The sequence below is a fragment of the Trichomycterus rosablanca genome, chromosome 7, assembly GCF_030014385.1.
Source record: "Trichomycterus rosablanca isolate fTriRos1 chromosome 7, fTriRos1.hap1, whole genome shotgun sequence".
Taxonomy (NCBI): Eukaryota; Metazoa; Chordata; class Actinopteri; order Siluriformes; family Trichomycteridae; genus Trichomycterus; species Trichomycterus rosablanca.
Window position 1 is genome coordinate 11385786 of NC_085994.1, and position 273780 is coordinate 11659565.

The 273780-nt window shown below is 40.0% G+C and overlaps 4 protein-coding genes across 10 annotated transcripts; 1 reads left to right on the forward strand and 3 right to left on the reverse strand.

The window, feature by feature from the left end:
* Window positions 1-5806: 5806 nt before the first annotated feature.
* Window positions 5807-57764, reverse strand: kcnq2a (potassium voltage-gated channel, KQT-like subfamily, member 2a). Of its 5 annotated transcripts, none has more exons than XM_062998382.1 (19): window positions 57372-57764; window positions 40307-40397; window positions 39075-39201; window positions 36438-36610; window positions 35411-35536; window positions 34154-34264; window positions 32874-32969; window positions 29738-29832; window positions 28596-28658; window positions 26964-26993; window positions 26384-26437; window positions 19881-20071; window positions 19173-19220; window positions 15373-15390; window positions 12981-13074; window positions 12626-12757; window positions 10163-10231; window positions 6671-6788; window positions 5807-6563 (listed from the first exon to the last, which is right to left on the reverse strand). In XM_062998382.1, exons 1-19 carry the CDS (start codon window positions 57692-57694, stop codon window positions 5856-5858), a joined length of 2667 nt encoding a protein of 888 aa, XP_062854452.1. In that variant the 5' UTR covers window positions 57695-57764; the 3' UTR covers window positions 5807-5855. The 5 variants fall into 5 exon arrangements, with proteins under 5 accessions (XP_062854452.1, XP_062854453.1, XP_062854454.1 ...); XM_062998383.1 differs by having other exon boundaries at window positions 10181-10231; window positions 19875-20071; XM_062998384.1 differs by lacking the exons at window positions 10163-10231; window positions 15373-15390; window positions 26384-26437.
* Window positions 57765-65612: 7848 nt separating this feature from the next.
* On the reverse strand, window positions 65613-225270 carry prex1 (phosphatidylinositol-3,4,5-trisphosphate-dependent Rac exchange factor 1). The gene is made up of 40 exons (XM_062998979.1): window positions 225130-225270; window positions 162276-162341; window positions 161681-161803; window positions 149758-149862; window positions 148008-148109; window positions 146048-146209; window positions 136724-136857; window positions 135216-135331; window positions 130466-130615; window positions 121727-121874; window positions 117612-117712; window positions 116295-116398; window positions 116116-116165; window positions 114988-115063; window positions 112901-112973; window positions 109840-109982; window positions 107734-107826; window positions 101085-101233; window positions 100745-100830; window positions 98689-98828; window positions 96903-97017; window positions 95743-95885; window positions 94921-95082; window positions 94603-94813; window positions 91498-91762; window positions 89927-90112; window positions 86621-86709; window positions 86445-86527; window positions 82818-82908; window positions 82164-82292; window positions 82023-82064; window positions 79022-79239; window positions 76329-76431; window positions 73902-74045; window positions 72561-72675; window positions 69893-69959; window positions 69500-69675; window positions 66815-66917; window positions 66615-66682; window positions 65613-66409 (listed from the first exon to the last, which is right to left on the reverse strand). The coding sequence occupies exons 1-40, from the start codon at window positions 225265-225267 to the stop codon at window positions 66367-66369; spliced, it is 4812 nt and encodes a 1603-aa protein (XP_062855049.1). The 5' UTR covers window positions 225268-225270; the 3' UTR covers window positions 65613-66366.
* A 1570-nt stretch (window positions 225271-226840) lies between these two features.
* Window positions 226841-236566, forward strand: tmem81 (transmembrane protein 81). Of its 3 annotated transcripts, none has more exons than XM_062998387.1 (2): window positions 226841-226875; window positions 235707-236566. In XM_062998387.1, the coding sequence occupies exons 1-2, from the start codon at window positions 226869-226871 to the stop codon at window positions 236501-236503; spliced, it is 804 nt and encodes a 267-aa protein (XP_062854457.1). In that variant the 5' UTR covers window positions 226841-226868; the 3' UTR covers window positions 236504-236566. The 3 variants fall into 3 exon arrangements, with proteins under 3 accessions (XP_062854457.1, XP_062854458.1, XP_062854459.1); XM_062998388.1 differs by lacking the exon at window positions 226841-226875 and adding an exon at window positions 233101-233123 and having other exon boundaries at window positions 235685-236566; XM_062998389.1 differs by lacking the exon at window positions 226841-226875 and adding an exon at window positions 233105-233123.
* Window positions 236567-243767: 7201 nt separating this feature from the next.
* stk38a (serine/threonine kinase 38a) lies at window positions 243768-257313 on the reverse strand. The gene is made up of 13 exons (XM_062998980.1): window positions 257181-257313; window positions 255431-255482; window positions 253986-254108; window positions 253365-253448; window positions 252918-253041; window positions 251784-251938; window positions 250776-250878; window positions 249889-249950; window positions 249604-249721; window positions 249360-249483; window positions 247379-247474; window positions 247205-247299; window positions 243768-244807 (listed from the first exon to the last, which is right to left on the reverse strand). The coding sequence occupies exons 1-13, from the start codon at window positions 257309-257311 to the stop codon at window positions 244674-244676; spliced, it is 1401 nt and encodes a 466-aa protein (XP_062855050.1). The 5' UTR covers window positions 257312-257313; the 3' UTR covers window positions 243768-244673.
* Between the last annotated feature and the right edge of the window lie 16467 nt (window positions 257314-273780).

Genomic DNA, 273780 nt, shown 5'->3' on the forward strand with positions numbered 1-273780 from the left:
ACCACTTCTGACCCACATACTTAACATTCCATGTCCTTTAGTTCTGATCAAACAGACGAGGACCCTACAGAACCTGCTTCAACATTAATACCAGAGGTAGGAGCATCATGAATGATGGGTTAGTTCCAATAAAATAAGGAAACATTAACAGTATTGATAATTTTGTAGTACCATAGTGAGTCTGACGAACCACCGGAGAAAACTTTGTGTCTTGAGAAGTCAAAGACAAAACCAAAGGAGCAACAATATGAAGAGGAAGAGGATTCTGACAGGTATGTATTTCTATTGTCAGTCATTGGGATGTCCAAATACTAAATTCTTACCACTTCTGACCCATATACTTAACATTCCATGTCCTTTAGTTCTGATCAAACAGACGAGGACCCTACGGAACCTGCTTCGACATTAATACCAGAGGTAGGAGCATCATGAATGATGGGTTAGTTCCAATAAAATAAGGAAACATTAACAGTATTGATAATTTTGTAGTACCATAGTGAGTCTGACGAACCACCGGAGAAACCTTTGTGTCTTGAGAAATCAAAGACAAAACCAAAGGAGCAGCAGCAACATGTGAGCACAGCAGTGAAGAAATCTCCTCAGAAGAACAGGGTAACATTCATTGCGCAGTATTTCACAGTTCTGTATGACCTGAAACCAAAATGACACTGGAGTGGCTTCAGGGCAAATATGTGGATATTCTTTAGTGGCCCAGAAGTGCTTTAAACAATTCCAGACTACATACTTCTATACTAAAAGGTTGTCAAATTGATGCACTTGGCAACCTCAGTAATCATTCTCCCATCTCAATACTAACATTGGTTTGTTTTAGCTTAGCTAAAAGTCAAACATATTATATTCTTTGTAGTTTTTTTTTTCTTTTTAGATTATACTGACTATTACATTGTTAGAATAATTACTGACATTAGCCACATTACTTGTCCATGGTTTGAAAAAATTCTAACAATGCAGCTACATAATATAGCCAAAAATATGTGGACACCTGACCACTTGACTTGTTGGACTACCCCACTCAACACATACACACATTCAATAAAAAGAGCATTTGTGACAGGGGCGTAACTACTGGGGGGGCGAGGGGGTCAGGTGCACTGGGGCCCATGACAGGAGGGGGCCTCATTGGCTGCACTCGCCATGTCATTATTATTATATTACAATATTTTCGTTAAGTAAAATTAAAATAACTAAAATTGTGCAACTAGCCATTCTGATCAGCTCCTACTTACGCCACTGATTTGTGAGGTCAGACACTAATGTTGAATCAGAATGCCAGGCTCACAATCCTCATTAAACTTTATTCTAAGGATGCACAGCCATGCTGGAACAGTTAAGGGCCTTAGTCAAACTGTTGCTACAACATTAAAAGCATATGTTTTATTACACGTTTGCAATGGATGATGCTGGAACAATTGAACTCAGTAATTAGGAGGGATGTCCACATACTTTTTGCTTTATAGTGTACTTCTGAAGCATTCACTTGTTGATTATTGTAATACATTTTTTCTCCTTGTCTTTCATCCTTTGCAGTGTCTTTCTGTGCTAAAGTCCATTTTAGCACTGGGTCTGGTGACAGGAATAGGTCTGGTTTCCTTTTGGTGGGCAACAGATAATCTGGACTGGACCCACTGGATCCACTGAGTTCACACATTATTACATTTACATTTACATTTTCAGCATTTAGCAGACGCTTTTATCCAAAGCGACTTACACAGTGAGCGGAACACAATGAGCAATTGAGGGTTAAGGGTCTTGCTCAGGGACCCAACAGTGGCAACTTGGTGGTGGCGGGGCTTGAACCGGCAACCTTCTGTTTACTAGTCCAGTACCTTAACCACTGAGCTATCACTGGCCCTATGATAGCTTATTAATCCTGCTTGTGCACTAATAAAAATGCACACCCAATAAAATATATGCTGGCCCTATGATAGCTTATTAATCCTGCTTGTGCACTAATAAAAATGCACACCCAATAAAATATACTGTAATTAAATACTATGCTGTACTTAAAATAAGACAATCCAACAGTATGACACCAGTGTAAATATGCAATAATTAAATGTTTTTAATAACTGTTGTAAAATAGGCAGCAGACAAGTCCATTAAAATCTGTTTGACTTTATTTTCTTATAGTTGGCATAGATGGCAGCCTTCCAGCATGCTTTAGAACAATGTTTTTAGTCATGAAAAGACATTTTTTTTACCATAAGGTAATGTAAGGTAGTTTTTGTGTTCATCGAAGTGTGAATATAAACAGAATTTATGAATGTAGATTTATTATTATTACTATTATTATTATTGTTTTTAATAGGCACAAAACCTTGTGTTACGATCATGAGTTAAATTTGATTTTTCTTATCATGCCATGCAGTTCCTGTATTCAGGGTGATTGAATAATTTAGGGGTCTTTACTAAAACATAAAACAAAACTAAATTGGATGTGATAATATTCATAATACTTGAATGCAAATAAATATGTTTTTATATTTCCTTAAGGCTCACAGCTTTGTTTTTTGAATGAATTACATGTACAATTAAGCAAGTAATGATGCTTTTACTTACTGAATCTGCTATTTTGGCTCATAAAAAATATCTAGACAGCAAAAAAATACAAATAAATAAAAAACTTTTTAGTATTTATAACAAGACACATTAGCTGACCTTTAAGTGATTATAATGCTCATTAAATGGATGTGAAATGTAAACGTCTAACCTGTAAACTTTTAAATGTTTTAATAAAAATGAATGAATTTTCCCTATGTATTGCAGTACTGCAGATGGAAGTAAAAACATTTGTAAGGGATGCTCATATTCAAGTGCTCTTCTATGTCTTTGGTTGGGGTAAAAGAGATAAAGTTTCTGTTAAATACCTCATACCATGTTTATACTTTGATAATTAAAACAGTCCATTAACATACTTAGCTAAAGAAATACACTTTAAACAAGAGCTTACCAAACGTATACTAATGAGCAGGCATTCAGTCATTAATAATTAATTATCATAAATAATAATTATATAGTTACAAATAATAAGGAAGGTACTTTACATCAGGGGTTTTCAACCTGTGGGGCATTCCTGTCCAGGGGGGCATGACATTATGAGATTTATTTTACTTCTAAAAAGTTGGCTAGCAAAACTTTAAAATAGGGCTAACAGTGAAGATAAATAGGTGACGAAAACAATGACTGCTGTTATAGGATGTTTGTTTGTTTATTAGGATTTTAACGTCATGTTTCACACTTTTGGTTACATGCATGACAGAAACGGTAGTTACTTATTACACAGGGTTCATCAGTTCACAAGGTTACATCAAACACAGTCATGGACAATTTAGTATCTTCAATTCACCTCACTTGCATGTCTTTGTACTAAAGGAGGAAACCGGAGCTCCGGAGTAAACCCACGCAGACACGGGAAGAACATGCAAACCCAGTACAGAAAGGACCCGGACCGCCCCGTCTGGGGATCAAACCCAAGACATTCTTGCTGTGAGGCCACAGTGCTACCCACTTAGCCACCGTGCCGCCCGTTATAGGATTTGTGTGTATGTCTATACAGAGAGGTGTATAGTGGGAGATGTTCTGTTCACAGTATCGCTATAAGTGATTCAGGAGTCGATTCTTATGAAGCAAAGCGTAAGTTTCTCTCCTCAGTCATCTCTCCGTTTTTACTGTTATTAATGAATGCTGCCGTTTCAAATAAACACCAGCTACTGGAACATTTTGTGTGACTCGCTTAGCTTATAGGTTGTAGGCTTAATTAAACTGGCTATTACCACAGAGAGGCAGCCAAGTCAGACTCGTTCTGCCCGTGGAGCTGAAAGTTAGGTCCCCTGTACTTTTGCCTCTACTTGGCACTGTAAAGTAACGTTTTCTGCTCTCATCTACATCAAAGCAAGTACCGCTTATGATTTATGACTAGTAATTTCTATAACGTGCTCGAAGAATATGTTCATCCGTCGCATTGAAAAGGATAGCACTGTATGTATGATGTGTACGTTAATTTGATTAAATTTGTTATTTTAGCTTGTCAAGAACTTTTGCAATGTTTTCTGCGCGAGGGTTGATTGAGGTGATGCAAGGGTTTGGGATGGAAGGGCGCAAGTTCAATGTTGGCACACGAAAGGGGGCGTATGACCAACAAGGTTGAAAACCCCTGCCTTACATGTTACCTCAGTAAAATAACTATGCATAACTACGGGGTTGGGCAGAATAATTGAACATACTCATGACTAAATACTAAACACTGTTCTAAATCTTATAATCTTACATAACATAATTTCCTAAAATACATGAAAAGAAAAACATTCAGAATACTTTTAGAATACAATTTGTTAGGTGTTGTCGGAAGTTACAGTGTTGTTGCCCAGTGCCATTGTGCCAACACCCCTCAGGCTTCACAAATATAAAGTTAAATTTAGGACGGCAATTTATGCAATTTAAAGCCTCTTTGCCCAATGTGGGTAGGTAACACATGGAAACTTGGGAAAAAAACTAATTGTATGGATGATGTCTGTCAGGCACATCTAGTGCATTATACAGTACACCAATGAGGCATAACATTATGACCACCTCCTTGTTTCTACACTCACTGTTCATTTTATCAGCTCCACTTACCATATAGAAATACTTTGTAGTTCTACAATTACTGACTGTAGTCCATTTGTTTCTCTGTATGCTTTGTTAGCCCCCTTTCATGCTGTTCTTCAATGGTCAGGACTCTCCCAGGACCACCACAGAGTAGGTAATACTTAGGTGGTGGATCATTCTCAGCACTGCAGTGACACTGACATTACTTCCATTACTTCCATGGTGGTGGTGTGTTAGTGTGTGTTGTGCTGGTATGAGTGGATAAGACACAGAAATGCAGATGGAGTTTTTAAACACCTCACTGTCACTGCTGGACTGAAAATAGTTCACCAACCAAAAACTTCCAGCCAACAGCGCCCCTTGTGCAGCGACTTGTGACCACTGATGAAGGTCTAGAAGATGACCAACTCAAACAGCAGCAATAGATGAGCGATCATCTCTGACTTTACATTTACAAGGTGCACCAACTAGGTAGGAGGAGTGTCTAATAGAGTGGAGTGAGTGGACATGGTATTTAAAAACTTCAGCAGCGCTGCTGTGTCTGATCCACTCATACCAGCACAACACACACTAACACACCACCACCATGTCATTGTCACTGCAGTGCTGAGAATGATCCACCACCTAAATAATATCTGCTCTGTGGTAGTCCTGACCATTGAAGAACAGCGTGAAAGCAGGCTAAAAAAAAAGTATGTAGCAAAGTGCTCCTATATGGTAAGTGGAGCTGATAAAATGGACAGTGAAACAATGTGGTGGTTTAAATGTTATGGCTGATCAGTGTATGAGCGCATTCAAATGCAAACATACCAAAACCAATTTAAGCAAAATTGATATAATTTTAGTTATTGGATACAGTATTGGAAAAGTATTCATCTATAATGAGAAAATAACTTTATTCTGAATACTTCCCTTTCACTATGTGTTTTAAATGGAATAATACATCACTTTTGTATTTTGGATACATATTCTAAATACTTTTGTGGATTCATGCCAATACCTGCATACAAGGTCATTTTCATTTTAAGTGTGCAAAAAGACAGCCATCTCAATTCAGAAGACTACAAATATGTTTTTGACATTACTTCCATGCCAATTGTTCTATAACTACTGTCCAGTAATAGGGTCATACCAAAAACCAAGCGTCCACAATGTACTGTAGATCTCATTCTCAGTGTTCTGTGTTACTAACACAATGCTTCAACCCTCCAGAGGTTATACAAACCTCTTTAGTCCCCTTCTGCCTTCTACTTCAAGCCTGATAAACCCCTGTCTCCAAATGCAGTTTCCCCGGTAAATGACAGAGGAGAGGGAGCACCAGGCGTGTAAAGATCCGAGTCCGTGTCCGATTCTCCTTCAGCCAGGTAAGGTCTGATACGAGTGCGGAAGATCACTCCTTTTCCACCACCGAACAGTCCAAGATTTACTGGAGGAAGGTAATCCTCCTCCTTGGCCTGAGAGATGCTAAAGCCACTAAAGGAGCAGTCTAACTCCTCGTGGTCCACTGATGGAATGGAGAGGGACGTGTCACTGTCGACCCCGGTTTGAGGCCGTGAGCGTCTATGCCTCCTTTTGCGACCAATCTTGCCACTTTCATGATTTGGCGGAGGAGGAATGCGGTAAATCGATGGGTCATCTGTGCCCACCGGTGATGCCCCTCTGCTGTTATGCCACAGAGGTACGACAAGTGGCTCCTCATTTTGCTGCCAGGATGTGGAAGGGCGGCACTGATTGTAAGCTGGTGTTTCAGCTGGGCTGGGCTCTGATGTGTTCTTATAGTTCTCCTCTTCTTTCTCTTCCTGTTCCTTCTCACTCTTGTCATCTGGACTATGGTAGGGGGGTGCCGGATCAGGAATCTTAAAGCCCAGCAAAGCCTCAGTTTCAGAGCGTGGAATACCCATGCGGGTGGTGTAGACATTCACTAAGAAGTCCAACTTGCGGTCCATCGCACCAACCTGTGTAATTGAAAGTAAATATTTGCCTTTTATTGAACACTGCGATATGGAAACTCTTAAACTCAGGTAAATACACCTGAAACAATGAATAACAAAATGTACCATACCTGTTTTTCCATCCTAAGAAATCGGCCCATCATACTGGGATCATTTTCCTGCACTGTATCGCTCTTGGCTTTGTCCTTTTCTCCTATTGGTGCTTCCTTTCCGACTATCTGGTCCACCCTGTCAAAAAATACCCAATGTATTCCATCTACAACTAAGATACTGTAGATCTGCCACACAAATAGCAGCATTGTGATAAATTAATTATAATTAAGAATAAAGATTATATGCAATAAAAAGGTGCAGGTACATGAAAGAAACCAATGGTATCTGGGATAGGAAAGTCAAAATGAAACATGCAGTATGGTGCTATTGTGTTCACCACCATCATGCACAGTATGAGCTTGTTTTATGTCAGGTAAATAAAAGTGAAGTAATAGATTGTAATGTCAGATGAAGAGTGTTTTTCAAATAAACCCTGCATTCCAGTACATTTCACTGAGCCTTTCCCAATTTCCCTTTACAATTTCACCTTTGGAAAAATCTGGTTTCCATTCACCTCCCTTAAACATGTAAGACTGGCTATTTTAATGGCCCCTAAGTGTAACAAAGTGACAGTAAATGACTGCAGTGAGTGTGGTTAGGTGAGTGTGAGATACACTGTAATACAGTGGTTCTCAACCAGGAGTCAGAGGCCCCCTAGGGGCCACAGTAAGCTTAGAGGAGGTCTAGATTAGTTGCATTTAATTGAGAAGAGTAAAAAAAATTACATGTGATGGGACAAGAAAATCAAAATGCTATTGGCATATGGAAGCTTTCTTGTGATGTCATATTTTTAACTGCCTATAGCCTATGTTGGGTCTTTTAAAATCAACATATATTTAATTTGCCCACCACAAAAGTGCAAAAGTTGAAGTACGATGACTACGAAAGATTCAGTAGTTGATGCAAATCCCGCTAAAGCAGACCAAGGTCCCACCACCAGTTCACCAGAAGTAAACCCACTACATCAACCAAAATTAGAAAATCCCAGCATGGGATCTTCGCTAAAACATAAGAATAATATCATCACCTGTGTCAATTTGGACCTGGGCCAGAGACCAAGACATACAGAAGACAAAATCAGACACAGGGGATAAGGCTGGCACAGGGGATACATATTGAAAATGTTTGAAATGTGCAGATAAATAGAATTTTTACAAAAGTAAAACAGATTAAAATGAGCTAAGCTGGATCTATGGCAAAAGTTAGTTATGAAAAGAATAATTAAAGGCTGAGGTAAATCTATAAGCATAGACAGAAACGAAGCCAAAGCTTGAAGGTACTAGGTACAAAGCAAAGACTTTCTCAGAACTAGAACAAGTAGCATCATAGCAACAAAACCAACAGATCAGGGCTCTTGGGGTCATCAGATAAGCAGGGTTCTCTGGGATCGGCAATGGAGTAGCCATTGTGAAGGGCAAACATGGAGCAAATGATGGACAGCAACAGAGAAATGTCATGGAGAATGGTGTTGGCATGTTGTTGTGAAGCCCAGAGGTTTAGCAGATGGAAAACAAAGAAGCAAGATTCTTGGTGGACTGCAAAGTTTACACCTCAGGTTGAGACCCATGCAAATCACATCCTTCCATTAAGCCAAACAATGGGCCAGGGCAGCAGGTTAAAACACTATGATACTTTAAAACACTATGATGCCATTTAGCCTATCAGTCATGAAGTGATACCAGTGTATCAGGAATGTAAGAACCAAATTTTGGCTAATATTATAGTAATATAAATATTAAGTAGCCAGTACACCTACTGTTTTTGGGGGGTGAGGAAACCAACATACCCAGAAGAAACCCATATGACAGGATAAAGTAACCAGAGTTTGGGAATGAATCCTGCACCCTGGAGCTGCAATGTATAAACATTACCTGCTGTGTCTCCTTGCAGCCCAAAATCTCATGCTGAAATTGCAAATGTAAATCAAGATCTGAAAACCTAAACCAAAATTTAGGAGCAGGTGAAACTAAAACCAGAACTGTGCAGTCTGGAAGGCGAAAAATACAGGGGCTCAAAACACAAATGCTGAAAGCCAAAGGTGTCAGCTGCTTGTTACTAAGGAAGGTAGTTAACTATTTACAGAAAACTGAACATGCAACTTGCAAATCAGCAAGGAAATCCACAACAGTAATGGTATATGTATTCTGACTGTAATAATATGCTTTTCTATATTTCATTTGACTTGTTGATGAGGGTATGTTTACAAATGTATTGGAATGCAAGGGAAGTCACCAGTTTAAGAAGTAGTTGAGAAGAAAACACTTAATGCCAGGAATGTTCACTGGCAATATGTTTAATACACCAAACAGCCATAACATTAAAACCACTTCTTTGTTTCTACACTTACTGTCCATTTGATCAGCTCCACTTACCATATAGAAGCACTTTGTAGTTCTACAATTACTGACTGTAGTACATCTATTTCTCTACATACGTTTTTTGCCTGTTTTCACCCTGTTCTTCAATGGTCCCCACAGGACCACCACAGAGTAAGTATTATTTAGGTGGTGGATCAGTCTCAGCACTGCAGTGACACTGACATGGTGGTGGTGTGTTAGTGTGTGTTGTGCTGGTATGAGTGGATCAGACACAATAGCACTGCTGGAGTTTTTAAATACCATGTCCACTCACTGTCCACTCTATTAGACACTCCTACCTAGTTGGTCCACCTTGTAGATGCAAAGTCAGAGACGATCGCTCATCTACTGCTGCTGTTTGAGTCGGTCATCTTCTAGACCTTCATCAGTGGTCACAGCATGCTGCCCATGGGGTGCTGTTGGCTGGATATTTTTGGTTGATGGACTATTCTCAGTCCAGCAGTGACAGTGAGGTGCTTAAAAACTCTATCAGCATTGCTGTGTCTTATCCACTCATACCAGCACAACACACACTAACACACCACCACCATGTCAGTGTCACTGAAGTGCTGAGAATGATCCACCACCTAAATAATACCTACTCTGTGGTGGTCCTGGGAGAGTCCTGACCATTGAAGAACAGCGTGAAAAAGGGCTAACAAAGCATGCACAGAAACAGATGGACTACAGTCAGTAATTGTAGAACTATAAAGTGCTTCTATATGGTAAGTGGAGCTGATAAAATGGACAGTGAGTGTAAAATCAAGGAGGAGTCTCTGGATTAACAAAAAGGGTAAACAGATGAAAAAAAATGTTAATATATTTACTGGTACCATGCTTTATGATGCTTCATGCTTTACTGGTTCTGGTTAACAGCTGACAATATTATTTTTTGTGTCTTATGCAAAAAAGGCATGCATGAATGAATTAGTCCCCACTAATAAGGGTACACGTTTACTACTGGGTGTGCTGACTTATTGAACAGCATTGTAACAGTTTAATAACTTTTAGCAAAAGTTTATTTATGGTGAATTATCCAGTAAAACTATTTTTATTGTTACTTAAATTTTTGTATAAAGCTTTAACAGCAAGCTAAATTACAGTGTGCATTGGAATGCTGTTCAATAATAGACCCATTCAACATCCGTAAACTGCCTTTTAATTACGTACTTCTTATGGCGAGGGGTCGAAGGGGCTGGGGGGCCCACAATCAAATCTATCCTGGCAAAGTACATAGAGAAGACATGGGGCAAAGCATCATGAAGCAAAAACATGGATACCAATCTCTGCGATCCACCAAGAACCAGGGACAAATAAGTGACAATATATTCCATACACACATCTGTCGTGACGCACAAGCGGTTGCTGGTTGCCGTTGGAATATATTTTATATGTGTGGAACAATGAATTTATTTCACAACATATATGGATCTTATTTGAAGGTAAATGTGATTGATTACTCACACCAAAACTATGGGATGTGAGAGAAAATTAAAAGGATTTGGGAAAAGTAAAGCTTTAATCGGTTTCTGTGTAATATCCGTTGGAAGTGTATGAGCACTTAAAGATGAGTGAATGTATTATGGGTATGGTAAGTCACTGTTTGTTGTAAGATTAGCATTAATAGTGTATAAGTGGGATAAAAAGACAACATTAACATTGTGTAATTACCCAAAGGCACAGTGCAAGTTACAGATCTAGTAACCAGTAGTTTAGTTTGGCTGTACTTTTTTTTCTGACCAGATTAAAGTCTGAAGAATCTGATTGGTTATTCTGGCTGACAAGTTGGAAGGGAAAAGGACTCATCAGTATGAGTTTGTTGAAGCAGCTGTGTATTAAATCGAGTAGGGTCTGGTTACAGAAGCTGTGAGGCTCAGCAATCTGGGACTCACTTCATTTGTCAAGACGGAAATGACACACACACACACCATGTGAGCCTATATGCAAACAGACTAGTGCACTGCTCCTGGTGAGTGATGTTTATGAAGATCAGTTTTTATTTTTATTGGTTTAAGTTTGTTCTTAGGATTATGAATATTTCAGTTTTTTTGTTGGTAAAATAAAATGTTCACCTTTTTGCTACTTTATTTATGAATTTTCTCCCTTTCTGTCCCAGTTTAGCTTAGCCAGTTAGTCTTTTGATGCTGGGAACCTCGATCACATCTGAGGAGAGTATATTTGCATGACACACGCTCCTTCCTTTTCTTATTTGGTCGTACTTTAGTGGATTAACGTGTGAGGTCAGTCTTGCACACTAAGAGTTGCGCACTGATCTCCCTGATTCTGCACTTTTGTACAGGCACCTCGAGCTACTTGATTTCTTTAATATTCATTCAACTTAAAAATATCTGTTCATGTTGACAGTTATTAGGTTCATGTTATTTAAAAATGCTTTGTACTAAATTATGAAAAGCTAATTCACCAAACTTAAAATATTGTGTTGGATCAACGTAATTCTACGAGCAGTTGGCATAACTCAAAAAGACTAATGCAAAATGTTGCCTTAATTTTTTTTTTGTTGACCCAATGTTTTATTTTTTAGAGTGCAGGCTCCTTACACAGTGTCGAAGACCCCACCCTCTTTTTAATACAGTCTTTTCCCACCCAGAAAACTAGTGGCCAATTGTCTGCTGCAGGCACTGCCAATTGTGCCTGCTAGGGGGCGCCCGGCCAAAAGGTAGCAGAGATGAGATTGGAACACTGAGAGTTTAGAATTGACGTGATGGTGTAAAATGTTCTTTTTTTGTATTACTGTTTATGTTTTTTTTTTCCCAAGATTTCTCCCAATTTAGTTGTATCCAATTACCCGATCGTAATTCGCCACTGCTGCAGACCTTGACTTCTGACTAAGGAAGGTCGCAACCGTCACACACACCCTCAGACACGTGTGCAATACCGACCACATCTTCTCACCTGCACGAGGCGGGGTCGTATGGGGATCATTTTGCACACATAGAGTCCGCATAGTAGAAGTTATTAGCAAAACGCTTTTTATGAAAAACTCAAAATATTGTTGAGTATGTGCATGGTTCCACATGGCAACACAAGCCTGCATGTCATTTCTGTCTCTGTAGATGAGGTAAGTCCCAGATTCTACTACCTACATCCCAAATTACTGTGCTAATTTTACTTCTGTGTGTTTTGTGTGTAGATGTTTTTAGGGTGTGGCCACATTTTTGCCATTTTGCATTAAAAGAGGGCACAGACAGATGGCACAGAGAAGATAGCAAACCCAAATCTAGACAGACTGCAGCACTGTCATGCAAGTCTACTCAACTATATATTATGCTAATGGTTATGATAATGCTAACACTAAAGCTAATGCTGCTAAGCTACCGGCACTGCTATGTCTGAAAAATCTATTCAAACTGCTGATAAAGGACATCTCAGAGCCCTTGTTTTAAATTTTTCTACTTGTATTTTGTCTTTTAATTGCCTATATCTGACATTTTATTGTATTAATGTCATTTTTAAAGCACTTTGTGATACCAGAATTAGAGTTCTTAAAATGTTGCATAAGGTCTGTACAGGACATGTGCATGACAGAACATTTAAAATTCAGAACTCAATTCAGAAGGGAAAGTAAATGCAGCTGTGCTTGAATGTTGGTCTTGCCTGGACTGCAGGTTCTTGATGCGAGACAGCATATCCAGATGACCTGCTGAATACTGCTCAATCACATCCATCACATCATATGGCCTCAAACTCTCTTTAAACCTCCTCTTAGACACCAGGAAACGCATGACACTGAGTGAAACAAGAAATGTAATTAAAGTAACAGTAATTAGAAGTGGTGTTATTAAATAAGAATTTGCTTTTCTAATTATTTACAGTATAATTAAAATTAAAACGTCTAATTTTTGCTCACATACAGTCCATATTAAAATGACTAATCAAAGAATCAAGTTTCAATGACGTTATAATTCCTACAGATAATTGAATACCTTGAGAGATCTACTGTAAGACTTACCAGATTGACCTTATGGTGACCTTCAGCGCAGGAGACATGTCTTGCATGAATTCATAAGTCTTTTCATCTCCAAAGTCTTCGGGTAGACTCGCTTCTACAATGCAAAAAACATTCACAAAGGCTCTTAAAATCATAGCAATTATACCCAACATTACTAAAAGTATTTGGACACCCCTTCTAATTAGTTGCTTTGGCTTTTTTCAGCCACAGCTGTTGATAACCGCTGGACAAAATGCAGCATGTAACACCAGCAGTTGACAAGGTAACAGTAAAGAGATGATTTAGAAAATGCATATCCTCCTGAGACCCAGCAATTCATTTGTGTCCTCTGTGGTGGACATGTGTCTGAGATCTCTAACTCAAGCACCATTTATGCAATCCATTTAAATACTACTGTTCTATATAGATTACATCCTGGGCTTTTCAGTAATGTCACATTTGTGGGGGTGTGGCAAACTCATTAACTTTCTTTTCAAAGTGGCTACAATCTCATATTCCACATTTTATGGCAACAAGCAAGCAGTTTTTTGCTGATATTATGTTTCTGTTGCTAATAATCAAATTGTTTCATCAATATGAGAGTCTTAACTTCAATTTAGAAAGAAACAACATTTATTCGATGTCCTTTGTAGTGGACAGTAGGACTTACTACCCCCTGTTTTAGCCTATTTCTATACAAGGAAGCAAAGGGCTGAGTAAGGCAGAAAATATTTTATTCAGAAATTATGCAGATTAGAGCTGTCAGGAGATGAGGAAGAGGAGGGCCAGACTGTAGAGCTGGGAAAAGAGGCGGCCTGTTAAACCACAGCCCAATGACAATGTCAAAAAATATGGGGCACTGCATTTGCCAAAAATGCTGAATACAGTACATGCATCACCATGCAGGAGAGCAGGGTGCAAAGGGAAAACATTTGTCAAATGTATTAAATGTAACATGTTTTTGTGTGTGTTTCAAAGACAAAAAACTGCTTCCTGTTATAACATGCGTGATGCTGTAAATGCTGTGTGATCTGATCTTTAGGTGACCATTTAAATGACTGAGATTTTAATTGAAATCTATACAAAAATAATACAATAATAATACAATATTATTACATTACACCATTAAATTTTTTTATTAAACAAGACCTGATGTCCACTACAAAGGACAGATGATAAAAAAAAACAAATAACTGTTGAAAAATACATTTTGTACTATGTTTCTTTCAACCACAATACTTAAATTATCAAAAAAAAAAAAATCTAAATATCTAAACCTTTAGATAAGTCTCAGGAGGTTATAGCCGGGCCATATTAATATCACAAACATGTATATCTTACAAATGTTTGGAAATGTTTAACCTTAACTGTATTTGTTATCCACAGCCAAAATTACAGGGGTGACCATTAATATGCACCATTAACTGTACATCCATTCAAACTAGGAGTTTGGCAGAAACACCTAAATATAATAATTTGGAGGAGTGTCCACATACTTTTGGCCATACAGTGAATATTAGAATATCATGCTTTTTAAAAAAGGCTGCCAGAGTTAGAATATTCCAGTGGTGCACAACAATCTTTCATAATGTTCCATTATTTATTCTTCATAGATCATAGACCAGAGACGTAAATATTCTAGAATTAATTTTAAATCCTGAAGTGTATTGCTCAATCGAGCTGTATATTTCACATCACGTTGTTATTAACAATGTGTTTGCAACTCTTTGCACAGGACATGCTTCAGTGTTTTTATGTTTACGATTTATCTGCAAAGTTAACCATGCACAGAGCACTTACCTGTACAGAATATTAAACATACAGAGCAGAATAGAAGCCTCAGAACATGGCATATTTTGACTCTAGCTGGCACTACTCTACAACTAGCTGGCGAGTTGTGATGGTGTAACAGGAACAATTGTATGTCATATGAATGAAGGTAAAACGGATTCAATTCAAATGACATAGTCAGTGAGTCAGTAAAAATCACTGAATACTGGAAACACCTTGTTTCCTCTAAAACCAGTGGGAAATCCTCATGCAGGTTAATGCAAAGAATTGGGGAAGATAAGAGCATAAGGATAAAATATTTTTGCAACACATTCTGTCATAAAAACACAATAATCATGGATTATTACAAGAAAATAGAATTGCATTTAATACCTTGAATAGCCACTTTAAAGTAAGAATCAATTAACAATTATGCAAATCTGATGCATATCCAGGCATTCAAGATATTGACAGAGGGTGTTGCATGAAATGCAATTTTAGTGAGGCAAGCTGCAACCTAGTAATTAAAAAGCTATTAATTAATCAACATGCACAGTGGTCTTCTTCAGTTGCTCCTGAATGAAGTCATGTTATTGTGGTGTCAATTAAAGGCATACAACCCTAAAAAACATGATTTCCTTACTGATCAACCCTTCAATTGCTGCCAAAATGTGGAGAAAGAGACATGGAAAAGAATTGGTTAAACGTCTTAAATGAAAATGGTTTAAAGAACAATGTAGAACAATGTCAATCACAAACTGCTGATATGGGATTTTAATTTCATGTTATAAATGGTGTATATGCCGACACATCATGATTAAGTGATGCCGTGGTTTTAGAGAAAATGGACATTGGGGCCACATTTTTAAAGGTCATTATTTGTATCTATATGGGCCGTATTCAGAGTGGATTAATGGACATGGGGCCTAAAGTTGTTGAGAATTTTGCACACATCCTAATTTCTGTTATTTTTTGTTGTTGTAGATAAGACAAAGTCAACACCTAAAATAAGAAATGATGTTGCAGTGGGTTTCCCTGTTTGGAAATGTTGCTTTGGTATTACTGCTTCACATCTCCAGATTTGTAATGTGATGCTAGAGACTCACCACAATTTCACCCCAAAAGACACTGATGATGCTAGTCACATGATCAACATTCGCATTTATAACTGATCCAGCTTCATGCTCGATCATAGGGATAGTATTTTTCTGGTCATAAGCCACACCTCCCTTGTCATGAGTCGCTTCATTCAGCCAATAAATATAATCTGTTTTATTAGGAAATATTTTTATCACCTGATAATTTTGAGCCTTTAAATTTTTAACTACCCATGACCTGACATGACAAAGTCTTGTTCCTAAATCTATATACAGGACCAACAATGTTAAGGACAAAAACCTCATGCAATTATATTTTAACACATTTAATCTTAAATCTGTTGATGCATGCTCAATAATCCAGGTACACAAATCCACAAAGTTGAATCAGTTCATCTGGACACAAGTTTGTTGTAGAGATACGTTTCGTCACTCAATCCGAAAGTCATTCGGATTGAGTGACGAAACGTATCTCTACAACAAACTTGTGCCCAGATGAACTGATTCAACTTTGTGGATTTCATCTTAAACGGCTACCGACACATTTACATACAGTGGTACCTTGAAACTCAATGTCAATTGGTTCTGGGACTGGCGTTGAGTTCAAAAGACATTGAGTTTTAAGGTATTTTTTCCCATAAGGATATGTTAATGCATTCCATGGTCCCGTTGAAGTGCATATATTTTAGGCCAGTGCTTCTCAACCTTTTTTCAGTCATGGCACCCTTTGAAAGTATGCAAAATCTCAAGTCACCCCAGTCTAAAATGTATTAAAAAACTTACACTCTGCAAGCCCTTGGACTGCTAACACACGCACACACACCATAAGGTGTCATAAGGCTCCCTGTACTTGTTCTTGATGTAAATTACGCTCGAAAAGCTCAGTTTGCGCCATGAACGAATCAGATTTAACATAATATATATATTTTTTTTTTTTTTTTTTTTTTCTCTCCCCTTTTAGCGCATCCAATTGTTCAATTAGCATCGTGCTTCCTCTCTGTCTATGCCGAACCCTGCCCTGACGGAGGTGATTGAAGCTAACCCGTATCCCCTCCGAAACACGAGCAGCAGCCAGATGCATCTTTGCCACCCACACATTGACGAGTTTGGCGCCACCTAGCGTTGCATGCGGAGAGACACACCCTAAGGGCACCCTCTCCCATCTCTGTGTAAGCGCCTCCAATCAGCCGGCAGAGAACGCAATCGCATTCTGACAGAGAGAGACCCACATCCGGTTCTTTGTCCCACCCCCCATATGAGCAACCGGCCAATCGTTGCTCATATAGCCACTCAGCTTCGAACCGGTAAAGCAAGGCTGGATTCGATACCACGTCCTCAGAATCCAGCTCTGGTTGCAGCGCGTTTCTTTTTACCGCTGCGCCACCTGAGCGGCTGATTTAACATAATTAAACAAGTTTATAGTTTATTTCTCAATTATTTGTCATTATACTAAGAGCACAGCTTCTTTTCTGCATGTTCTCTCTGTAGCTCGGTTACGGCTCTCTCAACTCAAAAGAAGCTTTATTGGCATGACAAATAAAGACATTCGTATTGCCAAAGCAAGTTACAGAGAAATAATAAAAATAAAAATAAGAAAGAACAAATTTATACAAAACAGTAACATGTGCAAAAAATATAAAATAGAATAAAATATTAATAAAAACAGTGCAAAATAATAACAATAAAAATTATAATATTTACATTAATGAGGTAATAACAATCAGTTTGTTTGTGTGTATCTCTGTGTGTGTGTGTGTGTGCAGGTCTCTCTCTCTCTCTCTGTGTTTGTGTGTGTGTGTGTGTGTGCGTGTCTCTCTCTCTTGTGTGTGTGTGTGTGTGTGTCTCTCTCTCTTTTGTGTGTTTGTGTGTGTGTCGTTCGCTCTGTGTGTGTGTCTTTATATATTAATAATTTAAATATTAAATTATTAATATTTTATTCTATTTTATATTTTTTGCACATGTAACTGTTTTGTATATTTTTGTTCTTTCTTATTGATATTTTTATTATTTCTCTGTAACTTGCTTTGGCAATACTAATGTCCTCATTTGTCATGCCAATAAAGCTTCTTTTGAGTTTGAGTGTTTCTCTCTCTCGCTCGCGCTCTGTGTGTGTGTGTGTGTGTGTGTGTGTGTGTGTGTGTGTCTCGCTCGCTTCCCGCTCTCCGTTTTCGGATTTGAATTTCGACAATAAACAGCTCTCATTATGACTGATTGATTCCCTCTACTGATGGAAGTGGACTGGGTGGATTACAGCCGAACTGCGCTGAAATAAAAATATATATAGCGGCTCCCAGAGGCGCGACTCGGTTCCTTTTGTTCATTTTAAAGAGCCGTTTAATAGAATCGGATCGTTCGCGAACGACTTATCACTTTCAGAATATTTTGACGGCACAATTCCACACAAATTCAGTTTTATCTCATATTCGCACTTTAATGACGTTTTACCGCACCGCTCAAGCCAAGTGCTGAACAAAGCGACTGTTCATTTAAAAAAAAATGCATTTTCTCCCCTTTTCTCCCTATTTAGCGCGTCCAATTGCCTGAATGCATCATGCTTCCTCTCCACCAATGCCAATCCCTGCTCTTATTGAGGAGAACGAAGCTAACCAACACCCCCTCTGACCTGTGGGCAGCATGCCATATGCATCGTATCACCTACACTTTGGCGAGTGCAGTGAAGTTCAGCACTGTGTACGAAGAGACACACCCTGAGAGCACTCTTTTCTCATCTATGTGCAGGCACCATCAATCAGCCAGCAGAGCCAGCCAGTAATTGCATTAGTTATGAGAGAAAAACCCTATCTGGCTTAATTCCACCCATAACAGGCCACTCAGCCTAGCCTCGAGAGATTCGATACAATGTATTCGAGATCCAGCTCTGGTTCCAGCGTGCGCCACCTGAGCGGCCTTGCGACTGTTCATTGTTAATTTAAAATTAAATAAATACATTTTTAAAAAACAAACTGAACACGTTGAGTTTAAGGGAAATGTTGATTTTAAGGGTACAAATTTCTCGACAAAGGGCGTTGAGTTTCAAAGATTTTGAGTTTAGGGGACGTTGAGTTTAGGGGACGTTGAGTTACAAGGTACCACTGTATATGTGCTTGGCTGGTTTGGTGCCAAATAACTTTTCCAGTGTTTTCATTGCAGCATCTTTTGCACATAGGTTTTCAACTCTGAATACGGCCCTAAAAAGGTCAATGCAATAACTAATTTGGGGCAGAAATTGACTCTACTAAAGAATTAACTCTACCAAAGTAGATGCAGTTAGTAAGTAAGTATAATGTACAGAAACTGCAGTATCAGCTCTATGCTTTTTAAATTATTTTCTGGGTCATAGCCTAACCTGGAGATCTCTTCATTCCGAGGTCTTCATTCTGCATCTCAATCAGCACTTTTTTCAGTGGAGAGAAATGAAAAAGGAAGCAATGAGAGTGCAGACTGTAAGCAGGGAGAAATTAAATATAAAATATTGTTGTTTTTTTTAAGCTGATCACAGCATGGTATGAAGATGACAAATTTGGTCTAAGAGTGGACATTCGTGTGTACCTTTTAATAAACACTATTGTAGAGAAAATGTAAATCCACTGACTTATTTAAAAAGTACAATGTAAGAGTAGAATCAGAGAAGGAATTGTAAATGTAATCACTGAACATGTGTTGATGGTAAAATGTAGCACTTCTTCCAGTGTTAATCGACAAATGACAAACCACACAGATGGTGTTTATAAAGCGTAGCTCCTAACAAACAGTGACTGGAGGTGAGGAATAAATTCTGGTCTTCATGACCCATGTTGATCCACTCCAGCTGTATTATCAGGCTTCCAGGAAGCTCACTTGTAATTTTTGACATACACTGAATATAACCAGCCCAACATAGGTCCAATATTGTGGCTAAACACTCAATTAGTTTCTCAGTTTCTATGCAGCAGGATTCATGGTCATCACACATCAGGGTTTCTTTTTCACCTGTATAGTGCTATAGTTTGTGCCTCCTCTATTTGAATCCAGTGCCCAACTTAAAATACATTTAAAAAAATAAATAAACTCTGACCTTCTGTGGGACGACCATCTTTGATCTTTAGAGAGTGTTTGGAGCTTTTTCTCTCAGTGAAGCTCCAGCTCTTTGGCACTTTGCTTGGACTATCTGCTGCTCCTTCTTCTGCTCCAGGTGATTTGGTGTCCTTCCCCCCAGTGGTCTTTGAAGGACTGGAGATGGGTTTATCCTTTAGGCTTGGTTTACGGCTGGGTAGGAAGCATTTTTGGGATAAAAGCAAACAAATTTAAATTAAACATTTAGATTACAGACTATTAAGCATTTGAACAAGTTTGCTGAGGTAATGGGAAGTTTTGGACAAGCATGAAGTTTATTTAACATGTGGAATGATGGTGGAAATATTAATCATCTGTGAGACGTTAAAAGAGACTTAGTATTTGTTTAGTTATATACTGTGTGTACTGTGAGTTTATTGGGGGTGGGAATTACGGAGTGTGACATATTAGGTTGATATTAACAGTTTGTAAATATATTTGGATTTGCTATAACAATGAATCTGATAAACTGTATCTACAGAATCTGTATGGCAATTATTATTATTTATACTGGGTATTGTTATTCATACTTTATTATTATACATAAATTTGTTAAGATTTGCTGACCCTAAAATTGTCTGTGTTCCTCTGAGATTTTTTCTTTTCTAACCATCCTTTTTTACAATGCATGGAGGGAAAATTCATGTGTCCTGTTTCAAGGCAAAATACAGCTTCAGACTTTTTTCCAGACTTTTTTATGTATTTATTTTCCTATATATTTACTGTATTTGTGTATATTTGTGACCTAAATGTAGGTTGACAAAGTCAGCATTTTTGTCAAATTTATTTAGTAAAATATCAAACAATTCCTGTGTTAATCCGAGAGTTCCAAACGTGTTTCATCATATTCATACTCCAGTTAAGCAAAGTTTATAAGTTATAGTTAAGTTATAATTAAACTTGAGCACACCATAATTTGATTAAAACAGGATATTGATTTCATGAGCAGTTTTGTCTATGCTTAATAAATAATCAACTATGTAAAAACCCTAATAAATGTATTTTTGAATTATTTTTATTTGTTATTATTATTACATTTAGACTTAAAAATAAGAATGAATAATACTTTATATAAAAATAAGAATTAAGAATAAGAATTAATCTATAAAGGTTGGGCCCTTAAATCCCATTCCTGTCTACCTGCAACAAATACAAGTGTGTGTACAATACTGGCAGTTATCAAACTGAGCTGCTATTAGGAATGACAATGGAAAATGGTGATATGGAAACATTCTTAGTAAGCATATTCCAAGAAAAGTGTAAAGGTATACAAACTATTCATTAAAATGCTAAACAATTGATTTTACACATCTCAAAAGACCTTTAATCTAGCTGTTGGTTTATTGTGATAATATTAGGCTTTTGACATAAAACAGGTATCCGTTATTTAATTTTCCACCAACATGACAGATTCCAGGCAGAATCGCAAAAATCATAATTTCAAACCAAAAAAAATTACTATACAGTTACCTCCACAATTACTGGTAAAGATAAGTATAAATGGTTATAAAAATTCAGCTTTTGGTGAATAAGCTTCATCTCACACTAAAAATATAGAAACTTCCATCCTTTAATTGAATTGAACTTATTTAAATAAAACAATCCCTCATCAATGAATAATTATTTTTTATAGTATATATACTGTATATACTATGCCAGATGTTTACTGTCACCACTATATAAACATTGTAAAAGGAAACAATGTAACAAGCATTTTTTTTCCAGTTAAATTTTACTTTTTTAAGTTGATCAGTGAGTCTAGGAACTTTAAAGCAGAAATCCATGACTTCTGGTTTTACTGGGATGTATATACAGTATATGAGATGACACAGAGGTTAAATTATCTTAGTCTTTGTCAAAAACTTAGTCAAAAGTGTGTTGACCAGTGTAATTCAGTGAAAAACTAAAAAAAATAGGTACTAGCATGTAAATGCCCATAATGGCATACAGTTATGCCATCAATTAAAAGTTGGTTGGATTTTTACTCGTTTGTTTAATGTGAGATTAAACTAATTTACTAATAGATGGATTTCATTTAACCTTTTTTCTCATCTTTACCAGGAGTGACATCAATTAAAGTGCCATTATAAAAGATTATTTTATTACTTGATAAATTAGCTTTATGAAAACATGTATGTAGTTAAAGGCAAACCATTTTAGTCTTTGTATAATTTCATTGTAAATAATGTTTTTGTTAAATTGACAAAAACATTTAAAATGATCCTCCTTCACAAATATGCCATGCAATTCCCTCATGCTGCCAAAGCCATAGATGATGCATTAAAAGAACAGAGCAACAGAACTCATGCATGTTAAAGCATGCTGAAAGAAAGGGAATACAGGACATGCTGAAAATGCACAATGTTTCCATACTGAAAAAGAACAACACATACATTGCATACATGTTGTAAGCTGTATGACCTTAATAATTTTAAGTATATTAAAGTAATTAATAATATTATAATACTAAGTAAAATCATCATGGGATGGTGGGAGCCTCATGACAGAATGTAATACCGCACCTAAGATTTTATGAACCCAATTACAGGAGACATAACCAAGGCAAAACAAGACTTGGCTGAAAAGCCACACACACAAAAGAAATGAAAACTTTAATTACTGAATGAACAAAATAAACCACACAGCCGCAGTGTAAAATAGGATTCGAGAATATTAAAGACAGGAGACTGCATTACTGGATCAATAACACTGCAATTCATGTCACAATCACCAGGAAACACAGGAAAAGAGTTGGGTGTGACTCTGCCAGCTACTCAGTCCACTTATGATAGTAAGCTAAATGCTCACCACCGGAATCAGACAGGGGAAAGAAGAAACCAGTAATTGCAAAACAACAAGAAAGCTGCTACACCACCCATGTACAAAACCCGACAATGAAGGGAGTCCGTGACAGCTACAAAACCAAGTTGTCACTACTGTTTACTGACTGAATTCTCATAAACAAAAACTCTAGCACAAAAGGCAGGGTGCAGATATTTTGTTAATTCTGTCATGTCACAATTATTAACCTCATACATAATTTTGCTGATCTTAAAACGTACTGCTCGTTTGCATGACCTAAATGTGGGTTACAACATAATGAATTCATTGGGAATCAAGAACAATCCTTGATTTGCTTCAGCTGTGATGTGTTAAATAAACACCCCGAAATTCAAATGTTCAAGGTGTGTTACAACCATGGTGAAAATTAAGTAGCTGTCACCAACGCTGAGAGAGAATATCATTTCATTGCACCAGAAGGGCAACTGTTATAAGTAGATTTCCAAAATCTTAAACATTCCTAGAGACATCATTGGGAGTGTTGTCCGAAAGTTGCAGCAGCAAATCTGCCTGTCCATGGAAGAAAGCCCAAAATTCTGTCCAGACCCCTTAGCAAACTCATCAAGACAACAAGAAATACTATCCCCATGATCAAGCATTTTTCTGCTGCTGAAACTGGCCGTCTGTGTACCTGGCATCATGACATTGATAAGACTCTCAAACACACTTCTAAGTCAACCAACGCTTGGTTAAGGAATCAGTCCTGGAATATCCTTGAGTGGCCTCCTCAGGGTCCAGATTTAAATCCCATAGAAAAAAGAAAAATCAATCCTCACTTGGAGAGCTTGAAGCTTTGTGCAAGAAAAATGGTTAAAGATTCCACACGAGAGGCATCACAAGCTTGTTAGCATATACCAAATAGAATATAAGAGCTTATCAGAGCTGGGGATTGAATGCATGCCGATTTTGTGACCCTCAAAGATGTTTCCACATCGATGTTTAACTGAGGCGGTTTGTTTTTCAACAAATGATGTTGAGAAATAATTACAAATAATCCCAAAATGTACAAGAAGAGAAAATTTAAGCAGAAGGATGGTACAAGTGAAGACGGGAAAGTGAATACTTCAAAAGTTTGTGCTTCAAGAAGAGAAACCGGTACGTCTCTTGTGTTATGAGGCCGTGTCTGTGGTAAAGGAGTACAATATAAATGTACAGTGTATCACAAAAGTGAGTACACCCCTCACATTTCTGCAGATATTTAAGTATATCTTTTCATGGGACAACACTGACAAAATGACACTTTGACACAATGAAAAGTAGTCTGTGTGCAGCTTATATAACAGTGTAAATTTATTCTTCCCTCAAAATAACTCAATATACAGCCATTAATGTCTAAACCACCGGCAACAAAAGTGAGTACACCCCTTAGTGAAAGTTCCTGAAGTGTCAATATTTTGTGTGGCCATCATTATTTCCCAGAACTGCCTTAACTCTCCTGGGCATGGAGTTTACCAGAGCTTCACAGGTTGCCACTGGAATGCTTTTCCACTCCTCCATGACGACATCACGGAGCTGGCGGATATTCGAGACTTTGCGCTCCTCCACCTTCCGCTTGAGGATGCCCCAAAGATGTTCTATTGGGTTTAGGTCTGGAGACATGCTTGGCCAGTCCATCACCTTTACCCTCAGCCTCTTCAATAAAGCAGTGGTCGTCTTAGAGGTGTGTTTGGGGTCATTATCATGCTGGAACACTGCCCTGCGACCCAGTTTCCGGAGGGAGGGGATCATGCTCTGCTTCAGTATTTCACAGTACATATTGGAGTTCATGTGTCCCTCAATGAAATGTAACTCCCCAACACCTGCTGCACTCATGCAGCCCCAGACCATGGCATTCCCACCACCATGCTTGACTGTAGGCATGACACACTTATCTTTGTACTCCTCACCTGATTGCCGCCACACATGCTTGAGACCATCTGAACCAAACAAATTAATCTTGGTCTCATCAGACCATAGGACATGGTTCCAGTAATCCATGTCCTTTGTTGACATGTCTTCAGCAAACTGTTTGCGGGCTTTCTTGTGTAGAGACTTCAGAAGAGGCTTCCTTCTGGGGTGACAGCCATGCAGACCAATTTGATGTAGTGTGCGGCGTATGGTCTGAGCACTGACAGGCTGACCCCCCACCTTTTCAATCTCTGCAGCAATGCTGACAGCACTCCTGCGCCTATCTTTCAAAGACAGCAGTTGGATGTGACGCTGAGCACGTGCACTCAGCTTCTTTGGACGACCAACGCGAGGTCTGTTCTGAGTGGACCCTGCTCTTTTAAAACGCTGGATGATCTTGGCCACTGTGCTGCAGCTCAGTTTCAGGGTGTTGGCAATCTTCTTGTAGCCTTGGCCATCTTCATGTAGCGCAACAATTCGTCTTTTAGGATCCTCAGAGAGTTCTTTGCCATGAGGTGCCATGTTGGAACTTTCAGTGACCAGTATGAGAGAGTGTGAGAGCTGTACTACTAAATTGAACACACCTGCTTCCTATGCACACCTGAGACCTAGTAACACTAACAAATCACATGACATTTTGGAGGGAAAATGACAAGCAGTGCTCAATTTGGACATTTAGGGGTGTAGTCTCTTAGGGGTGTATTCACTTTTGTTGCAGGTGGTTTAGACATTAATGGCTGTATATTGAGTTATTTTGAGGGAAGAATAAATTTACACTGTTATATAAGCTGCACACAGACTACTTTTCATTGTGTCAAAGTGTCATTTTGTCAGTGTTGTCCCATGAAAAGATATACTTAAATATCTGCAGAAATGTGAGGGGTGTACTCACTTTTGTGATACACTGTAGATATACATTATAAATATACAGTATAAATTTGGCATTTTGACACCAAACACAGAATTTAGCCTCCAAGAAAAACAACAAATTGTCCAAGACTTAAAGGCAATCACAGCAGGATATGTTACAATCAGCCCTGTGAGGGCCACCACAATGCAGATGTGGCCCTCAGTGAAAATGAGTTTGACACCCCTGCTGTATAGTATACACATAGATCTATTAAAGCAGGTGTGAATTTAAACTATCCAACTATTTAATTCTGCAGCCTGAATTTTGTGCAAATTTGGTATTATTTCATTACTACACACATAATTTAACTGTAAATAAGGGTTTTGAGCAGGACACCAGCTGCAAGCATTTTTGCTGGAAGCAAGAAAAAGGAGCAGAACAAAAGAGGCTTTCCAATAGTGGTTTCATTTCAGTAATGCTGAAAGTGAAGAGGCTGTTTTCTAACCAGTGAATAGTTGAGTGCTGTTTCATAATTGTATTTACCACATACGTAATATGTAAAAATCCCATTTTGTCTATTTGAAAATCTCTTCAGAGACACAAGTCTGTCTATCCACCACCCTTGTTCACTCCCTCCCCCATTCTGGCTTTATAATGTTCATAATTGCAAGAAATGGGATCTAGACAACAATTTCATTATAACAGGCTGGGCACTAAATGCACTGGACTGTTGACTGTCTCCAAACTGTTACGATGCAAAGTAGACGTTTGAATAGGTAGATTCAGAAAGAGGGTTGGAAATTAGAAATCATGGACAGGAAAAGGACAGATCCAATGCTGAAGAGAAACGTGGACGTGCAAACGTTAGTATCTGTATGCAACAGTACCTATGGCTTCTTGGGCAACACCCACAGAGGGTGTCTTTGTGTGAAATCTCACTACTGCAATAGTGGATAGGTGGGTGGTGAAAGAGACAAGAGATTGTAAAAGGATTTGTCAAAATGGTGGATTATCTATAAAATTAAGAAATTGATATGCTTAAAACTGAATTTAGGTGCACTTGATGTTACAGTACAGTATTATACAAGGTGTATGCAGTGTAAAAGACGATTTCAATGTAACATATTAATAATACAAAGAATTGGTAGCATTTTATACCCAGATTTGTATCTTAGGTGTTAAATTATGTAGTACCAGAAAACATCAATGTTATTGAGTCACCACCTTGTAAATACTTGAAGTAGTACTGTAATATAAAGTGCTACTGAACCCTCTATAAACCATTTTGAATAACATCAGATACCCAGAGACAAGTTTATTGACTTTGTGTTCAGTGCTGATGTTAAATGAAAGTGGAAACTGCAACTCCCATAAAATTGAAAGACCACATGAATGACTATTGTAATGTATGTCTGTTGGGAGTTGTAGTCAAGAAACTCGTGAAAACATTAGTTATTTTTAACCAACCTGGGAGAAGCTTCAGGCTGAGAGTCCTTCCTTTAAATGAGGGACAGAGGAACACACATAACTTTACAATAAAACTATCATTAGCAATTAGCAATGAAGAGAACTGAAATGTTTAGGCATTGTGACCAAACTAAAACTTACATAATCATTTAAAATGTACAGACTATAAGTTGTAGGTGACTGTTTTGGTGAACAAGCTATACATGACACGATGTAGTCACTTGCATCACTTATCCTACCCAAGCAACGGACATGGTGACACAGCTGGCCATTTAAAAGCAAGATGGCAATGAAGCAAGGAGGGGGGCCTGAGGGCCCTTTTCACCCCCTCTAGATTACCTTTCGTAAATTTAAAACTTAGAAAACCAGGGTTACATCTGTAATTATTCCCCCCTTTGTCCATAAGGATAAGTTAACATCTGAAGAATAACTAATTACAACATTGTCTTGCAGGGCTAACTGTGATCTCTGGGTTACATATGGGAAAGTCTTGTTGTACAATCTGGTTAAACAGAAAATGCTTTAAACTTTAATAAACTAGTTTATTTTAAATCTGTAAGTCTTTATTGTAAGTCTGTTTTTTAAATGGAACCCATAACATTATGAATAGCCAATGTTAGACCACACATTGCTGGAATTATTGCCATACTGATGCCATAGAACCTAGCAAAGGTATAAGAGTAACTACTGCACATACTGTATGTCAGATCACAGGACATCCTTAAAAGCTGCCCAAGCAGTCCAACTAATTTTTTGTTGTCCCGTTTTTGAAAGAAAGTGCTACTTAGTCAAGATTGACGTTACATAAATGTGACAATTTGGTGGCAAAAGGACAGAATTTAGTATTTGACCAACTATATAAAATGTATCTATGCTTAAAGACATTTATTTCAGATGGTCCATCTATTTAAGATGTTCTCTTGCCAGGCATAGAATAGAAGGATGTTGTAGCACATTTAGTAGCACATGTAGTGATGGTGATATCCGCACCAGTCTTTTACTGACTAAACACTAAACACCCAAAACAATGTCTGATGTGAGCTGTACTCTGGGTGCAGAGCTGCAGCTGAGCTGGGTTTTATGCTAATACAATAGAAGGCTCAATTACAGGCAGGTCACATCCTTAGCAAGACATGCACATAAGTCTTGTGCAGATGCCCTGTCTGAGTACAAGTCTTCTGAGAAATGATTTATTGCCAATTAAGGCAGGGGTTATATAAGTCATCTGACATTGTGTAAGGCCAAGAACTCTCACAGGAAGCAGCTATTAAATACCTCCATGCCAAACTGTGCATATTAACGTCCATGGCCATGAGCTATGATTAAAAAAATCTTTTACCCTTTGAAAAAGGACGATAACAAAATTTTAACCATAGTTAGAGGATAATAAAGCAATCACAGAAATTACACTTGTATGATTTCTTGCAAGATTAAGATGATCACAATCCAGTATTTTAAAGAGATGGCTATGTCACCACAGAACTATCATAACTATCATAGACAGTTGTTGGTATAAAATACTTAATGCATACTAATGTGGAAGTTGTCATTTCTAATGCTTAAAGGAACAAAATACATATACAGTGTACTTATGGCTCCAGGTTAAAATATATAAAGAAATAAGGTCCCAACCTGAATCCAGATTTGCTCTTCAGACTGCGCAGCAGGTCCAGCTGATTAAGAGGAGGAATCAGCCTGAGGAATAGGTTCATACAATACATGTTCATCCGTAAGCTCATTCTAATAATGTATAGCATTTCACTTTTTTTTAATCCTGACAACACACAACACTGCAAAAACAGTACATACTGTATAATAATGTATGTAAAGACTTGCTAGTACATTTAAGGAAACATAATAGTGTTTATATTATTTATACAACTATTTGAGATATCTTGTTTTTTAACGATAAACTGGTATGCTGATACAGACTTGGCCATAAATATACCATATGCCCTTAATTTTCTCTGAAATAATCTGAAATTGACCAAATGATTATATGTCCAAAATTCCCTTTGTGGCAGTTATGGTAAGTTCTTTAAGGTATCCTATTACATTTTCTTCAACCTCCCCAGACATCTATCTGCTTTCCCCTTTATATTTAAAGCAAATATAACATTTAAACGGCATCAATTGTCCAGGCAAGTTTGAATATCATTCTAAATAAACAGGAACTAAGTTTTGTGTACAGTTTTTTTTGTTCCATCTGTGAATACAGACATGTCTGCATATCATTATACTGCTGTGATGAATTAACCTATGATAAATTTTATAAATGGGAAAACTGTAAAGTTGTACTTTTTTGAAGCAATGACTAATTTAATATCTAAAATGTAAACGTGGTGATATTGAGACAAGCCACATTTGGCAGAGTAAAAGGGAATAGAGCAGTGCTGGCTCAGTAACAGCAATGATATAAAGTTCTTGGGCCCAATGCAGATTGCAGATACCTTTAAAGGTTTGTAAGGTTAAAAGAATTTAGCAGTTGGTTTAAATTAATAGTGGTACATTGCACAATAAGCAATAATAGTTACAAGCCATAAAAATAATAGAATATAATTAATTGAATGATATTGCCAAATATATAACTAAAAATATAGTTAATTCATTGAACGTTCTCTTGACTGATTTGCCACTCATTAAAGAATGACCCAGCATTAAATTCTGTAAAAATAATGTGATAATAAAATAAATAAACTATGAAGCTGCTTTTGCAGTTCATGTTGACAGTGAAAGTACAAATACATTAAATTATTAGCAGAAGCATACTGTACCTGTACATTGGGACTGACACAGTTTGCTCATAAAAGTCCCAGGTTGATATTAGGTCTGTTCTATTGAGATTTGTTGCATAAAATCTCCAGGCAGCCTGATGATTAAACACACACACACATAAACACAGAACTTTATTCGTGTGATTTGTACTATCTGTTTTATTCTGGTCATGGTTACTTTGAGTTCAGTCCCACTCTTAAAAACGTTCTTAAATATCAGGCACATGGCAAAATTACACCCTGGACAGGGTGCCAATCCATTGAGAAGCATCATGCTTACTTATTGAACGACCTAATCAGTCACCTGAAAGCTTGAATACTAATAGAGAAAGAGAAAAAAAAAAAAAAACTTTTACAAGAAGTGACTGTAGACATGGAGAGAACCTAGTTCAGTAGGACCACCCCAGCAATTGTGCAAAATGTATTAAATACCAAAGGCATTCAGAATATGCAAAACAGGTACAAGTCTAAAGAAACTTAATGATGTGCAAAAGATCCTACATACATCCATAGTTTAAAGTGAGAATAAAAAGTGCCAACAGGAATGAACATCCAAATGTATAATTACATCTGCATAAAGAAATAGTATAAGAAAATGTTCTCAAGAGAAATTACTCATTTTAAACCCTTATTGTAATTATTATCTAATTATGATTGTGCAGTTGTGTTCATATGTACCCGTACTAGTCAAAAAAGCACAAACCAAGCAGATAGCCCTTGACATTTCTGTGCAAATCGCGAAATCAATTATTTAACTATTTTTAAATAATCTTTTTATTTAGACACAACATATACAACACATCTTTAATTCCCCATATTTTACAACACACTCTCAGACCAAGTTGGAACAACAGTTCCAACACACACAATAAGCAATAAAATGCGACACAATTATTTCCATTTATACACCCCCACAAAACTCCTCTGCTAAAACAAGAAGAACAAATTTGCATGTGATGTTAACCTCGTGGTCATAGAAGTCAAGGAGAGGAGCAAGAAAAACCACTGCAAAGGGATCGAAGTTACAACCAGATGTGTTTATTCAGTGTTCAGATGTGCTCCAATTCACTCCAAACTAAATACAAATATAAATATTAGTGATGGGTCGGTCGCGAACGATCTGGCTCTAAGAGCCGGCTCTTTAAAGTGAACGACGGGATCCGGCTCCTGATTGGGAGCCGATTCGGTTTTTTTCGGGGGGTTTTTTCTGTCAAAACCGCAAGTGATTGGTCAAGATACGTGGTGGCGTTTGTGTTTTTACACTGAGCAGGGGGGAGAATCAGAGAGAATCTTTTCCAAAACAGGGCAGATCATAACAGAAAGGAGAAACAGGATCAACCCCTCAAAGATGAGCTCCTTGGTTTTTCTGAATGCTAATCTTCACTAAACACTTACAAATACTGTCACCTGGATGCTGATTTTTCTTTTTGTTTCTCATTTATATTTTGTTGAGTGATGCTTCGTTAATGTTGTTTCACTCTAGATGCTTGTTTATTTTGTTTTGTTTATTAGGATTTTAACGTCACGTTTTACACTTTGGTTACATTCATGACAGGAACATTCACCTCACTTGCATGTCTTTGGACTGTGGGAGGAAACCGGAGCGCCCGGAGGAAATCCACGTGGACATGGGAAAGACATGCAAACTCCACACAGAAAGGACCCGGGCTCTTCACCTGGGGATTGAACCCAGGACCTTCTTGTTGTGAGGCGACAGTGCCAACCACTTAGCCACCGTGCCGCCCCACTCTAGATGCAAATGTGCAAATAATATAAACAATCAGATCTTTTTGTCCAATTGAGATGGGTCTTTGTTTTTGTATTTTAAAATTTATTGATGGAGCACTCTGTTCCATGTTGAGTATATAGATAAAGCAATTTAAATAATAAACATTTGATACAATGTTTTTTTACATTAGTAATTCATTTTACATGTAATTTGGTAATTAATTAATTTAAGCAACAAAAAAAATCTAAGGAGCCACTTGGGAGCCGAAAGAGCCGGCTCTTTTTAGTGAGCCGTGCAAAAAGAACCGGCTCTCTAAAAGGAGCCGAAATTCCCATCACTAATAAATATACAATATTTACAAAGCTGGGTCTAATCACGCCAGATCGTTTATGACATTGGGCTGCCTTAGTTTCCTTTACTAGGAGTACTGGGATAGAATTAGTCCTTGTAACACTAGAGTCTGAATTGACCTTCCCTCAGCTCCCTTATTCAGAATGAGTGAATCCAACCGCTATACTGGATGATGAGCTGCTTAAATTCGCGCCAGTTCGTTCGGGGTCGAACCATTTCCTTCTCGAGGGTAGTGCTATTTAAAGTTTGTGTATAAATAATTACCATATACACAATAAACATACAATGACGTAATATCAATAACGCTATTTTATGCTACCAATCATCCGATCTCACGAATCAGTTCTCTATCGCGTTGTTCTGTTCTTTTCTCCTCTGGTGATCGTTTCGGCCGTGTGCGAGGCGCCCCTCCTCCTCCGAATGAGTGAGCTCTTCCTATTTCGTTTGGGACGGAGTTTCGCGGTCGCTCGGATTTGCCGGGACGTCCAGGTAAGCGTGCACCTTGTTTCCTTAACGTTCACAGGTTCTGTATCTGTAACGGTAATTTAGCCAAAATACAGGCAAAATAATTCAAGACTGGTTATTTGAAACGGACGGTTAAGGTGTTTGCATTGTTTCCTTAATGTTCACAGGTTCTGTAATGTTACTTCAGCCAAAATAATTCAAGTCTGGGTATTAAAAATGGACGGTTAGGGCGCTTACATTGCTAGCCATTTTTCTTGTTTAAATTTCAGTGAAAATGTATGCAGGTTATTAAAACTGCAAGTTCATTAGAGAAACACTGGTATTAAAATGAAGAAGAGAAATGAAACCACATTATTGCAAAAGATAATTATTAAAATAGCAAAAAGCAAAGGCTTTGCAACAAAGTGGTAATGCTTGGTTTAAATGAATAAATACAAAAAAAAATTTCATAGTCATAAGTGCAAAATCGAAAAGCATGTGCACATTGGAAGAATATGTGCACTAAGAGTATATAAAAAAAAGTATATAGAACAAAACTGAATGTTTAACCCCACTTTATGTACTTATTTCGGTGTGGGTGGTGTGATTTACCTGAATAAGGCCTGCAGCGGGGTTACGGCGCTTTTCAAAGTGCTTCTGCCTGTGCTGCTCCTGAACCTTTAGAGCAAAACCTGAGCCCAGAATACCCTAAGAGAAAGAGACATGAGAAGATAACGTTATCAAGAACCCAAGAAGAGTTATCAAGAACCCATAGTTTGGCTTAAGTTTCTCTTCATTGGTTAGATTTTGGGTTAAATGGTTTCTCTTAGTTTGGATGCAGCACTGGTGCTATTGTAAAGTAAGATGTATTATATAAGTCCTGATCAGTACTTGTTTAACCTATTTAATAATAATCTTGAATGATTATCTAAACTGATTATTTTGCTGGTTGTATTTACAGAGAGGATTCTGGGCGGCACAGTGGCTAAGTGGGTAGCACTGTCGCTTCACAGCAAGAAGGTCCTGGGTTCCATCCCCAGGTAGGGCGGTCTGGGTCCTTTCTGTGTGGAGTTTGCATGTTCTCCCCGTGTCTGCTTGGGTTTCCTCCGGGTGCTTCGGTTTCCTCCCACAGTCCAAAGACATGCAAGTGAGGTGAACTGGAGATGTCCATGACATAAATTGTTCATGACTGTGTTTGATATAAACTTGTGAACTGATGAATCTTGTGTGACGAGTGACTGACGATTCTGTCGTGGATGTACCCGAAGGGTGTAAAACATGACGTTAAAATCCCAAATAAACAAACAAACAAACAGAGAGGATTCTAGAGTCTCAAACTGTATTGAAAGCACACCACACCAATGGGTGGTAACTGCTAATATAGAGGCCCATATGCTAAAATTCAAGTTTTAACCCCACAAAGACCGCTGGCAGGCACTGGCACGAGCGATGCTGCATTTATTGACCCAAAGTCCACCTGCCTCTCAATATTGTATACTGTACCTCAGGTTTATGTTTTATATTTATATTTTTATATTCACTGCTGCGGTGCACATTATACTTAGCTTTGTTTAATCTGTCTATTTGGAATTGCCACTTTATTTCATAGTACTCTGTGCAATGACAATAAAGTTATATATCCATCTATCTATCAAGACTGTCTGTCCATTTAAACATTTATTTTATTACTAACCCCCATGTAATAATGCAACATGACATGTAGCTTAAGCAGTTATTCACACATAAAAGAAAGACGGCCGAGGTACCAGTTTATAGAACAGACAACAATAGAACATCTCAAACTAATTTTCTTAGTTGTACAAATTTTACAGTGGCACAGAGATAAAGTTTTTGAGACTTTTGCTTTTGCAGGACCCATGTTGTGTACTCACAGCTGGAAGAGCAAAAAAAGCCACTCCAATCAAAGTAAAGGTTGCAGCAATCAGGCGTCCATTCCACGTTATGGGAAACTTGTCCCCATAACCAATAGTCGTTAAAGTGATCTAAGGAAAGAAGATTTAGCTCATGTAATACCACAGGATCTAAAAATCCATTCATATATAACAGTCTGATTAGACTCAACAAGAATTATTTAGTTTATTTATGCATTTTCAATTGGAAATATTGTATCTCCCCAGTTTAGCAGTTGGATGATAAGAAATTGAACACAGAAAATTATTGAGTAGCAGGATATTTTGTTAATACAGGTCACAGTTATTCAACCACTACAAAATCTCGCTGATCCTAAAACCTAGTTTGTATGACCTAAAGTTGGGTTGCAACTTGATTAAACCATTGTAAACTCAACAAAAACCCTTAATGTACTGCAGCTGTGATGTGTTTTATAAACACTTAAATTCAAGTGCTCAAGGTGTGTTGCAACCAAAGTGAAAACTATGGAGCTGTCACCAAAGCTGAGAGTAGAGATAATGTCACTGCACCAAAAAGGCAACCGGTATAGAAGATTTTCAAGAACTTGAACATTCCTAGAAATAGCATTAGTAGTACTGTCTGAAAGTTCCAAACATATGACACAGCAGCAAACCTGCCTGGCCATGAAATACCAAACTTTCCTCCAGAGGCCTTGAAAACATCATCATCATCATCAGGAAAATGAAGAAAAAACCCACAATACTAAAACCTCTTACAGGACCATCTGATGAAGGCTTGGACAAATGTGTCAGTGGCAACCATAACAAGATCACTAAACAACCAAGGATTTCATGGCAGGACTTCATGATGCATGGTAGAAGAATATGGCAGAAATAAATTGGATAGGCCTGTAGATTTCTAGGTGGCAGTTCTAAGGAGAGGTGAATTAAAATTGGACCTTTGCCATTTGGCCATATGGATCAGCGGTTTGTCTGGATTAAGGAAGGTGAGGCATTTCACCAGAAAAATGCTATACCCACGGTCAAGCATGGAGGTGGGTTAGTGATGATGCAGGGATGTTTTGACCGTATGACAAGTATCATATAATTGGTGATAATTAGACAATGATCTCAAGCACATGCTCTAATACCAATTAAACCTTTTATGGGGGTGCTGAATATTTCTGATCGCAAATGCATAAAAATTATTGATAATTTAGGTAGTTTAAGAGTATAACAGAAAAAATATAATCCAATGTTTTTAGCTGCGATACTTACTAGACCCCACCAGAGAGCATCAGCGTAGGTCTCAAACATGTCATTATCTTCCTTCTCTACTAAGTACACCAGAAAAGAGGCCAGGATGAGACAGAGGAAACCGATGTACCATGCAGTAATCAACTCCTACATATAGAAAGAAACATATTTAGGTAAATTTAACAGATTTTAGTCATAATAAGACATTCCTTACATTATTTGCTCTTATGATGTGAGAGCTTGCATTTTAACCCTTAAATCTTTCATAGCCAGAAGTTCAAAAACATAGAATTCAACCTGAACCCTGGGTGTAAGGAATGACATTTGTATTCCCCTCATTGCAATTTGAAAAAAAGACACACTGGCTGGCTTTATGTGTGCTACATTTTTCAGCTTTACTGTTGGACATAGCAGGCTGGCTGACAAAACATACTCGAAATATGTTTTATACAAAGCCAGTAGTCCACATATCAGGTCAAAATACAGTTAAAGGCTTGTATCAAGACTTGTGTAGACTTGTGCCCCACAGCTCATTACTGAAAGCATGTAGAAAATGCGCACAAGTATTTTTAACTACTTATTTGGTTAGACAAATGCTGACGGGCCAGCCCCATGCTCAACAAACGAAGACTACTAGAAAAATTACTGGCCTTACATAACAGGTACAAGAAAATGTTTGGAATTCATCGGACAGCAATAGTGTCGTCATATGTAATAGAGGCACAACAATATTAGTTATAAAGAAAATTGTTACACCAAATTATTGATCGTGTTGTACACTGCTCCACCAGCCCCTACTCTAGAGACGCATCTGATTAACAGGTATGCAATTATGCAAGCAAAATTTTGCAGTAATGGGTTTATTAATTTTAAGTCCCACTGATGTTGCACCACTTTACTTGTTTACTTTACAGATGTGTTATTTTCTGACAAAAAATAACATAACATGAGCATTACACTTACATTATACCATAAAGGGATGCTAGTGCCCACAAAACTAAAACATTCAGCTAACATTAAAGTTTCTTTATTGCAAATACACACACACCTTGCTATGTGCGTAGACCACTGAACCCAATAGTTTCCATGTTCCAGCCCGTCGGTCCATGCGCAGCATCCTGAGGATCTGCAAAAACCTGAGGCTCCTGATGGCTGAGGTGGCAAACACACCCTGCGAGCCAGCAGCTAGCACAACCACAGAGGCAAACAGCACCATGATATCTGCACAGAAATCACCATGTGTAACCCCCGTCATGTCCAGAACCAATCTTTGATCAGTGCATTAAAGATAAGCATATTTCCTTTATTTTGTATAGTGGGGCAAAATGTTAATTTACAGTAGAAGTATAAATACATAATCAATTACTACTTCAAATGTGTAGATATGCTTAGGGCATGATTGTTATACTCCAGGAAAACTGATACAATAGAATTTTACTGGAAAGTATGTCAGTTACATAGTGTGCCATCCAAAACCCAGTTCTAGCTGGTTTTGACCAGTTCATATGTTCTAGCTAAGAAATCTCTGTTAACGATGGAATCTTCCACTGTCCTACAAGGTCACTGATGGGAGTATAAAGGGTGATTATTTTCCTTCCTTCTTATCGCACACTGAGTTTCTATGTGAGACTTTGTCAGTGTGATTCTTCTCTGCAGACAAGAATAAAACTCTTTTCTACGTCTTTGAGGTATTTCATTAAAGGTTTTACCACCACAGTATACAAAAAGGAAATATGTTTATTAAAATAATCACAGTCATTTTCCCACTAGAATATAAAGATGTGTGGCTAATTTCAAGGCAATCCTAGCATTACTGGGGCCCTAGGTGGAATCAGATTTATGGCTTTCCTGAAAGCAGTTCACCAGCAATGTGCCTGACTAGTGCAGAATGTAATACTGTACTGACATTGGTTTGTATGTCACACTGGTAGAAATACTACATAGTAAAATAATAAGTTAATAATTGATGGATTACCATGGGTTATATTTGCACCAGAAATGATTATTCTAAAGCTTTTCTTATCATTTCATGCTTTATCCATAACTCATGCATCTTGATTAATGGTGCAATAGGGCCATAATTAATTTCAGAAACACTGGACAGAATGACTTTTCATTGCTGGACATCAACCAATAAGTGGACAATTTATAGTAGCAAGTACCAGTAATCTTACTGGAAACCCACAGAACATGATATACCACATTCAAACAGGACCGAATCCATGTTCTTAGGACCCAGAGAGCTGTACAGCAACCACACTACATGCTGTGCAATAATACTGTCACACTGTATAGTAATATTATTAACAGAAAGTTTTCTCTTTGCTGACTCTAGAACTCAGAGCTTGTTAATATGTATAGCTAGTCCTGACCCTGTCATTTGCAAATGGCCCACAGGAAATTATGTTTATTTCAGATTAAAACCAGTGAGTCATTATTTTTTCTCATAGGTGATGGATAGAATTCATTTCTGCCATTGAGACCTGTTTGCCCGAGAGACTCCGCAGTTACTCTGTGTAAAAAAAAATGCATCTAGTTCGGCATCACAAGTAACAGCTATTATTCTGCTGTGGTTCATTTTAAACTGCTATCTCAAGAAACTCAGGTTAGTGCATGCCAAGTCACTTTGCTCATTTATCAGCCCAAAAATACAAGCAAGGCATTTCTTTGTCTCAGGAGAAAAGAGCATGAGAGAACCAAGGAAAGTGTGAGAAGGTAAGGAATGGAATTATACAGTGGATGTAAAAATCACCTTGAATGCACCCTATAATCTGTGTAATTTACTTAAAAAACAAACTGAAATTGTTTAGTTTTTTTTCCAGGAGGCTGCCAAGAGGCCTACAACAATATTAAAGGAGCTGGTTGTGTACTACATGTGACAACAATCTCCTGTATTCTTTATCTACCTGGGTTATAGGGATAGAGAGGCAAGAAAAACATCCAAGCCCAGTTACATTTTGTAAAAACCTACATCATGTCTGCTAAAAACATGTGAGAAAATGTATTATGGTCTGATGAGACCAAGGTTGACCTTTTTGGTCATAATTAAAAAAGGTATGTTTGGAGCAAAAACATCACTGCACATCACCAAAAGAACACCATACCAACAGTGAAGCATGGTGGTGGTTGCATTATGGTTTGGGTGTGTTTTTCTTTAACTGGAACTGGAGCTTTATATCAGTCAATTTAGGCACACAACCTCCAGGCCTCTGCTAAAGGCTGAAGATGAAGAGGAATTTCACCTGTTGGCATGACAACCCAAAGCAGCTCTCCACATCAACAAAAGAATGGCTTCACCAGAAGAAGATCAAAGTTTTGGTATGGCCCAGTCAAAGCTGAGAGACCAATCCATTTGAAAATCTGTTGGGTGACCAGAGGACGGCCGTGCACAGGAAATGCCCTCACAATCTGACATATTTTAACAATGTATTAGTTTAAGGATGTGCATATTTATGCAACCACACTAACTTTTTTATTTTTTTATTTACTACCCTAATAGATTTCAGTTTGTTTTTCAATTGAATTGTACAGATTATAGGTCACATTAAATGTAGAAAAAGTTTTGACATTGCAAAAACCTGCCATTGTAACAGGGGTGAGTAGACGTTTTTTATCCACTATGAGTGAGATGTTGTTAGAGAAGAACATTAATATTAAAGCACCAACTGGCATCAGCTGGACTTACCTATAACACTGAAGGGCTTGCGGGCATATTTTAACCTTCCTCTCCATCCTCTGTAGCGGCAGCAGCAACCAGCAGACCAGAGTCGCAAAATATACTCCACACCAAACACCACAATCATCACTATTTCCTGACAAAATAAATTTAGTTAAGATATAAATTCAACATCAAAATCAATGTTAAAATCAATACTTAAAAATAACAGTAGTTCTTTTTATTTACAGTAGTACCTTGTAACTCAACGTCCCCTAAACTCAAAATCTTTGAAACGCCCTTTGTTGAGAAATTTGTACCCTTAAACTCAATGTGTTCAGTTAGTTTTTTTTTAATGTATTTATTTATTTCAATTTAACAATGAACAGTCGCTTTGTTTAGCGCTCGGCTTGAGTGGTGCGGTAAAACATCATCAAAGTGTGCATATGAGACAAAACTGCATTTGTGTGGAATAACCCTCAGATCCACTCTGAAAACTCAACATGTATCTGTGTTTAGCTGGATTTTCCTCACTGTTTCACTTTTAAACTTGTGTTACAGCTGAGAAATTGTAAGAATCAGCTTTTTATTTCAGTGTTTTTAATTATATTTGTGCTATTTTTAGTGTATTACTGTCAAAAACAACCCCATTGTCTTACATAAGCCAAAAATATATGCAAGTCCACAGGACCATGGGACGCATTAACAGGTTTCCCATACATCCTTATGGGGAAAAAATATCTTGAAACTCAGAACCCAGAACCAATTGTCGTTGAGTTTCAAAGTACCACTGTATTTATTTTGTATGCATTTTCCCCTCAATTTGTCTCCCAATTGCCGTATCCAATTACCCGATCATATTTTACCTCTTAATTTGACCAGTTATTTCCTTTCTTGCAGGTGTGTGCAGCCCTGTTACACACCATGCACTTACTCTGTACTGATTTTTTTACTTGTCCCTTGTACTTATTCAAAAGATTCTGGAGGTTCTCCTTTAGGTGGCTATTAAGAACAGTTAGCAAGCCCCAAAATTATACAAATAAAATGATTTGCCAGAAATAAAACACTTGCAACCAATAAACGATTAAGAATTTGTTTTGAATTTAATTTTAGCACGTCAGTGGCTTCAGTTATACAAATGAAGCTCCTTCTTTCAGATGACTTGTTTCTACAATCTACAGATCTGGGGAGGATAATCTATTCATACAATATGCAAATGCATGCAAAATAAAGAAATTAATCAAAACTATTCACATACTTACCAGAATGTACAGTGCACTCTCAGAGCTTTTTTTGTATTCATTTATAGTAGCAAACACAGACAGGACGAGGCACGAGAAAACCAGCAGAAACCTGAAACAGCAAACAATTTCTGTTTAAAAATTCAGGTCTTATTTAATTGCTGAATGTGGTCAGTTAATCAAAACTGCTTTATCTTGATCAGGGTCACAGTGGATCGGCTACTACCTGATATCACTGGGCACAAAGCAAAAATACATCCGATATGTATCCACTCATTTAGTCACCTCTACAATTTTAGTAATAAGTACATTTGGCTATCTAAGCCCCAAATATCACGAGAACAGCCATGAATCTCTGTAGACAAACAATAACCATAATAAAGCCATAATAAAGAGCTCAGAGGAGTCATTTTGTCAGTTTGGAGTTAAATTTGTTTCCTGGCAGAGCTGCACTTTTTAGCTGGTATTGTAAAAATGTGGTGGTAATGCCTGGGAGCAATAACAGTCCACTAAATTGTAATTCTCACAATCTCATACTAAAACCACATTTACATAGACAAACAGGCAGAACAAGTCAATTATGTCAATCAAGTTTGGAATATGTGTTTCTTTAGATTATGCACTGTTGTCATTTGCTCTGTATTTGAAATGTTTTTGGACACCTGACCATAAGCTTGTTGGACATCCCATTTCCACAGGGCTCTGTGCAGTTTCTTTGAAAAGAGCTATTTTCATGTCTTTGTAGACTTTACTTTGTGCACAGGGGGCCCAGTCATGTTAAACTGAGGGCAGTGATAGCTCAGTGGTTAAGGTACTGGACTAGTAATCTAAAGGTCGCCTGTTCAAGCCCCACCACCATCAAGTTGCCACTGTTGGGCCCCTGAGCAAGACCCTTAACCCTCACAGCTCTCTTCATTCAGATCATTTCTCATGTAGGCTAATAAGAGGTTAAAGTACCAGGCATATAGTAAAATGTGTAGTAAGCCTTTTAACCACAAAAGTGCATGACTGGAATGTATTTGCAGTAAAAGAACCTGCAGTAAGGTGTCAGACGCAGCACATTTGAGAGAAATGAGCTCTACGCTAGAGCCTGACAGACTCTTTAGTCAAATCAAGTCAAGAGCTAGACAGGAGAACTCTAAAAAGAGCAGATGAGAAATGAGTCATTTCAAATTGGATCGTGTTAAATGGCACTTCTGCTTTGTTGTTGATACTGAACTGGAATTGAAAGTCCAATTTTCCTTATTTCTTATACGACCACCTAATTTTAGCCTTCCAATTCATCTGGAATGAACAGGAACTTAATACCTGTGAGCCGGACTTTCTTCACTAACATCACTGACTGACCTCAAAAATTGACTACATTTCTTGTGGAAAGCCTTCTTAGAAAAGTGGAGGCTGTTATAGCTGCAACAACAAAGACAACTACAGGGGTTGGACAAAGTAACTGAAACACCTGGTTTTAGACCACAATAATTTATTAGTATGGTGTAGGGCCTCCTTTTGCGGCCAATACAGCGTCAATTCGTCTTGGAAATGACATATACAAGTCCTGCACAGTGGTCAGAGGGATTTTAAGCCATTCTTCTTGCAGGATAGTGGCCAGGTCACTACGTGATGCTGGTGGAGGAAAACGTTTCCTGACTCGCTTCTCCAAAACACCGCAAAGTGGCTCAATAATATTTAGATCTGGTGACTGTGCAGGCCATGGGAGATGTTCAACTTCACTTTCATGTTCATCAAACCAATCTTTCACCAGTCTTGCTGTGTGTATTGGTGCATTGTCATCCTGATACACGGCACCGCCATTGGATGCACACGGTCCTCCAGAATGGTTCGGTAGTCCTTGGCAGTGACGCGCCCATCTAGCACAAGTATTGGGCCAAGGGAATGCCATGATATGGCAGCCCAAACCATCACTGATCCACCCCCATGCTTCACTCTGGGCATGCAACAGTCTGGGTGGTACGCTTCTTTGGGGCTTCTCCACACCGTAACTCTCCCGGATGTGGGGAAAACAGTAAAGGTGGACTCATCAGAGAACAATACATGTTTCACATTGTCCACACCTCAAGATTTGTGCTCCTTGCACCATTGAAACCGACATTTGGCATTGGCACGAGTGACCAAAGGTTTTGGCTATAGCAGCCCGGCCGTGTATATTGACCCTGTGGAGCTCCCGACGGACAGTTCTGGTGGAAACAGGAGAGTTGAGGTGCACATTTAATTCTGCCGTGATTTGGGCAGCCGTGGTTTTATGTTTTTTGGATACAATCCGGGTTAGCACCCGAACATCCCTTTCAGACAGCTTCCTCTTGCGTCCACAGTTAATCCTGTTGGATGTGGTTTGTCCTTCTTGGTGGTATGCTGACATTACCCTGGATACCGTGGCTCTTGATACATCACAAAGACTTGCTGTCTTGGTCACAGATGCGCCAGCAAGACGTGCACCAACAATTTGTCCTCTTTTGAACTCTGGTATGTCACCCATAATGTTGTGTGCATTGCAATATTTTGAGCAAAACTGTGCTCTTACCCTGCTAATTGAACCTTCACACTCTGCTCTTACTGGTGCAATGTGCAATTAATGAAGATTGGCCACCAGACTGGTCCAATTTAGACTGGTCCAATTTAGCCATGAAACCTCCCACACTAAAATGACAGGTGTTTCAGTTATTTTGTCCAACCCCTGTACATACTACATACATGCTGGTTAATTGGAACAGAATGTCCAACAAGCCTATGGTCAGGTTTCCAAGTAGCATTTTTAATATTTATTAACAATACATCATTTTAAATTCAGAAGTTTTGTAGTGGGCGGCACGGTGGCTCGGTGGGTAGCACTGTCTCCTCACAGCAAGAAGGTCCTGGGTTCGATCCCCAGGCGGGGAGGTCCGGGTCCTTTCTGTGCGGAGTTTGCATGTTCTCACCATGTCAGCATGGGTTTCCTCCGGGAGCTCCGGTTTCCTCCCACAGTCCAAAAACATGCAGTCAGGTTAATTGGAGGCACTGAATTGCCCTATAGATGAATGGGTGTGTGTATGTGTGTCTGCCCTGCGATGGACTGGTGACCCGTCCAGGGTGTTACTGTGTGCCTTGCGCCCATTGAAAAGCTGGGATAGGCTCCAGCACCCCCCTCGAACCTAATTGGATAAGCGGTTAAAAAAGTGAGAGTGAAAAGTTTTGTAGTAGCTCATGTGCTATTGGCTTGTTGGGTGTCTACATACAGACATGATAAGCTAAGGGTGGTCAAGGCCCCATGATGGATCGGAATCCTCTTCCGGGTGTGTTTCTTTAATGCGCCCAGTGATTCCTGGGAGAAACCCAGACTCACCGCGGCCCTGATGAAGTGGTGCTAAAACATAAAAAATTTTTTAAATTCCATTACTTTTATTCTAAATATATTTATTAAGGCAATAAAAACATTTTCATAATCACAAGGCCTCAAGAATATCAGTGAATCAGGCAATAAAGTTTAACAATGAGGCCTGATCTTTTTGTGTTTTGCGCCTTTTTTAATTAGGTTTGCATTGTGCACTTCGCATAGTTATACTAAAATAATAAGACTTTTCCTTCCCTTAGCAGGAAAGTAGGATTTCCTAAACCATTAAGCAGTACAACAGAATTTAATAATGAAACACTTTATATTCCTCCAGTCAACACTTGATATTGCCCATGTATTCTTCGGCTAATGTGGAGCTGCATGGCCATGTAGCAGCTCCTGCTTTCGGAAGCAGCTAAATGCAACAAAGTAGTAAGTGTTGCAACCAGTGTGGCCTCCATAACCCCAAAAAGGAGGGTAGAGAATGGGTAGTCAGGATAGTGTCTACAGCTCACAAAATTTAAATCTTAATTGATATCACTGTGATGCAACCAAATGAACTAGACCAGTGGTTCTCAAACTGTGGTACGCGTACCACTGGTGGTACGTGAAGCAGCACGAGGTGGTACGCCAGATAATCTCGGAAAAGTAATTACATGCACCGAAAAAAATTTTTTATAATAATAAATAAAAAAATAACAAAATGTGTAAATTACTAATAAAATTCCTATAATTCTGTTTTAATAAAATCAGTTTAATTAAAACAAATCGTATTCAAACTAATGTGTTATTTAAAACATTCGGGGCTACGCAGACACCGTACTTCATTACGTCTATACTTCACGTTCGCGGTTTCCATCTGGAAATTTCCGAAACGTTATCAGTAAAGTTATCAGTAAAGTTATCAGTAAAGTTATCAGTAAAGTTATCAGTAAAGTTATCAGTAGATCTCTCGCTTTTATCAGATCTGCGTTTGAAGCTCACTGATCTCGTTCCTGGCTGCTCCGCTAAACAGACGCATCCCACTCACTCACATGCCGATTCTATTGAACGGATCTTTGAAATGAACGAAAGGAGCCGAATCTTTTATTTCTGCACAATTCTTATCGGCTGTAATCCACCCATTCAGCTTCCATCAGTAAAGGGGAATTAATCGTAAATCGTAATAAAGGCTGTGTATTGTCGATATTCAAATGCGAAACACTTTCAGTATTGCGGAGAGCGAGACACACACACACACACACACACACACACACACACACAGAGAGAGAGAGAGAGAGAGCGAGCTGGTAGTATAATTACAAATAATTGAGAAATAAACTATAAACTTGTTTAATTCTGTTAAATCTGATTATTTCAATGTGCTTATGTTTTAAAGCAGAAACAAACACAGTCACATCTCTGTACAAGAGAGGATTTTTCTGAAACTTAATGAAATGCAACCACAGTCTGCCTCTTCCCTGTAGTGTTTTTGCCTTTTGAAATTAATCTTTCTTATTTAAGTGATGTTTGAATTAGCCCTACATTTAATGCAAATTTGATGTTAATATCGAGGGTGTCTTACCTAGTTTACCTAGTAGCGTGAAGTCACTTTTTCAACGGCTCTTTGAAAGGAACCGAGCCAAAAGATCCAGCTCCCGTCAAGAAGCCATAATTCCCATCACTAATATATACTGTATATATATATATATATATATATATATATATATATATATATATATATATATATATATATACAGTGCCTTGCAAAAGTATTCAGCCCCCTTGAACTTTTCAACCTTTTGCCACATTTCAGGCTTCAAACATAACGATATGAAATTGTAATTTTTTGTGAAGAATCAACAACAAGTGCGACACAATCGTGAAGTAGAACGAAATTTATTGGATATTTTAAACTTTTTTTAGAAATAAAAAACTAAAAAGTGGGGCGTGCAATATTATTCAGCCCCTTTACTTTCAGTGCAGCAAACTCACTCCAGAAGTTCAGTGAGGATCTCTGAATGATCCAATGTTGACCTAAATGACTGATGGTGATAAATAGAATCCACCTGTGTGTAATCAAGTCTCCGTATAAATGCACCTGCTCTGTGACAGTCTCAGAGTTCTGTTTAAAGCGCAGAGAGCATCATGAAGACCAAGGAACACACCAGGCAGGTCCGAGATACTGTTGTGGAGAAGTTTAAAGCCGGATTTGGATACAAAAAGATTTCCCAAGCTTTAAACATCTCAAGGAGCACTGTGCAAGCGATCATATTGAAATGGAAGGAGTATCAGACCACTGCAAATCTACCAAGACCCGGCCGTCCCTCTAAACTTTCAGCTCAAACAAGGAGAAGACTGATCAGAGATGCAGCCAAGAGGCCCATGATCACTCTGAATGAACTGCAGAGATCTACAGCTGAGGTGGGAGACTCTGTCCATAGGACACAATCAGTCGTACACTGCACAAATCTGGCCTTTATGGAAGAGTGGCAAGAAGAAAGCCATTTCTCAAAGATATCTATAAAAAGTCACCTGGGAGACACACCAAACATGTGGAAGAAGGTGCTCTGGTCAGATGAAACCAAAATCGAACTTTTTGGCCACAATGCAAAACGTTATGTTTGGCGTAAAAGCAACACAGCTCATCACCCTGAACACACCATCCCCACTGTCAAACATGGTGGTGGCAGCATCATGGTTTGGGCCTGCTTTTCTTCAGCAGGGACAGGGAAGATGGTTAAAATTGATGGGAAGATGGATGGAGCCAAATACAGGACCATTCTGGAAGAAAACCTGTTGCAGTCTGCAAAAGACCTGAGACTGGGACGGAGATTTATCTTCCAACAAGACAATGATCCAAAACATAAAGCAAAATCTACAATGGAATGGTTCACAAATAAACGTATCCAGGTGTTAGAATGGCCAAGTCAAAGTCCAGACCTGAATCCCATCGAGAATCTGTGGAAAGAGCTGAAAACTGCTGTTCACAAACGCTCTCCATCCAACCTCACTGAGCTCGAGCTGTTTTGCAAGGAAGAATGGGCAAAAATTTCTGTCTCTCGATGTGCAAAACTGATAGAGACATACCCCAAGCGACTTGCAGCTGTAATCGCAGCAAAAGGTGGCGCTACAAAGTATTAACGCAAGGGGGCTGAATAATATTGCACGCCCCACTTTTCAGTTTTTTATTTTTAAAAAAAAATATCCAATAAATTTCGTTCCACTTCACGATTGTGTCCCGCTTGTTGTTGATTCTTCACAAAAAATTACAATTTCATATCGTTATGTTTGAAGCCTGAAATGTGGCAAAAGGTTGAAAAGTTCAAGGGGGCTGAATACTTTTGCAAGGCACTGTGTATATATATATATATATATATATATATATATATATATATATATACAGTATATATACAGTGTATCACAAAAGTAAGTACACCCCTCACATTTCTGCAGATATTTAAGTATATATTTTCATGGGACAACACTGACAAAATGACACTGACACAATGAAAAGTAGTCTGTGTGCAGCTTATATAACAGTGTAAATTTATTATTCCCTCAAAATAACTCAATATACAGCCATTAATGTCTAAACCACCGGCAACAAAAGTGAGTACACCCCTAAGAGACTACACCCCTAAATGTCCAAATTGAGCACTGCTTGTCATTTTCCCTCCAAAATGTCATGTGATTTGTTAGTGTTACTAGGTCTCAGGTGTGCATAGGGAGCAGGTGTGTTCAATTTAGTAGTACAGCTCTCACACTCTCTCATACTGGTCACTGAAAGTTCCAACATGGCACCTCATGGCAAAGAACTCTCTGAGGATCTTAAAAGATGAATTGTTGCGCTACATGAAGATGGCCAAGGCTACAAGAAGATTGCCAACACCCTGAAACTGAGCTGCAGCACAGTGGCCAAGATCATCCAGCGTTTTAAAAGAGCAGGGTCCACTCAGAACAGACCTCGCGTTGGTCGTCCAAAGAAGCTGAGTGCACGTGCTCAGCGTCACATCCAACTGCTGTCTTTGAAAGATAGGCGCAGGAGTGCTGTCAGCATTGCTGCAGAGATTGAAAAGGTGGGGGGTCAGCCTGTCAGTGCTCAGACCATACGCCGCACACTACATAAAATTGGTCTGCATGGCTGTCACCCCAGAAGGAAGCCTCTTCTGAAGTCTCTACACAAGAAAGCCCGCAAACAGTTTTCTGAAGACATGTCAACAAAGGACATGGATTACTGGAACCATGTCCTATGGTCTGATGAGACCAAGATTAATTTGTTTGGTTCAGATGGTCTCAAGCATGTGTGGCGGCAATCAGGTGAGGAGTACAAAGATAAGTGTGTCATGCCTACAGTCAAGCATGGTGGTGGGAATGCCATGGTCTGGGGCTGCATGGGTGCAGCAAGTGTTGGGGAGTTACATTTCATTGAGGGACACATGAACTCCAATATGTACTGTGAAATACTGAAGCAGAGCATGATCCCCTTCCTCCGGATACTGGGTCGCAGGGCAGTGTTCCAGCATGATAATGACCCCAAACACACCTCTAAGACAACCACTGCTTTATTGAAGAGGCTGAGGGTAAAGGTGATGGACTGGCCAAGCATGTCTCCAGACCTAAACCCAATAGAACATCTTTGGGGCATCCTCAAGCGGAAGGTGGAGGAGCGCAAAGTCTCGAATATCCGCCAGCTCCGTGATGTCGTCATGGAGGAGTGGAAAAGCATTCCAGTGGCAACCTGTGAAGCTCTGGTAAACTCCATGCCAAGGAGAGTTAAGGCAGTTCTGGGAAATAATGGTGGCCACACAAAATATTGACACTTCAGGAACTTTCACTAAGGGGTGTACTCACTTTTGTTGCCGATGGTTTAGACATTAATGGCTGTATATTGAGTTATTTTGAGGAAAGAATAAATTTACACTGTTATATAAGCTGCACACAGACTACTTTTCATTGTGTCAAAGTGTCATTTTGTCAGTGTTGTCCCATGAAAAGATATACTTAAATATCTGCAGAAATGTGAGTGGTGTACTCACTTTTGTGATACACTGTATATATACACACACACACACCTAATTAATGTGAGCCTTATGTTGTTCTGTGATGAGAAACATAGGTGGTACCTGGAAGTTTCGGTTTGATAATGGGTGGTACTCGGTCTAAAAAGTTTGAGAACCACTGAACTAGACAATTGCCATATTAATAAATCTTCTACTTTTAGAGTCGACTTGTAATAGAAAAAGCATGAAATTCATCATTCCTGCTCTTTGAAATGAAAGGTGGTGAGCTGATCACTCAGACCTGTACGTTGTTTTATTGTTTTGGTATGTTGACAGCGTGAACAGTTACTAAAACTTTGCAATTAACTAGCATTTAAGGGTTAAGTTTATGTGCTACCTCAGTTTTCAGCGAGCCTGTATTATAAACCGGTGTGAATTACAGCTTTATGGCTGAATTATAGTTGCTTTTAGACAATTGACGAGCTCTAGCAAGACAAACCATTCTACAACACTTTGTACAGCCAATGTTTGAAGATATACACCGGTCAGCCATAACATTAAAACCACCTCCTTGTTTCTACACTCACTGTCCATTTGATCAGCTCCACTTACCATATAGGAGCACTTTGTAGTTCTACAATTACTGACTGTAGTCCATCTGTTTCTCTGCATGCTTTGTTAGCCCCCATTCATGCTGTTTTTCAATGGTCAGGACCCTCTCAGAGCAGGTATTATTTGGGTGGTGGATCATTCTCAGCACTGCAGTGACACTGACATGGTGGTGGTTGATAAGACACAGCAGCACTGCTGGAGTTTTTAAACACCTCACTGTCACTGCCGGACTGAGAATAGTCCACCAACCAAAAATATCCAGCCAACAGCACTCCATGGGCAGTGTCCTGTGACCACTGATGAAGGTCTAGAAGATGACCAATTCAAACAACAGCAATAAATGAGCGATCGTCTCTGACTTTACATCTACAAGGTGGACCAACTAGGTAGGAGTGTCTAATAGAGTGGACAGTGAGTGGACACGGTATTTAAAAACTCCAGCAGCCCTGCTGTGTCTGATCCACTCATACCAGCACAACACACAATTACACACCACCACCATGTCAGTGTCACTGCAGTGCTGAGAATCATCCACCACCTAAATAATACCTGTTCTGTGGTGGTCCTGTGAGAGTCCTGACCATTGAAGAACAGCATGAAATGGGGGATAACAAAGCATGCAGAGAAACAGATGGACTACAGTCAGTAATTGTAGAACTACAAAGTGCTTTTATATGGTAAGTGGAGCTGATAAAGTGGACAGTGAGTGTAGAAACAAGGAGGTGGTTTTAATGTTATGGCTGATTGGTGTAACATACAGACAGAGCTGTGTCTAAATTACCCCCAAAGTGGTGTCCAAATACTTTTAGCCCACTGTGCATCTTACGATTTTCTGAGCTTGAAATGTTATTTTATTGCCATTGTGTTTCCTGCTCTGCTCAGCCAGTCAGTGTATTGATTAGTCGATATTCAACCTAGAGTTTTTGCAAATCTGCAGTTTCCTACCAAACTTTATTATACACAGCCGTCTCTTAGTTTGTCCTCCATCTGTTCACTACGCTATTCTATCAAAGCCAAGCTGAAAAACATTCTAGCAAACATGACATGTTACTTCAAAGTACAGTATATTCCATTCAGTCAATACTGGTAGCAGCAGGCAGCAGAAATGGAGTATTACAGACCACTAAAATCTCCCCTCTCATAAAGGCACCTGTTAAATTATTGAACAGTTGTCAGGATCATAGCACATACGACCCCCTCCTCCCAAATTACGCTTAGTCTCTGACTTCTTATAGCCTCTGACAGCCCTGAACACTCCCATAGACTCGTATCTGTGGTCACAAATGAAAGGAATAGAATATTCTAGCAGGGACCATTAATAGTGTTGTGCTGAGATGGAGAGTGAATATTTTGGAGTGTCTTTGGGTTTGAACCCTTTCAGTTTCCCTTTTTGATGTTGGACGTGAAGGCCTGGCTCGCAACCGACATTCTAATTCATCCCAAAGTTGTTCAGTGGGGTTGAGGCCAGGGACTGGAGTTACTCTACAGCAAATTCCTCAAACCATCACTTTAGGTACTTTAATTAGTACATACATGCTGGAACAGAATAAGACCTTCCACAAACTATTCCCACAAAACTGGAAGATGTTTTAACTTTTACATAATTGCACCTGTTAATGAAGGGTGTGGCTGATCTTAATCTTTAGAAGAGCTTTCCACATGCTTTTGACAATATAATGAATATTTCATTTTCATGTTTTACCAGGGCTCCTGGTCAGAATTGCGGCGGGTCTGGATCTCCTCGGAATCACTGGGCACAATACATTGACAAATGCCAGACAAGACACCAATCTATCATAAAGTTTTGGCACTCCCATTCCTTCAGATGTAGCCAATAATGTCTGCTTGTAGACGCCTGACCGGCTGATAGAACAGCTAAGATTGAACCCTGAATCCTGTGTATTTAAAATGACCAAACATGGCTGTCATGTTAAAATACTGAGGAAACACATTGTTAAAAACACACAGTCTAGAATACCATGCATATAAACAGTCTGGGCCAAAAGTCGGATACCACTAGAGGAAATACTTCTATTTCAGATAGCATTGCATAACCCAACATGTTTCATTCTAGTGTTACAGCTTTAATGCTGTTTGCAACAATATATCTTTCAGGACTACCATGAAAACTAAATACAGACACAGACTGGCCATCGCAAATGGCCTAGCAATAATAATAATAAAAAAAACCTTGTATACAACCCTACATGGCATCATATGAAACACATTTCCTCATTAGTCTGTGATGATTCATTGTAAATGAATATAGAGCAAGTGTTGGGACAATAAATTATGCACCTTAATATGAAACTAGCAAAGCAGTGATATACACTGATCAGCCATAACATTAAAACCACCCTCTTGTTTCTATACTCACTGTCCATTTTATCAGCTTTACTTACCATATAGAAGCACTTTGTAGTCCTACAATTATTGACTGTAGTCCATCTGTTTCTCTACATACTTTTTGGTTCTTCAATGGTCAGGACCTCCACAGAGCAGGTATTATTTAGGTGGTGGATCATTCTCAGCACTGCAGTGACACTGACATGGTGGTGGTGTGTTAGTGTGTGTTGTGCTGGTATGAGTGGATCAGACACAGCAGCGCTGCTGGAGTTTTTAAATACCATGTCCACTCACTGTCCACTCTATTAGACACTCCTACCTAGTTGAGACGAAATTTCTCCTGATATACAGAGTGGGGTGGGGTGGGATGGGTTAGGGGTGATTAAACAGTGTAATTCATTGGTTGGTAACTTGGAATTGAAAGTGTTTAATGGGTGTACAGTTCCATATGACATGTATTTAATTATTAGGGTTGTTTATCAAGCAATGTGAACAAATTTCCTGTTTTGTTCCAGTGAGTCCAATTATGCCATTTTGAATAGCTTGTGTACAGTATAATGCATTCTGTAATTCTTTGTGTGCTGAATCAGAAGTAGGTTGGAATTATTAGTCATGTTAATTGTATTCTGTAGTATCTGTGTCCAGAAGTCAGCAATGGGGTAAATCGAGAGGTTATTTTTCCATTTTCCTGCTGGTATAGATGTTGCGGGATCTAATTCTGATTCTGGTAATAACTTGTTAATTTTGCTTCCACAAAGAAGTTAAAAATCTACATCTGGAGGACCTGAGTTTCCCCAAAGTTGTATGTATTAGGTATGAAAATGGGATCAAAGCATTATTGTGAGTAATATTTAAAGTGTTACGCCCTTTTCAATCCATGTGTCAGAGTTGTTTATAAATTTGTAATCATTGGAAAGTCAGGGTAATGTCATATGGGAGAATATAAAGTGGGTGTGAGTGATGTATTTGTAATATTATGGAGTTTTCACCATGCTTTTAGATGTTCTGCTATCACTGGATTTTTAAAGCAGGATGTTGTTTGATTGTTGGACTAATAAATGGCAGATCTGACCTCGGCAGCATTTAATGACTAATTGATTTGCCAATTCAACTCATTCAGCAAAGATACACACAAATTCAATCTAATGTAAAGAATCCTGTCCAATAAAGGAAGCAACATTCTACAAGAGAAGATGTTATTACAACTTTACATCATTCACATCATTTTAACCTGAGATGAGCATGAATCATCATTTTACTTAAACTATATCTATATTAACAACCTTCAGATGACACACAACTCTGAAGTAGACTTATAGTACAGTTAAATTAGCTGGTCCTGCATGCAGAATGCTAGCACAGCACTGGAGCAAGCTAACAAAAACCCTTATAAGAGTAAAAAGCTAAAGTCAGCACAAATTCAATTGCTTTTAGTGGGGAAGAAAGCAGAGCAAGAGCCCTAAATAACTTGAACTGAGGCTTTGTGAGTGTATGAATAATGGATCTAGCACACACAGGCACATGTCAGAGTTCCTTCATGTTAAGAACATAACACTGTATGGCCAAAGGTATGTGGACTATGAGCTTGTTGGATTACAAAATGATGGACGCTGTGGCTGTAACAGCCTCTGCTCTGCTTTTCACAAGGGTTTGGAGTGTGTCTGTGAGCACTTGTGTGGTCAGGCAGTAATGTACAGAAAGGCCTACATAGAATACTTATAGACAGTGGTAGCTCAGTGGTTAAGGTACTGAACTAGAAATTATAAGGTTGCTGGTTCAAGCCCCACCATCGCCAAAGTTAGCACTGTTGGGCCCCTAAACAAGGCCCCTAACCCTCAATTGCTTGAATTGTATTCAGTGAGAAGTGTAAGTCACTTTGGATAAAAGCATCTGCTAAATAATGTAAATAAATACTTTGATATAAAATCAACAGTGCTACATTTTTCCTAAATTAATTAATAATGAATAATTATAATAATACCTATTCGCAAGATAAAGCCAGAGAAAACTGAACCAAAGACATTACTTACATTAGTCTGTAACATTCAGAAACTGAAGGGTCACTGACTCATCCCCTATGAATCACTGTAGTGACCTTAACTAGGAAGTCTATGTTTTGTCAGTACAAAAAGGCACTCCGAGGGACATAGTGAAGTTCTTACTCTGCTTGATACAGACACAGTGATGTCACTCACCCAGTTTGCTTTATGATTTTCACTGAGAAACACTGCCAAAAATGCACTGATGTGTAAAACTGATTAACGTGCGTTGAGTGCATGTCTAACTTTGTGCTTGGATGTCTTGACGAAATTACTTACATAACAAATACATGCTGAAAAAATTTACATTTACGTTTTCAGCATTTAACAGACGCCTTTATCCAAAGCGACTTACATTACAGTTACAGTATACAGTCTGAGCAATTGAGGGTTAAGGGCCTTGCTCAAGGGCCCAACAGCTGCAACCTGGCAGTGGTGGGGCTTGAACCAGCAACCTTCTAGTTACTAGTCCAGTACCTTAACCACTAGGCTAAAATTTGTGACAAGAAAAATAATTAAGTCATGTTTTTGAACACCATGACGTCAGGGCATTTAACTTGTTAACATGAATCTATGAATAGAGGTGTGGCGCCCAAAGCAGCGTGACCCTGAACACAGTGGTTAGCAAACCTGAAAGAAAAAAAATAGTCTAAACAGATTCAGAGGGAATTCAATGTGATGCAGAATTTTCAGAACAGCTCCCCCTAATGACATAAATGGTAACACTGCTAACCAACTCGTTGTCCTAATAAAGATTGAACTCACTTTATACAGCCAAATATGTTAAATGGCAATACTTTCTGTCTGAATTTGTAATCCATCAGTACCTTGTGCATGCCAAGTTGATCAATCATATGCTTTGTGAACAGACATTAGTGCTGGGTGGTATGACAGTACATTCGGTATACCGTCTTTGATTCCTCATACCGTATGGATTTTTCAAATACTGCCATACCATAGCATAGTTAATACAACAACTGTAGGCTTCAGTAGGCAGCAAATAATATAATACTGTTCGCCACTAAAAGTGCTATGAAGCGCCGCCGTGCAGTTTAATAGTTAACCAGTTAGCGTTAGCATGACAGTGTTAACAGATGAGAGTAGTTTCCTTGATATGGTGAAAAAAAAAAAAAAAAACAGATGGAGGATGAAGAGAGGGAGACCAAATATGCACCGGAAGAACCCACCAAAGAAATGAAGAACAGACTAAAACACTACTGTATACTGCATGGTTTTAGAGCCACAGCTGTTGCAAACAAGCAAATACGAGCAATAATTAAAACTGTGGATTCCAGGTTTGTCTTACAGGGTGAAAATACTTCAGGTCAGTTGCTAAACCAACGTTATAAGCGAACTGGAAGCGGAGATATTTAAAGTCGTCCACTTTTCTACAACAGACCAGTGGTCAAGTTGTACAGTGGAGTTTGCAAATGTTGTTTTATTTGTTAAAGGGAGACCTAAGGGTAAATGTATAATACTTAAATATTAAATAAACAATAAAAATTTGTTTCACGCATACTGATTCATCATCAGTAGAATGACACAATATATATATATACAGTGTATCACAAAAGTGAGTACACCCCTCACATTTCTGCAGATATTTAAGTATATCTTTTCATGGGACAACACTGACAAAATGACACATTGACACAATGAAAAGTAGTCTGTGTGCAGCTTATATAACAGTGTAAATTTATTCTTCCCTCAAAATAACTCAATATACAGCCATTAATGTCTAAACCACCGGCAACAAAAGTGAGTACACCCCTTAGTGAAAGTTCCTGAAGTGTCAATATTTTGTGTGGCCACCATTATTTCCCAGAACTGCCTTAACTCTCCTGGGCATGGAGTTTACCAGAGCTTCACAGGTTGCCACTGGAATGCTTTTCCCCTCCTCCATGACGACATCACGGAGCTGGCAGATATTCGAGACTTTGCGCTCCTCCACCTTCCGCTTGAGGATGCCCCAAAGATGTTCTATTGGGTTTAGGTCTGGAGACATGCTTGGCCAGTCCATCACCTTTACCCTCAGCCTCTTCAATAAAGCAGTGGTCGTCTTAGAGGTGTGTTTGGGGTCATTCTCATGCTGGAACACTGCCCTGCGACCCAGTTTCCGGAGGGAGGGGATCATGCTCTGCTTCAGTATTTCACAGTACATATTGGAGTTCATGTGTCCCTCAATGAAATGTAACTCCTAAACACCTGCTGCACTCATGCAGCCCCAGACCATGGCATTCCCACCACCATGCTTGACTGTAGGCATGACACACTTATCTTTGTACTCCTCACCTGATTGCCGCCACACATGCTTGAGACCATCTGAACCAAACAAATTAATCTTGGTCTCATCAGACCATAGGACATGGTTCCAGTAATCAATGTCCTTTGTTGACATGTCTTCAGCAAACTGTTTGCGGGCTTTCTTGTGTAGAGACTTCAGAAGAGGCTTCCTTCTGGGGTGACAGCCATGCAGACCAATTTGATGTAGTGTGCGGCGTATGGTCTGAGCACTGACAGGCTGACCCCCCACCGTTTCAATCTCTGCAGCAATGCTGACAGCACTCCTGCGCCTATCTTTCAAAGACAGCAGTTGGATGTGACGCTGAGCACGTGCACTCAGCTTCTTTGGACGACCAACGCGAGGTCTGTTCTGAGTGGACCCTGCTCTTTTAAAACGCTGGATGATCTTGGCCACTGTGCTGCAGCTCAGTTTCAGGGTGTTGGCAATCTTCTTGTAGCCTTGGCCATCTTCATGTAGCACAACAATTCGTCTTTTAAGATCCTCAGAGAGTTCTTTGCCATGAGGTGCCATGTTGGAACTTTCAGTGACCAGTATGAGAGAGTGTGAGAGCTGTACTACTAAATTGAACACACCTGCTCCCTATGCACACCTGAGACCTAGTAACACTAACAAATCACATGACATTTTGGAGGGAAAATGACAAGCAGTGCTCAATTTGGACATTTAGGGGTGTAGTCTCTTAGGGGTGTACTCACTTTTGTTGCCGGTGGTTTAGACATTAATGGCTGTATATTGAGTTATTTTGAGGGAAGAATAAATTTACACTGTTATATAAGCTGCACACAGACTACTTTTCATTGTGTCAAAGTGTCATTTTGTCAGTGTTGTCCCATGAAAAGATATACTTAAATATCTGCAGAAATGTGAGGGGTGTACTCACTTTTGTGATACACTGTATATATATATATATATATATATATATATATATATACAGTATATATATATATATATAGTGAAACCGTCAGAATCTTAAAAAATACCATGATACAAATTTTTGGTCATACAGCCCAGCCCTAACAGACTTTTGTATTATAGAACATATACATAGAGGTGGAATATGTTAGTGGGGGTTTGCAGTAGAAGCAGTCCAGCAGCATTAGCAGCAGAAGCAGCAGCAGCAGCATGATTGGGCATCTGCAGTGCACCGCGCCGCGCAGCGCGTGTGTGTGAAACACTTTGTTACATTTCTGAGCTGAAAGTGCGGGAGCTGACCGGTGCTGAACGCACCCCGCGCTGCTCCTAACCGCTAATGAGCGCAAAAGATGCGTCAAAATAATAATAATAATAATAAATAAATAAACAATGTAATCAGACCTAATATGCTGTAGATATTATTAGATGTATTTTATTATAAAAGAGACCAGATGTTTGTGGTAAACTCTGGTCAGTTCTGAGCAGGAACGGCTCGGGGTGCGTTCTGCGGCAAAACGTGCGGGAAACTTTTGGTCATGCTGGGTGTAGCAGTACAAGCAGCACTCACACATAAGCGTGGTAGACGAAAGCCCATCCGCGAGGTCTCTCCAGAACATTATAGAGGAAGTTCTGCAGTCTCCGGTAACCCGCGCTGCGTCGGTGGGTCCGGCGCGCCCCGCTCAGGCCCGCGCGCGCTCGGTAAAGCCCCATCCTGGTGCCGGTGCTGCCGGAGCCCCGGTGTGAGCTCTCCCCTGCCCCGATGAGCAGCGCTCCATCCCGGCTCGTCTCCATCCCTCCCGGCTCCACTCCCACAAATCCCACCTTCTGCTTTTTCTTCTCCTGAGACGGAGAGCGGCTCAGATCACCGTTAGCCGATTTCCTCGCCATCATGAGGGTCTGACGGTCAGATACCAGGGAGCTGGACGTGGACAGCAGTAGGCATTGTCCAACAGGGTGTGATCCAGGATTCAACCACTGAAAAATCCCCTGCAGTGAGCTCGTCCCTGCCTCTGTCCTGTCTGAGCACAACTTCCGCCTGCACTCAGGATCACAGGCTAGATTGGCTGGGAGGGATTTCACTGCATTTCGGAGGAATTAACTCAACAGAAACGCACCCCACCCCTACAAATCTGATCAGATCAAACACAACCAGTACTAACTTTTCCTCCAAGTTAACGCCTTCCAATTCATACCAGCTATGATGTGGTGAAAGTAATAGGACCCTTTTCTGATTGCATACTTGGTACATATTGCTCTAGGACTACACCCAACCACAGTGAGAGTCATTATTATTACTCAAAGGAAACATCAAACACTGGAAAATCTACCCTTTTGGCATATAGTTAATACAGTGGAACCTCGATTTAACAGACCTCCATTTAACGGATTTCGAATTGAACTGTCAAAATCTGGAAAACCAAATGTCTGGTTTGATTTTTTAAAATTCCCAGGAGAAGCGTACCAAAACCAACAGTTCAGTAATTGTCCACTAGCTGGCGCACGTCTCTCTGTTTACATGAGTGAGAGTCTTTATTTTGTCGGAAGGCTCGCTTTGTTCTCGCCTTTTTCTCAGTGTTTTATGCTTAATTTTTGCAAGTTCTAGTGCTCAGTTATGCACCAGCACTGCTTTAGACTCCCCCCCACTATAAGAAAAAAATTTACAACACAAGGTAAATGAAATTTCTCCCCAGTAGTATAGTACATCAATTTTCATATTTATTTACAGGCTCTACATTACATATTTATGTATCTATGAATGTTTTTTATTTTACTGTTTGTCATATGTGCATGTTTAGTGCTTTGTGGACCTTAGTGCTTTGTTTTTGTATATTTTCGCACCCTCTGGAAAAAGACCTTGCTGTTTCGGACAATCACATTTAAACAGTTAAATCAAGGTTCCACTGTAGTTTTGTTATAAGAAAGTAGCACTCATTTCTTTCTCTTTTTCCCCTCCCAATATAGCTATGTCCAAATTTTTTTGATTGTAACTTCCACTACTGCACCACCCCTACTCTGACAGAGGAAGTCACCCTCCAGCACCCCCTCCAGTACGTTTGCAGTCGCCGACTCCTTTTTTTCACCAGCAAGAGGCAGAGTCTCACAGAGAGCCTATCACATGCAGAGATGCATGCACTGCTGTCTGTGAATCATCCATCTACCATACAGGCGCACTGACCTGCCAGCAGAGGCCGCAATTGTAGCAGCAATGAGGAACACCATTAACTTCCCTCCATCAGGCATGGCAAATTGTGCCTGTTAAACACCCTGCCAGGTCGATAACACATATGAGATTCCAAATTAGAAGCTCAAGATCTCAGCCTTTGTAGGGTATAGCACACTAGACTGTTGCATCACCCAATCACAAGTTTCATTAAATTAAGACAAATACAATTTTTATACTTTCTTATTTTAGAAAGTTTTTCATTTGCTTAATTATTTAGTTTTTTAATTATTACAAGATAATTAACTTGATTGTTTTAATTTATTTGTTTAATTATTTTGAGTAAGCAATTATTACTACTGTATTTAAAAAACAGTATTAAAATTACATTTAAGAAGAAAAAGAAAATAGAAAACTAGAATTTTGTCTCCACTGTGTGAATACCATTCTAATTATTTTAAGACAGCATTTTAGGAAACCCTCACTCAATTACAATTAAGTGAATTATTATATAAACAGTTGATTAATGCATAAACATGATTAATGCAATATTTCATGCATAACTGAGTTGAATCCTTTTAAAAGTTTTAAGCAGGCCGCTCAGGTGGTGCAGCGGTAAAAACACACGCTAGCACACCAGAGCTGACATTTTGAACTCGTAGGTTGGAAACTCAGCTCTGCCATTGGCTGGACAGCTACATGAACAACAATTGGCTTGTTGTTCATACAGGGTGGGAAACCATATAGGAACCTCATAACTGATGCAATTACGACCTCCGCTGGCTGATTGATCGCACATGCACAGAGACAAGGCATAATGGGATCAGGGTGTGGCTCTCTGTACACAAAGCTGATCCGCATATGAACTCGCCTTGTGCAGGTAAAAAGATGCAGTCGGCTACTGCACGCGTTTTGGAGGGGGCGTGTGTCAGTTTGCTCTTCTCAATCGGGGTGGGGATCAGCACCAGTAGAGGAAGCATAATGCAGTTGGGTAAAAAATTGGATGCACTAAAAATCGGATGCATGACTGACTGCATGTTTCTGGACTGTGGGAGGAAACCAGAGCTCCAGGAGGAAACCCACGCAGACATGGGGAGAACATGCAAACTCCACGCAAAACGGACCCGGACCGCCCCGCCTGGGGATTGAACCCAGGACCTTCTTGCTGTGAGGCGACAGTGCTACCCACCGAGCCACCGTGCGGCCCAGTGTAAAGAGTCAGCTTGCAAAAAAAGGAATAAGACAGCATGTGAAAAACTTGTCATGTACTTTACTGTGCCAATTTCAGAGCAAAGATGTTTTTTCTACAGCAGCCCCTAGGCTCAGGAGGATGTAATATTGCTTGAGTGTGGACAGTAACACTTTTGTTCCACCAGCTTCTAAGTGATCGTGGACTTGCATTTTAATGATTGTGTTACATCTGACCATCCAGTTAAATCTTCACTTAAAATAAGATAACAGGTTGGTTTTCTTTCCTGACCCTGGCAAAGAGGCCACTGTTCCATGTACTAAAACATGCAAGTATAAGGATTTGTGATCCAAAAAGCCCCAGTGATAAATTCCCTCTCTGCCCTGTATTCTGTAAGTCTCAGTTTTAAGGTAGGCTCTTGGAAACCTTGAATTGACAATATTCCTCCTACAGAACGCCTCAGCAGGAGCTACATTAATGCCTTTCAGTGTTGTAATGGTGATTAATGGAGTTTAAGTCAGCAGTGATGACTTTGCATTTGTTTTCCACTAATCTGGACATTGCAGTCTCCAGGGCCTCCTGGCAGCTAAACCGGGCTAATTAAAAAAATGCACACCGTCACGTTTCCAGGGACAACTCACAGTATTACAGTGCAGACTTACAGACGAGATTTCATTTCCTTTCAGTCCAAAACTGCTACATTCTTGTATTTGTGCATAATATGTTATTTTTAATACTTATTTAGTAGAGGGTAGTTTACGCATCATGCAATTTGTAGCTAAAAGTTGTATTTAGTCGTAAAAAGGTTTTGCTTTGTTTGTTTGTTTATTAGGATTTAATGTCATGTTTTACACTTTGGTTACATTCATGACAGGAGCTGTAGTTACTCGTTACACAAGATTCATCAGCCCACAAGGTTATATTGAATGCAGACATGGGGAGAACATGCAAACTCCACACAAAAAGGACCCAGACTGCCCCACCTGGGGATCAAACCCAGTAAGGTACAAGGTAATCTTTTGGTGCTATGTAGATACTGTTTGTGGGAATTGTAAAATAATTAAATTATGGTTAAATGACCCAGCATTTTCAATTAAGATCACTCTATGTTTTGAAGCCTGCCAAAAGAAATCTGATCATGAGATTGCTTCATAATCGGCCAACATACTATAGGAGTTTAAAAAAAAAATCAATAAGCTACTTTGGCCCAACACTTTATAATCAAATTTAATTCAATAAGTCCAGAAGAGAAATCCACCTTTTCAGGACCTACTTGTGGAATCAGTGGAGCACTGTAGTAAAGACAAGATTACACAACACAGAAATAAACAGCTAACAAATCACATAGTGAAACGTTTAAAAATAAGTACTGTGTCATTTCCAGTATATGTCTTTTATTCTCATTAAGGAGTTTAATCTCATCTGCAGTGGGATGATAATTCTGCAGGTTTTAATTACAACCCAGTCAGCAGCTGCACGCCAATTCAGCCTGATTAATTGAGCCTAGTCTTTAAGTAATTAAAGATTTTAAATTGTACACTTTCTAATAATGAAGATTGCTGCTGCTCTGTCTGCTTCTTTGGGTTTCAGATCACATTTTATTATAAGTAGGAATCTGTAGTAACATGGTCAACACATTGTGATGTAAAAAATGTGCTGCTTCCACCACAACAAAGAGGCTGGAAGTACAAACAACATAATAGTTAATAGTTCTAATTAAAGATACTTCTTACTTTTTAAACACAAACTAATATTAGAATTTGTGTCCAAACATTCAAATCAAATCGAGTATACAAACAGTAAAGTCATTTAAAAACTTTAAATAAAAGGCACATATGTGTTAGAGTAGCACTGATATTTATAAATAGGTTTTATGTATTTTATTAGGAATTTAACGACATGTTTTACACTTTGGTTACATTCATAAAAGGGCAGGTAATTTCAGGTTACATATGATTCATTAGTTCAAGTTCAAACACCATCACAGGTAATTTTGTATCTCCAATTCACCTAACTTACCCGACTTGGGAAGCAACCAGAGCCCCTGGAAGAAACCCACGCAGACACGGGGAGAACATGCAAACTACAGACAGAAAGGACCCGTACCACTCCACCTGAGAATCAAACCCAGGACCTGTTTACCCACCCAAGGTTGAAGCCTGCAAGTCGACACTGCTGTGCCAACAATGCTGCTCCTGCTAGATATGATGGGAACCTGGCGTGTTTGCACCATAAATGTCTAGAACACTCTACAGACATTAGTAATGACTGGACTGAATAATGAAGAACTCCAATTGTTTATATTTATTATTTTTTTACTAGCTAAACTTTTAGTTCAATTTATTTTTGTGCATGTATGGTTTGTGTAAATCCTATTCATTCATATTATTTTCCAGGCCATCCAAGAAGGATGGATCCTGGCTGAGTCTGGTTCCTCTCAAGGTTTCTGCCTTTAATCTTAGAGAGTTTTTCCTTGCCACTGTCACCCTCAGCTTGCTCAACAGGGGTTTCTGGTCTGTCGATCCTGGATTCTGTAAAGTTGCTTTGAGACAATGTCTATTGTAAACAGGGCTATACAAATAAATTTGACTTGACCTTCTTACTGTGAGGTCACAGTGCTGCCCACTGAGCCACCCTTGTGTATTTAATAAAGCAAATATGTCCAGATTTTAAATACAAGCGTTTGTTCTCATTTGCACTATGGATCATATACTGTGTTATTTTCTAGTTTTGGAGTAAAATAATTAAAGCCTGGTTCTGGAAACTGTTCTTGTAAAAGACAGAGTAATTTGGTCTGCTATTGTCTGAGGGAACCAGGGGAAAACGCAAGCACAGCCAATTCACATCCACGTATCACCTATAATTGCTTAGATCACACCAAGTCCCACTGAGAAATGAACCCAATCTGAACAGATCTAAAGACAAAGATTGCAGGTGCATCACTGGATCAAGAGAAGTATTTAAATCAAGGAAGGAATTATCAAGTCATAAATGATGCTACAGTCAGTTTATTAGCCATGAGAGAGTTTAATTTCCATACTGATTTGACAATAGCCTTTGGGGAAAAAATAAAAATAAAGCCCAATAAATGCCTATCCCTTGAGCGATGTTGCAGCATATGGACAGGTGGATATAGATATTGAATAGGAAACAACAACCATCATCCAGCAGTATGAAGACAAACCTGTCTGGTTTTAAATTCTGTTAATGAGCTGAAATGCGAGACTGATGCCTTAATTATGTTCTTTAAAAGTACATTCAAACATCCACAAATATTACAGGTTAAAAAAGCACATCACCATTAAATTAGCTAATACAAGTCCTTTATCCTAACCAAAACACTCACTTCTTGCGTCCCAGATCATGTTTTCCAGCTCTAACACATCTGTTTAAAAGTCCTTCATGAGCTGAGACAGATGTGATCAGGCTGGGCAACAATCATCCACAAAAACCAGCATGTTTTTAATCAAACTTTACTTCATGCTAACCTGTTTCCTTCAAAGCAAGCCCGGCCAAAAAATACCTCAGTCTGTTGTGAAATCCTAAAACTAGTTCCAGTTTTAATGTAAGATCTGCTGTACAGCATATTATTTAAATTAAAGGAGTGAGTTCCATGTTTTTGTCATATTTAAAAGGCACTGTGAATGAAAATGACAGCACTGCATAATACTGAATAAACTGTCACAGTGATACGTTGTATGGTGTTGCAAATTAGGCGTGCATTCATGTCTGTTAATGTATAACATCTGAATATTAATTTTATATAATAATGTATTTCTTTTTTTGTGCATTCAGTATTCAAAAATGGCAAACAATGAAAAATGACTACATGGGTAACAGTATGCGAACACCCCTTCAAGGCGAATTTTAGACACATACTAAAAAGTTAATACAATTAAGTATACAACCAAGTAGTTTTAAAAGAACATAATATTTTAATATGACATTTAACATGCCACTGTCACATGATGCTACCCTTTTAACAAGTCAGAAAATGACACTTCTGTGCCCTAGTCAACTGTAAGAACTGTATATGTAAAATGTATAAGGCACAAGTCCTTTTAGTGCGTAAAACAACCTGTTCTTGAATTCTTGAATGCAAGTCTTACAATCAAGTTTCAAACTGAAATTTTATTATCAGGAACTGGCCAAGTAGCTGCACACTGGCCTAAGATTACCATGCACAATGTCAAGCTTTACTTGGATTGTGTAAAGCATACCACTGTTGGACTTTGGCACAGTGGAAACCCATTCTCTTAAATGGTTGTGCTTTGCCATTTGGCAATCTGGTAGAATCAAGGGAGAATGGTGTATGTTTAAATAAATTGTGCCAATTTTAAAGTTGCTTAGATCTGCTAAGCCTAACAATACAGTGTTCAATGGCATTCTACAGTAGAGGATTGTGTGCTTCCAAGTTAGTGGTAACAAGTCTGAAGACTAGTTTTCTGCTTAGGCATGACAACACCCCCAGTACCCAAACCCTGACCCATTGGTGTTGAATGAACATGACTTGACTGCACAGAGCCCTGGCCTTAACTCCATCCAACACCTGGGTAAACTGGAAAACCTGCTTCCTAGAATCAGTACCTGGCCTTACTTATGCCTCTAAGGCTAAATGAGTGTTCCTTATACAGTAATGTATCAACCTCTTGTGGGAAAACCAAAACGGAAGCTTCATATTAATGCCCGTGATTTTGATATGACATTTGAAAATGACATATGGAAACGTTAAAGGTGCCCACACAAACATGACCATGTCTGTAAGTACTGAACTGAAGGAAATACTTTAGACTTTATTGGATTAAAAGTGGAGCTTGCTTTGAGGAACCAAAACGTAAGATTAACACCAAGCAATCTAGTTCAAACATCTGATACAATGCAAACTGTGACGTTTCTACTGACCACAGGGTTAGAAGATTAAATACTGAAAACAATGTGAGTGTAAACACAGTAAGGACTCCTATTCACATATATAGCATGTATACAAAATGAAAGATTTACAGTTCCATATTGTTTTGTTTTAACATTAATAAATCCATTTAAATTATAGCATTACGCTCTCCCAGACAGGGTAAAATTATGCTTAAAACTCTGATAATGTTATATATATTTATATGTATTTACAAACAAAACAGAAATTCAATAAAAAAAATGGTTTCCGGCATCTTTAAGCATCCTTCAGTGATCCCTTTGTTTTCTTCTAAGCATGAAAACGTACAGTACTTCAGCAAACACTGTTACACAACTGAGCTTTTTTATTGTGCTTCTCAAAACACATTTGCTACTTTATAGGAAGATTCTGTATTGTAACATGGCATGGATTAAGAAAAGTGCCAACATCAGACCTGGCATGACTTCTGTTCCTCAATGATCCGAGTAGTAAAAATCCTAAGTATTAATAGTAAATGTAAATTGATTAGCTGAGTAACTTTATTTAACTTAGCCTAAACAATATATTCACTTCTATTTTCTGCCCCCCATCATAATCCAAGACAAATAAAAAAGGGAATAAAATAAAGCATTTCAATATAAAACTAAGACAATACATTAAACAGTGTCGGATTGGTCCGTATAATACTGGGCGGTTAGACTGGAATGCATTCAGTAATTTGTAAGACCTGATAGAAATAAGGAAAGTAAAAAGTTTTGCAGAATACTCTCCTGTAAGGAAGAGTGTAGAAATGCACATGCTAAGCTACAGTAATTGCACATAATCACCACGGATATCTGAGGCAGTGAGAACCTCGCCCTGCCTCGCTATCTACACATCAAACCGCTAAGCGCCAACATTGCAGTCGAAGGCAAAGTGAGAAACACAGTCTGTTACAGGTAGTTTAGTAACCTGGTTAAAAAAAACACGATCCACCGGAGCATCCGTTTCAGCATGTGAGTGGTAACATCCAAGTCTGTTTAAAAGCTGAGTCTATGCTGGAGCAGTCAGATCAAATGCTGCTACCCAAGATTAGCACTGCTAATATTAGCAAATTAATGGTGGCTATAAGATTCTCATGCAGACTTGGGTGTTGGCCTCGGTCAGCCTCTTGTAAAATCCTTTGCTAACTGAAGTGCGGTGGAACAGAAATGTCTGGCAAAGGCAGCATGACTTTTGTTTCAAAGCATGGGTCTGAGAATCCAAAACTCTGTTTGTTCTGTTTTTCCCCCCAATTTTTCAAGTATACCGTCAGGAGGCTGAGGTGAGGAACATGAGAATACTCAGAGATCGCCATCCGAAGGTGGTAGACACAGCTGGAAGAGCCTGGAACAATTCATTATAACAGATGTCAATAAAAATTTGGATAATATCACAGCATTCCAACCAAGTCTACACAGTTTTCTAAAAAGGTTATCAAGTTATTAAGAACCCATACTTAAGTAAACTAGTGAGCTGTTATTTAAAAAAAGGATTTATCGTTGTCATTACAGCTGGCTTTGTAATACTTATTCAGATCTAACCACATTACCTTGGTGCAAAGGGGGGCATCTGGTCCATCACTTTGAGGTTTTTGGCAGAGATTTCTACTCTGGTGCCCTATAAAACACATAAAATACATGACACTTTTTCAATACAATGGACCCTGAGCCAAATAAACAACCAAAAAAGATCCTATTTACAGTATATCATCAATGTTGTAGTGCAGTACGAGCCTGGTATTTAACATACCTGTTTGCGCATGATGTCCAAAGTCTGCATGAAGCAGCGTGGCATGAGGCTGTGGTTCCTGGCCAGGTTCATAGCCTGTTCTAGTGATACAGTCAGTGTGCACCTGCATAACACAAGGTCTGTATTAAAGGCATTCTGGCATAGAGTAAAACCTACAGAGAGTTTGGTTCATCTGGGACAGTGGTAGCTTAATGGGTAGAACTTTGGGCTATCAGTTACAAAAGGTTAAAAGTGCGAATCCTAGCTCTGCTATGCAGATGTTGGGCCCTTGAGAAAGCCCTTAACCCTCTCGGCTCTGCACTCTGACCCCAGCTTTCAAACAAGCTGGGATATGCAAAGAACAAATTGTATTAAATAAAGGCATTCTATCATAGCAAGCCATAGCCTAGTGGTTAAGGTACTGGACTAGTAATCAGAAGGTCCCTGGTTCAAGCCCCACCACTGCCAGGTTGCTGCTGCTGGGCCCTTGAGCAAGGCCCTTAACCCTCAATTGCTCAGACTGTAACTGTAATGTAAGTCGCTTTGGATAAAGGCGTCTGCTTAATGCAGAAAATGTATAAAAAAATGTAATGTAATGCTTCCTTTTACAGTATGGATTCTGCCAATTTTGTATACTAACTAGGCATGTCAGTAAATAACCTGTTAACTGATTAAATAATTAATTTATTTACATGTTTTATGCTGTGCTTACACAGTGGTTACATTTACGGCAGGAACGCTGGGTAATTATCATGTCCTTGTCAAGTGTTGTTTTCATATGCTGTTATTTAAATGTGCTCAGGGCCAGTGATAGCTCAGTGGTTAAGGTACTGGACTAGTAAACAAAAGGTTGCCGGTTCAAGCCCCGCCACCACCAAGTTGCCACTGTTGGGTCCCTGAGCAAGGCCCTTAACCCTCAATTGCTCATTGTGTAAGTCGCTTTGGATAAAAGCGTCTGCTAAATGCTGAAAATGTAAAATGCTCTTAGACCAATTAAAAAGGATCGTTTTCATTTTGGCTTAATTAAAGATTTTTCTCACTGTATTTGGTATTGACATAGATTGTTGTTTCTGTAGGTATTTAAGACATTCAGTCAGTATGTGTTTGATAGAAACAGGTATTCTGCAGGTATCACAGAGTAGAGGAGCTTCCTTCCTTACAAGATATGAGTGTGTTAAGCATGTGTGTCCAATGTGGCATCTGGTATAAACCACCTGATCAACAGGTTTCTCTGGTTGTGTTTTTATCAGAGGAAAATGTCAGGACATATTTAACCTGGTAACTGATAACCGACACAGTAATTATTGATCGGTTAATGCTGTTGGTTAAACTATCAACGTAATATATTTCCAACAGCTGATGCTTGATTCCATTTCAGAGCACCACTACAGTCTGTACAGAGTAAGATCGTAGATTTGAAACTCACCCGACTGAGTTTCAAATATGAACATTTTAATGTTTGTTTGTTTGTTTATTAGGATTTTAACGTCATGTTTTTCTGCAATTTCCTTCGGGATCAATAAAGTGTTATCTTATCTCTTATATCACACTTTGGTTACATTCATGACAGGAACGGTAGTTACTCTTTACACAAGGTTCATTAGTTCACAAGGTTATATTGAACACAGTCATGGACAATTTAGTGTCTATAATTCACCTCACTTGCATGTGCACCCAGAGGAAACCCACGCAGACACTGGGAGAACATGCAAACTCCAAACAGAAAGGACCCGGACCGCCGCACCTGGGAATCGAACCCAGGACCTTCTTGCTGTGAGGCGAAAGTGCTACCCACTTAGCCACCGTGCCGCCCGAACATTTTAATGCTTTTAAATGCTTCAAATTAAAATCACTAACAGGGAAGCTGTTTTGTGGCAGTGTGGAGTCTGACTGCATATTAAACTCTCTGCATCCGGATCTGTGTGTAACGTATCTAACTCTGATAAAAGATGTGGATATTTTGCATCAAGTTCCACTATAAGGGTAAAACTCTTTTTGCTTTTACCAACAACACTAATGTTTTCAGTAAAAGCGTTAATAAATGGCTTACATCTCTTATCTTTGATTAGCATATTTAGTTAGTGCTTGTAATGAACTGTTCACAAGCGAGTCTGTACAAAATGTACATTCTGAATCAAAAATTATTCTAAAACATCCCTGCCTTATTAACTACAGATTAAAGGAACACTGAGGAACATGTCCCCCCAATATATTGTGATTACAGCCTTGTTCTAAACGCTGGTTCTGCTCACTGTGTTTATCTTACTGTTCTCCATTACTGGCATCCTGGCAACGGGGGCTTCATGAAGCTGAACATCACCATGCCAACCATATGACTGCCTTTGTGTAACCCTGCTTTCACTCTGGCAGTGAGGTGATTAAACAATCAGGCTTATTCATTAGCATGGCTAATTAGAGTCAGCACTGCAACAAAGCTGAGTACAAATTGATGTGAATGGGAAGCAAACTTATGTGGCGAGAGCCAATCAGAGTCAAGCTTCCCCGCTGTCTGTGTAATGTATACCCTGTGATGACACATTGGTGATAACTCGTATCAAAAGCCACTTTATAACAGCCATCTAAATGTTTATATTTTTAATAACGGCACGTTTACAGGTTTAGCGGGTCTTTAAAGATAAATCCATTTACCTGGACATAATCACAATACATTTGTAAACACAGTTTGGTATGTCTGGTGGGCATTACCTCTGCATGCCTGTGGCACACATGGAAATGTGGCAGGCTCCCAGACGGCTGCAGAGCTCTGAAGAAACCAGGAGCACGCTGACTCCGGATGGGTGACCCGCTGCACTAGGCTTCACGTTCATGTAGGTCTGCATAAGCCTACACAGATCGTCCAGAGTGTTGAGTGGACGAAGGAGCTGCAGAAAAAAATAAGGTAATTAATCAATCAGTCTAACTGATCCAGTCTGAGTTGGCTACATAAGTCCAGTCTGCATTTTATTTAAGATTACACTGTTTTATGCAGCAATAGCTGGATACAGGTGAAATTTATAAAACCTGCTAGAGCTTCAGGGTGCTGCTCATGCACATAAACACAAACAGAAAACTGAAAATAATGCTGTGGGGTAAACTTACCTGATCTATTTTCATGGCAGTGGAATTTGATTCTGAGGGTAAATTGGATTTTTCTAAATAGAAAGCCCTGCAAGAAAGAGAGTTCCAAAATTAATGATATTATTAACCTAGCAACACAGTATATGTAACACACATTTTCTATTTCATGTTTTACCACCGCTTCATCCCGGCCAAGGTTTCAGTGTGTCTGGCCTCCCTGAAATCACTAGCCACGGGGCAGTAACACACCCCAGACAGGACAACAATCCATCACAGGGCAAAAACATCTCACTTTTTAATGCTTGGGTGTTGCAGCGGTCTAATGCACTAGCCGCCAACACAGAGATCTCAAGCTATCAAGTTCCGTTATTAGCAACCTAGCTTGGCCTGAGGGATTGAGGCAGATGGGGTAACTCATGAGTGCTGTAAATGCGACCTCTGCTGGCTGGTTGAGGTGCCAGCATAATTGGTGGATAATTTACTGAGACTCCATCTGTGGCAGGTAAGAAGAATCAGCTAGAGACAGCACACCTGTCAAAGGGGGCACGACTTGTGTGAAGCTCTTCCTGCTCAGAGAGTAAGTGGGGCAAAAGGCAGAGAACTTACAATCAAGGAATTGGAAATGAATAGATTGGTAGAAAAAACACTTCTATTTTTAAGTTTGAAAATCTAGTGAGCTGCCTTGCTGCCTACTGGCTACCTCAGCAGCTGCCTAAGTAGAGAGGATTCTAATAAGACATTAAACTCATAAGGCAGGTTATTCAGACACACTACTTAGACAGTGATTACAGCGATTACTTCACCGCAGTTTTCGCTTACTAAGCTAACACAGTTAGCCTGAGGCGACACAACCCACTAGCATGGCAGCTAACAAGTCAGAATTCGCAAATAAATGACACTTGTACACATTTATACATACTAATAATCAATAAGACTTTATTTACATTTGTAAAAGAACTCAGTTCGTTGCTCTGCATCTGTCCACCATATTTGTAATTTTTTGTGAGAAAACTTGTGCCGCATTGAATGCTGGAATTGCCTTCCCGCTAAGGAAGCATCGGACGCTCCCTCGTTATTCAGTCAGATTATCATTTAAAAATAAGGCACCTTAGAAGGCAGCATTTTAAGGTATCTAAGAATTCAAACAGCGTACTTCTCTAGCGCGTAGGATAACGTAAAATGCGTCTTTATGCAAGTTCCGTTATGTTAGTTCCGACCTTACAATCTGATTGGTTGAGAAGCGTTCTAACCGTGCTGATATTTGTGATAACAGCACGGCCTTTTCACACCACAAATGTATTACTCCGCTGACGCGTTGCCAGTAACGACAAGCTTCATGCACACAAACGCGCACTCAGGCGACACAGACCTTATTCCCGATCGCGTGTTAAATCTGTTATCTGATATACAATCTAGCGCACTGTGTAGGGAACATAACCAATTGTCTAATTCACTATCTAGTGCACTATGTAGGGAACATGAATGCGTTATCTGATATACAATCTAGTGCACTGTGTAGGGAACATAACCAATTGTCTAATTCACTATCTAGTTCACTTTGTAGGGAACATAAATCCATGATCTGATACACTATCTAGTGCACTATGTAGTACACATTAATGTGTTTGTAACGCGAACAGTTAGCTTAATAGCCCAGTTAGCAGCTCCTAAAAGTTCTGTTATCACCCATAATCCTTTGGTGTGTGCGAGAGGTTTTTTATTTCTTTTTTTTCTCTTCGGAGGTTCTTGACTTTTTCTTCTTGTTCTTCTTACTTCCCTGAAATGAGTTTTTGCAACTTGGGATGTCTGCTTTGTAGTGTTAAACTATATGCCTTTTTTAGCCTACTGTGTTAAGGCAGGGTAGGGAATTTTTACCGTTGCATAGCAGCAACTCATTCGTTGTGAAACTACTTTCTGGCGGAAGGTATTGTCAATATTAAAGCATATTTAATATAAAATTCAGGGCTTCTTTGATTTATTTTCTTTCTTTATTTTGTGAAAACTGTTGTATAAAAGCAGTTGAACACTTGAGGTCGTGTGTTATCGCGAATAACATCACGGCTGTAATGATCTACGGCACTCGCCTTTGGCTTGTGCCTGCAACCAAATCACAGCCGTGATGTTATTCGCAATAACACACTCCCTCTCGTGTTCTATTACTTAAATGTAGAGAGATCACTAGGTTTTCAAACAGACCCAGTGTTTTGCTTGTGTTGTGGATAAACTCTTCTGATGTTGGGGTAGATAAAATAATGGTTATAAAACGGATAGTTCCGGTCCTAAAATCTGATTGGCTGAGCCGCGTTCGAAGCCGTTGTAAAATCCCAGATAAACGCACACCTATGACCACCTCACATCATTCCATATTAATACGCCACTGAAAAGAAAAAGTGAATGTTATGTTCGCCCTCATGTTGCCTAGCAACACTGTTAACAAACTACCTGGGGTCGTGGAAGAATGCTTTCTGTAAGTGTTTTTGTAAATAAAAACATTTATAAATTGAACATTGTTGTATTTTATTATAAACAAAACAACCTTCCCCGTGATAAAATCGCAGTAACGCATGGTCTCTTGTGGCTTATTGCTTTATTTTAGCATTGTTCCGAGCTAAATTTCACGGTGGCATTCTTAAAACTCGTTAGGAGAATGAAGACTTGTCTTGCTAGACTACTCTTAAAGTAGCTCTACCTGAGTCTTCTGTAGTAGAACTTGACCTTCTCCAGTGACACAGCATTGATCCGTTGCTGAAACTCCTCCATCGCCAAAAAGTCCTGAGCTGGAATTCCTTCAGGTCTTTCTAGAGCTAAAAGAAACAGGCAAAAACACATGCGCCATTTAGTACAGTGGTTCTCAACCAGGGATCCTAGGCCCCCTAGGGGGCCTCAGTAAGCCTAGCGGGGGTCCCATTGCATTTAATTGAGAAGAGTAAGAATCATGTGATAGGACATATAGACGATTTCTTGTGATGTCATGTAGATCTATTTTAAACTGCCTATAGCCCATGTTGAATCTTTGAGAATGGACACATTTTTGATTTGCCCACCACGAAAAGTCAACAGATGCCGACTATAAAAGATTCCAATTCAGTTGTTGATGTAGATCACAATATATTTTGGCATCCTTGCTGAAAGCATAAGAATAATATTATAACCCGTGTCAAAGGGTCCCAGAAAAAAATTTAAACACGGGGTGGTCCACGAGAAAAAATACTGCTGCAGTGCACAACTTAACCACTAGATGGAGATAGAGATTCATAAAACCAAATTGTCCTTTCTATGGCTATCGTGTGTGAAACCCAAGAGTCTTTCTTACGCTGTTCTCACAAAGTTGATATCATATTTATCATAATCATATTCATAATCATAATTTTATTTAATATAACTGATATTCACCATTAGTCAAGGGTGTGGCTGAAACACTCTCATGTAATTAAGAGGGATGCATTTGACCCCATACATTTGACCACAATGTAGGTGTACAATTTGTTTAGAAATATACTGGCAATTAATAGATATATATATATATTTAAGTTTGGAGTACACATTTCATTCCCAATTCTCTTTTTAGAAATGCCCATATATATTCTATTCTATTTGTCTGTGGAGATACAGCACCACTAGTTAGTTGAGCTAACTAGAAAAGCTAATCTGTCATTGAACACGTCACTGGGTGATACTAGGGTAGGACACCCTAGGCATGTAGATTTGCAGTTTGCAGTTTTTATTCATTATCACGTCACCAACTGCTGAGGTATGAAACTTTGGTGTAATTTAGTAAGCCACCAAGTAAAATAAATGAGTGAAATCAACTGGGGAGAAAACTCTGGCTGGACACCTTTTTTTCCCATCTATTTAATTATACACTTCCGATGAGCATTTCATAATAAGTAGCACTTGCGTCAGACAGAAATAGTGCTTCTATAAAAGGTCTGAAAGTGTGAACACACAGGCTCTTGACAGCGGGCACTCCCAAGTCGAGTTGCGCAAAGCACTGCGTGAAAAGGCAAAGTGAAGCAAAGTGTAAACACACCTCTGGTGAACAGAGCCGAGTGGAGCTTGAGGCTGCCTCCATTCTGCAGGCGTGTAGGAAGCTCACTGAAATGACAACTGTCCAGGTAGAGCGTGATGCGGATGGCCTGCCGACTGCCCTCCACCTGATAATGCACTGGGGTGTCTGTGAGCGAGAGAGGAAAGGAGAACAGAAATGACATAAAAAGGGGGAAGGAAGGGTGGACAGGAAATAAGAAAGAACAGGCAATGATGAAAGAAAGGAGACCAAGGACAGAGAAAGAGGATGCATACATTTGCGTTAATGTATATTTGAATTGTCCTAGGGAACAAAAACCTGTTGTACATTAGGTTAAATCTTTCTTTTAATGAAAGTCTTAGGGGCGTTGTAGGTGAAATTAATGATTAGTATGTGAAGTACAATTCTGTACAATGCTTTAATTAATTCTTTAGTCCAAGGAAATCTAAGTTAAGCTTTCCTGTGATGGCACTTTCAAGCGTTCCTGACGTAAACATGTAGGTCTTATTACTCTTTTTAAAATTATTTTTCTTTCGGCTGCACCCATATTTAGGAGACGCCACAGTGGATCTGGTATGCATACCAGACTTTGCACAGTTTTTACTTCAGATGCCCTTCCTGATGCAACCCTCTTATTTTCATCCGGGCTTGGGACTGGCACTTAGACCACACTGACAAGTGCACCTCCCAATGACTAGGCTGTTTAAACCATTGTCTGCATGCCAGATCCCCAAATCTCAGAGGTAGTTAGCACCAAGAAGTCTGTTGTGTTTTATATTTTGATGGGATGCTACAGTATAAGCTTGTTGATAAAAGGTTAACTGTTGGCTAATGATGAAGAAAACTTTTCAAACTTTGCACCCCTAGTATATTTATGCCAGTGTGCAGCCAACCAGACTGGATTTAGCTTCAGTTTCAGCCCCCAGCAGACCAACTGATACAAAAATGCCCAACAGAAAGCATTGGTTTTATTGCTTTTTCTGTGTTGTTCTAGTGTTGAAAGTTGCATAAACAGACAGAACTGCTTTGTTTAATGCTTTCTCGATTGTTACAATTATTGAACACTTATAAAGCATATTGGTTGTAGTTTTAAATATAGAATTTGCTGTACTTAAGCATTAAAAACTATTGAAAGACAAACAACTGCCTCAACATTGAAATTATTAGGGATATTCACCAATATGCTACAGATGTGATGGATAAGGATTAGATTAAATTATTTATACTTTGTAACACTTATTCTTAAATACATTTACATCTATGTTTACAGTTTGTGTATACTTTCTTCTATTCTAAAGCGAAATAGTTCTAACCCTGGTCTAATCTAAAGCTTGTTTAAACCTTAGCTTTTTGACTGATGAGAGTTTTTGTATTTTTGTAAAGTGAAATAAAATCCTACAGAGTTGAAAGTGTTGAAAATACCCTAAAACTAAACAAAAGCTGGAAGTACGGCACCCGTAACTAAATCAAATGAAATAAAACAGTAATATAACTTGATTTACATTCACTGTTAGTGAGTTCATACATGCATAATTGAGCAATTTGGATTCTCCCACTTGCACCATTCTGTATAGTTCAGCTTAAGTGGTGCAGCATGCTGGAAAGGTTAAACACATGGGCATCTATTGAGTATTACAATATTAGGACATGCCTAACCAGTTCTCATATCTGTCTTACTTGTATCCTGTTTTTTACATTTCAATTTTGCAGACTGACAAGTGAATTCTGCATTTTTTAAATTCAGCCCTGCTTAAAAATAATATTACTGCTCTGATTTTCCTTTATTAAAAAAAAGATTGTAATATTTTCCACTGTATTTTTGGATATTTTCATGGTACGCCATATATCAGAATCCTTAATCTCTTTTGGGAGTATAATTATGTAAAAATAGCAGTAAAAACAGCCTTATAATATAATTTCTAAGCTGGATACTTTTAACAATGAACACAATACGCCAGTATATCTCAGAAAAAAAAAAGAATCAGATCCTTAGATAAATCTGCTAAAATATTTGCGCTAACCATGCTGACATTCCTAAAAGGGACATCTGGAGTGCGTGTGTGGGGGGTCTCAAAAGGGATGGGATTTCTAGCCTTAATACCAGACTGAATTCCTGCAGCCATTATCCACAATGAAAGGAGAAAAAAACAGATAGGGTGTAATTCTAATTTTTTGTGAAAGAATGGAATGTGTGTACACGTTAAAGGCATTTTTAGTAAGAAACGTTTTAGAGATTGTGTGTAAGAGTACTTTGGGACAGTTCAGAGACGACCTCAAGTAACCTCACTGCATGTTATTAAGAGAACTCATACGATATCTAAGAAATAAATCTATATTAAGAGGCACTGACAGTACAACTTTAATCTACAGTAGCTATGAAAAAAGATCTGGTAAAGATGGTATTAAAAGCTATGTTTAGCAGAAGCTCACTTGTGACAAGGCATTCGTTCTCCAGCGGTCGGAAGAGCACAGTGACTTTATCCAGATCCTGCAGAGCTGCTTTCGTGTCTTCCAGCATGGTGCGCTCGTCTCTCTGTTCAAACCAGCAAGAAAAACCTCAGAACATAAGAGCTTAACAACAGAGCTCACCAGCACTGCAACTTACAGCGTCTTTATCGGCCTATGTCCCTCTTGTCACTACTATTTTTTACATTACTATTAAAGAGAGATGTTCGACCAGGGCTTCTTATACAGTGTATCACAAAAGTGAGTACACCCCTCACATTTCTGCAGATATTTAAGTATATCTTTTCATGGGACAACACTGACAAAATGACACTTTGACACAATGAAAAGTAGTCTGTGTGCAGCTTATATAACAGTGTAAATTTATTCTTCCCTCAAAATAACTCAATATACAGCCATTAATGTCTAAACCACCGGCAACAAAAGTGAGTACACCCCTTAGTGAAAGTTCCTGAAGTGTCAATATTTTGTGTGGCCACCATTATTTCCCAAAACTGCCTTAACTCTTCTGGGCATGGAGTTTACCAGAGCTTCACAGGTTGCCACTGGAATGCTTTTCCACTCCTCCATGACGACATCACGGAGCTGGCGGATATTCGAGACTTTGCGCTCCTCCACCTTCCGCTTGAGGATGCCCCAAAGATGTTCTATTGGGTTTAGGTCTGGAGACATGCTTGGCCAGTCCATCACCTTTACCCTCAGCCTCTTCAATAAAGCAGTGGTCGTCTTAGAGGTGTGTTTGGGGTCATTATCATGCTGGAACACTGCCCTGCGACCCAGTTTCCGGAGGGAGGGGATCATGCTCTGCTTTAGTATTTCACAGTACATATTGGAGTTCATGTGTCCCTCAATGAAATGTAACTCCCCAACACCTGCTGCACTCATGCAGCCCCAGACCATGGCATTCCCACCACCATGCTTGACTGTAGGCATGACACACTTATCTTTGTACTCCTCACCTGATTGCCGCCACACATGCTTGAGACCATCTGAACCAAACAAATTAATCTTGGTCTCATCAGACCATAGGACATGGTTCCAGTAATCCATGTCCTTTGTTGACATGTCTTCAGCAAACTGTTTGCGGGCTTTCTTGTGTAGAGACTTCAGAAGAGGCTTCCTTCTGGGGTGACAGCCATGCAGACCAATTTGATGTAGTGTGCGGCGTATGGTCTGAGCACTGACAGGCTGACCCCCCACCTTTTCAATCTCTGCAGCAATGCTGACAGCACTCCTGCGCCTATCTTTCAAAGACAGCAGTTGGATGTGACGCTGAGCACGTGCACTCAGCTTCTTTGGACGACCAACGCGAGGTCTGTTCTGAGTGGACCCTGCTCTTTTAAAACGCTGGATGATCTTAGCCACTGTGCTGCAGCTCAGTTTCAGGGTGTTGGCAATCTTCTTGTAGCCTTGGCCATCTTCATGTAGCGCAACAATTCGTCTTTTAAGATCCTCAGAGAGTTCTTTGCCATGAGGTGCCATGTTGGAACTTTCAGTGACCAGTATGAGAGAGTGTGAGAGCTGTACTACTAAATTGAACACAACTGCTCCCTATGCACACCTGAGACCTAGTAACACTAACAAATCACATGACATTTTGGAGGGAAAATGACAAGCAGTGCTCAATTTGGACATTTAGGGGTGTAGTCTCTTAGGGGTGTACTCACTTTTGTTGCCGGTGGTTTAGACATTAATGGCTGTATATTGAGTTATTTTGAGGGAAGAATAAATTTACACTGTTATATAAGCTGCACACAGACTACTTTTCATTGTGTCAAAGTGTCATTTTGTCAGTGTTGTCCCATGAAAAGATATACTTAAATATCTGCAGAAATGTGAGGGGTGTACTCACTTTTGTGATACACTGTATATGATGCCAAATCTATGAAACTGCAGGCATCAAATATTTACATACACGAGTACTGGACATGTACGTCACGGTAATCCTACAATTTTAATGATTTCTATTCTTATTCTTACTATTCTTATTCTGCGACTGAAAACCAAACACATTTTTTTGTCTAAAAAGTCCTTTTATTGTGGATTATGTGTAAAAATATGACAAAATTCACTGGGTTAAATAGAAACACAAAGAACACATAATTAGGTCATTTAATACTGATGGGGAAGTCGGGTGGCCTGGCTGTCTAATGTGCTAGCCCACCACTCCTGAGATCTCAAGTTTGAATTTTAGCAGTGGTATAGGCCGGCAGAGTGACTACATAGACACGACTGGCTGTGTCTGAGGGAGGGAGGTCAAAAGAATTTCTCAGTTCTGCTGCAACCTCTGCTGGCTGGTCAATGCATATGCACAACTGGCTGTGTCTGAGGGAGGGAGGTCAATGGAATTTCTCAATTCTGCTGCAACTGCGACTCTGTTGACTGGTTGATGTGTCTGCACGAGAGATGGCAGCTTCATGCATAGTAGTGAGTTACTCTGTATGTGATACTGTTCTCTGGCAGGTGAAAAGAAGTGGTCTGTGAGTGTGCATGAGTTACACAAGTTACAACAGGGGAAGTGGATATGACTAGCTTTAGAGGAAAAAGGGGAATATTAAAATGCTTATAAAAATGGCTTGTCCTACTTTAATATTATTAACACTATAATACATGCTATAAATATTATACTCAGCAGTGGTGTGGCTGTGGTACCTTACCACATGTGGCGACAGTGTGGACTGGAAGTTGAAGAGCACCCCGATAGCTGAGATCTGCTCCAGCCACTTACGGCTAACCTCTTTGCAGTCATCTTCATATTCACTGTTGTTGTTGAAGCGATGGTTGAGCGCCCAGACAAGCTGCTCTGCCAGCGCACAAATAGCCCCCACTAGGGCCTGGCAGAAAATGACATCCCGCCGCAACTGTAGCCCGGTGTCTACCAGAGAGAAAGAGAGAGAGATGAAGACAATCTGTCGAAGGAAAGAATTAGCAAAGACAGTAACAAGACTGATTACGATAGCTGACAGTGAGGGAGACTAATAACATCACTATTTACTCCTCTGTCTCCCAGGGACGGTTAACAAGTATAAACTTTCTACAACTTTAGACAATGATCTCATTCATTTATGAGGAGTTCTAAATCCTAAATGCTGTGTTGTCCAAGTTATAAACACTTTGCACTTTGATTTCACAATATTTTGTTTTGCGTTAGAGTGAGGAGTGCATTGATGTATATTAATGCAGTTCCTTTGGCAGATGTGGTAATCCTGAGCTTTAAGTGGGCTAAACACACGGGCGTGCGGTCCAGCACAGGGTTGTTAGAGGGTAAGAGGTCATCAGCAGGACCAGGCGTGTGTGTGGAGAGCAGTAAGAAGCAGACGCAGGCTCAGATTCCCTCACACTCTTTCAGCTCAACAGCTTCCATATGCCTTTCACCGCAGCGGGCAGCAGACGAACGTTCTCCTATTTTTTAATTGCTCTCTTATGTCTCATCTTCTCTTACCTCCTGAACTTTCTGTAAGATGCTCAGACACACTATTCCACCATACACACAGGATCACCGGTGGAATTGCAATAAAACACTCAACTGTCTTACATTACAGCACACACTTACTGTCAATGCTAAATCATTCTGAAAGTAGCATCAATAAGTTTACCGAACTACAGATGCTTCATCCAGAGGTCAGATATAGAGCAAATGCAGGAGTTCAGAAGTTATAGAACAAAACATCATTTATTATTGCCGATTATTCTGCCAATTTGCAGAATTTATTGCAGGATCGGTTGAAAGTAGTAGCACAGATTGACGCCATGGATAAACAACAGTGCAATATGGTTTTTTTCTATTATTTAATCATGTTACACACTGATCGGCCATAACATTAAAACCACCTCCTTGTTTCTACACTCACTGTCCATTTTATCAGCTCCACTTACCATATAGGAGCACTTTGTAGTTCTACAATTACTGACTGTAGTCCATCTGTTTCTCTGCATGCTTTGTTAGCCCCCTTTCATGCTGTTCTTCAATGGTCAGGACCCCCATAGAACCACCACAGAGTAGGTATCATTTAGGTGGTGGATCATTCTCAGCACTGCAGTGACACTGACATTGTGGTGGTGTGTTAGTGTGTGTTGTGCTGGTATGAGTGGATAAGACACAGCAATGCTGATGGAGTTTTTAAACACCTCACTGTCACTGCTGGACTGACTATAGTCCACCAACCAAAAATATATCCAGCCAACAGCGCCCCGTGGGCAGCGTCCTGTGACCACTGATGAAGGTCTAGAAGATGACCAACTCAAACAGCAGCAATAGATAAGCGATCGTCTGAGTGCTGAGAATCATCCACCACCTAAATAATACCTGCTCTGTGGTGGTCCTGACCATTGAAGAACAGGGTGATACTGGCTAAAAAAAAGCATGCAGAGAAACAGATGGACTACAGTCAGTAATTGTAGAACTACAAAGTGCTTCTATATGGTAAGTGGAGCTGATAAAATGGACAGTGAGTGTAGAAACCAGGAGGTGGTTTTAATGTTATGGCTGATCAGTGTATTTCCGTTTTTGTTAGGTAAAACTTTTTAAGGCAGTGTTAAGAGTGCTGAATTATTATTATTATTATTAGCTATAGTGCCTTCAGTATATCAGTATATTTATTGCACAACATTTCAGCAAATTTAGCTGCCTGTAATTTAGAACTTGCTGGGGGTTTTGACTCAAGTTTTGTATCATGTATCATCATTTCATCACTTATGTATTTACTATGAATATAATTATGTAACAAGGAGAGTTTCTAAATGACACAAATAGAAGCATTCATACAAGAATGCAAGGTCATGCTCTGACTCTCCCATAGTCATCTGTGGCAGGAAGTCCCAAACTAATCTCTGGCTTCTGTCACCAAGTGTGCTGATTTATCCAATGATTTACATAAGCTACAGGATGATCATTAGATATAATATACATTTGCAATTGGAAATACCACCCCTTCCGCCCCCCCCCCCCCCCCCCCCCCCCCACCAAAAACAAAAAAAGGATTTAAAACTAAACTTTTCTGCAGAGCTACAATTTGATTGGTTGAATGATGCAAAATGATGCCATATTTTAGAGTAGCAGGATATTTGGTTAATAATGTTATGTAACAGTTATTAAACCCCTATTATATTGCTGATCTTCAAACCTACTGCTAAGCTGTTTAACCTAAAGTTGGGTTACAACATGATTAAACCCATAAACCCATAATTTGCTTCAGCTGTGATATGTGATATAAACACCACCAAGAGAGTGTTCAAGCTGTGTTGCAGCTTTAGTGACAGCTCCTACAGACACACACGCACACGCGCACACGCGCACACGCGCGCGCGCGCACACACACACACACACACACACACACACACACACACACACACACACACACACACACACACACACACACACACACACACACACACACAATACAGAAAGGACCCTGACCACCCGTCTGCAGAACAGAACCCAGGCCATTTTTGCTGCGAGGCAAAAGCCATACCTACTGCGCCACCATGCCGCCTCCACATTTAATATTAAACCCAGTTAAATAGCCATGGTTTGAGCTGGATCATTCCCAACAGTAAGTAACCCAGATGTTTAATGTTTATATATTACCATATTGCTGTGCATTATCTATTACTTTCATAGTAATAATTCAAATATAATGAAACATATGATTTACTTACCTGTGCATTTTAACAAGGCCAGTAAAAGCTGATTCCTTCCATCTGAAACACAAGAGAATTTTAATAGAACTTTCCAGAAGCTCAGTACAAATACGTATCATAGACGACAAAGTAAACAAAATCCTTAGGCAGCAAACACACCTTCTACAAAGCGATGCAGACTGTCCACCAGATTTTGAATAGAGCTCGGCAGGTTCCAAGGGTCCTCCTGGATGTTCTTGTGTAGGATGTATCTGCAGCGTGCTGTCCAGTCATCCGCGTGGCGGAATTCTGCCCCCAGATAGGTGTGACACAGATATAATGAGTGCTATTTAAACCTAAATGAAAGGGTGTGTGTGTGGTGTTGTAAACACACTAGGGCAGAAGTACAAGGCTCTCGTGTCTGTGGTTAAAGACAGGACCCCATGTGCACTCACATGTGCGCCTTTTATTGAGTCAATAGAGAAGCATTCCGTGTCCTCTAGGCTTTTTTTGTTTAGCTGGCTTTAATTATGACCCCTCTCTAAAATCCCAAACACATGAACAGTGCGCGCGCACACACACACACGCACATGCACACACACACACACACACGCACACACACACGCACACACACATGCAGAAAAACACCAGACTGAGAAAAGACATGCTGTCTTGTTCCGAAAGGGGTAATGACCGACCACATGTACACACACCCTAAAGGTTTCTAAATATAGCCCACACACACACATACACATACACACACACACACACACACACACACACACACACACACACACACACACACACACAAGGCTGCACCAAGCTTGGCTGTACCTGGTTGATTATGGTCAGGGTGGAAATGCTTGGTTTCCTCACATGCTTTGCTCATGACCGGCCCTTTAAGGAGGCTGTTGATGGAGTCCACCTGACCGGAAAAAACACACACAGTATTGTAACTAGTATCATACGCTGTTTGTTTTGCTCAGCAGATGTTGTCATATTTTTGGAAAAGAACTCATTTATGAAAGTTTTTGGATATAAAAGCAGTGTTACAAAACACCTCATAACTTTGCACACAGTTGGCCCTTCGTATCCATAGAGGACTCCTCCAGATACCTGGAGTGTTCCAGGACCCCTGCTGAAGATGCCAAAATCCACAGATGCTCAAGTCTCTTATATAAAATGGCAAAGTGACCTACAAACTTCCTCCTGTGTACTTCGAAGCATCTCTGGATTACTTGTCAAATCTAATACAATGTAAATGTTGTATAATCAGTCTGTATAGTGACTGGTATATGGTGACTGGCCGTCAGTAGGATCATCTACAGTGGGGTCAAAAAGTATTTAGTCAGCCACTGATTGTGCAGGTTCTCCTACTTAGTACACTTCAACTATGAGAGACAAAATGAGAAAAAAAAATCCAGGAAATCACATTGTAGGATTTTTAAAGAATTTATTTGTAAATTATGGTGGAAAATAAGTATTTGGTCAATAACAAAAGTTCAACTCAATACTTTGTAACATAACCTTTGTTGGCAATGACAGAGGTCAAACGTTTCCTGTAAGTCTTCACCAGGTTTGCACACACTGTAGCTGGTATTTTGGCCCATTCCTCCATGCAGATCTCCTCTAGAGCAGTGATGTTTTGGGGCTGTCGCTGGGCAACACGGACTCCACAAATTTTCTATGGGGTTGAGGTCTGGAGACTGGCTAGGCCACTCCAGGACCTTCAAATGCTTTTTACGGAGCCACTCCTTCGTTGCCCGAGCGGTGTGTTTGGGATCATTGTCATGCTGGAAGACCCAGCCACGTTCCATCTTCAATGCTCTCACTGATGGAAGGAGGTTTTGGCTTAAAATCTCACGATACATGGCCCCGTTCATTCTTCCCTTAACACGGATCAGTCGTCCTGTCCCCTTTGGCAGAAAAACAGCCCCAAAGCATGATGTTTCCACCCCCATGCTTCACAGTAGGTATGGTGTTCTTGGGTTCTTCTTCTTCCTCCAAACACGACGAGTTGAGTTTTTACCAAAAAGTTCCATTTTGGTTTCATCTGACCACATGATATTCTCCCAATCCTCTTCTGGATCATCCATATGCTCTCTGGCAAACTTCAGACGGGCCTGGACATGTACTGGCTTAAGCAGGGGGACACGCCTGGCACTGCAGGATTTGAGTCCCTCTCGGCGTAGTGTGTTACTGATGGTAGCCTTTGTTACTTTGGTCCCAGCTCTCTGCAGGTCATTCATCAGGTCCCTCCGTGCAGTTCTGGGATTTTTGCTCACCGTTCTCATGATCATTTTGACCCCACGGGATGAGATCTTGACCCCAAGGGAGATTATCAATGGTCTTGTATGTCTTCCATTTTCTTACAATTGCTCCCACAGTTGATTTATTCACACCAACCTGCTTGCCTATTGTAGATTCACTCTTCCCAGCCTGGTGCAGGTCTACAATTTTCTTCCTGGTGTCCTTCGACAGCTCTTTGGTCTTGTCCATGGTTGAGTTTGGAGTCTGACTGTTTGAGGCTGTGGACAGGTGTCTTTTATACAGATAACGAGGTCAAACAGGTGCCATTAATACAGGTAACGAGTGGAGGACAGAAGAGCTTCTTAAAGAAGAAGTTACAGGTCTGTGAGAGCAAGAAATCTTGCTTGTTTGTTATTGACCAAATACTTATTTTCCACCATAATTTACAAATAAATTCTTTAAAAATCCTTTTTTTTTTCTCATTTTGTCTCTCATAGTTGAAGTGTACCTATGATGAAAATTACAGACCTCTCTCATCTTTCTAAGTAGGAGAACTTGCACAATCAGTGGCTGACTAAATACTTTTTGACCCCACTGTATGTTGGAAGAACTGGGTTCTGATTGCTGACTTTTTGAAACTTTGGTGGATATGGAGGGGCGAGTATAATAATCTACCCTATGTGTCCAGTGTTTTAATGGAACACCACTTCTCATCATTAAGTTCAGGTGTTTCAGCCACACCCATTGCTAACAGCTATGTAAAATCATTTATATAAACTTTTAAGGTTATAGTAACTGTTTGGAAAAGACATTGCTTGGCCCAGCATGTCCCTGTGCACAAACGAGGTGCATAAAGACATGGTTTGGTCTGAAAGCACTCTAGAGGATGGTCCTGATCTTCACACTAATGAACATAAATGGGATGAAGAATGAACTTGAACATCAACTGCAGGCCAGTCTTTTCATCCAACTAACTAGTGCCTTAGCTTGCTGTTTATTTATTCCTTTTTTTCCACTCTTCCTCCCAATCTAACCTACCCAATTTCCCAGTTGTGATTACCTTAGCTACTGCAGACCACCACCCTGATTTAAGAGAATTCGGAAACATGTGCAGTAATCTGCCGCTTCTTTTCTCCTGTCAGAGATGGACTCACTGGGAGCAGTATAGCGTACGGACAGTCACACACTACTATACATGATATCAACTGTTTCTAGTGCAGATCTTCAGTAGCCTAGACTGCAGTAGCATTAAGGAACCTCAAGACACAGTAAATCATAAATCATAGACAGCATGGCTGAGATTGGAACTTAAATGCTGGATATTTCAGCGGTGGTGAGCTAGTGCATTAGGCCTCTGCGTCAACCAAGCGCCCACAAATATATGCTCTTTCGAATAAATGGACACAAATAACGGCACACTTATAAAATCTCGCAGAAAGGCTTAGCATAGGAGTGGAGGCTGTTATTGCTGCAAAGTTGGTGAAGTGCTTCATTTTACAAATCAAATCACACAAGCTGTCTATATTGATATTGTCTATGATAAATGGCTAAATGATATATATTTTAAAAAGTATCTGTCATCATGCACATAATTACTGTCTATATGTCTGTGCTGTGTGTAGCTGTTGATGGATTTGACTGTGGACAATAAATCCAAATAACATTTTCTCAGTAGCAGTAATATGTCAGTTGTAAACGCCTTTACAGTTGATATTTTTATGACATGCGCTGTAAACTGCCACTTCTAATCACACTTCAGCTGGAAGTACTGTTGGTTCCATGAATAAGACCTTGCATCATCTAAAAAGTAGAAAACATCCTAGTGTCTGCTAAAAATGTGAAAGCTTCTATCAGTAGTGGCTGGATCTGGAGGCAGAGGGCAGAGGTCAAAGGTTAACACAGGAAGATGAAAGGAGGTAGAAGCAGTTATCTGATAAAGTGTGTTTTAATGTGACAGATGAAGTAAAAAGAAGGAAGGATGGACTAAGTGACCGAGAAAAGGAACAGAAACCACACGAACTGACAAGAGCCCTAAAAGACTAAAATCAAGATTGTGACAAAATGTCCAATTGTTATCAAAGTTGAAGGCTTAGAATTTGTCAGATTATTGATTTCATACACTTGTTGTGAATAAATGCGGCTGAACCAGCGGAAAAACACCATCTTTGGTTATAGAATATATAGTAAAATAATACAAACGAGCAGACGTACCTGATTAAAGAGATGCTCCAGACACCCATGCAGCTTATCCTGTTTATCCAAGGGGATCTGCATGTCACAAGGCAGCTCGTCTCCTAAAATTCAGGATTTTTAGCATGAACATTAAGAAACACAGCATCACTTAAACAGAATCATTTGGAAACAGGTCAGGTCAGGCTTATTCTTACCTGAGCCCATCTCGTCACTCCCTAGATAAGAGCTGTTGCTCCGTACACTCGTGTAGGACAGGACAGAGTCACGGTTACTGTTACACTCACTGAAAAGATACACACACAGAAACACCTAATCATCTACACATAGTGGACAATCTAATGTAAATATCTCTTAATCCCCATTCTGAATATATGAGCTTCATTGAGATTTAACAGCACTTGTTGGCTCTAGAAGAGCACTGACATTTAGCACTTTGATATAAGCCATTTTAAAACAACTAACATAGTTCAACTAACATGTTTTGGACAACTAACATAGTTTCAATATGAGCCAATAACGAGGAAATGATAAACTGGAAAATGATTTCAGGTTTCATAAAGAGTTTTTCCCTGACAGATCTTTGAATCCAGATCATATATAGACTGTAAAGTAGATCTCCATCGCTTTTATTTCCCAAAGAAATAAAAGTCTTCTTCTTAAACTTCCCATCACAAACATATCAGTAGTCACCAAAAAAGCTACTTTTGTGTCAGCTTTACCACTCTGGGCAGTTGTAGCCAAGTGGTTAAGGTACTGGACTTGTAATCAGAAGGTCGCTGGTTCAAGCCCCACAACTGCCAAACTGCCACTGTTGGGCCCTTGAGCAAAGCCATTAAACCTCAATTGCTTAGACTGTGCACTGTCACAGTACTGTAAGTCGCTTTAAATTAAAGCCTCTGCTAAATGCTAAAATGGAAATGGAATGGAAATACTTTACTTAAAGAATCGAAGTGTCCTAACTGCACATTCTTTTACACTCTTTTTTTTTTTTTCTTTCTTTAGTGTTTTTGTTTACAAGACACTTCAGTATAGGGTTCAATGACAAAGCTCACAATGACTTTTTTCTGTACTGTGACCTTTAGGTTTCATTAAGAAATGTCACTATCGATTCCATTACTGATGTGACAGTTGAACGCATAGTGACCTGCAAAATATCTGTCTAAAGAAGCTCAGCAGTAGGCATTGCGTATATAATACGCATATTACATATTTAAGATATGTATTATATATTTGAGAAAATGTCAACATTTTCAGTAAGGCCCTACCTAATGCACGGCCGTGGAAATTGCATTAATAACCGTAAAATGATCCTTTTCCTGTGTAACGTGATCTGTTGTAAAATTCCAAATTTAAGGTTTGTGTTTAGTGATTTAACATTTTAATTCGCGTGGCATTCATGTGTCTCATGTTTACTGGTTAATTTGCACTATGAGGGGTCCTAGTAGCTAGTTTAAAGTCTAAAGCAGCTAAAAACACTGCTCAGGTAACTGAATTTGGACAAAACTAAAACGACCTGTGGATCCCAACCAATTCTGTGGAAGCAGAGGGGGCTGATTCAAAACACGGACAAGTATGTTTGTCTATGAGACAGAACATAAAGCCTTGCACCGTTGCTGGATGTTCTAGGTTTACATTCAACTATTAAGGTAGGCTGTGCTGTGTATTGTCGCTTCTATTTATTCTATCATTTGATTTATGAGTGTTATTTAATGACTAATGATAAAATGTGGCACTTTTCTTCATGAAATCTGTGATTTTTGGAAAACGAGGTTTGTAAAATTAAGCACATTTTCCCATGAATTTAGTAGAGCCCTAGCGATGGGGTGGTGCAGCAGCAGTCCACTTTCACTGGGATCCAGGGTTTAAATCCCCAGCAGTCAACAATCTACACACAGACATGATTGGTTTTGTCACAGTGTGGCATATGATTGGGGTATGGTGTCTACTGTGGCACTGTAGGCAAGTAGCAAGACTTCAGGCAAACTAGAGATTTCTGACAGGTCATCAGAAAGATCATCTATGTCAAAAGAACTAGCTTCTTATTGTTGCTTTTTGGAACTTTCTGCAATTCTTATAATATTATAATTATTTATTTAAATATTTTTATTCAGCAGTTGGTGGAGATGCAGGGCTAACAAGTCTGTAACACAAAGGACACCTTTCCTAGGAGTGGAAAAAATGCACAAAATATAAAATTAGCAGTGGCTGCATTAAAAACTAATATACTAATACATTTTGCCTCCCAAAACCAGGTGTAAATCACTGCAGCCTTGTTTGTTTTTTTTGTCAGTGGGCCGAATTGCTTCAAGTATTGAGATTTATTTAACTGAGTTACCTAATAAGGCACACACCTAACACCTGTCTAACACTTTTGTTAAAAGTAAGAACAGCTCATTTTACACGCTATACACTTCAGAACTAGGCGACCTTGTCATGTAAGCTTGTGCGGCCTGGTGTTTTATAGTTGAGCTGCTGCTGCTTGACAGGACTGACAGTTACCCTGAGCAGCCCTAGCAGGGCAGAAATTTGAGTGACTTGGTGACAAGGGGTCACAATAAAAATCCCTAAACTCTTCAGTGTCAGCCCCTCTACATGCTTGATTGTATCCACTTGCAAACAGAATTGTGTCTTGACAAACCAAAGCCTGCTAATTAAAAGAAGTGTTCACATGCTTTTAATAATGTATTGTGTGCTAAACATGAGAGCACAAGTGGCCGCATAACAATAACGAATAGAAAAAGAAACTAATAGGAAAACACAAGAGCGCTGCATGTGGGCAGTTTCAGATCTCCCTGATCTGATTCCCACATGCAATCAGCTAAATAAAAGCGGGTATTTTTTCCACTGATAGTGCCAACTGCCAGCGTCAGTTCTGAGAAGCACGAGTGGAGCTCTAATGTATGAGCTCACCCACTCAGAAGATATCGGGTTTTAACGGTGGGCGGCTGTGTAATGGAAGCGAGTGCGAGCGGTCGGTCGTTCAGACCTGCAGTCTGCAGTCGGCATGACGTTAGCGGTCGGTCTGATCGGTCCACAATAACCGACACGCCACAGGAGCTCCGGCTCTGTGGGGACTGACTCAGATGGAAAGCGGATGGCCTGAGTTCCTAACTGTAGAGCAGAAGGATGGAGAGTTTCCACACGAGAAGCTGAAAGATCTGTGGAGCAACATCTGGTTTGTGAGCAACATCTGTCCTACAGCAGGTGCAGCAATGCAGATTGCACGGCACCAGAAGTGCATTATGGAAACACATGCTTTGTGTTAGCAGTGTAAAATCATATTGAAAAACATGAAACTCTGTAAAGTTAAGATTAATTTTAGGTGATAGTCTGATAAGTAGTGATTTCTTTTTTTGCTCTGTTTTAAAAAATAGTAACTACAAACTTGTTTTCTTAATCCTCTCCAATACTGGAGTATAAACTGGAGAATAACATGAGAATAAAAGTCCTGTTGATGCAATCATCCCCATAACTCTGAATTATTGATGTCTGTCTCTTACCTGTAGGAGTCTCTGTAGCTCATGGTGTCATGTCCTGAATCTTCCTGGTCCTCCTCGTTCACTTTGAAGCACACTCTCTTGCTCTGAATTGCCTCCTCGTGCCCAGGAGAAGTAGAAGGCGCGGTGTCGTCTGAGGGAGGCTCCGAGCTCTGAGGCTGGATGGGACCAGTGATGGAGGAGAGAAGCCTGCAGGAAAGCAGCCAGAAACATTAAAGATTTACATTTAGTGTTACAAAATTTTTCTTCCATCAGTCCAGATGTTTTTTGCACATTTCAGAAAAAACACTGGAGACTGTTTTGTATAAAAATCTTACATCACAACTCAAACCAGCAAATCTGGCACCAACTACCCTGCTACATTCAAAATTACCTGGGCTACACCCACCCCACCCACACACAAGTCTGTTGTGAACATTACATGAAGCCCCTGACCTGACCTGTGGCTGTATGATTTTATTCACTGCACTGCTGCTATATGACTGGCTGACTGGGTAACACGTTTATGGTATTTTAAACATCATTCTGTACTGAGGCCACTATAATATGCAAGTTCACTTGTTGTTCACTGACTAAGTTGTCTAGTTTTTTTTCTCTAATTACAAGTTAAATTTGTTGCTAGAGATGAATTAAGGTTGACAAAGACTGCTGAATTCACTTTGTAACTTCAGGTGTAGAAGCTGCAAATCTATATTTTACCTTCAATTAGCCACATAACAGTGTTTTTTCAACACATGCTAAAAACAAATTGACCAAATGGAAGAGGAAAGAAAACACTGACCCCTCCTTGCTGATATGTTATGGCTTCAGCCTCAGCTAAAATGGCCCTCCAGGAAGTGTTTTTAGACTTTTAGAAAAGGCTTCCTGAGACTGAAATGAGAGGCGGTTGGTGGGACTGCTTGCTCTCTGGCATGGTGGAGACACACCCCAATGTTCAAAGTGCCATCACGTCATTTAAAATCCTGGTGACCATGGGTCTGTCTGAAAATCTTACGAGCTGCCTTGCTGCCCTCTGCCTAGCTAGGAAAATGCCCAAGTAAAGAGAATTCTAACTGACATAAAACTTTAGAGGGCAGATTATTTAGACGCGCCGCTCAGACAGCGATTACATAATTGTCTGTCCCTGCCTACCGCCGCAGTGTTAGCTTACTAAGCTAACAAATTTAGCCTCAGGCTATTCAAACCAAATTTTTTGTGAAAAAAGTTATGCCTCACTGTATGCTAGGATTACCTTCGCAGATAAGGAAGCACACAAAGCTCCCTCACTATTCAGTCAGAATATCGTTCAAAATAAGGCATCTCAGTAGGCAGCATTTTAAGGCATCTAAATATTTAGGCAGCCTTCTTCTCTGGAGCGCACCTAGGATGATGTAAAAGAGCTCACTAGTTTTTCAGACAGACCCTATATAGATAGTGTTTCTCTAGAACATCCTGTCTTCTGATTGGCTTTTCAGACTTCATCAATAATTGCTTCTCTAATTGTATCCATTCATCCTGTTGCTAACTGTCCTCTTCCTCTTTTACCTTCAACCCCGGGCATAACTGGCATATCTTCATAATTTTCTGTTACTTACACATCAATCTGAGTCACATAGAGCTTCATTTCTCTGACGGCGATGTCCAGCCGGTTGTAGAGGTAAATGTAGTTGTCTTGGTTCTCAGTGTCCTCCTGCTTAAGGAGGAAGCTGAGGCCTCCTTCTCCACGTGTTCGCCTCCTATAAACCTCCGCGCTCCCCTCTCCTTCTTCCCCGTACTCCTCGTCCAGGCCCATGCAGCTCCAGGATGGGGCAGCCATACTGGTCACGCAGTGAACCGTGTGTGACATGGGGTTCAGATTGGCTAGAAAGAAAGAGGAAGATATATGAGAAGTTAAATAGAGGATCTGCAGTAAAATTTAAATAGCCACTGTAAATTTAAAAAAGCAGAAATTAATATGATTAAGTAACAATGACCACATAATTTAAACACTTGTAAATATTACAATGATGGTATTTTCCCAATTTTCTCCACAATTAAGTCATTTACAATTACCTCATGATGTAACAATGTTCACTGGTAAGTTAATTGGTAAGGTAACTGACAGTAGCAAACTGTCATAAATATATAAATTAACATATATCAATTAATATTAAATATAAATGACTAAAAGTTTGATTATGACCATAGAAGTTCAATCTTGAACTGTCCAGTCTGTGTATTGTACAGCAGCCTTGTGTATAAAAGGGCTGAATAAATCGAACTTATTATTATTATGAATATACTCTACGGATGTGTGTAAAAGAGGTTGCCCTGTCAGTAAATTTGGTAACAGTGAGCATACGTTGCTGTCAGCGGCTTCATATTCACAGCACTGCTACAGCCTGACTACAGTCTGTAGTGGATAAAAGCTCTGCTGCTTGAGGACACTCTTTTTGAACCCTTTGATTTGTTAAAATAGGACAACAACATCACACAGCGTGGAAAAAACTCATAATGCAGTGACACAGCTGCTTTACAGTCAAGAGGCTCTGAGAGCTCCATCTTCAGAAGCATTCAAAGCATCTCTGACCGTGTCACAACTGCCTAGCAGATGTGATGAGGAGCACTCAAAACAAGTGGAATAACCTCAAACAGGAGTTAAGACAACACGGACGGTACGCTTCCACCTTGCCACAAAAACTACGGCACTAAAAATAATAGGTCTGGTACAAATTGAGGGCAGATGGAGCGCAGCTTTCATCTTAGAGAAATATATATGAATAAAAAAGTGGACAGGACAGTATAGGAATAAAGTGTAACGTCTGTTTAAGAAAAAAATGAAGCACTGGATCAATGTAATTCAAATAACGTGTAATAATTACTTAATCATTGGCTGTACAAAGTGAAATCAAGCTTCCATGTCAAAGGTCAAACATCAGACAGTCAAAACATGACAAATGCTTTTTTAGGTGCAGTAAATGGAGGGCTGTGTTCCATATAGAAGAGCTGAGCTGACATCACAAGAAGCCACTCAGCACCATCTAATGGAATCCTAATGGAAGACTGATGGAAGTGATTTCAGCTTAAGAGCTTTAAAAGGTTCTGATCTGCGGTGGGAATAGTCATGACAGCATGGCCTGAAATTTACGAGGCCCTTGTGGTTTCAGCTGGATGGAATAATGATTATTTTATGACGTTTAACTATTTTAAGGGGAAATCTGTTTAATAGCATCATTGTGCCTGCGATGCAATCAAGCTAATTGCTTCGACGGCTGTCAGGTGAAGAGTCACTTGTTTGTTCTCCAACTGTACTAATGTATTTCAAATAACATTCAAATATTACATTTCTTTTAAATTAAAATTGCTATACAAAATATGTTATTTATTTATTTATTAGGATTTTTTACACTTTGGTTACATTTATCACAGGACAGGGAGTTACTCATTACACAAGATTCATCAGTTCACAAGTTTAATATTAACTTAATGGACAATTTAGTGTCTCCAATTCACCTCACTTGCACGTCTTTGGACTGTGCGAGGAAACCGGAGCTCCCGGAGGAAACCCACGCAGACACTGGGAGAACATGCAAACTCCATACAGAAAGGACCCGGACAGCTCCACCTAATGATCGAACCCAGGACCTTCTTGCTGTGAGGCGACAGTGCTACCCACTAAGCCACCGTGCCACCATACAAAGATGCAAAGATGGTGCAAAGAAACTAGATAATATTTAGTATGGCATTAAAAACATTTCATTTCAAGTTTACGAGTTATAATTTGTTGGTCCACAGGTAGTCAGATTTTTCCAACAGCAAAAACTACAAACTGCACCTTTATAGAAGAGCAGCAGTGGGTACCCAAAATAAATAATCACGTCTGTTTAGACGCCCTACTGGCCCGATAACATACAGGATTCAAACCCGGATCATAGCAGTAGTAGGCTAAGAACGTGAGAACAAGACCACCCAAGTGCACTTATAAAGTAATGTAAAAAAAATAATAATACAATTTTAATGCATTTAAGTTCATCTCTGGGTAACAACTAATTAAAACAATCATTTAAATAATTTGGATTTACTATTTTGGATTTTGGTTGAAATTTAATCTTAATGCCTGACAGGTCACTTATTTATACGTAAGGAAGATAAAGAGTAGTCAATCCCCTACTGGCATGTTTTGTGAAGACAAAGTATACCAGTCATGGGAAGAAAATGTCAAACACAATAACCAAAGGCATGGATTAAACAGGAGTCAATGTGAAAAACAAATAATACATCTTTAAATATTTTTTTACATTTTATTCACCATATTGTCTTGGTTGTTGTGGTAGAAATACACCCAAGACAGCCACCAAAATGACTCAGTTTAACATCTACTAGACTACTACTAGAGTTTGTTAACAAACCTGGGTTAATTTTTGTTTTAGTGGGGGGTCTTTATCATTTCTGGGTTTTTTTTATTGTCTATTCTGGCTTTTATATTCTTACACTGCTGTTCATATGGTTTTTCAGTGCTAAATGGGACCTAAGTTAGACACTGAAGATCCAGCATATTAGGACCATCTACCTGAAATACTGTCAAAACAGCTCTGACCTTACATAATGTTGTTGTTGTGGTATGATATACTGCATATAAACATACTGCCCAGCCATAATGTAACAGAACACAAACCTTAAATTGAATGCAGTGATTTTGTATTTCTGAGATGAGCACCAACCTTGGTCTGGATCAAGTCCAAAAAAAGAATTCTTGCGTCCAAAGCGGATGCTGAACGCACGACCGGCTGATGTGCTGCTCTTTGGGCATGAAACCTGCATCAGGTTCAGGTGACAATTGGTGGGCACGAAGTCCATAGAACCCAGTGCATGAGGCTTGTTACTGGCCTGCTTAAACATGGGCGAGCCCGTATTTTGCAACTCTTCTGCAAACTGAGAAATGGAAACACAAACAAAAAGGGATAAACTGATGAGTCACAGGGGAATGGGGAGGGGGGCAGGATGTTAGAAATCAAAAACAAAAGGAAGTTTTCTTGTACCTTTTGGTAGCTGGAGATGCGTTTGCGGATGCTCTCTAGTTTGGTGTCGCAGATGTTTCTGAACTCGTACTGGGGCATCGATACTACACGGTCGCTCTGAGCAATCAGCTGACTGCAGCTTGTCACAAAGTGGTTGTCGTCTTTAGCAAAGGCTTGTAAGATCTGAAATAGAGTGAATAGATCCTTTAAATCACCAAAAAACACCAATAGACTGTCATTATTGAAATACATTTATGTATGAGTGTATTAATCATTCAAGCCCTTCCTTTAACGGGTACATTTAACAAAATTAGGGATTCTGTCACAAAAGTGATGTGTCCACTTTTGCTATAGTTTATTAATTCTATTTAGCTACTGTCCTACGAACACCTTTATTTGTAATTTGACCGACCCAATATAATAAGAAACCCCCAAATGGTTAAAACTAATCCATTACCCTTGGGACAGTGGGGTAGACTAGTGGGTAGAGCTTTGGATTTTCAACTAAAAGGTTAAGAATCCCAGCTCTGCCATGTAGGGCCCTTGAGCAAAATCCTTAACCCTCTCTGCTCCAGGGGCGCCATACAATGGCTGACCCTGCGCTCTGACCCCAGCTTCCAAAACAAGCTGGGATGTGTGAAAAGGCAAAGGCATTTTATTCTATTCTATTCTATTCTATTCTATTCTATTCTATTCTATTCTATTCTATTCTATTCAACCCCACCCTCTACATATCAAGCACTGAGCCCCAGCACCATATAAAACACTACAACTCACCCCCTAAAATGCAAACCTAAAATGCAAAGAAAGAAATTCAGACTGGATACACTTCAAAGTTCTTACCTTTGCTGTGAGGCTAAAACAGCCTTTGGGTTCCACCATCTTCTCCATAACATGGTGCTTGATTCCAGCCGAGCTCACGTACTCGTATATCACACCGTGTTCCAGATGCACATTATCCACCATCAGATTGACCAGTGCAGCGTCTGCAGACAGGGATAAATGTTCCAGACCTCTCAATGGATCTAAAAGGTCAAACCGACGAGCAAAGCTGTCTAATAAACTAATAATTATTGTGACCTATAAAGTCCTTCCATACAGGTCATTTTAAAGCATTAAAAATAAAATTAAATGCATCTAGGATTGTTTTTACTGTATTTAGTTTCATTAAAAACATCTGATCTAGAACTATTCACAAACATGCAGACTGGGCAGGTATCATGTTTTCCTGTCATCCTGTAACAACAGGCTGGATTTACATCAACAGCAGCCTGCATCTGTCACTATAAGATACAAGTACTGCAAATTATCGCACCACTGATGGTGTCCATGACACGTTTTAGTGAGTACTGTGTGATTTGGGATGCAGCCTTTTGTTTATAGCTACCAATTCAGAAGCCGGGCTGGCTAACTGAAACTGAACCAGTTTGCATTGGTAATCTGTGAAAAAGAGTGGATTCCAGTACCACAGTCTACATTTATATAACTATATTATGGATATATTTAATAGTAGCAAGTCAATTTATATTATGTAAAGAAATACAGGAGTGTATGTTTGGCTTATACAGAGACATTATAAGCTGAAAACTGCACTTCTGAAAGCTTCCGTTTTAAAAGAATAAGTAGATTTTTGAGTGGTGTTGACTAATTTTTTCTTTAAGGGTCCCTCAACTTGTTAAAACAAGCAACCCCAAAAATAGTGGTAACAATTAATTTATAAATCATAGTAAAACATAAATTAAGTAGCATAGCTGTCCACTGATTTACTACAAGCAATACATGCCTGGCCTTAAAGTGTCTTAAAACAAAAGACACAATCAGCATTTTAATGCAACCATTTAAAAAAATTACACACATTATGACAAATATACACACACGTCTATGTATTGTTTGCAGAAGCATCCGTTGGCCCTGATTAACATCTTTTCCAGAACTTGTAAACAAAACACACATCCTGACAACCACAACGACCACAGCCACCACACCCAACTAAACCACAGTACCTGTTCCATTAGCACAGCCGTTTTCCTCTGCATCTGAACCATTCTCAGATAGGCATGCGCTAAACGGTTGCTCTTCCACATCGTCGTATACACGATACACCCACTGACCTCCACCCTGCACTCACACACACAAACAGGATGAAAGAAAGACAGAATGAGTGAAACAGGAAAGAAAACAAATGTAAAAGGTGACAAAAGGTGCTTGTGTTCAAGTTCATCAGTTCTGATGTTCTCTGTCTTTATTTGCACAAGTTGCTATTTTGTTAAAACGTTGGACTAAAAGTGCAAGCTGCTTAAAAATGCCATTACTGTATATTGTCAGCTTGCAGTTTAAACTTGAAGACAGGAACTAATATTTTAAATGGAGCAAAAAAAATGTAAACAGTTACAATAGTATGTAATATATTATATAGTGTATAATAGTTGCTGTGTTAGCCATTAAAAGCATACACTACATGGCCAGAAGTATGTGGACATGTATTTTAGTCCCACCCATTGTTAACATGTATAAATCAATTATATTATATTAATGCCATGCATCTAACTTTGTGGCAACGTTTTGAGAGAGACCACTTTCTGTTTGAGCATGTCCATAAAGGCATGGCTTGGTGAGTGTGGTGTGGATGGACTCCACTGGACTGCACAAAGCCCTGATCTATTAATTGGAACAATAATCCAGCATACCAGGTCTTAAATTAACATTTAAAGCATTTAGCAGACGCACTTATCTAGAGTAACTTAGAGATAAGCCTCCACACTAAACATTTCCTTACTGTAGCATAAACAAACAACAGACTAAGAAAAAAAATCTGCTAAGTCTCTGTTAAACAAATGCAGAGGTAGAAGATATTAAATAAGATTGGTAAGTGGGTTGGTTTCCATTTAAGTGCTTAGTAAAGGGGTGATACAGGTCTTTAGTTGGTGGTAGCTAGGCGGTTAAGGTACTGGTAAGCAGATAGTTGCCAGTTTAAGCCTCATCACCACCATTAGGCACTGTTGGACTCCTGAGAAAGACCCTTAATTCTCAAGTTGTATTCAAGCACAAATGTAAGTCGCTTTGGATAATTAATGTAAATGCAGTTTGACAAAGCTGTTTAAACAGACGGGGGAAATTCATTCCACCACCTGCATCCTGGGTGTTAATCTTCCTGGAGTTTTTGGTTTGACAGAGTTTGATAAGTTCTCTAAGATATTGATGCTGGTTGATAGCAACATCATTTTAAATTGAATGTGGCAGCTACAGGAAACCAGTGACAAGAGGTCTTCTCATCCAGCATCAGTCCCTAACATTACAAATGGTGTTTTTGGTGGAGAGGCAAAATGGGCAGCAACATCATATTAATGCCCATGGTTTTAGACTAGGACTGCAAGCTCATGGTCAGGTGTTCACATACTGTTGGCCTTTTAGTGTATTTCTTTATCACCCTTTTTCATGCTTGTATCACATTTTAATTAAATATGATATTTGGCCCTATCATGCTGCTTTGCTCTAATCAGTCTCATGGAGGGTACTTCTGAAAACTGACTGGAAGTGGAGGTTGGGTAAGAATACATCTTTGAACATGCACCAGTCCATCAATGGTTAAACCCAGGTCCCCAGAGTTGTATAGCACCACCACTACTTGCTGCATCAATAAGCCAACTGTCTTATCAGTGTCTGTCTTGAAACCAGAGCTCTATTGGCTTCAGTTTAGCATGGTTGCCGTCATTCACAGATAGCACAAAAGGGAAAACATATAAAGCTCTTGTAGATGCCTGTAAATTTAAAGCAGACAACAACTCTCACCTTGTCCTGTTTGTCATGTTCAGGTTGACGGCAGCTGAAGTGTTCCAGCACATCCTCATAGCCGCTCTGGCTCATGTTGGCACCGTTGACTTTGAGCACACACTGGCCGGGCTGCAGTCCTGCTCCTGCTGCCTCTGACCCTTCACGCACAATGACAAACAGGAAATATCTTTCAATCTGCTTGTTGTTCTATCTACTGGCTTTGTGGTGTATAAAATATCATAGTATTATATTAAAAACTACCACAGCAGCCTAAACAAAAACATATCCAACAATCCAGTATGAAGGAATATAAACATACACATGAACAATGTCCTAAATATATATAGATCCATATGAAACTACATAAACTAAACCAAAATATTCCCACAATGAAAACAGGTCATACATAACATTGTTTAAAGAAGCCTGGACTCTTTAGCTGGTTTATATATAGAACCAGGATCAGTTTTTCCATATGAAAGGATTTATAACAGTGGGATCATCAAGAAACATATCATCAAGAATACTGCCGGGTTGATTCTTGCTCTTTGTTGGATTATGGGAACATAGTTTATAGACCACATCTACAGTGGGTGTAACATGCTGAGGCACTTTCCTTAATGAAAGCTGTTATCATCATGCTATAAATCTGTAACGCTGCTGTAAACACCCGACCAACTAACTGTATTTTATTAGTGTATTTTAACGCTGAAAGATATACATACATTTATGTGCATATTATCCAGATGTTTATCACATGAGCTCAGCAGCTTATGTTATAAATCTTGTTTATCGTGCTTTTTAAGTGCACAAATACTACCTAACAAGTTAGAAGGAGACTACACTTGCTTACTTGAATACACAAAGAAAAAGAGCTAAAAAAAAGCTAATGAATTGCTGCTGTCGTCCATAAATCTGCTGTTGTCTATTAAAATAAAAAAGAGATTAGTTATTTAATAAAAATAGCTAAAGGTGGCAATCATGGGAGTCCCTACCTCATGCATCCCTACCTCCCAACATCATTCCCAATCAGACAAAACTTCCTGAGCTTTGGTGTATTAACGGAAATTGCTGTAGATAAAAAACTTAAGCAAAATAAAAGTGTGTGTGTGTGTCTGTGTGTTGGTTGGGAGGGAGAGATTGCTAAGCAATTTTTTTACCTATATATATTGTTTTTGCATTTTCCCCACTTTTCCTCCCGACTTTTCAGAACCTCCAACTGCCCGATTGCGTCACGCTTCTCTCCACTAATGCCGACCCCCGCTCTGATTTGAGAACAATGAAGCAAACCCACACCCCCTCTGACACGTGGGCAGCAGCCGTATGCATTTTGTCACCCACACTAGGCGAGTGCATATAAGCAAATCAGCCTTGTGTACGGTGAGACACACCCTGATCAATGCACTCTTTCCCCGCCTTAATCAGTCAGCAGAAGTCGTAGTGCATCAGTTACGAGGAGTCCCTATCCGGCTTAATACCCCACCCCTGTGAACAACAGGCCAATCGTTGTTCATGTGGGCGCTAAGTCCAGCCGGATGACAGAGCTGAGATTCGATACGATGTATTCGAGATCCGAGCTCTGGTGTGCTAGTGTGTGTTTTTACTGCTGCTCCACCTGAGCGGCTGCTAAACAATTTAGTATGGCTGTTTTAGCTTTACTTGCATTGGGTGGAATGTAGCCCTTAGATACACTAAATACAGCAACAGATTTTTCCTTGTACCCATAGTGTTTTCAGTCATTTAACAAATACGTTCAGCATGCTTTTTTTTATTTGTGAGCAATTACATGAAGTAACAGATTGGCTGTGGGTTTATAATGTAACTAACAAAATAAAGACTCAATTGTTTAGGTACTGTAATTTACTATAGTGTCCGAACAATGCACTTCTCTGCCAAATTTGATCTTTGCTAAGCATTGTGTAAAAAATAACAATAACACTTCAGCACTACTGCTTGGAATTATTAAAAGCACTTCACACATTCGATTTTTGTCACACATCAAACAGCCGCCAAAGTGGAATATAGTGCTGAATCCATTCTGAATGGTTTTAGACCACCCACACTGACCACTCACCTCTCTTCACAGCATGCACATATGGAGGGGAGGAGCCACGCAGTTGGAATGACAGGCCGTCTTGGCAGTCGGGAATTTTCACAAGCCTTAATGATACAGACAGAGAAAAACATCCTTACACTTAAATCCATTATACAGAACTACTTAACCTTCAAATTAACCTTACTTCTCAAACTTCATGAGTTTGGTAGTTGTTTGTTGTACTGTTTGGGTAAGCTCGCTGTAATCTGAGTTACAGTGATTACCTTACCACAGCTCTTTACAGTATATCAGATGTGAAAGGCGTATATATTGTGTCTGTGTATATATTGTGTCTGGGTGCCGGGTTACAGCCACTTACTCTTTGTTCTTGGTCGCTACCAGCAGTCTGAGAGAGCGGCGTATACAAAAGGACTGGCTAATCATGGTCTCCACTTCTGAGAAGGGCCTCAGGAACACCAGGTCTTCATTAATGGAGTAGATCTTCCTGCCCACCTGTAAGCCTGCCATCTATACAGAAAAAAACATAAGCAAGCACATAAAAGACCTCAATTTTCAAGGGCAGACTGTAGCCTAGTGGTTAAGGTACTGGAATAGTAGGCAGAAGGTGGCTGGTTCAAACCCCACCACTGCCAGATTGCCACTGTTGGGTCCTTCAGCAAGGCCCTTGACCCTCAATTGCTTTGACTGTATACTGTAAGTCGCTTTGGATAAAAGCGTCTGCTAAATGCCTAAAATGTAAATGTAAGTAATAATTATTTATTTTTTACAAACCGATGTATCCTGGTCACATTTACTCACTCACACCTAGGGGTAATTGAGACTAGCCAATAAACATTCAGCATGTTTTTGGGGAGAGGGAGGACACTTACATGGACACAAAGAAGATGCACAACTCCTCAAAGACAGTGACCAAATTGTTTTGTATATGCAATTATTGATAGCTGCTGTATACAAAAGTCAGATAAAAAAAAAAAATTCAAAGACTTTGTTGTTTTAGAGTATTGAATAAAAGAACCCATCTGTAATTTAAGTATTAGTCATTTATAATTCTAAATTGAATTTGATAACCTATACATAGTTACCCTCATTAAAAGGGATATAATTATTCAATATTAAAAATATTTTTGTTATTCTGTAACAGTAGGATAGCATATTTATTTATTGGATTTCTCTTCCTCTCTACTGTTGTTGACCTCCACTTTGACAGAGGACAGCCCCCTCTGACACGTGTGCAGTAGCCGTCTGCATCTTTTGAACCACAGTCATTAGGAGGAGACGTATGAGTGCACCCTTAGTGCTGGTCCCAAACATGGATATATAGGAGAGTTGTGTCAGGAAGGGTGTTAAAACTGTGCTGAATTAAATATGCGGACAAATGATCCACTGAAAGGAATCAATCATTCATCTACAGTCAATATGAACCAATGGGTTCTCCTATATAACACTTGCTCTCAAAAGATTTGTTTATTTTTGTCCCATGTTCCATATAAATGCAATAAACAATAAACACTTCTCCACTATAGGCTAAATGTCAGTCTAGCCTTCAGCCCTCAGAACTGAATAGGACTCTATGCAGGTGCCAGTATGAAAGCATCAACATAAGAGCTATTTAATTATGCTGCATAAGGCAGTGATGGTGGATAAAGCAGGCCTCTATGTCCTCTCCCACACATACAGGGTCACTGTGAATGCACTGCTTGTGGAAACAAATCCCTTCCTTCTGCACACAAGTGTTTAGTATTCCTGACCCAAATGCTCTCCTTCTAATAGTCTTTTTCACTAGTGTCTGCCAGAATTTCCACTCTTTTAGTGGTCAGTGAAGCCTGAGGGAACACAGAGGTCTCGATTGCATTCCATGTAAAAAAAAAAAAAAAAAGTAAATAAATAGTTTGTATAATATTCATAACATTTAAAAAAAAAAAATTAAAACAAACAGGTGACAAACTAAAGAAAAAACAACAGTCTCATGAAGCTGTTGGGCTTCTAGACGTTTCTGCAACTTCACTAAAAACACGTACTATTCTTGCAAAAGCTCCTCTAGTTGGATTTGATGATAATGCTGTTGTGTCATAGCATCATGATGATTTATCGGAACTTCAGTGTTTTTTATACAGATTAGTCAGCCAGTCAGAAGAATTTAAAATTGATCTTCAGTGACCTTTTACTTTATTGTGACAATGCAAATACTGCAAACAATGCTAGCAAGCTGCCCCCAAGCGCTTAACACAACTACGGACCAATCACTGTACAGGATGTACGCCACACATGTACTTGCTCTCTTACCCAACAAAAATAAAGTTAGCTCCTCTGAAAGCTTAGCTGCTCCGATATTATGGAACAACTTGCCTTCCCAATCACTTGGTGTTTTTAAGTCAATACTGAGCTACTTTGGTGTTTAACACTGGTTGAGGGGTGTAGCAATTGTATCTAATAGTTTTAATATGCATTATGCTTTAGGTATCATGCTATTGTAAGATTGGATGTATCTATATGCCTGACAGTTTTATGTTACATACTATACTGAGCCTGGACAGCACTTTGGTCAACCACGGTTGTGTTTTAAGGTGCTATATAAATAAAATTAGCCTGTGCTATATAAATAAAATTAGCCTGTCTTGCCTTAGATATTGAACAGTCTTAGCTCCTACCATTTGTGCCCCAATAATAAACTGTCTAGCGAAATCCCACAAAATCTTTTCCTTCTGCCATATTAGTTTTATGCTATCACTGGCTCCACTAGGCTACCACTGCCCCATACAATATGAGTATTCAAAGATACAGTGTATCACAAAAGTGAGTACACCCCTCACATTTCTGCAAATATTTCATTATATCTTTTCATGGGACAACACTATAGAAATAAAACTTGGATATAACTTAGAGTAGTCAGTGTACAGCTTGTATAGCAGTGTAGATTTACTGTCTTCTGAAAATAACTCAACACACAGCCATTAATGTCTAAATGGCTGGCAACATAAGTGAGTACACCCCACAGTGAACATGTCCAAATTGTGCCCAAAGTGTCAATATTTTGTGTGACCACCATTATTATCCAGCACTGCCTTAACCCTCCTGGGCATGGAATTCACCAGAGCTGCACAGGTTGCTACTGGAATCCTCTTCCACTCCTCCATGATGACATCACGGAGCTGGTGGATGTTAGACACCTTGAACTCCTCCACCTTCCACTTGAGGATGCGCCACAGGTGCTCAATTGGGTTTAGTCCATCACCTTTACCTTCAGCTTCCTCAGCAAGGCAGTTGTCATCTTGGAGGTTGTGTTTGGGGTCGTTATCCTGTTGGAAAACTGCCATGAGGCCCAGTTTTCGAAGGGAGGGGATCATGCTCTGTTTCAGAATGTCACAGTACATGTTGGAATTCATGTTTCCCTCAATGAACTGCAGCTCCCCAGTGCCAGCAACACTCATGCAGCCCAAGACCATGATGCTACCACCACCATGCTTGACTGTAGGCAAGATACAGTTGTCTTGGTACTTCTCACCAGGGCGCCGCCACACATGCTGGACACCATCTGAGCCAAACAAGTTTATCTTGGTCTCGTCAGACCACAGGGCATTCCAGTAATCCATGTTCTTGGACTGCTTGTTTTCAGCAAACTGTTTGCTGGCTTTCTCGTGCGTCAGCTTCCTTCTGGGATGACGACCATGCAGACCGAGTTGATGCAGTGTGCGGCGTATGGTCTGAGCACTGACAGGCTGACCTCCCACGTCTTCAACCTCTGCAGCAATGCTGGCAGCACTCATGTGTCTATTTTTTAAAGCCAACCTCTGGATATGACGCCGAACACGTGGACTCAACTTCTTTGGTCGACCCTGGCGAAGCCTGTTCCGAGTGGAACCTGTCCTGGAAAACCGCTGTATGACCTTGGCCACCATGCTGTAGCTCAGTTTCAGGGTGTTAGCAATCTTCTTATAGCCCAGGCCATCTTTGTGGAGAGCAACAATTCTATTTCTCACATCCTCAGAGAGTTCTTTGCCATGAGGTGCCATGTTGAATATCCAGTAGCAAGTATGAGAGAATTGTACCCAAAACACCAAATTTAACAGCCCTGCTCCCCATTTACACCTGGGACCTTGACACATGACACCAGGGAGGGACAACGACACATTTGGGCACAATTTGGACATGTTCACTGTGGGGTGTACTCACTTATGTTGCCAGCTATTTAGACATTATTGGCTGTGTGTTGAGTTATTTTCAGAAGACAGTAAATCTACACTGCTATACAAGCTGTACACTGACTACTCTAAATTATATCCAAGTTTCATGTCTATAGTGTTGTCCCATGAAAAGATATAATGAAATATTTGCAGAAATGTGAGGGGTGTACTCACTTTTGTGATACACTGTAGGTGCAGACTTGTTTAAACAGTAATTCCCAAACAAGATTATACTAAGCCATTGGCTTCTGTTTGCTGTTCCTATGAACTCTTTGAAGAGATTCTGGGTACTGGAAGAAATGGGTAGAAATGTGGCTCTGATAAAAGTGTTTTCTGGAGACAGGAATGAGTGAATCAGGTAGAAACCCATTCTGTGCTGGGGGATGAAAGATTGTGTATAAGGTGTGACGTCAGGCGCTAAAACAGTAGCATGCTGGGCATTGTATACATGCCACAGACGATCATAGAATGTTAACTGCTAGAATGGTACATTTTATTTACCCAGTTAACATGGCTGAAAGCATCTGCACTTTGGGTTTTGGTTTTGGAGGGGATAAAAACTAACCCCAAACCAAACCCAAACACACATGCAGGAGAAAGCACACACAAACAAGCAGCTGTGGATTTACAGTCAGGAATTGGACGTGACTACACTGGGAGATAAAGAGGGAAAAATCCAGGAAAAAGTAGGAGGGTTATATTAGGGTATATACAGTGTATCACAAAAGTGAGTACACCCCTCACATTTCTGCAAATATTTCATTATATCTTTTCATGAAACAACACTATAGACAAGAAACTTGGATATAACTTAGAGTAGTCAGTGTACAGTTTGTATAGCAGTATAGATTTACTGTCTTCTGAAAATAACTCAACACACAGCCATTAATGTCTAAATAGCTGGCAACATAAGTGAGTACACCCCACAGTGAACATGTCCAAATTGTGCCCAAATGTGTCATTGTCCCTCCCTGGTGTCATGTGTCAAGGTCCCAGGTGTAAATGGGGAGCAGGGCTGTTAAATTTGGTGTTTTGGGTACAATTCTCTCATACTGGCCACTGGATATTCAACATGGCACCTCATGGCAAAGAACTCTCTGAGGATGTGAGAAATAGAATTGTTGCTCTCCACAAAGATGGCCTGGGCTATAAGAAGATTGCTAACACCCTGAAACTGAGCTACAGCATGGTGGCCAAGGTCATACAGCGGTTTTCCAGGACAGGTTCCACTCGGAACAGGCTTCGCCAGGGTTTGACCAAAGAAGTTGAGTCCACGTGTTCGGTGTCATATCCAGAGGTTGGCTTTAAAAAATAGACACATGAGTGCTGCCAGCATTGCTGCAGAGGTTGAAGACGTGGGAGGTCAGCCTGTCAGTGCTCAGACCATACACCGCACACTGCATCAACTCAGTCTGCATGGTTGTCATCCCAGAAGGAAGCTGACGCACAAGAAAGCCAGCAAACAGTTTGCTGAAAACAAGCAGTCCAAGAACATGGATTACTGGAATGCCCTGTGGTCTGACGAGACCAAGATAAACTTGTTTGGCTCAGATGGTGTCCAGCATGTGTGGCGGCGCCCTGGTGAGAAGTACCAAGACAACTGTATCTTGCCTACAGTCAAGCATGGTGGTGGTAGCATCATGGTCTTGGGCTGCATGAGTGTTGCTGGCACTGGGGAGCTGCAGTTCATTGAGGGAAACATGAATTCCAACATGTACTGTGACATTCTGAAACAGAGCACGATCCCCTCCCTTCGAAAACTGGGCCTCATGGCAGTTTTACAACAGGATAACGACCCCAAACACAACCTCCAAGATGACAACTGCCTTGCTGAGGAAGCTGAAGGTAAAGGTGATGGACTAAACCCAATTGAGCACCTGTGGCGCATCCTCAAGTGAAAGGTGGAGGAGTTCAAGGTGTCTAACATCCCCCAGCTCCGTGATGTCATCATGGAGGAGTGGAAGAGGATTCCAGTAGCAACCTGTGCAGCTCTGGTGAATTCCATGCCCAGGAGGGTTAAGGCAGTGCTGGATAATAATGGTGGTCACACAAAATATTGACACTTTGGGCACAATTTGGACATGTTCACTGTGGGGTGTACTCACTTATGTTGCCAGCCATTTAGACATTAATGGCTGTGTGTTGAGTTATTTTCAGAAGACAGTAAATCTACACTGCTATACAAGTTGTACACTGACTACTCTAAGTTATATCCAAGTTTTGTTTCTATAGTGTTGTCCCATGAAAAGATATAATAAAATATTTGCAGAAATGTGAGGGGTGTACTCACTTTTGTGATACACTGTATGACATTGGGTCAAACCGAGTCTGATATTAAAAAGGAGTTAAAAGCAATTAGAAGCTGATAGAGAGAGAGAGAAAGAGAGAGAGAGAGAGAGGTGTCAGGACTCTGGGGAGATTATGACAAGGCATGTCTGATTGTCTCCACTATCTGAAGTGAGAGCGGAGTGAATTAAAAAAGCGTGACCCGCACCCTGACTGACTGGCTGCACATCTGAGAGCTGGATGACGTAGGTGTGGGGGCGCAAATAGACTTGGCGAAGGCCCTGCTTCTTTTTTTGGGGCTTATCAAGAGTTGTAAATGCCACACATGTTAAAAAGGGCAAGAGAAGCAGCACCAGTAGACATGATCACCTGAACACGTGCTTAATCACTGAGCATAAAGATTTTACTACCATCCAAAAACAATAATATGATCAGTGTGACCAATGTACTGTATAAAACCCTAACCCTAACCCTAGAGCATTCGAATAGGGTCTAGAAGGTTTATCAACATTGACTTTTAACATAAATCCCTGTACTCACCTCAGCATGGGAACCCCTGGTCACACTCTTCACCACAATCGCCTTGTTTTTCTCCTCAATCTCGAATCCATAGTCTTCTTCCAAAGGATGAATCTGCAGGGGGCAAAAACAGCCACAAGGTATTTCAAGCATTTTTGGTTACCCAAATGGTATGGGACAGTCCACTATGCTACTACTGTCCCCATTGGGCTACCACTATCCCATAAGATTTGGGTGTCCAAAGATTTTAAACGGTAATATACACTTTATTACCAAACAAGATTACACTGAGCCTTTGGCTTCAGTCAACTGTTCCTATTAACTCTAGTTTCAGAGATTCTAGTTACTGGAAGAAATTAGAAGAAATGTGGCTCTAATAAAAGTGGAGATGGGGATGAGGGAATCAGGTAGAAACCCATCTGATGTGTTTAATCATCTTCAGCACCGTTCTGTGCTAGGGGTAAAAGATTGTGTATAAAGGTCAGGGTGATTACTGGTGGATGAAGAGGATCTTATTTAACACACTCATGAAGGCGTGTGACAAGAGTGTGTGTGTGTACGTGTGTGTTTTCAGTGCACAATTGGGTGCAAGAAGGTAATACTGAAGACAACCCCACTGTGAGACAAGAACTGTGGTAATGAGTGTGTAACACTGCATTTAAGTTGATTTTGTCTACACCCGCTAGCTTTGAAGTAATTACTATCTGCATTGTTAGCAGTGATAGTTAGACTAACACAACATTAGACTAACACAAAATGTGTTAACTGAATAAATTAAAGGCTATATTTTACCTAAAAACAAAACATCCCAAGCTGTGATCACTGGTAAGAATGTCTGTTACCATGTCCATGGTTTATTTTCTGTAAGATGACCAGTTTAAATCAAAACATTGACATACCTATCTATCTATCTATCTATCTATCTATCTATCTATCTATCTATCTATCTATCTATCTATGTATATCTCTATCTATCTATCTATCTATCTATCTATCTATCTATCTATCTATCTATCTATCTATCTATCTATCTATCTATCTCAATCTAAAAGTCAATAAATCAATCAATGAATTAATCAATAAACGAATCTATCTATCTATCTATCTATCTATCTATCTATCTATCTATCTATCTATCTATCTATCTATCTATCTATGTATATCTCTATCTATCTATCTATCTATCTATCTATCTATCTATCTATCTATCTATCTATCTATCTCAATCTAAAAGTCAATAAATCAATCAATGAATTAATCAATAAACGAATCTATCTATCTATCTATCTATCTATCTATCTATCTATCTATCTATCTATCTATCTATCTATCTATCTATCTATCTCAATCTAATAGTCAATGAATCAATCAATGAATTAATCAATAAATGAATCTATCTATCTATCTATCTATCTATCTATCTATCTATCTATCTATCTATCTATCTATGAATCAATCAATCAATCAATGAATCAATCAATCAATTAATAAATCAATTAATAAATCAGTAAAATAAATCAATGAATCAATCAATGAATCAATCAATGAATCAATCAATGAATCAATCAATGAATCAATCAATGAATCATTCAATGAATCATTTAATAAATACAATCTATCTATCTATATCAATCTATCAATGAATCAATCAATAAATTAATCAATTAATAAATCAATCAATGAATCATTCAAATAATTAATTCATAAATCAATCAATGAATGAATCAATGAATCTATCTATCCATCCATCCATCTATCCATCCATCTATCCATCCATCTATCCATCCATCTCTCTCGCTCTCTCTCTTTCGCTCTCTCTTTTTTTGCTATCTCTTTCAATCTCTCTTTTCATCCATATTATATTAGTTTAAAATACTAACATTACTATTTTAAAACATAACTCTGCTCAGGTATCTCACCTTTTGCTTAATCCTCCGTTATATGCATATGAATTAAAGAAGTGCACTTTGCATGTTCCAAAGTCACATGGATGTCAGATTTTTATTCAAGACACACAGAAAATGCAGCATAACTGCTTGTTTAAACTGGCATGAAGTTTAGCAGATCTAGTCCTGACATTTCAACTTTTTTGCATGTTTTAAACTCCGTATAGAAGATAAGACCCACCACTAGTGATTTAGCCAAGATGTTCTCGATAAGCTTGAAATCGTTGCGAAGCTGCTTGCTCTTAGTGCTGGTACCCTCTGTCTCCTCATCGGCATGGAAACGGAAGAATTGAGATTCATCCTTAAACTCACTTTTCTCCAGAACTGCAATACAGAAAGTGATTTTGAAGGTCAGCAATGAGAATCAGCTTACACTCGAACCTTCGTTCAAAGTCACTTGAATATTTTCCTCTATTCATCTTCATTTTAAGACACCTGTTTAAAAGCATCTGTAATTATGTTTTTCCCACCAGTTAATGACATTTTTTAAAGTTTGTTATGAGTCTATATTTTCAGGGGGCACTCTAGTCCACCACTGCTGAGATCATCAAGACCCTGAGTTGGAATCTCAGCTCAGCTATTTGCTTGCCAGGTGCCTACCCAGACATGATTGACTGTGTCTGATGTAGGCACGACCAAAAGGATCCTTTATTGCTGCTGCAATTACGGTCTTTGCTGGCTGGTTAATGCGGCCTGAACAGAAATGGTGAATAATGGAGATCAATGTGTGACTCTCTGTACGTGTTACTGATCCCTCTGTGAACCCACCTTGTGCAGGTGAAAAGAAGCGATTGGCTACTACGTAGGGGGTATGTATTAGGTACAGCCCTTACTGGTAAGGGTAGGGGTCTGCAGCAGTGGAGGAGATAAAACTGAGTAATTGGGAAAAATGCAGAAATAGAATTTTGGGCCGTCCAGGTGGTGTAGCAGGATATTCCATTAGCACACCAGCACTGGGATTCTGAACTCTATAAGTTTGAATCTCAGCTCTGCTAGCAGTCGGCTGGGCGCCCCTAGCAGGCACAATTGGCAGTGCCTGCAGCAGACAAAAATAGACCTCTAGTCTGCTGGGTGGTAAAAGACCAAACTAAAAAGGGTGTGTATCTTTAATGCTGTGTAAGGACCCTGGTTAGTAGCACATGGCGCCTGTACAGAAGTGGAGAAATGGGGAAAATCAGTGCAGGACTCTCCGTGCACGAGACTGGCCTCAAGCATCAATCTACCAAAGTGGTGGCATCCGTGGAGGGAGCATGTGTCAGGTAAATATACCCTCCTTGGACGCAGTCGTTGTCCCCAGCATTGGAAGACTAATCGGCTATGCTAAAAAAAATGCATGAATAAAGTAGTAAATAATAATAATAATAAATGGGTTCCTTGTTATTTGAGCTCCAGCCATCACTGATGACTCCTGTTTTTTCCTTAAAACAGTAGAAACTGGTATTATTGTGAAACCCCTTTCATCTAAAATACAGCCTAAAACTCAAAGGCAGACGTGTTAGCAGGGAGAGTTTGGATGTACATACTGTTCTGTACAGCGTTTCCAAGCTAAACGTCACCAGGGTTTGTTTTGTAAGTGAACATCTGAACCAGTAGCACTGTTATTGCTTTAACAGGAAGTCAGTTGGTCTTTGACTGCAGAGCTTGTGAGCGTGTGGGTCTGTCAAACATCTTTTCCTTTTTTCTTGAATGAGTTTGTTCCAGTGACAACTCCCCGCTCTAACAGCTGGGGACATCTGTTAACGGACATGGACACACACCAACACATACACAGAGGCACGCATAGTTTGGCCCTCTGCCAGGCATTTTGCCTCGGGGGTACATTAAGCCCCTCCAGGGAGAACTAAAATGGGTCTGTTTGGGTAGCAGAGTGATCAATAGGTTTGAACTAAACCGCTGTAAAATTGCATTAGGGTTGGCAGGCAGACACACCTTCCTGGTAACCAGGTATCAACAGTAATAAGGTTAACTGAGTGAACACACACACACACACACACACACACACTCTTAAGCTTTTAGTGCATTTTAGCTCATGCTTGGAGTAATTTAAGAGCCTTTAACACACAAAACATGGACATGGTTCAGTTTCTGGCTCCAGACACCAGACGTGTCGCAATATTAAATGAGCCAGGCCAAAGCTGAGTGCAAATTCTGTTTACACCAAAATCAGCAGGTCAGTCTGCCGTACAGATTTCCATCACTTCCAGGCTCTCTTCCAATTCTTCTTTTTAACTGAATAAGCAGACAGATGACAGGTGTGAAAGAATAACTGCTTCCTTTCTGATGAGCTCTATTATATCTTTTATTATGTTTGACACACAGGATGATTACATTCTTTCTTTCATTCCCTTACTGTCTGTTTTATCACCGCATTATCCTGTTACAGAGACGTGGTGGGTCCGATTCATTGGGCGTAAGATAGGAAACACCCCGAACAGGTCGACAATCCATCACACACACATTCACACAGAGGGGGAATTTAGTATTTTCAAATAACCTGACTGCATGTTTTTGGACTATGGGAGGAATCTGGAGCTCCTGGAAGATACTCGAGACAGACACGAGGAGAACATGCCAACTCCACACAGAATGTACCCAGACGGGCGCCCAGGTGGCGCAGCGGGATATTTCGCTAGCACACCAGCACCGAGATTCTGAACTCCTCGGTTTGAAACTCGGCATTGCCACTGGTCGGCTGGGTGCCATCTAGCAGGCATATTTGACATGTTTCTGCTCGGTGCGGGATGACCAGACTATGTGGGTAGGGTCTTCAATACGCTTCAATAAGCTTCAATACGCTTCAAACGCTGTGTAAGGACCCTGATTAGCAGACAGAAAGGCACCTATGCAATAAAAAAAAGGTTCCGCTAAGGCGGATATGTATTTTTATAGCCTTGTTTTGTAAGCTTGTGTGACTTGGGATAACTCAGCTCAGTATAAATCATGCTTACTGACAGTGATTGTTTATGCAGATTTCATTGTTTTCTGCTTTATTATATGTGAACTTTAAACAATAGGGTGGCTGAAGTAGCCAAACCCGCTAACTAGACGGGCAGCCCACAAACATTTCTCAATGTTGTGTTTATAAATCAGATGCTGCCTCGACTTGTTAATTTTTTGGATTTCACACCACAGGATTAACAGATCCTATTTGTTGCTACATCTCGACTTCTATGATTCATGAAATATTTATAAACAACAAGCTATGGTAAACCAAATAGTGAGTCAAAACAGAAAGACTTTACCGTGGTGCATGAAACCGTGGTTGCACAGGCCGACCCCAAGCGTGACTGCGTCCTCACGGGTAGAACAGTCTCCCTGACAGATGTTTACACACCGAGCACACCATGGAGAACATAAAAGTGAGACAATAAAGAGAAGAAAGTGAATTGTTTTAAAGTTCTGTTTGACCTCATACAGTTTAATTACCACAGACAACGATTTCACCTTGTTTCCCTGCACTAAGAAAAGGATTTACACACAAATTAACACTTGCATTATTTAAAGACATATTTTGATTATTTTGACTTATTTTGATTATTGGGGCTCTTATGGGACCCTAAACTTGGTCTTAAGCCTATTATTATGCAAGCTTGTCTTGGTCATAAGTCTTAAACGTATTACTTAATACCCTTAACACTTAATAAGTCAGTATCCAACGCATTAGCACACCAGTGCAGATTTTGCAAGTTTGAATCTCTGGCGAGCATCCCCAAAGACACAAGAGCATCTGTGATGGAGTAAAGAGATTGTCATGGTCCAATTACCCCACAACTATCAAACTAACACAAAACAAATGGATTTGTGAGATTCATGGCTCCAGTATTTTTCTATTCTAGGTTTAACAGTTACAAATTACTTATTTTATTGAAATCATTTTTTTCTTCCATTTTTTCACCTTTTTTGCAACAGTAAGAAATGCTCTGCTATCTACAGCAAAAATAGTTAGCAATATGAGCCGCCAGTGACCACTCAGTATGACGGCTGTCACGACAATTACCGCTAGCATAACGCTGCTACAATACTTGACACCAAATGTTATGGCTAATCATGACTGCATAGGACATTCACTATGACAGCTTCATGACAAGCTTATGCTTATTGTAGCAGGTACAAGTAAATTTCTCACTTAGTTCAGCTAAACAAGTTTAAATTATTGTTAATAGCCATCACATATACCTTTCAACTGCAGTACTTTGTGTCCTCTACAAAATGTCAATGTAAATATTATTCTGGGCAAAGAAACCCAAAATTAGAGTAAAACAACACTTTGATGTGTTGCTTTGAGTTTTATATCAACATTTAAATCCTTTCATGAATTTATTTGTGCATACAAGAAGACTAGTTAAGTCAATTAACTGGCTTCCAGCACCCTTGCTCAAACAGTTCATTATAGGAACGTATAATTTCTTTTAGACCCCCACTGTGTTTTTCTGGGACCCCCTTGATACAAGCTACGATTATATTCTTATGGAAGACAAAAGGTATTGTGTTCTTGCATTCATTTATGGAAAATTCAATGAATCCAAGGTAAATATTTTCTGGTTTTGATTTTGGTTGAGGTAGTGGGTTCACTTCTGAATGTAAATCTTTCGTAGTCGCTGTCTGTGGACCTTTGCAGTTTGATTGTGGGCAAATACACTAAAGTGCCAGAAAAACTGGTACAACAGGGGACTGTAGTGGCTGGTGGTGGCTCCATAATGGTATGGGGTTTGCTAAGCTGGCTATCCATGAACCCCTGGTATGTCAACAAACATCTCTGACAGGTGAACGTTATGTATATGTGTGCCTCCTTTCTGACGAGTTACACCCATTCATGTCCTGCATTCATTCTGATGGGTTTGGCCTCTTCCAGTAGGACAATGTGCCACCACACATGTCTAGAGACGCCAAATTATGGTTGGAGGAGCACTCATCTGAGTTTGGGGATTTGCCAGATCTCAACGTTTTTGAACACATCTGAGATGCCATGCAAATCCTGCACCTCGGAATGCAACAGGATTGTAGAGTGTTCTGCAGGAAGTATGGTGTTCATTGCCTACCAAAAATTTCCACAAGTTTGTGGAGTCCACGCCCAGTCATATTTCTGCAGTTATTAGGTTTTAGGTATTAGACTGGTGCATTTGTTTTTCTGGCACTTCAGTTTATGTGACAGTTCTCAATGTTCCAAAGGAGGCAGTGTGATTCTTTTTACTCTTCTCAATTAAATGCAACTGAACCCCCCTCGGCTTATTGAGCCCCCTGGTTGAGAACCACTGGTTCAAGTTATATTTTGTGTTTAAATGTGATTTGTATTGCACTGAAGTACAGTAAAGGCTTGTTATAGTCCTACCTGGGAGACAAGCCAGTCTACTAGCTTGCTGGCTGGTAACACTGACTTAAACGTCTTCAGGTGATGATCTCGATCCCTGCGATAAGAAAAGAGAAGATAACCTCGCAAAACTTTAAAAAAACATACTGCATTTCTGCTACATATATAATTTTCTACCTTTGATTTCTTGTAGCATAATTACTAACAGACTCATTAGGAGTAGTACTTCACAATAACATTTCAGAACAGCTGTACTTTATCTCAGTATGTAGGAGTATCAAAAAAACAGAAGTAAAATGCAGCCTTTTAGAAGATAAAAGATAAGAACGGTAGGAAACACTGAGTGGCACGTGAGGTTGCCGTGCAGTGAAAAGTGGGTTTTGAACAGTTTCTGCAAAAACACTTGAGCCTGACCACACGTTCATAAAAGATGGTGTTTCTTTCTCAAATCAACCACAAACAAAGCTGCTTACTCCACCACAAGACATCCTCTATCAGAGCAGAGTGTTTTTGTGCTAGCCAAACAGGAAGTGTTCAAAGAAAACTGGAGTCAGCTGTACACTGCTGAGTTTAATATTAAAGGCTGAAGCAAGATGAACAGAAACTGATGGACGTAGGGACATGGCATGAAGATGGCAGTTGGTGCCAAGTTGACACTGTTGGGCCCTTAAACAAGAACCTTAACTCTCAAGTGCTTGCACTGTATTTCATCAAAAATGGATGCTGCGCACCCAGATGTTGCAGCGGGATATTCTGGTAGCACACCAGTGCTAGGATTCTGCTGGATATTCTAAGAGTTCAAATCTTAGCTCTGCTACCGGTCGGCTGGGCGCCCCTAGCAGGCACAATTAAAACTTTATATGAGGGAAAAAGACATTGGTGTCAGGTGTTTGAGGATTGTTAGACTTGTGAAATGAAGCTACACATATAAAGTAGCTAATAGGGAAGTGGAAGTTCATTGTTCATCTTACACTGTAATAGCTGCCGTTTGTTCAGTGTCGTTTGACAACAAAATTGTACTTTTTTTTTTTTTACCTCTTTTATTAGAATTAATTCTCTTTTTACATTGAAAATGTACAACAAAATGTGTCTGTGTCATATAACAGCTCTGTGAGATGTACAATAAAGTGAAGTGTGTCCTGTACTCACTTGATGACGGGTGTAAACAGGCTATGAAGACGATAGTAAAGCCTCACACCCTACAAGAAACACACACACAGTTATTTTCTATCAGAAAAACCAGTACAGAGAAGCACAATCATTTTTTCTGTGTTTAAAGACACAATATGATAAAAAGAGGTCAGGGAGTGTGAAGTATGAGGATGTACCTTCGATACGATGTCCTCCATCTCGCTCCTTGCTTTGTAGGTGCCATCATCATATCGAAACCGATACAGTACCTGCTCGTTCTTAAACTGGTGCTTATCTGAAACTACAGCAGAACAAACACAACTCTTAGTTCTGCCTGACCTGTCGTCCTTAGGCTGATAGGCTGGGAGAACATGCAAACTCCACACAGAAAGGACCCGGATGTCTTTCAGTAAACAGTGCAGTGAAACGGAATCATGTATTATGGTTTTAAATGTCTCTCTTTTCAAACTATATGACGTGTGCTACTTACAACTCTCACAGCTTTACTGTTTGACAGGAATCATTATTCCAGTCCCATATCACACATACTAACACTTTCACACTAGATTGTCTGAGCGGGGTTAGATTATCAACCCAGGCTTAGAACAAGATAAAGTAAACATTTTATTTAATCCGTTGTTTATGTTGTTTTCCAGTTTCACACTTTACATGCAAATGTTTCAAAGATGATGAGCTCTGATTTTCCAAGATGATGAGCTCAGGTACCGGTGCAGTGTTGTAGTGGAATCTGTGCTCATGTTTCTGGGCAGTTGACCATCTGCCAGGAACTCTTTTAGCTTCAGACTGGTACTTTGCATCAAATTAGGCGTTTATAACATGCTTATTGGAGCTAATAGAAATTGCCCTAAGCGTGAGTGTGTGTGTGTCCCATGTGATGGACTGATGACCTGTTCAGGGTGTTTCCTGCCTTTCACTCAATGCATCAGACCCACTGCAACCCTGACCAAGATTAAGAACATGCTCATGAGTATTACACATAGAGAACTCACTCACTGTCCACTTTATTAGAAACACTTAGTAATAATTGTACATTTACCTTACTTGCACAATTAACTTAATTTATATTGTTTGTAAATTTAGATTTTTTTTATTGGAAGTTCAACAAAAGTACTCCTTTATTTCAATTTTTAGAATAAAAAAAAGTTAAAATATAGAACTATAAAAAAAGAAAAGACGTAGAGGATGGTATGGGATTGCCAGATTTCTCATAACAGCTGCATTTACAACCTCTCAGCAGAGCTGATCATGGGTACCTGCACAATGAGATGGGTATAATGGGGATCGATGTGTGACTCTCAGTGTGGTATACAAATCCCCATATTAACCTGCCTCGTGTGAATGAAAAGTAGTGGTCGGGATTGTGCACGTGATGGTTGTGGCTCTCCAAAGATCAGGAGTGGAAATATAAATCGGGTAATTGGATACGACTAAAAATTGGGGGGGAAATATAAATGCAGTAGAAATAGGAAAAAAATAGTCCAGGGAAATCTTACCATGGTGAATAAGACCATTTTCCAGCAGCGCCTGCCCCAGATTGATGCCCTCCTCAGGTTTACTGATCTCTCCACTCTCCAACAGCCAGGCGACAAACTCACTGAGCAACACACAAGCATGTTCCAAATCAGTCTTTATCAAACACACACTCATTAATGCTTGTGTGGTGCACACAGGTTTTATATGTGACGCGACACATCAAACGCAAGGTACTACAATGCAACCTCTCGTAGACAAGAATGTGTGTCTGTGTGTCACTTAACCAAGCCAGAATTACAATGGTGGGCCCAGAAAAGTTTGTTATATTTGTGGAAAAACATACATAATAACCAAATGAAGGACATCAAATGTTATGTGTTGTTTTCTGGTCCCTGTGGGATATATTTTTAATAAAGCTCATTAATATTCTTCATGCTTAAACAATGCATGCCAACACAAGGACACACAAGGACAAGCTTAGTACTGGGCTGAGGAAACTCAGTGGTTAGAGTACTGGACAAGTAATCTAGTAAAGAAGGTCATCAAAAAAGATCATACCCCACTTCTGCAGATTGCCACTATTGGGCCCTCAATTGCTTGAAATGTATACTGTCACAATTGGATAAAAGTGTCTTTTATGGCTAAATGCCATAAATGTAAAATATTTCTGTGTGTCAGATAATTGCATCCAGTAAGACCAGTTTGCTGTGTTTGTACCTAGTTACATGGTATAAAAACAGCTAACAAAAGGCCTTTTTCACAAGAACACCACAAAAATGTTATCAGGACAATCATGTGAGTTTTTTCAAGGCCCAATCCAGTAAATTACCTCTTTAGAGAAGGCCAGAGAGGGAGGGTGTAATAAAGAGGGAAAACCACATACAGCCTATGGGTACAGAGCTCATATAAATAAAAATACACAGAAACTGTATATAAGTAAAAGTAGTGGTATTCACACACAGGCCTTAGAAATCTGTTCAATGTGTGCTGCTACCCTGTCCAGGGTGTATGTGGCGACGGAGGGACTGAAAATCCTTCCAGGACGTAGCGTTCCAGAGTGATAAACCAATGTACACTATATATATATATACACTATATATACAGTGTATCACAAAAGTGAGTACACCCCTCACATTTCTGCAAATATTTTATTACATCTTTTCATGGGACAACACTATAGAACTAAAACTTGGATATAACTTAGAGTAGTCAGTGTACAACTTGTATAGCAGTGTAGATTTACTGTCTTCTGAAAATAACTCAACACACAGCCATTAATGTCTAAATGGCTGGCAACATAAGTGAGTACACCCCACAGTGAACATGTCCAAATTGTGCCCAAAGTGTCAATATTTTGTGTGACCACCATTATTATCCAGCACTGCCTTAACCCTCCTGGGCATGGAATTCACCAGAGCTGCACAGGTTGCTACTGGAATCCTCTTCCACTCCTCCATGATGACATCACGGAGCTGGTGGATGTTAGACACCTTGAACTCCTTCACCTTCCACTTGAGGATGCACCACAGGTGCTCAATTGGGTTTAGTCCATCACCTTTACCTTCAGCTTCCTCAGCAAGGCAGTTGTCATCTTGGAGGTTGTGTTTGGGGTCGTTATCCTGTTGGAAAACTGCCATGAGGCCCAGTTTTCGAAGGGAGGGGATCATGCTCTGTTTCAGAATGTCACAGTACATGTTGGAATTCATGTTTCCCTCAATGAACTGCAGCTCCCCAATGCCAGCAACACTCATGCAGCCCAAGACCATGATGCTACCACCACCATGCTTGACTGTAGGCAAGATACAGTTGTCTTGGTACTTCTCACCAGGGCGCCGCAACACATGCTGGACACCATCTGAGCCAAACAAGTTTATCTTGGTCTCGTCAGACCACAGGGCATTCCAGTAATCCATGTTCTTGGACTGCTTGTCTTCAGCAAACTGTTTGCGGGCTTTCTTGTGCGTCAGCTTCCTTCTGGGATGACGACCATGCAGACCGAGTTGATGCAGTGTGCGGTGTATGGTCTGAGCACTGACAGGCTGACCTCCCACATCTTCAACCTCTGCAGCAATGCTGGCAGCACTCATGTGTCTATTTTTTAAAGCCAACCTCTGGATATGACGCCGAACACGTGGACTCAACTTCTTTGGTCGACCCTGGCGAAGCCTGTTCCGAGTGGAACCTGTCCTGGAAAACCGCTGTATGACCTTGGCCACCATGCTGTAGCTCAGTTTCAGGGTGTTAGCAATCTTCTTATAGCCCAGGCCATCTTTGTGGAGAGCAACAATTCTATTTCTCACATCCTCAGAGAGTTCTTTGCCATGAGGTGCCATGTTGAATATCCAGTGGCCAGTATGAGAGAATTGTACCCAAAACACCAAATTTAACAGCCCATGCTCCCCATTTACACCTGGAACCTTGACACATGACACCAGGGAGGGACAACGACACATTTGGGCACAATTTGGACATGTTCACTGTGGGGTGTACTCACTTATGTTGCCAGCTATTTAGACATTAATGGCTGTGTGTTGAGTTTTTTTTTAGAAGACAGTAAATCTACACTGCTATACAAGCTGTACACTGACTACTCTAAGTTATATCCAAGTTTTATGTCTATAGTGTTGTCCCATGAAAAGATATAATGAAATATTTGCAGAAATGTGAGGGGTGTACTCACTTTTGTGATACACTGTATATACCGATCAGCCACCGATTTCTACACTCACTGTCCATTTTATCAGCTCCACTTACCATATGAGAGCACTTTAAATTACTGACTGTAGTCCATCTGTTTCTCTGTATGCTTTGTTAGCCCCCTTTCATGCTGTTCTTCAATGGTCAGGACTCTCCCAGGACCACTACAGAGCAGGTATTATTTGGGTTATGGATCATTCTCAGCACTGCAGTGACACTGACATGGTGGTGGTGTGTTAGTGTGTGTTGTGCTGGTATGAGTGGATCAGACACAGCAATGCTAATGGAGTTTTTAAACACCTCACCATCACTGCTGGACTGAGAATAGTCCACCAACCAAAAATATCCAGCCAACAAGGCCCCGTGGGCAGCGTCCTGTGACCACTGATGGAGGTCAAGAAGATGACCAACTCAAACAGCAGCAATAGATGAGCGATCGTCTCTGACTTTACATCTACAAGGTGAACCAACTAGGTAGGAGTGTCTAATAGAGTGGACAGTGAGTGGACACGGTATTTAAAAAATCCAGCAGCACTGCTGTGTCTGATCCACTCATACCAGCACAACACACACTAACACACCACCACCATGTCAGTGTCACTGCAGTGCTCAGAATGATCCACCACCTAAATAATACCTGCTCTGTGGTGGTCCTGACCATTGAAGAACAGGGTGAAAGCAGTCTAAAAAAAAGTATGGAGAGAAACAGATGTTCTACAGTCAGTAATTGTAGAAGTACAAAGTGCTTCTATATGGTAAGTGGAGCTGATAAAATGGACAGTGAGTGCAGAAACAAGGAGGTGGTCATAATGTTATGGCTGATCAGTGTATGTATATAATTATATATTTCTGCTTTTATGTTGTGGCAAGACTACCAACAAGTTAAAGAGTTTGTAGGAATGCAGGAAAATTTTAATTGCACTGAGGAATGTCGTTTACACACAAACACACTAAAGAAAAGCAAACACACACACACACACACACACACACAGAGTTCCATGAATGTCCACAGCATCCATTGTTTATTCATGCTGCTGAAAGACAGTGCACTACTGAGAGAGCCAGGATGACTGAGCAAGAGCATGTGGATAACGGAAAAGGGAAAGAGGGAAAGAGGAAAAGAGAGAGAGAGAGAGAGAGGGAGGGAGAGAGCTGAATGGTGAACTTTCTCTAATGAAGGATGTTTGCTGGGAATGTCTGATGCTGATGGGGTGCTTGGCACCGAGCTTGGGAAAACCTTTATAAGTAGCCTCTGTGAGTGTATGCGTGTGTGTGTGTGTGTGTGTTTGTAAGAGAGAGAGAGAGAGAAAAAAAGAGAAAGGAATAGAAAGGGAGAGAGAGAAATCACTCAGAAAATCTCAGATAATCAGATGATTATAAGAGAAAATCTATCAGATGATTATAAGATATTGTATAAAGTAAAGACACGGTGACTCACTTTCCCAGGAAACACTTGGGCACAATGCTGAGCTTTCTCCGCCTGTCTTTGATCAGATGGCGGCTCTTGGTCATCATCATGTGGTAGAGCTTCTCTCCTTTCTCTGCGATCATTACGTAAGCGTCCCGCTCCATTCCCAGTTTAAGGCCTGCCACAGAGTGCAAAGAGAGACTGTAAACAAGGTGTGTATGAAATGGTTGTGCATGGCTTTGACAGCACCTAAAAAGCTTTTGCAAGACAAGAAAGAGGATACAATTGGGGTGACATGATCCAATACTGCTGAGATTTGGGGATCTGGGGTTCGTATGTCAGCGGTGCTATCGGCCGGTCATGCGTCTGCACAGACATACACCAGCCATAACATTAAAACCACCTCCTTGTTTCTACACTCACTGTCCATTTTATCAGCTCCACTTACCATATAGGAGCACTTTGTAGTTCTACAATTACTGACTGTAGTCCATCTGTCCAGCGGGGCGCTGTTGGCTGGATATTTTTGGACTATTCTCAGTCCCATCAGTGACAGTGAGGCGTTTAAAAACTCCATCAGCACTGCTGTGTCTGATCCACTCAGCACAACACACACTAACACACCACCACCATGTCAGTGTCACTGCAGTGCTGAGAATGACCCACCACCCAAATAATACCTGCTCTGTGGTGGTCCTGGGAGAGTCCTGATCATTAAAAAACAGGGTGAAAGCAGGCTAAAAAAGTATGTAGAGAGACAGATGTACTACGGTCAGTAATTGTAGAACTACAAAGTGCTTCTATATGGTAAGTGGAGCTGATAAAATGGACAGTGAGTGAAGAAACAATGAGGTGGTTTTAATGTTATGGCTGATCAGTGTAAGTGTCTTATGTTTGAAGAAATGGTCAAAACAGCCTAGGCATTGAAAGATGCACTTGTCAGTGTGTTCTCAGTGCCATTTCCAAGCCCGGATAAAAATAGCAGGGTTGTGTCAGGAAGGGCATCCGGTGTAGGAATTACTATAATCAGGGTAAAATTTCCCTTCATGTCAATGTTTTGTAAAAACAGCATTGATTATTTTGTTTAAAACAGATATGCATCCAATTCAATGAAAATACCAAAGTAAATTGTTCACTGTTATTTGAACATGATAGATTTAAGCACAAATGCCCCTGTCGCCTATGATAGTGGGTCCTAGAGAGCATACTTTACCCTTGAGTGAAGGGATGGCATGTGTGTCCTTCCTGTCCATAACACTGGCACTAGCTAATCTTACAAACAGGGGGCAATTAGTTTATTTTTTATTTATAAGGATTTTTAACGTAATTTTTTACACTTTGGTTACATTCATGACAGAACAGCTAGTTAATCGTTACACAAGATTAATCAGTTCAAGTTTTTAACATCGAACACAGTCAGGGACAATTTTGTATCTCCAGTTCACCTCACTTGCATGTCTTTGGACTGTGGGAGGAAACCGGAGCTCCCGGAGGAAACCCACACAGACATGGGGAGAACGTGCAAGGAAAGGACCTGGACCACTTGACCTGGGAATCGAACCCATGATCTTCTTGCTGTGAGGTGACAGTGCTACCCACCAACCCACTGTGCCGCCCCTAACCAATCTGCTTAATGATAATGAGTCAGGGGCAGCTCAAAGAGGTGGCAAAAATGCACAATCTGGCAGTAAATAGAGTAAAATTTAATGATTATCAGAAACTGAGAAGCAGACAGAATAATTTGTGAGATGATGATTGGTCACACTTTCTGTTCTCTCTCTTTCCCTCCCTCCCTCGGGACTGTTGACCAGGTCTCACAGGAAATAAAATGAGTTTTTAATGCTCACTTATGCACACATGCATACACAAAGCCGAATCCACACGATCGCACCCACCTGGGTTCTTTATTTCCCAAACAGATGCAGTGTCATGGCATCACAATGAAACCCTGGTCTCGCTGACATTATGAACATTTGTTAATTGCACTGAAGCAAACACTTGGGTTGCCAAATATAGCTCTTTCACACTAGGGAACACGATTTATAAAAGGATGTGCAAATATGCACGAAGCCCCTGTGGACAGGCGCTCTGCAGAGAAGAAGCGAAGCAGAGCTGAAGACTCCATCAACTTATCGCCTAAGTAATTGTGGTAGCTGCACTTGTGAACGTGACCTGGGTCAGACAGAGACTGAGGAGAAGTCAGGAATGAAAAACATCTGGGAACAGGAGAGAAAAGAAGCAGCTGTTTATGGGCTACCGTTGTGCTAATATGTTTCTGCTGCTGGTTAACCATTTTATACATGTCATAAAAATAAGTTGTGCAATATATTAGCCTGTGAAATACACCTTATTACTATTATTATTAATATTTTTTAATAGGATACTACATAGCATGACATCATTAAAGCACCGCGTAATACAGCTTTATTACTATAGTAGTTCTGCTGAACTTCACAGCAGCCCTACCAGCAAAAACTATTAGAAACAATTAAATTAAAGTATGGCTGCTACCACAATTAGTATATACACCGATCAGGCATAACATTAAAACCTCCTTGTTTCTACACTCACTGCCCATTTTATCAGCTCCACTTATCACATAGAAGCACTTTATAGTTCTACACTGTCTGTGTATTACTGACTGTAGTCCATCTGTTTCTCTACATACTTTTTAGCCCGCTTTCACCCTGTTCTTCAATGGTCAGGACCTCATGTCGGACAGTTAGGGACAACCAAAGTGCCGGATGTGGACCGGGGGCCATACAATGCCCAGGTGTGACAAAGTGATAACTTACATGCAACAGATTTAATAAATAATGATTGGCTGTTGTTCACAGGGGGGGGATAAGCTGTACCAGGGTTCGTCATAACTGGTGCAATTACAACCTCTGCTGGCTGAGTTGAGGAATAATGCTGATCAGGGTGTGGCTCTCCGTACACAAGGCTGATCCGCACATGAACTCGCCTCGTGCGGGTGAAAAGAGGCAGTCGGTACTGGACACATGTTGAAGGGGGCGAGTGTCAGTTGCGAAGCTCCTCAGTCAGCAGTGGAGGGTTGTGTCGGTAGAGGGGTAGCATAACGCAATCAGGGTAATTGGATACGACTAGATTAGGGGAGAAAATTGAGGGGAAAATTGGAGGAAAAAAAGTGATTAAGTGGAAAACACTGGTGCTTTCTTTTAAAGGGAACATTGGTGATTTCAGAAAAGCTAACAGTTTTAAAATCAGAAAGCTATACAAATTTAACCCCTATCTTCTGTCCATAAAGTCTGTCCATAGCCATGCTACACCACCAACACACATCCATTAATGCATTTACCCATGACTGACAGGCAAGCAGAATTCCTTCCTCAGCTAACTGGTTAAATACTGCCTGTAAAACCAGTTAGTGCTAGTTGAAATCTACATGCCACCTCCATGTAAAGAGCATGTGTACCACAAAGCACATTAATCCCTGATCATATATTTTCCCTTCAGCTCTTAAAAAGGAACGACATAAAACCTTTTAAAAGGCTGTAAATAACTGCCCCTCACCTGTAATATTACTTCAAATTCAGCTACTAAAAGCTCCGGCCAAGAGCTGTGTGTAGTTAACAAGGCTAGTGGTGGTGGTAATGTAGGATTATGAGCCTCATTACTGCAACACTCTGCACAGGCTATAACAGAGCGGCTCCAAGCTACCACCCAAAAATTGGCACAGATTTACTGAAGAAAACAGTTTTAAGCAGTATGGCTACAACCACAATCACTTAAAATTACCTTTATTTACTTTTATGACTTTTGGCTGTGGCTCTTGTTCAAAGTGTCTTACAAAAGTGGAGGTATAGGCTGCAATAGATCTCTATTGGTACACTTAAGGGTCGCCAAAACGAATGCCGAAAAGCCTGCCAATTTTACTGTTTATCAAAACAGTAGGAGGTCCTAAACTGTCCATTAAACATGGGGTCAGGCAGTAAAGACACAGTAGTAATGAATGAGTGTGAACTGAGAAGTTTGCACTTTATGAGGGGGAAAATGAATCGTAGTTTTTTACCCAAACTGTTTATAATTATGATGATCTAAAATGTTGGTTAAACTGTGTTTGTGTTGTGTATGGGGTCAAATACAAAATAGCAATGTCTGTGATTTATACTTTAAATAATATATACACCAATCAGACATAACATTATGATCACCTCCTTGTTTCTACACTTATTGTCCATTTTATCAGCTCCCCTTACCATATAGAAGCACTTTGTAGTTCTACAATTATTAGTCCATCTGTTTCCCTACATGCCTTTTTAACCTTCTTTCACCCTGTTCTTCAATGGTCAGGACCCCCACAGGACCACCACAGAGTAGGTATTATTTAGGTGGTGGATCATTCTCAGCACTGCAGTGACACTGACATGGTGGTGGTGTGTTAGTGTGTGTTGTGCTGGTATGAGTGGATCAGACACAGCAGTGCTGATTGAGTTTTTAAACACCTCACTGTCACTGCTGGACTGAGAATAGTCCACCAACCTAAAAAATATCCAGCCAACAGCACCCCGTCAGCAGCGTCCTGTGACCACCGATGAAGGTCTAGAAGATGACCAACTCAAACAGCAGCAATAGATGAGCGATCGTCTCTGACTTTACATCTACAAGGTGGACCAACTAGGTAGGAGTGTTTAATAGAGTGGAAACTCCAACAAGGAGGTGGTTTAAATGTTATGGCTGATCGGTGTATATATTACATGTATTCAACAATAAATTTATTATTTACATAGTTATTAAAATAAGCAGTAATTAGAATAAACATTATGAAATAATCTTGTGTTGTAAAGGTGCATTTTTACCAATTGAAGTTCCGCTGAGCTGTTCATTAAAAAGTCGAGATACAACTATTATGCATGGATGAATTAAATATATATATATTTTTACAATTTCCTTAACAAAAAAAACAACAAAAAAAGGAAAACATGACCAAAATAATCAATAAAAAAAAATCACAATCACTACTGTGAGGTAATCTGGATTTTTTTTTATGAATGAGGGTTCAGAGGAAATAGCACAGCAGCAGGTGTTCCCCCAATCATGCTTTCAAACAAAGCATTTTTTCACACACGTTTCCTCATAAAACATGGTTTGAGGAGGCAGTTAACCCTGTACAGCTGTCTCACATTCAACCGAATCCCTACTGAGGCACCATAAAGCAGCCATCAAACTTCACCACATCATTGCTGCATTAGCAGATAATAGAAGTGCTTTTATCAGTGGTAATGGTTTACGACCTGAGCATGACCTGCTCTTCCCAGCAATCGAAGAAAGAGCTTGTATTCATAACCGACGGTATTTTGCCTACGTCTATTTGTAATTGTATTTCAAAATGGGGTACAGGGCTATGAAAATGCCATTAAAAGGGGCAAAATACACAAAAACAGGATAGGGTGGTAGGTTTATAATGCTCTATATCAATGTCTGGGTTGCTTTATTGGATTACATGGCCAATGATATAAAATGACACATATTTCATTAAAGAGAAAAACAACAGATTGTTTTATATTTTGATAATAAGGTTATACTAGTCGTAACATTAGTTATAATTAGGCAAGTGCACAGTAATCAAATTCTTAATTAACATTGGCAACTACAGTGGTAGTGTAGTGGGTAGAGCTTTGGGATATTAACTAAAAGTTGAGAGTTCAAATCCCAGGTCTGCCATGCAGTTACTGTTGGTCCCTTGTGCAAGGCCCTTGACCCTGTCTGCTCCAGGGGTGCCGAACAATGGCTGACCCTGCTCTCTGACCCCAGCTTCCAAACAAGCAGGGGTATGCAAAGAAAGAATTTCATTGATTTCTACACCTGTATATGTATAAATACATAGCAGTTGTAGCCTAGCAGTTAAGGTACTGGACTAGTAACCGAAAGGTCACTGGTTCAAGCCCCACTGCCACCAAGTTGCCACTATTGGGCCCCCGAGCAAGGCCGTTAACCCTTAATTGCTCAAATCGTGTTAAGTCATAATTGTAAGTCGCTTTGGAAATTATATGTTTGTTGGGCAGTTGTAGCCTAGCGGTTAAGGTACTGGACTAGTAATCTGAAGGTTGCCAGTTCGAACCCCATCACTGCCAGGTTGCCACTGTTGGGCCCTTAACTCTCAATTGCTTAGTCTGTATACTGTATACTGTCGCTTTGGATAAAGGCGTCTGCTATATGCTGAAAATGTAAATGTATATATGACAAATAAAGGCATTTCATTCTGTTCACATTTTCTTATTACGTACAGGGGTTGGACAAAATAACTGAAACACCTGGTTTTAGACAACAATAATTTATTAGTATGGTGTAGGGCCTCCTTTTGCGGCCAATACAGCATCAATTCGTCTTGGAAATGACATATACAAGTCCTGCACAGTGGTCAGAGGGATTTTAAGCCATTCTTCTTGCAGGATAGTGGCCAGGTCACTACGTGATGCTGGTGGAGGAAAACGTTTCCTGACTCGCTTCTCCAAAACACCCCAAAGTGGCTCAATAATATTTAGATCTGGTGACTGTGCAGGCCATGGGAGATGTTCAACTTCACTTTCATGTTCATCAAACCAATCTTTCACCAGTCTTGCTGTGTGTATTGGTGCATTGTCATCCTGATACACGGCACCGCCATTGGATGCACATGGTCCTCCAGAATGGTTCGGTAGTCCTTGGCAGTGACGCGCCCATCTAGCACAAGTATTGGGCCAAGGGAATGCCATGATATGGCAGCCCAAACCATCACTGATCCACCCCCATGCTTCACTCTGGGCATGCAACAGTCTGGGTGGTACGCTTCTTTGGGGCTTCTCCACACCGTAACTTTCCCGGATGTGGGGAAAACAGTAAAGGTGGACTCATCAGAGAACAATACATGTTTCACATTGTCCACAGCCCAAGATTTGCGCTCCTTGCACCATTGAAATCGACGTTTGGCATTGGCACGAGTGACCAAAGGTTTGGCTATAGCAGCCCGGCCGTGTATATTGACCCTGTGGAGCTCCCGACGGACAGTTCTGGTGGAAACAGGAGAGTTGAGGTGCACATTTAATTCTGCCGTGATTTGGGCAGCCGTGGTTTTATGTTTTTTGGATACAATCCGGGTTAGCACCCGAACATCCCTTTCAGACAGCTTCCTCTTGCGTCCACAGTTAATCCTGTTGGATGTGGTTTGTCCTTCTTGGTGGTATGCTGACATTACCCTGGATACCGTGGCTCTTGATACATCACAAAGACTTGCTGTCTTGGTCACAGATGCGCCAGCAAGACGTGCACCAACAATTTGTCCTCTTTTGAACTCTGGTATGTCACCCATAATGTTGTGTGCATTGCAATATTTTGAGCAAAACTGTGCTCTTACCCTGCTAATTGAACCTTCACACTCTGCTCTTACTGGTGCAATGTGCAATTAATGAAGATTGGCCACCAGACTGGTCCAATTTAGCCATGAAACCTCCCACACTAAAATGACAGGTGTTTCAGTTATTTTGTCCAACCCCTGTATGTGTGCTTTCAGTTTTATTTATTCGAATAACAAAGACTTCTTCTTTGTTTTGTCTGCATTAATAACGACTATATTTACTTATCCAAACTATATTTTAATCATAGAGTGACTATTTTCCACATTATTGAAGTCTATGGTTAGGAATATTTGTGTTTGAATCCTTTCCTGACAATGTCATGTCATCACAAATCTTTCCAGGGAATGCACGGCTGCCAGCACCAGATGCTGATCCACGTAATTACATTACCATGCTGCTTCCTTGGGCTCGCAGTGCCACTGGGCTTGATTTAAATTGAATTGAAGTCGCTAAGAAAGACTGTCAAAATACGGTAGCACTTCAGCATGTCAAACTAGGCATCGAGTGGAACATGTAATTAACAGCCGTGCTTAAAAACCCCAGACTGTTGAGGCCTCGGAAAGACAGAGAAAGCAAGGGGGGGAGAGGTGTGACTGATGAGGCACCTGTTGGTTGGGCTCTATTTCAAACCACTGAAATATGATCCACCCAATAAAACAATCTCTGCTTTTACACAGCGCCAGAGTGTACCGTGACGTGTCATGCCAAGGCTAGCTCGGAGCTTGGAATACGTAAAGTGCTCATCGGTTTTGACTGGTCACTAAGATACAATAAAGTAGATTGATACATCAGACTAAACAGACAGCGTAAGAAGTACTGGAACTGAGTTTTGTAGCTATTATTAGATGGCAGTTGGAATTAGTGCACCGTGCTACTGAAAACCCTCAAACACACATCACAGGTGGCACATGCAGGACAGATGTTTTACATCAGCCACGGCAAACAACAAAGCAATCCATAAAAAGCCTGTTAGAGGGATGAGGGCAGCAATGGCAACCACGTGTAAAGTGAATATATATATATATATATATATACCCTGCCCAATCCAGTACAGTTCCAAAAACATACATGGCAATGTGGGTCAAGCCAAATTTTTTAACTGTAAATAACATTTATACCATAAAACATATCAAGTGATGAAATCAAAGTTAGTACTTTGTTTGGCTACATTTAATCCTGGGTGATTTTTTCCTTTAATACTAATTCATCCAATAAAAAACTTCTTAACAAATCACAAATAATTACAGACAGTCTATAACCTTAGAGAGGACACACTTTTGTAGACATCAACAGTATGACCCAACAGCAATGGCCTATGGATAATTATGTAGGGTTTTTCCCGCACAGGTCAACCGTGCTGGCCGAAAGATCGCAACATCCTTTTGGTCAATCTATAAAATTGAAAACCACTTACTCTCTCGTTGTTCGCGTTCTTTCAGAATAGCATCCAGCCATTTCTGTTTGTCCTCGGCATTCTTGGCCATGCACACGAACCACTTGTTTTTGGCAGTGTTATGAATCTTCCAGCCATTAGTCACGGTGTAGTTGTTGCTGTGATAGTCCGCTGAAATAACAAAAAAACCTTTAGTCAATTCAAAACTTTTGACAAGAAAAACACACTGAGATGCTTTACTTTCTGAACAACTTTAAATCAAATGGCTTATTAGACAGCAGTAAACGCTAATATTGGATGAATTGCTGGAAAAAAGACAGTTGTGATCACGACTGTTTACTTAACTCTATTAAAAAAAAATCAACAATTAATTTGTGAAACCTGACAGACGTTGCGTTGTGAAAAAAGGTCTTTATATATATTTTAGAAAGGATTACGCAACTTCGGTTCAGAAGGGGAGTATTTTTAATACTAACGATTGTTCTTAATTTTTGGAAGCTGCTTTAAGAAGCTACTAAAATATACACTCTCCACAGTCAAGCAAGCTTTAGATCACCATGGGTTTAAAGGTTGCTCCCAAATAAGAAGCTTTTTTTGCCCAAATGCTCCTTATAGATCTGGGTGTGTGCCTTCCAAACTACATCCATTCAATTCAGACTTGTACTTCAACTGAGTTTTAGACACATCTCAATTCTTTTTCAGAATATCCAAGCTCGTTTGGAAGCTGGGTCAGAGCGCAGGGTCAGCCATTGTACAGAACCCCTGGAGCAGACAGGGTTAAGGGCCTTGCTCAAAAGCAGAACAGTGGCTGCATGGCAGAGCCTGGATTCAAACCAATTGATAGTCCAAAGCTCAACCCTTGAAGCTACCACTGTCCCTTATTTTATAATTTAATTATATCCGTATAAAATCAAACACACAAAAGGTCAGGGGGACTGAATACTTTGTAAATCCACTGTAGGTCTGTGTATGTATATGACTGTGGTATCTTGCGTTTGAATAAATGTCACGTGACCAGATATGCAAAGTATCTAAATGATGCTGAGGCTGTGCAGACAATACTGAGGTCTAGATACTTTGCAAGTCAATGTGAGTTCAACCGTCAGATCCATAACGGTGGAACTCCCCTGTGTAAGCAAGGAAAACACATCAGCGCTGTTTGGTACACAGTTTAGCATCAATTGTCCCATTATTGCTGTTGAAAAAATGCAGCGTTGCAGAAAACAACAAACTTTCTGTTAATTTTTGTAAATTAAACATACATATATGGGTTAAAAAAGGTTTAATGTGATATCAGTAACAGCACTGTTTAAAAGAGCTTTCTGTGTGTGTGTGTGTGTGTGTGTGTGTGTGTGTGTGTGTGTGTGTGTGTGTGTGTGTGTGCGTGTGCTTAAGTGCTTGAGGTTTCAGCCCTGCAGCCCAGTTCCAATTTTATCCCTCATTTGACAGCAGGTGAATGAGGTGGAGTGGGGTGAATAAAGAATGAGGCTCAGTAATGGGTGGCGTGTTAATGTGGACATTGTGGAAATACTGTAGATTTGGGAACACTAAGAGCTAAGAGGCATCAAGTGAGGCTTTTAGCCTGTCCAAAATAATATGGGAGGGAGTTGACCACTAAATCGTAACTGAGTCCACCAAGCTAACGGATACCCCACTGTTTTTGTTTGCGTCTGATATGGGTGTAATTAGGGGAATGAATCAAGAGCCAGAGAGGTGATGGTCAGAACTGCTGAGGTGTTGTAAGGGACACTTACTTAACCATGTCACCAATGTCTCTGAGTCACATGACTTGGGTTATTAAGTATGACGGAGAAAAACAGCAAGCAAACCCCCTACTTATGACGCATAATAATCTGTTTACTTGCTAAATGTGTACACAGGAACTGGGCTTGGCAAAAAAACATCCTACATGGGACATTATGTAGATAGACCAACGTCTACTTTCAGCATATTTTAGTGCCTATTTTTCATTAAACTCAAACCCCATATAAGGGACAAATAGTATGTCTAGAAACATTAGCAATGTTGTTACTGCTCTGACATAAAAAGTGCACTAGTATGTGGATTGGGATGCAGCATCAGTCCTTGAATAGGACCAGAGACGAAGATAGCATTCAATAAAATATAGTGGAACTTTATGTTCAGGAGAATGAAGCAATCTAGTTTATTTATTATTAGAGTTTATTAGCATGACTGCAGTACTCAATCACGTAAACACTTACTAAAATATGTAACCACTTGCTAGCTATGCCCACCACACCAATAACTATAAAACACTATGAAAAGATTCCTAACAGGTTTATACATCATCAGAATTACACACACAAAGTGGATTTTTTCCTAGATTTCCCTCCTTTATCTCCCAATCTAGTCATTTCCAATTCCCAAATGTGAATCCACTGCTGCCTGCACAACCCCGATCTGATCAAAAAGAGCCGGATCACCACACGCCCCCTCCAACACATGTTTAATCTGCAGCTGCTTCTTATCACCTGACGTTTTGAGTTCTCACACAGAGCCGTATCAGTACGGAGAGCCACGCTAAGCAAGATGAGACTCCCCTGCCACTCACGCAGACTCCCTGACCAGTTTCAGAGATCGTATCTCGCAGCAGCAGTGGGAAGTGACCCCGTACGACCTTCCCTCCTCTTGTGTTTGTGTGGATGCCTGGTCAAGTCGAAGACTTTGGTGAGATCTGAACTTGGTGTACTAAAGTGTTAGACTGCTGCGCTACCCAAGCGCTTTCAAAGTGGATTTAAATTTGGTTACAAATAAGTTGAGAATGAAAAAGTAACATTTGTGGCATTTAGCAGACACTTTTATCCAAAGCGAAGTCCAGTTATGACTGAATACCATTCAAGCAACTGAGGCTTAAGGGCCTTGCTGAGGGGCCCAACAGTGGCAACCTATTGGTAGTGGGGCTTAAACCGGCAACTTTTTGATTACTGATCCGCCAATCAGGGTCCTCATACAGCGTATTAAGACCCACCCACACATAGTCCAACCAGCAGATACAGTGGCCAATTAGTGTTTGCTGCAGGCACTGGCAATTATGTCTGCTAGATGGTGCCCAGCTGACTGGTGGCAATGCCGAGTTCAGAATCTCGGCGTTGGTGTGGTACTGGAATATCCCGCTGTGCCACCTGGGCGCACCTAGTCCAGTACTTTAACCACTGAGCTACCACTGTCCCTTACTGTTGGTAACCTACAGTAGTTTATGTTGTAATTACTGCATTTTAGAAGTAGTGGAGGAAGTAGTAGGGAAATTTACAACACTGCTGACAGATTTCTAATCACTGACTGATGAAGAGCAGGATTCACATCACTGCATTATTGCCAAATGGATTTCCTTCAGTTCAGTTATCAGTTCACTGTGTACAAACAAACACTGGTAATGACGTACCTAATCAACCTACACCTTTATTGCTAATGCTTAAGTCATGTGTAGTTCCTGATGTGTAGATACAGAATGTTTCCTCACTATGACTGCAACATAAGGTTAAGGGCTTTGCTCATGGGCACAACCATGGCTTACAATTGATAGCCCAAAGCTTTACTCTTTAGGCTGCCACTGTTCCGTATTATATCCTTCTTCGTTCTTCAAAAAGTCTCAGCACTTTTTTAACTTTATTTATTATGAATTTGAAAAACATATGACATCACTTTTCTACACAGTCGCCTTCCTTTGTGATGCATTTTTTCCATCATCATACCAACTTTGTAATGCCATCAGCAAAAACTGTTTTTGGTTGAGGGCGTAGCCACTGATGCACCACTGCTTTCACATCATCATCATCATCACATGAAAATCTTCTTCCCCTTAAAGCTTCTTTGAGCGGTCCAAAAAGGTGGAAATCAGATGGCGCTAAATCCGAACTATAAGCTCTCTCTCAGTTTCTCATACACGACCAATTACTATTCCTCCCATCCACACCGTTTCCAATGTAAATAATAAAGTGTGGAAACTTTTTGAAGATCCCTCATACAATCAAACACACAAAAAGTCAATCCGCCATAAAGAGCAAGATTCACATCATTGCATTATTGCCAAAACATGATTTCCTGCACTTATCAGTTCACTGTGTACAAATAAGCACTAGTAATGACATACCTAATGACACATTTAATCAACCTACACCTTTATTGCTAATGCTTCAGTTGTATGTAGTTCCTGATGTGTAGATACAGAATGTTTCCTCACTATGACTGCAACATAAACAGCCATCCTGTCACGTAATGTGTGCCAAAAGTGAGAAAAAAGCCGTTAACTCTCAGCTTGTTCAGATTTGAAGCAACAGAACCCCACCCTATATGTGGTATACACACAGTTCTGAGGTGTGAAACCACGGGCCTGTATAGTTAGAAACAGATATTACCCATCGCATGAGAATTTACACCAACTTCAGTTTAAATGTCACACTTAATTTAAAGGTGTGTTTGTAGTGAACTACAGCAAACACTTTGGTTACATTCATGAAAGAAACGGCAGTTACTCAATACACAAGATTCATCAGTTCACAAGTTTAATGTGAAACACAGTCATGGACAATTTTGTATCTCCAATTCACCTCACTTGCATGTTTTTGTGCAAACCTCACACAGAAAGGACCCGGACCGCCCCACCTAGGGATCAAACCCAGGCCCTACTTTCTGTGAGCACAGTGCTACCCACCATGCTACCCACCGAGCCACCCAATTTTAAATATATAATGATTACAAAAACACATCAAAAGGCTGTATAAAGAGTATAAAAAAGAAAACAGGCATGTACCGGTTCCATCTTCCACATTCTCCACCTCCATCACCTCTGTGTTGATTCGGCCACGGAAGACGTACAGTGGTCCGTTGATGGACTTCGTCCTCTTGGTGGATTTCTTCCCTGAAACTCTGGACATTTAAGAAAGAATGTAGAACAATCTGTTAAATAGTTGAATTAAAAAGATTTAAGAACTGTCAATCTTATTTAAAACTATCAACAAAAAGCATTTTGGTGAACTAAAAGTAATATCATGACATTAAATTAATTATTCTCTTATGTTCTTTTGTGTTTATTCATTGTTTGTCAGCCCATATAGTATTTTGTGTGCTACAGCCAACAATCAACTACACACACCTCACATTAATAACGCTGCATAAGTAACATTTAAAGCCGACGCTTACTAAAATTAAACCAAAACTGAGAACAGGAGGTGTAACATGACATCACGTTCTGTTATTAATTTATTAGGATTTTAAAGTCACGTTTTACACTTCCATTCATGACAGAACAGGTAGTTACAGGTTACATGACTGTAGCAATAAACAGAACATTGGGGATGGTGGGTTGGAGATGATTTGGTCCATGCCATATCAACAACTAAGGGATTCACACCAATATTACACAAAGCTAGTGAATGTAATTTGTTTATTTAAAATTTGTACATATTAAATTAGGGAGACATTTTGAATATCTGAATATGCTCAAAACATTATATATTGTGACAGTGGCCTTGGTTACACATGATTCAAACTCTGTCATAGACAGTTTTGTATCTACAGTTTACCCAACTTGTATGTCTTTAGACTGTAGAATCAAACTAAAGCTCCCAAGAAAAATGACACAGACATGGGGAGAACATGCAAACTCCTCATAGAAAGGACTCAGGAATCGAACCCAGGACCTTCTCGCTGTGAGGTGACAGTGCCACCTACCGAGCCACCGAATTGCCCTATCACATTCTAAGTTCGACAGAAAGTAACAATCACATTTCATGTTCAGTTCAAATTTAAAAATGTTCACTTCCTTTAAAACCGGAGTTGAAGTTTAAGTAACATTATATGAATCATTTCCTTATTTAACAAATAACATCATATCTTGGTGAGCGGATGTGAGTACATGGGGTTTTTAAAGATTGAGATATGCCAGTAAATTTTCCATCATTGGTTTTTTTTTTTAAGGATTTATGTATTAAAGCTATCAGGGTTCTTATTTAGTCTTTAGGACCTGAACACAGTGCACAGTGCACAGTGTACATTCATGCTTTTCTTCATAAAGAATACACTCAAGCCAGTTCCAACAACTGGAACTGCTAAAAAAAAAAAGAAAAAAAAAAAAGAATGAAAAGGTCTCAAAGAAATTATAATTATTATAATTAATACATTACAAATAATAACTAATAATTAAATATAAAAAGTTGAAACTATAAAAACAGCAAGTTGAATTTCTCTTTGACGCTAGCATCAACAAATGTAAGCAACTGTGGGGAACTATGAGTAATTTGAATAAAGTCATTGACTAACCTGGACTTCCTCTTGCAGTACACGAGCAGGTTGTCGAACAGGAAAAAGACCCTCTCTTGAATGTTTCCTGCTGAGATCTTCAGCAGATTGCCATGAAGGAGCAGCTCGGTACAGATGTCGGTTAGATTTGTGCCCTGGCAAACAATGAGATGGAAATGAAAATAAAAAATCAATTCTTCATGTTGTGGTAATTTTACAGTACTAGTAGGTACTTCCTGTAAGTAAACTTTGTTCTGAATGGCCTTCTACATAACATTAAACACTGATTAAGCCAAGGGTCGATTTGAATTAGTTCATGTACTCAATACTTTTCAGTATTTCAACACTAAGTAAAGAGTGTACTTATTTATTTATTAGGATTTTAACGTCATGTTTTACACACTTTGGTTACATTCATGACAGAACAGATAATTTACTGGTTACACAAGATTAATCAGTTCACAAGTTCAATGTCAAACACAGTCATGGACAATTTAGTATCTCCCATTCACCTCACTTGCACGTCTTTGGACTGTGGGAGGAAACCGAAAAACATGCAAACCCCACACAGAAAGAACCTGGATGGCTCCACCTGGGCATCAAACACAGGACTTTCTTGCTGTGAGGCGACGGTGCTACCCACCGAGCCACCATGCCACCCCTAAGCAAAGAATTATCCAAAAAACATGGAGCCACAAATCACCTTCTATTAGACAGCAAGGTTGGAAAAAAAAGTTGTCCTGAATTTCTGGTCACTGGTGGTCACGTTAGACATGAATTTATAGACAGGTTTGTGGGCACAGAGGTTTTGCTGACCTGTTTCTAAAATGATGGAGATTGGCTTTGCATACACTATGACCAAAAGTATTTGGGCATTGACCATGAGCTTCTCACAAGACTCATGTCATAAGAGAATTTGTATAGCTGGGCACTGATGCTGGTCACAAAAGCCTCAGTTGATATTCCATTTCATTCCACAGCTGTTCAGTGGGGCTAAGGTCAGGGCTCTGTGCAGGTCATTGGAGTTCATTTAAAATAAGTTTTTCTTCATGTCCCTGTAGACCTTGCTTTGTTCACAGAGTCACAGGAACAGGAAGTACAGGAAGTAGCCTTCCCTAAATTGTTCCCGCAAAGCATATAGTTTCCTTTTTAAAATTAATTACACCTTTTAGCAGTTGTTGTGGCTGAATACATGAGTTAAATAATTTGAAGAGGTGGTCCAAAACATTTGTCCATGCATTATATGCTTTCTCTTTGATGCTGGTAGCTGTCATGCAAAGAAAGGACATCATGGGAAATACTCCAAATTAGGAAAAGATGAATAGAAACCATGGAATCTGTAATGGAAAACTGGTTATTTGTCCATGAAAAGTCAAACTTTTACATTTACTTATAAGGGACATGTATGGAATGGCATGGTCTTATGGTGTCAAATATGTAATAGTTCTTTTAACTGGAATACATACTTATTAATAAAAAAACCCACTTTTGAAGCCTTTAAGTACACTAAGGATATAACCAAAGCTCAAGCATTGTAAATCAAGTCAAATTTATTTGTATGGCGCTTTTTTACAATAGACATTGTCTTAAATCAATTTTACAGCATCAAGGACCAACAGACCAAAAACCCCTGTTGAGCAAGCCGAGGGCGACAGTGTCCATCACATCTAGCAGGAGCAGCATTGTTGGCCCAGAAGTCCCAACTTGCATATATACAGTGTATCACAAAAGTGAGTACACCCCTCACATTTCTGCAAATATTTCATTATATCTTTTCATGGGACAACACTATAGAGATAAAACTTGGATATAAGTTAGAGTAGTCAGTGTACAACTTGTATAGCAGTGTAGATTTACTGTCTTCTGAAAATAACTCAACACACAGCCATTAATGTCTAAATGGCTGGCAACATAAGTGAGTACACCCCACAGTGAACATGTCCAAATTGTGCCCAAAGTGTCAATATTTTGTGTGACCACCATTATTATCCAGCACTGCCTTAACCCTCCTGGGCATGGAATTCACCAGAACTGCACAGGTTGCTACTGGAATCCTCTTCCACTCCTCCATGATGACATCACGGAGCTGGTGGATGTTAGACACCTTGAACTCCTCCACCTTCCACTTGAGGATGCGCCACAGGTGCTCAATTGGGTTTAGTCCATCACCTTTACCTTCAGCTTCCTCAGCAAGGCAGTTGTCATCTTGGAGGTTGTGTTTGGGGTCGTTATCCTGTTGGAAAACTGCCATGAGGCCCAGTTTTCGAAGGGAGGGGATCATGCTCTGTTTCAGAATGTCACAGTACATGTTGGAATTCATGTTTCCCTCAATGAACTGCAGCTCCCCAGTGCCAGCAACACTCATGCAGCCCAAGACCATGATGCTACCACCACCATGCTTGACTGTAGGCAAGATACAGTTGTCTTGGTACTTCTCACCAGGGCGCCGCCACACATGCTGGACACCATCTGAGCCAAACAAGTTTATCTTGGTCTCGTCAGACCACAGGGCATTCCAGTAATCCATGTTCTTGGACTGCTTGTCTTCAGCAAACTGTTTGCGGGCTTTCTTGTGCGTCAGCTTCCTTCTGGGATGACGACCATGCAGACCGAGTTGATGCAGTGTGCGGCGTATGGTCTGAGCACTGACAGGCTGACCTCCCACGTCTTCAACCTCTGCAGCAATGCTGGCAGCACTCATGTGTCTATTTTTTAAAGCCAACCTCTGGATATGACGCCGAACACGTGGACTCAACTTCTTTGGTCGACCCTGGCGAAGCCTGTTCCGAGTGGAACCTGTCCTGGAAAACCGCTGTATGACCTTGGCCACCATGCTGTAGCTCAGTTTCAGGGTGTTAGCAATCTTCTAATAGCCCAGGCCATCTTTGTGGAGAGCAACAATTCTATTTCTCACATCCTCAGAGAGTTCTTTGCCATGAGGTGCCATGTTGAATATCCAGTGGCCAGTATTAGAGAATTGTACCCAAAACACCAAATTTAACAGCCCTGCTCCCCATTTACACCTGGGACCTTGACACATGACACCAGGGAGGGACAACGACACATTTGGGCACAATTTGGACATGTTCACTGTGGGGTGTACTCACTTATGTTGCCAGCTATTTAGACATTAATGGCTGTGTGTTGAGTTATTTTCAGAAGACAGTAAATCTACACTGCTATACAAGCTGTACACTGACTACTCTAAGTTATATCCAAGTTTCATGTCTATAGTGTTGTCCCATGAAAAGACATAATGAAATATTTGCAGAAATGTGAGGGGTGTACTCACTTTTGTGATACACTGTATATTATACCTGACATGGTCCAGGTCATAATTCTTCATTAGCATTTAGAGTACAGGTGGTAACTTGTTACTGCTCATATAAATAAGGAAAGTTCAACTGCACCCATTAGAATGAGCCAAAATGAGCATTAAAATGGGGACGTTAAGATAAGACTTTATTTATCCCCTTATGGAAATTAACTTGTTACAGCAGTACAAGTGAAGGGTGGTAAAGAAGAAAAAGAAAAGACAACTAGGTAAAAACCTTAAACATTAAAAAAACATAAAATACAGACTTAAGAGCTACCAGACAAATTGCACACTGTGTGTAGATATTTACACTAAAGGGTTCCATTTTAAATTATTTACTATATTGTCCAATCTATTATTGAATATGTATGGTATTTAAGTCTGAACAGAGAACTCGCAAAGAGAACACAGCATACTGCTGCTATCTTTCTAAAATAGAACAAAATACGCTAGCACACCAGAGCTGGGATTTCGAACACATCGTTTCTAATCTCAGCTCTGCCACCCGGCTGGGCTAGGCGGCTACATGAATAACGATTGGCTGATTGCGGCTGATTGCAACTGAAGCAACTACAACTTCTGCTGGCTGATTGATGGCGCCTGCGCAAAGTCGGGGAATAATGCATTGACCAGGGTGTGGCTCTCCGTACACAAAGCTGATCCGCATATGAACTCGCATCATACAGGTGAAAAGATGCAGTCGGTACTGCACACATGTCGGAGGGCCTCAGTTAGAGACGGGTAGTATCAGCAGAGGGGAAGTGTAATGCAATCAGGGTAATTGGATAGGACTAGATTAGGGAGAAACTGGCAGGAACGTTGCAAAAAAAAAAAAAAAAATAGAACAAAATAAAATCCTCTGCTTACCTGCATCAACCACATCTAAAAATTTTAAATAAGCATAACATTTTTAGCCCAATAACGTTTCCTCTGGCTCCTCATTTTGTATAAAAACCTCATCCGTCCTCCAGGCAACAGGGTCGTTCAAATTGGTTTGATGTCATGAAGTTGAATCTGCACGCTGCTTCTGAGCGTCAATAATTGATTTCCTCCGGACAGAATGTTCTAGACGGCCTTTAGACAGGATGTGATTTTCCATGCTTCGCAGGTGTGTGGGCAGGAGCCGGAGACTCCATTCTGTCGACTTAATCGATAGCGTGTTCAGATGGGTCGATCACGGTGCCAGTAGCATTCTGCACTCTCTGGCCATTAGAGCTGATTTACATTAGGCTCAAAAGAACCTGCCTGATCAAGCACTTCCAGCCCATAGCAAACTCTGGGAAATATCATCCGTGTGATGCTTTCAACACCACTTAGAGCTACAAATCATAAGCAAGAACTAAGCCAGATCACATCTGAAGTTATAGCAAGGTTGGCATTACCTTGTAAAATCCCTCCTGGATAAAGTGCAAGGTATAGTTACACGTGTAATGACTTTATAAGTGTGGAAACCTGAGCCAGCCAGACGTGCACTAAATTCTTTGACAGCTGGCTGTGCTGAACCGTAGCCCACGCTGTGTTTACATGCTCAGATTAATCAGATAAGATGAAAGAAATTAGATTTTGAAAGTCAGAGGATTATCAAAACTACAGCCCTTCAGTAATTTGATCATAACAAACCTCCGAGTTTACATAAATCAGTCACAAATCAGATTTCTAGAGAGGTATGGTGACAGCTTAAGGCAAAGTTTTTACCTTCAAGTATTGAGGTAGTCACATCTTCATTCTTTAAAGTAATGGGTAATATCTAATTTTATCATACATTCATTTAGTCATTCATTCATTGTCTGTTTTACCACCACTTATCTTTTAGTTCATTTTAATTTTGTATATTGTGTAAATCCTATTTATTCAAATTATTCTCCAGGCCACCCAAGGAGGATGGGTCCCTGCTGAGTCTGGTTCCTCTCAAGGTTTTGTCCTGTAATTTTAAGGGAGTTTTTCCTTGCCACTGTCGACCTTGGCTTTGTCAACAGGGGTTTTTGGTCTGTTGGTCCTGGATTCTGTGAAGTTGCGTTGACACAATGTCTACTTTAAAAAGCGCTTTATAAATAAATTGACTTGACTTTTCCTATTTAGAGTTGTGGTTGGTCTGATTCACTGGGCGAAACACACATACAGGAAACACCCCAAGCAGGTCGCCAGTCCATCACAGGGCAAACACACATACTTATACCTAGGGAAAATTTAGCATGTCTTTGGACAGTGGGACACTGGGAGAACATGCAAACTCCACACAGAAAGGACCTGGACTGCTCCAGCTGGGGATCAAACCCAGGACCTTCTTGCTGTGAAGTGACAGTGCTACCCACCAAGCCACCCTGCCGCTCACTATCATTAAAACAATGCAGGCAGTTGTAGCCTAGCAGGTAAGGTACTGGGCCCCTGAGCAAAACCCTCAACCCTCAATTGCTTAGACTATATACTGTAAGTCGCTTTGGATAAGAGTGTCTGCTAAATGCTGAAAATGTAAATGTAAAGTAAATCAATGCAGGTGTATCAGTTCACTCTAATCTTCACTGCTGACCAATGAAAACATGTTTATCAGGATTTTAACGTCATGTTTTACACTTTGGTTACATTCATGACAGGAACGGTAGTCACTCATTACACAAGATTCATCAGTTAACAAGGTTATATCAAACGCAGTCATGGACAATTTTGTATCTCCAATTCACCTCACCTGCATGTCTTTGGACTGTGGGAGGAAACCAGAGCACCCGGACTAAACCCACTCAGTGAGACACAGTGAGAACATGCAAACTCCACACAGAAAGGACTCGGACCGCCCCACCTGGGGATCGAACCCACGACCTTCTTGCTGTGTGGTGACAGTGCTACCCACCAAGCCATCATGCCACCAACTATCATCCAAAAATGTTGAAACAATGTGATCTAAGCAAGTGTATCACAAAGGAGCATTCAGTTCACTAAAATCTTCACTACTGACCAATGAAAACATGTTAGACTACCTCGCTAAATGTCTAACATTTCATAACAATAAGGTTGCAGGAAAAACATTATCTGTTCTTATTGCCTACTCATTAGGGCTAAAATTCTACATCTGGCTCCTCTGATATATTGAGTCTTGTATTGTAGTGTTGTGCAAATGTATGGACACAAAATTCCAGGCTTTGCTGAGGGGTTTTTGAATGACGTGGCATTTTTTTAAAGAATATTAAAGCACAACTTCTATGTATTTGTCTAGCTTATCCTATTGTTAAAATAAAATCAGATATTACATGGGTCATTACTTCTGCACATGCCACATTATGTTAATATGTTAAATTCCAATAACATGAACAGTAATTTGGCATTTAAATGTGCAGATGTTTGTGTGTTTAAATAGAGCAAATTAACTGATTTTCATGTAATGTTTCTCGAAACAAAGCTCAGAATTTTCCAGACTGTGCTCTTCTGTGTGGTTCTTTTTGGACGCAAAAGCTGGACAATAAAAAATCAGGACAAAAAGAATATTGATGGCTTTGAACCTTGATGCTCAATTTTTTTGAGACGCCCTTGGAGGGCTTAAAAGGCAAACAAATAGATCCTCGATCCATCAAGCTCAGATTACCAAAACCAAAGCCATTATGAGAAGAACCAATTTATTGTTTTTTATTAATAAAAAACAAATATGATTGGAAGGGTTGAAGGTAACAGTGGAGAAGGACTAGCAGGTTCACTTCAGAGTTGCAAAAACTGAAAAGAAATCTAAGAAACCCTGAGTGTGTGTGTTAGATTTTCAGAATCAGAGGATGGCATTTAGATGACAGCTAGAATACTCGGCTAACCGTAAAAATCGCTTCATGGTGGGATTATCAGTGTGCATGCCTGGATTTTCAATGCCTGGATAACTGAATGGAGCTCTGTAGTGAGCTCAGTGGCAGCAGTGACTGAGGAATGTAAAGAAATGTGAGCGGTGAAATAACAGCACACGGGGCAACTGAGAGAGGAATGTACATCAGCGCCTAAAATTCATAAAACCAAAAGAGAGAACAAGTGAGAGGGAGAAACACCGGAGAAAAAGAGAGGAATGAATTACAGTAGCGTGTTCAGAAGAAACAGCTGATCTCCTGGGTAACAACTTGGCTTCCCCGCTTCCCACTTCCTATTTTCTCCTTATAGTCTAAAGAAAATGTCAGCATGGAGCAGGGCCCAGTCACCAAGGAAATTCACCACAGCTAGAAAATCTAACTTACACAAGCTGGACCATCACGTGTCAATGCGGAAAACTCTGACCTACTATAGTTCAGTGTATGTGTACCACATCCTGTGTTCTATTTCATGGTCATCACAGGAACACCCAGCAAACAGCTGGTGGCAGCTGTGATGCTGCTGACACTTGGTATAAAACCCCAAATCTAAAAAAGTTGGGACGCTATAGAAAATGCAAATAAAAATCTACGTACTACAGTAGGAAATGTCTACTGTGGAAGCACTTCTGTAAGTCGCTCTGGATAAGAGCGCCCGCTTAATGCCAACAACGTAAATGTAATGTAAAATTATTTCACTGCAGACAGCATGAACCCAAGATATTTCATGATTTATCTAGTTAATGTTCTTCCTTTTCTACATTTCAGGCCAGCAACACATTTCCAAAAAAATGGGACGGGGGCATGTTTTTAAAAACAATATTCCTGATTGACAAGAAAAAAGCAGGTATGAATCTGAAGCACAATTTGCGCAAGTGCTGCAGCAATGAGAACAGAATGGAGAATGAAAACAAGAAAGTACGTTTGGGAAATATTGCACATAAATATATTTTGTCAAACTTAAAAACATCAGATGCAGAGATAATGAGAACTCCTGCTGCAATATACACTGATCAGGCATACCATTATGACCATCTTCATAATATTGTGTTGGTCCCATTTTTGCTGCCAAAACAGCCCTGACCCATCGAGGCATGGAGTCTGACACCCTTCTATCAGAACCAGCATTAACTTCTTCAGCAATTTGAGCTGCAGTAGCTCGTCTGTTGGATCGGACCACACGGGCCTGCCTTCGCTCCCCACGTGCATTAATGAGACTTGGTCACCCATGACCCTGTCGTCGGTTTACCACTGTTCCTTCCTTGGACCACTTTTGATAGATGCTGACCACTGCAGACCGGGAACACCCCATAAGAGCTGCAGTTTTGGAGATGCTCTGACCCAGTCGTCTAGCCATCACAATTTAGCCCTTGTCAAACTTGCTTAAATCCTTACGCTTGTCCATTTTTCCTGCTTCTAACACATCAACTTTGAGGACAAAATGTTCACTTGCTGCCTAATATATCCCACCCACTAACAGGTGCTGTGATGAAGAGATAATCAGTTTTATTCACTTCACCTGTCAGTGGTCATAATGTTATGCCTGGTCGGTGTATTCTATATGTATATAGACTTTTTTCATCTAGAAAGTATTTGCCCCTGCAATAGCCAGTCTGCATGGTAGCTTGGTCCAGACTGGTTGCTAATTTATTAATTATGAATAGTTATTCATGAATAGTTATTCATTATTGTTAATAAAGTTCCAGAATTTAAGAATAATTTAAATAAACAAATGTAAAAATGTGACATTTTAAAATTCTTATTATTAGTAGTCGTAGTAGTATTTTGTTATTACAATTAATATTATTATTAGCAGTAAAAGTATTTTTTTATTATTATTATTACTATTAATATTATAATTAGTGGTAGTGGAAGTATTTTATTATTACTATTATTACTGCTAATAATATTATTATTTTTAGGCATTCTTTTCCAAATTTCTTCAGTATTTCTGCCCTGCTGTTATGCTGGGTTCATTGGCTCCTGCTCTATTTAAGATCTGAACCCACAATCCTTTAAGATCCATTTACATGACAAAAACATGCATGTGAATTTTGTACACTGTCGTCATCAATAAATAACCTGTAACACTTCTAGACCCCACGCTCCATCTCACAGACTGCATTTTGGTAAGTATGGTAGTACTGTTTTATTTTACCACAGTTCTACAGAAACAATACAGACTACACACACACACACCCTCTACATTGCACTAACCTCCCATCCCTCAATGTGGGACTGTAGCTGCTCTAGAGCCTCCAGTTTCTCCATCTGTCTCTTGGTCTCATTGATGTTGGAGCACACTTCCTTCATGGCCTGTAATGCCTCTTCCACAGCTGGGTAGTCCCTGTGCTTCTTAGGCGTCCTCTTTAACAGCTCCTACAACAGGCACACACATCTGTTTAGCGCAAAGCTAATTATTCAGATGTCCACTAAATGACCATGTTATCATTTCCAAAACCATGGACATTAATATAGAGCCCCAAACACCCCTCCCAATATTCTGTGAAAGCTTTCCAGAAATGGTTTATTTTATGTTAGAAATAGCTATGGCTAACACAACTAAACATGTATTAGGAGTGTCCACATACTTCTGACCATTTAGTGCAGTTCTGCACTCTTTTTATCTTATGCAGAACTGTCATTTAAAGAAGTAGAAACAATATGCGTACAACCACCTAGATAATAAACCTGATGGTGTGTAAAGTTCTACCATATAATTTTGTGGCATGGTTCCCTAATTCCTCCTCAGTGCACGAATAAACCGCACAAGAAGATTGGTTTTCTATAATTGAGAAAATAAGATTGTTTTTCTATAACTGAGAAATTAAGATTGGTTTTCACAATAACTCTGTTTTAAGTGTTGCCGCAGCATCTTTTTTAGCTTCAAGTCAGGACAAGGCTTAATATATATACCGATCAGCAATAACATTAAAACCACCTCCTTGTTTCTACACTCACTGTCCATTTAATCAGCTCCACTTACCATATAGAAGCACTTTGTAGTTCTATAATTACTGACTCTAGTCCATCTGTTTCTCTGCATGCTTTGTTAGCCCCCTTTCATGCTGTTCTTCAATGGTCAGGACCACTACATAGTAGGTATTATTTGGGTGGTAGATCATTCTCAGCACTGCAGTGACACTGACATGGTGGTGGTGTGTTAGTGTGTGTTGTGCTGGTATGAGTGGATAAGACACAGCAATGCTAATGGAGTTTGTAAACACCTCACTGTCACTGCTGGACTGAGAATAGTCCACCAACCAAAAACATCTAGCCAATAGTGCCCAGTGGGCACCGTCCTGTGACCACTGATGAAGGTCTAGAAGATGACCAACTCAAACAGCAGCAATAGATGAGCGATCGTCTCTGACTTTACATCTACAAGGTGGACCAACTAGGTAGGAGTGTCTAAAAGAGTGGACAGTGAGTGGACATGGTATCTAAAAACTCCAGCAGCGCTGCTGTGTCTGATCCACTCATACCAGCACAACACACACTAACACACCAACACCACGTCAGTGTCACTGCAGTGCTGAGAATCATCCACCACCTAAATAATACCTGCTCTGTGGGGGTCCTAACCATTGAAGAACAGCATGAAAGGGGGCTAACAAAGCATGCAGGACTACAGTCAGTAATTGTAGAACTACAAAGTGCTTCTATATGGTAAGTGAAGCTGATAAAATGGACAGCGAGTGTAGAAACCAGGGGGTGGTTTTAATGTTATGGCTGATCGCTGTATATGTAATATTTCTAGGTACACCAATTAGTCCCTTTTCATTACTTTTAGAACCCTAACAGAAAGGTGAAACAAACTTAACAATGCACTTTGGTAACAGTACAGGACATATGCAGTAGAATCAAAGCCAAAACATGGAATTAAAATACCATTATGATCCCAATAATACCATAATTATGATCCCAGTAATACCATTCTGTGTGACAGGCTTACTGAAAAGACAAGTAAGCAGGTAGGCGTGCAGACATGCAGGTGATCGGTAGACATAACGAACAATATAGAAACAGATAAACAATAAAGATGAGGGACTGCTTGACAGTTTAATATAAATATTTGCAGGAATTGAGACCTGTAGACTAAATATAGGACTGCACAACCAATTCCCTTCCAGAAAAAAAAACTAATATTGAAAGAATAACATAAATGCTGAATTACCTTTAGTAGAAGCGGGTACTTGCAGATCCTTTGAATAGGAGACAGTAGGTACCCCTCCAGAGGAACATCGGTGCTCTTCTTTCCTCCCAGCAACATGCAGTGCTAGAAAATGAGCACATACTTAATACATTTTCAAGAAATGTTTGTCCAAAGGGACCCCAGTGTCAGCACTTTCAATTGCCAAATATATGTGGACACCCTGCTTAAGTTTTGAAAGTATTTAGCTACTCCCATTGCTAATGGTACAATTAAAAACATAAAATAAATTATATGCTTTCAACTTTGTGGTGACAGTTTGGGAAAGGCCCTGTCCTGTTCCAGAATAGCTGTGACCTTGTGGACAAAGCAAGGTCTATAAAGACATGGTGTGGAGGAAGTCCAATAGCCTGCACAGAGGTTTGACCTCAACCCCATCAAACACCTTTTTTAAAGCATTTTTCTCCCAATTTTTTTCTCAATCAAGCCATATCCAATTACCCACGACTCCGATGTGTGACCACTTTTTTTCACCTGCATGAGGTGTGTTCATATGGGGTTCCGTATCACACACAGAAGGTATCCTTTGCCTCGATCAGCCAGCAGAGGTCGTAATTGCAGCATTCATGAGGAATCCCTATGGTCCTCCCTCCCTCAGACTAGTCAATGATCGTCCATGTGGGTGGCCAGCCTGCCATCATCAGAGCTGACATTCAAACTCACAAGCTTGAGGTCCCAAGCACCCAGAACACCTTTAAGATGAAGTGGAGCGATGGTCACAAATGATCTTTTAACAGAATGGGCACAAACCCACTTCAAAATGTTATCTTCTTTCCAGAAGAGTAGAGACTGTTAGAGCTACAATAGGAGTGGGTAACTTCATATTATTTGATGAGTTTGATGAGTTAGGTGTGAAGGAGCTTCAGTGACTATTTACACATTTAGCTGACGCTTCTATCAAAAGCGACTTACAGTACTGTGACAGTATATTATCTAAGCAATTGAGGGTTAAGGGCCTTGCTCAAGGGCCCAACAGTGTAAACCTGGCAGTGCTGGGGCTTGAACCGGCGACCTTTCAATTACTAGTCCAGTACCTTAACCACTAGGCTACAACTGCCCTGGCTATGGTTTTTGGAATGGGATGTTAGAAACTCATGGTCAGGTGTCTACATACTTTTGGCAATGTTTTTATTTATAGCCTCATCGCAAAGAATAGAGAAATATCATTGTTGAGGGTAAAGTTCTAGTTAAGTAATCAATGTGGTACCAATGCTCCCCAAACCAATCTCTACCCCCACCCAAAAAAGGCAGGATATCCAATTGCACACGTAAACCTCCAAAGTGCAAGACATGCTGGCCAGGAAGGGCAGCCAGGCTAACATACACCTCCTGTGATTTATGTTCAGTCACATGCCTCTTCATTTGACCAGAAAGCAGCCGACATCAGTGGACAGAGAGCCCTAAACATATAGAGGAACATTCCAGACTCCCTCGCTGCCAGACGGTAGGCGTCACCATTAAGTCGGCTTTCCCCCAACTGGGACCAACCAGGCCGGTGGTACCGCCGAGACTCTAGCCAGTGTCTCCACACTGATGGGCTAGTGATCTCTCTGATTTGTGTTTGGGTTGCACAACACCACCCTGTTGTTATTCATTTCTTTAAATCTTTAGAATTTGTACTTATAAAAACACCACAATCATGTTTCAATATACAAATATGAATCAGATTGAAGTGCGCATTAAAGCTCTACAGAGTAGTATTAAAAGTGCTCACCAGTAGGAAGGTGCGGATGTGGGGGATCTTATTGAGCTCCATTAGCAGCCTGAGAGCTTTCTCGTGGTTGCTGCAGTACTCTCCGTACACTGAGAAACGGCCCCTCTGGAACATGGGAAACACATTAACACAAAAGACTGCATCAGCTTAGAGGAAAGTGTTCCATCAACGTTCAGAGTTTACTTACAGCACAGACAGTGCTCTAACATTCAGTCATTCATTCATTCATTGTCTGTTTCACCATCGATTTATCTGATTCAGGGTCGAGGTGGGTCTGATTTACTGGGCGAAATTCAGGAACCACCCCAACACACACATATACACACACCTTGTCCAATTTAGTATCTCCAATTAGCCTGACAGCATGTCTTCGGACTGTGGGAGGAAACTGCAGGATACCCACACAGACACGGAAGAACCTGCAAACGTCATTCTTTCATTGTCTGTTATACCATCGCTTTATCTGATTCAGGGTCAAAATTCAGGAACCACCCGGGACAGATTGCCAGTCCATCACATGCCCACCCCCCAACACACACTCAGGGCAATTTACTATCTCTAATTAGCCTGACTGCATGTCTTTGATAGATAGATAGATTCAACTTTATTGTCATTGCTCAGTACAGGTACAAGGCAACGAAATGCAGGAACTGTGGGACTGTGGGAGGAAACTGCAGGAAACCCTCGCAGACACTGGGAGAACATGCAAACTCCACACAGAATGGACCCAAACTGCTCCACCTGGGAATCGATCCCATGACCTTCTTGCTGTAAGGTGACAGTCAGCTACTACTCAGCAGTTAAGTCATTTTTTCATTGTCTGTTATACCACCGATTAGGGCTGGGCGATATATCGAGATTTTATAAAATATCGATATATTTTCATACGCGATATAAGATAAGACAATATCGTCTATATCGATATAGATGTTGCGTTCGTCTTTCTCTTCTCCTAGTTAGTCTCTGCACATGTTCACCTGCCCCGCCTCTCTCCCTCACTGAACACAACTCGCCCCTCCCCACCGCCAATTCCTTCTGCCCTCACAACACATTTCTGTAAGTAAAACTCCCATGATAGCATGGAGACGGTGGACGGTGGTGCTGCTTAGTAAAAAGAATAATAATGGCTCAATTATTTGGAGATGGTTCGAATTCAAAGTGTCAGATGAGCAGCAGAATAATGTATTCTGTAGAGAATGCTGAAAACAAGTCCAGACAAAAGGTTCCAGCTCCGTGTACCTTTGGTTATTCGTTTTTCACTTCAAATCCCAAAGTTGAAAAACAAGAAAATGAGTCGTTATTCGTTTCAAAAACCAATATTGGAAAACGGAAATACATACAAGCGCATGCACGCGCTGACATGCACGTGTTTACTTCATATATAAACAGTGTAAATCATGCACAAGTGTTATAAACAGTAATAATAACGTAACGGTGCGTCTCCTGTTGTTCTGACTCGTGTTTGTATATGTGATGTGCATGTATAGATATTTGCTATATCTGTAAAAAACATTATGGGGAGTGATTCTGTACTGGATGTTGTACGTGGTCATGTTAGTTTATACTGGATGATCCCCCGACGTCCGAGACTCATTTATTTATTTATCTTCTATTATAGTATTTCTTGTTCTTGGCCAGTAAACAACCAAAAATTAATAAAATTGCATGAACTAACTCTGCAGTAAACAAGGAGCAAACAACAATTAAACAACAAACAAAGCTGTTAAATAATAATAAAGTGCATGAAGCAGAACGCTGATTAAAATGCATGAAATGTTGTAATAGTTACACAGTAACATTAACGATTAGTTCTGCCTGTATTACAGAACTGAGTTCTATATGGTAAAAAAATATTAATGTAAATGTTAATGTTGTGGCGACATATACATAATAATGTATAAAGTCCAAACATGTGAGGGGGGTTTAACGAGAACGCTATATTTAATGTCACACAAGCTCAGTGCAAAACAACAGAAGAACACGAGCACAGACGGAAACGATAAATTCCGACACCGTCCCTACACACTCGCTCCCTGTGCCCTATAGTGCACTTAACATTCTTAAAGGGCCAGACAATATATTTGTAATTGCTATCCGGTATGTACCAGCATGCCTCTGAACGTTGAGGGAATGTTTGTGAAGGAATGTTGAGGGAACGTTCGGGGGGGAACGTTGGGGGAACATTCGTGAATGAACATTGAGGAAACGTTGAGGGAACGTTCGTGTGGAAACGTTGGGGGAACGTGCGTGAAGGAACGTTGAGGGAATGTTCGTGGGGGGACGTTCATGGGGAAACGTTGGGGGAACGTTCGTGAAGGAACGTTGAGGGAACTTTCGTGGGGGAACGTTGGGGGAACGTTCGTGAAGGAACGTTGAGGGAATGTTCGTGGGGGAACGTTGGGGGAACGTTCGTGGGGAAACGTTGGGGGAACATTCGTGAAGAAACGTTGGGGGAACGTTTGTGTGGAAACGTTGGGGGAATGTTTGTGAAGGAACGTTGAGGGAACGTTCGGGGCGACCGTTGAGGGAACGTTCGGGGCGAACGTTGAGGGAATGTTCGGGGGAACCGTTGAGGGAACGTGAGGGGGGAACGTTGAAGGATCGTGAGGGGGGAATGTGAGGGGGGAACGTTGAGGGAACGTTTGGGTAGATTGTTGGGAATGGTTGGGTGAATTGTTCAGGTAATGGTTGGGAGGATCGTTGAGAAAACGTTTGGGTTTTCAACAATTCACCCAACCATTCCCTTAACAATCCACCCAAACGTTCCCTCAACAATTCACCCAACCATTCCCTTAACAATCCACCCAAACGTTCCCTCAACAATTCACCCAAACGTTCCCTTAACAATCCACCCAAACATTCCCTCAACAATTCACCCAAACGTTCCCTTAACAATCCACCCAAATGTTCCCTCAACAATTCACCCAACCATTCCCTTAACAATCCACCCAAATGTTCCCTCAACAATTCACCCAAACGTTCCCTTAACAATCCACCCAAATGTTCCCTCAACAATTCACCCAAATGTTCCCTCAACAATTCACCCAAACGTTCCCTCAACAATTCACCCAAATGTTCCCTCAACAATTCACCCAAACGTTCCCTCAACAATCCACCCAAATGTTCCCTCAACAATCCACCCAAATGTTCCCTCAACAATTCACTCAAATGTTCCCTCAACAATTCACCCAAACGTTCCCTCAACAATTTCCCCAAACATTCCCTTAACAATCCACCCAAACGTTCCCTCAACAATTCACCCAAATGTTCCCTCAACAATTCACCCAAACGTTCCCTCAACAATCCACCCAAATGTTCCCTCAACAATCCACCCAAATGTTCCCTCAACAATTCACCCAAACGTTCCCTCAACAATTCCCCCAAACATTCCCTTAACAATCTAGCCAAAAATTCCCTCAACTGTTGAGAAAACGTTTGGGTGGATTTTTGAAAAAACGTTTACATTACACGACAGGAGATACCATAGAAACAACTTTCTTTTTCTTAGAATAGCTCTTTTTTTTCGTTCGTGAAGGAACGTTGAGGGAACTTTCGTGGGGAAACGTTGGGGGAACGTTCGTGAAGGAACGTTGAGGGAACGTTCGTGGGGGAACGTTCGTGAAGGAACGTTCGTGGGGGAACGTTCGTGAAGGAACGTTGGGGGAACGTTGGGGAATGTTCGTGGGGGAACATTGGGGGAACGTTCGGGGGGGGAACGTTGGGGGAACATTCGTGAAGGAACGTTGGGGGAATGTTCGTGGGGGAACGTTCGGGGGGAACGTTGGGGGAATGTTTGTGTGGAAACGTTGGGGAACGTTTGTGTGGAAACGTTGGGGGAACGTTGAGGGAACGTTCGGGGGGGACGTGAGGGGGGAACATTAAGGGAACGTTTGGGTAGATTGTTGGGAATGGTTGGGTGAATTGTTGAGGTAATGCTGGATTGTGGATTGTTGAGAAAACGTTTGGGTTTTCAACAATTCACCCAACTATTCCCTTAACAATCCACCCAAATGTTCCCTCAACAATTCACCCAAACGTTTCCTTAACAATCCACCCAAATGTTCCCTCAACAATTCACCCAACCATTCCCAACAATCTAGCCAAAAATTCCCTCAACTGTTGAGAAAACGTTTGGGTGGATTTTTGAAAAAACGTTTACATTACACGACAGGAGATACCATAGAAACAACTTTCTTTTTCTTAGAATAGCTCTTTTTTTTTTAAAGTAAAAATAGTTCTTGTGTGAAGCTTCCCCAGCATGAATTTTTATAAAAGTGCCTGTAAAAAATTTGGAACATGTAGCTTTGTCTTAGAAGTGTCTTTTTGTTATTACCTTATGGGATAAAAAAATATCGAGATATATATCGTATATCGCCGTTCAGCGAAAAAATATCGAGATATTATTTTTGATCCATATCACCCAGCCCTACCACCGATTTATCTGATTCAGGGTCGAGGTGGGTACGATTTACTGGGCAAAATTCAGGAACTACCCCAACACACATATACACACACCTTGTCCAATTTAGTATCTCCAATTAGCCTGACTGCATGTCTGCGGACTGTGGGAGGAAACTGCAGGATACTCACACAGACACGGAAGAACCTGCAAATGTCATTCTTTCATTGTCTGGTATACCATCGCTTTATCTGATTCAGGGTCGCGGTAAGTCTGATTTACTGGGCGATTTACTGATTTATTCAGGAACCACCCGGGACAGATTGCCAGTCCATCACATGCCCACCCCCCAACACACACTTAGGGCAATTTACTATCTCTAATTAGCCTGACTGCATGTCTTTGATAGATAGATAGATTCAACTTTATTGTCATTGCTCAATACAGGTACAAGGCAACGAAATGCAGGAACTGTGGGACTGTGGGAGGAAACTGCAGGAAACCCATGCAGACACTAGGAGAACATGCAAACTTCACACAGAAAGGACCCAAAACGCTCCTCCTGGGAATCAAACCCATGATCTTCTTGCTGTAAGTCACCTTTCATTGTCTGTTATACCACCGAATTATCTGATTCAGGGTCATAGTGGGTCTGATTTACTGGGTGAAATTCAGGAACCACCCTGGACAGGTTGCCAGTCCATCACATGCCCTCCCCTTAGGCACTTACGGCAATTTAATATCTTCAATTAGCCTGACTGCATGTCTTTGGACTGTAGACATGGGAAGAGCATGCTCACTCTGAAAGTACACTGAAAAGACCCAAAGCACTCCACCTGGGAATCGAACACGAGACTTACTTGCTGTAAGGCAGGTCAGCTACTACTCAGCAGATTTGCTTTGGTTGTGCTTAACGCTGTAATCAGCACCAGCCTATGCATAGCTTTCAATACACTGACAATTCACTGTGACCATAATGCACTGCAAGGGAGTGTAAACATGCTTAGTATCATTTCACAGAAAAAGGGAAACAATATATTTTGTCGGCACAGCAGAATTTATTTTTCTTAATCTCCCAACCTAGTCATTTCCAATTCCCGATAGTAAATCTGCTGCCACGTGCACAGCCTCCCTCTGCGGCCCGTGCCCAGTCTGTGGGTGCTTCTTATCACCGGTCAGTGTTGGGTTCCCACACAGAGCCGTATCACCTACAGAGAGCCACCTCCTACCCTCACTGACGCAGGCCCACACCAGTCCCAGAGCATGAATATTGCAGCCGCAGTGGGAAGACACCACGTCTGCCTCAGCCATGCTTATGTGGACGCCCGGCAGAGTCATTAACACCACTAAGATTCAATCTCGAGAGTGGTGGGTCTGATTTATTGGGCAAAATTCAGACACACACACACCTGGTGCAATTTAGCATCTCCAATTAGCCTGACTGCATGTCTTTGGACTGTGTGAGGAAACTGCAGGAAACCCACACAGACACGGGGAAAACATGCAAACTCCACACAGAAAGAACCCAAACCGCTAAGTGGGAATCGAACCCAGGATCTTCTTCCTGTAAGGTCACAGTTATCACTATAAACTGCTTCTTCTCTCTTTTAAATGACACACCTAGAGGTCTTACTGTAATTAGATTGTACATGTCTGCATGTCAGGCGGCACAGTGGCTCGGGGAGTAGCACTGTAGCCTCATAGCAAGAAGGTTATGGGTTCGATTCTCAGGTTGAGCAGTTCGGGTCCTTTCTGTGTGGAGTTTGCATGTTCTCCCCGTGAGCTCCGGTTTCCTCCCATAGTGAGATGAACTGGAGAAACTAAGTTTCCCATAGGTATGAGTGTGTGTGTGTGTGTGTGTGTGTGTGTGTTTGCACTGTGGTGGACTGGCAACCTGTCTAGGGTGTTTCCTACCTTACATCAGACCCAGCCCGACCCTTAACAGGATCAAGCGGCGGTAAATTAGACAATGAATGAATGACTGCCTGTCTCTCTCTGTTTAATGGTAATGTGAAGAGTTTTACACTACACCTACATACCGTCTGTTCTTCACTACACAGGAACTGAAATTGCAGTTTGTGAGTTAAGTCACACCCTGTGATAGGAAGCCAAGGATGCAAGGCTTGAAGGAAACAGGAAGTGGCACAGACAAGCACAAGGCCTCTTAGGTGTGTACCTGCAGTTTCTTTTCCGCTTGAGCCGTTAGTCACCACACAGAGGAAAAGCATTCCAAAACTGTCCATAAAACGAGATGTTTGTATTTTTGTGCATTTCTATTAATCTTTTACCTTTGTTAACATAAAAAGTCGCCTCTCTATATTGTTTTTGAATTGTTGGGACACCATATTGTCCATTTAAAAGAAATATCAATGTTTTTGCTGAAGTCTACAGTTTTGAAAGTCAACAATCAACTGACCACCTTCCCCTTGTGTTCTCTCCAAAGGCACACACACACACACACACACACACAGCAATAATAATAGACCATAGGTGAGGCACAGTGGTGCAGCTGGTACAGTGGATGTCGCACAGCAACATGGGTAACTGCTGACCTGTGTTTGATCTCTGCCTCCCTTCACGGTCTATCTCTGTTTTCCTCCCACCTCCGAAAAAACACGCCAAAGAAGAAATGGCTACTTTAAATAGCCTCTAGCTGTATGAGTGAATGAGTGAATGTGATGCCCTGTGTTTAACTGGTGCCCTGCCCTGAAATTCGAATGGTATAGGACTCACCATGACCTTAACCAGGATCAAATAATAAAAATAAATGAATATAACAAATAAATTTATTAAATTTGTGATATATAATATATACACCGATCAGGCATAACATTAAAACCACCTCCTTGTTTCTACACTCACTCTCCATTAGCCATATAGAAGCACCCTCCTTTCATGCTGTTCTTCAATGGTCAGGACCCCCACAGTGCAGGTATTATTTGGGTGGTGGATCATTCTCAGCACTGCAGTGACACTGACATGGTGGTGGTGTGTTAGTGTGTGTTGTGCTGGTATGAGTGGATAAGAGACAGCAGCACTGATGGAGTTTTTAAATACCTCACTGTCACTGCTGGACTGAGAATAGTCCACCAACCAAAAATATCCAGCCAACAGCGCCCCGTAGGCAGCGTCCTGTGACCACTGATGAAGGTCTAGAAGATGACCAACTCAAACAGCAGCAATAGATGAGCGATCATCTCTGACTCTACATCTACAAGGTGGACCAACTAGGTAGGAGTGTCTAATAGAGTGGACAGTGAGTGGACACGGTATTTAAAAAACTCCAGTGACCATCACTGTTGGGCCCTTGAGCAAGGCCCTTAACCCTCTCTGCTCTAGGGGCAACGTACGATGGCTGTTTACCCCCTTTCTGCATTGTCCCAACTTTGAGTATACCAGTGCTGACCAAGAAAGGCCGCTTCATCATTTTCTCCCGCTTTATCCTGGTCAAGGTCACAGACGGTCTGGTACTACTGGGAGACACTAAGCGCAAGGCAGGAATTCATTTCAGGGCTTTAGCCACCCCCTTCTTAGACAATGATGTCATGGCTATAGCAATAGCATTGCTGAGAATTGAACTCGCATCTCAGCAATGGTGGACTAGCATGATAGACAGCTGCACCACTTGCGTGCTTTAATAAGCTTTGCACAAAAATATCTTATTTTATATTAAAAAGTAAAACACCATTCTGATAGACATGTATTCTGTTACTGACCATCCCTGGTCATCATGACAATGTCATTGTTTTTATCTTTTACAAGCCAAAGAGCCTGAATTGGGGTCAATAAATGCAAATAAATATCAAAGAGTGATCTGATAGTGATTAGCTACACCGCCCGGACGTTGCAACCTTGGCTGCTCTCTGCTGGGATTCAGTCGCTTATCTGACCGCACGGACAGAGCTGAAAAGTGAGGTGGAGATTCCCATGGGCAGCTCTGGGATAACGTCATTCACACACTGAATAGCTGAAGAGTGTTAGCCACTGTTGAGCTCTGTCTCAACAATCGGTTTACCTGGCTTCCTCATGCTTTGTATTTTTACAAAGCAGGAGAGGATGTGGGGCGTTCAAAGTGTTCCGTTTTGTGTACACTTGCTGTGTGTTTGGCATGTGTGTCCATCAAGTTCACTGGTACTTTAAGAACACCCTTAATTTCCCCGTTAATATGTATAATTAATCACTTATAATAACGTGTATCTCTCTTGTTTTAATTTTATATTCTCTAAACTGTAGGGTATATTTTACTATATTTTCCTTTAGTTTTCATGTTCTTCATTGCTTATCTCTCTTGTTTTAAATTCATATTTCTTAAATTGTAGGGTATATTTTACAATATTTTCTTTTAATTTTTCATGTTCTTAATTTTTATCTCTCTTGTTTGAATTTCATGTTGTCTTAATTGTAACTAAATGTTTGCAAGAAGTCTTTCTGAGGTTCTAGATCTCAGGAATGTTTTAATGCTTTTAATTTTTCCTTATGTAAAGCACTTTGAATTGCCACTGTGTATGAAAGGTGCTATACAAATAAACTTGCCTTGCCTTGCCTTATGCCTTACAAGCTATGACAGAGGACACTACGATAGTAAATTAAAGATTTATTATAGTGGCATATAGAGTGGGTTTTTTTTTTTTGCAAGGCCAAGGAGTGGATCATTCTGAATGTCAACATCCAGTGGTTGTGTGCATGGTCTTAGGCTCAGGTTTCCCACTGATAGTAAGTCACATTTACCCCACCCCCTTGTATGTGGTGTGTGTTTGTGTGTGCTGGCTGTCTGTCAAAGAGATGCAGAGAGTACATTTTTAACAAATTTTTTAAATGCGTTTTCTCCTCACTTTCCTCCCGATTTAGCGCACTCAATTTTCTGTCTTCCGCTGCTGAGAGATACCAGATTGCATCCAAGGAGAGCACGTCGCTGTACACGCCTCTTCCGACACATGTACAGCCCTCCTCTTCTCACCAATGCACTCTGCACAGACGTCTCTTCTGTCAATCAGGGTTCTTACACAGCGTATGAAGACTCACCCACACATAGTCCGGCCCCACCCTGCAGATACGATGGCCAAATAGTGTCTGCCGCAGGCACTGCCAATTATCCCCGCCAGATGGCGCCCAGCTGACCGATGGCAACACCGTGTTTCGTACAGAGGAGTTCAGAAACTCGGTGCTGGTGTGCTGGCGGAATATCCCGCTGCGCCACCTGGGCGCCCCTTTTTAACACATTTTACATTTACATTTGCGGCATTTAGCAGACGCATATTGTGACAGCGCAAACTATCTAAGCGATTGAGGATTAAGGCCCCAACGGTGACAACCTGGCAGTGGCAGGACTTGAACCAGCAACCTTTTTGATTACCATTCCAGTACCTTAACTGCTAGGCGACAATACAAATGGCTTTTTATTTTAGACTGAAGTAACTTGAGCTTGCAGTTTAAAGGGTCCATGACTGAAAAAACATTGAGAAGCGCTGCACTGACAGACTCCCAGTCATGGATGCCTATGGCACAGGGATTAAAATCATGTTTTATCAGTAACAGACCAAAAGCTTTTCTGTTTTGCCACTCCAAAACGCTCAATATCACTTTGAAAAGACTGAAAAAATCAGATTCTATCCTTACAGCCATCTTACTCGGTCACTGACGGGAAAATGCAAGAAGTGATAGAGATTTCATTCATTTCTAAATTCTGCTTGTGTCCAAAATAGCCCAACATTTTACTTGTTCCTTTGACTCGTAACATACAACAGTGGCATTGACGGCCTTCAATAAGCAGCTAGTGTGAAAATAAAACAAATATTGACTGTTAAACGTTGCAGGATTGAATTTTCCGCTTCATTTTGTTATTTTTAAGATAACATGTCAAACGTGGATAAAATGCAGCCCTGTACAGAGTCCTCATGCTGCTGTGTTTCTTTCCAATGGTCCACACCTTCCTAATTTCTCCTGTTAAATAATGTCATGGCTTCTTTGACCGCTTCTCAAGGTCTCTGAATGAATGTGGGGAAATATGCATGTCTAATGCCCTGGTTACATCAGCAGGCCAATTACGAGTACCCAGTCCAAGTGGGTAAATAATACAGCATGATATCCAGTAGTGTAATTTTAGATTATAAACAGTTTATACATTTTTGCTTTGTTTTGCATTTTCCCCTTTTTATCCTATAAATCTACTCATTTCTAATGGCTAATATAATTTCTCTGCTGCTTGCTACACCTCAGGCCAGCTGTGAAAAACTGGAGAGTCAAACTAGGGGTCTGTGTCAAAACCTACTGAGCTGCCTTGCTGCCCACTCCCTACCTCAGTAGCTGCCTACGTACACAGTATTGTAACTGACATTGATTGTTTAACACCATATTTTCTTTTTTATATGGATTATTATACATAGTCTTTTTTCTTCTGTTTTTGTTTTGTCTACCTTCATATGTGAACTGACATCGAACTTTACAAGACAGATTATTGAGACGCTGTAGTCAGCAGCAAGTTAACCCTACCCGACCTTCCCTCCCTCAGACACGGCTAACTGTCGGTCATTCAAATCAAATCAGTATTCATGATTATTCATGTGACTTGAGTTCTAGTTCATTTTGAAAGGGAGAAAGAAGGCGAGGTCAGTGTCCATTCCAGTGATTTAGTGAAATAGGCTTGGTTTTGTAAATTAGTACTACATACATGAAGTCTAGTATTAATGTAATATTATTAAAGCACAGGAAAGGACTCAACTGGCATCAGGATAAGACAGAGCCCATCTTTATATGCTTTATAACAAAATAACTCATTCAATAATTCTTTTGTTGTCTGTTTTATCCTATACAGAGTCGTGATGGGTCTGATTCACTGGGCAAAAGAAAGGAAACACCTCTGACTGGTCACCAATCCACCACAGAGCAAAGACACACACAAACACACAGGGCATTTTAGTAGCTCCATTTAACCAAACTGCATGTCTTTAAACTGTGGGAAACCCATGCGGACACAAGGAGGACATGCAAACCCAGAAGGGATGCAGACTGTTACACCTGGGAATCAAACCCAGGACCTTCTTGCTGTGAGGCGACAGTGCGACACACCAAGCCAAAATAACCATTTATGATCATTATTACAAGAAATTAGTATGGGAAAACTGTGTGGTGTGACAGAATCGTGTTTAAATCCTGAAAATCCAATATGCACCCGTGTTCAGGAGTCCAAGAGCGCATAACTGATGTGCCTGTGCCATTGTCAATCAGAGAAACAAAAGCTCACGTCTGGCTATCGCCAATTTTGTCCATGTATACAGAATAGAACAGTTTTTAGCTAGTCTGTGATTACGGATGAGTAGCACTCTCTTTTAAAAAGTGAATCTCTGAGAAAGCAATGTTGGCGCTAGATTGGTAGCAGTTGTCTTATACTGAACACTGACCTAGTGGCTTGGCATCATCCATCAAAAATAACAATATATTGTAAGAGTGACCTCCTTAACCTACACCAAAAACTGAACTGATGTTTAAATCATATGTGAGATGAGGTCATGAGGAGCAGACACTCACAAACTTGAGAAAGACATGACCGAGAGCGTGCTGAGGATTCGGCTCGGGCTGCATGTTGGCCTCCAGGGCTGTGAAGAACTCCCGATGCACAACCAGAATCTCTTCTATGTTGGAGAACAAGATCTGAGGACAAGAAAAAGCAAAGCAGTGTTGGATCAAGTCTAACTGGAGCTGGGCAACGTGGCAAAAAAGGCTATGATAGTGTTTTTTCCTTATACTGTATTGATTTTGACACTGACATACACCGATCAGGCATAACATTATGACCACCTTCCTAATATTGTGTTGGTACCCCTTTTGCTGCCAAAACAGCCGAAGAGGGCCACAGATGAGTGCACGCCCTCTCCTACCACCATTTCTTTTTCTGGCCAAAGTGACCATAAATCCTAGCTGCATTATGGTTTAACCACACTGTAATCAGATAACCACAGTAAAAGCATTGCTGCTTTATGTTTTACCATAAAATAACCACAGTTACCATAAAATCACTGTGTAAGGACAGAAATGCACTAAAACTAAAGTAATTATACTGTAGTAGTTTGGTTGTTCTTGCAGTTCTCATATTTCCAGTGTTAGTTGTGGGAGGTGTCCATACCTTGACCTGTTCTGGTGTTAAGCATTGTTGGTTTTCTGGCATCTGTGTGATCCTCTGTAAAAAGGCCTGTAGAAACAAAAATAAAGAAAAATATTATACTCAACGTTTACTGAACATTTCATTTTAAAGCACAGCAGGGTGATTTGGTTAACATGGTTTTCATTAAAAATGTTAATATACAGCGCTCAGGTGGTGCAGGGGTTTGTTATGCTAGCCCCGTTCCGATGAGATCCAGGTTCGAATCTTAGCTGTGCTATTGGCCAGCCAGGCAACTACACAGACATGATTGCATCCACACTATTTCTGGGGGGAAAATCTGCATGTGTTGAAATGAAAATGAACACGCAGTCAGACTCCATACTGATAAAAACAAATCTTACATTTCTGGTTTCTGTGTGTTGTAAATCCACTGTTCATTATTTACTGATATAATAATACAATACGTCTATTAATAATATAAATAATAATTTAAAAAACCATATTCCTGTATGGGGCGGCATGGTGGCTCGGTGGGTAGCACTGTCGCCTCACAGCAAGAGGGTCCTGGGTTCGATCCCCATGCGGGGCGGTTCGGGTCCTTTCTGTGCGGAGTTTGCATGTTCTCCCCATGTCTGTGTGGGGCTCCGGTTTCCTCCCACAGTCCAAAAACATGCAGTCAGGTTAATTGGAGACACTGAATTGCCCTATAGGTGAATGGGTGTATGTGTGTATGTGTGTTTGCCCTGCGTCCAGGGTGTTACTGTGTGCCTTGCGCCCATTGAAAAGCTGGGATAGGCTCCAGCACCCCTTCGCGACCCTGATTGGATAAGCAATTAAGAAAGTGAGTGAGTGATTTTCCTGTATGATTGAAATCTCTTAATGCAGCGTTCAGGTGGTGCAGTGGTAACAGACACCCATACAAACAATGATTGGCTGGCTGATCAATGCCGGCTGAACAGAGATGGGGGATAATGGGGATCAGTGCGTGACACTCCATAAGTGATACGGATCTCCATATGAACCTTCTTGTGCAGGTGAAAGGAAGCAGTCGGCTACTACACACGTGTCTGTGCAGCCTGCAACAGTAGAGGTAGCAAAATGCATTTAGTTAATTGGATAAAACTAAATTGGGAGGAAATCTGAGGAATAAGTTGGAAAAGAAAATTATAAAAATGGAAGCATCAGCTGTTATTATAAATATATAAATATAATATAATATAATAAATCTAAAGCAGACAGCATTAATGATACAATGACTTCTTTACCAGTTACCGGTTAACCATTACTTGGTTAACATCAGCAGGTAAATATTTTGTGCCACAAGCTTTTTCCTGTCAACACGACAACAGCAGCAGCTCAAATCACTGATTTATTGCATTTTCATTTGACATTCCTTCATTCATTTGATGGACTATATGCATATAATGTACACTAAAATATTAGACAACCCACACCCATCGCTCCCAAAAATACACCCTCATCAGGCCACCAGTTCATCACAGGGCGTTGCACAATCACTAACATCCTTACAATTAAATGCAATTTGAAGTATTCAGTCTTTTTTTAGGAATGTAAACCAAACCACAGTGCCACCCACTCTTTACACAACACCCTACACTTTTCATTTAGTCTAGTAAAAACCATATCAAATGCCATGCAGGGCTAGAATTCAGCTCCAGAGTACAGTGGACCCAGGTACCAACCCTACTTCTGGTCACTGTTCTTTTCATGTATGTATGGGTTTTTCAAGATACTTCGGTTTCCTTTCACCTCGCAAAAAATAGCCAGTAGGTCCAGTGTGTAAAGAGTATTTTGGTTACATTCATGACAGGACAGGTAGTCACTGGTTACACAAGATTCACCAATTCAAGTTTTAAGGTCAAACACAGTCATGGACAATTTTGTATCTCCAATTCATCTCACTTGCACGTCTTTGGACTGTGGGAGGAATCCAGAGCTCCCGGCGGAAACGTGCACAGACATGGGGAGAACATGCAAACTCCACACAGAAAGGATTCGGAATGCTCCACCTGGGTATCGAACCCAGGACTTGCTGTGAGGCGACAGTGCTACCCACTGAGCCACCGTGCCACCCAAGTAAGAGAGTAAATGGGTAAATTAGTGATGCCCTGCGATGGATTGGCACCCCAGCCAGGGTGTATTCTTGCCTTGTGTCTAGAGATGAAGTCTCCTTTTTTTGCTCTGTCTGAAACAGAACCATTTACACAGTGTGAGTGTGTGTGTGTGTGTGTGTGTGTGTGTGTGTGTGTGTGTGTGTGTGTGTGTATGAGAGAGAGACAGTGAGAGAGATTATATCAGATGTCAAGCACTCTCATATCCATGGCATTGTGTATGGGAGTGAATAACTCCCCCAGAGAAAGCGACTCTGCCACTCAAAGCCAGCTTCTAATTATGGCTCAGTAAAACTATTTTCAGCAGCTGGCTCACTCGGCTGCCGTGTGTGTGTTTGAGTGTGTGTGTGTGTGTGTGTGTGCTGAGCTACCAGACACTGTAAATTGTACTTGATTATCTTTCCCGCTGCACCATGGACAGCAATCTGAGTTTTATGTGTCTACCTGTCCTTCTGTCTTTTTTTGTTGTCTGTCATCTTTAAATATCAGTATGCAGTGTGTGTAAACATCTGGATCACAACTAGGCAGAGTGTAAACTCCAGTTACAAATCTAACCAGAAAGTCCTCTTGATTTGCCCTAACCTCTATGCCCTCCGCCACAACGGTGCCATGTTTTGGAGTACCACTCCCCGCCGTTTCTTGCCAGTCGTCTCTGCCCTGCCCTGCCCTTAATGACAGACTGCGTTTCCCACTCACACGGCAGCCTGTACACCCTCCACGCATGGAGGCATTCACTACTGCAAATTACCTCCCTGTAAACCAGCTATTAGCATTTTACAGAGTTTTAAATCCTCTGGTTCGTGTCTTGAGTGCTCCAGCGTGCACATTTTAAGAGGTGAGGCGTATTAGCACATGTACTAGAGTTTTACCATCCTGCACTGATGAGGACTGGTAAGTAGGAGACAAAATAAATCATGACTTCATTAAACCAGTCTCAGAGTTAGACATAAGACAGTCACAAGACATAAGCATCTTGTCACAAGGATGCCGATTCCTGCCAAGTTGTCACTGTTATTATTACAATTACAATTATTAAATAAATATATAATTAAACTTGTCATATCAACCACATCCACCAGAAGAAAAACAATCCATCCTAAAATAAAGCGCTGGACGCTCTTGAACTCTAAACTGATTAAGACATACCCAGGCGTAAAACTGGTGGCAGTGTGTTTGTTGTGTATCCTCCGGCGATGGACAGAGGGAAATCTGTCCTTTAGGCAGACACTAATATTTCCCATATGGCAGATCCAGACTTATCCTGACTGGAATCATCCATGTGTGAGGTGACCAGTGTGCCCCAGGGCCAGGAGCCAGGAAGCTGAGTATCCGTAAAGCCCACAATGACTGAGGAAAAGGTGGGTGGTGGTCAACATGAGACAGACCTTCTGTTAGTGCCCTTGCATAAAACTACATATGAGGGTGGTGAATAAAACGATTTCAGGATACAGAATGTGCACTCAAAAATGCTTTTACAAAAAATATTTAATGTATTTCTTACTATGAGTGACATTTAAATAATAAAATATAATAGCATGCTTTTATCTGTCATACATACAGTGTATCACAAAAGTGAGTACACCCCTCACATTTCTGCAAATATTTTATTATATCTTTTCATGGGACAACACTATAGACATGAAACTTGGATATAACTTAGAGTAGTCAGTGTACAACTTGTATAGCAGTGTAGATTTACTGTCTTCTGAAAATAACTCAACACACAACCATTAATGTCTAAATAGCTGGCAACATAAGTGAGTACACCCCACAGTGAACATGTCCAAATTGTGCCTAAAGTGTCAATATTTTGTGTGACCACCATTAATATCACTGCTTTAACCCTCCTGGGCATGGAATTCACCAGAGCTGCACAGGTTGCTACTGGAATCCTCTTCCACTCCTCCATGATGACATCACGGAGCTGGTGGATGTTAGACACCTTAAACTCCTCCACCTTCCACTTGAGGATGCGCCACAGGTGCTCAATTGGGTTTAGTCCATCACCTTTACCTTCAGCTTCCTCAGCAAGGCAGTTGTCATCTTGGAGGTTGTGTTTGGGGTCGTTATCCTGTTGGAAAACTGCCATGAGACCCAGTTTTCGAAGGGAGGGGATCATGCTCTGTTTCAGAATGTCACAGTACATGTTGGAATTCATGTTTCCCTCAATGAACTGCAGCTCCCCAGTGCCAGCAACACTCATGCAGTCCAAGACCATGATGCTACCACCACCATGCTTGACTGTAGGCAAGATACAGTTGTCTTGGTACTTCTCACCAGGGCGCCGCCACACATGCTGGACACCATCTGAGCCAAACAAGTTTATCTTGGTCTCGTCAGACCACAGGGCATTCCAGTAATCCATGTTCTTGGACTGCTTGTCTTCAGCAAACTGTTTGCTGGCTTTCTTGTGCGTCAGCTTCCTTCTGGGATGACGACCATGCAGACCGAGTTGATGCAGTGTGCGGTGTATGGTCTGAGCACTGACAGGCTGACCTCCCACGTCTTCAACCTCTGCAGCAATGCTGGCAGCACTCATGTGTCTATTTTTTAAAGCCAACCTCTGGATATGACACCGAACACGTGGACTCAACTTCTTTGGTCGACCCTGGCGAAGCCTGTTCCGAGTGAAACCTGTCCTGGAAAACCGCTGTATGACCTTGGCCACCATGCTGTAGCTCAGTTTCATTGTGTTAGCAATCTTCTTATAGCCCAGGCCATCTTTGTGGAGAGCAACAATTCTATTTCTCACATTCTCAGAGAGTTCTTTGCCATGAGGTGCAATGTTGAATATCCAGTGGCCAGTATGAGAGAATTGTACCCAAAACACCAAATTTAACAGCCCTGCTCCCCATTTACACCTGGGACCTTGACACATGACACCAGGGAGGGACAACGACACATTTGGGCACAATTTGGACATGTTCAGTGTGGGGTGTACTCACTTATGTTGCCAGCTATTTAGACATTAATGGCTGTGTGTTGAGTTATTTTCAGAAGACAGTAAATCTACACTGCTATACAAGTTGTACACTGACTACTCTAAGTTATATCCAAGTTTCATGTCTATAGTGTTGTCCCATGAAAAGATATAATGAAATATTTGCAGAAATGTGAGGGGTGTACTCACTTTTGTGATACACTGTACATATACAGGTGTACAGTACAACGACACTTCACATATCCCAGCTCATTTAAAGGCTGGGTCAGAGTGCAGCGTCAAGTACGGCACCCTTGGAGCCAAGAGGGTTAAGAGTCTTGCTTAAAGGCCCAACAGTGACTGCATGGCGGAGCTGGGATTCAAACTCTCAACCTTTCATTGATAGCCCAAAGCTCTACCCACTAGACTACCGCTGTACTAGTTAATAGGAAAAAGTACAGACAATTCTAGTTGTATTCTTGAGAATAAGAATAAGGAATGAGTGACCTAACTAACTGCAATGACCACTGCTTTAATTAACTTTAAGCCTTGTAATAGACAACAACATGCATCAATTATGTGGAGACCCCTTTTTAACTAGTGGGTTTGGCTATTTTATTCAACGAAAGACGCATAAAAGTATCCGGTACTAACTAGATACATTCAAACAGAGGTTTAGCATGGCATCAGGAGGTCCAGATGTGCCCCAGTCAACTACATTTACATTTTCGACATTTAGCAGATGCTTTTACCCAAAGCGACTTACAGCTATGATAGTACACTGACTAGGCATAACATTATGACCACTGACAGGTGAAGTGAATAACACTAATTATCTCTTCATCACGGCACCTGTTAGTGGGTGGGATATATTAGGCAGCAAGTGAACATTTTATCCTCAAGGTTGATGTGTTAGGAGCAGGAAAAATGGGCGAGCGTAAGGATTTGAGCGAGTTTGACAAGGGCCAAATTGTGATGGCTAGACGACTGGGTCAGAGCATGTCCAAAACTGCAGCTCTTGTGGGGTGTTCCTGGTCTGCAGTGGTCAGTATCTATGTATCATCGGTGTATACAGTCTAAGCAATTGAGGGTTAAGGGCCCAACAATAGCAACCTGGCAGTGGTGGGGCTTAAAGAGGCAACCTTCAGATTACTAGTCCAGTACCTTAACCACTAACCCACAACTGTGTTTTTGGTGAGCCCTTTAGAAGCAGTGTGTTCCAGGTGTTTGCTTTTAACAGAGTAGCAACCATTTCCTGTTTTAGCATTAAGATGCCCCAGTGCACAAGACAAATCGTATAAATAAATAATGTGTGGGTGGCACAGTGTTGCAAAAAAAACAACAAAGTGTCAGAAATGTCAGTGCCTCACAGCAACATGGGTTCAACATGGGTGTAAATCGATTGCATGTTTCCTTAACTGTGCCTGTTTTTTTCTCCAGGTACTTTGGTTTCCTCCAACCTTCCAAAAGCATGCATAAGGTGGATTGACTGAGTGAGTCGCTTGGTCCACAATGTTTCTGCTTTGCACCTAATGTCACAAGTGCAACCTCAATAATGTTCTGAGGTTGATTTTTTTTTGGCTTCTTCTACCTTTTTCCCCAATTTAGTCATTTCTAGTTCTCTGATGCTCTACAGCAGGTACGACATACTGGACCAGAAGGGACGCAGACTAGTACACACCACTTCTGTAATGCATGAAGCTGTCAGTCGGACCAGCTGGTCACCTGGTTTAGGCGTCACATAGTTTGTAATCAGTGAAGACTATAGCTACATTGCATTCTGAAAAACTGAATTGCGCTTTAATAAAAACGTTGCAATCTTCTATTGTTTGTTTGTTTATTAGGATTTTAACGTCATGTTTTACACTTTGATTACATTCATGACAGGACAGGTAGTTACTGGTTACACAAGATTCATCAGTTCACACAAGTTTAATATCAAACACAGTCATGGACAATTTTGTATCTCCAATTCACCTCACCTGCACATCTTTGGACTGTGGGAGGAAACCGGGGCAGCCGGTGGAAACCCACCCACCCACAGAACATACAAAAACCACACAGAAAGGACCTGGACCGCCCCACCTGGGGATCAAACACAGGACCTTCTTGCTGTGAGGCGACAGTGCTACCCACTTAGCCACCGTGCCGTCCTGCGATTTTCTATTGAATACTGTGTATACTGTAGATACAGACTGTAAGATCAATACCTCTCTGATTAGTACTTAATAGAGACACATTTTATCAATCAGACAGAGGACAGATGGTATGTGCTTCATGTCCTGTCCTTACACAGTAAACATCATCAGTATTTTCCCATCTTCTTCCCTCCTGCATGACACCATCTCCCCTCACTGACGTCAAAATGTGGTAAATATACAAATCCTGTATGGATGTGTCTGGCTTCCATGGCAACCGATTCTGTTCCTCTGGGCAACGGTGTGTATGAGGTAAGCAGAGGTAGAAGCCAGGTAATTCTGAGATTACATGTGATTCAAAATTCATCCACTGGCTTATTTTTTATTATGTTGTATTAAATGTCAGGCTGCAGATGACAGTTGGGTTTAGACACGTGCAAATATTAACTCAAATGTAAAAATTACAGCTCACACAGAAGCACATGTAGTCCTGTATTGTAATTATTGTAATTTATATATATATCTATATATACAGGGGTTGGACAAAATAACTGAAACACCTGTCATTTTAGTGTGGGAGGTTTCATGGCTAAATTGGACCAGTCTGGTGGCCAATCTTCATTAATTGCACATTGCACCAGTAAGAGCAGAGTGTGAAGGTTCAATTAACAGGGTAAGAGCACAGTTTTGCTCAAAATATTGCAATGCACACAACATTATGGGTGACATACCAGAGTTCAAAAGAGGACAAATTGTTAGTGCACGTCTTGCTGGCGCATCTGTGACCAAGACAGGAAGTCTTTGTGATGTATCAAGAGCCACGGTATCCAGGGTAATGTCAGCATACCACCAAGAAGGACAAACCACATCCAACAGGATTAACTGTGGACTCAAGAGGAAGCTGTCTGAAAGGGATGTTCGGGTGCTAACCCGGATTGTATCCAAAAAACATAAAACCACGGCTGCCCAAATCACGGCAGAATTAAATGTGCACCTCAACTCTCCTGTTTCCACCAGAACTGTCCGTCGGGAGCTCCACAGGGTCGATATACACGGCCGGGCTGCTATAGCCAAACCTTTGGTCACTCGTGCCAATGCCAAACGTCGGTTTCAATGGTGCAAGGAGCGCAAATCTTGGGCTGTGGACAATGTGAAACATGTATTGTTCTCTGATGAGTCCACCTTTACTGTTTTCCCCACATCTGGGAGAGTTACGGTGTGGAGAAGCCCCAAAGAAGCGTACCACCCAGACTGTTGCATGCCCAGAGTGAAGCATGGGGGTGGATCAGTGATGGTTTGGGCTGCCATATCATGGCATTCCCTTGGCCCAATACTTGTGCTAGATGGGCGCGTCACTGCCAAGGACTACCGAACCATTCTGGAGAACCATGTGCATCCAATGGCGGTGCCGTGTATCAGGATGACAATGCACCAATACACACAGCAAGACTGGTGAAAGATTGATTTGATGAACATGAAAGTGAAGTTGAACATCTCCCATGGCCTGCACAGTCACCAGATCTAAATATTATTGAGCCACTTTGGGGTGTTTTGGAGAAGCGAGTCAGGAAACGTTTTCCTCCACCAGCATCACGTAGTGACCTGGCCACTATCCTGCAAGAAGAATGGCTTAAAATCCCTCTGACCACTGTGCAGGACTTGCACATATGTCATTTCCAAGACGAATTGACGCTGTATTGGCCTCAAAAGGAGGCCCTACACCATACTAATAAATTATTGTGGTCTAAAACCAGGTGTTTCAGTTATTTTGTCCAACCCCTGTATATCTACATATTGTAATCTGTTTGTGCTGATTTTTCTGAATACTGCTATTTTAGTTTTGTTTATTTTTGTTTTGTTCAGCCAAGCAACTTCACTAGTTAAGTAAAGCTTCCGGAAGTGAGGCTGTTAAAATAGTGGTCAGGGCATTCAACGCTGTTCAGCACAACATGGTCTGCATTTACCCTGTTACAGTTACATCTCTGTACTTAAGAAACCTGACAGATGAAGTGAAGTGTGATTTGTATGGGGTGTATACCATCATTTCACAACCTGTTAGTCATGGTATTCTCTCTGGTCAAAATGATTGGCATATTTACTTTCTGAACTGATCGACTCTAATTCTCTGGTAGTTTGGGTTTTCTTTGTCTATCTGCAAAACCTACTGTATTTGTTCATCACTGCCAGATTTCAAAGCATAAATTCACTCTCCAGATAATCAGACAATGTGTTTCACTGCTCCAGAGTCCAATGGCTGTTTTTAGCATGTGTTTTAGCATAACACATATATCATGTGTTATATGTGGCTGCTTCGGTGGCTAAGTGGGTAGCACTGTCCCCTCACAGCAAGAAGGTCCTGGGTTTGATCCCCAGGTGTGGTGGTCCGAGTCCTTTCTGTGTGGAGTGTGTGCATGTTCTCCCCGTGCCTGCATGGGTTTACTCCGGGTGCTCCAGTTTTTTCCCACAATCACAGACATGCAAGTGAGGTAAACTGGAGATACTAAATTGTCCATGACTGTGTTCGATATAACCTTGTGAAATGTTGAATCTTGTGTAATGAGTAACTACCGTTCCTGTCATGAATGTAACCAAAAAAGTAAAACATGACGTTAAAATCCTAATAAACAAACAAACATGTGGCTGCTCGGTCATGGAATGCACATTAATGACACTCCAGAGAAACAATTCTTGGCTGATGGTGCTTTAAGGACCAGGTTTGTGGGGTTATTTTTGTTTTGTTGTTTTTGTTTCACTTTACACCTATCAACACTTTGAATTAGTGTTGTTCTTGTTCCAGGATATTTTCACATTATGATAATTGGACCTGCAGTTGATCAGGAGCAACAGCCTTGTTGAAAATAGGCCAATTTGTGCCGCTCAGGTGGCGCAGTGGTAAAAACACACGCTGGAACCAGAGCTGGGATCTCGAATACATCGTTTTGAATCCGGGCTTGGGACCGGCACTATAATGCACTGGTTTGTGCATCTAGCGGCTAGGCATCTATAGGACAATTCAGTGTTTCCGATTAGCCTGGTTGCATGTTTTTGGACTGTGGGAGGAAACCGGAGCACCTGAAGGAAACCCACGCAGACACGGGGAGAACATGCAAACTCCGCACAGAAAGGACCCAGACCGCCGCACCCCTGGGGATGGAAGCCAGGACCTTCTTGCTGTGAGGCGACAGTGCTACCCAGTAAGCCACCGTGCCGGCATAAAGAAAATATAAATATATAAAAAAAAAAAAAAAGACAATAGGCCAAGTTGTAAATATATCAGTATGCTTCCTCAGCATAATACATTTTACTAGCAGTGTTTGTCTATGGCAAGGCCGTAATCACGATTTATATGGAGGAGCGAGGAAAACATCCCCCAAAACACTAATGTAAAAAGGGTAAATGAACTTGTTCAACTCACTAGCTTTGCAGAGTTCGGAAGCATCAGTGTTCCCATCAGTTATTGACGGCAGGAATGTTTTAGAATAGCAGGAAATCCCAATCCCCCCTCCTTTCCAATGTTCAGTTCACGGCTACGGCTTTGGTTTTACAGAGAGTACATGGCTGTATGCTTGATCATATTCACCTGCTGGATATGGAAAGAGCCAACACAACATAGCTAACACCACTAACTAGACGTTGTGTCGACAAACATTTAGATTTAGATTTATTACAAAACGTGCCGGTGCAAGTTCTCTCAGAAAGATTGTTAGCGTATTTCCATGACAGCCTGAAACTGCGGCTTGGCTCTCCTCCTGCAGCTGGGTATCAGGCGGATCGGATTACGCGCAGGACGTGCGCAGACCAAGGCGTTCGCAACATGCAAGTGCCCATATGTCAGTGTATGAAGCAAGCTGTTGACTTTTTCCAGCATTTAGAGACATCACAATGACACTGACCTTAACCGAACACTGTTTTAATCCAAGGACATCACCGGTCCCAGACTTTCTGGTTGTAAGGAGGAAATGACAGCATGTGGCTACTGACAAAAAGCTGATGGAGTTTCCTTAAACAATCTACCACTACTGTCCATTGTTTGTGGATACAGGATCCATGTGTGGTGAATGCAGGAGATGGGGAAATAAAGGGTGCAGTAGCTTGCACTGCCTTTCACCTTTGTTTTGGAGATGGCCAAGTGCTGACGGCTCAGCTCAGGGAACAGAGGAGCTAGTCACACACATAAAGCACCCAAATAAACAAAGTAGAAAGATATCAAGGGGCATGAGGGCATTAAAACATCTCACTAAATGCTATTTCATGGGGAATGCATTGTCAAATATCTCATACTACAGACTGGAGGTCGAATTAGGTTTGTACTTGTAGCTTTGTACTTGTATTGCAGCTATGCAACAATGGCTTTCCTGTCCCATTATTTCCATATTTAACATGTCAAAGACATACAACCCAAAATCAGAAAAAGTTTGGACAGTATGGAAAATGCAAATAAAATAATAATGCAGTGTTCCTTACATTTACTTTGACTTTTATTTGATTGCAGACAGGATGAACCTGAGATATTTTATGTTTTATCTGCTCAACTTCATTTCATTTGTTAATATACAGTGTATCACAAAAGTGAGTACACCCCTCACATTTCTGCAGATATTTAAGTATATCTTTTCATGGGACAACACTGACAAAATGACACTTTGACACAATGAAAAGTAGTCTGTGTGCAGCTTATATAACAGTGTAAATTTATTCTTCCCTCAAAATAACTCAATATACAGCCATTAATGTCTAAACCACCGGCAACAAAAGTGAGTACACCCCTTAGTGAAAGTTCCTGAAGTGTCAATATTTTGTGTGGCCACCATTATTTCCCAGAACTGCCTTAACTCTCCTGGGCATGGAGTTTACCAGAGCTTCACAGGTTGCCACTGGAATGCTTTTCCACTCCTCCATGACGACATCACGGAGCTGGCGGATATTCGAGACTTTGCACTCCTCCACCTTCCGCTTGAGGATGCCCCAAAGATGTTCTATTGGGTTTAGGTCTGGAGACATGCTTGGCCAGTCCATCACCTTTACCCTCAGCCTCTTCAATAAAGCAGTGGTCGTCTTAGAGGTGTGTTTGGGGTCATTATCATGCAGGAACACTGCCCTGCGACCTAGTTTCCGGAGGGAGGGGATCATGCTCTGCTTCAGTATTTCACAGTACATATTGGAGTTCATGTGTCCCTCAATGAAATGTAACTCCCCAACACCTGCTGCACCCATGCAGCCCCAGACCATGGCATTCCCACCACCATGCTTGACTGTAGGCATGACACACTTATCTTTGTACTCCTCACCTGATTGCCGCCACACATGCTTGAGACCATCTGAACCAAACAAATTAATCTTGGTCTCATCAGACCATAGGACATGGTTCCAGTAATCCATGTCCTTTGTTGACATGTCTTCAGAAAACTGTTTGCGGGCTTTCTTGTGTAGAGACTTCAGAAGAGGCTTCCTTCTGGGGTGACAGCCATGCAGACCAATTTTATGTAGTGTGCGGCGTATGGTCTGAGCACTGACAGGCTGACCCCCCACCTTTTCAATCTCTGCAGCAATGCTGACAGCACTCCTGCGCCTATCTTTCAAAGACAGCAGTTGGATGTGACGCTGAGCACGTGCACTCAGCTTCTTTGGACGACCAACGCGAGGTCTGTTCTGAGTGGACCCTGCTCTTTTAAAACGCTGGATGATCTTGGCCACTGTGCTGCAGCTCAGTTTCAGGGTGTTGGCAATCTTCTTGTAGCCTTGGCCATCTTCATGTAGCGCAACAATTCGTCTTTTAAGATCCTCAGAGAGTTCTTTGCCATGAGGTGCCATGTTGGAACTTTCAGTGACCAGTATGAGAGAGTGTGAGAGCTGTACTACTAAATTGAACACACCTGCTCCCTATGCACACCTGAGACCTAGTAACACTAACAAATCACATGACATTTTGGAGGGAAAATGACAAGCAGTGCTCAATTTGGACATTTAGGGGTGTAGTCTCTTAGGGGTGTACTCACTTTTGTTGCCGGTGGTTTAGACATTAATGGCTGTATATTGAGTTATTTTGAGGGAAGAATAAATTTACACTGTTATATAAGCTGCACACAGACTACTTTTCATTGTGTCAAAGTGTCATTTTGTCAGTGTTGTCCCATGAAAAGATATACTTAAATATCTGCAGAAATGTGAGGGGTGTACTCACTTTTGTGATACACTGTACATCCATTCCTGCATTTCAGACCTGCAACACATTCCAAAAAAAGTTAGGACGGGGGCAATTCGGGCCAGTGAAAAAACTAAATAATGATGTGATTCCAAACAGGTGATTGTAACCATGTCCAGAAGCGGCGTCAACTTCTCTGGGCTAGGAGGCATCTAGGATGGACCATCACACAGTGGAAATGTGTATTGTGGTCAGATGAATTAGCATTCCAGGTCTTTTTTGATAAAAATGGATGCCGTGTGCACTAGACCAAAGAAGAAAAGGACAATCCAGACTGTTATTAGGAACAAGTCCAAAAGTCAGGGTCTGTCATGGTATGGGGTGTGTCAGTGTGCTTGGCAAAGGCCATTTACACTTCTGTGATGGCAGCATTAATGCAGAAAAGTACATTGAGATCTTAGAGCAACATGTGCTGCCTTTCAGGATGTTATCTTTTTCAGGGACGTCCATGCAGTTTTCAACAAGACAATGCAAAACCACATGCTGCACACATTACAAAGGCATGGCTGTGGAAGAAGAGGGTACGGGTACTGGACTGGCCTGCCTGCAGTCCTGACCTGCCCCCTATAGAGAATGTGTGGAGAATTTTGAAACAAAAGATGCGACAACGACGACCCCGTACTGTTGCACATCTTCGTCTTGGCACAAAATAAAACCTGAAACTACTAACTACTACTACTACTAATAACTGAAATAAAGTTAACCAGACAAAACATGAAATATCTCAGGTTCATCCTGTCCGCAATAAAATAAAGATCAAAGTAAATGTAAGAAACTCTGTGTTTTTGAATTATTTGCATTTTCCATGCTGTCCCAACTTTATCTGATTTGGGGTTGTAAAAGCTTTAAAAACATCAGTGCTGCTAACTAGTCTTAATGCAAGATGACTACACAAAACGACAAAAGTGAATCAGAAAGGTGTTTGGTGCCAATGAGCAGTCATAATATTTTGAAGGTGCATGGGCATAATATTCATCATGTATCTGGAACTGTACTGAAGTTATAAAATGGAAATCCTTTTCCCCAAAGTAATTCCCTCAATTGGTCTTTTGATAGTGGTGGTCTTTTGATATGCTAATATTTAGCTCTAGAATCTTCCATAAGCCTTTGTTTGGGTTGAAATGTGGTGACCCAGAGGACCTATATTGAGTTCATAACAATGATCCATCATACACTGTAGATGGGGGTACATACAGTGTATCACAAAAGTGAGTACACCCCTCACATTTCTACAAATATTTTATATCTTTTCATGGGACAACACTATAGAAATAAAACTTGGATATAACTTAGAGTAGTCAGTGTACAGCTTGTATAGCAGTGTAGATTTACTGTCTTCTGAAAATAACTCAACACACAGCCATTAATGTCTAAATATCTGGCAACATAAGTGAGTACACCCCACAGTGAACATGTCCAAATTGTGCACAAAGTGTCAATATTTTGTGTGACCACCATTATTATCCAGCACTGCCTTAACCCTCCTGGGCATGGAATTCACCAGAGCTGCACGGGTTGCTACTGGAATCCTCTTCCACTCCTCCATGATGACATCACGGAGCTGGTGGATGTTAGACACCTTGAACTCCTCCACCTTCCACTTGAGGATGCGCCACAGGTGCTCAATTGGGTTTAGTCCATCACCTTTACCTTCAGCTTCCTCAGCAAGGCAGTTGTCATCTTGGAGGTTGTGTTTGGGGTCGTTATCCTGTTGGAAAACTGCCATGAGGCCCAGTTTTCGAAGGGAGGGGATCATGCTCTGTTTCAGAATGTCACAGTACATGTTGGAATTCATGTTTCCCTCAATGAACTGCAGCTCCCCAGTGCCAGCAACACTCATGCAGCCCAAGACCATGATGCTACCACCACCATGCTTGACTGTAGGAAAGATACAGTTGTCTTGGTACTTCTCACCAGGGCGCCGCCACACATGCTGGACACCATCTGAGCCAAACAAGTTTATCTTGGTCTCGTCAGACCACAGGGCATTCCAGTAATCCATGTTCTTGGACTGCTTGTCTTCAGCAAACTGTTTGCGGGCTTTCTTGTGCGTCAGCTTCCTTCTGGGATGACGACCATGCAGACTGAGTTGATGCAGTGAGCGGCGTATGGTCTGAGCACTGACAGGCTGACCTCCCACGTCTTCAACCTCTGCAGCAATGCTGGCACCACTCATGTGTCTATTTTTTAAAGCCAAATTCTGGATATGACGCCGAACACGTGGACTCAACTTCTTTGGTCGACCCTGGCGAAGCCTGTTCCGAGTGGAACCTGTCCTGGAAAACCGCTGTATGACCTTGGCCACCGTGCTGTAGCTCAGTTTCAGGGTGTTAGCAATCTTCTTATAGCCCAGGCCATCTTTGTGGAGAGCAACAATTCTATTTCTCACATCCTCAGAGAGTTCTTTGCCATGAGGTGCCATGTTGAATATCCAGTGGCCAGTATGAGAGAATTGTACCCAAAACACCAAATTTAACAGCCCTGCTCCCCATTTAAACCTGGGACCTTGACACATGACACCAGGGAGGGACAACGACACATTTGGGCACAATTTGGACATGTTCACTGTGGGGTGTACTCACTTATGTTGCCAGCTATTTAGACATTAATGGTTGTGTGTTGAGTTATTTTCAGAAGACAGTAAATCTACACTGCTATACAAGCTGTACACTGACTACTCTAACTTATATCCAAGTTTCATGTCTATAGTGTTGTCCCATGAAAAGATATAATGAAATATTTGCAGAAATGTGAGGGGTGTACTCACTTTTGTGATACACTGTACATGTTGACAGATAACACTCTAATTGAGGTTAACAATGACCCATCAGTGTGATAAAACAATCAGCCAGAGCATTTCGCAGTGGCCCTTGTCTCTAGAATGACAAATGAACCCAAATGAACCCAAACCATACTATAATATTTATTTCTCCATTGATTTATTTGGGTTTTAAATCAGTCAACTGGCATTATTGTGTATTAACATGGCTTATCTGTGTCTTGTCGGTCAATATCACACACTTAAACTATGCCAGGATAGTACTGTAGGCAGGTAATCAGCCAATATAGATTATTAGTATTGGACTGGCACATCATGACTACTCCAGCATGTTAACCCTATCTGTGTTTTGTGCATCTGGAGTGTAGGGGTCAATACCATTGACAAATTTTACCCTCATTATGTCTTATAATAAAAGTACAAGAGCAAGTATCAGGAAAATAATAACATTTCCTTTGATTAAATATACTTGCAATCTTCATATCACTTCAAATATTAAAGTACCATTTTAACAGCTAACATATAACCATCATTGTTGTGAATCTTTATGAGCAGCACATTGTTTATATTTTTGTTTTGTATTGGCAGTTTTATAATTTATTGATAGTTTTATATTGCAATTTTCCTCCAGAGATTAATAAAGTGTTATCTTAACAATGTCAAACCTATAGATTTGGGGTGCTTGGGTGGCACAGTGGTGAAACATGCTAGCCCACCACTGCTGAGATTTCAAGCTCTTGAATTTGAACATCAGCTTTGCTGTTAGCTGTCTAGACAGACATGACTGGCTACATCTGAGGGAGGGAGGCCTGAAAGGATTCATCATTGCTGCTGCAATTACGGCCACTGCTGGCTGAACGATGGTGCCTGCACAGAGGCGGGGGATAATGGAGAGCAGTGTGTGACTCTCTGTGCGCGATACTGATCCCTTTATGAACCTGCCTCATGCAGGTGAAAAGAAGTGGTTGCCAACTGCACATGTGTTGGATGGGTTGTGTGTAAGGTAAGGCCCCCCTAGCTCATTGTGGGGGTCTGCATCAGCAGAGGAGAGATACAACCAGGTAATTAGATACAACTTGATTGGGGGAGGGAACAATACATAAAAAGATTTTGTCAGTATTTGAACTGATAGTTTGTAATTCAATAGAGTAATTGAATTGCATTAATGCAATAATTATTAGCTTAATAAATTAAATGCTGTTCCATTAATGCTGTTGGTCATTTTGTCAATTGATAACTGAATTGAAAGTGGAGCAGAGACTGCCCGTGCGGATATTTTGCATCAGTGCCAGGGAGACAAAGCTGGTGTTGGGCTGACAGCTGACTGACTCAGCATGTGCATGTTCACCATTATGCCGGCAAATCAGTACCAGCAGAGTTGGTCTGACAGTAATTAGAGCCCTGTTGATTTGCCCTGAAGATGTGGATATTTTGGCATTTTTCTTAACAAGAATAATTAGGATGTTTAGCCCTGTGACACAAATTTATGCTGGGCTGCTGTGATTGTGCTATACTAGCAAATTTTGCTCCATTTTGGACTATATGGTTCCATTAATAATATTGGTTTAAAAAGTTCAGTCTGAACAGTGGACTGTTGACGCCAACTCTGTTGTCTCTACAGAAAAAGAACACCGATTTGAAACTCACCCCAATCCAGCCAGCTCTGCTTATGGATGCATTCAGAGATTTTAAACCCAGTAAAATGTTTTTATGTATTTATATTATTCACATAATGAGCGGTGGAACTATAAAACATTTAAACCCCAGACAGAAGCTGTTTTGTGTCAGTATGGAGTCTGACTGAATGTTAATCTCTACAAATGATGTGGATGGTTTGCATGTCTGAGTAAAAAGGTAAAACTCTGCTTAGCATCTTATAATTACACTAATGTTGTCAGGAAAAGCTTTAACATAATTACTGCATCTATATTAATTATGATTAGCATGTTTATTTAGCTCTTGCAATGAACTATTTGCTACCGACTTTTTGTAGAGAGGAATAATGCTGATCAGGGTGTGGCTCTCCGTGCACAAGGCTGATTGGCATGAGAACTCGCCTCGTGCAGGTGAAAAGATGCAGTCGGGTACTGCTCACATGTCGAAGGGGGCGTGTGTCAGTTCGCTCTCCTCAATCAGGGGCGGGGGTTAGAACCAGTACAGAGGAAGCATAAGGCAATTGGGCAAAAAATTGGACATGCTAAAAATGGGAAGAAAAATGGAGAAAATGCATTTTAAGATGCTATAATATGCTCGTTGGTTATTTAAAAAAAATAGCTAAATTTGCAATCCCTACTATTTCATTCTAAATGTAACATTTTATTGACAATCATTAATTTAGGCTAAGCAGGTTTTCTATTATTTTCACGGCACAAGGAAATTTTTTGTTGGATAAAATGAAGTTTGAGGTAAATGAGGTGAGTTAAAGCTGGTAAACGCTGCAGTGTTTTTGTGAATTTTTACCAGATTGAAAATGTCTAATGTCTGACATTAAGCAAGCAGCACAGAAGTGTTTACATGTAAAACAAAACCTGATAACTGCAGCGAATAAGATTTACCACTGTGTTTATTTCAACTTCAGTAATCTGATGATAAGAAAATTCCAGAACTCCATAAACCTCATCATTAACCACATTACTGTCAGCAGCATCTCTAAATCGTGAAGCTGGTATATTAAATGCATAATATTTTTATAATCATTTCAGAAGATGAAATGAAGCAGCTTTTAAGCTGTCGAAACATTTTATTCACCAACTCAGTGTTGTACCAAAAGCACTCTATCTATTCATTATATGTTACGATTACTATAAAGATACTTTTGTGAGTCTTCTTGGTGAAATAACTCAATGATGTCTTTAAAGCGGTCTATATTTTAATTAAAAGACTAAGTCTGCATTCTAAATCACCTTCTACACACTAAATAGTATGGTGGCATAATAGCATCATTCATTCGTTTCTTTCCATTAATTGCATCATTCTGATCAGGGTTGCTGAGGGTCTGAAAAACTGGGTGCAATACAGTAGCACACTGGGCAAAGCATTAATCCATTGCAGTGCAACACACACTCACACATTCAATCACTTACTCACACTTAAGTCTGATTCTGAGCAGCCAATCAACCTGCTGGCATCAGCCACTCACTTCCTGCATCCAGCATTCACTGTACCATCTGTGCCACCTGATACAATTATCAACACTATTTAGTGTGGCACTTTGTGGTCTGGGGCACTTTTATGCTATTTTTCCTTCGCTGTGTTTTCACACAAAAGGCATTCACGTTAGGACTGAGTGTGCACAGTCTGCAGTTTACATGAACTCATGAACAATCAGATAAGTCCTGCTAATGCAGAGATCAGATCTGTGTGCATGTGAACACATTTACTGATTCAAGCGATTAAGTTAAACGTGACTAAGATTTGGGGACTCATTGAGGTCAAATTGGGACACTGGTAACCCAGTGGGTAGAGAATGGGCTATTCAACAGAAGGTTGAGGGTTTGAATCCCTGCTCTACCATGCAGCCACTGTTGGGCTGTTGAGCAAAGACTCTTAGTCTCTCAGCTTAAGAAGTGTCACACAATGACTCCGTTTTGATTCCATTTCCCAAACAAGCAGAGATGTGCGGAAAAAGAATGTCATTGTACTCTGCATGTTTATATGTAGGTATGACAAAGTTATTCCATCTGCCCTACATTATTATTATTATTTACTATCAATTATTATATTTATTTAGATATTATTAATATTTACTATTTTTTATGTACAATTATTATTATTTAATATTTACTATATTTATTTATTTATTATTAATATGTACTATTTTTATTTATGCTTATTATGATTATTACTATTATTATTATTATTATTATTAATATTTACTATATTATTTATTAATATTAATATTTACTATTTTTATTTACGATTATTACTATTATTATTTACTCTCATTTATTATATTTATTTATTTATTAACATTATTTACTATTTTTATTTACGATTATTAGATCATTATAATTATTATTAATATTATTATTACTTGCTATCATTTACTATATTTATTTATTATTAATATTTACTATTTTTATTTACAATTATTAGATTATTATTATTTTACATTTACTATAATTTGCTATATTTTTTATTTATTATTATTTACTATTGTTATTTACAATTATTATTAATATTAATATAGGGCAGCTCAGTATGGTTACCAGTTCAAGCCCCACTGTCGCCAAGTTGACACTGTTGGGCCTGTGAGTCATTAACATTAATTGCTTGAACTGTACCTGGTCACAATTGTAAGTCACATTGGATAAAAGCCTTAGCGTCTGCTAAAATTTGTAAAGGTAATTATTACTATTATTATTATTATTATTATTAGTAGTAGTAGTAGTAGTAGTAGTAGTAGTAGTAGTAGTAGTAGTAGTAGTAAACGTAGATTAAAGAATCTGGTAGAAACGTATAACCATGGAGGATCTCAGGATCTTCATGAAAACATCTACTCTGTCTGAACTGTTAAGAAACAACTGCACCGGATAAAACCCAAACTCGTCAACCAGCTATACAATCTACAATCTGACTGTAACCACACAAGCCAATCTACACTGCAGATTCTGCATAATCAAGCCTGCATCGTCATTCAATCTGACTAACTGCGTTAAGGACTTTATTCACTTTTTACTCAACCAGTTATCACAAAGTTCTCTTTAAACACACTAAATACACACAAACCAGATTAGTCTATGATGTACTAATGTCAGACAGTTTAGAAGTTTACAGCTCATTACAATCACACTTTATCAGCCAATCTGGCTAACTGGTTTCTGGCTTCTGGATCTAAGGTCCAGCCTTCCAAATTCTGTTCCAGGTCTACTCGATAAGTTATCGAAAGTTACTCGAAAGTTAACTAAAACTGTGTATAATACTGACAAACCAAATAACTTACTGATTTATTATTTCAACCAATTCATCAGTTTATCAAATTAATGATGATGCCCATTTATTGTAGCTAATGCAGTCAGTAACCTACATCATTCCCTTTACACACACTGATTTTTCCAGTTTTATCAAGTGACTCTTGGATTGTTTGATTCAGCTTGGTGTTCTAACCGCTGATAGTGTTTCCCCCAGCAACAAGCCAGCAGTTCTCAGCCACTGGTGTGTTCATAACATGACACTGAAAGGATGTACAGTAGATCTTTAATGGAAAAGTGCAAGATATATTTTTTCACCTTTGCTTGCCAACTCCCATTAAACAAACATCGCATACAGGCTTAATGGAGAAGTTCCTCCAGAGATGACTGCACTCTCAACACAAACAGGACCATTCAGTGTGACTTTCACACTCTCACAGGGTCAGACACTCAGCTGCTCAATAAAGCACTGCTGGTAAACAGCCAGTCTCACACAACAGTGTGAAGTCTTTCATTAGCATGCTAACATGCACACGACTGTTCTTCTCTAATAAACAAATACTTCAACAACTCGATTAGCCAACATTACATGCTGCTAATCTTAATGCAAACATAATTACATGGGTCTGGCAACCTATGGCACCATCTAGGGCTGGGCGGTATATCGAGATTTTATAAAATATCGATATATTTTCATACACGATATAAGATAAGACAATATCGCGTATATCGATATAGATGTTGCGTTCCAGTTAGATCCGACAGTTCGTCTTTCTCTTCTCCCAGTTTGTCTCTGCACATGTTCACCTGCCCCGCCCCTCTCCCTCACTGCCCCGCCTCTCTCCCTCACTGCCCCGCCCCTCTCCCTCACTGAACACAACTCGCCCCTCCCCACCGCTTCACCAGTAATTCCTGCAGGCAGCGATAGCATGGAGACGGATAAAGACACGACAGAAGCTATCGAAGAGGAGCTGCTTACTAAAATGAAAAATAATGACTCTTTTTGGAATTATTTGGAGATGGTTCGAATTCAAAGTGTCAGATGAGCAGCAGAATAATGTATTCTGTAGAGAACGCCGAAAACAAGTCCAGATAAAAGGTTCCAGCTCCGTGTACCTTCATTCGTTTTTCACTTCAAATCCCAAAGTTAAAAAAACAAGAAAACGAGTCGTTATTTGTTTTAAAAACCAACACAAGCGCATGCACGCGCTGACATGCACGTATTTACTTCACATTAAGTGTTGAGAAAGTAATAATAACGTAACGGTGCGTCTCCTGTTGTTCTGACTCTTGTGTTTGTATATGTGATGTGCAGATATTTGCTCTATCTGTAAAAACAAACATTATGGGGGGTGATTTCTGTACTGGATGTTGTACGTGGTTGTGTTAGTTTATACTGGACGATCGCCCGACGTCCGACACGTCATTTATTTATTTATCTTCTATTATAGTATTACTTGTTGTCGGCCAGTAAACAACCAAACATTATTAAATTGCATGAACTAACTCTGCAGTAAACAAGGAGCAAACAGCAATTAAACAACAAATAAAGCTGTTAAATAATAATAAAGTGCATGAAGAAGAACGCTGATTAAAATGCATGAAATGTTGTAATAGTTACACAGTCACATTAATGATTAGTTCTGCCTGTATTACAGAACTGAGTTCTATACAGTAAAAGAAAATATTAATGTAAATGTTGTTGGGGGGGGGGGGGGGGGGGGGGTGTTAACGAGGGGTTTACTTTAACGGGGTTTTACTTTTAATGTTACACAAGCTCAGCCGGAAACCGTGTCATTCCAACATCTTCCCTACACACTCGCTCCCTGCGCCCTATAGTACACTTAACATTATTAAAGGGCCAGACAATATACTGTATTTGTAATTCACATTAGACGACAGGAGATGCCTTAGAAAACAACTTTTTTTTTTTCTTAGAATAGCTCTTTTTTTTTTTTTTTTTTAAGGAAAAACAATTCTTGTGTGAAGCTTCCCCAGCATGAATATTAATAAAAGTGCCTGTAAAAAAATTTGAACATGTAGCTTTGTCTTAGAAGTGTCTTTTTGTTATTACCTTATGGGATAAAAAAATATCGAGATATATATCGTATATCGCCATTCAGAAAAAAATATCGAGATATAATTTTTTATCCATATCGCCCAGCCCTAGCACCATCCATTTAAAAATAACAAAATAACATGGTTGTTTTTCTTCTAATAAAGTCACAGAATCAGGCTTTTAAAAGTCCAAACAGGAAACCAAAACCCACCACAAAATCATCATATTAATGTTCCTTTTTCTCAGAAAACTAAAATAAATGTTTGGCTAATTTATACAAAAGTTAAATAAAGCTTAAAAGGAAAAAGAAGTAACAAACTAGCAAGTCAATCTATGTGTCTGCCAAAACAAAAAGAGGAAGGATGTGCTTGGACAGGAAGCAGTGAAGCAGTGTGAAAAGGCTTCACACAGTCAGCTGCTTTCAGCACAGAAAACCAGGCCACATATGCACATGCAACTGTAGCCTTCAACTTCTGCTGCACCAACGACAGCAACATCTGCTTCTTCAAACGCTCATTCACACATGCACTCATCCCCAGGAATTTACTGGTAAGGGTTTTAGTGTGAACACAAGCCACGAAAAGGTTTCGAGTAGACTGATGGGTTAGTTTATGGGTCAAGACTAGGTACCTATTTTAAATACAGTGGAACCTTGATTTAACAGAATAAAAGGGGGAGCACTGATCTGCAAAATGTGATTGTCCAGAACAGTGAAGGGTTTTTTTTCCAGGGAGTGCAAAAATATACAAAAGTGCATCACTAAGTTCCACACAAGTGCTAAACATGCACATATTACATGCACATAAACAGTAAAATCAACAGATATATAAATATGTAGTGTAAAACCTGAAGTCAGAGATAATCTATTATTCTGAGTCTGAAGCACTGCTGGTGTCTACTGGAGCAGTGCTGGTGCATAACTAAGCACTAAAACTTTAAATTAAGCATAAAACACTGAGGGGAAAGAGGTAAGAACAAAGTGAGCCTCCTGACAAAATAAAGCATAGCACTCATGTAAACAGTAAGATGTGATAGATTAGATAGATAGATTAGATACAGTAGATAGATTAGATAGATAGATAGATAGATAGATAGATAGATAGATAGATAGATAGATTAGATACAGTAGATAGATTAGATAGATAGAGAGATAGATAGATAGATAGATAGATAGATAGATAGATAGATAGATAGATAGATAGATAGATAGATAGATAGATAGATAGATAGATAGATAGATACTTTATTGATTCCGACGGAAATTAGAGAAAGGACGAGGTTCCACCGAGAACCGCGCCAGCTAGCGGACAATTACTGAACTACTGGTCTTGGTGCGGTTCTCGGGGGAATTTTAAACGATCGGACCAGACATTTGGTTGTCCGGATTTTGTCCATTAAATCCGAAATCCATTAAATGGAGGTCTGTTAAATCGAAATTCCACTGTAATTCCCTAGTTGGCTTATCTGTAAAGTGAAGCCAACACATTTGAGCTCAATGCACACAAAAACATTGTGTACTTCACACTTGCTAGCAAGCAAAAAGAGTAAGACATTGGGAGACCCAAGGAACCTTGGAGATCAACTGTTTAAACAAGATAAAGTCGACACTCAGGATGTAAATGAACAAACAATAAAAATCAAGAAGTATGATGACTGCTTTTTTTGCAAGCTGTACTTTAGCATTATATGACGCTGCTACAGCTGGCATGATCAAGAGCTAATCAAACTACACTCTATACCACGGGGGTGTTATTTTATGTGAGAGCTTAAAAGGCGTAATGCTGAGCTAAAACACTCTCACACCCACCCTCAATGTGCATGAGCCAGCTCTGTGTACAGCCGCACGTGGAGTTTCTGTTTGTACTTTTTAATGCATTTATGTAATTGAAATAATGAATAACATGAATAAACTACTATGCATTAACTTGGTTAAAAGAATGGTCAGTATGGAGTCGGACTTCACGTTGTGGATCTGTGTCCAAAAATGTTGTGGATATTTTGCATCATGCACCACCCTGAAGGTAAATTTCCAGTTAACCGCCGACTACCAATGGTTGGTTATCAGTAGGGCTGGGCAGTATGACCAACTTTTAAATTTGTATCACGTTATTTTTTAAGATTCTTATGGTTTCATGGTATATCACGGTAGTACATAGAACATAAAAACTAAATTTCACCACATACAGGTGCTGGTCATAAAATTAGAATATCATGAAAAAGTTGATTTATTTCAGTAATTCCATTCAAAAAGTGAAACTTGTATATTATATTCATTCATTACACACAGACTGATATATTTCAAATGTTTATTTCTTTTAATGTTGATGATTATAACTGACAACTAATGAAAACCCCAAATTCAGTATCTCAGAAAATTAGAATATTTCATCTTCCTCTTCACAATACCCCATAGATTTTCTATGGGGTTAAGGTCAGGCAAGTTTGCTGGCCAATTAAGAACAGGGATACCATGGTCCTTAAACCAGGTACTGGTAGCTTTGGCACTGTGTGCAGGTGCCAAGTCCTGTTGGAAAATGAAATCTGCATCTCCATAAAGTTGGTCAGCAGCAGGAAGCATGAAGTGCTCTAAAACTTCCTGGTAGACGGCTGCGTTGACCTTGGACCTCAGAAAACACAGTGGACCAACACCAGCAGATGACATGGCACGCCAAACCATCACTGACTGTGGAAACTTTACACTGGACCTCAAGCAACGTGGATTCTGTGCCTCTCCTCTCTTCCTCCAGACTCTGCGACCTTGATTTCCAAAGGTAATGCAAAATTTACGTTCATCAGAGAACATAACTTTGGACCACTCAGCAGCCTTTTTGTCTTTAGCCCAGGCGAGACGCTTCTGACGCTGTCTCTTGTTCAAGAGTGGCTTGACACAAGGAATGCGACAGCTGAAACCCATGTCTTGCATACGTCTGTGCGTAGTGGTTCTTGAAGCACTGACTCCAGCTGCAGTCCACTCTTTGTGAATCTCCCCCACATTTTTGAATGGGTTTTGTTTCACAATCCTCTCCAGGGTGCGGTTATCCCTATTGCTTGTACACTTTTTTCTACCACATCTTTTCCTTCCCTTCACCTCTCTACTAATGTGCTTGGACACAGAGCTCTGTGAACAGCCAGCCTCTTTAGCAATGACCTTTTGTGTCTTGCCCTCCTTGTGCAAGGTGTCAATGGTCGTCTTTTGGACAACTGTCAAGTCAGCAGTCTTCCCCATGATTGTGTAGCCTACAGAACTAGACTGAGAGACCATTTAAAGGCCTTTGCAGGTGTTTTGAGTTAATTAGCTGATTAGCGTGTGGCACCAGGTGTCTTCAATATTGTACCTTGAATTTGGGGTTTTCATTAGTTGTCAGTTATAATCATCAACATTAAAAGAAATAAACATTTGAAATATATCAGTCTGTGTGTAATGAATGAATATAATATACAAGTTTCACTTTTTAAATGGAATTACTGAAATAAATCAACTTTTTTATGATATTCTAATTTTATGACCAGCACCTGTATATAATGAAGGTTTTGAGTCTCATAAGGTTTGCATGGCCCCACAAAATGACACAATATATCACAAATGACACAAGAATCAGTACACGTAAAACAGTTCCAATATATACAATTATTGTTTATTTAATATTTGAGTATTATACAATTACCCTTAGTTCTCCCTTAAACAAATAAAACAACATTTGCAAACTCCACTGTACAACTTGACCACTGGTCTGTTGTAGAAAAGTTGGTTTAGCGACTGACCTGAAGTATTTTTGTCCTGTAAGACGAGAATTACTGCTCTGAAAGCTTCTTTCTCAACTGTCTATAGAACAATATTATATGATTAGCTGCCTACTGAAGCCTACAGCTGTTGTATTAACTATGCTACAGTATGGCGGTATTTGAAAAATCCATACAGCACTAGTTATCAGTTTAAGAAATGGCAAAATGGGCATGTCTAGCCAAGGATCTTTCATAGCAAGTGTGCATATGTGAACGTTACAGAGCCAAACTGTTAACAGCAAAAGGTAAACCTGGCAGTTGTTTTTGGCTACTGTTGCAGAACAGCTTAAAAGTTTGAGAACCACTGCTTTACTGGTACTGGACTGTTTATATGTACAGACATTTCAAGATATGATTTACCTATTTAAGACTGGTGTTATTTTAATAAAACCTGCATATCTTAGTTTATGGTTTTGAGCAGTGGTTCTCAACATCTCCAACGAGACCACAGCAGCCTGCGAAAAATGCTAAAAGCTGCTCTTGTGGAGAACACACAAGCATTATTATATGGAAATAATAGACTCGTAGCATAAAAGTGTGAGCCACAGATGGAGTTCCCTGGTTTTTAGTGTAAATAATTTATTTTACGTGAACTTTTGGCATCAAGGAAAACATTCTATTTCTTTCAGTGTCACTGTGCATCCTAATGGGGGCAATTTGGATTGAAAAAAAAAACAACCATAGCTAAATACTGTGAGTGGAAGATCAATAAAGTCTTGATTCTCTGCAAACAAAACAAGATTCTCATCAATAAATATTTGCTCCTCTAGGCTGGCATGTAAGACGCACATGACAAACAAATGGAAATGCAAAAAGCATCAGTCACATTTTCATGTGAACACGACTGACATTGTGTTCATCTTATGCAATGAAACAACATGTGAAGGAAGAACAAACAAAAAGTTCAAAAGTTCACAATAAATCCAGCCATATACATGCTAAATGTTAAACTGTTCAAACACCCATGTTCGGATCACCCATGTTTATATAACAACACAATCATTTTGACAACAGAGATAATGAAATCTGACTGACGACCATATGTCAGGAGGAAAAGCTCACCGAGCCCACCATACCGTTCCTGTCCCGCTCCAAACGTACAGGATGACAGAAGGTTAGACATGAGCGAGGACTTTCGCTTGATGCGAGTTGCTCAGGCAAGACCGGTCAGACGGTGAAGTAAGGACACCCAGACGAGCCATATGCTCTCCTAGACAGCACCCTCATCTAAGAAGACTCGGGATCAAGGGCCTGCTGCCGTGACCTTCTGCTACCAGTACACTTCACGCGTCGCTGTGCTACGGCTGACCTAGCAGCCAGGTTTCTACCCAGTAAGCACCAGCTGGATGGATGAACCCGGTCTGTGTGACTCTTGCTCCATGCAACTATAAGTGAACCGTTTGCACATTATAAAGATACGAGGACATTACAGAATACAGTGGTACCTTGTAACTTCACGTCCCCTAAACTCGAAATCTTTGAGACCCGATGCGAAGTTTCGTCGAGAAATTTGTTCCCTTAAACTTGATGTTTCCCTTTAATTCAATGTATGTGCGAGAACATGTTTGGCTGGCGTAGGCCGCGCTGCACAGCAAAACAAAGGGGTGAGCGATGTAAACAAAGTGGTAAACGATAGTCCCAGTGCAATTCTTCTTAAACATTTTGCCCTTAATCTTCATCATGGCTCCTAAGAAGGTGAAAAGTGATAGTGCTGAGCAGAAGAGGAAGATATCTCACATTACAGTGGAAGTAAAGAAGGAGATAACAGTGAAATATGAGAGCAGTGTTAGAATTACTGAACTAAGGAATACGGTATTCAAGATCAAGCATCTCCACAATTAAGAAGCATGAGGAAATAAAGAATTAAACTTAAAGTGCAGGTTTTATTGTATTTTCTATTGATTATTATCTGTTTTTTCAATAGTTTTTTAGTGTTTTCTATACGAGGGTTCTTCAAAAAGTTTCAGCACTTTAAAACTCTATTTATTAAGAATTTCAAGAACAATTACATCACTTTACTACATAGTCACCTTCCTTTGCGATGCATTTTTCCCAGCGTCATACCATTTCAATGCCATCAGCAAAAATGTTTTTGGTTGAGCGCGTAGCCACTGATGCACTGCTGCTTTCACATCATCATCACATGAAAATCTTCTTCCCCTCAAAACTTCTTTGAGCGTCCAAAGGTGGAAATCAGATGGCACTAAATCCAGACTATAAGCTCTCTCTCAGTCTCTCAGACACGACCAACTACTACTCCTCCCACCCTCACCGTTTCCAACCAAAATATAAAAGTGCGGAAACTTTATTAAGATCCCTCGTATTATAGTTGTGTTATTTTCAGTGTATACCTGGCAAAAACAACCCCATTATTTTACATTAGCCTAAAATAAATGCAGTTCCACGGGAATGCATTAACATGTTTCCCATTATGGGGAAAAAATACCTTGAAACTCAACGTCTTTTAAATTCAACACCACTCCCAGAACTCAAGCTACCACTGCATTAAAAAAGCTTCTTGGTGGGCACCCAAATGGCACAGCAGGATATTCCGTTAGCACACCAGCTAAAACGACCAGATTCTGAACTCCTCAGTTCGAAACTCGGCTTTAGCCACCGGAAGAGAGGGATGAATGGAATATGTGGGCGAGGTCTTCAAATGCTGGGTAAGGACCCTGATTGGCAGATATCGGCGCCTGTGCCAAGTGCATGGGTGGAAAAGGGTTCCGTTAAGGGCTGCACACGGGTTGGAGGAGGTGTGAGCAGAAACATACCCTCCTCAACTGCAAAAAATCAGGGATCCCCAGCAGTGGAAGACAAACAGAGTACACTGCATTGGGAGAAAATGCATTATATATAGCATATATACTGTATATATACTGTATATATATATATATATATATATATATATATAGTATATATACTGTATATATACTGTATATATACTGTATATATATACAGTGTATCACAAAAGTGAGTACACCCCTCACATTTCTGCAAATATTTAAGTATATCTTTTCATGGGACAACACTGACAAAATGACACTTTGACACAATGAAAAGTAGTCTGTGTGCAGCTTATATAACAGTGTAAATTTATTCTTCCCTCAAAATAACTCAATATACAGCCATTAATGTCTAAACCACCGGCAACAAAAGTGAGTACACCCCTAAGAGACTACACCCCTAAATGTCCAAATTGAGCACTGCTTGTCATTTTCCCTCCAAAATGTCATGTGACTTGTTAGTGTTACTAGGTCTCAGGTGTGCATAGGGAGCAGATGTGTTCAAATTAGTAGTACAGCTCTCACACTCTCTCATACTGGTCACTGAAAGTTCCAACATGGCACCTCATGGCAAAGAACTCTCTGAGGATCTTAAAAGACGAATTGTTGCGCTACATGAAGATGGCCAAGGCTACAAGAAGATTGCCAAAACCCTGAAACTGAGCTGCAGCACAGTGGCCAAGATCATCCAGTGTTTTAAAAGAACAGGGTCCACTCAGAACAGACCTCGCGTTGGTCGTCCAAAGAAGCTGAGTGCACGTGCTCAGCGTCACATCCAACTGCTGTCTTTGAAAGATAGGCGCAGGAGTGCTGTCAGCATTGCTGCAGAGATTGAAAAGGTGGGGGGTCAGCCTGTCAGTGCTCAGACCATACGCCGCACACTACATCAAATTGGTCTGCATGGCTGTCACCCCAGAAGGAAGCCTCTTCTGAAGTCTCTACACAAGAAAGCCCGCAAACAGTTTGCTGAAGACATGTCAACAAAGGACATGGATTACTGGAACCATGTCCTATGGTCTGATGAGACCAAGATTAATTTGTTTGGTTCAGATGGTCTCAAGCATGTGTGGCGGCAATCAGGTGAGGAGTACAAAGATAAGTGTGTCATGCCTACAGTCAAGCATGGTGGTGGGAATGCCATGGTCTGGGGCTGCATGAGTGCAGCAGGTGTTGGGGAGTTACATTTCATTGAGGGACACATGAACTCCAATATGTACTGTGAAATACTGAAGCAGAGCATGATCCCCTCCCTCTGGAAACTGGGTCGCAGGGCAGTGTTCCAGCATGATAATGACCCCAAACACACCTCTAAGACGACCACTGCTTTATTGAAGAGGCTGAGGGTAAAGGTGATGGACTGGCCAAGCATGTCTCCAGACCTAAACCCAATAGAACATCTTTGGGGCATCCTCATGCGGAAGGTGGAGGAGCGCAAAGTCTCGAATATCCGCCAGCTCCGTGATGTCGTCATGGAAGAGTGGAAAAGCATTCCAGTGGCAACCTGTGAAGCTCTGGTAAACTCCATGCCCAGGAGAGTTAAGGCAGTTCTGGGAAATAATGGTGGCCACACAAAATATTGACACTTCAGGAACTTTCACTAAGGGGTGTACTCACTTTTGTTGCCGGTGGTTTAGACATTAATGGCTGTGTATTGAGTTATTTTGAGGGAAGAATAAATTTACACTGTTATATAAGCTGCACACAGACTACTTTTCATTGTGTCAAAGTGTCATTTTGTCAGTGATGTCCCATGAAAAGATATACTTAAATATCTGCAGAAATGTGAGGGGTGTACTCACTTATGTGATACACTGTACAGTGTATCACAAAAGTGAGTACACCCCTCACATTTCTGCAAATATTTCATTATATCTTTTCATGGGACAACACTATAGACATGAAACTTGGATATAACTTAGAGTAGTCAGTGTACAGCTTGTATAGCAGTGTAGATTTACTGTCTTCTGAAAATAACTCAACACACAGCCATTAATGTCTAAATAGCTGGCAACATAAGTGAGTACACCCCACAGTGAACATGTCCAAATTGTGCCCAAATGTGTCGTTGTCCCTCCCTGGTGTCATGTGTCAAGGTCCCAGGTGTAAATGGGGAGCAGGGCTGTTAAATTTGGTGTTTTGGGTACAATTCTCTCATACTGGCCACTGGATATTCAACATGGCACCTCATGGCAAAGAACTCTCTGAGGATGTGAGAAATAGAATTGTTGCTCTCCACAAAGATGGCCTGGGCTATAAGAAGATTGCTAACACCCTGAAACTGAGCTACAGCATGGTGGCCAAGGTCATACAGCGGTTTTCCAGGACAGGTTCCACTCGGAACAGGCTTCGCCAGGGTCGACCAAAGAAGTTGAGTCCACGTGTTCGGCGTCATATCCAGAGGTTGGCTTTAAAAAATAGACACATGAGTGCTGCCAGCATTGCTGCAGAGGTTGAAGACATGGGAGGTCAGCCTGTCAGTGCTCAGACCATACGCCGCACACTGCATCAACTCGGTCTGCATGGTCGTCATCCCAGAAGGAAGCTGACGCACAAGAAAGCCAGCAAACAGTTTGCTGAAGACAAGCAGTCCAAGAACATGGATTACTGGAATGCCCTGTGGTCTGACGAGACCAAGATAAACTTGTTTGGCTCAGATGGTGTCCAGCATGTGTGGCGGCACCCTGGTGAGAAGTACCAAGACAACTGTATCTTGCCTACAGTCAAGCATGGTGGTGGTAGCATCATGGTCTTGGGCTGCATGAGTGTTGCTGGCACTGGGGAGCTGCAGTTCATTGAGGGAAACATGAATTCCAACATGTACTGTGACATTCTGAAACAGAGCATGATCCCCTCCCTTCGAAAACTGGGCCTCATGGCAGTTTTCCAACAGGATAACGACCCCAAACACAACCTCCAAGATGACAACTGCCTTGCTGAGGAAGCTGAAAGTAAAGGTGATGGACTAAACCCAATTGAGCACCTGTGGCGCATCCTCAAGTGGAAGGTGGAGGAGTTCAAGGTGTCTAACATCCACCAGCTCTGTGATGTCATCATGGAGGAGTGGAAGAGGATTCCAGTAGCAACCTGTGCAGCTCTGGTGAATTCCATGCCCAGGAGGGTTAAGGCAGTGCTGGATAATAATGGTGGTCACACAAAATATTGACACTTTGGGCACAATTTGGACATGTTCACTGTGGGGTGTACTCACTTATGTTGCCAGCCATTTAGACATTAATGGCTGTGTGTTGAGTTATTTTCAGAAGACAGTAAATCTACACTGCTATACAAGCTGTACACTGACTACTCTAAGTTATATCCAAGTTTTAGTTCTATAGTGTTGTCCCATGAAAAGATATAATAAAATATTTGCAGAAATGTGAGAGGTGTACTCACTTTTGTGATACACTGTATATATATATATATATATATATATATATATATATATATATATATATATATATATATATATATATATATATATATATAAACTTGAATAGGAACAGAATGCAAGGACTGATGGGTAATGGTAGAATTGCCCATCTAAAAACAACATAATACCCACAAAACCCACAAACACTTGCAGTCCAACCTAAACACTGTGGGTTACTGTGGGACACAATGTCCTGTAAGCGAATTTCAGTGTATTACTGATTCCACAACTTTCTGACAAAGCTCTAGACAATAGCCAGTCATTTCCGATAAGAACTTTCAGTAATGCGTCATCATCTTTCTGACCACAGCTGCCATCTTACGTTCGCAATTGTGGATGGCATAATCTTTTGTTTGAAGCAACCATGGATAAGTCTGACTTTTGACATCCCACGCTTCTTTAAGTGCATGACCCAGTTGTGAAAGTTAGGCAAAGTATGAGGTTTCTTCAAACCATGTGAGAACACGCTGTATTTTACTGAGCTGTAACACAAGACAAAACAAAGCTCAATCACACTAGGAGATATCAAAACCTGTCCTCTAGAAGATTCCCAAACATCATCAACAGTGCTAACTCTGATCATTAAAGTACAGTACAATACAAAGCTTGGATATGTTCAGGATTAATTAAAAAAATCCTGACAGACAAACAAGCCAGAAAAACAGAAGTGTAAAGCACTCGTGAACATTTTGCGGCTCTGAAAGCCACAGCACGTGACATCTGACGATCAGAAGGAAAAGCAGAAGTGAGACACTGCAGCACTAAGAGCAGGAGCGTACATGAATGAACGAACTTGATTCTTTGTTTGATACATGGAGAACGATATGGAAGAATGGTGGTGCAGAAAAGAGTGGTTCTATCACATAGAACCAAGCTAATGGGGACAACAGTTTAATCCACACTAAATTGGAAGCCAAAAACATTTTTTATGAACTTTTCAAGGTGTGATAAGTATAATTCAGCAGTGAAATGCCAAATAGTATTTTGTTTGGTTATTTACTCTGACCATTGCTGACCATTTAGCACAAAATTCTGCCATGTTTGTATTTGGGGAATCCAGGGCCTTGGGGGCAGGTCTAATCCCAACTGTCAGGAGTGATTTGTAGGTGTGGTTATGTTCTTATGAAATTAAAAATCGATCAAATCAAACATACCCCTAAACTCGAAATCTTTCAAACTCGACACCCTTTATTGAGAAATTTGTACCCTTAAACTTGACGTTTCTCTTAAACTCAACATGCATGCAAGAACTTGCTTCGCTTGTGTGGGACGCATTTATTGCCCTTAATCTTTATCATGACTCCTAAGAAGGTGAAAAGTGACAGTGCTAAGCAGAAGAGGAAATCAAACATAGAACCACCCATTCGATGCAGAAAACGTGCTATTAGATGGACTGGGTACTAATTTTCTCTCAAAAAAGACTGGCCAATAGATTGGCCGCATGTACAGATTCTGTACATACTTGATGCACTGTGACCAGGATAACCATGAAGAGGTGGTCTCTGAGGATGAAAGAAACTGTTTTTGGGATAGCCTGATCCCATTTTAGTCAATACTGAAATCAAAGATTTGCATATGGACCAGTAACAACAGCAGTGCTATAATGGACCCCTAAACAGGTGTCAATCCAATTAGACACTGATCCAAATGGTGCAGTGATTCTTTTATTTTTTGCAATATATTATGATTTTTAATATCAACATGCATTCATTTTCTTTAAGTATAAAAAGTTAAGAAGAAATATTATTAATATATGTAAACTGCGCCTAGGTGCAAGGAAGTGAGAAAATGTGTCTTGACTTTCTGACCCACCACAACCCTAACCAGAATTGAGCAGCTGGTAAACCATGAATGAATTCATTAATTTTATATTTGTAGTCCAGACCAAATGAATAAAATGAGAAAATGAATGAAACAGAGCATTTCATTTTCATTTTTCACTGCCACTTTATCCAGGTCAGGCTCATGGTGGGTCCAGTTGGTGGCCCCTAGCAGAACACCAACAGGGCACTTTATGAATTCCAGATTAAGGAAACTGTCTGCTTAATGGAAAATACAAACTGATCTTTATGAAAAGCTGGAAAGCGTAAATACAAACAGGCTTAAAGTCTGGAAAATGCTATCATATCACCTCAGAGCTGAAGAGAAGAAACATGCCCTGCTTAACTTGTTCTTTCAGCAGACAATGAAAAGAAGCAACAATGCCAGAACAACAACACAGAAAACTTGGAGGTGTCCCAGAAAACTGGGCCAGTATGTGGTAAACACTTATTATACTGGATCAGCGGTGCTGAAGTAAACTAGCCTTGTATTTTTTTTTTTTGTGCCTGTTGATAAGTTTTGGTTTAACTTTCATGGGAAGTACTGTTAGGTACTCTTGAGTTCTCTTAAATAAGTCACATATTGTTTAGTATGTTTTAAAATCCATACTGCATGAAACAACCTCATAATTTTAGCTTCATATCTACATGGATTTATTATGTGTTGATTTTGGTTTGTTAACATTATTCAACTGATGAACTCCAGTCACTACTGTGCAAGTCTGAGGCTTTCAGATGGTTAAATAGGGCAGTTGTAGCCTAGTGGTTAACGTACTGGATTAGTAATCAAAAGGTCTCCGGTTCAAGCTCCACCACTGCCAGGTTGCCACTGTTAGGCCCTTGAGCAAGGCCCTTAACCCTCAATTGCTTAGACAGTATTCTGTCACAGTACAGTAAGTCACTTTGAATAAAAGTGTCCACTAAATGCTAAAAATGTAAATGTAAAATAATCTATAGCAGCCAACACAGTTACCTGCTAGTAACCTTAGCTCATATTTGTCAACATTAGACATGAATGGGACTTCAGTAATGGAGGCTCAGTTTTCATTCTTATATTGTCAGTGATTTATTACCACAGATTTATGGCATGAGTGAGACATTTTATTATTTGTAATCAAATTCAATTTAACTTCATTGCACTTTTATTTAATGGTATGTCCTGCTAGGCAACTACTACAAACTTTGATTAAAGGAATCGTCTTAAAGTTGCACATCACAACTTTGAGAATGATCAAACTAGTAGAGGCCACGTCAAAAAATGACTCTGCGGACAGCAGAGAGGTTAAAAACAAACTGCAATATTAATAAATGCCAAAAATTTATGGATTTATTTATAGTCAATAATGATACAGGAAACAAACGTCATTCAAGCAAATCGTGACAGAATTTCACCTAAAACACAAAACTTAAACCAGACCAGCAGCCTAACTAATATAATTTGGCAAAATTTATAGAAGAAGTCTTTGCACCCTGTAACGTCAAGCTAATTGGGTCTTTTTATTTAATTTAAATGTACAGTATTATATTATATACTGTATACTTATATTATTAATTATATATACTTTTTGTTTTTATTCATTTATTTGTTGGAGTTTTAATGCCATGTTTAACACATACCCGTGTCATTTATTATGTTTCTGTCTGGTTTTTTTTCCAGAATTACTTGGGATTACTAATAAACAGTAAAGTTCCATCCAGCCTTTCCTTAGCAGTTAGCTAACCTATACTGTTAGCTAACCTATACTGACCTATAAGTTTATTTGTATCTTCTGTATGATGCAGTCTAGAACTGCTGTCCTCCAAGACCTCTTCTCTAAAACATAAAACCATTCAGAGTGGTTCCCGAAGTTTTTGGACTAACCTGCATGATTGAAAACAAACATAAGCCCTGTAATTACCTGGAGACTATTCGCTCATCGTGATTTATTATCCATGTACAAACGTAATTCAAAAACATCAGTGCAAATTAGCGCTACGATTGTTTTAAATTAAAAGCAGATCGTTTGACAAACAGAAGAAAAGAACAGATCATAGCCAGGATGAAGTAATCAGGCAACTGTGCTGAACACAAGAGAGTCATACATAAACAAGGACACACTTTATATCCCCTAAGATGAACTGAAGTAACCCTAAAGCTCTATTTTTAAATCGTACAAACATCTATAGTACATTTTAGTAGCCCAGAAAACACTGAAATGGTCTACTAACATATTTACATCTGTAGCCTAATTACAATTCCAAGCAACTATGAATATTTATGAATGTTGTTTTGCTGCATGCTTTGTTAGCCCCATTTTATACTGTTCTTAGTGTGTGTTGTGCCGTGTACCGTGTCCACTCACTGTCCACTCCTACCTAGTTGGTCCACCTTGTAGATGTAAAGTCAGAGACGATCGCTCACCTATTGCTGCTGTTTGAGTTGGTCATCATCTAGCTTTTCATCAGTGGTCACAGGACACTGCCCACAGGGCGCTATTGGCTGGATATTTTTGGTTGGTGGACTATTCTCAGTCCAGCAGGGACAGTGAGGTGTTTAAAAACTCCATCAGTGCTGCTGTGTCTTACCCACTCATACCAGCACAACACACACTAACACACCACCACCATGTCAGTGTCACTGCAGTGCTGAGAATGATCCATCACCTAAATAATACCTACTCTGTGGTGGTCCTGACCATTGAAGAACAGCATGAAAGGGGGCTAACAAAGCATGCAGAGAAACAGATGGACTACAGTCAGTAATTGTAGAACTACAAAGTGCTTCTATATGGTAAGTGGAGCTGATAAAATGGACAGTTCAATGATGGAGAAAATAAATGATGTAATTTTTTTTTAAAGTAGCAGGATATTTTAATACTGCCATGTCACAATTAATCACCCCAATATTTACCCAATTATTAATTGTAGGACTCTTTCAAATCAAATAAAGTAAATCACATAAATTATATAAATGTTAATAAATTATAACTAATGTATTATTTGTATTACTTTTCCTAATCCAAAGTAGTGAATCCTTTCATGAGGACCCTGTTTATGGGTCATTCATCTTACACACACCACATACTGTATATAAATACATGTTTATAAAATGTTTTTAATTGATAAGACCTGCTGTGGCACCTATCACAGACTGAGCTCAGCTAAAGCTCTTAATGTCTTCATTTGTACACAAGTCTAGTGAAAAAGTCCCTACACAAGCCAATCTTTTTCCCACAACGTGAGCGACACCCAAAGCTGACCAAATCCAAGAATCTCACTCTCTGTGAATACTCAGCTAAAACCAGAGCCAGGACACTCGAAAAGCCCTTTTATGCCACTCTGTGAGAATGTGCCTTCCTGCAATAGAGTCCAGAGCGACTCTGGACACGAGGAAGGGGCCGTTTTGGCTGCCATGGCGTGAAATCGAATAAATAAAAACGTGGAAGGGGGGAGTGTGAGGGGGAAAATCCTCTCTTTGTGGCTGAGGCCCAGAGGATGGAGACAAAAGGCCCAGTGGCAGGAGGACTGGAGGGCTCAAAGAGGGGAGCCGAACTCAGCCCTTTCCCCCCCCATCACTCTGATTCACTGTCCCCCCCCCCACCTCCATTCCCTTCAGCCATGCCCACTGATACAAAGTCCCCTTTGAGCTCGGCCCCTTGTCTCTCACTTCCGCTTTGCAGGGCTTCCCAGTACATGGCAATTTGAGTTGCTTGCTGGAACAAAAACAATCAACTCTACTGAGAAGAGTCGACATGATGCTATAATTTTATACCATCATTCAGACTTAACAATATATATTTTTAATGAGAATAACACGTCTTTATGATATTTGATGTTAGAAAAAAACTGTAAAATGTATATATATATACACACACACACACACACATTTATATATATATATATATATATATATATATACATATACACATATATATATACAGTATATACTGTATATATATACAGTGTATCACAAAAGTGAGTACACCCCTCACATTTCTGCAAATATTTTATTATATCTTTTCATGGGACAACACTATAGAAATAAAACTTGGATATAAGTTAGAGTAGTCAGTGTACAACTTGTATAGCAGTGTAGATTTACTGTCTTCTGAAAATAACTCAACACACAGCCATTAATGTCTAAATGGCTGGCAACATAAGTGAGTACACCCCACAGTGAACATGTCTAAATTGTGCCCAAAGTGTCAATATTTTGTGTGACCACCATTATTATCCAGCACTGCCTTAACCCTCCTGGGCATGGAATTCACCAGAGCTGCACAGGTTGCTACTGGAATCCTCTTCCACTCCTCCATGATGACATCACGGAGCTGGTGGATGTTAGACACCTGGAACTCCTCCACCTTCCACTTGAGGATGCGCCACAGGTGCTCAATTGGGTTTAGTCCATCACCTTTACCTTCAGCTTCCTCAGCAAGGCAGTTGTCATCTTGGAGGTTGTGTTTGGGGTCGTTATCCTGTTGGAAAACTGCCATGAGGCCCAGTTTTCGAAGGGAGGGGATCATGCTCTGTTTCGGAATGTCACAGTACATGTTGGAATTCATGTTTCCCTCAATGAACTGCAGCTCCCCAGTGCCAGCAACACTCAATCAGCCCAAGACCATGATGCTACCACCACCATGCTTGACTGTAGGCAAGATACAGTTGTCTTGGTACTTCTCACCAGGGCGCCGCCACACATGCTGGACACCATCTGAGCCAAACAAGTTTATCTTGGTCTCGTCAGACCACAGGGCATTCCAGTAATCCATGTTCTTGGACTGCTTGTCTTCAGCAAACTGTTTGCGGGCTTTCTTGTGCGTCAGCTTCCTTCTGGGATGACGACCATGCAGACCGAGTTGATGCAGTGTGCAACGTATGGTCTGAGCACTGACAGGCTGACCTCCCACGTCTTCAACCTCTGCAGCAATGCTGGCAGCACTCATGTGTCTATTTTTTAAAGCCAACCTCTGGATATGACGCCGAACACGTGGACTCGACTTCTTTGGTCGACCCTGGCGAAGCCTGTTCCGAGTGGAACCTGTCCTGGAAAACCGCTGTATGACCTTGGCCACCATGCTGTAGCTCAGTTTCAGGGTGTTAGCAATCTTCTAATAGCCCAGGCCATCTTTGTGGAGAGCAACAATTCTATTTCTCACATCCTCAGAGAGTTCTTTGCCATGAGGTGCCATGTTGAATATCCAGTGGCCAGTATGAGAGAATTGTACCCAAAACACCAAATTTAACAGCCCTGCTCCCCATTTACACCTGGGACCTTGACACATGACACCAGGGAGGGACAACGACACATTTGGGCACAATTTGGACATGTTCACTGTGGGGTGTACTCACTTATGTTGCCAGCTATTTAGACATTAATGGCTGTGTGTTGAGTTATTTTCAGAAGACAGTAAATCTACACTGCTATACAAGCTGTACACTGACTACTCTAAGTTATATCCAAGTTTCATGTCTATAGTGTTGTCCCATGAAAAGATATAATGAAATATTTGCAGAAATGTGAGGGGTGTACTCACTTTTGTGATACACTGTACATACACTGATCAGCCATAACATTAAAACCGCCTCCTTGTTTCTACACTCACTGTCCATTTAATCAGCTCCACTTACCATATAGAAGCACTTTCTACTTCTACAATTACTGACTGTAGTCTATCTATTTCTCTACATACTTTTTTAGCCTGCTTTCACTGTCCTTCAATGGTCAGGACCCCCACAGGACCACCACAGAGCAGGTATTATTTAGGTGGTGGATCATTCTCAGCACTGCAGTGACACTGACATGGTGGTGGTGTGTTAGTGTGTGTTGTGCTGGTATGAGTGGATAAGACACAGCAGCACTGTTTTTAGATTAATGGATGGTAAACACATCAATGTAATATGTTACTTAATACTTTTGTGTTCAACAACAATGGGCAGCAGTTGAGAACAATTACAATATGTGGAGGGGGAAAAACGTGCACCAAGCAGCCCCATGTGGAGTGCTGCAGGGAAAAGCACTGGACATTACTGAATTTTCCTTTTCACTGTTATTGTATGTCCTGTTGTTCTGTAGAATCTGCTACTGTGCTGTCATTATTTAAATATTTATTTAATAACTCTATTATCAAAAGCTGCTTAAAGCTTAAGAACACCACTATGTAAACACCGTTTGTACAATACGGTACCCATCAAACCCTCAAAATATCTCTACCATACCTAATGTGCTACTGCCCGTTTCCAATTGCACAAGACTACTCATGAAATTATAAGTTCACTGAAGGTGAGGTCGTGACGCATTCTCCACCAGACACTCAGGGCAAGTACACCACGGTAACTGTAAACAATACCAGTAGCAACAACAGGACGATTTTGGGTTTGCCCCACCGTGGTTGATGTGGAGTTTAATTTTCTGTAGCCCTGTTTAAGCTTCCTTTTTTATTCGTGGCGCCGTTTTAATAAACTATTGCATTGGGGTTTTAAATATGGTGCTTGCATTGTCTCACTAAGTGCATATGAGGTTTGAAACCCTTACTGAACCCTTTAATGCATGCGTATGTTTATAAATGTAGAAAGCCAAAAAAGTCACATGACTAAGTACACATGCTCTCAGCTAAAATACAGGTGGTTTTATTTATTTCCTTCAATCAGATACCAGCCTTGCTCTGATTTCAGTTAAACGTATGCTGTTTGTATGCACTGTAGTAACTTCAGACAGATAGATAGATAGATAGATAGATAGATAGATAGATAGATAGATAGATAGATAGATAGATAGATAGATAGATAGATAGATAGATAGATAGATAGATAGATAGATAGATACATGAGAGAGAGAGAGAGAGAGAGAGAGAGAGAGAGAGAGAGAGAGAGAGAGAGAGAGAGAGAGAGAGAGAGAGAGAGATAGATAGATAGATAGATAGATAGATAGATAGATAGATAGATAGATAGATAGATAGATAGATAGAGATATACATAGATAGATAGATAGATAGATAGATAGATAGATAGATAGATAGATAGATAGATAGATAGATAGATAGATAGATAGATAGATAGATAGATAGATAGATAGATTAGATAACTTTATTAATCCCAGAGGGAACGTCAGTTATTACAGCAGCTCTAGTACAGTAAAGCTAAATGTATTAAAGAGAATAAAAGTACAACAGTATAAAAGTACAAGAATTAAGTACACAAGTAATGTTGTACACACTATGTAGTTGAATAAATAGAATAAAAAATAGTAGTATAGAAGTATCCTGGCATTAAATATTCAGATGAGATATGTAATGTGATATACTAAGCTGTAGTAGTGTTAAATAACAACAGATATGTAGTATAGTCTTTATGAACAGAATGCTAGAACCTGCTCTATGGGTCTGTCCTGAAAGTGGTTTAGTGTTCGATGATGTCCCGAACTAGTGAATTGTTGTACAGCGAGATCGCTGCTGGTATAAACGATCTCCTGTACCGTTCATTGTTACAGCGGAGCTGGATGAGTCTGTTGCTGAAAGTGCTCCGCTGTCTGACTAACAGGTCATGAAGGGGGTGTGATGGGTTGTCAAGTATGGTAGTGAGTTTATTCAGTGACCTCCTTCCAACCACCAACTCGAAACTATCCAGTGAGCAGCCCAAAACTGAGCCAGCCTTCCTGATCAGTTTGTTGAGTTTCTTTACATCCCCTGCTCTGAGGCTGCTTCCCCAACACACAGCTGCAAAGAACAAAGCCCCCGCAACAACAGACTGATAAAAGATGGTCAACGTTTTGTTGCACACATTAAAGGACCTGAGCTTTCTCAGAAAGTAGAGTCTGCTCATCCCCTTCCGTGTTAGCCCTCCAATCCAGTCTGTTGTCAAGCCAGACACCCAAGTACTTGTACGTGTCCACCAGTTCAACATTTTGACCCATGATGGTGACAGGTCCAAAATGTATTTGTATCTATTTCCAAATTTATTTAATCTATTTTCACTGCACGGTTCTGTAAACAATACTTTTGTGCTATGAGCATCTCAACCAGTCATGGTTCTGTCAAAATAAAAGAGGGAATGGGAAATCTGACAACATGCAACAAGCTATATAAGATTTAAGGCCATAGTCATAATATACCCCCCTAATATTCAGAAACACTGATCAGCCATAACATTAAAACCACCTTCTTGTTTCTACACACATTGTCCATTTTATCGGCCCCACTTACCATATAGAAGCACTTTGTAGTTCTACAATTACTGACTGTAGTCCATCTGTTTCTCTGCATGCTTTGTTAGCCCCCTTTCATGCTGTTCTTCAATGGTCAGGACCCCCACAGGACCACCACAGCGTAGGTATTATTTAGGTGGTGGATGATTCTCAGCACTGCAGTGACACTGACATGGTGGTGGTGTGTTAGTGTGTGTTGTGCTGGTATGAGTGGATAAGACACCCTTAATGTCCCTGCTGGACTGAGAATAGTCCACCAACCAAAAATACATCCAGCCAACAGCACTGATGAAGGTCTAGAAGATGACCAACTCAAACAGCAGCAATAGATGAGCGATCGTCTCTGACTTTACATCTACAACTACAACTAGGTAGAAGTGTCTAATAGAGTGGACAGTGAGTGGACACAGTATGTAAAAACTCCAGCAGCGCTGCTTTGTCTGATCCACTCATACCAGCACAACACACACTAACACACCACCACCATGTCAGTGTCACTGCAGTGCTGAGAATCATCCACCACCTAAATAATACCTGCTCTGTGGTGGTCCTGATAATTGAAGAACAGGGTGAAAACAGGCTAATAAAAGTATGTAGAGAAATAGATGGACTACAGTCAGTAATTGTAGAACTTCAAAGTGCTCCTTTATGGTAAGTGGAGCCGATAAAATGGACAATGTGTGTAGAAACAAGGAGGTGGTTTTAATGTTACTAGCTTTGCGTAATGTTAGGATCCCCCTCCCAGTAGATTTGCCTCCCCACCACCATGTTCAAATCATGGCTACGGTCTTGATATGACTGCAAAGTCCTGAATTTCTCATATAATATTATGTCCAAAGATCAGATTTAGATCGCTGACAGCCAAGTCTCAAACGAGCATTTAAACACACGTGCTTGCCGTTAAACTGACCAACAGCCACAAAGAGCCACGGCCTCCTACATCACATGCATCATTACAAATTGTAAATCCCAACACAGTTAGTACAACAAGGAATCTAGTGAGTCTTAAAGGAACAGCCGCTATGGAAAAGGTATCTGCGTGGACATGTGGCGGCACAGATAAGATCTGAGGGCAGATCGGTAGGGCCATCTGGAAGGCGTTTGGCCTTCTCTCCATGGAAGAGCGATTGGGCTCCAGAAGAAGTGACATGAGAAACCTGGGGGTCACACACAGCAGGAGGTGGGAGGGAGGGACGGAGGGGGGCAAATCCTGGTCTCACCAGTCAGGCTACCTGCACCGACTTTTATTCTGGTCGTATCTGGTCAGCTCGTCAGTTCAGTTGTAACGTGTATTGCTTTTGACAAGGACAAAATAACGTTACAATGTTTACATGATCAACCATACTGACTGTAATAAACAAAATGTATCCAAAACTTAGTAACATTTTTTGACAGGGTGCCACATGAGCAACACGAGTCCTGGGGACCTGGGTTCAACATCTGATCTTACACACACTCATCCAGTTAAGTTATATGGACACAAGTATTGGGACACCCATTCTAATTTTTAAATTAATGTGTTTTAGCCAAAACAAATGCTAAAAGGCATAATAAATCAATTACACCCAGAAAAGTATATGCTTCTGACATTGCAGCAACAGTTTAGGGACGGCTCTGTTCTGTTCCAGCATGAGTGTGACTATACACTGATCAGCCATAACATTAAAACCACCTCCTTGTTTCTACACTCACTGTCCATTTTATCAGCACGACTTACCATATAGAAGCACTTTGTAGTTCTACAATTACTGACTGTAGTCCACCTATTTCTCTACATACCTTTTTAGCCTGATTTCACCCTGTTCTTCAATGGTCAGGACCCCCACAGAGCAGGTATTATTTAGGTGGTGGATCATTCTCAGCACTGCAGTGACACTGACATGGTGGTGGTGTGTTAGTGTGTGTTGTGCTGGTATGAGTGGATCAGACACAGCAGCGCTGCTGGAGTTTTTAAATACCGTGTCCACTCACTGTCCACTCTATTACACACTCCTACCTAGTTGGTCCACCTTGTAGATGTAAAGTCAGAGACGATCGCTCATCTATTGCTGCTGTTTGAGTTGGACATCTTTTAGACCTTCATCAGTGGTCACAGGACGCTGCCCACGGGGCCGATTGGCTGAATATATTTTTGGTTGGTGGACTATTCTCAGTGCAGCAGTGACAGTGAGGTGTTTAAAAACTCCATCAGTATTGCTGTGTCTGATCCACTCATACCAGCACAACACACACTAACACACCACCACCATGTCAGTGTTACTGCAGTGCTGAGAATCATCCTCCACCTAAATAATACCTACTCTGTGGTGGTCCTGGGAGAGTCCTGACCATTAAAGAACAGCATGAAAGGAGGCTAGCAAAGCATGCAGAGAAACAGATGGACTACAGTCAGTAATTGTAGATTTACAGAGTGTTTCTATATGGTAAGTAGAGCTGATAAAATGGACAGTGAGTGTAGAAACAAGGAGGTGGTTTTAACGTTATAGCTGATCAGTGTATAAAGACATGAAAAAAAGCTCAGAGGTCTGATCTCAGCTCTAAAATGAACTAGAACAACCAATCAATCATCAGTGCCCAGCTCAGGTACAAATTCCCACAGACATACTTTGACATATTGTGAGAAGCCTTCTCATTATAGTGCCTGTTGTTACAGCTGAACACATCACATAGAGGTCACTATTCTAATACCACTTGTTTTTTAAATGGAATGTCGACAAGCTCAAGGTCTGGTGTCCAAATACTTTTGGCCATAAAGTGTATGTACACTAATCGGGCCAAGGGAAATTTTCAGGCTGCCAAACCACTTACTGTCCGGTATTTAGGAGGCTGGAGAAATCCGTTAAAGATAGTAATTAGAGGTGCGGGTTGACCCCGGCACCCTGCAGCTCTGTGGCACCGACACTGCACATGGTAAAATGTCATGTATTACGTTATGTTAGATTAAAAAGGTTTTTGTTTTTTTCACTTCAATTTTCATCCACCAAGAAAAAAAAAAACCACCAGCGTGCACGTCAGGGATCGAGGCCGAGAGACAGAGGCATGACCCATCATTATTAACATGGTTTAATTTTCCTCCACTTGTTATTCCTCCCCACTGAGCGCTAACTGATTTCCATTGTGCAATTCATTTTCATTACACACTAATTAGCCTAAGTGTTCACGTGATCCACTCTGCGGTCTCTTAAGGTGAGCAGTGTTAGATAGTGATCTATTTAATTAATTAACCATTTCCTGATGGAATCAAAATATCCATATATTAGCTTATTAACTAGCAGAGCTGCACTTAAGTGAATTGCTGCACCCGGCTGGCAATAACAAAACACGTATGCCAAATGAGTCATGGTAAAAAGAATTGATTGGCATTGGTTCAGATTTAACCTTTAGCATCCTGCCTGGCTAAAGAACATTATATTTTGGAGGACTTTCCCTGCTCACCTCAAAAACATACAGAATCGTGTATCATCGGTTACGTCAGCAGTGCGTCACGGCGATTGCGTTACATATTACCGCAAACATCTGCCGTCCCGAGTACTTTCTAGTTTGACGTTGGTTTAAAAGATCCACATATTCGTGCTTCTTGATCATTTTCAGACCTCTAACTAAATTTATCCTAGCATGACATGTTACATCTGCCGTCATCCTGTACAATGGCTGTGGATAAGTCAGACTTCTTTCAAGCACTATACCAGCAAGGCCAGAAGAGTCAACGTCACCCAGTTCGGGTTTCGCCCTCCCCAATTACGGTGGCTTACATGTTCAGGAGGAGCGGGAAAATCCCATCCATCTGTGGCCTGCGAACGCCACCAAGATCTTAGGGGTCTGAGCTTCCGTGGGCGGCCTGTGGCCTCAGATTGCCGGGGGGGGGGGTGAATTCCCCCAGGACATTTTAGAAATTCCTCTGAGCTCACACAGTGAGAGAAGCCAGGAGGTCACCGGACTTCTGTTTACTGGTGCACGCTTGGCTATACGTAACAGTCTATCACCGGCTATTGTCCAATGTTGCAGGGAAAACATTTGCTGAGTTTTAAGATTGTCAAACAATAGAACAGAATAGGATAGAACAGCTTTGTTGTGACTGGACAAATACAATAATTTCAGGGTTGTGTCTCGCTAACGGATGCTTGTATGCCCAGAAAGGACCTTCGCTTAGCCACCCCCTGTTCAAAACCGTGCATTAAATCACACATACAGCCACAAACATCGACAATGTGGGCTGACCTGAAGTCTGCATTGTGGCACTGATTAAAGGATATTGCCTTTCCATCAACACATTGCTGACTGTTAGAGCTGGCCTATCAACTGTAGGTGCTGTTACTTGTGAGGTACAACAGCTTAGCTCCCAGTACCGGACTGCTAATTACTGAAATGTAAAGCATGTAAAATTCATCGTTCCTTAACTGCTCTTTGTTCAGGGCTTAAATGAACGGATTTACATGGTCAAGCAGCCACACCCTATCCTAAGACAACCATGAGCAATGCCAAGAGTCATCTTGAGTCATGCAGTTATTATTTGAGCAGTCATAAGTGGTCGCTGATTGAGCTGATGTTCTGGTTCATTCCAGGACGTGTCTATAAATCCATCATGTATCAATCCAGAGCTTGAAGCAAATCTACATTCTGTCTCGCTGTTCGGCGTTCTCTTATTGTACTGCATCACTGCTACCTTCACTACGTTTCACGGTTTGATACTGCATAAAGCGTAAAGTGGGCTTTCAGGTCTCGGGAGGGGGTTGGGGGTAGGGCACGGCGTCCTAACAGGTTGGCTCACCACTGAAAAGTGCGAGAGCTCTAGAGTTTGAATCTCAGTTGCTACCACTGTCTGTGTCTGAAAGAGGGAGGATCAGACTGGTTTACAGGTGATCACCAGGTTTTATATGTTATCTCCAGGACCGTTCTGGGTCCAGTCAAAAGCAATGCACTTAAATTATTTTTCATAGTCTGTAAGTCTACTAATACTTATTACTGTTACTGTAAGTCTACGATTACTTAATACTGTTACTGTAAGTCCACTATTACTTTACCATTACTACTGTCTTTACCTGTGCTAAAGGTTTGTAATGAACTGGGCTTGACAATTTAGTTCCAGTAAAAAAAACGAAATCCTAATGCTACATTTCCAACTTTGGAAAAAATAAAGTTGCCTTAGTTTCAGCATGTGTACAAATGAGGACGCCATAAAGAAATGTTTGCTGAATCGGGGACAGTGGTAGCCTAGTGGGTAGAGCTTTGAGCTATCAACCGGAAGATTGGCGGTTCAAATCCAGGCTCTGCTATGCAGCCACTGATGGGTCCTTGAGCAAGACCCTTAACCCTGGCTGCTCCAGGGGCGCCGTAAGGTGGCTGACACTGCGCTCTGACCCCAGCTCCCAAACAAGCTGGGATATGCGAAGAAAGAATTTCATTGTACTGTACACCTGTATATGTATATATGACAAATAAAGTATATCTTCTTCTTCATCTTCTTCTATAGAAGAATTCACTGACCTGCACAAAGCCCTGACCTCAGTCCCAAACAAGCAACTTTGGCCTTTTTACCCAAGCCAATTCTTGCAGAAGTGTTACCGAAACAGCAGGAGGTGAGAATTTTAAAAGCCATGGTTTTGGATGTGAAGTTTGGGTGTCCATAAACATATTGCCATGTAGTGTATGTAAGTCAATCTGTAAACAATCAAGCATTACACAGCTATACAGGGTAAGAAAACACCGTTATATGTGTAAAAATGTAAAGTTCACAACATTCTTAAACAAAGATACAAAGAAAATGCTATACTATTAACTTATTACAGATTCATTTTGATGACATCCTCTGATCCAAGGAATTACACAAATAATAATTATTTATTTACCAAGCATACTGAATGTATCATTTGGAACCTCCAGCACCAGTTGAACCTCAGCCTGCATACCTGCCCACAGCCTGATAACGGTAATAATGTGCAATACATGGCAATACAATGACCTGTTTGCAAAAGGTGAGTAAGCACAGACAGGTGTGACCATGCTCTTAGTGAGGTGGCAGCTAACTACACAGATCTGATTCAGTCAGTGCTGTCTGGTTAATTAATGAGGAAATGCAAGATGACTGATATCACAGCCAAAAATAAAAAGTTTGTACATGATTAGATAAATGAGGCTGCTCTTTAACTGTCTTTTATCATAAATTCTCTATAACATCAAAATGTTTGCAATCTATCCACTATTTAAGGATAGTGGTTATATGGCTACATGATGCCTACAGTACTAAGCCCCCCATGGAAGCCGTTATAAGGCTATATAAACATACTTAGTTGAATTTTAAATCACTTTGCATAGTTACTTAATATTATTTGCAAAAAATCCAATATTCCTTGATATATTTTTGCCTTCCCCTGCTTCACAGGCATCAATTAGCTTGATTAGCTGTTTAGAGAATCTTATAGTTGTTAGGTGTTTACACAAGCTTTGAAGAGTGACCATTTCTAATGGAAATTTTACTGTGTAGGTGGCGGGATATCCAAACAAAAAAGAACATATGTACTACACGTAACCACCATCAGTCCAACATTTAATATATCTCTGACATGCACACTTGTTATGAAATAGGCATTGGAATGCACATTTTTGGAGGGTGGCCCTAATGTTTTTTGCATATACACCAATCAGCCATAACATTAAAACCACCTCCTTGTTTCTACACTCACTGTCCATTTTATCAGCTATCACTTACCATATAGAAGCACTTTAGTTCTACAATTACTGACTGTAGTCCATCTGTTTCTCTACATAACTTTTTAGCCTGCTTTCACCCTGTTCTTCAATGGTCAGGAATTATTTATAGTAGGTATTATTTAGGTGATGGATGATTCTCAGCACTGCAGTGACAATGAAATTGTGGTGGTGTGTTAGTGTGTGTTGTGCTGGTATGAGTGGATCAGACACTACCACTCACGGAGTCAGAGACGATCGCTCATCTATTGCTGCTGTTTGAGTTGGTCATCTTCTATACCTTCATCAGTGGTCACAGGACTCTGCCGATGGGATGCTGTTGGCTGGATATTTTTGGTTAGTGGACTATTCTCAGTCCAGCAGTGACAGTGAGGTGTTTAAAAACTCCATCAGCATTGACGTGTCTTATCCTCTCATACCAGCACAACACACACTAACACACCACCACCATGTCAGTGTCACTGCAGTGCTGAGAATGATCCACCACCCAAATAATACCTACTCTGTAGTGGTCCTGTGGGGGTCCTGACCAACAACAGCATGAAAGGGGGCTAATAAGCATGCAGAGAAACAGATGGACTACAGTCAGTAATTGTAGAACTACAAAGTGCTTCTACATGGTAAGTGGAGCTGATAAAATGAACAATGTGTGTAGAAACAAGGAGGTGGTTTTAATGTTATGGCTGATCAGTGTATGACCTATGTATACACCTAAACAGGGGCTTTGTTTCTAACTGTACATCACATACTGCACTTTTCCTCCAAAAGCAACCACAAGATGATGTGGATCCTTTAGCAAGTAACCGACACACAAAGGTATAAAGTGTTTATAGTGTTTATATATAGTGCCTAGGGCTGGGCGATATGGATCAAAAATTATATCTCGATATTTTTTTCTGAATGGCGATATACGATATATATCTCGATATTTTTTTATTCCATAAGGTAATAACAAAAAGACACTTCTGAGACAAAGCTACATGTTCCAATTTTTTTACAGGCACTTTTATTAATATTCATGCTGGGGAAGCTTCACACAATAACTATTTTTGCTTAAAAAAAAAAAAAAAAAGAGCTATTCTAAGAAAAAAAAAAAAAGTTGTTTTCTAAGGCATCTCCTGTTGTCTAACGTGAATTACAAATATATTGTCTGGCCCTTTAAGAATGTTAAGTGTACTATAGGGCGCAGGGAGCGAGTGTGTAGGGAAGATGTCGGAATGACGGTTTCCGGCTGAGCTTGTGTGACATTAAAAGTAAAACCCCGTTAAAGTAAACCCCTCGTTAACCCCCCACCACCCCATGTTTGGACTTTATACATTATTTTATGTATATGTCGCCACAACATTAACATTTACATTAATATTTTCTTTTACTGTATAGAACTCAGTTCTGTAATACAGGCAGAACTAATCGTTCATGTTACTGTGTAACTATTACAACATTTAATGCATTTTAATCAGCGTTCTTCTTCATGCACTTTATTATTATTTAACAGCTTAGTTTGTTGTTTAATTGCTGTTTGCTCCTTGTTTACTGCAGAGTTAGTTCATGCAATTTAATAATGTTTGGTTGTTTATTGGCCGACAACAAGAAATACTATAATAGAAGATAAATAAATAAATGACGTGTCGGACGTCGGGCGATCGTCCAGTATAAACTAACACAACCACGTACAACATCCAGTACAGAAATCACCCCCCATAATGTTTGTATTTACAGATAGAGCAAATATCTGCACATCACATATACAAACACAAGAGTCAGAACAACAGGAGACGCACCGTTACGTTATTATTACTTTCTCAACACTTAATGTGAAGTAAATACGTGCATGTCAGCGCGTTCATGCGCTTGTGTTGGTTTTTGAAACGAATAACGACTCGTTTTCTTGTTTTTTAACTTTGGGATTTGAAGTGAAAAACTAATGAAGGTACACGGAGCTGGAACCTTTTATCTGGACTTGTTTTCGGCGTTCTCTACAGAATACATTATTCTGCTGCTCATCTGACACTTTGAATTCGAACCATCTCCAAATAATTCCAAAATTAGTCATTATTTTTCTTTTTAGTAAGCAGCTCCTCTTCGATAGCTTCTGTCGTGTCTTTATCCGTCTCCATGCTATCGCTGCCTGCAGGAATTACTGGTGAAGCGGTGGGGAGGGGCGAGTTGTGTTCAGTGAGGGAGAGCGGCGGGGCAGTGAGGGAGAGGGGCGGGGCAGTGAGGGAGAGGGGCGGGGCAGGTGAACATGTGCAGAGACAAACTGGAAGAAGAGAAAGACGAACTGTCGGATCTAACTGGAACGCAACATTTATATCGATATATGCGATATTGTCTTATCTTATATCGCGTATGAAAATATATCGATATTTTTAAAATATCGATATATCGCCCAGCCCTAATAGTGCCTATTAAAATAACACAGTTAGGGATGCTCAAAACATTCAACATGTTCATAAATGTTGGTATAATTTCCCTCAAATAGCTGAATTCTACAATTATGCATCAGCAATCTTAATGGCCTTATTATGACAACCCTTCCCTTTTGTCATTAAGATCAGAAGAATATAATAGTTAATTAACACCTACCAGCCCTTTGGCAAAGCTGTGATAAATTGCAGATGTCTCCATCAACCCCCTGCAGTGTGTAACTACATGCTGAGCAACACTTCACAAGTCCAACGTTTAATTGAAACGACAAAAATGCCTCATTCAAAACATTGTGGGACTTGAAGCAAACTTGAAGCGTCCACTAAATGTCCACGTGCTGGTTGAAAGAACACAGTATACTCTAATCAAATCAAATAAACAGACTAGGCACAACTGATACAAGAAAACTGCTGAGCCTGGCAGTTCAGGTTACTTGGTGAGGTCACATTCCAGCGCATCCGAGTAAAGAAAAAGGTCCAAGCAATCAGAGGGGGGTTTGTAATGCCTGCAGCCATCAAGACTAAAACATGTAATGCCTACTCCGAGAAACACCCACTTGAGAGGTATCGGCACACCAGAGTGCTGACCCTAAAGCCTGGCTGAGGTGCTAGGGTTGGCCGCACTAAATGAACTAGAAAAGGTGGAAGTTTTTAGCTGTTCATAGCAGCAAAATGCTGTCACACTTCAACAGAGATGAGTATTTACCAGATTTATGTGCTCATTAACACTAACAGGGCTATAGAATTTATGATAATTATAGACTATAGATGGATGAATGTTGTTAAAGTCTTAACCCTAATCAAAAACAAGTTGCAGAACAGAACTCATTTAAAAGCTCGCAGCTAGGGATGTAACGATGCACCACAAGACAGTTAAAAATCCATTCACATGTGTAACGACTCAAATCGGTTTACATGTATAGTGATGTATATTATCAATTCACTATACATGTAAACCGATTTGAATCGTTACACATGTGAATGGATTTTTAACTGTCTTGTGGTGGCATCGTTACACTGGCGCTATTCACCTCGCCTGGTTGACGTCACTACAGGGTCGCCAGGTTCGGAATTTTCCAGCCAAATTTATTCATGTGAGGATACTTTCTTTATTTGTATTATTCATTTATTTATTTAATGTGAGATTTACTTTAAAATTTCATTTTAATTTTTTTACACAAAAAGGGAAATGTGCAGCATTGTTATGCATAGTTTGTACCTACCTCAGAAATAAAAGGACATTCATTATTTAGATAAATAAAAGACAGTATTTTATTTTTTTAAGAGAAATAATAAAGGGAAACTGTCATAATTTGTCTTCAACTTAATTTTATTTTTAAAAATTGGGAAAAAATCGTGTTGTGAACCCAGTATCGTGAATCGCATTGCATCGCATTGGGGGTAGAGTGTATCGTTACATCCCTACTCGCAGCACAAGCAGTGCTTTGCCTTCTGTGGCCAAAGCCTAAACTGGGACACTTTGGGTTAGGTTCAGTATCTCCAATTAACCTGACTACATGTCTTTGGACTGTGGGAGGAAACCGGAGCACCTGGAGGAAACCCACACAGACACAAAAAAAAACATGCAAACTCCACACAGAACGAACTCAGGCCGCTCCAACTGGAATCAAACTCAGGACCTCACATGCCACATAGTCTCGCACAATTCCAGCCTTTTTGAGCATGACCCATTCACAGAACATTCCACACTATCATCATAAATAAACAAGCAACACAAGCAAACTTACAGCTGTAAGAGATTGCTTGATGTTTGATAGCAAACTATTAAAATGCCAACATAGCTGCAATTTAGACACTCTGATAGTTCATTTTGCCGACATGTGCCATTAAAATGTCTTAAAGCTCATGTGACTTTAAGACCCTTTGCTAATCTAAAAGGGCAAATAGTAACCAGTGGATCTGGAGCGTTAGCAGTAATGATAGTCTGATTATCGTTCATTCTGCAGCAGTGCCCAGCAACAGTCGTTCTATCTACATGCTAAACACTTAGAGACTAAAGATTGGCTGAGGTCCAAGAGGGCCTCTGGATCAGCTGATTTTCTGCTTTGATTCTGGGGTGTCCAGGAAATAAATGATAGCATTTGTGGAATGTTTAGCCTCAAGCTGGCTGTTAACTGGCTGTCTGAAAAGAATATTAAGCCGTAGCCTAGTGGTTAAGCCACAGGACTAGTAATCCAAAGGCTGCTGGTTCAAGCCCCACCTGTCGGTTGCTGCTGTTGGGCCCTTGAGCAAGGCCCTTAACCCTCAGTTGCTCAGACTGTATACTGTAACTGTAATGCAAGTCGCTTTGGATAAAGGCGTCTGCTAAATGCCGTAAATGTACTGTAAATAATAATAATAATACATTTTATTTATATAGCGCTTTTCAAGATACTCAAAGACGCTTTACATAAGACAAATAATCAAAACAAATACATACACCATACAAATCATAGTAAATGTATGTTACACTTCATTGTTTCAGCTGTTCAAACTTTTTTTAAAATCATTTTATTTACTGAACTGGATTTAAGAAGAATAAAATCCAACGTTAACTAGCCCTGTGTAAAAAATGTAATCACCCTACCGTAATCATAGTGAATCAATTTACCAAATGTAATGGATCACTGAGGTCGGGCGGCACGGTGGCTAGGTGGGTAGCACTGTCGCTTCACAGCAAGAAGGTCCTGGGTTCGATCCCCAGGTGGGGCGGTCCAGGTCCTTTCTGTGTGGAGTTTGCATGTTCTCCCCATGTCTGAGTGGGTTTCCACCGGGTGCTCCGGTTTCCTCCCACAGTCCAAAAACATGCAGCCATTCTAATTGGAGACACTGAATTGTTCTATAGGTACCTAGCCGCTAGGATGCATAAACCAGTGCATTGTAGCACCGGTCCCAAGCCCAGATAAATAGGGAGGGTTGTGTCAGGAAGGGCATTCGGCATAAAAACTGTGCCAAATTAATAATGCGGATCACGATCCGCCGGCGACCCCTAACGGGTGCAGCCGAGGAAATAGATACAGAATGGATCACTGAGGTTAATTAGACTGGATATACCCAAGCTTGATTACTGCCAGCCCTGCTAAATCTAAACATCAATTAAAAACACTACCAGCATTGTAAAGGAGGCTCAATGGTATGAACAAACACAATGCACCAACCAAGCATGACCTACACCTGATTTCACTTATTTAAGAAGCTGGTCTTGGTCTTCACTGATCAGTTCAATTTGTCTCATTGGTACAAAAGTCATCAAAATACACCAACCTTTCACGAATGAGACCGAGTGCCAGGGAATTGGCTGTACTAGATAGAGACTAGATATCCATAAAGTAGAACAATCTGGTCTTGACATTGATTTGGCAATGTGAGGTTACAATAATAAAGTTTTATTATTATTTTTTTTAATCAGTTATGTGTATAGTAGTTGGATGTGCCATCTTGGGAAAAGGAAGTGCAGGTATATTAAATAATTGCACACAATTCTTCCAGCACTAATAGTGCTCTAACTTAAACATGATTCCATATGCATTCCACCTATTGGTGACTTCAAGAGTCACAGGCTTGATCAGAGTCCTAGAATTTAGTGTAAACCTTAAGCTGCATCCACGTCAAAACACAAACACGATCACTTCTTTTCACCTGCCAAAGACGGGGACCCACAAAGAGCAGTATTATCTCTGGTTATCAAGCATCTCCTGCAGGCTCATCAACCAGCTGACAGAGGCAGCAATGCAGAAGCACTGAGGAACTCGTTTGACCATTTTATCCCTCAGACACAACCAACTGCGTCTGTGTGGGCACCTAGTTTATGACATTTGAGATTCAAACTGAAAAGCAGTGGTGGGCAATGAATTCGAGAGCTGTGCCACATGAGCGCCTACTAAGACAATTAACTGTAGCCAATGATTAAAATATTTCTTTAACAGTTTGCAATGTATTATACTTTGCTGTTTTTGTATGGGTGTCTAATAGCATTGCACCACTGATCACACTACAAGGACACAAGACTACTGACAAGCCACCGTGTTTATTTGTTGTGTTAACAAGCTATGTTACCGGCTATTTATAAATGTGAAACTCTACACCAGGACTTCCTGAGCATGTAGGTAAGGAACAGGAAGCAGCAGGCTGATTTCCTTCATCCTCTTCAGTGCAGAAGAGGATGCTGCCATCCTGTTAGGGTATCCGCTCATGTTAAAGTGCACAGCTGGAGCTAAGGACTCAACACCAGCTGGATTATGAATATTAGTATGGGGAAGTGACACTTCCAAATTCACAGTAAAACAGAAGAGGTCTACAAGACTCTACACTGACATGTTGAATTAGGTACATATGTTCTGAGCTTGCTGCCACAGCACAAACGTAAATATTTAAGAGCATATTTATCCTGACAGCATTTTTACATGTGCAATAAACATCTGATTGGTATAAGATTTCAAGTGCTCACATAGAACATACAGGGGTTGGACAAAATAACTGAAACACCTGGTTTTAGACCACAATAATTTATTAGTATGGTGTAGGGCCTCCTTTTGCGGCCAATACAGCGTCAATTCGTCTTGGAAATGACATATACAAGTCCTGCACAGTGGTCAGAGGGATTTTAAGCCATTCTTCTTGCAGGATAGTGGCCAGGTCACTACGTGATGCTGGTGGAGGAAAACGTTTCCTGACTCGCTTCTCCAAAACACCCCAAAGTGGCTCAATAATATTTAGATCTGGTGACTGTGCAGGCCATGGGAGATGTTCAACTTCACTTTCATGTTCATCAAACCAATCTTTCACCAGTCTTGCTGTGTGTATTGGTGCATTGTCATCCTGATACACGGCACCGCCATTGGATGCACATGGTCCTCCAGAATGGTTCGGTAGTCCTTGGCAGTGACGCGCCCATCTAGCACAAGTATTGGGCCAAGGGAATGCCATGATATGGCAGCCCAAACCATCACTGATCCACCCCCATGCTTCACTCTGGGCATGCAACAGTCTGGGTGGTACGCTTCTTTGGGGCTTCTCCACACCGTAACTCTCCCGGATGTGGGGAAAACAGTAAAGGTGGACTCATCAGAGAACAATACATGTTTCACATTGTCCACAGCCCAAGATTTGCGCTCCTTGCACCATTGAAACCGACGTTTGGCATTGGCACGAGTGACCAAAGGTTTGGCTATAGCAGCCCGGCCGTGTATATTGACCCTGTGGAGCTCCCGACGGACAGTTCTGGTGGAAACAGGAGAGTTGAGGTGCACATTTAATTCTGCCGTGATTTGGGCAGCCGTGGTTTTATGTTTTTTGGATACAATCCGGGTTAGCACCCGAACATCCCTTTCAGACAGCTTCCTCTTGCGTCCACAGTTAATCCTGTTGGATGTGGTTTGTCCTTCTTGGTGGTATGCTTACATTACCCTGGATACCGTGGCTCTTGATACATCACAAAGACTTGCTGTCTTGGTCACAGATGCGCCAGCAAGACGTGCACCAACAATTTGTCCTCTTTTGAACTCTGGTATGTCACCCATAATGTTGTGTGCATTGCAATATTTTGAGCAAAACTGTGCTCTTACCCTGCTAATTGAACCTTCACACTCTGCTCTTACTGGTGCAATGTGCAATTAATGAAGATTGGCCACCAGACTGGTCCAATTTAGCCATGAAACCTCCCACACTAAAATGACAGGTGTTTCAGTTATTTTGTCCAACCCCTGTACATTTACATTGTATGTCGGAGCAAGGCTATTATCAGACTTCCAAACTGGGTAAAGACTGGATTTAAACCCAATATTGTAATGCATGTATACTCTTTAAAGAATTGTACAATTGCACATGGGAAGAAACATGACAACTGTTGTGTATAGAACAATTTCAAGCATTTTAAACAACATACTACAAAGTGTGTAAAATACACCAATAATCAGTGCTTGCCAGTACTTTGGTTACTGACATGTTGGCGTGTGTATCAGCAAATCATCTAGTATTACACTCTAAATTAACGTTACTTGTCTTGTACTTAGACTTGTCAAGATAAAAGGAACAGGTGAGGTAATGCAGGTAATGCCCCCTGAGTAATGTGATTTATATACAGTGATTATGAACTGCCCAGAACATGATATGGAGAGGGTAAAAATGCACTGGCAACTAATGAAAAGTGCAGGTAGAAAAGAAAAAGTTACAGTACACAGTACAAGAATAAAATGTAAAAGTGCTGGTACTGGCCACTTTGAGCACTGCCTTTATTGAAGTAAGAACTTTCATAATTTGACACAATTCTTAGTGCACAGCACTGTTTTGAGTACCGCTCTTATAATTTATTCAAAGACTACCGATAAACTGTAGCATATACACTGATCAGCCATAACATTAAATCCACCTCCTTGTTTGTACACTCACTGTCCATTTTATCAGCCCCACTTACCATATAAAAACATTTTGTAGTTCTACAATTACTGACTGTAGTCTATCTGTTTCTCTACTTACTTTTTTTTGCCTGTTCACCCTGTTCTTCAATGATCAGGACCCCCACAGGACCACCACAGAGCAGGTATTATTTAGGTGGTGGATCATTCTCAGCACTGCAGTGACACTGACACGGTGGTGGTGTGTTAGTGTGTGTTGTGCTGGTATGAGTGGATCAGACACAGCAGCGCTACTGGAGTTTTTAAATACCGTGTCCACTCATTGTCCACTCTATTAGACATTCCTACCTAGTGGTCCACCTTGTAGATGTAAAGTCAGAGACAATCGCTCATCTATTGCTGCTGTTTGAGTTGATCAACTTCTAGACATTCATCAGTGGTCACAGGATGCTGCCCACGGGATGCTGTTGGCTGGATATTTTTGGTTGGTGGACTATTCTCAGTCCAGCAGTGACAGTGAGGTGTTTAAAAACTCCATCAGCGCTGCTGTCTTATCCACTCAAACCAGCACAACACACACTAACACACCACCACCATGTCAGTGTCACTGCAGTGCTGAGAATGATCCAACACCCGAATAATACCTACTCTGTAGTGGTCCTGGGAGAGTCCTGACCATTGAAGAACAGCATGAAAGGGGGCTAATAAAGCATGTAGAGAAATAGATGGACTACCGTCAGTCATTGTAAAACTATAAAGGAGCTGATAAAATGGACAGTGAGTGTAGAAACAAGGAGGTGGTTTTAATGTTATGGCTGATCAGTGTACATAGTCACACCATTCAACCCTACTACAAAAGAACTAAATTGGTACTGAGCATCATGAAGTCTTACTGGTATATGTATTGACCAACATCAATATCATGACAACTCTTTATTTTTAAATTCTTTTGTGCTTTTCATTTTTTCTCCCCTACGCTGACAAAACAGGGCTGTACCTAGCACATGCGCCTACGACACAGGTATAGTAGCCAATCGTTTTTTTTTTACCTGCACAAGGCCAGCCGATAGCAGAGCTGAGATTCAAACTTCAGATCTTAGTGAAGGTAAGCTAGAGTGTTTTACCACTGCACTACCCAAATGCCCAGTATTTATAACTCTAATCTAGACATTAAGTATATCCCTAGTCTAATGAGCAAACCAACTTTTGTTCAAAGCATAAACGGCACCAGTTTTTACCACTAATATGTGATTTTAACGCTGTTGCAACCACTAAGCTTAATGGCCTAACGTGATTATGATTATGTGCTGGGCCAATATTTAATTGTATGACTTCAGGGCAGATAAGTGCTTGCTGGAATGTTCTCTGAGTGTTTTGCAATGCCAAATTTTTTGATGATGTTAATCTTCAGAGCAAGTGACTTTGCATCTAGTGCTGACATGTGATGTTTAAAACCCCCAGAGGAACTTACAGCATGGTGTGTCCTTTAACTTATGCATGTCTACATAATTAACTTATGCCTGTCTACATTAATGGAAACTGCCCCAGTGTTCATAATTCTTCTGTGATTTTATGCAATGCAAATAAAAAGAATACATGTCAGGTTTCCGGCTAGAGATTCCTGACACCTTTATTTAATAACAACGATTCAAGCCAAGAGTCAGTGATGTCATAGCTGCTATTCTGGGCTATGCTTAAGCACATACCATTAGTTCTGCACCCAAACACATTAAGGCTGTAAGAGCTTTATGATTTATCACCAACTGACCAGAGACGTTTCTGATTCACATTACAGCCTATTAAATACAGTATATTGTTATTTATCAATTTTAACCACCTCTATCTAGTCCCTATATACAGTACATACTTTTTTTTCAATATAAGGTTTAACACCTACAGCATAAGTGGTATTTTCTATGCATTTAATCTGGAAACATTTCATCACCATGTCTAGTTAGGATGTCTTATTTAAGCCTTCAAATATTCACTCTGCTGCCAAATACTGTGACAACAACTTCCCCTGCATCTCCTTTTTTGTTTTTGTAAATCTCATGAATGGGATAAAACACACAATGAAACACTTATCTGAAACATCTGGAATTTGTGAGCGGTCGCACAATAAACAAATGCAGTGATCTGTGCAGTGCTCATTTACATACTGTTAACTTCTATTTTTGTATTGCACAGGCTAATACGGTGATACTTGCGAAAAAAACATTTTTAGGAAAAGCAGTTACCCTGATTACCCTGTAAAAAACACCAAGCATGAATGTTGTCTAAACACGAAGCTTGTATGCACTGGTTAAAGAGGAAACATTACATCGCTGCCGACAGATAAAAATAACCAAGAATGTCAACATGTCTGGTAACCAAACTATATAAATACCTTAATTGTTTATGTAGAACACTTTCAGAAAAAAGCCCCAAGTAAAGTTCTTTAGAAAACTGAGAACACTGTGGATGAAAGGCTTCACTTGGCCAAACCACAATGGAAACCCAAAGGTTCTTAGGCTCTATGTAGAACATGCCTACATATAACTCTTTAGTTTGTCAGTCTGCCCACACTATACATAGAAAACTTTTGAAAAACACCCCAAGTTAAGACTTAAAAAGGAATGAATGGGCTGATAAGTGGCATCATTTTGTCAATCCAGAGGAACCTTCGGGTTCATGTAAAACACCACAAAAAGGTTCCAAAAAGAATCAGTTTAGACAGACTTCACTTAAAAGTGCTTTTAGTAAGTACTCAACAAAAAGCTATTAGTTAATCATTTGTTCTAACTAGCATTTTAAGGAACCCAAGAATTGTTGATGTACCAGAATCATGTTTTTGCACTGATTTTGGCCACCTGTCCAGCATCACTTGGGGGAAACACACTTTACAAAAACTGATGGTGACCTAATATTAATTAGAAAACACTAATGAATGTTTTGTTGTCTCATTTAGTAAATTTACCTCATTAGTTTTAACTGCTGTGGTTCTCCCTATACACTCAAAGCTTCCTATCACCCTACATTACCTCAGTTTGTCACCTGAAACAAGCTATGTATCTATGTAAGTCGAACATGTCATGTTTGAGAGAACATTTTACTCCACCTAGACGTTTTAGCATCCTAAGAACTGTTGAGGAACCTAAGGTTTATAATGACAGTTGACCTGTTGATGTTCTCGTTGTACTTTTAATGAATTTACAGATTTCAGGCTTCACTTGGCTAAACCACAAGTGAAACCCAAAGGTTCTTAGGCTCTATGTAGAACTTGCCAACATATAAATCTTTAGTTTGTCAGTCTGCCAACATTATACGCAGAAAACTTTTGGAAAACAGCCCAAGTAAAGACTTTTCCAAAACGTAACAACATTTTTAAAAAAGGAATGAATGGGCTGATAAGTGGCATTATTTTATCAATCCAGAGGAACCTTCGGGTTCATGTAAAACACCACAAAAAGGTTCCAAAAAGAACTCCTTTAGACAGACTGTAATTAAAAGTGTTTTCAATAGTGGGTATTTAACAAGAACCTATTAAAGTCTTGAGACTTCATTTAATAAACTGTCCTGACTAGCATTTTTAATGTACCAGAATCATGTTTTTGCACTGATTTTGGCCACCTGTCCAGCATCACTTGGGGGAAACACACATTACAAAAACTGATGGTGACCTAATATTAATTAGAAAACACTAATGAATGTTTTGTTGTCTCATTTAGTAAATGTACCTCATTAGTTTTAACTGCTGTGGTTCTCCTTATACACTCGAAGCTTCCTATCACCCTACATTACCTCAGTTTGTCACCTGAAACAACCTCAAGTCGAACATGTCATGTTTGAGAGAACATTTTACTCCACCTAGACGTTTTAGCATCCTAAGAACTGTTGAGGAACCTAAGGTTTGTAATGACAGTTGACCTGTTGATGTTCTCGTTGTACTTTTAATGAATTTACAGATTTCAGGCACCTAAGTGGTTCTTCAGTTTGTCACCATGAGGGACCTTTAAGTAGAACGTGTTTACACTTTCACTTGAGACATTCTAAGAACCAAAACCTGTACAAACGGTTTTAATTCAAACTTTTGTGGGTTGGTAAGGAAGGTTAAGAACTTTTACGTCTTTCACGTGTGTTTTTATTGTTATTATCCGTTCAAACAACCCCTGTGGAACCTCTAGAGAACGCTGTTTTGTGTGAGTACAGCCAGCAGATGAGCCCTGCAGCGCTCGAGCACGTGAAGGTGAAACAAACAGCAGTAAACTCACCGACTGCAGGAAGGCGAGCGTGCGCACATAATCACGCTCAGTGTTCAGCAGCTCGTTCAGTACACACAGCCGTAAGCGGAGCTGTCTGTCCGAGTCCTTACACGTCGGCTCGGCGGTTTCCCGAACACCGTCCTCCATGATTCTGCCACAAAATCCCACCGAAAATCCGCTGCCACTCGTCCGTATAGCTTACCAAACTAAGCGGCGTGAAAATGCAGGCGTGCGTTTGTTTGTTTTCAGTCCATTCCGCTGCGCATCTGGCACGCCGGGAAAAAGCGCAACACAGTCACCGAGTCAAGTTCAGGAGAAGTTAAAATCCAGCGCAGACGAACATGCTCCGTGCTGACATAGTTCCCGTTTTTTAAAGCACGCCGGCTGTGTAACACTTCCCTCAAGCGCCGGTTAAGAGAGTCGAGAGAGGAAACTCGGCGTCTTCGCTTTGCTCTGCCCGAGTGAGGAAGCGCAGCAGCTGCTCCTCAACCCAACACGAACCAATGATTCTTAGCTCTGCACACACTGAATGCTGTGTGTGTGTGTGTGTGTGTGTGTGTGTGTGTGTGTGTGTGTGTGTGTGTGTGTGTGACACACAGAGAGGTGCTGTTGTAGTTACAACGAGAAGCTGTAGTCTCGGAGGAGATCGTCTGCACTGCTCGATCAGTCCCGTCTCATGTTCCCCTACAGGACACTAAGCACACAGACTACCAGTTTCTGTTCCACATTATGTCTGGATACCTTCGTTTAAGCCTACCAAGGTAGGGAGTATGAACCATGTGGGACACTGGATTTGTAGACCCCTATATTTAAATGAGATACATTTTGCTACCAGTAAAATACTGAAATTTTACATCGATGAGCCAAAACATAAGCACCACTCGCCAAAAACGTGCATGGCCATGCCAATTCAATGATTGTGGATGCCACAGTCAGGGATATGATTGGGCAATTGAATGTAGCACAGTGATTACTCACTCACTTTCCTAACCGCTTATCTAATTAGGGTCACGGGGGAGGTGCTGGAGCCTATCCCAGCTTTTCAATGGGCGCAAGGCACACAGTAACACCCTGGACGGGGCTCCAGTCCATCGCAGGGCAGACACATACACATACACACACACCCATTCACCTATAGGGCAATTCAGTGTCTCCAGTTAACCTGACTGCATGTTTTGGGACTGTGGGAGGAAACCGGGGCTCCCGGAGGAAACCCACAGGGCCACCCAGGACCTTCTTGCTGTGAGGGGACAGTGCTACCCACCGAGCCACTGTGCCGCCCATATTTAATCCAGAGTGATTCAATATGGACAAATCAAATCATAATGGTCTGATGGGTTGAAGTATCTCAAATATCTACCAAAGTCTCTCAGAGCAAGGGGACCTCTCAGGCAGCTGTGGTGAGTACCCACCAACAGTTGTCTGAGAAGGGACAAGCCATAAACCACAGACAGACTCACTGATGCCAGAGACCAACAGAAGAACTACTATGGCTTAACTTGCAGATAATTCCAATACTGGTGATGACATGAATGTGTCACAACACAGTGCCACGAGCCCCCCCTGTGTATAGGATATGCCGTCACAAGCCAGTCAAACTCTAGTTTACCTTTGAATGCACTTCCAGTGAACATAAATGCATCAGAACTGGACATCAGGCTGACTGGTCCAACTAATCCTGTTTTCTCCAAGACCGTGCAGAAAGCAAGACGTGTGCATCATTTAACTGTGGAAGAGATGGCACCGTGATGCAATGTAAGATGATCCACCTTGCCACCAACAGAAGTTGAAGTAATGTTGTAATGTCCTGGCACCAGATACCACAGCACTCATTTAGATATCTTGTGTTGTCCATGTCTCAGTGGGTCAAAGCTGTTCTGAGTATTAAGTGGGTGGCTAATAAAGTCAACCAAGTAATTGTTATTTTTGTTAAGTGATTTTGATATTATCAGTATATTATCAGTATTTTAGTTTTGCTTACAATTTAATTAATGCTACATGGGTCCATGGGACCAGTGTTCAATCCTGCATGCAGTTTCTAGGTAAGACTTGGACACACCTTAATCTCTGTGTGTAGATTTTTTTCAAGGTTCCTATTACCTTTAAAAAATTTCAAAAGATGGAATGGCTAATATGAACTGGGGCCCTAGGTGTGGTAAAAATTACTTGGTGCTCTGTCCCTCCTGTCCTTTTTATTTGCTGTCTGTTTTTATTTGCATTACATTAGTACACAAAAGATTTATGAACACTGGTGCAATTCACATTTATGTGGACAGGCATAAGTTAATTATGTAGTCAAGCATAAGGTAATATGTCTTATGTAGACAGGCATAAATTAAAGGACACCCCACATTAAAAATAAGTAAACGAATGAACAACTAAATGAATGAGTTTGGTCTACCGGCCCCCCAGTGTTCAAGTCTTTCTTACTCTTTTGCAGCCAACGATTATGGAAACAGTATTTATGGCAGTGTTTCTTTACTGGTTAATTTTAAGCCATAAGTGCCAAGAGTTTGGGAGATTTGGACATGGCTGGAATTCACAACAAAAACACAGCAACTTAAACCAGAAAGGGTTCTTATGGTAATGATCATGTAATTTTCCTTATATAGTGCTTGTGGTTAAACTAAATGATTTAAAAGCCAGCTCGTCATTCATTTACTTTTACCCACTGCTAACTGGTTTGGGTCTGGAGCCAACCCAGGATGGAACCCAGGATGGAACCCAGGATTTAGAATGTGATGATAAATAGGTGGTTTGGTGTTGTAGAAGGTTATACTGGTGCTGCAAAATTAGGGACCTGATTCTAACTTCACCTCCAGTCACTTTCTGTAAGAAGATGGGTATATTCTCCCATAGTCTTTATTTGTCATATGTGCATGTACACATGTGCAGTAAATGCAATGCTTTTTTCACATACCCCAGCTTGTTTCGGAAGCCGGGGTCAGAGCACTGGGTCAGCCATTGCAGCCATCTCCCCTGGAGTCTTGCTCAAGGGTCCGACGTCCAACAGGGTTACATCTTGGGAAAAACAATTCCCTTCCACCTACAAACAACATACAGAAAGTAAATAAGGGGAGCGCAGAGTGTTCCTCCATCGTGTTAAATCTCTCTGTAGAAATGGCCAAATGGCAAGTGAATAGATGCATTCGGCAGTGTTTTTAAAGGAAGCTTGTGCTAGTCTGCGGCCCAGCCCAGCCATTGTGGGTGTAATGAATGTGGTAAATACATAGAAAAATGGAACTAGAAATAACAAAAAAAAAAAGGGAAATGCAAAAATGTAAAAAAAAAAAAAAAAAGCATTTAAGTTATGCCTATGTTACGCTTTTAATGTCACTATTTCCTCTCCTAGGATTTACTTTAAAGTGCAACAAACAAGTGACTGAATATCTCATTTACAAATGCTATATTGTACAATGTGGTAGGTGATAAATCAAGCAAAGGCGTCACAGCTGCTTCTTCATGTACAGTGTATCACAAAAGTGAGTACACCCCTCACATTTCTGCAAATATTTTATTATATCTTTTCATGGGACAACACTATAGAAATAAAACTTGGATATAACTTAGAGTAGTCAGTGTACAACTTGTATAGCAGTGTAGATTTACTGTCTTCTAAAAATAACTCAACACACAGCCATTAATGTCTAAATGGCTGGCAACATAAGTGAGTACACCCCACAGTGAACATGTCCAAATTGTGCCCAAAGTGTCAATATTTTGTGTGACCACCATTATTATCCAGCACTGCCTTAACCCTCCTGGGCATGGAATTCACCAGAGCTGCACAGGTTGCTACTGGAATCCTCTTCCACTCCTCCATGATGACATCACGGAGCTGGTGGATGTTAGACACCTTGAACTCCTCCACCTTCCACTTGAGGATGCGCCACAGGTGCTCAATTGGGTTTAGTCCATCACCTTTACCTTCAGCTTCCTCAGCAAGGCAGTTGTCATCTTGAAGGTTGTGTTTGGGGTCGTTATCCTGTTGGAAAACTGCCATGAGGCCCAGTTTTCGAAGGGAGGGGATCATGCTCTGTTTCAGAATGTCACAGTACATGTTGGAATTCATGTTTCCCTCAATGAACTGCAGCTCCCCAGTGCCAGCAACACTCATGCAGCCCAAGACCATGATGCTACCACCACCATGCTTGACTGTAGGCAAGATACAGTTGTCTTGGTACTTCTCACCAGGGCGCCGCCACACATGCTGGACACCATCTGAGCCAAACAAGTTTATCTTGGTCTCGTCAGACCACAGGGCATTCCAGTAATCCATGTTCTTTGACTGCTTGTCTTCAGCAAACTGTTTGCGGGCTTTCTTGTGCGTCAGCTTCCTTTTGGGATGACGACCATGCAGACCGAGTTGATGCAGTGTGCGGCGTATGGTCTGAGCACTGACAGGCTGACCTCCCACATCTTCAACCTCTGCAGCAATGCTGGCAGCACTCATGTGTCTATTTTTTAAAGCCAACCTCTGGATATGACGCCGAACACGTGGACTCAACTTCTTTGGTCGACCCTGGCGAAGCCTGTTCCGAGTGGAACCTGTCCTGGAAAACCGCTGTATGACCTTGGCCACCATGCTGTAGCTCAGTTTCAGGGTGTTAGCAATCTTCTTATAGCCCAGGCCATCTTTGTGGAGAGCAACAATTCTATTTCTCACATCCTCAGAGAGTTCTTTGCCATGAGGTGCCATGTTGAATATCCAGTGGCCAGTATGAGAGAATTGTACCCAAAACACCAAATTTAACAGCCCTGCTCCCCATTTACACCTGGGACCTTGACACATGACACCAGGGAGGGACAACGACACATTTGGGCACAATTTGGACATGTTCACTGTGGGGTGTACTCACTTATGTTGCCAGCTATTTAGACATTAATGGCTGTGTGTTGAGTTATTTTCAGAAGACAGTAAATCTACACTGCTATACAAGCTGTACACTGACTACTCTAAGTTATATCCAAGTTTTATGTCTATAGTGTTGTCCCATGAAAAGATATAATGAAATATTTGCAGAAATGTGAGGGGTGTACTCACTTTTGTGATACACTGTATGTACAGTGAAATAATAAGTCATATAACAGCAACAGTTGCAAAACAGGGAAGTGAGTGAAATGGTTTACACTCTCAAAAGATAAACCACTAGAAATAACTGTATACTTATATTTATTGTGCATGCTAAAACAATGAATTACTGTTTCAAATAAAAGTGCACCATGCAAAGCATGCAACAGAACATCGCCCTGGGCTAACAGCCTGTTCTCTTTCTTGCAGATGCATACTTTCTGTATTCATACACTCTTAATGTTAGGTGTTTGCACTTTGCTAACAGGATGCCCTCATGTTTTTGCCTTCATAGCTTCATCTGCAAACACGTTAAAATGAGTTGCATTCAGAGCTCATTAGCATCCTGTTTACACTCACTACAAAGCGTAGAATCAGGAAATCATTTGGCACAAAGGGCACCACGTCTTACCACCAAACCAAAAGACTCAAAACATAACTCTGAATGAGCCGGCTTTTTGCTGAAGGTTTTTGTAATCACCCCATCACCCCCCACCTGGCCTTTCATCAAGTATATAGAACAGTGTAATAGATTTATCTGGAATTTCTGGATAGAACTGAGCCTTTATCCCATACACTTGATAAAATACTGTAAATCTGATCAAATTATCTCTGGACAATGACTAAAGTTTAAACAAACCACAAACTCCTTCATGAAGCCATCCTGAGTACATCTGTACAGAGGACTCCATCTAGTGGCTAACACCATACAACACCCAAACAAAGACAGCGAATAAAACAGTGACAGTTAACTTTATTTACACTATTGCCAAAAGTTGTGCCTTCACACGCATATGCACTTGAGTGACTCCCATTCCTAATCCATAGGGTTTAATATGATGTCGACCCACCCTTTGCAGCTATAACAGCTTCAACTCTTCTGGGAAGGCTTTCCACAAGGTTTAGGAGTGTGTTTATGGGAATTTTGGACCATTCTTCCAGAAGCGCATTTGTGAGGTCAGACACTGATGTTGGATGAGAAGGCCTGGCTCACAGTCTCCACTCTAATTCATCTCAAAGGTGTTCTATCGGGTTGAGATCAGGACTCTGTGCAGGCCAGTCAAGTTCTTACACACCAAACTCGCTCATCCATGTCTTTATGGACCTTGCTTTGTGCACTGGTGCGCAGTCATGTTGGAACAGGAAGGGGCCATCCCCAAACTGTTCCCACAAAGTTGGGGAGCATGAAATTGTCCAAAATCTCTTGGTATGCTGAAGCACTAAGAGTTCCTTTCACTGGAACTAAGGGGCCGAGCCCAACTCCTGAAACACAACCCCACACCATAACCTCCCTCCACCAAACTTTACACTTGGCACAATGCAGTCAGACAAATACCGTTCTCCTGGCAACCGCCAAACCCAGACTCGTCCAGCAGATTGCCAGATGAGAAGCGTGATTCATCACTCCAGAGAACACGTCTCCACTGCTCTAGAGTCCAGTGGCGGCGTGCTTTACACCACTGCATCCGGCGCTTTGGATTGCACTTGGTGATGTAAGGCTTGGATGCAGCTGCTCGGCCATGGAAACCCATTCCATGAAACCTGAATTCAATTATTTGGATGGGTGAGTGAATACTTTTGGCAGTATAGTGAATATTTATATTTTCATTCTCATTATTGGTCATGTATTAATTGAGGTTGCACTTGCAAAAGACAGGAAAGGCACTGTAATTATAACTGTTATTATAATTAGCTATCTAGAATTGATTTTCGAATTGATTGTGTCAACAGCATATTGATGAATGCTAACATTAGCTAGTTTTAAGTTTTGCCTGAATTTACGATTTAGCTAACTAACCACCCCGAACTAGTTTTTACCTCTTTTTGGGAGGTCCAAGTATTAATTAGGAAGGTTGGACCCCCAATTGCCCCATAATCAAACCATGCCTATCCATATCATCTTTAATGTACATTTTTAAATTCTTTTATTCATTTATTTAATAATGTATTGACTGTTAGTAGCCACTTTTTCATGGTAGTCCTGGCCACTAAAACACTGTGTGTTTTTACCAAACAGTAACACAAGCTAAACAGGGAGCACATCAATTTTGGGAGCACCACAAACTCACCCATGCTTTGACTTACTAGCACCTAAGGGAAAAATAGCTAGTTCACCAGCTGCATGAAACCTGAGTACCTAGTGGAAAAATCATTCATGTTCTAGAGCCACTTCATCCTCATCCATAATGAGGGTCATGCTGGGTCAGACACCACCTGGAAACACTGGGCACAAGGCAGAAATACATCCTGGACAGAGCTCGGTTAATCACAGTGCATCATGTGATAATTTGAGTCGCCCTTTTACTCACATCTGTGAACTATTCAGAGTAGAAAATCCACCTTTTCATGCTTGGGAGGTGGTGGCAACCAGGCACTGGAAGAAAATCCTTTGTAAAAATTCGAGTGCCAAGGTGTAAATCTAAATGCCAATGACCCAGATGCTGCATGAGACCAACTAGTTTGTCATGTTTTACACTTGGTTACATTCATGACAGGAACTGTAGTTACTCATTACACAAGATTCATCAGTTCACAAGGTTATATTGAACAATTCACCTCACTTGCATGTCTTTGGACTGTGGGAGGAAACCGGAGCACCCGGAGGAAACCCACGTGAACACAGGGAGAACATGCAAACTCCACACAGAAAAGACTCAGACCGCCCCACCTGGGGATCGAACCCAGGACCTTCTTGCTGTGAGTGCTCAACAGTGCTACCCACTTAGCCACCGTGCCGCCCTGACCAACTAGTAAATAATTTATTATTTTACATAATAAATTAAAAGGTTCCAAATAGTTTGATTTTGGTCACTTTAATTCTTTAGTATTATTCAGCTTCACTTTAAATCATTCTCACTTGTAGAATGTTGGTGTTAATTTTAATTCAACACAATTTTAAAAGAAAACATTCCTGATTTAAGCAATAATCAAGGTAGGGTATTTTAATGTGTTTTATATAATTTATTTTTAAATATATATAATATATATAGTTCTGAATACTGAAATCTGCTGTTTTTACTGAAATATTTAAACTTTGAGGAAATTACCTGGTAAATGTTATTGTCCAAAATAACATCCTATTTCAAAACAATGGGAATTAGTACAGAGCCTTCCATTCTTCAACTCTCTTCTGAGAGTTGAGCGTCTTTGGTGGAATTTGAAGTAGGTACTGGTATTTGACAAGAAGGCCAGAAGTCCATTGGACTTCAGGTCTTTCCAGACCGGTTTCTCCACATTACTCATCAAACCATCACCACCACAGAAGCAAATATCAAGAGCACCAAGCATGGCGTTGTTAAAATGACTTTTAAAAAGTCATTTAAAGGTTCTAAATGTCAGATCTAAGCTACACTGAGGTGGGAGTTCAAATAAGAAGATTACAATTGAAAGCCCAAAAAGGTGAAGAGCATTAAAAGAAATCTGCATAGTGAAGGCTGGAGATTCCATCATCATTGTGTGAGTCATGGCAAGGTCATGGTCATAATTTGAACATATTGGGGCAGGTGGGTGATTAGGTTCTTGCCATTCTAAACCATTCCTGTCATACAAAGAACTGATGGGAACACTGACAGATGCTAATATTACACAAAGCTAGTGAGTGGAATATGTTTATCATTTTTACATCAGTTTATTGGGGGGGGGGGGGGATAAAGTTTATTCTAATTACAGCTTTGAGTCACAGCATATAATAACTCCAAAGTAACTGTCTGTAACTATAGAAGTATACACTCCTGCTATTGTCTTTGACTGTTTTAGGTTCTTCTACCTTGTATGTACAGTAGTGTTCAAAAAAATAGCAGTGATTTTAAAAAAGTGAATAAAGCACAAAATCATTGTAATAACTTTTATTTCCATAAATGCAAATGCACTGAAAATACTACACTTTTAATTCTAAATCAAAACATTAACAACATTTAGCCAGTTTGTGTTAATCCTTTACAGAAAGTTAAGAAAAATGAATATTAGGCTGTTCAAAAAAAATAGCAGTGCCAGCATTTTTCTTTAAAAACTCAAAAAAATTATCTATAACATGAAAAAATGCTTGAGGTTTCACTTTACTTTAAATTACTGAACTAATATTTAGTGGCATAACAATTGTTTCCGAGATCTGTGTTGCATGGAGTCGACCAACTTCTGGCACCTCTGAACAGGTATTCCAGTCCAGGATGATTAGACTACATTCCACAGTTCTTCTGCAATTTTGGGTTTTGCCTCAAAAAAACGTGTTTCAGATGTCAGAACACAAGTTCTCTCTGGGATTGAATTCAGGGGATTGGGCTGGCCACTCTATTACCTCAATCTTGTTTGTCTGTAACCAAGATGTTTTGGGTCACTGTCATGTTAAAACACCCATTTTAAGGGCATTTCTTCTTCGACATAGGGCAACATGATCTCCTCAAGTATTCTGATATATTTAAACTGATCCATGATCCCTCGTATGTGATAAATAGGTGTAACACCATGGAATAAAAAACATCCTCATATCATAGTTTTGTACCACCATGCTTTACTGTCTTCACAGTGAACTTTGGCTTGAATTCAGTGATCGGGGGTCGTCTGACATACTGTCTATGGCCACTTGACCCAAAAAGAACAATTTTGCTTTCACCAGTCCACAAAATGTTGAGCCATTTCTCTTTGGACCAGTCAATGTGTTCTTTGGGAAATTTGAACCCATTCAGGACACGTCTTTATCTTAACAACGGGACTTTGCATGGAGTTCTTGTTGGTTAATTGGCTTCACTTAATCATCATCTGTACTCACTGGTAACTTCAGATGTTCCTTGATCTTTCTGGAGGTGATCACTGGCTGAACCTTTGCCATTCTGGCTATTCTTTGATCCATTCAAACAGTAGTTCCACGCTTCCTTCCGTATCTTTTAGGTTTCAGTTTTCACTTTAAGGCATTTGAGATCATTTTAGCTGAGCAGGCTATAATTTGCTGCACTTCTCTGTATGTTTTTTCTCTCTACAATCAACTTTTTAATCAAAGTACGCTGTTCATCAGAACAATGTCTGGAACAACCCATTTTACCCAGTATTTCAGAAGGAAATGTGCTATGACCAACCTGTGCAACATTTGCCACCCTCCTACATTAAATAAGGGCCAAAATTGACACCCCTTCTTCTGCATAATTAATGACTTCACCAATTGAACTCCTCACTGCTATTATTTTGAACAACCCCCTTTCAATCAATGCTTCGATTACTCAGAATGAACGGCATGCATGTCCTAATTGTTGGGTTTGTTTTGTTTTCAATACTCTACTACACTTTCAAGTACATTTTTTGCTATGTAGCAATAGCATTTCTACTAAAAACTTTGATTTATCAAGTTAATGGTGTTGGACTGCTATTTTCTTGAACACCACTGTACATTCATTGGCCATTTTATGAGCTACACCTACCATATACTGTATAAACAATCAGTCATCTATGATTTAACAATAAGTAAATGATATTTAAAAATATTTTACATACTTTTACCTGCAGGTACCCTCTGATTGTCTTCCAGGTAGCCCAGCAATGTCCATCTCAGCTCTCTTACTGCTTCTGCTCTGCTGGATCCTGCTGCATTCTTCCACCCATTCAATGAGCATTGATCTGGAGGATCTGGCCTTTGACAACACAATGGTCATCACCCACAGCTCTCCATGTAGCACCACCTGTGGCCTGGGCATCCGTACTCAGCAGCTCTGTCCTTTGGAGACCGATAGCAAACCTAATAGTAAGGCATGCCATGTTCGACAGGTCCAGTGCTTGGACAACTGGCAGTGTGGCCTTAGGATTCAGACTGCTACTGCAGGACAGCGCCTCGAGCTGGACTGTCTTGAGGAAGTCATGGATGCCATGGGCTACTTCGCCTTTGTGGTGTCATGGCGTTTTGCCCGTGGGATCATCACTACAAATAACCGTCTCTTTTCCCGCCTTGACAATCCAGGCTTAGACCGACTAATTCTGGACCCAGTGAAAGAGGAGGATGCTGGGACATACTGCTGTGATGTGCTGGATCCATCCTACCACAGAGTGAAGAGGCTTTATAATGGAGTAAAGGTTATATCTTCAAAAGTGCTGAGTTTGGATTTCACTAAGGGGTTGAGTCAGTGGGAGAAACCAGAAGGCCAGTTGGAAAATGGAACTGTTGTTACTGGGAAACTATATTCAAGCAGCACAGTGAGAAACATGGTGCTTATCAGTATGTCTACATCAATCGCAGTGGCCGTGGTCGTCTTTCTGGCTCTGTATGCTTTTACTTATTGGAAAAGGCCGAAAAAGAGAGTTGATTTTAATGAGTGTTTAGAAAATCTTTAATTAGTTAGAGTTGAATTACCTTCACACGTCTGAAATAAAAACAAAAAAAACAATGCAATATAACATTGACTTAATTTTTACTCACCTCTTACCTATGCAATAGATATGCAATTTACTGGGAAAAGATAGCAGTCAGTGACTTTAAAATCCCAATACATACCTACACATTATTGGTCTCCCATGCAGTAGGCACTGATGCACCCCTGCAAAATAAGAGACATTGGCTTTTGATGATAAAGGTCTGGACAGTCCTTTTTTTCTTTAGCCCATTTACTCGACGGCTGTTTTTTCTGAAAACAAGCTATAACATGGAATCATCTGACCACAGTATACATTTCCTCTGTAGTTCAGTCTATTTGAGATGAGCCTGGGCCAGGAGAACTTGGCAGTGTTTCTAAATAGAATTAAGGTTTGGCTTTCTATTTACCCAAGTGTCAGTTTGCATTTCTTGATGCAGTGGTGGACTGTGTTGACTGACAGCAGTTTTCCGAAGTATTCTCCTACCATCACAGTGGCACAACGGATTCTCATATAATGCCGTCTGAGGGCTTGACGGTCACACTTAATCAGTGATGGTTTTTGGCCATTATTTACATGGACTGAAATTTCTCCGGATCCGGATTCGGATGGTGAAAGACCTAATTTGCAATCTTGTGACAATATCTCCGGGCTCACAAAGTGGTGAGACATGGCCCATCCCGCAAAGGCTGAGCCTTGCATTGCATGACTTGAATAATCTGTATACTTTTTATTCATTTTATCTTGCCTGTTCCAATTTTTGAGTGTGTTGCAGGCATCATATTAATAATTTGTTTATATTTACAAAATGTGATTCAGTGAAAAAAAATCATTGTACTTTTTCAGTTGTTTGAGAGAATCAACAAATCATTTTTATGCATTTTACATGTCCCCACTTTCCCATAGTTTTACTTGGTATTACATTGTTAAATGCAATAAATAATTCAATAAATGTGATAAGATAATTATGTAATTGGGGTGACAGACCTAACTGCATAGTCTGCAATATTTAAAACCTTACCACATGTATGAAATACAAAAAAATCTTACATCTCTAAGAATTTACACTTATAAAAGCATTAAAAATTACAGTAATTCTGTGTGTTGACCTAAAATAATGTATTATGGTGTGAGATAAGAATTTATTTAATTTATTTATTTTCAATAAACCTTGAGCAAGATTTCATTGGATCTGGCATCTTTCAAAAATAATAGAGAGATAGCATTAATCCACTGCAGAGCAATGCTTGCTCATTTCCATCCTCCCTGGGATTATTTAAAAGTAGCCAGTTCGGTTTTAAAACTCAGTGACAGAGGCAAGGATGCAACCTAAGTTTCAAGTACTCTAGTACAAGGTTTAAAAAAAAAACAAAAAAAACAACAGGTTCGAAGAGAAAAATAATAACAAATAAATCAACTTGTATGCAAACGCCCCCTTGTGGAGGCTTTATGTTACATCTTGAAAACCACAGTGGGACCAGATTGTAGAGAGCAAAAGAGAGAGAGTAAGATGCATTGTTTGTGTTGCCTGAGTCACATAAAAAATATCATGGACATAATGTGGATTGCTTAAAAAAAAGTTTTAAAAACCCTGCTTTAGTGCTCAAATGAACCCACACTAATTGTTGTGTAATCATGTGTCATGTATTCATTTTAATTTTATAACGAATATAAAATTGTTTGTTTTTTACCAACCTATCATACTATTTAGGGTTACGCTGGGTATGGGACCACCAGGAAACACTGGCTACAGGCCAGAAATATATCTGGGCATAGCACACATATTCTCTCTTTTCTGTGGACATTTAGCTGGGTTGAGAAGGTACAGAAGAGTCAGAGTGGGCTTCACCTTCTGCATATTGTTTGGAGATGGGAGAGAAATAGTGTGTGGAGAAAATAGTGTGTATTGGAAAATTTACCAGACATGATTGGAAAATACAAATTCCTTGCAGATAGTGAGGGGATACAAGAATCAAACCAGCATCCTTAAGATCCCCACAATAATTTAAAAGGTTAACAAAAGAACTGTACACAAAGGGTGGTGGTAACTAGGCAGTTGAGGTACTGGACCAGTTATCGGAAGGTTGCTGACTCAAGCCCCACCACTGCCAGGTTTTCACTGTTAGGGTGTTGAGCAAGGCTCTCAACCCTCAGAATTGTGAAAGCATTGTCTTGTTAGTTACTCGTCTGGATACAAGTGCTGAACGTGGTGTCACATGTCTCAGCTTCTCTGTGTCCTATTAAAGAGAAATCAGACATCTGAGACACTGAACAGCACAGTCACAAATCAATTAATAATGCTGAACTGGGTCTTTACTCTGTACAGCACACAGTTCCACAGCAGTATGCAATAAACCTGCATAACACCAACAAAAGTATTAAAATAGAAAAAAGAAAAAAAACTCACAGTAAAGGAAGTGTTTTCATTTATTTTATTGTGCTCACCACAAACTCTCTCATTAACAAACCAGTGCTCAATGAAGTGAAGCTAAAATCTACAAACACACCCTAAAAATGCATTAAGGCAGAGAGATGCCTAACTTCATCATCTCACAGTAGAATGCAGCTTTAATAAACCCAGCAGCCATGTTTAAATACAGTAAGAGCAAAGCATTGTTTTTCATATTCAGAAAAAAAAAAACTATTTCTTGCTCGACAAAACTCTTAAAAATGGATTCGAATAACAGATCCGGGTTAAATAAATACGCCCAATGTCCTTCTCGATATAAACCCTTTACACACACATACACAGACTTTATTCCAGAAAGTTCTAATACATATAAATAATGAAAATTATTTGAAGAGATGAACCCAGAAATAAAAGTCAGAAATCAACCAGTGTTAAAACAGCAGTCAAGAGCCTATTGTGTGTACTGTACAATCCAAACCACCAAACCATGAATATAAAAATGTGCTCTGTTCACCCAGGATTAAATCTCCATCCAAAAACCTTTCAAAAATATTCAATTCAGCATACCCACCCATAATAATCAAACAGCAGATTAATTTCTCATTAGGAGCGTCTTTTCTGTACAATTTACAATTTCACACAAGATAAAACTGGCAAGTGTCTACAAGTTAGTAAAAATGTTGATCAAGCACATGCTCAGGAACAACCTTTCAATGATGGTACTAACCCGCAGCCTCCGGTCATTCTCAAAGTTCAATGATGACACACTTTCCATGCCAGCATTCCAGCAGCAGTGCACTCTTAGAGAGAAGGTTCTAAATGGCTTTCTTAACATGATCGAGTAGGTTCTGCATAGATCAGTGGAAAAACTGCTACAGGTGATGTCTACATAAAGAGCAGTGAAAGCATGTTGGTCTGTGAACGTTTGGACATCCCTAGCCAAATTTTAGCCAAAGTTCCACTCATTTAAAAAAAACACTGTATTTCAGTTCTCTGTTTGGAAACATTGGGTGTCCAAACTTTGACACAGGAAAGAACCTTGTTTATATGAATTTAAAATGAGCCTGTAAGTCAAAAAGGAACAATGCCTTTTGAGGACTATACAGTAGAGATGGACATGGGTTGCCAAGCTTGGTACTCACAGATCAGGGCAGTGTGTCAATCGTAGTAAAAAGAATGGAGCTTGTTTTTGTACTTACTTGCCATTTGTAAACAATTTAATGTGCAAATACCTGTACCAACTGTTAGATTGGGGTGACGCTATAGAATGGTGGGTAGCACTAGGTTCTGGGTTTGATTCCTAGGTGGAGCGGTCTGGGTCCTTTCTGTATGTGCATGTTCTCGCCATGTCTGCGTGGGTTTCCACTTATCCAAAGACATGCAGTCAAATTAAGTGGAACTACTAAAAATTGTCTTTCGCCCAGTGAATTATACCCAACGGAACCTTAAGTAAAATAAAGTGGTGGTAAAACAGACAACGAATGAATGGCTGTCAGATTAATATTTTTATATTATCTATTCCTTTGTTTTCACTAATGGTTGTGATGGGTCTGGTGCCACCTGGCAACAGTGGTAGGGCCCTGGACAAGTCACTAATCCTTAAACATTGCACACTTATTTACATATTTTATTTACTCAGACCTCAGAGCAAATTAATGAAACAGGCAATTTTCACTCTTATTGTTTTGGGACAGTAGAAGGAAATCGGAGGAACCTGAAAAAAAAAAAACCACCACATGTAGACAGGGCGAGCATGCACAGTCCACACAGACAGTCAGGCACTCAATGCATTAGCTAATGCAATATAAAAACTAGAGCATTTTAAAAGCCTATAAAATTAAATAATGCTTTCATGATTTATCACAGCAGTTTGGAATTTCTGAGATTCTGCTCATAGAAACCTGATCACTATGGTCAGCCAATAACCTGCCTTAACCTGCATTAGAACTAGTGATTTCAGCAGGCAGACAAACTAAAGCCCCTTTAGTGTGCTAGCTTGAACCTCTTTGCTAAAAAAAAAAAAGAAAAAAAAAAAAAAACTACAGCATTTTGAAACGCTCATAAAAAAGAAATCATGCTTTTATGATGCTACAGCAGTTTTGCATTCGCCAGGCCATGCCGAGTTATTAACTGAACGAACAGCATTTTGAATTGCACAGTTAAAAAATACATCAACATAAAAACCCTTCACACACCCAGTCGATAAGCACATCTATCCCAGAGTTCTGCTCCAGCCATACAGAACCGGTCACACGATTCAACAGCAATTCAGTCACTTAACTGTGCAAGTTTAAAGAATCTTGAGAAGAAAAAAAACTAGATTTGATTAGTCTTTACTTAGCAGGCACAGCAACAGTACAAGTACTGTGTAATCGCTAGGGCTGCAACTATTAAATATTCCAAAAATTAAATACAGACATGTGGGATGTGTTTTTATTTAATTATCTGATTTTAGTAAACCACAGAACGCAACATTGTCTTCCATACTCTTATTCAGTAAACAAGGGTGCCTGGGTGGCGCAGCAGTAAAATATGCAAACCCACTAGCAGAGAGATCCGGGGTTTGAATCTCTGCAGTGCATCTACACAGACATGATTGACTATAGACAAGTCACTAATCCACTGACATTGCACACTTATTTACATATTTATTCACTCAGACCTTGGGGCAAATTAATAAAACAGCCAATTCTCATTTTGATCACTACAAAATGCAACACTGCCTTCCAGACTCTCATTCAGTAAACAAGAGCGCTTGGGTGGCACAGCTGTAAAATATGTTAACCCACTAGCTGAGAGATTCGGGGTTTGGATCTCTGCAGCGCCTCTGGCCGGTCGGGCATCTACACAGACATGATTGGCCCTGGCCCTGGATTGGCCCTGGCTATGTCGGAGGGGAGAACATGGTCTAGTCTAGGCATTGTTAGGTGCACTTGTCAAAATAAGGACGCCTGTAAAAATAAGCTTAAAACACTGTGCCAAATCAGGTATGCAGGCCAAAATGGTATGCTGTGGTGACACCTAAATATGGGAGCAGCCAAAAGAAACAAAACTTTCTTATTCAGTAAACTGAACAGTAGATAAAACACTGGGTGTGTCATGCCTCATTACAAAAACATAACCCGAATGGAACAATGCGCAGTGATTAGCAATGTGACCAAATGTCATAAAGCTATCCTTTATTTGTCATATATACATATACAGATGTACAGTACAATGAAATTATTTCTTCGCATATCCCAGCTGGTGTTGGAAGCTGGGGTCAGAGCGCAGGGTCAGCCAACTTACGGCGCCCCTGGAGCAGACAGGGTTAAGGGCCTTGCTCAATGACCCAACAGTGGCTACATAGCAGAGCCTGGATTTGAACCGCCAATCTTCCGGTTGATAGCCCAAAGCCCTACCCACTAGGCTACCACAGGCCCTGTGACTGTATGAAGATCCTGACATTTACAATTTCTAAGGCACTATCTAGCTATAACGAACCAAGACAGCAGGAAAATTCTAAATGACTATATATCAGCCAAGAAGTGCACTACCTGGGTTGTAGTACATTCTGTTGTACACATATAGTGTACAGATGTAGAGAAAGGAAGCTATTTATACCAGCAGCATTGCAAAATAAAGCAATCAGAAGTCATTATTCAATAAGCAATGGCTATTTACAGTATTAACAGCAATGTGGCTGAGTTGAGGTCTGTTGAATTGAAGGCTGCATGATGACACACTGATCACTGTTTGTGTATATGAAAGGTCCAAAGGTCAAAATCTGGTGAAATACTTGTAAAGCCAAGCAACCAGTGCTACAAGCAATTAGCAAACATCAATGTGGGTGATGTGAGGTGAAACCTCACTGAAGGGCCAGGATTCAGCCTGCTCTTGGAGTCATTACTCTTTAAATGTCTGCAGAAGCTAAAATATTCTGCAAATGAATTTTGCATCCATTCATTTTCCACATCAAGCATGTTTATTTGGCTTACAGTTGGTGTGTTACAGGCCTCCCCCATTCAAACAGATGGAAGAAAGTAGATTGGCCTTGTACCAGTAAAACAAACTGCCCCTGGGGTAGGTGTTACTTGTTTGTTTGTTTATTAGGATTTTAACATTTTACACTTTGGTTACATTCATGACAGGAACGGTAGTTACTCATTAAACAAGATTCATCAGTTCACAAGGTTATATCGAACACAGTCTTGGACAATTTAGTATCTCCAATTCACCTCACTTGCATGTCTTTAGACTGTGGGAGGAAACCGGAGCTCCTGGAGGAAACCTACGCAGGACATGCAAACTCCACACAGAAAGGACCCGAACCGCCCCACCTGGGGATCGAACCCAGGACCTTCTTTCTCCCACCCAGGCAGGTGTTACGAATTGTATTTCTCTTAAATGGGTGATTTATTAAATGTTTAAAACATTTATGATTTGTTGCAGCCCTAGCAATGACATCACAACACTTCTTCCAACTTCACAAATCCAAAAAGTTTGTTTTCCCTACAATGCATAGGACATAATTACAATCTACAAGCCCTTCTAATCCTCATATTGTACATCCAGTGACTTACTCGCACGGTCTTACGCAAAGTTCGGACACCCCTGGTCAAACCAACAAAAGGTAAAAGTTGACCAAGGCTGCACATTAGACCATATACAATAGTGCATCTACTCCAAGCCATACTGGAATGATGATAAACGGACAGTTAGCGTCCCAGTACTTACAATTTTACAAAATGAGCTATGACCTATACTGACATGATACATTATCGCTAATCTTCTCAAACCTCAGACATGAATCCAGCTTTTCAAAGGCATAATCTGAATTCATCAGTAGCTAAAAGTATCAAGTCTTTGGTAAAATATTGCTCTGTTACTAAAGCATGCTTTTTAGCTCAGCATTAACATGGAAGACTTAAGTATGTCGTCAGCAATACCAGCACATTTTACTTCTGCTAAAGGCTACATGGGTTTGTTTTCAAATGAAATTATATATATATAAAAAAAAGCACTAAGCCCTTTTAGGAAGCAGATTATTTAAATGTAGTGCATTAAAATATGCAGTATTGTAACTATAATTAAAGGTTTTATGGTTATGCTGGTCCACAAAGGTTCACTTGGTCATCATCTCGAGCTGGTGTATTATGGAAATGTAAAACGTAACGTTCGGTTCAGTTCGCAGCACTGACAGAGATTTTGCTGGTATAAAAACTGATTATCGGGACATATGTGCAGTATCTGAATGTAAGGCAATAACTCTTCCTGGTAAACATGATTCCAGGCTTTTAAAGAACACAGTTTGCATAAAAAGTCCCTTTAATCATGCCATTGCCAAAACTATAAAGCATGTAATGGCAAGTGTCTAGATTCTATTAAAATAGCAGGTAAAAATGGAAATTAAGCATCACTCTTTAAATGTTTTTTAAAGAATATATTACATCAGCTAAAAACAATCCCTGGTTTAAACAGGTCAAGCTCTAGAAAAAAGAAAGAAGAAGAAAAAAAACAAACAGCCCACATGAACATCAGCATCTCTGATATAAGAAAACACAACCAAAATCTACATTCTTAGCCCAAAAGCAGGCTATGAATCATTTCAGCAGCTTCTATTTAAAAGCTAAAAAACAAAGAGCTGGAAGTGCTGGAAAGGGGAACTACTCACCACAGTGTGGGCACGCCAGGAAAGGGCGGTGTCAAACAAGGATGACATTAAATTCTTAACAAAGAAAAGCAATTGTAAAAGAAAAGAGTTTATCGTTTCCCTAATTTCATATATGATGGAATGGCTCCTCGGGCTGTCAAGCCCTCAAAACGCTTGTATGTGTAGTTAATGAAGACCCAGTCCTTGCTCTTTAGATCTGCCTCACTGTGGTTGGAGACCGAAGCTGTGGAGAGAAGAGAGGATCTGATCAGTTTAAATCAGGGTGAGTGAAAGGACTGATTATTGCTGCAGTGACCCCAGGAGCAAAATGACAAGCTAAAACAGTCAAACATTATTTAATTAGAATTAGAATTAAAAGGATTAAACCAGAGGTGCAAACATAATGGGCAGCACTTAACGTTTTATTAATCGCATCTGTCTTCAAAATTAAGCTAATGCATGATTCCACTCAACTGCCAACCTAATGGATGGGTGATAGCAAGACAAACGCAGCAAACCACAGTCTCTTTTGAACTGCAGCTTATGCTCATCATCATCATTAGGTAGATCAACGTTTTGGAGGAGTGCACCAAAGGCTGTTTAATGCTAGCACACGTACCTATTTCTTTCAAGAACCTTAAGGCAGTTGTATGGGTGGATAAAGAGCAGAACACAGGTAAAAGTCCAAAGACAAAAAGTTTTTACTCTTGATTGGGGTACTTGGTTCATAACAAGGACTAATTCTTTTTTTATTATCATATTTATTCGTTTTCCCCTTCATGTCTAAATCTACTCGTTTCCAATTAACCAGCTAAATCTCCTGCTGCAGACCCTGAGACCAAGGAGAGCTATATCTAACAACACCCCCTCCAACACCCCACCTAACAACACCCCCACCTCACTTGCATGTCTTTGAATTGTGGGAGAAAACTGGAGCTCCCAGAGGAAACCCTGGGAATCTTGCTGTGAGGTGGCAGTGCTACCCACTGAGCCACCATGCCCCAGACTGAGTCACATACTGATCTCTATTTTTCACAGGCACATTCGACCGGCCAGCAAAAGCTGTTATTGCAGCAGTAATGAGGAATCCCTATAGCCTGCCCACCCTCAAACACAGCCAACCATGCCTGTGTGGGAGCAGATAGCAGCTGGTGAGCTAGCACATTAGACCAGGGGTTTTCAACCTGTGGGGGGCGCGAGTACTTGTCTGGGGGGGGCACGAGTGCCTGACCGGGGGGCGTGGCATTACGAGATTTTTTTACTTCTAAAACTAAAGCAATTCATTTTTCACCCACGGGAGACAGATTGAACTGACCACGCTCACACGCACGTTTAATGTTATTCAGTTCCGTCTGAAAAAAACCTTCAAAATAGAGCTAACAGCAAAGATAACCGGTGTCAAAAGCAACGACCGGTGTTATAGGACGTGTTTGTGTCTTTAAGAGAGACGCTCTGTTCACAGTATCGATTATAAGTGACTCGGGAGTCAATTCATTTTAAGCGCAGCGTAAATTTCTTTTCTCAGTCATCTCTCCGTGTTTACTGTTATAATGAATGTTGTGGTTGTAAATAAACACCAACTACTACAGAACATTTTGTGTGACTCGCTTACCTTAAAAAGCTCAGGCTTAATTATACTGAGTATTACCACAGAGTCAGAGTCGTTCTGCCTGTGGAGCTAAACGTTTTCAGTCAGAGCAGATGATCCCGAACTAACCAACTTAGTAATTGATGAACTTTTGTCTATGCTCTGTGAAGTAACGTTTTCTGCTCTCATCTACATCTACAAAGCAAGAACCGCTTATGATTTACCAAAGTGAACCACGAATTTATATAATGTGCTGATAGAATCGGCTCAGAACTGTATTATCTTTTTAAAATAATATTTTCAATCAGCAAAATTATATAAATGTGCACAACATTAATTACGTTCTTTTAGCTTGTCAGAAGCTTTCTCAATGATTTCTGTGCGGTGGTTGACGAAGGGGAGGGGGTGTGGCGCAAGCTGGGGGGGGGGGGGGGGGGGATTTGGGGGCGCAAGTTCACGGTTGGCACACGAAGGGGGGCGCATGTCCAAAAAGGTTGAAAACCCCTGCATTAGACTGCTGACCTAATACCCCAAGATTTATTTTGGGGTAGCCTGAAAAACATTATTGTAGGATATTTACATCATATCCAATGTGCAAGGAATCATTGCAAAACAGGAGAATTACAGTAAATCTATTTAATATTTCTATATATGTACCTAAATAGTGCCTCATTACTATGTTTACCACTGCTTGTAGCAATCCCCAGACTTATGCTTTGAGGAGACCCAAAAACCGGTAGGCATGAATGCACTTGTGCTCAAAAAGTGCTTTCACACATGTCCAAAGATACCAAACGTACAAAACTGCAAGTGTGAAAATGCTCTAAGTTTGAAAACTAAGGGGTGTGTCGCTGCAGTAAGCCAACGTCTAGCAGCACACACCCTTCCTGAAAATATACTGTATTATCAGTAAAGCAATAAAGCAATCAGAAATAAACTGGAGTGTAAAGGACTTGAGTGATACCAGATATAACCTGGTGGTGTACAGTGCATGGTAAGAGCAGAGTACAATATTTGTTTGTTTTAATGTGCAAAAACATTCAATCAACTCACTTGTTGGTTGAAGGATGTCTGACTCTGGGAACTCGTCAAAGTTTGAGGTGTCGTCGATGCTTTTAATCTCGATAGGAATGGCAGCAGGTCTCTCCCTGTTAAAATCATAAATTCTGTATTTAAACAGTGTTCAACAGTATAATCTTTGTGTCACGTGTATAATCGGTGTTTTACCTGATATGGTCGTAATCCACTCCTTCAAAGAATGGATTGGTCTTGATCTCTTCAACACTATTGGCCCCAATTCTGTTTTCACTTTCACAGCAGAACCTACATCACAACACACCCGTTATCTCTCAGAAACTATGCAGAATATTCCGGTCACTATATCAACCAAGTATCACTAAGGTCTGTTTGTTTATTAGGATTTTACCGTCATGTTTTACACTTTGGTTACATTCATGACAGGAACGGAAGTGACTCCTTACACAAGGTTCATCAGTTCACAAGGTTTTATCAAACACAGTCATGGACAATTTAGTGTCTCCAATTCACCTCACTTGCATGTCTTTGGACTGTGGGAGGAAACCGGAGCACTCTGAGAAAATCCACGCGGACACGGGGAGAACATGCAAACTCAATACAGAATGGACCCGGACCGCCCCACTTGGGGATCAAACCCAGGACCTTCTTGCTGTGAGGTGACAGTGCTACCCACTTAGCCACCGTTCCGCCCAGTATCACTAAGGAATCTGAAGTTTTTTTCAATAGAATTCAGAGTAGTGGAAGATTTGATTTGAAGAATTTAAGCACACTAGCACAACAATAATTTCTTTACTGTTTTTTGACAGACCCAGTAAATTTGCATTCATTTTCTCACCCTTTATTACAGGTTCAGAAACTTAGGAATAGTGTAGCTCAAGGACGGAAAAACCTCAGAAATCCAATATTTGTTTACCAATAAATTATTTCAATCTGAAATTTGTATTACTTACATCAATTTCTAACATGTTTGAAAATAATTTTTAAAAAAGTTATTAAAGTGAGATACAGTAAACTATGCGGAGTTCGGGTGTTTTGCTAACAGGAAAAGTCCTTATCCTGCATGACTGCCCTTGTGCACAAAACAAGGACCTTAATCACAAGACTGGAACAGAGGAACTCCAGTGAGCTGTACAGATCCTGGACACTTTTGAAATTAATTGAAATGTAAATAGTTTATTTATTTATTTCATTGTTTTACACCGTGGTTACACCATGTTTATACACATGGCAGGAAGGGTAGACAATTCTCATGCCAGTGTATCATCCTAGTCAAGTGCTGTTCTTATGTTGTTCTTTTATACCAATTTTGTTCAAGAAATTAAGGATCGTTTTCATTTTGGCTTGGTTAAAGATGTTTGTCAGTCTTTGGTATTGCTAGAGATTATCGTTCCTGTGAGTATTCGGTACAGTCCGTATGTGTTTAATAGAAGCAGGTATTCTGCAGGTATCACAGAGTGGCGGATATTCCCCCCTTACAGATATAAATGCGTTAATCATGTGTGAAATGTAAATTGTGGTTCACGCCTTGTTCATCCTTGTCAAAAATCAGTGTCCAACCTCACAAACGGTCTTTTGACTTGACACAGACACGATCCAAAAACTTGTATAAAAATCCCCCCCAAAACCCTGGAGACTTAATAATAAACACATTAATGTTGATGGATTTGGAATGAGACGTCCAATAAGATGCCTGATCGGTGTAGTTTCTCCATGCAAGACAAGGATCTTAAAAAAACAGTCAGGCAAGTGAAAGACTGGCCACATTTGTTTTTTTCCCTCCTGTTTACAGAGCCTTCTGAAGCCACAGCATTTCGTTTTCTTCCTTGTTTGAGCAAATATTTTAACAGCAGCTGCTGGAATGTTACAACTTTGCCAAGCATTCCAGAATCTGAGGCGAATGTCCAGTTTACGTAACAGTGTTTCTAAAACACAGTGGTTGCTCTGTGGTTAAGGTACTGGACTAGTACTCAAAAGGTTGCCAGTTCAAGCCCCACACCCTCCAAGTTGCCACTGTTGGGCCCCTGAGCAAGGCTCTAAACTCTCACTTGCTCAAATTGTATTCAGTCATAATTGTAAGTCGCTTTGGATGAAAGCATCTGCTAAATGCTGAAAGTGAAAATGTAAAACGACAGTGTGAAAATGTATGGTGAGGTTTAAATGACAACTGAACCTGAGAATGAGATCCTTGGCTTTCTCTGAAATGGGAACCTCCGGGGGAAAAGTCAGCGTTTCCCTCCAGTTCATCACCTTTCTGTATGTCTCCTGGGGGGTTTCTGAACAGAAAGGAGGGTAGCCTGCAAACACACACACACACACAATGTTTACTAATGAAAACTTAATGTCTACATATGATAACTTCTGACAGTGGCACATTCGCAATACTAAAATATGTGGACAGGAAAAAGTTCTCTTACCTATAAGCATCTCATACATGATGACACCAAGGCTCCACCAGTCACAGAGTTTATTGTATCCGTTTTGCAAAAACACTTCCGGGGCAATGTAGTCAGGTGTTCCAACAGTAGAAAACGCCTAAGAGAGATGCAACAATATAACACTAACCTACTTCATTTGTCTCAAGCTACCTCACCTGAAATCTAAGTGAGACACAGACTTAAGAAAACATCAACAAAACAGCAAGATTAACTTTCACACTTACTGAAGCGTCATTCGATTTCAGTTCAGATCAGTTTACTTACCAGCTGTCTCCTGTTTCTTTTCCACGTCTCTGCTTTTCTTTTTGAGTTCATGTTCTGGAATGCTGCCAAGAAAATAAAACCATTGGTTAAATTAGGCAGTTAAAGAAACACACTGGTTTTAAGATGGCAGGATCGAAAAACAGATGAGGAAGGCCCATACATAAAAATAAGTTAATTAAAAAGCACTTTTCTTAGTTTTAGGATAAATGCTCATACAGTGATGTTAGTAAAGCCCCATAAAATCCACAGAGTAAGCACACAAAATAAAAATACATTTTTAATCTGTAATATCCTTCAGACATTGTAAACATATTCAATGAGCTTATGTCTCTTTACTGTTTTATTTGTTTTAATCATTTTTAAAAAATGATGCCTACATAGATGATGATTGGTTAGTCTGAGGGAGGAAGGACTGTAGGGTTTCCTCATAACTGCTGCAATTACACCCTCCGCTGGCTGATTGATGGGATCTGCACAATGGAAGGCGGGGGATAATGAAAATCTGTGTGCGTCTCTCTGAGCACTGTATGGATTCCCATATGAACCTGCCTCATACAGGTGAAAAGAAGCGATTGGCTCCTTTTATACATATAATGACTCTTTCCATAAAAATCAACATTTCTAACGTAACCTTTTTTATTAATTACAGATTTATCTTTTTTAGCTTTTTAAATAATATGAAGAGCTATACCACAATGAAATGGTGTGAAACATATTGAAAATGACTCAAAACAGGTGAGAAACAATGACTTCATATAATCCTATTATACAAGCAGAAATGTGAAGCTGATTTGCTTAAATACAGAGTATAAATACAAAGACCTGAGATTTGTCTTAACACAAAGTAATCTCAAAGGGACCAACATGAGAAAGATTTGTTAGCTTACTGAAGTCACTGGGCAGGCTGTGGTTAAGGTTCCTGTAAAACTCGGTCCTGTGAGCTTTCTTCAGTCCCGTACACAAACCAAAATCGGACAGCTTCACATGGCCCTACACAAACAAGATCAAATAAAGTTGGAACATGGTCTCTTCTTAGCTGAACTAAAATTTGGAGCTTGATGCTTAACCTGAAGATGAACTAAATACATGACAGAACAGTAATATTACAATCATAAAGCTAAACTTTTATGCAAGGACGTCAATAATCAACAACAAGAATGTTTAAATAATGTTGTATAGTGTGCTTTCAGTCCACCATGTATTATAAACAGAGGTGCTCAGGTGATACAGTGGTCTATTATGCTAGCCCATCATCGCCATAATGATTGGTTATGTCTGAGGGAGCAGGCATGACATGATTGTGCGCTACCCATCCCACAAACCGTGCTTCTACAGACACAGCCTATGTCCCGTGTAGGACTGGCAATCTGTCCAGGTAATCCTGCCTTGTGCTCAGTGTTTTCCCATGAAACTGGGCCTTCTGTGGCCCTGACCAGGATGAAGCTGAATTAAAATAAATGAAAGATTGTAAACAGGCTTCAGACCTACAAAGCCATTTTCCTACTAATTAAATTAGCCAATTTATGAAGACTGCCCTCTACCCCCAAATGTAATTAATTTAAATTAGATAAAATTAATTACATAAAATTTTACTTAAATTTAATAAAATTTGAAAAAGTAAAATCTGAGCTGATGTCTGATCAAAATCATGTCTGATTGTATTTATTTTGGTAGAATTAGTTAATTACTTTATTTCAGACTACAGAACACTACAGAACAGACTAGTAAAAATATGCTAAAAAAATCTTATCCTAATTGATACATTGTGGCTATGATGTTAACACATTAATACGTCTATGCTTATGTAAAAACCCAAAACAATTGATCAAGACAGAAGCACAAATGATGCATCTGTTAAAGATAACTGTGTGTGTGTTTGTGAGAATGTTTCTCACCTTTGAATCCAGTAGCAGGTTATCAGGTTTGATGTCTCTGTGGATGAAACCTAGCTGGTGGATTGAGTCGATGGCTAGTACAGTCTCTGCAATATAAAACTGTGTAGCTTCCTCAGTCAAAGTGTCCTTCTTCATCAGCAGAGTCATCATGTCTCCTACAGAGGAACAGAGCAAGTTCAGCTATGGAGTGTTGTGTCACGGATAGTAACTTACATTGCTATTAAACTGTGCTACGAATGGAATGACCTCTTTAGAAGATTTTAGCTTTAGAAGCTTTATTTTAGAAGACTGTAATATAACAGTACAATAACATCTGGCATACAACAACAACCAAACCCTTTAACCAATGACTATTCATCATACTATATCTAACATAATAGAAAAACTGTTATTTAGAGTATAAACAACAGTTTTTCAATAACGTTTTTTCCATTTTCTATTCTATGAGCACAATACAAAGGTGCAATATATAACATATTACTCATATTTACATGTATATATTATATTCATAATATAATCAAAGTACAGTACTTGTTTTGATATGGAACTCTTTAGTGTAAGTAACTGCACACTATGTGTGCAATTTTTGTCTAGCTGCTCTTAAGTCTGTATCTTACATTTTTAAAATTGTTTTTTCACTTGTCTTTTCCTTTCTGTTTTAACCACCCTTCCCTTGAACTGCTGTAACAAGTTAACAAGAAGTGGATCAATAATTCTTATCTTATCATATCTGAACGTCTTCCGAGTTCTACAGTTTGCATTTGGACACTAATCAGCAGCATGCTGTGGATAATAATGCTGTATGTTGACACAGTTTTAGTGTGAGTGTATGTGTGTGTGTTTTGGAGGGAGAAATGTTGGCCTGAGGTTGTGTGAAGTGTTGGACTGAAGGAAGAGGGTGGGACCCCTTTGTGGCTAAAGTGGTGGAAGTCAGCATGATTACCCACATAGATTACAATGGCTTTCAAAACAGAAGTGAAACTCACATCCCTCCCAGACATACTGGGTGAACTGAACTGTAACCTTTTGTACACTTTAGGTACATTTTAATCCAGTTCCAATAATTATGACTACCAAAAATTGTATGGTATAGTATAGTATAGTATAGTATATACCAGTGTACAAAGCACCCACCTCCAGGCAGAAACTCCATAATGAGGTAGAGGTTCATCTTGTCCTGAAAGCTGTAGAACATTTTAACAACCCAGAGACTGTCTGCCTCCACCAGAATGTCCCTCTCTGCCCGTATGTGGCCAACCTAGCACATGTGGAGAAACAAAGAAACTGTTGTGTACCATGCCAGTGAATCAGCAGTCATTACTGGTATTACTACAGGTCTTCCAGATTCTCTCTGTGCTATGTTCACAGAACCTTTACATAAAAGCCCTGTTCATTCCAGTGACCAAGTGCAAAACTACAATTTGCTTTTTTGAGCTCCATCAAAATAAAATAGCTCTGGGTTTTGATTGTTAAGAATTCACCAACCCTGATAAAGATAGGCAAATTCCACAAAGCGGTTGGGTTTTAAAACAACCCTATAAACAGAAGAACAGAACTAAAAGCTGACGAAGAAGGACACACCTGTTCTTTCTCCAGCATGTCAGCCTTGCGCAAGATCTTCATGGCATACACATGGCCTGTGTCTTTCTTCTGGACCAGACGAACCTAAACATCAAACATAAAAAATGAAAAATCTAATGAACTGAATAGCTCATCTAAACAGAACCTGAACTTTTTTTCTTTTATCTGGATTTTCCCCCTTTATCTCCCAATCTGGCTCCTGCTTGCACAACCCAATCTAATCAAAAGAGCTGATCACCACACGTCCCCTCAGAGATGTGTCCAATCTGTGGCTGCTTCTTATCTCCAGCCAGTATTGGGTTCCCACACCGAGCTGTTTCGCATACGAAGAGCTACACCATGCTTCATGAGACACACATTCTCTCACTTCCACTCACATAGGTGTCTTTGTAAACTTTGAGCACAGCAACAAGCTGTAAAAACCGTGTGTGTGACGCTCAAGGTAGCTTAGTGGCAAGATAGGCTTCATAGAAAACAATGGCCCATTCATTGTACAGCCTAAATAGCAAATGCTTTCTGGAAATGAAGTTTATTCTTATTAGGTTTGTTACTAAATTGTAAGCACTGAAGCTTCAGTGCAGTGTGACAGAAAAATGTCATGTGAAATGAATAAATTCATACCTCCCCAAATGCACCACGACCGATCACCTTGAGCGACTCAAAGTCCTCCAGCCCGAGCCGGGTACGCTTAAGCCTTAAAAATTCTGTTTCCTTCCTTGCATGCTGTGAACGCCGTATCCGTTTCTAAAAAATAAATAAATACATAAACAATTCAGCTTTTTATTGCATTAAAAGCACACAAAACACACAAATGTTGCCTTTTAAAATGAGAATAAAAAAAAGCATTGAATAAACCTTTTACCTGCTGAACAGCACTGTATTGGACATAGGAAAATAGCAAAAAAAAGTCACTAAAATCTTAAGAATTTTATTCCAAAATTAGTGATTGTGTCTATTGCACAAGTTACCCGTACCGATGCCAAGTTACCCGTACCCGAACTGCTACCCACACAAGTCAGGAATTGAATTTTTAAAACAGTGCTAGAGATCTCACAGCAACTTGGGCACTTTTTCCTGCAGGTTGGACACCGTGGGTAAACACCTTGCCAAGAACATTAAAGACCACAAGTGGAAGAAGGACTACAGAGCTTATTGGGCAAACTGGGAAAAGGCTTCCAGACAGTCCATCAAGGTTTGACAAAATGAAATTGCATAATGATTATGTTTTACATGTCAGATTAAATTACAAACACTGAATGTGCTTACATTACATTTAGAAGTAAGTACATTTACATTTTCGGCATTTAGCAGACACTCTTATCCTGAGCGACTTACAGATGTGCTACCACAGTAAACATTACCCTACTGTAGTGTAGGTAGACAACAGTCTAAGGATACAAAACTGCTTAAACTCTGTTATAACAAGGGATTTAAAAAAAAAAATCTTCTAAATAGCAAGAATGTCTGTAAAACCTTAACATAGCAACAACTTAGGATAAATGTGGCTTTAAAAATATATTTGGTTTAAAACTACATTTTTAATTGGGTTTAAAATGCTTTTAAATGATACTCATTTTTACAGTCACATTAGCAAAGCCATGTTAAAGTATCCTAAACATTTTTAACTGTTTTAAATATTGTCATGTTAAGTAAAATACTCAAGTCGTAACTCTTTCAAACGTGCTTTTGTTGCAAAATTTGCATATTGGTCAAGGTGATGTGAAACACACTTCTACAAAACAAAGATACAGTGTCATTGACGTGAAGCACCAAGTATGAGAGCAAGTGAATAAATGACCAGTTAAACAGGGAAAACAAGCTGAACACAGAAATGATGAGCTCTGCATGATAAGTGGGGTCAGTTCTGAATAGCCCTTTGATAAATTGGGTACACATTCAATCATTTTGTGAAGCCGTGAGGAAACACAGTATATATGGGCAGAACACAGGCCCTCTGGATGCTTTTAAATCATAGTAGCCAACATAATCACATCATATTTAAATGCACACTTGCATGAGAATATTTATAATCATTCATCAAGTTTTGACAGCTTAACATTACACACCTCTTCATCAGCTAGTCCCTCCTGATCCATCACCTTCTCCAATTTTTGCTGCCTGTGACACACAAATACAGCATTTTAATACACTTAGTGTAACTGGGAAAGCCTTTAAAAACACATAATAGACATTAAAATAATGACAGGATGAGTCAGTAAGCACATAAAAGGTAAGTGGCATGTCAGTTGGTGACCTCTTTCACCAGAGTCATTGTGAAAACTGCATTGTCGCAATGCTTGAGATGCTAATGTATTACCTAAACCCTGACAAACTTGTTTCAGTTCTAACACATATAACAGTTTTTGTATTTGGTCGCTGGCTTTTAGCAGTGTAACGTAAGAGCTGAATCACCAGTTGAAGGAATCGCTTGAAGCGTTAGTGTTTGGACTGGACTGTCTCACCCAGACCTATCTGTTAAAAATGTATGATGCATCATGAAGAGGAGAGTTTGACCATGACAGCCAAAAACTGTTGAGTGACTGAAGTCTTGTACCAAGCAATGAATGAGCAAAAATTCTGCTTATACAACTGCAACAATTAGTATTCTCAGCTCCCGAACTTTAAAAGTGTAACTAAAAGGGATGTAACGATGCACCACAAGACAGTTAAAAATCGATTCACATGTGTAACGATTCAAAACGCTTTACATGTATAATGAAACAATATTCACTTTAAACAGCAGAGGGCACTGGCGCTATTCACCTTGCCTGGTTGACGTCACTACAGGGTTATTAGGTTGGGAATTTTCCAGCCAAAAATGTGAGGATACTTTCTTTATTTGTATTATTCATTTATTTATTTATTTATTTAATGTGGGATTTATTTATTTTTTTACACAAAGAGGGAAATGTGCAGCATTGTTTTGCATGGTTTGTCCCTATTTCAGAAATAAATTATTTAGATAAATAAAAGATAAGCACAAATACAGTATTTTATTTTATTTTTTAGTTAGAAATAATAAAAGGAAACTGTCATAATTTGTCTTCAATTTCATTTTGTTTAAAAAACTCAGGAAAAAATCATATCGTGAACCCAGTATCGTGAATCGCATCGCATCGTGGGTAGAGTGTATCGTTACATTCCTAGTAACTAATAGTAAAGGTGATGCAAGACATTCATCGGTCTACACTTTTGAGTGTGTTGCAGGCATCAAATTATAAACTTGTTTATATTAGTTAAATTGGTCAGTGAAAACATATAAAATATTTTCTTTGTGCTTTCAGATAAGTAAGGTTAAAGACAATTACTAAATCACAGATTTTTGTTTTTATTACATTTTACAAATGACCCTTTTATGGAAATGGGGTTTGTGGGATTTGGTAGGATGGGGTTGTAAAAAAGTGTGCTCTAGTAACAGTGCAAGCAGATAAATGAAATAAATGACAGTATTGAACATTAATATGGTGTAATACCCTTAGCCATAAAAGCCTTTACTCAATAGGGAAAGGCCTCCAACAAGATTTTGAAATGCACCTGTGGAAATCTGTGCTCATCAGAAGAGCAAATGTGAGGCCAGGCAATTGTGCTGGACGATAAAGCTATTTTACAAACAGATTTAATAATATGGAAGTAGCCAAAAGCGAACATTTTTCTGTGGATAGTGATGTTTCTAGACAATCAACACCTGGTACTACACAGGTACATTAGATGATTCATTTCTTAAGTCTTAAGAAAGATGAATGCACCTCATCTGTTCTTTACTGTTACAAGTAGGGCAACAGAGTCCCAATTTTTAAATACTGTTCGTGGTCTTACCTCATCTCCCTCTCCTCATGCTGGGAGATCAGATTGCTGTAAAAGTTCTCCAGGGTCACTTTGGCCAGTGTGACCCGCTCTTTAGTGTGGTTGCTCATTGTTGAACAGGGCGTCTGACCAGTCATCGCCATGGTTACCTGTAAAGTGATGACAGACCAAGCACTGCGTCAGAGTATGCATAATTTACAAATTAGCTGTCTACTAATAACCGGAAGATGCATTTGAGGACTTAACAGGTTACTCTAATGTATAATCATTTTTACTATACCAATTAATATAAACAAAGAACACAGTGCTACCCACTTAGCCACCGTGCCGCCCTATTAGGATTTTAACGTCATGTTTTACACACTTTGGTTTCATTCATGACAGAAACGGTAATTAATGGTTACACAAGATGCATCAGTTCATCAATTTAGTATCTCCAATTCAGCTTACTTGCATGTCTTTGGACTGTGGGAGGAAACCTGAGCTCCCGGAGGAAACCCATGCAGACACGGGGAGAACATGCAAACTCCACACAGAAAGGACCCGGACCGCCCCACCTGGGGATTGAACCCAGGACCTTCTTGCGGTGAGGCGACAGTGCTAGCCACTGAGCCACCGTGCCACCACTTTGACAACTGTTATTGCTAGAGATGGAACGATCGATCGGCTATAAATCGATATCGGCCGATTTTTTATCAAAATATGCTATCGGCGATCTTTCCCCAATGAGGCTGATCCGATCATGTGATATATAAAGACCATGTTAAGCTTAACAGCTCAGTGGATTGATCCAGACTTTAAGCTACAAAGCACCAACCATCACATCACCATTCATCACCCATCGTACAGAAACCATCGTGAAAGCTCTTCACAACCTAAAATAACATAATTAACGTTGTGCATCATACGTAGTTCAGGATCATCTGCTCTGACTGACAGAAAACTTTTAGCTCCACAGACGGAACGAGTCTGACTCGGTTACAGATCTGTGGTAATAGCAGTTTAATTAAGCTTTTTAATGTAAGAGAGTCACACAAAATGTTCTGTAGTAGCTGGTGTTTATTTAAAACCACGACATTAATTAATAACAGTAAACACGGAGAGATAACTGAGAAAAGAAACTTACGCTTCACATAAGAGAGTCAGAGTGGTTTTATTGTCATTTCAGCTACATACAAGTACATATTGAAACGAAACAGCGTTCCTCTAGGATCACGGTGTAACACGGTACAAAAAGTGCAAGACAATACAAAACACTGTAAATACAACAATAAATACAAAAAATCCTATAATAAATAACTACAAAAGATATTCCTAATTATCCCTAATCTAAACAAGTAATTAGAAGACAGGACTAAAGACAAGTGTTAGTACATGATGGTGAATAGATGGTACAATGGTTCATGAGGTAGTGACATGTTGTACATTAGCAGCGTAAAATTGCCAATGCCGATAAGGTGCCTAAAAAGTAAATAAGGTGCAAAAATACAAGTAAGGTGCAGAAATTACTTGTGCAGTTCCAGGAGGTGTGCAAAAAATGCAAGTAACATAGTCAATACAGTTCAGTGTGTGGCAGCAGAAAATTTCCGGAGGAAATTGTTATAGTACTGAATTGAGGAGTCTGATTGCCTGAGGGATAAAACTGTTACACAGTCTGGTTGTGTTGGTCCGGATGCTGCGGTATCGTCTCCCAGACGGGAGCAGAGTAAAAAGTCCATGTGATGGATGGGTTGGATCGTCCACAATGCTTAGAGCTTTGCGGATGCAGCGGGTGTTAAAAATGTCCGTGAGAGATGGAAGAGCGACCCCGATGATCTTTTCAGCTGTCCTCACTACTCGCTGGAGAGTCCTGCGGTCCGACGCAGTACAATTTCCGAACCAGACAGTGATGCAGCCGCTCAGGATGCTCTCGATTGTTCCTCTGTAGAACGTGGTGAGAATGGGGGGTGGCAGATGAGCTTTCCTCAATCTTCTCAAAAAGCTCATCTACATAAAATTAACTGACTCATGAATCACTTATATCGATACTGTGAACAGAGCGCACACACACATCAATGCTTCTGTCAGCGGTTTATCTTCACTGTTTGTCCTATTTTTAAGGTTTTGCAGATTGAACTGTATAACATCTAACCTGCGTGCGTGTGTGCATGGTCAGTTAGACTAATGAGATACGTCTCCCGTTGGTGAGAAATGAATTGCTTTAGTTTTAGAAGTAAAAAAATCTCGCGATGCCGCCACACCCCCTGGTCAGGCACTCGTGCCCCACAGGTTGAACCCCCACACCCATCGGAATCGCCTTTCGGCCAATCGCTCTGAAAATAAATCGGAGATCGAAATCGGCGTCAAAAACCCCGATCGGTACATCTCTAGTTATTGCTATTAATATTGTTAGAGCAAGCCTGCATATAGAGTAGAGATGTGGACAGGGTCACGCGCCTGTTTCAGAAAAGATAAACAGTCCGAGCTACCAGAAAAGCTTGCAACGGTTTTACTTTATTTATATTGATACTGTTCTTATCTTGAGTCATATTTAAAAGGTAGAGGAAATGTTTACCACATCCTCTTAAATATGTACCGACATGACAGCTGATGTTAGGATACATATTACAACGTTTCTCAGGTTACATTTAATAAAGGCAGTGAGTTCTATGCAGGCTTGCTCTAACCATTAACAACGTTGTATCACTTATCAAGCAACAGTAATGTCCCAATGAAATTCATGCACTAAAAGGCCAAAAAATAACAATATTGAAATAATTGAGCAAGCCGTCACATGAAATGATGATGTGGGCATATTTTAATGCTCATGTGCAACACTGGTGGCTCACTGTTTTACTAACAATTTTAATATCCCAATATATAATGAATACATTCGCCATATAGATCAGCAGTTGTCTGGCACAGGAAAGACAAGACTTATGACTTAAGGGCCTTGCTCAAGAGCCCAACAGTGGCAACCTGGCAGTGGTGGGGCTTGAACCAGCAACCTTTGGATTACTAGTCCAGTACCTTTATCACTGGCCTAGTGTTTATCAGACTGTCCAGGCAGACAATTATCCCAAGCATACTTCCAAATGAACCAAAGCTTGTTTAAGAAATCAGTCCTAGAATATCCTGGAGGGTCCTCTCAGTCTCCAGATTTCAATTCAATGGAAAATCTTTGGTGGGATTTAAAGAAAGCAGATGCAGCATGAAAGCTAATGATGAGCTGGAAGCTTTTACATTAAAACAATAGTTAGAGATCCCACAGGAGAGGTTTCAGAAGCTTCACTTAATAAAGGTTATTAAGGCAGAAAAATGTTCCAGTAAATTTCATCTACAGTGGTACCTTGTAACTCAATGTTCCCTAAACTCAAAATCTTTGAAACTCAACGCCCTTCGTCAAGAAATTTGAACCCTTAAACGCAACGTTAACTTGATGTGTTCAGCGGTTTAAAAAAATTATTTATTTAATCTCAAATTAACAATGAAGAGCAGCTTTGTTCAGCGCTCGGCCTGAGCGGTGCAGTAAGACATCGAAGTGTGCATATGAGACGAATCTGCACTCTGACAGCGTCCACATGTATCTGTGTTTAGCTGGATTTTTCTCCTGTTTCACTTTTAAACTTGTGTTATAGTTTGGGGTTCTATAAAATTGTAAAAAATCAGCTTTTTTGAGAGTCTAAAACACTTATCGTTAAAAAAAAAAAAAAAAGCTTAACGTGACTTAATGTATTAAAAAAACGACATAGAAAACTATTGTGCAAAAGCTATTGTGCCGCTTGACATGTGAATGCACCTTTACTGAATGGAATATGGTATTCCAAGATTAAGCATCTCCACGATTAAGAAGCATAAGGAAACAATAAAGAAGTAAAGGTAAAGTGCAGGTTTTATTGTATTTTTTACAACTAATAATTATTGTATTTTTGTATTTCAGTGTTTTTGATATTATATGTGTGTTATTTTCAGTGTATGAGTGTCAAAAACAATATTATTTTACATTAGCCTAAAATACCTGCAGTTTCACGGGACACTAAACGCATGAACAGGTTTTCTATACATCCTTATGGGAAAAAATACCCTAAAACTCAACACCTTTTAAGTTTAACGCCACTCCCAGAACCAACTGACGTCGAGTTTTAAGGTACCACTGTATATCACAATATTTGTATGCATTATTAAATATTCTGTTTACTGATATGACTTCTTTGCATCAGTTGTATATTTTCATTTAGCTCTGTACACATGTGAACTTTTATGGATGTGTATTGTACATTTACTTCAGGACTTAATTTGTTATCTACTGGCATATTGAATCAGTCCCACCACAATATGATATCATTATATTTACTGGTGCAGTTTGTAGTATCCAGTGTGTCTCTTAAGTACGCTATCTACCATGCGAGATCAATACATAGCTAGTTACTAAGTCGTCTTATTTACACCCATGACAGCCTGAATTTAAATGGAGTTACACTTCTTACCCTGCTAACAGGGTGCTTGAAGAGGTTTGACCACATTAAAGCAGACAAGCCGGTACATTAAGAATACGCTACTCCGAGTGTCTATACCGATAGCTACTAGCTCCATGGCTAACATCAAATTAGCTGGATAGCTGCGGTCCAACAAAACACCATTTAATGTGTCAAAGCTAAACGCTTCAAGTGAATTCCCTCGGGTAATAATACAACAATAATTAGCAGTAAACTAAAGCATTACACTGAAAATAAATGAGGGAAAAACATGTTTAATAAAAGTCTAGCACTTACTCAATACATACTGTTTTATATGTCATCAGTAAACAGCGAGTAACGTCGCTGCATCAACTTACAGCTCTCTCCATAAACTCAATTATTACACATATCTATAAATATATACACACATACACGCACAAAGCATTTTACCTAAAATATTTATATAACAGTGTTCTATTTACCGTTCCAAAAACTTTAAAGTACCCTGCTTACCTTCTTCTCGACCTGGGACTGATTACAACTTGGGGACGCTGATCATTATTTCCTTCTTCCGAGGTGCTTCTTCAGTAGCAATTCACCAAAATAAGAGTCTGGTTAGCAAACCTAATTTCTCTTTTAAAATAGAAATTGAGATTAGCTATATGGACGATATTCGAATAAATGTAGTATTTATTTATGCTCAAAACACTCAGCAAAACAAGGTTTTAAACTTAACATTCAAAGCCCAACAACCCTCATGTTTTTATTACATTTCATTCACATATATTTATTTATTTATTTATTAGGATTTTAACGTCATGTTTTACACACTTTGGTTAATGTCTTGTTACACAAGATTCATCAGTTTAAGTTTTAAGGTCAAACACAGACATGGATAATTTTGTATCTCCAATTCACCTGACTGCACGTCTTTGGACTGTGGGAGGAAACCAGAGCTCCCGGAGGAAACCCACACAGACACTGGGAGAACATGCAAACTCCACACAAAAAGGATCCGGACCGCTCCACCTCGGGATCGAACCCAGGACCTTCTTGCTGTAGGGCAAGAGTTTGTTTGTTTATTAGTATTTTAACGTAATGCATTTACACTTTGGTTACATTCATGACAGAAATGGTAGTTACTCATTACACAAGGTTCAACAGTTTACAAGTTTAATGTCAAACACAGACATGGATAATTGTATATCTCCAGTTCACCTGACTGCACGTCTTTGGACTGTGGGAGGAAACCGGAGCACCCGGAGTAAACCCACACAGACACTGGTAGAACAGGGCATTAATTATTTAGATAAATAAAAGATAAGCACAAATACAGTATTTTTTTTTTTAAAGAGAAATAATAACAGGAAACTTTGTCATAATTTGTCTTCAATTTCAGTTAAAAAAATCTGGGAAAAAAATCGTATCGTGAACCCAGTATCATGAATCGCATCGCATTGTGGGTGTATCGTTACATCCATAGTATTTTTTATATTATATTTGTGTTATTTTCAGTGTATAAGTGTCAAAAACAATCCTATTATTTTACATTAGCCTAAAATACCTGCAGTTTCATGGCCCACTAAACGCACAGGTTTCCTATACATCCTTATGGAAAAAATACCTTAAAACTCCACCGTATATCACAATATTTATACGCATTATTAAATATTCTCTGTTTACTGAGACGACTTCTTTGCATCAGTTGTATGAATAATTTTATATCTCCAGTTCACCTGACTGCATGTCTTTGGACTGTGGGAGGAAACCAGAGCACCTGGAGTAAATCCACACAGACACTGGGAGAACTTGCAAACTTCACACAGAAAGGACCCGGGCCATCCCACCTGGGGATCGAATCCAGGACCTTCTTGCTGTGAGGCGACAGTGCTACCAACTTAACCACTGTGTCACCCCTCAATATGTTTTATAATATTAAAAAGTATTAAACATTAAGACAAACCATGCTGTGCTGTGGCAGGAACATAATGATAAACACTCCCTCAAACACCTGCGTAAATGTCTGCACATTGCCCAGAAAGAACCACACCCTTCACACAGTGTTTCAGTTGTAGTTTAATGTTATCTAAACTTTCTTGTGTTTTATACAGTGTGTCTGACTGCCTGCCCATCTAATAATTAACCATGTATCATGGCTTTATGTACCAAAATAAACTGTAAACAGAATTCTTTTCAACATTTATAATTAATGCTGTCCCATACAGGATTGTTTTTGGGGTATAGAAAGTGTTAAGAAGTTTGTGTTATATAATGTTTTGTGTTATAAAAAAAACTCCTTAATTTTTATTTATTACAGTAAATAGTAATTATAATAAAACAGGGAGAACAAAATTGTGCTTCAAGTAATCAAAAATAGACAACACTGGTTCAAACTAATATGTTTCTAAAAATATGGACCTCATGAATGCAGCTGTAATCTAATACTATTAACATTTTTTAATTACTCAGACAAGTAATACCATAATCAACATGGACCACAGTTTTAAATTGCAAATAAACAAATAAAACTAACTATCAGCTATGGGATGATCATGAAAGCAGACATGCATCAGTGAAACCACATTTACTGCTCTGCAATCGGACACCAGCCTTCAAAGGTTAGTCCTGGAAAGACAAGGTCAGTGGTGTTTACTTTGCTCAAAAACTAATCTAAGTAAACCATTTCTATGTTAAAGCAGAACAATTAGGTAATCTATAACTTAGACTCACCACTAAACTTTAACATAATTAAACACAATCAGTTCAAATGACATCTCTATCTTAGTAACAACAATCTAGAACAAACTTCTAGTACTGCAGCACGACCACCACCTTCCATCAAGCCTTTCTGCTCTATTTCTAACCAGCCGAACAGGCTCACCTGCGTTTAAATGCCCTTGGCCCTGCCCCAATTAGGTCTGGGCGGAACCAAACAATAGGTAAAGGGGTCAACAAAAATTAAACTAATCTAGATTTGTTTAACGCTTGTCATATGCAGCGTTTAATACAATGCCATGTTATAGTTATTACCTTATATTATCAATGAATATTTTATTATTATTAAGTGTCTATGTTTTATTTCTGTTTTACAGGAAACCCTCCAGTAGCGTTCCCCTCTCTTTAAACTTTACATGGGCCCTTCCTGTTACTACTAGAGAGCACGATGGATCACCTGGCTTTAGAAGCCAGGTGAGTGTGCGCCTTGCTGGTCAGTTTGTATTTCATATTATTGTAGTTAAATGGTTATATATTCTGGTGAGCAAATGGATTAAGGACAGTGTTCTGTGCAACCTATTAAGCCATGTCTTGGGACCTAGCATTATGCATTAAGCCATAGTTATATTGGAACAGTGAGTCTTCACCCAACTGCTGGTGCAAAGTTAAAGCATTGAGCCTATTTTATGTAATTGATTTGAACAGTTTATATGATTGTGTCCACACGACTCCATTATTGTAATGGACAATCTTATACTTACGTTTGTGGCTTTTAACAGATGCTTTTTAAGCAACTGAGGGCCAAGTGCCTTGCCCAGGGGCCCAACTGAGGCAACTGGCAATGGTGTGGCCTAAACTGGCAACCTTATTACCACCTGTCCAGCACCCCAACCACTGAGTTACCATGACCCTAGACAACTAGGTTAAACGAAAATTCTGAAATCTAAAATTCTAAAGTCACAAATTTCACAGTTTATAGGTAAAACTGAAAATTGCCAAACATTGGCTTTAATTTCAAAATATATAACAATTATAAATTCACACAAGCTGTTAAGAAAATATAAAATGATCTTGTCCGTTTAGGGCAATGGGTAGGTAAAACCGTTCTTAATCTAATACTTGTATAGTAAGAATATACAAGTAGTACTGGTTGCATTTAATTCAAATATTCACTGACATTTTAGTTAATAGATACAACTGAGAATTGCCATTAGCTTTAATTTCAAAGTGTGTAACTAAGTCTAACAAGCTGTTTATCTTGACTTTAGTTTGGTTTTGGCAGTGGTTAAAGTAAAAAAATGTTAATATGCAACTTATTCCATGTTAAAATATTCTGACTCTTTTTAAGTTGGTTTTTCTTAATTCTCTTATTGTGGCCCTAAAACACTGTAGTTTGTCACCTTAAGTCAGCATTATATCATGTTTTGTCTAAAATAAGCTAATTTAACATAGCTGAAGTATCTTAGATAAATGGTGCCGCAGTTTAAAACATTAGCAGACCCCTGCTGAGTCTTGGCCTTGGATCTCATCAGTGCCACCATCCTGCCTGTGTCTGTGGAGGAAAAGGCTAAGTGGTTATATTTACTGCTTACCTCTCAGCCATATGTTTAAACTCTAAAGCGTTAGTTCTTAAACCTTTTAATAACCACAAACCCTTTTGTTCAAGAAAAAACGTTAAAAAAAAAAAGTACTTTTTACACTCATTTAGCAGGTAACTGTTCATTCATGAAAGGGAGATGCTATTAGCTTCAATGTACTGTCAACATAATTCAGTATATATATTTTTTTTATGAATTTGGATAATCCCTTCAAGTCAACGACATATCACAAGATTATGTATACATGTATTTTAGGAATTGCTCTGTCGGCTAATTTAGCTATTTAAAATAAACAGTAGATCATCATACGTAGATTAAACAATTTTAAATTTAATTTTGATTTAGTAAAAACATGGGTCTAATCTGACCCCCAGAGGTCCCCGAATCTCACTTTAAGAACAACCCTTATAACTTGTGTTTCTATTGGCTTTTTTACTCCTGGTTCAGGATTTGTGGACCACACAGTTAAATAAGATTCTTCTGTACAAACTATACGTTTGGGGTATATGGAGGGTGTTTTTTTATCTAGTAAATTATGGAATTGAACACAGTATTGTCTGTCCATGTTAATCCAGAAAGCTTTTGGTTTGTAATGTAGTTCATTGTTTTATCTTGAAGTGTTTGACTAGTGTACAACTCTGGTCTTGTTTGCTTTTACTGAATACATTTCTAATCTATATTAAAGTATTTCCATTTAGGTAACCACTCTTTTAATCAGGTTTAATGAAGTGCAGTGGCTTTAACCCATAATTCCCATATTCACTGTAGGTGCAATAATGTAGCCTGAAAAAGGAAATCTGGTATTCTGCCCCCAGTTGAAAGACACTTATAGGAGCAGATATGTATTAAAGAATGACTATAGGTTTTTTGTATCAGCAAGTCTAATATGATGTCTCCTTACCAACAACTGATTGATTATGCCCAGAAAATAAACTGCCTTTCATTTCAACGATGATACCAGTACCGTTGTGTTTGCTGTATAAGTGGTCGAATGGAAAAGAGCTAAATAAACTGCTGTTAAATATAGTGGAGGATTTGTTCCATTTGATGTTCCAAAGTTCCCAGGAATCTTGCTATGGCAAATGGCACTATAGACACAAATTACAACAGAAAGTAATGTCCTGCAATTTTGACACTGTCTCGGGTCGTTCCTATGTAGTGCACAGTGTTTACAGGAACGCTCCTGACCTACTGCTAATTTATACGATTATGCGAGTTTCTGAAGATTGAATGAATGTCTTGAGCTTCTGTTTAGTTGGTAATGAAATGAGTAATGAATTGGTATTTTGTAGAACCTAAAACATCTAATTTTACAAAAGCATTTCCTATTGGATTTAGATAAAATGAGAAATAACTAGTTAACTTTTAACCAAATCATTTTTTGTAACTAATGCATTTCTATATACACTGTTTATATAATTAAGGGAGTACTTAAATCTTTCATTAAACAAGATCCAATGTGTGATTTAAGTTGAAAATTAATACTGATATAATTTGTTGAACAAATTTATGTAACAATGTTCAATGGAAACAAAATTCAACCTAATGAAGCCTGGGTTTAAAATCATTGTATATAGTCTTAATTTCTTGAGATTTAACTGTCTGTTAGGACTGGTTAGACAGACCAAGAATTGTTGTTAGAAATGGTCAGCTGATAAAGTGCTCTTTCAAACCTTGTGCTAAAACATAATAACTATGTCTAACAGTCAGTAGCACTGTCTCCTCACAGCAAGAAGGTCCTGGGTTCGATCCCTATGTGGGGTGGTCTGGGTCCTTTCTGTGTGGAGTTTGCATGTTCTCCCAGTGTCTGCATGTGTTTACTCCAGGTGCTCCGGTTTCCTCCCACAGTCCAAAGACATGCAAGTGAAGTAAATTGGAGATGCTAAATTGTCCAGGACTGTGTTTGATACGAACTGATGAACCTTGTGTAATGAGTAATTATCATTCCTGTCATGAATGTAACCAAAAGTTTAAAACATGTTAAAATCCTAATAAATAAACAAACAAACATGTCTAACAGTCAACTGATCTTAACATTTGAGTAATCCACCTGATCAAAATGTAGTGGTTATTGAAAATCAATTAATTCAATATAAAGTATTTGGGGATTAACATGTAGAAAGTTTTCACATACAATCTGTTGGGGCGGGGGGGGGGGGGGGGGGGGGGTTAATCTTGTTGGAATTTCAGTGTTTCATAGTTTTGTGAAAATACGTTTTTGATTTTGATTCTTTTTAATATTGAAAGGCTAGGTTTTTTTATTTATTTTTTTTATCATCCAATTAAAACATTTTAGTATCCTTATTATGGGTGTCAATAATTCCAGAGCTTAATGTATTATGTTGTCTTAGGCACAAATGTAAACATTTGAAGGTGTTTCATGTTTTGTTTTTTCAAAGTAATAAAACTGGAAACAAGTAAATAAATGTGCCACGTTTTATTTAATGTTATGTTAATAAAATGATAAGTATGCAGCAGTTTGTTTCATGTGGATGTAGTCACTTAAAGATTGAAGTGTACCAGAGTCTACTGTATGTAGAAGGGAGAGGGGCGGAGAGGGAGAGGAGCTTAGTGTTAGTTTCTGTTTCTCTACCATGTGCTTGTTTCTCTACCATGTGCTTGTTTCTCTATCATGTGCTTGTTTCTCTACCTTGTGCTTCTCTCTCTTCTCCCGCCTGATCTTCATCTCCCGCCTGATCTTCATCTCCATCACCATCGTCTTTACCCGAGAAACTACTAATATTAATAAAACCCACAGCAGAACGCTGCCTCAGCTTCTGGGGAGTTACTTTATAGGAGCAAGACGGGTAAGAACCGTGTTAAGTATTTAGAAAATTAATTGTTTTAATCTATAGATCTGTCAATGCTGTTACTTCAGTTCTAATTTACTACAACATTAAACCACATCTGGGTTTTTACTCTATAAATGATTACATTTTAGATTTCAATTTTAACAATTCCAGTGTTCATCTTAAGTCAAGTTAATATGCATCCCTTTACAGGGGGCAAATCTTTGCACATTTTAATGCACAAGTGCTGTTAATTGTTACATTTAACAAATTAGAAATTGTATTTTTAAATTTACAGAGAAATATTATTAAGTTTGTTCCCTTTAGATGTTTACTTCTCAAGTCCTGTTTCACATGAAACAGGAATTCAAACTTGTATAAGATTTTTTGTGTAAGGTATGAGTATAAATCAATAAAATGAATCAATAACTTGTAAATCAATAAGCTTAACTTTTTTTGTTTTTTACCTTTGCTTAACACATACCTTTGTGCAAACATTGTCATTAGAAGTTTATATTAGGACTTTCATTTATACTGCACATTTTAACCATAAGTAGGGCAAATGCTCAAGAGTTCTAGGTGAACCGCACGTGCTTGCACTATGGTGGACCTTTTGTCACGTGCTGTGTGAAACAGCTGTATTATACATCTGGATCTATACATTTGTAAGAACATTAAAATTTGACATGTTCCTGTGATGCTGAAATTGATCTGATTACCCATCCTCACAGTGACATTCAGAAAGTTGAGCTTTACAGGTAAGATGAAGTCCTGCTTTATGATGATCAGAAGCTACTAGGGTACACTCTGCTGCCACATACTTATCTTGACCTGCTTATGGTATTTCTTTTTTTTGTTTGTTACTATTCTACATTACTGCCAAATTCACTACATAAAGCTGCTCTTCATAGAATAAAGCATGAATAGAAATAATCTTTGATCATTGTTTGCCTTAATTTAAGATTTTTTTTACTGTACTAAATGACACTAAATTACTTTCACTGAATATTTATTCAATTTAAACCAGATTTTGAACAACTGCATTACTGCTCAACTAATGTTTCCATTACATACATTGTGATGGGAAAAATGTTCTTTCTGTACAGAGCCACGTATATTTAGTGACACGGTGACTCATGGGTAAAGTAATGCACATATCCTGTTCTTACAGCAGAATGCCCTAAAAGGTTATACTACCTCAACTAACCACAGTATACAACTGTGGTCGGCAGTAAAGCATATCAGAATGCTGAACACGTCAAATTTTGAGGCTTACGTGGTGTTCCACTGGAATCAAAGGCTAAAGTGGGCAAAAAAATTGTGCCTTTATAAAATACTAAAGAAAATAGCCAAAAAAGGTTAAAATGTTACATCACAGGAAATGGTGCTGTTAAAAATCACCTGAAGGCACAGATTTAAATCTAACACTATAAAAAAAAATAACTGCTCGTGTTGAAGGATGAATGTCATTTAGTAAATTTTCAGTAAACAAAATACATATATTTAGGTTAACTTGTGTGTTAACATACACCGATCAACCATAACATTGAAACCACCTCCTTGTTTCTACACTCACTGTCCATTTTATCAGCTCCACTTACCATATACAACCCCTGGCAAAAATTATGGAATCACCACTCTTGGAAGATGTTCTTTCAATTGTTTAATGTTGTAGAAAAAAAATAAATCACAGACATGCCACAAAACTATCATTTCTCAAACGGTCAACCCTCTGTCATTAAGAAACAATAAAAAAAGAAACAAATATAATAGTTGTGGTCAGTCACAATTGCTTTTTTTTAGATCAAGTAGAGGAAAAAAATATGGAATCACTCAAATCTGAGGAAAAAATTATGGAATCATTAGAAAACAGTGCACCATTATTACTTTGTTGCACCACCTCTGGCTTTTATAATGGTTTAAACTCTCTGAGGCATGGAGTTAACTAATGACAAACAGTATTCTTCATCAATCTGCCTTCAACTGTCTCTTGCTGTTGCCAGATTAGCTTTGCAGGTTGGAACCTTGTCATTGACCATTTTCTTCAATTTTCACCAGAGATTTTCAAATGGATTGAGATCCGGACTATTTGCAGGCCATGCCATTGACATTATATGTTTTCTTGAAGGAAAGTTTTCACGTCCTTTGCCCTATGGCAAGATGCATTATCATCTTGAAAAATGAAGTCATCATCACCAAACATCCTTTCAACTGATGGAATAAGAAAAGCGTCCAAAATTTCAATGTGGACTTTGGCATTTATTGAAGACCATCTCCCCTGTGCCTTTACCCGACATGCAGGCCCATATCATCAACAACTGTGGAAATTAACATGTTTTCTTTAGGCAGTTATCTTCATAAATTTCATTGGACAGACACCAAACAAAAGTTCCAGCATCATCACCTTGCCCAATGCAGATTCGCGATTCATCACTGAAGATCACTTTTATCCAGTCACCCACAGTCCACGATTGCTTTTCTTTAGCCTACTTTAACCTTGTTCTTTTCTTTTTAGGTGTTAATGATGGCTTTTGTTTGGCTTTTCTGTATGTAAATCCCATTTCTTTTAGGTGATTTCTTACAGTTCAGTCACAGACATTGACTCCACTTTCCGGCCACTTGTTTCTCATTTGTTTTGTTGTGCATTTTCTGTTTTCAAGACATATTGCTTTAAGTTTTCTATCTTGATGCTTTGATGTCTTACTTGGTCTACCAGTATGCTTCCCTTTTACAACCTTCCCATTTTGTTTGTACTTGGTCCAGATTTTAAACACAGCTTACTGGGAACAACCAACATCTTTTGCGACATTCCACAATGATTTATCTTCTTGAAGGAGTTTTATAATCCTCTCATTTGTTTCAACTGACATATCTTGTGTTGGAACCATGATTCATGACAATCTGCTTTGTGCAACAGCTCTCCGAGGTGTAAGCACTCTTTTTAAACTGAAGAATAATTAGCAAATCTAATCTGCTGCAGATGTTTTGTTTTTAAACTGCAAATTACAGAGTGATTCCATAATTTTTTCCTCAGATTTGAGTGATTCCATATTTTTTTCCTCTACTTGATCTAAAAATAGCAATTGTGACTGACCACAACTATTATATTTGTTTCTTTTTTTTATTGTTTCTTAATGCCAGAAGGTTGACATTTTGAAAAATGATAGTTTTGTGGCATGTCTGTGATAAATTTTTTTTCTACAAAATTTAACAATTGACAGAATATCTTCCAAGAGTGGTGATTCCATAATTTTTGCCAGGGGTTGTAGAAGCACTTTGTAGTTCTACAATTACTGACTGTAGTCCATCTGTTTCTCTGCATGCTTTGTTAGCCCGCTTTCATGCTGTTCTTCAATGGTCAGGATCACCACAGAGCAGGTATTATTTAGGTGGTGGATCATTCTCAGCACTGCAGTGACGTGGTGGTGTGTTAGTGTGTATTGTGCTGGTATGAGTGGATCAGACACATCAGTGCTGCTGGAGTTTTTAAAGGCCGTGTCCACTCACTGTCCACTCTATTACACAGTTCTACCTAGTTGGTCCACCTTGTAGATGTAACGTCAGAGACGATCGCTCATCTATTGCTGCTGTTTGAGTTGATCATCTTCTAGAACTTCATCAGTGGTCACAGGACGCTGCCTATGGGGCGCTGTTGGTTGGATATATTTTTGGTTGGTGGACTATTCTCAGTCCAGCAGGGACAGTGAGGTGTTTAAAACTCCATCAGTGCTGCTGTGTTTTATCCACTCATACCAGCACAACACACACTAACACACCACCACCATGTCATTGTCACTGCAGTGCTGAGAATCATCCACCACCTAAATAATACCTACTCTGTGGTGGTCCTGTGGGGGTCCTGACCATTAAAGAACAGGGTGAAAGCAGGCTAAAAAAAAGTATGTAAAAAAAAAAAAAACGGATGAACTAGTCAGTAATTGTAGAACTTCAAAGTGCTTCTATATGGTAAGTGGAGCTGATAAAATGGAGTGTAGAAACAAGGAGGTGGTTTTTATGTTATGGTTGATTGGTGCCAAAACATTAAAACCTTGTAAACAAAATATTGAGCTTTTCTACCACAGCCAGACCGGTTTGCTGCAGCACTGTGAGTTTGGAAATTCTGGACTGTACTCCTAATGGTGTCTCTTGGAATGTTTAAGGTCTTGGATATCTGCATTTTCTCTGAGCCTTTCTAAAACCTCCTTCATTTTCTTTAAGGCTGCAATACACCTTGAACACTTGACTATCTGGTGGTGGTTATATATAACGTCATGACTAAAGCAAATTAAGGGTTTATTCCTGTTGTAACCCAACTTTAGGTCATATAGACTAGGTTTTGAGATCAGCAGTATAGTGTAAAGGTTAAATAAGTCTTACATTGCACTATTAATGCAACTTGATGCAACCCTTCTCATTTTTTATCTGGGCTTGGGACCAACACTGCAAGTGCACCTCCCAATGGCTAAACTCTTTCCTCCCTTCCCAAATAACATAGCCAATCATGTTCCACGATGTTCAAAGCTGCTTGACCTATGTTTTTTAAATTGGAATAGAAAAAAGTAGACTTAATAAAGACTGTGTGAAATAAAGTGTGTTGTGTGTTTATGGCTCCACTGTACCGGATGCACATGGTAGCCTTAAAAAAGCCCTAATCTCTTAATCTCATTACAAATAGTCTTTAGTCTTATACTGTATATACATGATTCAATTCCTACCTACCTGTATACACAATGATGTGCGTACCTACCAACTTGTGATTGGTAACGTTTGTACACAAACCTACACACACCTCCTTTCCGCTTAAGCTGGGGTTAATCCTTTCTTTCCTTTTTCTCTCTGTACAAAGAGAGATAAAGCTGAAACCCAACATTCCTAGAGAAGTGAGAGTGACAGTGCAGAAACCCCTTTTTAAGGTTGTATCTTTAAGATCTGAACCATAGCAGGTCTGCTTATTATACACAGCAGCTATTCGTTGTCATTCTTGCGCTGCTTTTCCTAGCGACTGGTAGAGCAGGCATCAATATTTACAGAGTCTTGCATCAGACAGGAATCACTCGCTCTCAAGACGGACCTT

Coding starts and splice junctions, on each gene's coding strand:
- prex1 (XM_062998979.1), bottom strand. CDS start 225,267: ATGGAGGACGGTGTTCGGGAAACCGCCGAGCCGACGTGTAAGGACTCG. Junction 162,342..225,129: donor CGCTCGCCTTCCTGCAGTCG/GTGAGTTTACTG, acceptor TTGTTTCTACAG/GCCTTTTTACAGAGGATCAC. Junction 116,166..116,294: donor TGGAGGACATCGTATCGAAG/GTACATCCTCAT, acceptor TGTTTCTTGTAG/GGTGTGAGGCTTTACTATCG.
- kcnq2a (XM_062998382.1), bottom strand. CDS start 57,694: ATGATGGCGAGGAAATCGGCTAACGGTGATCTGAGCCGCTCTCCGTCT. Junction 34,265..35,410: donor ATGCTCTCTGGTGGGGTCTA/GTAAGTATCGCA, acceptor TTCTTTCCTTAG/ATCACTTTAACGACTATTGG. Junction 26,994..28,595: donor AAGAGCAAATCTGGATTCAG/GTTGGGACCTTA, acceptor CCTCATTTAAAG/GAAGGACTCTCAGCCTGAAG.
- stk38a (XM_062998980.1), bottom strand. CDS start 257,311: ATGGCGATGACTGGTCAGACGCCCTGTTCAACAATGAGCAACCACACT. Junction 249,951..250,775: donor CAGCCTGCCCAGTGACTTCA/GTAAGCTAACAA, acceptor TTTTCTTGGCAG/CATTCCAGAACATGAACTCA. Junction 249,722..249,888: donor AAAGAAACAGGAGACAGCTG/GTAAGTAAACTG, acceptor CATCTCTCTTAG/GCGTTTTCTACTGTTGGAAC.